This window comes from Elephas maximus, chromosome 10 (assembly GCF_024166365.1).
Source record: "Elephas maximus indicus isolate mEleMax1 chromosome 10, mEleMax1 primary haplotype, whole genome shotgun sequence".
Classification (NCBI taxonomy): Eukaryota; Metazoa; Chordata; class Mammalia; order Proboscidea; family Elephantidae; genus Elephas; species Elephas maximus.
The window spans coordinates 13,645,974-13,908,434 of record NC_064828.1 but is presented as its reverse complement, the minus strand read 5'-3'; the positions used below and the strand labels follow the sequence as shown (position 1 = coordinate 13,908,434).

At 43.6% G+C, this 262,461-nt stretch overlaps 5 protein-coding genes across 20 annotated transcripts; 1 reads left to right on the top strand and 4 right to left on the bottom strand.

Moving 5' to 3' along the window:
* Positions 1–28,692: 28,692 nt before the first annotated feature.
* Positions 28,693–53,460, bottom strand: PLA2G4D (phospholipase A2 group IVD). The gene is made up of 20 exons (XM_049898988.1): positions 53,419–53,460; positions 45,645–45,714; positions 45,317–45,453; positions 44,577–44,708; positions 43,792–43,826; positions 43,359–43,401; positions 41,737–41,800; positions 41,228–41,364; positions 40,319–40,429; positions 40,171–40,208; positions 39,856–39,991; positions 39,271–39,407; positions 37,246–37,468; positions 32,883–33,000; positions 32,395–32,532; positions 32,054–32,161; positions 31,725–31,916; positions 31,274–31,440; positions 30,436–30,622; positions 28,693–28,919 (listed from the first exon to the last, which is right to left on the bottom strand). The coding sequence occupies exons 1-20, from the start codon at positions 53,458–53,460 to the stop codon at positions 28,693–28,695; spliced, it is 2,442 nt and encodes an 813-aa protein (XP_049754945.1).
* Positions 53,461–73,742: 20,282 nt separating this feature from the next.
* Positions 73,743–92,295, bottom strand: PLA2G4F (phospholipase A2 group IVF). 3 transcript variants are annotated; one of them, XM_049898855.1, is made up of 20 exons: positions 92,108–92,295; positions 90,807–90,879; positions 90,119–90,255; positions 89,886–90,014; positions 89,392–89,432; positions 89,051–89,093; positions 88,473–88,539; positions 83,094–83,263; positions 82,214–82,327; positions 81,953–81,990; positions 81,545–81,680; positions 80,056–80,192; positions 79,547–79,769; positions 78,360–78,474; positions 77,978–78,115; positions 77,354–77,461; positions 76,713–76,907; positions 76,277–76,443; positions 75,163–75,349; positions 73,743–74,836 (listed from the first exon to the last, which is right to left on the bottom strand). In XM_049898855.1, the coding sequence occupies exons 1-20, from the start codon at positions 92,216–92,218 to the stop codon at positions 74,613–74,615; spliced, it is 2,553 nt and encodes an 850-aa protein (XP_049754812.1). In that variant the 5' UTR covers positions 92,219–92,295; the 3' UTR covers positions 73,743–74,612. The 3 variants fall into 3 exon arrangements, with proteins under 3 accessions (XP_049754812.1, XP_049754813.1, XP_049754814.1); XM_049898856.1 differs by having other exon boundaries at positions 90,807–90,876; XM_049898857.1 differs by lacking the exons at positions 89,051–89,093; positions 89,392–89,432; positions 89,886–90,014; ... (1 more) ...; positions 90,807–90,879; positions 92,108–92,295 and adding an exon at positions 88,839–88,975 and having other exon boundaries at positions 88,473–88,622.
* A 2,426-nt stretch (positions 92,296–94,721) lies between these two features.
* VPS39 (VPS39 subunit of HOPS complex) lies at positions 94,722–136,619 on the bottom strand. Of its 2 annotated transcripts, XM_049897989.1 has the most exons (26): positions 136,397–136,619; positions 125,239–125,304; positions 122,823–122,855; positions 122,255–122,319; positions 121,922–121,964; positions 120,566–120,660; positions 119,498–119,596; positions 118,906–118,998; positions 117,049–117,232; positions 112,502–112,622; positions 112,286–112,406; positions 108,092–108,221; positions 106,417–106,559; positions 104,200–104,343; positions 103,589–103,730; positions 103,372–103,458; positions 102,976–103,049; positions 102,492–102,590; positions 101,775–101,892; positions 101,152–101,280; positions 100,458–100,560; positions 100,210–100,255; positions 99,136–99,285; positions 98,893–99,027; positions 97,855–97,946; positions 94,722–97,004 (listed from the first exon to the last, which is right to left on the bottom strand). In XM_049897989.1, exons 1-26 carry the CDS (start codon positions 136,467–136,469, stop codon positions 96,929–96,931), a joined length of 2,661 nt encoding a protein of 886 aa, XP_049753946.1. In that variant the 5' UTR covers positions 136,470–136,619; the 3' UTR covers positions 94,722–96,928. The 2 variants fall into 2 exon arrangements, with proteins under 2 accessions (XP_049753946.1, XP_049753947.1); XM_049897990.1 differs by lacking the exon at positions 122,823–122,855.
* Positions 136,620–139,117: 2,498 nt separating this feature from the next.
* Positions 139,118–186,028, bottom strand: TMEM87A (transmembrane protein 87A). Of its 7 annotated transcripts, none has more exons than XM_049897632.1 (21): positions 185,807–186,028; positions 184,292–184,352; positions 178,545–178,630; positions 176,089–176,202; positions 173,624–173,677; positions 173,490–173,534; positions 171,484–171,534; positions 170,413–170,530; positions 165,817–165,878; positions 163,234–163,417; positions 162,021–162,120; positions 159,319–159,412; positions 158,481–158,552; positions 155,715–155,823; positions 151,074–151,132; positions 150,025–150,128; positions 146,654–146,727; positions 145,862–145,923; positions 145,127–145,182; positions 142,950–142,980; positions 139,118–140,373 (listed from the first exon to the last, which is right to left on the bottom strand). In XM_049897632.1, exons 1-21 carry the CDS (start codon positions 185,948–185,950, stop codon positions 140,332–140,334), a joined length of 1,722 nt encoding a protein of 573 aa, XP_049753589.1. In that variant the 5' UTR covers positions 185,951–186,028; the 3' UTR covers positions 139,118–140,331. The 7 variants fall into 7 exon arrangements, with proteins under 7 accessions (XP_049753589.1, XP_049753590.1, XP_049753591.1 ...); XM_049897633.1 differs by having other exon boundaries at positions 145,127–145,179; XM_049897634.1 differs by lacking the exon at positions 171,484–171,534.
* Positions 186,029–186,079: 51 nt separating this feature from the next.
* Positions 186,080–252,098, top strand: GANC (glucosidase alpha, neutral C). Of its 7 annotated transcripts, none has more exons than XM_049897624.1 (24): positions 186,080–187,004; positions 188,344–188,406; positions 190,471–190,579; positions 198,199–198,326; positions 209,667–209,849; positions 220,006–220,075; positions 220,632–220,734; positions 221,498–221,594; positions 222,619–222,799; positions 223,011–223,164; positions 225,290–225,525; positions 227,997–228,123; positions 229,071–229,150; positions 231,142–231,285; positions 232,567–232,663; positions 236,943–237,044; positions 238,642–238,885; positions 240,222–240,286; positions 242,072–242,148; positions 245,607–245,681; positions 248,372–248,485; positions 249,660–249,772; positions 250,313–250,416; positions 251,058–252,098. In XM_049897624.1, the coding sequence occupies exons 1-24, from the start codon at positions 186,976–186,978 to the stop codon at positions 251,165–251,167; spliced, it is 2,805 nt and encodes a 934-aa protein (XP_049753581.1). In that variant the 5' UTR covers positions 186,080–186,975; the 3' UTR covers positions 251,168–252,098. The 7 variants fall into 7 exon arrangements, with proteins under 7 accessions (XP_049753581.1, XP_049753583.1, XP_049753582.1 ...); XM_049897626.1 differs by lacking the exon at positions 220,632–220,734 and adding an exon at positions 217,490–217,535 and having other exon boundaries at positions 220,009–220,075; XM_049897625.1 differs by lacking the exon at positions 220,632–220,734 and adding an exon at positions 217,490–217,535.
* Positions 252,099–262,461: the final 10,363 nt, after the last annotated feature.

Genomic DNA, 262,461 nt, shown 5'->3' with positions numbered 1-262,461 from the left:
ATGAGCCCTGGTGGCACGATGGTTAAGAGCTTGGCTGCTACACAAAAGATCGGCATTTGAACCCACCAGCTGCTTCTTGGAAACCCTATGGGGCACCTCTACTCTGCCCTATATAGGGTCGCTATGAGTTGGCATCAACTCCACGGCAACGGATTTGGTTGGTTTATATCTGGCAGCTTAAAGAGAATGCAACATAACTCCTTGTTAAATACAAGAATAAATACAAAAGCCAACCCTCCTTGTGTTCTGTTTACAGCCTTTTAGAAGTGTACATTAGCATGTCCATCTTTCTGTCTCCTCATGTGCTAGCTCTGAGTTCTTGGGCTTCGTGTCCAGTTGGAACACTCACCTCCAGCACCTATTATAGGATGCTTTTTTGCTAGGCTGTGTTTCCTGCAGTGACTGTCTCTGGTTCTAACCAGCCCTGTCAGGAGCCAAGCAGCAGCCAGACCCACAGTCAGACTGACCACAGGCCACAGAATCGTGTGTTTGGGGAGGGTGGGTTAGAAGTGTGTAAGTTGTCATATTTCTGTTTGCTACTATTTGGAAAACAATAACTTGAATGATGGTAGCAATAATGGTGACAAAAGGAGCTGATGTTCTTTAAAACCCACCCGTAGCCCCTCTATGAATCAAAAGCAGTTTGGAAGTTCAATGTCGCTATGTCCACAAATTCTTAGTGAAGGACCATTTGGAGCAGAGCCCAGACCAGACTTCTAATAGCATGATCACCAGGTGTTTATTACTCACAGAATGAACAGGACAGTGGTGAGTAGAACAGCACACATCGTCCTCAGCCTAGGTTCCCTGAAGTTAGGCTCCTGTCTACAGAGTTAGATCGCATCCAAGCATGTTCCAGTCCGCATCTTGGGAGGAGAACTTTAAATTTCTCTCTTAGGATTGAATACGAATCGGACAGCCATGTCTATACGCCAAATAACATGTACAGAGAGCAGGCAAAGAAAGGGGCAATAAAAGGGAGTAATAAGAGGTAAAGGGTGTTAATTAAAGTGGAAGGCAGGTGGAGCCAAGATGGTGGAATAGACAGACGCTTCCGGCGAGCTGTCTTTACAACAAAGACCGGAAAAAACAAGCGTAAGGAGTATATTTGTGACAGGCTGGGAGCCCTGAGCTTCAAAGGCAAGCTTAGAAAACGAACTGAGGGGCAGGGGGAGGAAGAGACCAATTCGGAAGCAGAGAGGAGTTACTGCACCTGAATTGCGGGGAGCCCTCAGGCACCATTCCTGGAGCGGTGGTGGCGGCGGCAGGCTGGTACTAGTGTTTGGCCGCAGTTTCCTCGGGGAGAAGCAGCCAGCCACACAGCCCACTCACACCTCTGGAACCTGAGGAGAACGGGGCGCTCTCGGTAAAAGCTAAGTACTTGCATATAGTTTAATGCGCCCCCCCCCCCCCCCCCCCCCGCAAACCGGCTTCAGCAGCTGAATTCCTTGGGCCTGAGATAGGCCTTGTTGAGCACCTAGAGCCATCCTCCCAGCCTTGGGGCAGGAAAAAATTTGCGTTTGGAGGAAAAGATAATTTGCTAGCTCCACTAACCGGGGGAGCTCAGGAGAGAAGCAGCTCCTGTCCAGGCATAAACCTTCCGTGGACTTTGAGCACCTTTCCCTTCTGCATGGACCTGTGTGGGCCTATTTTGGGAGAATAGGCCCTTGTTGGCAGACTCCAACCATTTCAGCTGTGCGGCAGAGAGGTGGGTGTTTAATGTTTGACATTGCTTTGCCTATTAAACAAGGTCCCCATCTATCCATATCAGGGACCTAAGGACTGGTAGCTCCATTCAGGTCACCCAGCAAACTGTGACAGGGGTCCAAGGATAACTGGTACCTCCCAGCCCTTACAACCAAAAACTTTTGGTGTCCATGGTCCATCTGCAGAACCCGCCCACCTGTACGCTCTAGGGAACAGGGACGCGCTTTCCTCAGAGACACTCGGGGATTGGTTCTCAGCCCCCTGCCTTGTTCAGAGCATGACCCCCTGCTGCAATCAGATACCAGTATATACGCCAATCACCCCTGCCCCTCTAAGACTGTAGGACAGAGTCTGTACCACACACTTGATGATCAGCTACCTGGAAACCTGAGCTGAATTCATACAAGAAAACTGAATGGACTCGTAGACTGATACACGTGATAACAGCTCTAGCCAACTGGGGATAGGATGTCAGAGCTCCAAAGGCAAAAATAATCAAGCTAGCTCACTCAACCAACCAATAGGGGTATATACCAAAACAAAACAAAGCAAGCAGCTACGACACAGTAAGCAAGCATAAACTAATACAATAACTTATAGATGGCTCGGAGACAATAGTCAACATCAAATCACATAAAGAAACAGGCCATGATCACCTCAACAGGCTCTCAAAACAAAGAATCCAGGGTTCTTCTAGATGAAAGTGCATTCCTGGAATTACCAGAGCCAGAATACAAAAGTTTAATATACAGAACCCTTCAAGACATCAAGAAGGAAATGAGGCAATACGCAGAACAAGCCAAGGAACACACAGATAAAGCAATTGAAGAAATTAGAAAGATTATTCAGGAACATAATGAAAAGTTTAATAAGCTGGAAAAATCCATAGACAGGCAGCAATCAGAAAATCAGAAGATTATCAATAGAATTACAGAAGTAGACCACACAATAGAAAGTCAGAGGACCAGAATTGAGCAAGTAGAAGCCAGGATTTCTGAACTCAAGGATAAATCACTTGGCACTAATATATTTGAAGAAAAATCAGATAAAAGAATTTTAAAGAATGAAGAAACCTTAAGAATCATGTGGGACTCTATCAAGAGAAATGACCTACGAGTGATTGGAGTACCAGAACAGGGAGGGATAACAGAAAATACAGAGAAAATTGTTGACGATTTGTTGGCAGAAAACTTCCCTGACGTTGTGAAAGATGAGAAGATATCTATCCAAGATGCTCATCGAACTCCACATAAGGTGGATGTTCAAAGAAAGTCACCAAGACATATTATAATCAAGCTTGCCAAAACCAAAGATAAAGAATTATAAGAGCAGTGAGGGATAAATGAAAAGTCACCTACAAAGGAGAACCAACAAGAATAAACTCGGACTACTCGGCAGAAACCATGCAGGCAAGAAGGCAATGGGATGACATATTTAAGAAATTGAAGGAAAAAAATTACCTGCCAAGAATCATATATCCATCAAAACTGTCTCTTAAATATGAAGGTGAAATTAAGACATTTCCAGATAAACACAAGTTTAGTGAATTCGTAAAAACCAAACCAAAACTACAAGAAATACTAAGGGGAGTTCTTTGGTTAGAAAATCAATAATATCAGGCATCAACGCAAGACTAGAACACTGGGCAGAGCAACCAGAAGTCAACCCAGACAGGGAAATCCAAAAAACAAAGCAAGATTATTTGAAAAAAAAAAAAAAAAAAAAGCTCAAAACAGGGTAACAGCGATGTTATTATATAAAAGAAGACAACATTAGAATAATAAAGAGGGACTAAGACATGTAATCATATACCTTCCATATGGAGAGGAAGATACGGTGATACAAAGAAATAAAAGTTAGTTTTAAATTTGGAAAAATAGGGATAAATAATAAAGTAACCACAAAGGAGACAAACTATCCTACTCATCAAAATAAAATACAAGAAAAAATAGAGACTCAGCAGAAACAAAATCAACAATGACAAATACGAGGAAAGGACAACATATAAAGATAATCTACTCAGCACATAAAATTAAATGGGAAAAAGAAACTGTCAACAACACACACACAAAAAAAAATCACAATGATAGCACTAAATTCATACCTATCCATAATTACCCTGAATGTAAATGGACTAAATGCACCAATAAAGAGACAGAGAGTGGCAGAATGGATTAAAAAATGAGATCTGTCTATATGCTGCCTATAAGAGACACACACTAGACTTAGAGACACAAACAAACTAAAACTCAAAGGATGGAAAAAAATATATCAAGCAAACAACAATCAAAAAAGAGCAGAAGTGGCAATATTAATTTCTGACAAAATAGACTTTAAAGTTAAATCCATCATAAAGGATAAGGAAGGACACTATATAATGATTAACAGGACAATAAACCAAGAAGATATAACCATATTAAATATTTATGCACCCAATGACAGGGCTGCAAGATACGTAAAACAAACTCTATCAGCACTGAAAAGTGAGATAGACAGCTCCACAATAATAGTAGGAGACTTCAACACACCACTTTCGGTGAAGGACAGGACATCCATAAAGAAGCTCGATAAAGACACGGAAGATCTAAATGCCACAATCAAGCAACTTGACCTTATATACATATACAGAACACTCCACCCAACAGCAACCAAGTATACTTTCTTTTCTAGTGCGCATGGAACATTCTCTAGAATAGACCACATATTAGGTCATAAAGGAAGCCTTAGCAGAATACAAAACATTGAATATTACAAAGCATCTTCTCTGACCATAAGGCCATAAAAATGGAAATCAATAACAGCAAAAGCAGGGCAAAGAAATCAAACACTTGGAAACTAAACAATACCCTGCTCAGAAAAGACCGGATTATAGAAGACATTAAGGATGGAATAAAGAAATTCATAGAATCCAATGAGAATGAAAACACTTCCTATCGGAACCTTTGGGACACAGCAAAAGCGGTGCTCAGAGGCCAATTTGTATCAATAAATGCACACATCCAAAAAGAAGAAAGGGCCAAAATCAAAGAATTATCCCTACAACTTGAACAAACAGAAAGAGAGCAACAAAAGAAACCCAAGGAACCAGAAGAAAACAAATAATAAGAATTAGAGCTGAACTAAATGAAATAGAAAACAGAAAAACAATTGAAAGAATTAACAAGACCAAAAGCTGTTTTTTTGAAAAAATCAACAGAATTGATAAACCACTGGCCAAACTGACAAAAGAAAAACAGAAAAGAAGGCAAATAACCTGAATAAGAAATGAGATGGGCGATATTACAACAGACCCAACTGAAATTGAAAGAATCATATCAGATTACTATGAAAAACTGTAACAAATTTGAAAACCTAGAAAAACGAATGAATTCTTAGAAACACACTACCTACCTAAACTAACACAAACAGAGATAGAACAACTAAACAGACCCATAACAAAAGAAGAGATTGAAAAGGTAATCAAAAAACTCCCCCCACAAAAATAGCCCTGGTCTGGATGGCTTCACTGCAGAGTTCTACCAAGCTTTCACAGAAGAGTTAACACCACTACCACTAAAGGTATTGCAGAACATAGAAAAGGACAGAATACTACCAAACTCATTCTATGAAGCCACCATATCCCTGATACCTAAACGAGGTAAAGACACCACAAGAAAAGAAAATTATAGACCTATGTCCCTCATGAATGTAGATGCAAAATTTCTCAACAAAATTCTCGTCAATAGAATTCAACAACATATCAAAAAAATAATTCACCACGACCAAGTGGGATTCATACCAGGTATGCAGGGATGGTTCAACATTAGAAAAACAATTAATGTAATCCGCCACATAAATAAAACAAAAGATAAGAATCACATGATTTTATCAGTTGATGCAGAAAAGGCATTTGACAAAGTTCCATGCCCATTCATGATAAAAACTCTCAGCAAAATAGGAATAGAAGGGAAATCCCTCAACATAATAAAGGGCATCTATACAAAGTGAACAGCCAACATCACCCTAAATGGAGAAAGCCTGAAAGCATTCTCATTGAGATCGGGAACCAGACAAGGATGTCCTTTATCACCGCCCTTATTCAACATTGTGCTGGAGATCCTAGCCAGAGCAATTAGCCTAGATAAAGAAATAAAGAGCATCCAGATTGGCAAGGAAGAAGTCAAAGTATCTCTATTTGCAGATGACATGATCTTATATACAGGAAACCCTAAGGAATCCTCCAGAAAACTACTGAAACTAATAGAAGAGTTCCTCAGAGTATCAGGATACAAGATAAACATACAAAAATGAGTTGGATTTCTCTCCACCAACAAAAAAAACATCGAAGAGGAAATCACCAAATCAATGCCATTTACAATAGCCCTCAAGAAGATAAAATACTTAGGAATAAATCTTACCAGAGATGTAAAAGACTTATACAAAGAAAACTACAGTACGCTTCTGCAAGAAACCAAAAGAGACTTACATCAGTGGAAAAATATACCTTGCTCATGGATAGGAAGACTTAACATTATAAAAATGTCTATTCTACCAAAAGCAACCTATACCTTTAATGCAATTCCGATCCAAATCCCAATGACATTCTTTAATGAGATGGAGAAACAAATCACCAACTTCATACGGAAGGGAAAGAGGCCCTGGATAAATAAGACATTACTGAGAAAGAAGAACAAAGTGGGAGGCCTTACTTTACCTTTATAATTTATAATATTTATAATAATTTTAGAACTATTATACCACCGCAGTAGTCAGAACGGTCTGGTACTGGTACAATAACAGATACATAGGCCAATGGAACAGAATTGAGAATCCAGACATAAATCCATCCACATATGAGCAGTTGATATTTGACAAAGACCCCAAAACAGTTAAATGGGGAAAAGACAGTCTTTTTAATAAACGGTGTTGGCATAACTGGATATCCATCTGCAAAAAAAATGAAACAAGACCCATACCTCACTCCATGCACAAAAATGAGCTCAAAATGGATCAAAGACCTAAATATAAAATCTAAAATGATAAAGATCATGGAAGAAAAAATAGGGACGTTAAGAGCCCTAATACATGGCATAAACAGTATACAAAACATTATTAAGAATGCAGAAGAAAAACTAGATAACTGGGAGCTCCTAAAAATCAAACACCTATGCTCATCCAAAGACTTCACCAATAGAGTAAAAAGATTACCTACAGACGGGAAAAAGTTTTTAGCTATGACATTTCAGATCAGCGTCTGATCTCTAGAATCTACATGATACTGCGAAAACTCAAGTACAAAAAGACAAATAACCCAATTAAAAAATGGGCAAAAGATATGAATAGACACTTCACTAAAGAAGACATTCAGGTAGCTAACAGATATATGAGGAAATGCTCACGATCATTAGCCATTAGAGAAATGCAAATTAAAACTACAGTGAGATTCCATCTCACTCCAACAAGGCTGGCATTAATCCAAAAAACACAAAACAATAAATGTTGGAGAGGCTGTGGAGAGATTGGAACACTTCTACACTGCTGGTGGAAATGTAAAATGGTACAATCACTTTGGAAATCATTTTGGTGCTTCCTTAAAAAGCTAGAAATAGAACTACCATAGGATCCAGCAATCCCACTCCTTGGAATATATCCTAGAGAAATAAGAGCCTTTACATGAACAGATATATGCACACCCATGTTTTTTGTAGCACTTTTGTTTAGAATAGCAAAAAGATGGAAGCAACCAATGTGCCCATCAACGGATGAATGGATAAATAAATTATGGTCTATTCACACAATGGAATACTACGCATCGATAAAGAATGGTGAGGAATCTGTGAAACATTTCGTAGCATGGAGGAACCTGGAAGGCATTATGCTGAGTGAAATTAGTTGCAAAGGGACAAATATTGTATAAGACCACTATTATAAGAACTTGAGAAATAGTTTAAACTGAGAAGAAAACATTCTTTTGTGGTTATGAGAGGGGTAGGGTGGGAGGGTGGGAGGGGTCAGTCACTAATTAGTTCGTAGATAAGAACTACTTTAGGTGAAGGGAAAGACAGCACACAATACAGGGTAGGTCAGCACAACTGGACTAAACCAAAAGCAATGAAGTTTCTGGAGTAAACTGAATGCTTCGAAGCCAGTATAGCAGGGGCAGGGGTTTGGGATTTGAGGGGATTTCTAAGTCAATTGACATAATAAAATCTATTAAGAAAACATTCTGCACCCCACCTTGAAGAGTGGCATCTGGGCCCATCTGAGATGCATCAATTGGTCTCAACCCACCTGGATCAAAGGAGAATGAAGAACACCAAGGACACAAGGTAGTTATGAACCCAAGAGACAGAAAGTGCCATGTGAACCAGAGACTACATCATCCTGAGACGAGAAGAACTAGATGGTGCCCGGCCATAACCGATGACTGCCCTGATGGAACACAACAGAGAACCCCTGAGGGAGCAGGAGAGCAAAGGGATGCTGACCCCAAATACTCATAAAAAGACCAGGCTTAATGGTCTGACTGAGACTAGAAGGACCCCAGTGGTCACGGCCCCCAGACCTTCTATTGGCCCAGGACAGGAACCATTCCCGATGCCAACTCTTCAGACATGGATTGGACTGGACAATGGATTGGAGAGAGATGCTGGTGAGGAGTGAGCTTCTTGGATCAGGTGGACACTTGAGACTATGTTGGTATCTCCTGCCTGGAGGGGAGATGAGAGGGTAGAGGGGGTTAAAAGCTGGCGAAATGGACACGAAAAGAAGGAGTGGAGGGAGAAAGCGGGCTGTCTCATTAGGGGGAGAGTAATTGGGAGTATGTAGCAAGGTGTATATAAGTTTTTATGTGAGAGACTGACTTGATTTGTAAACTTTCACTTAAAGCACAATAAAAATGACTAAAAAAAAAAAAGTGGAAGGCCCCCTTCAGACAGTGGACATCATTTATTGCCCCTGTTCAGAGTGGGCTGTTTACTGGCCCTTCCTCTTTTTCTGTGCTGAGATCGCTTAGCAGAGTTCTGGATTTTTTCATGGGGCGATCATCTCCCTCTGAAGCAGATGTTTTATGTTTATTAACTCAAATGCATTGTCATCGAGTAAATTCCAACTCATAGTGTCCCTGGAGGACAGAGCAGAACTGCCCTACAGGGTTTCCAAGGCTGTAAATCTTTACGGAAGCAGACTGCCACATCTTTCTCCTGCAGAGCAGCTGGTGAGTTCAAACCACCGACCTTTTGGTTAGCAGCTGAGTGCTTTAACCACTGCCCCATCAGGGCTCCTTTTATGTCTGTTAATAGCTATTACATCCATTAGCAGCTAGGGAGATGATGAGAGAACAATTATAGTACAGCACACCTGTGCACCCAGCGGGAAGTGACCTGAACAATTGCCACATCTCTTATCAGTGTTGCTTTTAACCATTTACAACGCACGTCCATTTTATGTTTTTTCATTTCTTAGGGGTTTCATTTCTGGAGATCTTTGGAGACCACAGCAAGTGACACTGGTGATGGGGAAAAAAGCAACTATAGCTATTCATGGAGTGAGTGTACAGGTGTCAGATATGGCTATAACGTTTTGCTTTTTATTTTGTCACAAGGGAAAAAGAAAGCTTGAAATTTGGAAAGGAAAGAAGTTCTGTGGATGGCGATAGATCGTCTACAAGGGCATTTAAAGCCAAGCTTCCTCGAAGTCAGGCTTTTGTATGACTCTAGAACTTCCAATTTCAGGTCATCTTTCAGAATGCGAGGTCAATTTTGTATCCCTAAGATGTGATATTTTTTAAAGTTTATCATGTGAAATTTTAACTTTTGCTAGTTTTATTTTGTATTGACTATTCCTAAAAGTAATAAAAAAAATAAATTGGGTAAAGAGTTGATCATTTGTTTTTATTTTTTATTGCTAAAAGCATTGGTAAAGAAAAGATACTTTGTGTGGTAAGGTAAAAATGGCAGAATGCTTTGTTAGAGTAAAATAATGGTTTAAAATGGTAAATCCTACACAATAAAAAAAAAAGCATCGTTAGTATCCAGGGTTCAGTTATTTAAGGAAGTAAAGTCTCCAACAAGCGTTCCCTTGCTGAGAAGCAGAGGGAGAAAACCATGAGGAAAGAGGGGGTGTCCGACAGACCAAAAATATCAAACCACTCCGTCATAATCTCCCCATTGGTGTTTAAAATTTCTGGAATCGACTCACGGCACCTTTAACTAATTAATTGTCTAAGGGAGCATTGTGTCTCTAGATTTTGGAAGCTGGGGACTTACTGACCATTCCATTCACTTGTAGACCTTCAGTTTTGGGGAAGTGAAAGAGAAAATACTTCACAAATATAAAAATAATGTATATAATAATAATGTATGTTGTTTAACAAATGATCTCATATTTTTAGGAGTATGCTTTCTTTCTCTTAAATAATTATACCTAGCGGGAAAGAAGAATTTGGCAGAGTATAGTTGGGACACTTATTGAGAAAAAAATTATTTCATGTTTCTCCCGGGGTGAGCTGGGATTCTTCAATAAACTGGTTATGTGTATAAAGGACTTAACGGGGAGTCTGGCACCAGGCAAGCCCCCCACGGGCAGTGGCTGCTGCTCTTGTTGTGTATGGTAGACCCCCCCCCCCAGGCTGCTCCTGTTTCAGGACACATGCATTTAGTTCAAAAAGGCAGGGCGGGGCGGGGGGGAGGTGCTTTATCAGAAGAAGCTGATTTATCTTCAGCCATGGATACAGCATGGTGAATTAGAATTAGAATATCTCCTTACTGGTCCATGGAAAAAGCATTGGGTGACATCAGCAGAACACGAAAGGCCTAATGCTTCTCCAGTCGCCCCTGATTCAAAATCAGATGGGGTACGCCCATTGAGGAGACAGGTGTAGAGCTTGTTGTTAACAAGTTACCCAACCTTTTTGAGTCTTGTTTCTTCATCTGTGAAACAGGGATAACAATGGTCATTTAATGACCTTATGGAGGTGTGGGAATTAACACCTGGCAAATAAGTAGGTTGCAATCAATGTTAGTCCCTTTCTGCCCAGTTGCCACTACAGAGAAAAAACAGAGCTTCAATAAGCCAGCTGAACGTGAACTGCTTCATGAGTATTATAGATCTGCTGCAGCTTCTGAAATTATCTCAATCTAATAATTATTCTTTGTCAAAAATAAAATAAATTGTCCCATGAAGGCAAGGATGGGCATATTCCTAACTTTCATTGAAGAACCAGCTTTAAGGGTGGCACTTAGCACCTCCACAACCCCCTACTCCCACACACACAAACATACCGGAGTTCTTTAATGCAGAGCAGGAAATGGGGACAAGGCTTGGCCTGAGATAGCGTTTTCCTCATTCTAGGGGGCAGAATGCAGAAATAAGGAAACAAAGGTGGCTCAGGGCACAGTGTGTGACTGAAGCTGCAGAGCAGAAATGTTTTGGACCCAGCCACCATGGGTCTGAGGGAAAGTGACTGCGAGGCTGGGTATAAAATATATATATGTATATGTAAAATGAACTAAGTGACAGAGGTGGGTCTGAGTTAGGAAAATGGCGGATAAGCGAAAGCCACCTGCCCCAGGGGAGGTGGATCCTGAGGGTGTGTGCTCTCAGTTTCATTTCCAGACTGGGCTATTAGCCCTGAGAGAATTAATTGCCCAGAGAGGGATGAAGGGAGGCTTCCCAGTCATGGAGACTGGTTGAGGTCTGTCATGGATTGAACTGTGTCCCCCCAAAATATGTGTCGATGTGGCTAGGCCATGATCCCCAGTATAGTGCGATTGTCCAGTTTTGTCATTTGATTTGATTTTCCTGTGTTGACATTAATGTGTATTTGATTTATGACGTTAATGAGGCAAGATTAGAGGCAGTTATGTTAATGAGGCAGGACTCAATCTACAAGATTAGGTTGTGTTTTAAGTCATTCTCTTTTGAGATATAAGAGAGAAGCAAGCAGAGAAACAAGGGACCCACATACCACCAAGAAACGAGGGCCAGGAGAAAGCGTATCCTTTGGACCCAGGGTTCCTGTGCTGAGAAACTCCTCAACCAGAGAAGATTGATGGCAAAGATCTTCCCCTAGAGCCAACAGAGAAAAAAAGCCTTCCTCTGGAGCTGGCCCTGATTCGGACTTCTAGCCTACTAGACTGTGAGAGGATAAGTTTCTCTTTGTTAAAGCCACCCACTGTGGTATTTCTGTTACAGCAGCACTAGAGGACTAAGATGAGATCCCCGGTCTGCGTACCCAGATCTTCCAGCAGTGAGCTGGTATTTCATCACCAGCATCATCATCATCATCATCATCGTCATCGCCAGCCGTGGCGCATGACAAGAGCACCAGGGTGATAGAACTATCTGTGCTTCAACAGTAGACACCTCAGCTGATGGAAGGTCTCTTTTCAGGACTTCGGTAACCAGGACCCACACCTCTTGGACTAAGAAAGCATCCCTGGAAGTTTTGCAGTTATCACTAAATGGCAAATCCAGGAGGAAAGAAATATTTCCAAGCCAGGCTGGTTGGAGGCTCAGAGTCAATTAGATTAATAATTTAAAGGAATATGATCTCAGTTTGAACTCCAGGCTAGGGAAGTGATTACACATTGATGCTTTGGGGGCTAATCAGGGGCTAATCACCACCCCTGACATAGGCTAAGATTATGTAAAACAGCAAGGTCAATTTAGGAAAACTTCCTGACATCCAGAAGACACTCAACCACTCCATAATGACATTGTGAAGTTCATACTCTCTCCAGAAGCAAAGTGTCTCCTCTTCCCATGTTGCCCTTTTAAGGAAATGGCCTTGCCAGTCACCTAGTTGGTCAATGGATTAGTCAGGACTCTTTATCTTGTAGGAATCAGGAGCCAAACTAAACAAGTTTAAGCATAAAAAGCAATTTATTGGGAAAGATACCAGATTAACTCACAGAACTGAAAGAAATGGAGATTCTGGGAAGTTAGGGAAGGAGAGAACCTGAGATTCAAAGTAGCTAGGATGATTTCTCTTCCAGCCCTCATCCCCTCTGCTTCTGCTTCTCTTTAACCATTGGCCTCATTCTCTCCTACTGCAGACAACCCCCCTCCACATGTGGGGAATATAGCCATTGGCACCTGTTACAGATTAAATCGTGTCCCCCAAAAGTTAGGTTGAAATCCTAACCCCTGTACCTGTAAATATGACCCTGTTAGGAAATACGAGTTTTCTTTTGTTATGTTAATGACATAAATTTAGTTATGTTAATGACAAACCAGAGCTGAGTGGGTCCTAAACCTAATACTTTCTGAGTTCTATCTTATAAAAAGAACAAAAGAGACACAGACACACAGGGGAAAGAGACCATGCGAGGAGCTATCTACAAGCCAAGGAATGAAAAGGCCTATTGATGAGGGAGGATCCTCCCCTAGAGCCCCCAGGCCCTAATTTGGGCTTCTAGTCTCTAAGACTGTGAGACAAATTTCTATTCTTTAAGGCCCCCCACACGTGGTATTTTGTTATGGCAGCTCTAGGAAACTAAGACAGCATCCAAGCTTAGCAATTCCACTATTGAGAGGTATTCTTTCACTGGGCATCTTTATCCTAGGAAAGGGCTCTGATTGGCTTGTTTGAGTTATGTGCTCTACCCCACCCCGCCCCCCCACCACCACAAACACACAGTGCCAAGGAGATGATGGTATATTGTGATATCCTGGGGCCACGCCCATTTGTTAACAAGGAAAAGTGCTGGGAACACTAACATAGCAGGCACAAATCTATGGCTTCTGTGGTCCCCGATGCAGATGCTGGCTTCACAGATATTTTTTTAGGAAACTCATAATTGAAGCAAAACATATATACAGAAAAGTGCAACGTAAATGAACAGCTTGCTGAATTTTCACAGTTGAACACACCCGTGTAAGCGGCACTCTGATCAAGAAGCAGACATTACCAACAGCCTGGAAACCCTCCTCATGCTTCCTACTGGCACTCATCCCCCAATCACACAAAACTAAACACCATTCTGACTTCTAAGATCATAATTAGTTTTTATCTGTTTTTGGACTTTATACAAGTAAAATCATTAGGTATTATTCTTCCTTACTTCTTCTTATGCTCTTTCTACACTCAACATCATTTTGTGAAACTCATCCACACTGTTGTATGTAGGTGTAGGGTGTTCATTTTCATAGCTGCAAATCCCATTGTATGAACACACCACAATTTATTCTTTTTACTGTTGTTGGACATCCGAGCCATGACATGTCACAGTTTAGTGACAGGTTTTACTTCGGCATTGGTGTCTTTGATCTTTTCTCCAAATTATGTCCTTCTTTGATTATACATGTAAATTGTTGTTAGCTACTGTCGAGTCCCCCAGCTCATGGTGACCCCATGCACAATGGGATCAGACCGTTGTTACCCATAGGGTTTTCAATGGCTGATTTTTTCAGAAGTAATTTGCCAGGCTTTTCTTCCTAGACCGTGTTAGTCTGGAAGCTCTGCTGAAACCTGTTCGCCATCATAGCAACACCCAAGCCTCCACTAACAGACAGGTGGTGGCTGCACTTGAAGTGCACTGGCTGGGAATTAAGCCCAGGTATCTCACATGGAAGGCAAGAATTCTACCACTGAGCCACCAATGACCTCATATACGTAAATAAAAACCAAACCAAACCCACTGCCATTGAGGCAATTCCAACTCATAGTGACCCTATAGGACAGAGTAGAAGTGCCCCCATAGGATTTCCAAGGCTGTAATCTTTACAGGAGCTTACTGTCACATCTTTCTCCCACAGAATGGCTGGTTCATTCGAACCACCAATATTTCAGTTAGTGGCCAAGTGCTTCAACCACTGTGCCACAGGGCTCCTTATACATATAAATAAAACAAAACAAAATACATTGCTGTCCAATGAGTGCTGACTCATACGTGTAAATACCAGTAACTAGTTAATATTTGCCACTATCTATCTGTCATTTTGTCATATTATGGTGGCTTGCATGTTTCTATGATGCTGGAAGCTATGCCATCAGTATTTCAAATACCAGTGGGGTCACCCACGGTAGACAGGTTTCAGTGGAGCTTCAAGACTTAAGATAAATTACGAAGAAAGGCCTCATCTACTTCTGAAAATTAGCCAATGAAAACCTTATGGATCACAACAGAATATTGTCTGATACAGTGCTAGAAGATGAGCCCCCCAGGATGGAAGGCCCTCAGAATACACAGTGGCCACAACAATGGACTCAAACATACCAATGATCGGGAAGATGGTTGTCTTAGTTTTCTAGTGCAGCTATAATACAAATGGATGGCTTTAACAACCAGAAATTTATTTTCTCACAGTTTAGGAGGCTAGAAGCCTGAATTCAGAGTGCTGTCTCTAGGGAAAGACTTTCTCTCTCCGGTGGCTCTGGAAAAAGGTTCTTGTCTCTTCGGCTTCTGCTTCTTGGTTCCCTGGAGGTCTCCATGTGTCTGAGCATCTATTTTACCCCAACTCTCTTCTTTCACTTGCATGTTTGATCTCCTTTATGTCTGAAAAGAAATTAACACAAGACACTCTTACACTAATTTTACCTCATTAACATAACAAAGACAACGCATCTCAAATGGGATTATAGCCAAGGGTATAGAGGTTAGCATTTACAACACATATTTTAGGGGGAAACAACTCAATCCATAACATTCCACATTGTGGCCTCAAAAAATTCACGTCCTTCCTACATGCAAAACACATTCACCCCATTACGTCATCCCAAAAGTCTTAAATCAGCTTCAAGTCCCAGATATCATCTTCTGAAGCATCTAAATCAAATATAGGTTATACTTTAAGGGTATTCCCTTCTAGGGCAAAATTCCTCTTCATCTATGAACCTGTGAAATCCAGATGGCAAGTTATCTGTTTCCAAAGTACAATGGTGGAACAGGCACAAGGTAGATATTTCCATTACAAATGGCAGAAATTGCACAGAAAGAAAGGATAAGAGGCACCAAGCAAGTCTAAAACCCAGGAGAACAAATTACATCAGCTCTCAAGGCTTGAAAATAATCCTTTCTTCTTTGAGACCAGCTGGGCAATGGCCTGCCCTCCAGATTCTGGGTATTGGCCATGCCCTCTGAATTCTGGGTGGAGGCCCGTTGGCCCTGGGCTTCAGCTCTGCCTTCTAGGCCCTCTGGGATGGCAACTCTGCTTCCTCACCTGTAGACAGCCCCATTCTCCTAGACCATCTGAGTGGTGATCCCTCCCCCTTGGCTCTGGCAAGTCCCTTTCTTCTGCCCTTTGGGCATGGCAGCCCTACCCCCTCAACTTTGGTACACCATCCCCCTGGTACACCTTAATGGCAACCCCACACTCCAGAACCAACAGAACCGAGCTGGCAAAGACCTGACTCTTTGAAGCGTAAGAGGCTGTGGCCCCACCCTTTGAGATCCAGGAAACCAAGGCCTCACCCTATGAAACTGAGAAGGCTCTGCTTCCCATGCTCCTTCCAATAGTTCTGTTGATCTTCAAGCTACTCCAGGGATGGTCCTTTTCATTTCCTGGAGGACAGCAGATATGGCTCCTTTGGCCTGTTTTATGCCTACAGACTTCCAAGAGGCAGGCATCCTTCTTTCCTTCAGTTCTTCTCTCTTCCCTTCAGTCCAAGTCGATGGGTTTTCTGCTTAGTTGGTTAGATTAGATCCATCAGTCACAGGCTTATTCTCTTTAACAAAAGATTGTGTGGTCACATCCTTGGTGAACATTCTAGGACACGTGTCCTTAGTTTGTACGACAGAATTTTCCAGATCTTAAAGTTTTGTTTTCATTTTGCATAGTTCATTTTTAAGTCCATCTCTTTCCTCTCACATATTACTATAAGCAGCAGGGGAGAAATCATGTGGCTCCTTTAAGGCCTTGCTTAGAAATCTCATTAGCCAGATGTCCAGGTTCACCACTTACAAGTTCTACCTTCCACCAAACATTTGAACATAATTCAGACAAGTTCTTCGCCACTGCGTGAAAAGCACTGCCCTTCCTCCATTGTCCAAGCGCACATTTATCATATTCTTTTAAAGTCTCACCAGAAGCACATCTAATGTCCACAGTTCTAGCAACATTCTGTGGCTGGTGGCATATGTATTTTCTGAGACGAGAGAGACTTTCTCTATAGCTCTCTTCGCTTCCTTCTGAGCCCTCACCTGAATTGCCTTTGAAGTTCACAATTCTACCAACAAACTCTTTCTTCAAGGCAATCTAGGTTTTTACTATTAGGCACCTTAAAACTCTTCTATGCCTGGCTACCACCACTGATCGCTCTGACAGGGGTCACAATAGAGGGTCCTGGACAGAGTGAGAGAAAAATGTAGAACAAAATTCAAATTCACAAAAAGAAATGACCAGACTTACTGGTCTGACAGAAACTGGAGGAATTCCTAAGACTATGGCCCTGGGCACCTGCTGACTCAGAACTGAAGCCACTGCCCAAATCCACCTTTCAGCCAAAGATTAGACATGCCTATAAAGCAAACAATAACACATGTATACAAGACCAAGTGGGCAACACCTTCCCAAAGGCAAAGACAAGAAGGCAGGAAGGGACAAGAAAACTGGATGAAGGAACACAGGGAACCCAGGGTGGAAAGTGAAAGGGGGAGAGTGTTGACACAATGAAAGATTGCAACCAATGTCAGAAAACAGTTTATGTATAAATTTTTGAATGAGAAACTAATTTGTACTGTAAACTTTCACCTAACGCGCGTGCGTGCACACACACACAAAACCCTCTTCTAGCCTTTACAAATTGTTGTTGTTGTTAGGTGCCGTCGAGTTGGTTCCAACTCATAGCGACCCTATGCACAACAGAATGAAACACTGCCCGGTCCTGAGCCATCCTTACAATCGTTGTTATGCTTGTTGCAGCCACTGGGTCAATCCACCTCTTTGAGGGTCTTCCTGTTTTTCACTGACCCTGTACTCCGCCAAGCATGATGTCCTTCTCCAGGGACTGATCCCTCCTGACAACATGTCCAAAGTATGTAAGACACAGTCTCACCATCCTTGCCTCTAAGGAGCATTCTGGCCGCACTTCTTCCAAGACAGATTTGTTCGTTCTTTTGGCAGTCCATGGTAAATTCAATATTCTTCGCCAACGCCACAATTCAAAGGCATCAACTCTTCTTTGGTCTTCCTTATTCATTGTCCAGCTTTCACATGCATATGATGTGACCGAAAATACCATGGCTTAGGTCAGGCACAACTTAGTCTTCAGGGTGACATCTTTGCTCTTCAACACTTTGAAGAGGTCCTTTGCAGCAGATTTGCCCAATGCAATGCGTCTTTTGATTTCTTGACTGTTGCTTCCAAGGCTGTTGATTGTGGATCCAAGTAAAATGAAATCCTTGACAACTTCAATCTTTTCTGTGTTTATCATGATGTTGCTCATTGGTCCAATTGTGAGGATTTTTGTTTTCTTTATGTTGAGGTTTTTTTTTTTTTTAATCCATACTGAAGACCGTGGTCTTTGATCTTCATTAGCAAGTGCTTCAAGTCCTCTTCACTTTCAGCAAGCAAGGTTGTGTCATCTGCATAATGCAGGCTGTTAATGAGTCTTCCTCCAATCCTGATGCCCCGTTCTTCTTCATATAGTCCAGCTTCTCGGATTATTTGCTCAGCATACAGATTAAATAGGTATGGTGAAAGAATACAACCCTTATGCACACCTTTCCTGACTTTAAACCCATCAGTATCCCCTTGTTCTGTCTGAACAACTGCCTCTTGATCTGTGTAAAGGTTCCTCATGAGCACAGTTAAGTGTTCTGGAATTCCCATTCTTCGCAGTGTTATCCATAATTTGTTATGAATGCCTTTTCAGAGTCAATAAAACACAGGTAAACATCCTTCTGGTATTCTCTGCGCCTCGAGACATTACCCAGTTCCAAAAACCACTTCCATATTGAAGGCATTTGTTAGCGTAGCACCCCATTCTTCCAGTACCAAATTCACTCTTAGTTATCTAAAACCTAAGGCCATCGAGTTGATTCTGACTTATAGTGACCTGTTAAGGACAGAGTAGGGCAGCCCCATAGGAATTCTGTCTTAGTTATCTAGCTGTGGTAACAGAAATACCACAAGTGGATGGCTTTAACAAACAGAAATTTATTCTCTCACAGTTTAGGAGGCTAGACGTCCAAATTCAGAGTGCCAGCTCTGGGGAAAGGTTTTCCATTTCTGTCGGCTCTGGGGGAAGGTCCTTGTCATCAATCTTCCCTTAGGTCTAGAAGTTTCTCAGTGCAGGGACCCCAGGTCCAAAGGATGCATCTTCTCCTGGCTCTTCTTTCTTGGTGGTATAAGGTCCCTATGTCTCTGCTCTCTTCTCTCTCTCCTTTTATCTCTTCTAAGATAAAAAGTGATGCAGGCCACACCCCGGGGAAAGTCCCCTTACACTGGATAAAGGATGTGACATCCCACCCTGATCCTCTTTAACATAACCTGATCTTGGCTCATTAACCACAGGCAGAGATTTGAATGTACAACACGTAGGAAAATTACATCAGATCAAAAAAATGGAGGACAGCCACACAACACTGGGAATCATGGCCTAGCCAAGTTGACACATATTTTGAGGGGGCAATATTCAATCCATGACAGTTATAATGCTGTAAATTCTTATGGAAGCAGACTGCCACGTCTTTCTCCCATGGAGCTGCTGGTGTGTTCAAACTGCTGACCTTTTGATTAGCAGCTGAGCATTTTAACCACGGAGTCACCAGTGCTCCTTAGTTATTTAGTGCTGTTGTAACAGAAATACCACAAGTGAATGACTTTAACAAATAGAAATTTATTTTCTCACAGTTTAGGAGGCTAGAAGCCTGAATTGAGAGTGCTGAATTCTAGGGGAAGGCTTTCTGTTTCTGTCGGCTCTGGCGGAAGGTCCTTGTCTCTTCAGCTTCTGCTTAATTTGTTCCTTGGAGATCTCCATGTGTCTTGGCATCTATCTTATCCTATCTCTTTTCTTTCACTTGTTTGTTTAATCTCCTTTATTTCTCAAAAGAGGTTAACTCAAAACACATCTTATACTAATCCTGCCTCATTAACATAACAAAATCAACTGTTATGATTGAATTGTGCCCCCAAAATTGTGTGTTAACTTGGCTAGGCCATGATTCCCAGTATTGCCTGGTTGTCCAACATTTTGTGATCTGATGTGATTATCCTAGGTGTTGTAAATCCTAACCTCTGTGATGTTAATGAGGCAGGATTAGAGGCAGTTATGTTAATGAGGGAGGACTCAATCTACAGGAGGAGGTTGTATTTTGATTCAATCGCTTTTGAGCTATAAAAGAGAGAGTGAGCGGAGAGGAGAAGTACCTCATACGACCAAGAAAGAAGAATCAGGAGCTGAGCTCGTCCTCTGGACCTGGGATCCCTGCACTAGGGAAGCTTAACAAGGACCTTCCCCTAGAGCTGACACAGAAGCTTAACAAGGACCTTCCCCTAGAGCTGACACAGAAGATTAACAAGGACCTTCCCCTAGAGCTGACACTGCCTTCTCCTGGTGCTGGCACCCTGAGTTCTGACTTCTAGCCTCCTAGACTGTGGGACTATAAATTTCTCTTTGTTAAAGCCATCCACTTGTGGTATTTCTGTTATAGCAGCACTAGATAACTAAGACAACAACCCATTCCCAAATAGAATTATAACCACAAGCACAGAGATTATGATTTACAGCACATATTTGGGGGTGTAGTGGTTAAGTGCTACGGCTGCTAACTGAAGGGTCAGGAGTTCAAATTCACCAGGTGCTCCTTGGAAACTCTATGGAGCAGTACTACTCTGTCCTATAGGGTCGCTATAAGTCAGAATCGACTCGATGGCACTGGGTTTGGGTTTTGGTTTGGTTATTTGGGAGGGACACAATTCAACTCATAACAATAGTGCAGGACTGAGCAATGTTTGTTCTGTTATACGTAAGGTCACCATGAGTCGAAGCTGACTCGACAGTAACAAACAACAATTAATACTTACTCTTGCTACATGAGTTTAAAGGTGTATTCTGTGGAAAGGTTTACACAGTAATGAGTATGCTTTGTGATCTTGGGGCCTATTACGCCATACCCGGGGTGAGCCAGCCAGATTGTCCTGGAGACAGTCACTTGGCAACACAGCCCCCTGGTGGCGGCTACCTGAACTGCAACCATAGCTCATTGAAAAAGTTAGGTGTTGGCTTTTCAAACCAGACCCCATGCGTTACAGCAAATGTTACAACCTAGGAGATAGATTATACTAGAGCTAGTGATCATTTATGTGAAGATACGTGCTCCACCTCCATCCCACAATCATCTAAAAAATAGTGATAAAAATCACAACTAGCATTATTGAGCACCTGTTAGATATTGTGTCAAATTCTTTACGCATGGTATTCTGTGCCATCTTTACAGCAGTGCTGTGAAGGGCTTGTGATCGTATCCGTTTAGAGATGAGAAAACAGGCTTAAAGAAGTTAAATAATCATCTCAAGGCACACAGACCCGGGATTTGAACTCCAATCCTCTCCTGCAATCACTATCTCCTCTGCCTTCTCCTGTTGGATGTGCCTAGCTGCTCAATGCACGCTCTAGGCTCATTCTCCCAGACCAGACCCCTTTCCCAGGAGGAACTTCTAGCCCCTCTTCTCTTACCTTCCTCTTTGCAGATGAGGAATGGACATGCTTTCAGGTATCTATTCCCATAAGGGGGACAGGTTGTTTTTCGGATTAGTAGACGCCCAAGGCATTGGTTGGGTCACAGGTACTAGTGGGTGGGGTTTATAGATCTTAAAGACCAAGGGCCATGGAAGTGTTTTCTCCATACTACTGCACCTGGCAGGGTCAGGCCAGCCTGTTCCCTGTTCCTGCTTCACTGCTCAAGACCAGGTGTCAGGTAGGATGTCCAATGTGTCCTCGTTTCCTTGGGACTTTCCCCCCACTTTTAGCACTGAAAGTCCTGTGTCCCAGGAACCCCTTCAATGCCAAGCAGATTGACACCCCCCCTCAATCTTGGGCAAGTCAAACCCAAATTGCCCTACAGATTCGGTTGTTCTAGATCTTGTGAGAGAACGAGAAATATTGTATGCCTCCTGGATTATGCCATGTTGGCCAAGCCAGAATTTTCCAGAGCTCTGCATTGGCATTCAGAATTACCAGGCATTTGTCTTGTCTCTAGGATCCCTGGTAGCATAGTGGTTAAGAGCTTGGCTGCTAACCAAAAGGTTGGCAGTTCGAATCCACCAACAGCTCCTTGAAAACCCTATGGGGCAGTTCAGTCGGAATCACTCAAAGGCAACAGGTTTTTTGGTTTTGTCTTGCTTTAAAGACAGTTTTGGCCCAGCACGTGGGTTCTGCAGGCAGGTGGCCTGGGTTCAGATTCTGACTTCACCCATCACTAGCTTCTGTGGTTTTAGGCAAGTTATTTCACCCACTTCAACCTTAGAAACTACCTCTTAGCACAGTATCTACATTATTGGACTGCTGTGAGAATTAATAACCCTTTCAAGACCCTTGGGATACATGGTATCCCACCCACTTTTTATGCCTCTGGAATTCTTTGGAAAGAGGGTACCCCATTTTAACGCATTTGGTCTCAAGGTAGGAGCTTTTGAAACGCACAAAATTAAAAAATCCTGAGTGGGAGACTCACTTCTGTGTAGACTGAGCATTGTCTTATGTGATGCCATCCGGATGTGTGAATTTTCTAAACTTTTGACAGGTTTGCCTTTATTTTTGTGAGATAAACCTCCTCACTATGTTTCCCAGTTACTGTGTTCTTGTGAAAATGTACTTAGCATGAGTATAAGCTACTGCCAGCCCTCATTCAGTCATAGTGGCCATTTTCTCCTTTATACCATTCATTGTTTCCAGGTGTTATTGGCTCCCTTCTTTTCTAGCTTCTGAACAGTAAATAATGCTTTTCCAACCAGGAATAATGCATTGCAGTGGTACTTTTCAGGAGATTGGAACTCCTATAGGTTATTCTTACCCTGCATTCAGCCTTAGGGCCCAGCCATTGCTTCCACGTGTAGTAGGAGGAAGACACTACTGTGAGCAGTTCAGCAGTATTCCAGGGCAGCTGTTTCTGCTTCTTAGCTGTTAGTACTGCTTTTGCTATAATGAAGAAGGCATAAAATAGTGGTGGTAATTCTCCTGAGATTCAAATTCCTTTAGTTTTATTTATTTGGCCTGTAAGTACTGCTTTTGCAGTAATGAAGAATACATGGTAGTGGTAATTTTCCTGAGATAAAAAAAAAAAAAAATCCCTTGGCTTTATTTATTTGGGCTGTGAGTACTGCTTTTGCAGTAATGAAGAATACATAAGAATACATGGTAGTGGTAATTTTCCTGAGATAAAAAAAAAATCCCTTGGCTTTATTTATTTGGGCTGTGAGTACTGCTTTTGCAGTATGGAAGAATGCACTGTACCATGTTTTGAAAAGTTTCATGAGAAATAATAAAAAGGCTAAGAAGAAGGAGAGTAGAATAAAATGTATGTGCAGTCATTGCCAGGTGCCTTCAAGTTTTACCTCATGTTTTGTAATTTTTCAAGAAATTAAGAAAAAAATGATTTTATCATTTACATTGTCCACAGTCTGCTGGGACATACATGATCCCAGATAATGGGTAGTAAAATCCATAACCCCTAACATAGCAAAAATTCTGAATTGTTCCTTCAATCAGCATGCCTTCATTAGTGAAAACACATAGTATCAGCCAAAAATTCAAGGGAGGAAATAATTGCATCTTGAAAGACCAAAAAAAGCATTGCCGTTGAGTCAATTTCACCTCATGGCAACCCTATAGGACAGAGTAGAAGTGCTCCATAGGGTTTCCAAGGAGTGCCTGGTGGATTCGAACTGCCCACCTTTGTTAGCAGCCCAGCTCTTAACCACTGCTCCACCAGGATTTTTTCTTAGAAGAGTGTGCAGCCCACAGGTCAGGCTCAATAAATGGTAGCTGTTATGGGTTGAACTGTGTTCCCCAAAATATGTGCTGTGAATCCTAACCTCTATGGGTTATAATCCCATTTGGGAATGGGTTGTCTTTGTTATGTTAATGAGACAGGAACAGTGCAGGGTGTACCTTGAGTCAGTCTCTTACAAAATGTAAAAGGAAAAGATTAGGCAAGCAGAGATGGCAGAAGACAGATGCCAAGCCACGTGGAGATCTCCAAGGAATGAAGAGACAAGGACTTTCCCCCAGAACTGACAGAAAGAGAAAGCCTTCCCCTAGAGTCAGCACCCTGCTTTCAGACTTCTAGCTTCCTAAACTGTGAGAGAATAAACTTGTTTGTTAAAGCCATCGACTTGTGGTATTTCTATTAAACAGCCCTAGATGACTAAGACAGAAGACATTACTGTTCCCCTTTGTTCCTTGTACGTAATGCTGCCAAATCAGGTATGGAAACACCATCCCACGAACTCCATGCTGTTGACAGCCTCCAGGGTTTTGATCCTAGACTTTTAGGAAATATAAATACAAAAAGATATACATCACACAAGAGCCCTGGTGGCACAATATTTAAGTGCTGAGCTGTTAACTGAAAGGTTAGTGGTTCGAACCCACACAGCAGCTCCAATGGAGAAAGACCTGGCGATCTGCTCTCATAAAGATTATAGCCATGAAAACTCTACGGGACAGTTCTCCTCTATCACATGGAGTCACTATGAATCAGGATCGACTGGAAGGAACCTAAAAACAACACACTTCATGCCCACTCACATACATAATGTGCAGAGTGGTAAAGCATGCTTCCATGGGCTCACCCCCCATCTTAAGAAATAAAACATTACCAATGCTTGTGAAGCCCGTGTGCCCACCTAACCATGACACTCCCTGCAAAGGTAACCACTAATCCGAAATTTGTGTTTATCAGGTTCTCATTTTTTGTTATACGTTTATTACAAATGTAAGTAACACTAGACATGTACAGCATATTATCAAGTTTTGGATGTTTGGGTACTAACCCAAAGGCACAACAGCCCTGGTGATGCAGTGGTTTAAAGAGCTGAGGCTGCTAACCAAATGGTCAGCAGTTGGAATCCACCAGCTGCTCCTTGGAAACCCTATGGGGCAGTTCTACTCTGTCCTGTAGGGTCACTATGAGTCAGAATGGACTCAACAGCAATAGGTTTAGTTTTTAATACAAACGTAGCCATACTTGCTTTTTTTTCACTCAGTATTACATTTTTGAGATTCTTCTATGTCAGGGTGTGAAGACACACAGTTCATAATTTTTCCTTGTCGTAGAGTATTTCCCTGTGTGAATATACCACAGTCTATTTATCCATTCCCCTATCCATGGACATTTGGGCTGTTTCTATCTTTTTGCTAACACAGTCTTGCCACAGAACCACATGTGTCTCCTGGTGCACAAGTTGCTCTCTGGTTTGGTTTTCCTCCATCTCAGAGTTCTAAGCCCAATAAAAAAAAATACTCTCCATTAAATTTGTTTTGTGTATCAGTTAGGATTCATGATTGGGAGTGGCAAAAAGTTCAACTCAGCAAACATTAGGCTACGAAAAAATAAGCCAGGAGAGGAGGACTGTGTTGACTCGAATGACTAAGCCGTTTGGGGAAAGACCAATTTGATCTTGGACTCAATACTGCTGACTGGGCTCAGTATATCTCTCCACCTTGGGACTGGCTACCTCTTTCTTGCCTCTATGGTCAGACAGGCGCTGTCCTCCTGAGGGCCAGATGGCCGCAGTCACTTTGGCCTCACATGTGCCCATGTTCAAGGATACTGGGAGCCAGCGGCCACCTCTACCTCCACAGTCCTGAGAACACATCAGCTCCGCCTGTGAGTAGCCCATCTCTAAGCCAATTGCAGTGGCCTGGGGAAAACAGGCCTGAGCCACAAGCCCTACTCCTGGAGCTGAAGTGGAGTCAGTAGGGGCATAAAGTTTGTAGCCTGAAGTGGAGGAGACAGGGGGTTCCCCAGAGGGAAATGGGGACACTATTCCTAAAAGAAGAGTGACCACAAGATAGCCCAAAATTCAACATACGCTGGGCCTGCTGTGTGATCTGGAGCAAGGCACTTCAAGTCCTTGGGTGTCCGTTTTTTAATCTGTGGGTGTAACTGAGTCCTGCCGGTGGCCACGTGAGCGAGCCTGGAGGCAGAGCCTTCTGCAGTTGAGCCTTGAGATGACTGCAGCCCAGGCCAAGAGCTGGATTACAGAGGGCCAGCTAAGTCATGCCCGGATTCCTGATCCACAGAAACTGAGAGAGCTCCAGGAAACCACTTTCAAGAAATGGAGAGAGTGGGCAACCTGCTCTTGTTCCTGAAATATCAGGAAATAAATCTAAGATTTCACCATTCGGGATGACAGGGTTGTTTTGTTTTCTTATGGATATCCTACATTCGGTTAAGTAAATTCTCTTTTGTTTCTAAATCATTAAGAATTTTTCATAAATCCTAGGTTATCAAGAGTGTTTCATAAATCCTGAGTTTGTGTTCAATTTTATCAAGCAATTACTTTTATATTGTTATTCTCGTCTGGTCTATAAATTGTTAAATAAAATATATAAATTTCCTCACATAAAACCTTTCTTGAATTGTTGAGGTAAATCCAACTTGATCAGGAAAAGGAACTGTGTCTCAGATTCATCCTTTGCTTGCCAATCCCACTGCCGTCACGTGTGTTGAGCAAAGGGCAGAGTGTCAGCCCAGCCCTGGGACTGGTGACGAGATTGCCTGTGGGGCCTTCCTGCCCCTGCTCCTGGGTGTGGGCCTGGCCTAGGAGGGGGCTACGGGCTGCAGGAAGAGTCTCGTGCAATCCACACAGGAGCCCTCTGGTGGGGACCTGACGTGTTTAGTCACAGTCCTTACCCAGATCAGGGTGAGGCTGCTGGGGCCTCCTGGTCCTTGGGGGACTCGGGGTGTGTAACAGCAGCTAATCAGCTGGGGGTAAGGTGAGACAAACACACTCACACACACATGCACACTCGCACGCCAGGCATTGCCCTGAGCCTCAGCCCAGCCAGCACTGGGGGCTGTATGGGACTCATTTCAACTCTCCCTCTCTCTGGCTTTATTGAAAGTTCTCCAGTAGAAAGAATCCCCCTCACCCTCTAGAGCACAGGGCCCGCTACAGAGGCAGGGCAGTGTGGTGGTTAAAGCTTGGGCCTTGGTTTTAAAAGCTTCAGGGTCTACTTTTGCCACTTTTGAGCTCAGTGATCTTGAGCAAGTTTCTCAACCCCTGCTAATGCCCACCAGCCAAAGACCACCAGAAACACCCCTGTAGTAAAACAAATTTGGGGCCATTGATACTTGTAGCAACAAAGGAGACCACTCATCATGGGGAGCTGGGAGTGTCTCAGTAAGTGGGTGTTGTTGTCGTTATTGTCAGCGACTGTCAAGTAGGCCCCTGATTCATGGAGACCTCATGCAGGATAGAAAAAAACCTTGTTTAGTCCTGCACCAGAATCCCCGTGATAGGCTGCGGATTGGACCATTGTGATCCGTAGGGTTTTTCCTGGCTGATTTATAAACGTAGATTGCCAGACCTTTCTTCCAAATGGTGTTATACCAGTGCCGGTACCAGCTGCCGTCGTGTTGACTCTGCTCATGGTGACCCTGTGGGTGTCCAGAGTAGAACTGTGCTCTACTGGGTTTTTAGTGGCTAATTTTTTGAAAGAAACTTTGACCTTTTTTTCCAAGGCACCTCTGAGTGGTCTCGAACCTCCAACTTTTCAATTAGCAGCCTAGCCATTAACCATTTGCCCCAGAAAACAAGGGCACAGTGGAACCACAAAATGACCAAACATTGCCCTCTTCCAGCTAACCCCGGTGATTACTGCTCCTTTACCAATTACAGCTTTAGCCCTGCTCCTTTCCCCTGCCTCCTAGGTAAAAATTATTAAGAACTCAATTGTAGAATTTCCCCCACTTCCTGGCAGTACTCAGTTCAGAGAAAAAATCCACTGTCAGAAATCAGGGGAAATTCTATGGTTGAGTTCTTAATAATCCTTACCTACGAGGCAGGGACCAGGGCTAAAGCAGCCGGGAAAGCAGCAGCGATCACTCGGGTCAGCTGGAAGAGGGCAACATTTGGTCATTTCTGTGGTTCCGCCATGCCCTTGTTTTTGCCCGTACTCAGACAGGATTTCTGAGTGACACTGCCTGTGGCTGGTGTTCTGTGACATTGCTTATGTTCATCAGGAGGATGCCAGGGCCCAGCAGTCGTGCCAGGTCAGCTCCCAGCTGCTTTTTTCTTTCTCACCCCTGGGTTTCATCATTGATAAAGTGGTGATAAAAATACTAACAAAACACATTAGGCAGTTGTGAGGGTTAAGAGAAATAATGTAAAATGCTTGGAACAAAATAAAATGCAATAGCCAGGAGATACCATCGTCACCATTGTTAAAAACAATAAGAGTTCGTGATAAAATAGGGAAAGCGGAGAATCAAAATCAAGCCAAATACGCAAAGGCAGAGGGAAGAGGGATCCATTGAAGGGTTCATCTATCCTGAAGCTCTCACTGCAGCACCCATCTAGGCCAGGACATCTGTAGTTGTGAGCGTGTCTGTACGTGTTTGTGTGCGTGTGTGTGTGCATGCATATGCGTGTCCACGGGTGTGCATGTGTGCGTACGTGTGTGTGTGCCTTTGAGTGTGAGAGGTAAGAGGTGAGTGTGTTCAGGACATACTGTGATTGCTGATGCCCGGAGCCACCTCTCAGGTCAGGCAGTTCCCGGCCTTCCTGTCTGGTACCTATAGCTTGACCCCAAATTCATTCTGCTCAGGTGTAGAAATAATTAAGTGTGAATATTTGTTCAGTCTGACCAACTGTGCCACACACTGGCCAGGGGAAAAGTTTAGGGCTGGCTCCTATCAAACCAGCCATGGATATAAAAGTGAGCTTTAGGTGGGACGTGGCACCCTGGGCAGTCAGACCATCAGCAGAGGTGGCCTGGGCTTGGGAGAGCTGGGAAACTCCAGCCCCGGGAGGACTCAGCTGCGGACTGGGTAAGTCCTCAGGCCCTGGAGAGCCAGAGTGAGGCCCTCAGAGTCCTGGAGCCCCTGAGCAGCCTCATGTCTGCACCTCTGGAGGCCTGTTCGCCGAGGCATGGTGCTTCAGTGCCATTCTCAAGGCCTGCAGGATGGTGTCCTGGCTGTTCCGCACATTGTAGTCACTGAGGTGCAGCAGGCGGTCAAAGTCTTCCTCCTTGTACGTCATGTTGAACGTGGAATAGGGTGAGGTGGCCCTGGTGAGATCCACTTGGCCAGTCTGGAGCTCTGCAGAGCTGCGCTGGACACCTGCATGGGGCACAAGAGCTGTTAGGAGCCAGGCACAGAGACCTCCACAACTGGGCAGGGCTAAGCCTGCAGGCTGGCCCAGGTGAGGGCAGCTCCCCACTGAAGGTCATTCCTTGCCTTTCTCTCGGCTCTCTGTCTTTTGCCCAGAAATATAAATGTTTGTTGTTGTTTGCCATTGAGTTAATTCCAACTCATAGTGACCTTTTAGATAGAGTGAATTGCCCCATAGGGTTTCCTAGGCAAAAAAAAAATTTTTTTTTTTTTTTTTTTTTTTACAGGAGCAGATCTCCAAGTCTTTTCTCCCCAGGAGCAGCTGATGGGTTCAAGCCGGTAACTTTTCAGTTAGCAGCTGAGATTTAAGAGTTTGCTGCTCCCAGTGTTTCCTTGAGATATTCCACTTCTTTCACCATTTGGGCAGTCGCAGAATATCTCACCACATTGCTTCAGAGGGAAGGTGGGAACAGATAGAACAAGGAAGTCAACTGCATGTTAGCAAATGGATTCTTAAAACTCATGACGTAAACGAGATTCTGGAAAGCAAAGGGCTTTTGCTTTGCAAGAACCAGTCTTTGTTGAAAGAGAGACAGCTCTTTAGGATTCCGGGATGCAGGCTGAGCATGCTAAGTGCAAAGTTGGAACCCTTGAAATTCTGGTGGAAACTAGGAAGCTGGGAATAACACACAAGGCAGACTTTTGGTTTTCCCACCAAAAGGAGAGAGAAGTCTGACTAATTGGTGAGAAGAGAGGATCAGAAGGAATTGATGAAGGTTTAGATTTTGGGGTCCCCTGGGTCTCTGCAAAGAAGCCCCCGCCTGGGCTGGGGTAGGGTGACAGAGAGACCAATGGAAACCCCAGGTAGGTTTAGGGGGATCTGAGAGAGGGGACTAAGGCCTCTCTTTCCTGCCTGTTTAGCCTGGAGAACCTGGTGAAGTCAGTCTCCAGCTTGGTGTCTGAGAAGTGGTGGAGATGGCTGCGGTCTGGGCCCCTGACTCAGAGATTCTGGAACACCACTCCACAGCACAGAGGAGCCCAGGAGTAGCTACAGGGACTTGGGGGGTGGGGGGAGCCAAAGGAGGACACAAGCACAGTGACCTTGCCCATTCAGAGGCTTAGGGAGGGTAACGAGTGCCCAGTGGCAATCTCTAAGTTGCATTCCCCCAATTTCAAAGAAGAATAGATGTCGATAGCGGCTACACCTCAGCAGAAACGCCTTCCTCCCTCTTGCTTGGCTGCTTCAATTAGGCGACTTTCAGATTTCTGGTGCCTCAGAATGTCATTTCGCACCTCACCTGGAGCCCCCTTGGACTTGTGCCAGGGGACAAGTCCCCCCTCTGCCCCTCCTCACTACATTCAGTGCCCATTAGCAACAGAGGCCGGGCACTATGTCCAAGACTGGGTGGACTAGCCTTACGCCTTGTGCTGGTCAGGCTCTCCACCCTCGGCTCAGCAGCAGGGGCAGCTGGAAGGGGCCCAGGACAGGGCTACCTAGCTGAGAGGGAGCAAAGGGGCTCCTTACCAGGGGCCGAGTGGTCCTTGAAGGAGGCGTTAACCAGCGGGAAGTAGAGCAGGACAGGGGTCTCAGGGCGGTCAGGGTCGGAGAAGAGGTAGCACTCCCTGGTCTGGCGAAGTTCCTGAGGGTTCAGCTCCACGCGGGGGAAGGGCAGCCCATGGGCCCGGCAGTACAGCTCAGTCTGCTGCAGCACCTAGGGCGAGGTGGCCCAGAGAGAACCAACTGCTCCCGAGTCATCCCAAACCAGGACTCTAGAAAATGCTGGGCAGCTCCAGCCCATACTGGCTCCCTCGGTGTCAAGACCATGTCCCGATTTGGTTCTGCTAGTGACCTAGTTAAGTGACATAGTCCCTCGGAGGGAGTCTAAGGATCTTGGTGACTTGCAATATTTTCTTAATAAAATCTTTAGGTGAGTACAGACACAGCACCACCTCCTGTTTCTGATTGCTGTTGCTGGATTATTCAAGCCCCAGAGCCAAAAGGACCTCAGTAGGGGACCCAATTCTACATCACAGCCCTACCCCCCACAGAGCCCCAGGATGGCCTTGGGGTTGGGTATAGAGATGCCCAGGGTCTCCTCCCAGCTCAGTCCAGGCTACTCCTCTTGGGGGAGGGAGGTAGGGTTGAGGTTCCCTTGTTCACCTGTCCTGGGAGCCCACGGCCACAGCACCATACACCTTCCCAACTGAGGACCCTGGCAGGAGCCTGTTACCCTTCCATCCCCTTGGGGACCCAGGAGGTCTGGGCCAGTGGCTCAGTGGCCCTGCCACCTGCCCCTAGAGCCTGGCCTGACTGGGCAGAGGGCCTGGGATTCCCTTGGCAACTTTGGGGTGGCCAGAGGTACCTCAAAGGATGAGGACAAGGAGTAGTCAAAGAAGAGGATGAGGTCCAGCTTGCGGCCTGGTCGGAACATGGAGGGGCAGCTGGTGTTGATGAAGTAGCCGCTGTCCACCAGGCAGAGCTGTGTCTCCTGGAGGGTCAGCTGGCTGGGGGTGCCATCCAGCTGGCAGTCTGGTGCGGGAGGCACCCACAGTCAGGGGCAGCCACCCTGCCACGGATTGTCCACCCTGTCCTCTTCACACCACGACTGCCTCCATGTCCCCTTCTTGCCTCTGACTGCCCTGCCTGACGTAGCTGCTAGCCAGCCCTCCCCAAGACTTTCCAATGGACTGGTCTCAAGTCACACCCCAGAAGTGGATCCTGTGACCCCCAAGACCTCTGTGAGTCCACAGTCTTGGGCCATTCCCACTCAGGCCCAACCTTATTACCTGGGGACATACCACCATGGCCCTTACCTGCCCAGGTAGAGAAGTCTTTCTGGTGGTAGTAGTCCTGGTGCAGCTGGAGGCCATGGAGGAAGTTGGGGCTGCACTGGTAGAGCGGCCTGTTTATCAGGAAGTCCTTGAAGGCCTGGGCCAGTGCCGTTCCAGGCTGCAGCCACGAGGCCTCTAGGTATGAGGAGGTCTCTGAGGAGGCAGGGGGCTCCTCTGTGGCAAGAGAAAGAGACACTGGTCCTTTAGAGGCCTGGAAGGGCCTGGCTCTTGGCCCTTCTTTCCGTCTCACAGCCCACCCCTCAGCCAGCGTCTGAAGGGGAAGAGGCCTCATCCCAGGCTCCCCTTCCTACCCATGCTCCTCATCTTGTCCCGGATGTGCTGTTTCCAGGCTTCCCCGGAGCTGGTGAGGCCATGCCAGAGATCCAGCAAGTTCAGGGAGACAATGTTGCTCCAGATACCTGAAAGGCCAACCCCCGAGAGAGGTCAGGCCCTGCCCCCACCTGGAAGCCAGTGGTCCCAACCTTGAGTGTGGGTAGAAAATGGGAGGGGGGAGGAGCACAGCTTCTGTGATGGCTTTTCTCAGCCCCCCTCCCCTCACCCCAGGCCTCTGCCCAGACCTGAGCTTTGGGAGACATGTCCAGGCACAGGCCTGCCCTAGAACCGGCTGGAGCCTTCACAGTGACCCCCTCACCTTCAAGAAAGCAGATCCGGGACTCAGGGAGCTTCCTCATCAGCCGCCCCATGAAGAAGTCAGAGCCCAAGAGCTCAGAGGGGATGAAGGCCCCATACTTCAAGAACCCAATCTCATAGGGGGAGAACTCGACCCACTCTAACGGGGTAGAAGGGAGAGGCAGGAATGTGAGGAGAGTGGGTGGGGACCCAAGACACTGCCCCCATCAGGCCTCAGTCCCCCTCCTGCCTGGCTGGTGTGGATTTCAACTCAGCAGATGCCACAAATGCAGACTCCTGTCTCCCCAACTCCGACCGAGCCCTTGTCCACATCCTCACCCCCACCCCAGGACAGAAACCCCTCTGGCTCCTCCTGAGCCCATTGGAACCACCACCCTTCCAGAAGTTTGGGCAGTCTGGAAAGGAGTTTCATGATTAAATTCTCTGGGAACCCTCAGCGTCCAGAGGGTTTGGGTGAGTGTATTGGGGATGGAGTGGCCAGGACTGTACCCTTGAAGTCGAGGGTCTCCAGATGGTTCTCTTTGACATTGAGGCTCAGGTAGAGTGGCAGAGGGTTCTGGCCCTGCTGCAGAGCAGCTTTCTGTCCTGACAGCGTCTGATGCATCTTCTGGTGGGGGACATGGGGGGCCGAGTGAGGTCAGGAGCATCCCTGAGGTGGCAACCCCACCAGGACAGGGACAGAGTGGGGACCCAGGCTGGGGGGCAGGAGACGGCCCCTCCATTGAGCCTCCTCTCTGTTTAGAGGGATTTGGGGGCCATGGGTGGAGTGTGTGCATTCGGCTCCCACTCCCGCCCCATGTTCGGAGCAGCCCCATAAGCAGGGTTCCCATATATGGATAAGCTGGTTGTGCACTGCTTGTCTCCAGGGGGCGCCACTCACAAGGATTACCATGCCAACAGTGGCCCTGACCCCTGTGTCCTGGGTCTGAGGGGCCCTGTCTTTACAGGTCAAGCAGTGGAAGGGACATGGACACTGACACAGACACTAAGGCACAGGTACACGCTTGCACACATGAACAGGTGTCACTTTCCAGAAAGGACACAGAAATCCCCGTTTAGCATTCACTGTAAGTTATGCCAGGGGGTGGACTGCCCCTTCGGGGTTCACCTTGATGCAGTTCAAGTCCTAGCCCCTCCCACATGCTTTCCTGACAGCCTTGCCCCACCCCCTTCTTCCTGCATCACACAGAGTAAGCTTGTTTATTTATTCTGGCCTTTTCTGTTTCTAATTTTCTCTTCAATAAAACTCCAGCTCTCTGATGGCAAGGACTGTGACTGGCCTTTTGAGGGGAGCTTCTACAAAGCCTCACCTAGCTCTAGGGGCACAGAACCAAAACCAGTTGCCATCAACTCATCTCTGACTCATGGTGACCCCACGTGTGTCAGAGTGGAACTTTGCTCCAGAGGGTTTCCAATGGCTGATGGTTGGGAAAGTAGGTCACCAGGTCTTTCTTTCCAGGTGCCTCTGGATGGACTGAACACCAACCTTTCGGTTAGCAGGACTGTTTGCACCACCCAGGGATTCCCACCAAGTTATAGGGGCACAGAAAAGTCTCAGTAGATCCCAGACCAGAGATGCAAATAGGGCTCATCTCAAGCTTCCACAAAGTTGAGGCAGTGGTTGCCTGGGGCACCACCATGGGGACAGATTCTGCTGCCACAGCTGAGGTTGAGGCACTCAGTCCTGGGCTGAGCTTCTGAAGGAGTCGTCCATGTACCACAAATGTGTCATCCCTTCCTTAGACCTGCCAAACTGGAAGTGACCTTGCTCAGTGTCTCACCCGAGGGAGTTCCCAACTTGCCTATCAACTCTTACGAGCAGATTTACTCAGAGAACATGTTAAATATACAGATGGCTCAGTCTCTTCTGAGAATCAGGAATTTTCCCTTATTTTATTCTCCCAGGACACTAGCCCAGTGTATTTCCCCTTCCCCCGGCAGCCCACTGTCCTGTCACTTGATGAGAGTGCTCATGCGCCAACCACAGCCACCCGTCTCCCAGATCCTTCACTGGAATCCAACATAACAAGCTTCAGGGAATAGTCAGGAGAATCGCCAGACAGAGCACTGATGCCGTTGTATCTAAAACTCTGCCCTGTAGATGTGAATGTGTGTACGTGCTGGGACGGCAGGAGGTTTGATTAACATCTGTGCCTTCCTGTCTCAAAGCCTTTTTATAGAGAAATCCTGTTTGCTTACTCTTTTGATATGTATGATGAGGGAAATGACAAGAGAAAGGCTTGGAAAGGGTCAGAACACCCTTCCATCTGTTGAAACCGTTCTTAGTATTCCCTATAATGGCTCACCAATAAGCTGTAGGTGGAGTCCCTGGGTGGTGCAAATGGCTAAAGGACTCGGCTGCTAACGGATATCTTGGTGGTTCGAGTCCACCCAGAGACATCTCAGAAGAAAGGCTTGGCAATCTACTTCCAAAAAATTGGCTGTTAAAAACCCTATGGAGCACTGTTCTACTCTGACACACATGGGGTTACCATAAGTTGAAATTGGCCCGAAAGCAATTGGTTTTTAAGGTACAGGCAGGACTCTAGGTCTCTAGTCCTCTAATTTCCAAATGAGTCTCCCCAACCCTGTAGAACACTGTTTTGATGACTCAAGGTTTTCACTCGAAATATCAGAGTGGGTGACGTGTTGACATGGTTTGGGCATTATACCTGATAGGACTAAAGGGTTTATACAATCCTGCACCTGAAGTTGGAGAAAACATGTGAGACCTTCTTAACTCAGGAAGAGATACAATAAAAACTATGAGTTCCTCCTTGAGGAATGGTAAGCAGCTCAGTGCTTGCCAGCAACAGATTAAAGAAACTGCGTGTTAGTGAATGGAGGCGTGTTAGTCTGAGAGGCACTGACTGTAACTGGTGTATTTTACAAGTAGGTTTTTCTAAAAGCTGAAGCAATGTTATAGAATATTTCTCTAATCCTTAGTATTATTTAAATTGTAATTTGTCACTACTGGAGTTATATTTCTGATATTTTAAAATGACTTTTAGATTAGTATATTATATAAAAAAGAAAAAAACAAACCCATTTTCATCAAGTTGACTCTGACGCATAGCGACCCTATAGGACAGAGTAGAATACCCCACAAAGTTTCCAAAGAGCACCTGGTGGATTTGAACTGCCAAACTTTGGGTTAGCAGCCATAGCTCTTAACCACTAGGCCACCAGGGTTTCAGTAATAAACATCTGTTTTTATCTAAAAACTTGTAAAAAATGTTATTGGTAAGAGGTAAGTCAAGATAACTAAGGAAAAAAGAACAGCGAATTGAAACACTTTTGTATTGGGACAATTTTTTAAAACCTCTTGGCTGCTCATTTTTTGGAATACATAGATGTCCGATAATACCAATTTTTATTACTGTGAACAGTGAAAAACTAATTAGGTTTGCCTTTTTAAAAACAACTATAAACCTTGTACATAAAACCATGCATTAAGTCATGACTGGTTGATGAAATGATAATTAAATAAAAGTCTTCTTTCTAGCCTAGGATCAGACTGCACCTCATAAAATGGACTGTTAAACTCCCACTCAGCAGTAACTCACTGTTGCCACCTGGTAGAAAAGTTCGTTATTAAAACACCACACCTTCAATACTGAACACAAACTTAAACTATAGACCCAAAGGATACAGACAACATGTTATTAAAATAAAAATATTTCAAGTAGTTATGTTGGTTTTAGTCAAGAGTTCAGTTAAAAAAAGAGATGTAGACTTCATTTCTGGTAATAATAATAAAAAAAAATTATTTAGACTACCTGTTGCACTGAAAATACTAAGAATGTTAGATTAAAAAAAAAAATTTTTTTTTTTAAAACATTGAACAGCAGCCAAGAAAGTAAAGAACCATCGGGTCAAAATATAAAGGCAAATTGGAACGCGGGGATATAAATGAGTACCTGAGCACCAAAGCCACTTTGCCCTGATGGCATTTATCAATTTTGGCAAGCTTCGGCCTCATGTTTTCCATGCTGTGATGGTTAATTTTATGTGTCAACTTGGTTAGGCTATGATTTCCAGTGGTTTGGCCAAGCTCTAGTCGCTGTTCCACAAGGCAATCTAATGTAATGTAATCCTCTTCCACCATGTGGCGTAACGTAATGTAATCAATCAGTTGAAAAGGGAGTTTCCTTAGGGTGTGTTCTGCCTCGAGACTATAAATAGATATTTTGGCAGAACTCTCTCTCCATCTTCACTTTGCACTCTTCCTATCACCCGACCTATGGATCCTAGGACACAAGCCTACAGAAGGCTCCAGCTTGCCACCTGACCTATGGAATGGGGACTTGCCAGTCCCAAAATCACATGAGCCAATCCCTTGAAGAAAATCAAACAATCTCTCTCTCAGTATGTATGTATCTCACTGGTTCTGTTTCTCCAAAGAACCCTAAGGCACATGTCTATAGAGCAAAAGGGGACAGAACTCAGGGCACAGGCCGGAGCACAGGTTAAGCTGGGGGTCCAAAGGTAAGAGAGATCCAGAAATAAACTCAGCCACCACCACCCCAACCCTGGAAAACTGCATATTGCAGTCTATGTAAAATACAAGTGCCTCCAGCAACCTTGCTGGCTCTTAAACACAGTGCAAACACTGTGTTTCCATAACTGACTTTGAGACTGACTAGTCCCCTGGCTCTTGGGAAACCCAGACATTTTTGTTTCATAGCAATTGATCCAGAATGTCCTGGGAAGACCCTAACACACAATGGTTCCAATGTCCTTTAACAACCAGCCCTGGCCTCTCTCACCCTGCAGGGCACATGCACGCCCTGACAGCTACGTGGTGCTCCAGCCTTCTCCCACACTCTACCCCTGGGGCGCAGGTGCCTACCTGGCCATGCAGCATGTTCTCCAACACTAGGGCCCACAGGTCCACAAAGGTGGTGGGGTAGCCCTGCTCAGACCGCAGCTTCAGCTCCTCCAGGTAGCTGCTCAGGCATTCTGGGGAGAAGGTCTCCAGCTTGCTCTTGGCCATGTGCTCTCGGGCATATAGGATGGGTCCCTCAAGGTCCTGCTGTGACCACTCAGGGTTCCCGTACAGGTGGGCCATTGTCCTGGGGGAGCAGGGAGACAGGGGCAGTAGGAGGCTGAGGCCTAGCACAGGTCACTGTAACTCCTCCTTCCCACCCTTGAGCCTCTCCCAACACATGGCTCCTGCCACAAGCCCCCCCATCTTGAAAATGTGTCTCCTTCTAGACAAGCACTGTCCAATATAAATATAATGTGAGCCACACGTATATGTAATTTTAAATTTTCTAGTAGCCACATTAAAAAGGTTTTTTAAAAAACCGAAATTAATTCCAATAACATATTTTATTTAATTCAATATGTCCATCTATCATTACTATTTCAGGATATAATCAGTGTAGAAAATTAATGACATAATTTACATTCTTTTTTCAGACCAAGTCTTCAAAATTCACTGTAAAGAGAATCCCTGATGGAGCAGAACAGCGGGATGTAGACCTCAAGTTCTCATAAAAAGACCAGACTTAACGGTCTGACTGAGACTTGAGGGACCCCAGAGGTCACGGTCCCCAGACCCTGTGTTAGCCCAAGACTGGAACCATTCCTGAAGCCAACTCTTCAGACAGGGATTGCACTGGACTATAAGACAGAAAATGATACTGGTAAGGAGTGAGCTTCTTGGTTCAAGTGGGCACATGAGACTATGTGGGCTGCTTCTGGCTGGAGGGGAGATGAGAAGGCAGAGGGGGTCAGAAGATGGCCATAAGGACGCGGGGAATACAGGGTGGAGAGGTGGAGTGTGCTGTCTCATTAGCGGGAGAGCATCTAGGGGTACATAGCAAGGTGTGTATAAGTTTTTTTAAGAGAGACTGGCTTGATTTGAAAAAATTCACTGTAAAGTTTATATTGACAGCACATCTCAATTTAGACTGGCCACATTACAAGTGCTTGGCAGCCATGTGTGGCTAGTGGCTGCCAAATCTACCGCACAGCTCCAGACCTTACGTCTCCTATCGTCACAGGTTATCCTGTTGTTATTAGCAACCCTGTGTACCACAGAACGAAACACTGCCGGGTCCTGCACCATCCTTACAATTGTTGTTATGCTTGAGCCCATCGTTGCAGCCACTGTGTCAATCCATCTCGTTGAGGGTCTCCCTCTTTTCCAGTGACCCTCTACTTTACCAAGCATGATGTGCTATCCTGAAGCCCTTTAATGCTATCCCAGTTAACGACTGTCATCTAAACCCCTCTGAGGTTTTGGCTGGTAACAGCTTCTCTTCTTATTCCTGAAAATCACATTTCAGTAAGAATTCTCTAGCAGTGAAATATTCCAAAAGGAGGCAATGTTGTCCTGAGATAAAGTAGCATCTCTCAGCCTCGATTCAGTTGTCTATACTGTGTGGGTAATAATAGAAACCACCTGGGAGAGTGTTTGTGAGGATGAAAGGAAAAAGAGCTACCAAGTTGGAGCTCCTCCTATGGGTCAGGCACTAAGTCAAGTGTTTTACACGGGTTACCTCACTCCAGTTCTGAGGAGCACGCAGTATTATTCTCCCTGTTTTGGAGATGAGTCAACTGAGAATCAATGGCGATAAGTTGCTGAAAGTCACACAGCCAGTATGTGGTGGAGCTGAGACTCAAACCCAGTTCTTTCTGAATCGTCTATCTCATGCCCCTTCAGTAATATCTGAGAATGGACCTCTTGCTTCCCCTAGCTCATAGCAGACTTCTGTAAATGTTTCCTGCTTTTCGAGAGAGCCTTCTTGATGCCCCTCAGACCATACTCCTCACACCCACTTGGCTTCCCCATATAGAAGGCTCCTGCAGCATCTACTCCTCCCCTCCCTGGGCCATGGTCATCTCTGCTAGTCCCCAGAGTCCTCACCATGTAGAGCCTGAGATGCCACTGAGGTAGGTCACGCAGTCCAGGAGACCCAGCTTCTGCAGGGCCAACAGGTGGCCGTAGAGTGAGGTCATGGCCCGGGCACCCCCTCCGGTGGCCATGATGCCCACGATGGGGACCTGGAGCACACACAGACACATCACACAACAAGGAGGAGCTGCCTCCTGCCTTACCCAGGGCCCCATCTGCTCTCTGTCTCCAGGGAACAGGGCCTTATGATCAGGGCCTCTTAGAGTCAGGGCTGGAGTTAGAGCCCAGCCCCTACCCAGAACAGACCCCAGGACAGAGCCCCAAAGGGAATGAGATCCCCAAAGCTTGCCCACAGCCCTGTAGCTCCTCACAAATGCCCACTACCCAGTCTGGAGTGTCTGGAGAGGGTATAGATATCAGGCACTCCCTTAAGGCACCCCCAGACCTCATCCTGCAGGTCACCCTTCAGCTGCAGGGCCTGGGACCCACCCTCTAGCTGCAGGGCCTAGGACCCCAACTCTCTAGCTGCAGGGCCTGGGATCCCCACCCTCCAGCTGCAGAGCCTGGGACCCCCACCCTCCAGTCCAGCCCACAGACCTCATCCTCCTGCAGGTTGCCCTCCAGCTGCAGGGCCTGCTGCAGGGCCCTGGCCACCACCTGCTTCCTCTTGCTCAGGAAGGCTTGCTCCTCTGCACACAGGTCGAAGCCCAGCTGCACAGCCGGCTCCTCGGGGCTGGGGCAGTGGAGAATCCAGGGGTCAGGGGGGAGCTGCATAGTGCGTCCACGAGCTGACCAAGCTCATAGTGAGCTGCCAGAGGACCTCCCTGCTTCCAACCCAGGACCACCCTTTTCCACAGCACTCCGCTTCCCCATGGCACCCCACTGTCCCCCACAGATATGGATGTTCCTTACCAGCCCTCTGCCTTGAGCTGAAGCCTCACTTCTGAAGCCTAAAATCAAGGCAAGAGACCCTGCTCAGAATGTCCTGGGCCGTGAGGAGGACATGGACTCCCCCATCCTCCTTCTCCCTGGCACTGCCCATCCAGGTGGGGCCACTTACATTTGGGACAGGAAGATCAATGGTCACCTTCTTCCCCACGGTCAAGGACTGCAGGGGCACAGTGAGGGGCTCAGCTGAGATGTCTGTGTTCCAGCCACTGCTTGTAGAGCCCTGGAAGAAAATATTCATTCATTCATTCACTCACTCACTCACTTATTCAATAAATCCTTACAGAGTATCTCGACAGACCCAGTCATCCAGGCAGACACAGTCCTCCCTGGTATTCACTAACAGCTACAAAAATAATAACAGCTAACATTGATGTCGTGCAAAGGCATTGTTCTAACAAGTGCATGTATAAAGAAACAGATGAGTAGCCCGTGTCGCTTTCTGTGTTTCCCTTGTAAGTGTTATACAGGGACCTTCATACGTGTTACACTATGTGACGGAGCAGACACAGGTGGAGTGTATGGTGAGGGCATCAAGGAAGGCCTCTCTGAAGAGGCACCGTTTGAGCTGAGGTGTGAAGAAGGAGGAGGCACCCTTGGAAGAGCCAGAGGAGGTCAGGGAAAGGACTTGGCACACTGGAAAAGCAAGAAGAGAGAATTGTGGCTGGAGCATTATAAATGAGGCAGAACATAAAATGAGGGGCAGAGGTAAGCAGGGGCCAGACTGTGCAGGGCCTGGAGGACCACAGGCATCAGATCTTATTCCAAGAGCATTCTGAGGGAACCATCGAAGGGTTTAAACAAAGACTGACATGGGCGTAGGGGATCCCCACCAAGCCCCTCAGCCTCTGAAGACCTTCGATGTCTGCTGTCAAGGGGGTGAGGCCTAACTGGGGGGCTGACAAGACCACAGACGGCCGGGTCTGGGCAGGGGAAAGCCATGGAGGGGCCTGCAGCAGCTGGAGGAGCTGGAGCTGGCCAAAAGCGGGGTCAGTGGGAGAGCTCTAGAGCCGAGACTCACCCGCAGGCACCCACTCAGCTCTGTCTCCTGGGCTGCCATGTAGTGGAAGCAGAAGGCAGAGGCTTTGCCCAGGGTCACTGTCTGTGTATCCTCGTATGACCCCTTCAGCACCAGCTCCAGCTCCAGTTTGTCCTGATCTGGGGGAGAATGGGCAGGTCAGACAAGAGGGTTGCAGTGTTGGTCAGCGTGTGGGGAACAGGAGTCCGGAGCCCCAAGAAACCAGCAGTAATGCCTGGACGTGGTTGAAGCCTAGAAGTCTTGTCCATAGTAAATCAGGTTCTGAAAAGAGACCTTCCCCAGCCTGCTAGGCCCCAGAGTCCCCATGGGGCCCCCACCCCTGCAGCATGCTCTCCCCCAGGTCAGGGGACCCTCCTGCCCAGAGGAGACCTGTTGTTTTGTGGATGAGAAGGGAGAGGCAGGCGGAGCTTCCTTGCTCACCACTCTGTGCAGGTCTCCCAGCTTCTCTCACCTGCAGGGTCCAGGCAGAACCCAGAGCTGGCAGTTCTCACCTGGGGCCACGGCCATGCTCCCTGTGCTGTCCAGATGCACGTTCAGGCACGACAGCTCCCGGGCCTGGGACAGACCACACCGTGGGCAGAGGGCTTTGCTGGGCATACGGAGGTCCCCTCAACCCCAGCCCTCTGAGCCTTGTTGTCCCCAGCCCGCCACACCCTGAACAATGAGTGGGCCCCAGAGTGGTGCTACGAGCAGAAACCTCACACCCCATCTCTGATCCGCACAGCTGAAAGCTAACCCAGACACTCAGGAGCAGCCAGTGGAGCCCCAGCCCCACCAGCTCCCCAAGCCCCCCAGCTTTGCCAAAGCTCTGGAATCCCTGAAAGACTCTTGGCTCTCAGGCACACTTCTTTCCTCTCTACATTTCTCTTGTAGCCTAGATTTGGAGGACCACTCTCAGATGGTGCTATGCAAACTGCTGTCTTACAGGGTGATGGGATGGGCACCAGAGGAACGCTTAAAACTTCAGTGTGAGGGTGTCTCCCAAGCGTCCTCTGCGTCACTGCTTGCCCATTGCACTGTCTGCGTTCTCCTGTAAAGCATGCAGTCTTTCTGTGGAGCCACAGCCCACTGGGCTCTTGCCACTGACCGTCTCCTATACCAGTTACCAGTTACCACCGAGTGGACTCTGACTCCTGGTGACACATCGTGTCTGAGTAGAACTGTACACGCTCCGTGGGGCTTTCAATGGCTGGTTTTTCAGAAGTAGATTGATAGGCCTTTCTTCCGAGGCACCTCTGAGTGGATTCAAACTTCCAACCTTTCAGTTAGCAGCTAAGCATGTTAACCATTTGCCCCACCCAGGGACTCTGCTCTCCTATACAACTGCTCAAAGTACCAATTCGTCTCTCAGAGACGAGACAGCTGCCATAGGTGTGAATTTATTTTGACGTGTATTTGAAAAAGTAGCACCAGCCCGTCAAACAGGAACTTGCATGACCCGGAGAGTGAGTGCCTCCTTAAATTTTGCACCCTAGGCACCTCACTCGCCTGCCCCTGGACCAGCTTCTCCTCCCAGGACTGCAGGACGCTGTAGGACCACATTTAGGAAGCATCAAAGGCAGCACCCACCACCTAGTGGCGTTCCTGTTCACTGCACCTTCGTGAGCTTGCTGCTTTAGGAGCACAGACCAGGACCCTTTACTGTCCCAAAGAGGAGCTGATCAACTCCCTGGCCCTGTCCCAAATCTCTGAGAATGGAAGCTTCCCCTGGGTCTCAGTTATCTCAGTCTTAACCTCACATGGGGCTGACTTGCATGAGTTCTTCACCATTCTTCAAGTGTTAAGAACCCGGTTCATCACGTGGGACTAAACACCATCAGGAAGCACCTAAAATGCCTCCAGTAGTCCCTCAGCTAGAACGTCCTCCCGGCAAAGCCTCTGCCTCCCCTCTCCCCACAACCCCTTTAGACCCAGGCACCTCCAAGCCCCACAGCCTCTGTTCGCAGCCCCAGATGACCACCTGAGAGGCTAGGAGTGGTTTTAACACAAATCCCTGTGCCTGCCTCACCCCTTCGGGCTTACACCCCAGCAGCTGTCCCTGGGCTCACCGCACCCCAGTGCCTGCTCTGAGGCATCCCCCCGTCAGCACCCCCTCATGAGCCTGGGAAGTTACCACAAGGACGTTGTTGGTGGTGAGGTTTTCTGGGTGGTCCAACCTGGAAAAATCAAACCATCCAGAGTCTGGCTTTGCAAAGGCAAATGCTTCCTGCATTGACCTGTGCCCCTCAAGGTCAAAGTGCAGACAATCTGGGATCTCCCTTGGGTGATGCTGAGGGTCTCCAAGCCCTGGGTAAGGTTCAGGGTGCAGGTGAGATGCTTCTGAAGAAGGGTAGGTGGAGCAGAGAGAGTAGGACAGAGAAAACATTGACCTTCCTCTCCTCATTTCTCAGGTAGACCCTCACGCGACCCCTCCGGCAGTGGTGAGGACATTAGAGTGAATTCTGACTGGACTGACCAACAGGGAGATCTGGGTCAGGGCCCGAGCTCTCCCTCCCTAAGTAGAGCCTGGGTCCCCAGACACTCCCTGGCTATGTGAGAGTACTCACGTTTTCTCCACCAGGAACTCAACGTCCAGCTCCACCTGGAATCAAAGTGGATGGACAAGTCGTCAACATTTACAGCCATCTTTAGTGCTGACAGAGTTGTTTTACGTGCATCATCCCATCACCTCAAGCAGGCTTTAAAGCAGACACTGTATTACAATTATTCCCATTTCACAGATGAGGAAACTGAAGCTTAGAGAAACAAGGTGGGCCACCTGCCCAAGTTACCCACAGCTCATAAGTCTGCAGAGAATGGATCTCCCCTCCACTCTGGGTCTCAAAACTCTGGGCAAGCTGAAGGGAAATCAAGAGCACAGGCCGAGGGAGGCTCAGGGATGATCAGCAGCAGTTTCGTCTTCTTCTTGAGGGGTATCCAGACCCCAGAGCTCGGCCCACCCCACTCTACAGGATTGACCCTCTTGGAGAGAGAGCACAGAGATCTTCGTAAAGCAGGCCTTGGGCACCATGAGAGGATGAGAGGCAGTGATCAGAAGCAATGGAGCCCATAATGACCCCAAGGGTTGGTTACGCCAAGTTGTGTTTCGAGGGGCAATAGGAAGTTCTCACCACCAAAAACCTTCCTCCCACAGGTGACTAAGATTGCTCCATGGAGTGATTCACTCCATAACCTTCTCCCTTCCTATTAAAATACAAATATCTCTGGGAGCGGTTTCTATCTTTCTGTGGATGAGTTAGACCCAGCAGCATTTCAACAGATGGGAGAAACTGAGCAACTTTCTCTTCCAGGAGTTGTGAGAGGCAGGGTCCATTGGGCCTTCCCCACCTACCTGGGGATCCCAGGAGAAGGTCTTCTGGAGCAGCCTGCCAGGGAGAACTTCTGAGACATCATAGAGAAACTTGAAGAAGAGATCATCCTTTTTAATAGAGTCTTCATCGTAGATGCTCAGCTCCAGAACATTCTAGAGACCCAAGAAGAGTAACTTTGCACATTATCTACTCATAGCAACAATAGTGTACAAATGTTGAACCCAGAGTGATGTCCAGGGCTGGAAAGATACCTCCACCCTTTGTACTTCAAATTTAAAATAACCTTGAAACTTAAAAGAAGCATACAAGAGAATCTGGCAAAGTTCCTAAATTCCCCCTCTTAATTTTTTTTTTTTATCAAGATTAAAATTCTTTCAAAGAATTTCCTCTTTCTTTTTCCCTGGCTTTGCTGGTTCTCTAAGGCATTCTATGTGCCAGGCACTGTGCTAGGAGTCTTCTGCACATCTTCTCACTTAACCTCACAACAACCCAGTCAAGAGGAGACTCTTAACTGTCTCCACTGATAGATGGGCTTAGAGAGGAAGCAGCTGGCCAGAGGTGGGTCACAGAGCCAGGTGGTGGAAGGACCACGTATGTTCACACGTTTTCTCATAGCACATACAGACTGGGACACAAAGATGCCCTCTTCCCAAGTGCCTCTCAGACTGAGTCCTGGTGGAAGGTGTGCTCTACCAAGAAGCCTCCCTTTGGGGGGTTCGATCTGTCCTCAGGTAGGTGGTCGGAGTACCCTGGTCTTCACCTTGACCTGACTCTGGATTCGGAAGGTGAAGGTCTCATTCCATACAGGGTTGTTGGAGTTGGTGACCGTCTTGGTCTTAAACTTTGTTCCGGGTACAGTTGGCAGCTGAAGGATCACATACGGATCAGCCTCGCTCACTGCCAAACAAGAAAACAGTGATGAGAGAGGACTCTCCATACCCCTCTCCAGGGGCCTCTCCACCTTCCTACCAAGACCCCAGTGGCCCCATGGGCAGCCCAGGCCAGTCCTAAGACACTAGTCTGTCCCTTTACCATGGAGTCTGGTCATCCCCTATGCCCCTCCTGGAGCTCAGAAGACCGTTACTCACACAGGTCAGCCCAGGGCAGGTTCCGTGCCTCCAGGACCTTCACTGTGAGCCGCCAGCAGGGAGAGGTCTCCTGGAGAGAAATATCAGCTGACTGAGTCCCTCCTGCTCATTCCACTGCCCAGACCCCCTGCAGCACTGCATGAGCCCCTGGCCAAGGGCACCCCCTCCGGCCTGTGCGGGGGCTTCTCTCCAGATACTTGGTGGTGCTGATCTGCTTCCAGGCATCTGGGACAGTTCTTTGCGGACCAAACAACCTTTGCCCACCACTGTTCCTGGGGTCATGGGAAGGGAAGACCACACCCCAGGGGCAGAATTGGTGGGACACCCCCCTTCAGGGATGGGACTGCATGATGTAGGGGAGAAAGCCAGGCCCTGAAGGCCCAGGTACTGCTGCCCAACTGGATACATCAGTTTGGGGTCTGCCATCCAGAACTCCCAAGGAAGGCAGCCCTGTGGTGAAGCGTGTGAGCCTGCTGCCCAACACCCCCTCCTCCAGCCCTTCTGGGCAGGAAGTGGGCATGTGACTTATGGAGGCTGAGCCCTGGGGATACCAGGGGTCTGGGATGTCCATAGGCACTAAGCTGGAGTTCAGCCCATCTGTGTGCTCTTGGGGTTTGAGTTAGGAAACTCCAGGAGGATCAGGCTAGCTATGACAGTGATCCATGTGCACTGCAGTTGGAAGTTCACTGTGGTGAAGACACAGGTGAGGCCGAGCCAGGCCACGTACACGCCAGAGAGGGATGAAGAGAAGAAACCGAGTGGCAGAAGCTGTGAGGTGAGGAGAGAGGAGGTGGCAGGAAGAAAAGAGTTGGCAGACCAGGGCACAGCTGAGTCCTATTGGGGACCGAGCACTAGGGGGCAACACAGAGCTCCACTGTCGAGGGCCCTGGCACTGCTGAAATCCGAGGGCACCTGGGGTTTCTGCACTTCTGGGTACCTGCACAGTTTTCTTACAATGAGCCCCTGCTGTCTTGAGGTAACTCAAATAGTCTGGCAGGACAAAGGAAGACAGGTGGAGAGCGTTGTGTAGAAAGGGACTCTGCCCGAGAAGACCATCTGTGGGGTACATGGCCCCAGCAGGAACAGCCTTCGTGGGGTGGGCATTAGAAAGAGGCAGAGAGGACGTGGCCATCAGGAGAGAGCATCGCCTGCACCAGGGAATGGTGCCTTGGGAGACCCCCAGCAAAGAGGGGACTCTTCAGGGCCACAGAGCGGCACCACTCCCATTCAGGCATATGAAACAGCAAACTCTGAAGTTGAGCGATATGGTAGCCTTGAGGAAGAACCACAGAAGTACTGCCAAGAGACGCAACACCTGCGCTGGGCCCCCTGCCACTCAGAAGGCTCTGTGCCCAGGTTTGACTCACACTAACTACGTAAGAACTCACCTGCCCCTTACCCTTTTCACCTTCTCTGCACCCAGCCTGAGGGAGCACAGTGCCCGGGTGGTGGGTATTTTTTTTTTTAAGTGGAAGTTTACACATCAAGTCTGTCTCTCATACAAAACCTTATATACACTTTGCTATATACTCCTCCCCCACATATCTGCTAGTTTGTCCTACTGTGGAGGCTTGTGTGTTGCTGTGATGCTGGAAGATATGCCACCGGTATTCAGATACCAGCTGGGTCACCCACGGAGGACAGGTTTCAGCTGAGCTGCCAGACTAAGACAGACTAGGAAGAAGGACCCGGCAGTCTACTTCTGAAAAGCATTAGCCAGTGAAAACCTTATGAATAGCAGCGGAACACTGTCTGATACAGTGCTGGAAGATGAGCCCCCCAGGTTGGAAGGCACTCAAAAGATGACTGGGGAAGAGCTGCCTCCTCAAAGTAGAGTCGATCTTAATGATGTGGATGGAGTAAAGCTTTCGGGACTTCATTTGCTGATGTGGCATGACTCAAAATGAGAAGAAACAGCTGCAAACATCCATTAATAATCAGAACCTGGAATGTACGAAGTACGAATCTAGGAAAATTGGAAGTCGTGAAAAATGAAATGGAACGCATAAACATTAATATCCTAGGCATTACTGAGCTGAAATGGACTGGTATTGGCCATTTTGAATCAGACAATCATATAGTCTACTATGCTGGGAATGACAACTTGAAGAGGAATGATGTTGCATTCATGGTCAAAAAGAACGTTTCAAGATCTGTCCTGAAGTACAACGCTGTCAGTGATAGGATAATATCCATACGCCTACAAGGAAGACCAGTTAATACGACTGTTACTCAAATTTATGCACCAACCATTAGGGCCAAAGATGAAGACATAGAAGATTTTTATCAGCTGCTGCAGTCTGAAATTGATCGAACATGCAATCAAGATGCATTGATAATTACTGGCGATTGGAATGCGAAAGTTGAAAACAAAGAAGGAGGGTCAGTAGTTGGAATATATGACCTTGGTGATAGAAACAATGCCGGAGATCGAATGATAGAATTTTGCAAGACCAACGACTTCTTCATTGCAAACACCTTCTTTCACCAACATAAATGGTGACTATACCCATGGACCTCACCAGATGAAACACACAGAAATCAAATTGACTATATCTGTGGAAAGAGACTATGGAAAAGCTCAAAGCCAGAGGCCGACTGTGGAACAGACCATCAATTGTTCATATGCAAGTTCAAGCTGAAACTGAAGAAAATGAGAGCAAGTCCACGAGAGCCAAAATATGACCTTGAGTATATCCCACCTGAATGTAGAGAACTTCTCAAGAATAGATGTGACGCATTGAACACTAGTGACCGAAGACCAGACAAGTTGTGCAATGACATCAAGGACATCATCCATGAAGAAAGCAAGAGGTCACTGAAAAGACAGGAAAGAAAGAAAAGACAAAGATGGATGTGAGAGGAGACTCTGAAACTTGCTCGTGAGTGTCGAGCAGCTAAAGCAAAAGGAAGAATTGATGAAGTAAAAGAACTGAACAGAAGATTTCAAAGGGCCTCTTGAGAAGACAAAGTAAAGTATTATAATGACATGTGCAAAGAGCTGGAGATGGAAAACAAAAAGGGAAGAACACGCTTGGCGTTTCTCAAGCTGAAAGAACTGAAGAAAAAATTCAAACCTCGAGTTGCAATAGTGAAGGATTCCATGGGGGAACATATTAAATGACGCAGGAAGCATCAAAAGAAGATGGAAGGAATACACAGAGTCATTATACCAAAAAGAATTAGTCTATATTCAACCATTCAAGAGGTGGCATATGATCAGGAACCGATGTTACTGAAGGAAGAATTCCAAGCTGCTCTGAAGGCGTTGGCGAAAAACAAGGCTCCAGGAATTGATGGAATATCAATTGAGATGTTTCAACAAACAGATGCAGCGCTGGAGGTGCTCACTTGTCTATGCCAAGAAATATGGAAGACAGCTTCCTAGCCAACTGACTGGAAGAGATCCATATTTATGCCTATTCCCAAGAAAAGTGATCCAACCGAATGTGGAAATTGTAGAACAATATCACTGATATTACACACAAGCAAAATTTTGCTGAAGATCATTCAAAAACAGCTACAGCAGTATATCAACTATGCAAAGGCATTCGACTGTGTGGATCATAACAAACTATGGATAACACTGCAAAGAATGGGAATTCCAGAACACTTAATTGTGTTCATGAGGAACCTTTACATAGGTCAAGAGGCAGTTGTTCAGACAGAACAAGGGGATACTGATTGGTTTAAAGTCAGGAAAGGTGTGCGTCAGGGTTGTATTCTTTCACCATACCTATTTAATCTGTATGCTGAACAAATAATACGAGAATCTGGACTATATGAAGAAGAACGGGGCATCAGGATTGGAGGAAGACTCATTAACAACCTGTGTTATGCAGATGACACAACCTTGCTCGCTGAAAGTGAAGAGGACTTGAAGCACTTACTAATGAAGATCAAAGACCACAGCCTTTAGTATGGATTACACCTCAACATAAAGAAAACAAAAATCCTCACAATTGGACCAATAAGCAACATCATGATAAACACAGAAAAGATTGAAGTTGTCAAGGATTTCATTTTACTTGGATCCACAATCAACAGCCTTGGAAGCAGCAGTCAAGAAATCAAAAGAAATCAATCATTGCATTGGACAAATCTGCTGCAAAGGACCTCTTCAAAGTGTTGAAGAGCAAAGATGTCATCCTGAAGACTAAGGTGCGCCTAACCTAAACCATGGTATTTTCGGTCACATCATATGCATGTGAAAGCTGGACAATGAATAAGGAAGACCGAAGAAGAGTTGACGCCTTTGAATTGTGGCGTTGGTGAAGAATATTGAATATACCATGGACTGCCAAAAGAACGAACAAATCTGTCTTGGAAGAAGTGCGGCCAGAATGCTCCTTAGAGGCAAGGATGGCGAGACTGCGTCTTACATACTTTGGACCTGTTGTCAGGAGGGATCGGTCCCTGGAGAAGGACATCATGCTTGGCAGAGTACAGGGTCAGCGGAAAAGAGGAAGACACTCAACAAGGTGGATTGACACAGTGGCTGCAACAATGAGCTCAAGTATAACAACGATTGTAAGGATGGTGCAGGACCAGGCAGTGTTTCGTCCTGTTGCGCATAGGGTCCCTATGAGTTGGAACTGACTCGACAGCACCTAACAACAACAACAACAACATATACTCCTAGTTTCTCTCCCGCTAATGAGATAGCACGTTCCTTCTCGCCACTCTCCGTGTCCATTCAGCCAGCTTCTGTCCCCCTCGGCCTTTACATCTCTCCTCCAGACAGGAGCCATCGTAATCTCATATGTCTACTTGATCCAAGAAGCCCACTCCTCACCAGTATCATTTTCTGTCTTTTAGTCCAGTCCAATCCTTGTCTGAAGAGTTGGCTTCGAGAATGGTTCCTGTCTTGGGCTCACAGAAGGTCTGGGGACCATGGCCTCTGGGATCCCTCTGGTCTCAGTCAGACCATTAAGTCTGGTCTTTTTAGTAGAATTTGAGGTCTGGTGGTGTGTGTTTGACACTGTGTGGTTGGGAGACAGTGGCTGAGTTGTTTCCTGCTTTGCACCCTCCCAACCAGTCCTGCTTCCCTAAGCCTCTGTGCATGTGGTCAAGAGGTCTCAGCTCCCACCAGGATCTGGTCTGCTCTGCACAGAGCCCAAGGCCTGCCAGTGCTGCCTGCTAGGCGCTGGCTTGGCGCCCTTGGGGACCCAACTCTCCACTCCCCACAGAGGACCTGAAGGGACTGCTGAGCCACACAAAGCCACACATGACTGTAGCCCCTGCCTCTCACCCTTCTCCCCTGGTTGCCTGCATCTTCCCTCTCCTGTGTCTTGGCGCCGAGCTGGGAAGAGGTCTGTTGTCCCATCATTCCTGTCAGCTTCCCAGCAGAGCACCTGGGAGTGCCCCCAGCAAAGCAGACTTGTTTTCCCTTCTTGGGTAAGAACCTCAGTGACACCAGCAACATTCCAGCTCTGTAGGCCTCAAGCCAGAGGTAGTCACTGGCAGAGCTTTAATGGTTTTGTAGACACCTGGCCCCATTTCCGCCCTGAGCCCAGATTCCTCAGCTGCGTCTCACAGGAAAGCTGATGGCTGGGATCCTCAAGCCCTGGAGGGTGTTGCACTTCAACACGCACTCCAAGATGAGGGAAGGCCCAGCCTGGCTCCCCTTGCTCCTTCAGCCAGGTCAGCAAGTGGCCATGGGTCCACAACCTGGGGCGATGCTTTAAAGCTGCTTTGGGTTACTAAGAACTGTCCCCCTTGCCCAGTGCTAGCCAGTCACTGTCCTTGATTCAAGCATGGTTGCCCCTTTCTGCCAATGTCACTGAATACCTCTTTCCCCCAGAAGGCCCCAATTCTCTGGCAGGGTATTTTTCCCTAAGGTGAAACGCCAGCTCTCTTCACCTCTAAGACTACTGCTACCACACTGCACTCCAGGGTGGCCTGTGGCAATAATTATAATGGCTAGTCTCTACTAAGAGGCAGTAGGTGTAATGGTTAGAAGTAGAGTCTGGAGCTAGGTTGTCTAGATTTAAACCCTGATCTTGCTGCTTTCTTGCTGTGTGACCTTGGACAAGTTACTTAACCTCTCTGTGTTTTTGTTTCCTCATATGTAATGCATTCACCTTAAAGGGTGCTCTGAGGCTAAAAATGTTAATATCTGTAGAATGCTTAGAAGGGTGCTTAGCAGGAAAGTAGGCAGTTTCTAGGTAGCCACTCTTATTATTTAGTGAGTACTTGCTAGGTTTCTAGGTGCTGCACTAAGCCTGTGACATATTCGAACTTGATTTGCCCTCCCGACAACCTCACAAAATACTACTCTCCAAACCGGTTGCCATCAAGTCAATCTGACTCCTATCGACCCTATGGGACAGAGTAGAATTGCCCCATAAATTTTCTAATGAGCAGCTGGTGGATTCGAACTTTTGGTTAGCGGCCTGAGCTCTTAACCACCACGCCATCAGGGCTCCATAGTATTCTCATTTCTCCCCATTTTACAGATGAGGGAATTGAGACACAGAAAGGTTAAGTAGCTTGCCCAAGGTCATAGAGTTAGCTGGTGACAGAGTCAAACCCAGGTGTTCAAGGCCAGAACTCACAACCCTGTGACTCTGCTTCCTTGTAAAAGCATGCAGCTTCCCCTCACTGTCCTGAGGATAGCTACACAGTAGAATGTCATAGATTTGTTTTTAATTAATTTGATTATTGAACTAACATGTTAACCAATGTGATTCTCTTCTCCCAAGGGCATTGGGGCCCAGTAAACAATTGGTCTTGGATGGGATTTGATCTCACAAAGCTCCTGAGACACACAGGGTGCTCTCTCGGCTCCAGCCAGTAGCAGGAAGCCCACTGGCTGGCAGTGGTGGGCTGTGGGCCTGCTGGTCTCCTCCTGCGACACACAGCCACCTGTTAGCTGGCAGGGGTGTGTGAGCATGCATGTAGGAAAGAGGCTCTAAGACCATACTGCCCAATATTTGTGGGGAGAGAAGGGGACTGGCTGGCCAGGCTTGTGTTTTCCAGGCTCCTGCTCCTGGGATCCTGCTCATCTGGACCCACTCCACATCCCCAAGCACACATGCCTTCACCCTCTGCCTCCCACCCTCTTCCTCTCTGCCTAAGCAGAGACCCCAGCTGTGGGACCCAGACCCTCTCCAGAGACCAGAATCACTTGGATTTCAGCTGTGCCACGCTTCTCAGGCTGCAGCCTGGTCCCAGGCCCTCCCCTGACTGGTACCCACATTGGCAAACACTGTTACCTGGTGACGATGGCCAGGTGGTTCCCTAGCTGACAGGCTCTCCATACCAACCCTTCTGTTCCACTCCAGGCTCAGCCCCCGCCAAGGATGCCTGCTCCTAGCTGGGTGGCAGCCACTATCCCCATGAAATGGGACCGATTGTGACTCTGCCAGCTCAGAGGAGCTGCAATCCTATAAACAGGCTGGGGCTCCACCCCCTCAGCCCAGCATCTTCCCCTCTTCCTGGGTCAACCAGCATCTCCAGAAATACCTGGCTGGGCTCCAGGACCCGTAGGCGGGGCACTCCTTCCAGGGATGACCGAGGATGTCAGGGCAGAAGTTGCAGCCAAAGGGAGGAAGACAGTCCTCGGAGCAGCGTCAGGAAGCTGCCTCTGAGATTGAGGACAGAGGACTGGGGTGAGGGGGCGGGTGGCAGAGCTGAGGAAACCCTTGCAGCTCAGCCCCAGCCTGAGCCCAGCCAGCCTAGGAGGATGGAGGTCCAGACTCAGGAGACCAGACAAAGGCCCGGGTTCCTTGTCAGCTGTGTGCGGTTCCTTGTGCTAGTACTTTATCCTCACCTGACCCTGAACAGGCTCTGAGAGCTGCTGATGGGCCTGCATGGCGCTCAGACTCTCGGCCCCTCACCCCCTCACCCCCTCCTCCACCCTACACCCTCAGCTTCGGCCGGGCCTAGGAGTTTAAACCGTTGCCATTTTGTAGGTTTTGACTCCTGGCGACCCCGTGTGTGTCAGAGTAGAACTGTGCTCCACAGGGTTTTCAGTGGCTGCTTTTTCAGAAGTAGATTACCAGACTTTTTTTCTGAGGTGCCTCTGGGTGGGCTCGAACCTCCAGCCTTCCCACTAACGTTAAATGTTTTCACCACCCAGGGGCTCCTCTCGGAGGCTAGAGGGCTTCTACTAGAATCAAATGGTCAGCTTTGTGATAAAAGTAAAGGGGACCAATCAGGAAACTTTTAGAGCAATAATTCTGTAGAGCACAACTTTGTGGCTTCACCTAACTGTTTAACCTTCTCAGCATGCCCAACGGCCTTAAATGCTCTCCTGTAACGACATACATTCACTGTCGAGTTGGACAATGGCTTGATTTGCAAGGCAAATGCAACTGTATTAATGGTAGATGATGACAAACAGATCTAAAATGTCTTATCACAGAATTGGCCAAAAAAAAAAAAAAAGGAAATTAATAATGATATATTAACAAGTGAAAAATAAATAAGTAGGAAATATTTCTAATTTGCATGAAACAGACCATATAAAATGTGGAAAACTACAAAGACCAACTTATTACAAAGTGGGTCATAAACGCAGCAGTATACAAAGTCACCCAGTGGGTGGCTGCAGAGCTCGGTGTGTACTTGGACCTCTCTGGACTGGAAGCCTGCGTCCCTCCTCCCCAGACCGGGCTCAGTCTGGCCTGGAGCCCACCCTCCAGGCCTGCCCTCATTATTGGTGGCCTCCTTGGTCTGGGCCGGACCCAGAGCAATCCTGGATCTCAGGAGCCCTGAGAAAATACATCCTCTTGGGGTGTGAAGTGACACCTTCTCCCTGAACTGACGTGGGAACTCCCCTGGGAGACCTAGAGAGACAGAGCACCAGCATTATCACCATCTAGGGGATTCCCGGTCCCAGGCCCCCACACCAGCATAAGAGGATTAGTTACCCCCCAACCCTCGGAGACGGGACCCCTGGGCTCAACCCCTTTGCTAGGAGGAGGGCTTGCCTTCAGTTCCCCATCTGTCTATTGATGACGTGGTAGATGCTGGGCCTGGGAAAACATGAAATTCCTGACCCACAGATTCTTATTTTGGGGCTGGGCTCCGTGGACAGGATTTAGGGCAGTTCTAAGAGTCCCTGAAATCATACGCAAAATTATGCAGGTCTGTGTGCATGGGAATGTTTCTGGAAAAAGTATCTAGAACAGCACTGCCCAGTAGAAACACAATGAGAGCCATGTGTCATATTACATTTTCCAGTAACCACTTAAAAAAAAGGAAAAACATGCAAGCGAAATTGATTTTAACAATTATTTTGTTATTGGAAACCCTGGTGGCATAGTGGTTAAGAGCTACGGCTGCTAACCAAAAAGCTGGCAGTTCGAGTCCATCAGGCGCTTCTTGGAAACCCTATGGGGCAGTCCCACTCTGAGTAGAATCAACTCGATGGCAACAGGTTTTTGTTTTTTTATAACAAATATAAACAGCAAACCAAACTCGTTGCAGTCGAGTGGATCCTAAGGAGCGGCTTCTGAGGAGAGCTAAGCTCTTAACTACTATGTTAACAGAGCTCCATAACAAATATAACTACATAATTAAATGATGTATTTTATTTAATCCAATATATCCAAAATGTTATCAATTCAATATGTAATCAACATATAAAATTATTGAGACATTTCATGTTTTTTTAATACTAAGTCCTCAAGTTTACTGAATGTTTTATGATTACATCAGTTCTGATTAGCTATATTTCAAGTCCTCCGTAGCCACACGTGGCCTAAACCAAAACAAACCAAACCTGTTACTGTCAAGTCAATTCCGACTCATAGCAACTCTATAGGACAGAATGGAAGTGTCCCATAGCGTTTCCAAGGTGCGGCCGGTGGATTTGAACTGCCGACATTTTGGTTAGCAGCCGAGCTTGGGCTAGTGGCTACCGTATGGGAGAATGCAGGTCTTTCAACAGATTCTCCAAAGAATTTTATGACTGCACAAAGATTAAAAACCACTGCTCAATGTGTCAACTTGGTTTCTCCCATCCAGTACAGGAGAGCCACAAGGTTCTGCTTGGCTGAGAGGAAATATTTAAGACCCTCCAACAGCAGTTTTCCATGATTTATGTGCCGAAACTTAGGTGTTAGGTGCCATCGAGTCTATTCCAACTCATAGAGAGCCTATGTACAACAGAACAAAACACTGCCCGATCCTGCGCCATCCTCATAAGCCTTGTTATGCTTGAGCCCCTTATTGCAGCCACAGTGTCAATCCATCTTGTTGAGGGTCTTCCTCTTTTTTGATGACCCTCCACTTTACCAAACATGATGTCCTTCTATAGGGACTGATCCCTCCTGACAACATGTCTGAAGTATGTGAGACAAAGTCTCACCATCCTCGCTTTTAAGGAGCATTCTGGCTGTATTCCTTCCAAAACAGATTTGTTCATTCTTCTGGCAGTCCATGGTATATTCAATATTCTTCGCCAACCCCATAGTTCAAAGGTATCGATTCTTCTTCAGTCTTCCTTATTCATTGTCCAGCTTTCATGTGCATATGAGGTGATTGAAAACATGATGGCTTGGGTCAGGTGCACATTAGTCCTTAAAATGCCATCTTTGCTTTTAACATTTTAAAGAGGTCTTTTGCAGATTTGCCCGATGCAATGCATCATTTGATTTCTGGATTGCTCCTTACATGGGTGTTGACTGTGGATCCAAGTAAAATGAAGTCCTTGACAATTTCAATCTTTTCTCCTTTTATCATGATATTGCTTATTGGTCCAGTTGTGAGGATTTTTGTTTTCTTTATGTTGAGGTGTAATCCATACTGAAGACTGTGGTCTTTGATCTTCATCAGTTATATATATATATATATATATATATATATATATATATATATATATAGTGCTTTCAGCAGAACTGTGTGGTACCATGGGCAGATTCATGTTCAATGGGGCCTGATGTTTATACAGATAAAAAATTAGGTACTAGAGTAATTTTATATATATATATACACACACATATAAATATTCATTTTCTGCATTTTACAAATAAGAAAACTGAGGTAGGAATTGGTGGAGGAACTGCCTCCAGGTTGTGCTGCGAATCTACCTCAGAGGCAGTGCTCTCAACCACTGTATTTGATACTCTCTCCCCAGAGGAAATTTAGGCAAGAGGGAGCATGAGAGTCCCTGGATCAAGGCTTGCCTGAAACAAATAGGCTAGTCTCAGCTGCTCCCCATCTACTTTGACTCCAAGAAATAATGGTTCAGTCACTTCCCTCCCTTTACCTTCCCCTAGAACAGCAGCCACTGGAGTTACTCAGTGACAATGTCATAGGTGAGAGAAGGCAGCTGACAGGGGTGGAGGAGGACATGGGACTGATGCCCAGCAAAAGTCCTGAGGCAGGTGGTGGAACAGATGGCAAGACTTATGGCATGAGGCAAGTGATGACACACACTTCGGTATTTATCATTGATTACCACATCAAGACCAAGGCATAGGCAAGTCTGTACTCTTGCCTCACAGGAAGTGGCTATTCACTCTGTTGACAAGAGGGAAAGGGTCATTTCTTGTCCAGGGCTGCTTAGGACCAAGCAGGAAAGGGACATTCAACCCCTCCCTCATTCCAAGACTTGGAAAGTTGGAGCCTCTCTCTCAGCAAGGGGTAGGATACCACCCAGCCAATCCATTCATTCATTCAGCATATATTTATTGTGTGACTACCATGTACCAGACAGAGATGGGTGAGTAAAAACCAGGCCAGATCCCTGCCTCAGGAAGCTTCCATTCAACGTACAGTCGCCTTCTGCTCCATGCCTCCCCGCTAACAGAGCAAGCTGTGTTTTAGAACCTGCGACATCATACTGCAGGCTCCAGAGTGCTTGGGCATGTATCTGACCCAGAACAGAGCCTCTGCAATTTCAAGGTAAAGAGCCTTGGGAGAGCTGTAAGCAAACATTACTCAGCCAATTAACTTTGTCTGGTAGCAGTGGTGGCAGGTACGTGACCTTCAGGATAAGTTAGGAAATATGAGCCTGTCTCAAGATTTACTGATGTACCTGGACCAGCCACCCTTCAGAACTCCTCAGCCTTCTCCGTCTCTGGGCAGCTCTCCTTATCCCCTCGTTCTGCCCTATTAGCCTTTTCTTCTCTGATTCCTCTCTTCATGAACCTTCCATAAACTGGAAATTTGCATGCGTGTGTGTTTCTTTTATTGTATTTATAAATTTTAGATTCTAGCTCATAATTTTTAAAGTTAGATTGAGCCTTTTATACATTTTCAAAACACAAACCTAAATCTAAACTGTTTTGAACCTGATAGGGCCTTCTAAGGAATTTTATTTCTGTGAGTTAGTTGATCTCGACAGAAAAAATCTTTCTCTAAACCCCAGTGGTGACCTTCCCCCACCAGATTTGGCAGGAGAACCCCCAATCCAGACCCCACATCCAGAGTCCCAGGCTACTTTCTGTAGTGTCAGGAGTTCATTTGAAATATCACCCTCCTTTCTCCACCCTGGAGAGAGGAGCCCTGGTGGCATGGTGATTCAGAGATCAACTGCTAACCAAAATGTTGGCAGTTCAAATCTTCCAGGCGACCCTTGGAGACAGTATGGGGCAGTTCTACTCTGTCCTATAGGATTGCTCTGAGTAGAATCAACTCAATGGCAATGGGTTTGGTTTGGTTTGGTTTTTCTCTCCTCCCAGCATTGACTCATCTGAAATGTGGTAGCTTTCCTGTAAACACCCAACAAATGGACAACCCCCAACAGAGAGGACTGTGAGGCAAGGATCCACTTGCCCTGTGCTCTGGAGGCACACCTGTGCTACTTGCAGGGCCCTGAGCCCCAGCCAACCTGTTCTCTTCCTGAGCTCCCAGTGCTGAGAAGCACCAACCCCAACCCCAAGCAGGACAGCCAGGGAGTGATTTGGGATGCAGCTGGGTGCTGAGGGTCAAACCCAGCCCCTCCTTGTCACACTCCCTCAGCGACAGCTACAGTGGTTATCTTTTGTCATGTAATAGGATTTTAAATGTGTGTACCAGCCACTCCTTGGAAACCCTACGGGGCAGTTCTACTCTGTCCTATAGAGTGGCTGTGAGCTGGAATTGACTCATCGGCAACAGGTTTGGGTTTCAGTTTGGGTATCTGTATCATCTATATCCATATCCGTATCCATATCTATATCTGTAGCTATATCTATACCTATCTATATATGTAGGTATATATATGTGTATATATACACACACATATATATGTATATATTCACACACACATATATACTATATATATATATATATTCACACACACATATATATGCTTTTAATGTTTTTGACCCTTCCTGTTCGTCATTCCAAAAACCCCGGTGGCATAATGGTTAAGTCCTATGGGTGCTAACCAAAAGGCTGGCAGTTCAAATCTGCCAGGCGCTCCTTGGGAACTCTATGGGGCAGTTCTACCCTGTCCTATAGGGTGGCTATGAGTCGGAATTGCCTCAACGGCACTGGGTTTGGTTTTGGTTTGGTTCACCTTCCCCCTCTGGCCAGCGGCAGCCACTGCCTTAGCGGGGACTGGGATTGTTAAAGCTGGAGATGAGAGAGAGAAAACCAGTTGCTGTGGAGTTGATTCTGAGACCGTAGAACTGTGCTTCATAAGGTTTTGGTGGCTGACTTTTCAGAAGTAGATCACCAAGCCTTTCTTCCAAGGCACCCCTGGGTGGATTCCAACCTCCAAACTTGCAGTTAGCAGCAGAGCTCATTAACTTTTTGCACCACCCAGGGACTCCAGGAAAGAGAAAGGGGTCATCATTCTGCTTTAAGACTCAGAGCCATCTCTCCAATTCCATAGTGAGACAACACTTGAAGGCTGAGCTTTGTGAGGAAAATGAAGGGTTTTGTAAATTCCGAAAGTTTCCTTCTACATATAATAAGCAAAACTTTGAAGTCTGAGCCCATGAGAGAAAGCACTTAGGGGAAGCAGCATCCATCCAATGTAAGATGAAAGGAGAAAGCCCCTCTACTCCCGGGAGGTGGGGCAGGGGGACAGAGGCGAGGTCTTGTATGTCTTAGCTTCCTCCCCAGCTCCAAGCCCTGAAGAGGTATTATGTATAAATGAGTAATTTGGGTGAAATCCCACAACTGAGGGCTTAGTCCTCTCTTTCACAAGTGCAATCTGGAAAAAGCCATGCCCCCTTAGAAAACACCATGTTCAACATGGCAGTGTCCAAGGTAGTGGTTAGAAAGGATTGAGGAAGGGGTCCAGGCAGGGCGGGGATCAGCAATGGTGTCCCCAATCTTCCTAGGCTCCCTTGTGGTTTGGAAGGGGTCTAGAAGCTATCCTGTGCTCCCACTGAGGGTGTCAAAAGTAGCTAGCTAGGCTGAGAGTCAGAGGCCTGCCTGGGGCTACAGTGGAAAGGGGTAAGGCATGGTAAAAGCTGTGAGGTGGTCAGCCTGGGCCAAGGGTGGCAGGGTCTGGATGAGGGCTACAGACACTCAGCACTGGGGCTAGGGTGAGGGGAGTGCTGGGAGCAGGAGGGGTCAGAGGGCAGAGGCAGGCCAGGCAGCCACATGGAGGGGGCTTCATGAATTCGGCTGGCCCAGCCAAGTCAGGATGCATCTTCAATTCACCAACCTAAAATCTGATGACCCTACAGACATTCTCAATATATGGTGGATCCAAGTAGGCTGGGGAAACAAAAAACAGGAGGAGAGAGAGACAGACCTGCTCAGATGGAAAGACACATTTGTGAAAGACCCATGAATTCAGACTAGGCTTGCTCGTTCTCTGTCTCTCTGCTCTGTCTCTCTGTGTCTATCTCACACACATATACCATACACCCACCATTTAGCTTCCAATAACAGTGAGCCCATATTTGCAAGGGGATGGCAGTTGTACACCTGGCCCAAGTTCAAAAAGCTGCCTGTGGATAATTAGGGAGAAAAATTGTGCATGCCGCCAGCTGGAGCCCTGCCAGGGTGAGTCCATCACCTCCCAGCCTTTGGGAGGCTGACCAGAGAGGGTGCTGTGTTGTGACCACGGAGGCTGAAGAGCAGATAGAAGGAGCAGACAATACAGTCAATCGGAAACCCAGACCAGCAACTAAAAACAAAGCACCTGGACAGACAAAATGCTGAGTGAAAGGGGCCGGGCACAAAAGAATACACGCTGCAGGATTCTATTCATGCCAAGTTCTACAACAGGCAAAATTAATCTTGGTGTCAGAAGTTAGAATTGTGGCTACCCTTGATTAGGGGTGTTTTCTGGGAGGAGGCACAAGGGGATATTCAGGTGTGATGAAAATGTTCTGTACCTTGATTGGGGTAATGGTTACTCAGGTGTATATATTCCTTCAACTGTACATCTATGATCCTGTGCTTTACGGTATATAAGTTATACTCAATGAAAAAGTTTATGCCATCTCAACAATCTTCACATGTAGAAGAAAAAAGAGTTTAAAAAATAATTAGAAGTCTGCAATTGGGGGTTGGGGGAAGGGAACTAAAAAGTAAAGTGATTGATGGTTCAAACCCTTAGAAAAGCTTAAAACCGTTGCTGTTGAGTCAATTCCAAATCACAGTGTCCCTGTAGGACAGAGTAGAGCTGCCCCATAGGGTTTCCAAGGAGCGGCTGGTAGACTCAAACTACTGACGTTTTGTTTAGCAGCAGATCTCTTAACCACTGTGCCACCAGAGCTCCTAGAAGAGCTTAGGCACCCCTAAATATACAGATGCAGGTAACCCTAAAAATAGGAGAACTGATTGGAAATTGACACAAGAATAATAGTCCCAAAGATTACCTGCCCAAACCCAGCAGGAGATTAAAGATTTGCTCTCTGGAGAGCGTGAAGACACAAGGAGAAGGGCACAGCTGCAAACAGGAAAGTTTCAGTGGAAGTCCACAAGCTGAAATGGAAGTCATCACCCCAGACCTCTCTCCCCACTCAGCCCTGAGAATGCTGGCAGCCACCTTATACCTCCCCTGCCACCATCATTGCCACCACCATCAGGTGACAGAACAGAGGACTCCTTCCAGGGAAACTGACCAACACAAGAGGAAAACAGTAATGACCAACACCAACAGGTAAGAGCTGTGCTACACATTTGCAGGTCCCTGCCTGGCCAACCTGTAGTGAAGTCCCTACACAGCCAGGTCAGACTCTGTGCACAGAGCTTACAGTGAGCACTTTAGTGTCTAACTATTAAACCTGAGCAAACAGCCAGGGATCACCAAACACTTGAAGAAATCCTCTAACATGATAACTGAATATTCAAAGTACAAGCCAAATAAAAGACTCAGGAAACAGAAACAATGTAGGGAATCAGAGAAAACCTTTTTAAAAACTGTAGTTGATATTTTTTGGTAAGATAAAAAGATGATGCATCTACGCAAAAAAGAAAAGAAAAAAAGGATGCCAGGAAATAGAATATTCAGAGGACATAAAGGACCTCGTGCATTAAAAATATAATGGTAGAGACAAATAAAATTAATAAAAGGATTAGGAGACAAGGTAGAGAAAATCTCCCTAGAAGCAAAACAAAAATATAAAGAATGGAAATAGGAGATTTAAGATAAAGAAATTTAGAGGAGCACACCAGGAAGTCCGATACTTGCCTTATAGGAGTTTCAGGCCCAGATAACAGAGAAAACATAATTAAATTATTAAAGAGAAAATCATTAAAGAAGTAATACATGAAAATATCGAAGAACCAGAAAACAAGAGTCTCCACTGAGTCCACAGAAAAATCAGCAAACGAATGAAAAAGAGCCACACCAAAGCACATTATCATGAAATTTCAGAAAACTGGAAATGAAAAGAGGATCCTAAGAGTCTGGAAGAAACAAATGAGGTCACACACAAAGGACTGGAAATTAGAATAGGATTGAACTTATCAACAGCAACATTCAAGATTAGAAGACAATGGGAAAATGTCTTGAAAATTCTGATGGAAAGTCATTTCCAGCTTCGAATTTTATTCCTACTCAAAATTGAGAGCAGAATATAGGCATTTGAAGAAATGCAAGGCCTCGGAATTATTTACCTTTCTTATGAGCTACTACAGCAGTGGTTTTTAAACTTTAAAGCATACCTAGATCACTTGGGAAACTCTATAAAATTCAGATTCCGATTCAATAGGTCTGAGGTGGGGCCTGAGAGTCAGCATTTCTAATAAGCTCTCAGGTGACAGCAATGCTGCTACTCCGTAGACCTCACTTTGAAGAGTAAGGTACTAGAGAACGTGCTCCACCAAAATGAGAGAAGAAACCAAGGAAGAGGAAGGGATAGGATCCAGGAAATTGAGAATCCAACATAAAAGCAAGGCAAAGGGAATATCCAAAATAATGCTGAAGGGAAATACTAGGACGTTATTACCTAAAGGCCAATTAGTCCAAATTGGAACATAAAGTATTAAAACGGGAAGAGGAGGAGGTTGAAGAGGAGAAAATAAGGAAACTGACAGTTACCTGATGCACTGAGAGGAGATTCTCACTCTGGTGGAGAGTTTCAAAATAAGTAGTGACAGTTACGTAGAAAACGATGCAAATGAAAAAGTGGGGCAATTCTTAACTCCAAGGAAAACAAAAAGTTAAGAATAAAAGAAAAGTAATCATATTATACGACATAATCACGATAATGTCAACAATAAATACTGCCCGAAAAATTGTGACGTAGGAATATTGGGGAGTTGAAGGCAGGTGGAGTAAAAAAACTAAGCTCTCGTCTTCCATAGTAGAAAGTCAATAAAAATCAAGACACAACAGTATAAGCATGCTATTTAGAAACATGGAGGGAAATACCTAAAGAAACAACTAAAAGAGTTCAGAGCAACTGATGCTGGAAAACTTAAAATCAGGGTGGGTAGGAACAGATTGAGAACTATTTTTGTCATTATAAGCTTTACAAGGCTTTTGATTTTTTTTTAAAGTACATGGATAACCTTGATTAAAATAAAAGCTGAAAGAAAATTATTTGAAAACTTGGAGGACTTGTCATTAGTAATAAATCACTTGCAACACATATCCCAACTAATTATTATCAATCCCCAGTGCTTCAGGACCCACTGCTGCAAACTATAGCTTGGAGGCAGGTCATTCCCTCAGATGCTCAGTTCCCGGAGAGCCCACAGGGGCAGGAAATGTTTGAGAGTACAGCAATAGCAAGTTCCAGAGGTGGTTCTGAAACTTCCCGACATCCAGGTAGACATTCAAAAGGTTCCTGGGTGAAATAATACCATGCTGGCCCACTTTTTTTCCAAAAGAGAAACCTCTCCCTCTGGGCTTCCTATTTCTTTATTGTTGTTGTTGTTTTGTTTTGTTTTTATTGTGCTTTAGGTGAAAGTTCATAGAACAAATTAGTTTCTCGTTAAACAATTAATACACAAATTGTTTTGTGACATTGGTTTCCTATCTTGTGATGCATCAACACTCTCCATTTCTCGGCCTCAGTTTCCCCAGTTCCAGTCATCCAGTTTTTCTGTCCCTTCCTGCCTTCTTTGCTTTTGGGTTTTGGGCTGGTGTGCCCATTTAGTCTTGTACTCATGGTGGAACTATATGTGTTATTGTTTGTTTTATAGGCCTGTTTCATCTCTGGCTGGAGGGTGAGCTTCAGGAGAGACTTCAGTGCTGAGTTAAAAAGGGGGCTATTCTCTCAGGGTTTCTTCAGTCTCTGTCAGATGAGTAAGTCTGGTCTTTTTTTGTGAATTAGAATTTTGTTCTACATCTTTCTGCCACTCTGTTCAGGACCCTCTATTACGATCCCTGTCAGAGTAGTCAGTGGTGGTAGCCAGCTACCATCTAGTTGTGCTGGACTCAGTCTGATGGACTTTGTGGTAGTTGTGGTCCTTTGAACTAATCTTTCCCTTGTGTCTTTGATTTTCTTTGTTCTCCTTTGCTCCAGATGAGGTGGGATCAATAGATATATCTTAGATGGTGACTCACAAGCTTTCAAGACCCCAGACACTACTCACCAAAGTCAGATATAGAGCGTTTTCTTTATAAGCTATGTTATGCCAATTGAGCTAGATGTCCCTGAGAACATGGTCCCCAGCCCTCAGCCCAGTAACTCGGTCCCTCAGAGAGTTTGGATGTGTTTATGAAGCTTCTATGTCTTTGCTTTAATCAAGTTGTACTGACTTCCCTGGTATAGTGTACTGTCTTCCTCTTCCCCAAAGTTGCCACTTGTCTATTATTTAGTGCTTTTCCCTCTCCATCACCCACCTCATAACCACCAAAGACTCTTTACTTCTGTGTGTAAACCTTTTCATGAGTTTTTATAACAGTGGTCTCATAAGTATTTGTCCTTTTGTGATTGACTTATTTCACTCAGTATAATGTCCTCCAGATTCATCCATGTTGTGAAATATTTTGCAGATTAATCATTGTTCTTTATGTTTGTGTACTATTCCATTGTGTGTATGTACCATAGCTTGTTTATCCATTCATCTGTTGATGGGTATTTAGGTTGTTTCCATCTTTTTGCTGTTGTGAATAATGCTGCAATGAACATGGGTGTGCATATGTCTATTCTTATGATGGCTCTTATTTCTCTAGGATATGGTCCTAGCAGTGGGATTGCTAGATTGTATGGTATTTCTATTTCTAGCTTTTAAAGGAAGCACCATATCATTTTCCTAAATGATTATGCCACTGGGTTTCCTATTTCAGTAAGTGGCAGCAACATCCACCCAGTTGCCCAATGGATTAGTCAGGATTTTTTCAGCTGCAAGTTCCAGAAACCAAACTTGAACTGGCTTGCACAGAAAGGCAATTCATGTAGTCCCATGAAGCCCATGGGAAGACCCAGGAAAAGCCTGGGTTCAAATCCTACCTTCAATACCTAACATTGTCTGACTTGAATAAGATATTTAAATTGCTTATAAAATGGGGACAATAATAGTATTGTTGTGAGTACAAAGAGAGTTACCATTATAATGTCCTTAGAATAGTACCTGCTCAGTACCCTGGTGGCTGCTGACCAAAGGGTCGGCAGTTCGAATCTGCCAGGCACTCCTTGGAAACTCTATGAGGCAGTTCTACTCTGTCCTATAGGGTCGCTATGAGTTGGAATCGACTTGATGGCACTATGTTTGGTTTTTGGTTTTTGGTACTCAATAGACATTAGCTATTATTCTTACTATAGAAATCACAATGAATCTGAAGGACAAATTAAAAAAAAAATCATACATAGACATATTGTAGTGTAACTGCAGAACACCAAAGATAAAGGAAAAAATATATATTTTATATATACATATATATATATACACAAAGCCCACAGGAAGGATATATAAATTGCCTACAAAGGAATGACAATTAGGTTGGAGCAGGTTCTCAGCAGTTGTAATAGAAGCCAGAAGAAAGTAAAATAATATCTTCAAAATGCTGAGAGAAAAAAAAAGCTGCCAAATGAGAATTTTACACCCAAACTATTATTTAAGACCAAGCATTAAATGAAGAATTTATCAGATCAACTGAAGGTTCACCAGCAATGACTCTTAGCAAGCACTTCTAAAGGTTTATTCCAGGAAGAATGAAAGAAAACTCAGAAGGAAGGATGAAATGCAGCAAGTACGTATGGGAAAATAAGTTGATACACATATGGTCAGCCTAAATCTTGACTATATAAATAATAATCATGATGATGACTAATGTAAGGAAAAGAAAACAAAAACACCAAACAATGATAGTAACATAGGGGGAGCATGACTGAAGCAAAAGCATTCTAAGGACTTGATATTGTTCTGGAGGAGGGTAAAAAATTGGTTAACATTAAATGTAAGTAAATGGGTTAAATTTTAGGGGTATTTATTAAAAGACTAGAAATAGAATATATAAATTCCAAAATAACAGCAAGAGAGAGAGAAAAAGAATACAAAAGATTTCACAAAATTAAAAATACATGTATATTAGAAAAAGTAGGGTGACAAGAAGACACAAAATAAGATGGTTGTAATGAATCCAAATATATCAATAATCACAATAAATATTAAAGGGCTAAACTCATCAATTAAGAAACACAGATTTACTTTCCTATATGTTTGAAATTTTTCAAAATGAAAGGTTAAAAAAGGGAAATCATCAATTTATAGTTTTAAAAAACCCACCTACAGCTGTCTGCAAGAGTAAGCTGAAAACATAGGGACACAAAAAAGTTGAAAATGAGAGAGTGGAAAAGATACACCAGGCAAACACTGATCATAAAAAAACAGGTGCACATATAGATGAAAGAGACTTTAAGGCAAAAGCCAATAGGGATAAAGATAATTGTTATGTAATGCTAAAAAGAATAATCATCAAAAGATACAACAATTTGAAATTTGTATATACCTAAATAAGATAGTCTTAAAATGTTCTAAACCAAACTTTGATAAAACTAGAAGGAGAAATTGACAAATCCATAATCACATTTCTCTCACCGATAAATAAATCATATAAAATATTATTAAAAATATAGAAGATATAAAGACCACGGTTAGCAAGCTTAATCTACTGGACGTATATAGACTCCTATAGCCACAACATTTAGGGACTGTACCCTCTCAAGCACAATGGAATATTTACAAACACTGATCGTGAAAGAGGCTTTATGGTAAGTCTCAAAAATTTTAAATAAGTGATACCATACAAATAACATTCTTAGACTAAGATGCAAATAAATTATAAGTCAATAGCAAAAACATTTCCTTAAAAATCTATGATATAAAAATTATGAAACATATTTCCAAATGGAAATATAAAATAAACTTACTTTTTGGAAAAAATAAAATCTATTTTTTAGAATAGTTTTAGATATACAGAAAAAGTGTGAAGATAGTACTGACAGTTCCCATATACCCCACACCCAATCCAAAAAACCAAACCTGTTGCTATCGAGTCAGTTTTGATTCATGGTGACCCCATGTGTTACAGAGTAGAACTGCTCCATAGGGTTTTCTTGGCTGCAGTCTTTACAGAAGCAGATGGCCAGGCCTTTCAGTTAGCACATCTGACATTAATATGCTACATTTTTTACAATTAATTAATTAGTATGGATATATCATTTTTAACTAAAGCCTACATTTTATTCAGGTTTCCTTAGTTTTCCCCTAATATCCTTTCTCTGTTCCAAGAGTCCTTCTAGGATATAACATCACATTTAGTAGTCATAGTTCCTTAGGCTCCTCTTGGCAATACCAGTTTCTCAGTTTTTTGAGACCTCCACAGTGAAACACTCCTTCATACATATCAGATCTGCAAAAATTCAGAAGTTTTGCAAAATTTCTGATTTTAAAATGGTGGAACAAATTTAGAATTTTCCCTTGCCCTCTTGGAAGTTATCCAAAAGCAACAAGGAAAAAGTAATAACAGAAACACAAACTCCACCTTTGATGAAAGAAAAGAAATTTGAAGCCCAACCCACAAAATATTTGGAAGGACTGCCAAAAGAAATGCAGATCAAACAGGGGTGTGGAAGGTGAGGAGCAAGGACGCTGGCAACTGCAGAGCTCAGAGACAGATGCAGGTTGTACATACCAAGATGAGGAACATCCTGAATTGCAAAGGCACAACCTGAATGGGGTACATGGGCTTGTGGCAGGAACTGTCTTAGAATTGGTTTAATTCTGAGGAACATAGGAAACATAGAAGCATAGGAGGTGGGGCAAGTCCCTTTAACAAGAAGCAGACCACACTGAGCTGACCAACAGCTGCCTATCTGCTTTGGCTGTGTATAACCTATTGCCATTGAGTCAATTCCAACTCATAGCAACCCTATAGGACAGAGTAGAACTGCCCCATAGAGTTTCCCAGGAGCACCTGGTGGATTCGAACTGCCGAACTTTTGGTTAGCAGCCGTAGCACTTAACCACTACGCCACCAGGGTTTCCTGGCTGCGTATGGTAAAGGCTAAAAGAACTCATGCACACTACCTTGAGACATAAGGACGGTCCTGCTGGAGTGCTGGCTGTCCAGACCCCTCCCTGAGATTAATCTTCTCTAACTAGGTGATGTCTTAAATTTGGTTCCTTCCTTAGAAGCAGAGCCTGAGGCAGGAGTTGGGTTCACTTGTTTTATAAAGTGCTCTCAGGAGACAGCTAGTGAGGGGAAACAGGGCAGGAAAAGTAGCTGAACAGACAAATATATCAGAATGCAAAGCCCATAAAGAAATCTGCAGTTTGGAAACGTGTTGTATGATAAAGGTGGCACAGTAGATTAAAGCATGTGGCCTTAGCTGCAGTCTAGCTTCAGCTGGACTCCATGGAGGAATTCTGCAACACAGATTGCACTAGAATTAGTTCTACTTTGAAGCAAGGAGACTGGCATTTTCAACTCCTGTGTCAGGCAGGAATTGACTGAGGACTGCCCCAGAGTCAAGGGTATGAGTGAGGACATAGCTACCCAGGTAAGAAGCCTTCATTCAGCCAGGAGCAGATCTCTGGAAAAGGGGTCAACTCTAAGTCATTAGCAGCCAATGCTCTCAGCATCTAAAGGATGGATTTACTGGCTTGGGAAATGGAATTGTGTTGGGCACCAATAGCATCCACTACAGTCCACTCCCTCTACCACTCAGATCCGCTTGCTTCTCACATGAAGTTCACTCAGTCCAGACACAGCTTTTCCAGGATTTTGGTTGATCACAATTTCTAGAATATTTCCAAGAGAAGAGTTAGTAGGACCCAGCAATCCATTCCCCCCAAAAGATGGTCAGACAAATAACCCAATTAAAAATGGGCAAAGGATATGAACAGGCACTTCACTAAAGAAGACATTCAGGTAGCTAACAGATATATGAGGAAATGCTCACGATCATTAGCCATTAGAGAAATGCAGATCAAAACTACAATGAGATTCCATCTCACTCCAACAAGGCTGGCATTAATCCAAAAAACACAAAATAATAAATGTTGGAGAGGTTGTGCAGAGACTGGAACACTTACACACACCTGGTGGAATGTAAAAGGGTACAACCACTTTGGAAATTGATTTGGTACTTCCTTAAAAAGCTAAAAATAGAACTACCAGCAATCCCACTCCTTGGAATACGTCCTAGAGAAATAAGAGCGATCACTCGAACAGGTACATTCACACCCATGTTCATTGCAGCACTGTTTACAATAGCAAAAAGGTGGAAGCAACCAAGGTACCCATCAACAGATAAATAAATAAGTAAATTATGGTATATTCACACAATGGAATACTACACATCAATAAAGAACAATGATGAATCTGTAAAACATTTCATAACATGGAGGAATCTGGAAGGCATTATGCTGAGTGAAATTAGTCAGCTGCAAAAGGACAAATATTGTATGAGACCATATTATAAGAACTCAAGAAACAGTTTTAACAGAGAAGAAAATTTTTTTGATGGTTACGAGAGTGGGGATGGAGAGAGGGAGAGGAGTATCGACTATTTAGATAGTAGACAAGAACTATTTTAGGTAAAGGGAAAGACAACACACAAAACAGGAGAAGTCAGAACAACTGAACTAAACCAAAGCAAAGTAGTTTCCTGAATAAACCGAATGCTACAAAGGCCAGCATAGCAGGGACAGGGTTTGGGGACCATGGTTTCAGGGAACATCTAGGTTAATTGGCATAATAAAATCTATTAAGAAAACATTCTGCATCCCACTTTGGAGAGAGGCGTCTGGGGTCTTAAACGCTAGCAAGCGGCCATCTAAGATGCATCAATTTGTCACAACCACCTGAAGCAAAGGAGAATGAAGAACACCAAAGACACAAGGTAATTATGAGCCCAGGAGACAGAAAGGGCCACAGAGACTACATCAGTCTGAGACCAGAAGAACTAGATGGTGCCCAGCTACAACCGATGACTGCCCTGACAGGGAACACAACAGAGAACCCCTGAGGGAGCAGGAGAGCAGCGGGATGCAGATCCCAAATTCTCATAAAAAGACCAGACTTAATGGTGTGACTGAGACTGGAAGGACCCTGGAGGTCATGGTCCCCAGACCTTCTGTTAGCCCAAGACAGGAACCATTCCCAAAGCCAACTCTTCAGACAGCGATTGGACTGGACTATAAGATAGGAGATGATACTGGTGAGGAGTGAGTTTCTTGGATCAAGTAGACACCTGAGACTGTGTGGGCAGCTCCTGTGTGGCGGGGAGATGACAGGGCAGAGGGGAACAAAAGCTGGCTGAATGGACACTGGAATACAGGGTGGAGAGGAGTGTGCCGTCTCATTAGGGGGAGAATGACTAGGAGTATACAGCAAGGTGTATATAATTTTTTTTTATGAGAGACTGACTTGATTTATAAACTTTCATTTAAAGCACAATAAAAATTAAAAAAAAAAAAAGATGGTCAGAGCTGAAGGATGCACCATATATGCTTTGTAGCCACTGGCTCTCAGCCTTCTCCCGTGGTTCCCTGCATCTCTACTCCCACTGGTGCTGAGCTCACCAGGAATGAATCTCTCAGTGGCTTTATCCACCAGCTGTGCTAAGACCACTCTGTGGGATTGAGATATAGCAAAGTGGGGACAGGAGCCTCCAATATGTCCATAACCTTGGGGGCCTCTGCAGAAAGAACAACCTGAGCAGATCCCTGGCTGATAAACTAGGATCGATTGTTCGTGAGGTCGTTTGGGGGAGGGGGTGCCAGAGAAAGGGTATGGGAGATGCAGACAGCACCAAGAGACCTGAACCAAAGGGAAGTAGCTTCATCCTTGAGTCAGACCACCCAATAAGCAGTCCTCGATGCCCACTCTGCTCCTTAACTGCTCTCTTGCCCATCCACCCATTCCTGTAGCCTTGGGCTCCTCCAATCCATGGCAGAGCACTTCCACTTGCTGGTGGACTAGTTCTCTGGGGCAGCCACTGAAAACCCTGTGGACCACAGTTCTACTCTGACACACACGGGATCGCCATGAGTTTGAATCAACTCGACGGCAACTGATGGGTGGTGGGAATATTTTACTTACTCCCTCCAACATCAAGCTTATATTAATGATTGGAAAGGTATAAAAATAAATTCATAAATTCACAACCCATGCTTCAAAACAAGGAACTCTTTATGAGTCAGAAACCCTAAGGAAGTCCTAAACCAAGAAGGTAAACAGAAAGCCTCAGCAGGGTTGCCCCTGCTAGGAGGCCACCACCCCTGCCAAGGCTGCTACCATTACTTGAGACTGCACCATCATTTCTCGGCTGGGGCACTGAAGCAGCCCCAAAACTTCAGCCTTCCCCCACACGGCCACCTAAAGCCCACTGCAACTGGATCTCAGTGACATGACCAGGAGGTCACCACAGCCCAGGGTATGCACAGAACTACCTCAGAGATGAGATTACTACAGTTACCAAATACATAAAGAAAGCAAAGTCCATACCAGAGAGGCAACAGAGAGCCTCCCCCAAGGAAGTGGCCCATAAAACAATCAGAAAATGCCTTCAAATAAATGTATTAAAATCATCAAAGTTAAAAGAATGAAATATATCCATGAAATGAATCCAGTAGTTTTGAAAAAGATCCTATTACAGAACTTGAAAACGAAAAACATGATAGTCAAAAGATAAACTAAAAAAATTCAACAGATGGATAGAAGAGCAGACTGGACCCAGGTGAAGATCACGTCACTGTTGTTAGTTGCCATCCAGTTGATTCCAACTCACGGCAACCCCATGTGTGCAGAGTAAAACTGCTCCATAGGGTTTTTATAGAGCACAGCTGCTAACCAAAAGGTTGGCAGTTTGAATCCACCATCTGCTCCTTGGAAACCCTATGGAGCAGTTCCACTCTGTCTTATAGAGTCACTATGAGTTGAAATTGGCTAAACCACTTGTGGAGTTTCCAAGGCTGTAACCTTTTGGAAGCACATCACCAGGCCTATCTTCCAAGGTGCCACTGTGTAGGTTTGAACTGCCAACATTTCATCTAGTAGTCAGCACTTAATTGTTTAGCGAACTGAAAAAGAAAGCTAAGAAAGTCCCTCAGAATGCAGCGCAAATAAAAAGATAGAAGGCGTAAAAACAAAGCATAGGGATCTAAAGATAGGTTCAGACATTCCTATATCCAACTAATAAAAGTTCCAGGTGAGGCAAAGGAGGCAGTGTTTGGAAAAAAATGAGCAGAGAATTTCTTAGAACTTCAAAAAGACATGACTCCAAAAATTGAAAGAGCTCAACAATAAGTTTCTTTTTAAGCTCATACTTTAGAAAAATCATAGCGAAACTTCTGAAAATCAAAGAGAAAGATTAAGTCCTAAAAATCTGAGAAAGGTAAATTATCCACAACAGAATGAGAATCCAACTGACATGAGGCTACTCATCAGCAAGATAAAACGTAATCGAAAGTACAGAGCTTTCCTGCATTCTGTGAGTCCTTCTGGCAAATTCTTAAACGTGAGGGGTAGAAGGAACCCCTGAATTTGTAACCAGTTGGTTGTAAGTGGAGTGGGGACCCCCAAGCTTGCAGCTGGTGTCTGAAGTGAAGGCAGTTTTATGAAGGGCTGTGCCTTTAATCAGAGCCTCGGTGGTGCAGGGGTTAAGAGCTCGACTGCTAACCAAAACGTTGGCAGTTTGAATCCACCAGCAGCTTCTTGGAAACCCTATGGGGGCAGTTCTACTCTATCCTATAGGGTCGTTATGAGGCAGAATCAACTCGATGGCACCAGGTTTGTTTTTTTGGTGCTTTTAATCAAGGAGCCCTGGTGGCACAGTGGTTAAACACTCAGCTGCTAACCAAAAGGTAGGCAGTTCGAATCACCAGCTGCTTCGGGGGAGAAAGATATGGCAGTCTGCTTCCGTAACGATTACAGCCTTGGAAACCCTACAGTGTCACTATGAGTTGGAATTGACTCAATAGCAATGAGTTTCATTTTTGTTTTGGGGGGGATGCCTTGAATCTATGAACTCTGGTCTAACTCCTGTAGTCAGGGTCAGAAAGACTGCACTGTGGTGAACTGCATTGCAATTGGTGCCAGAAGGCATTTGAAAGGAGAGATGGGCGCAAACACAGGTCCCTCCTCACCTGGAGCAGGAGCCAAACTGGACAAGTCACCTTTGACTCTACCCCTTCCCCCTAATCTGCTTGGATTCCAGGTGCAATCCTGGTAATGTTTCCTTATCCCCTGGCTGATATCACCTCTGCGTCTTGGGAATAATTGGACCTAACCCCAAACCTAATCTCACCCTAAGTGGCATTGCTATACCTCCATGTGAATGACGGCCCCGCCAGCTCTGCCAAGCCACACCCTACTTTCTTCACAAACCTTGCTGGTCCTGGGGCCCTGAGGGTGGGGGTCACATAGCTGAAGTGGAGACTTGCTGTGTGCAACTTTTCATATCTACATGCATTTGTCTTGGGAGAGGGCCTGTGGCCTTAATCAGCTTTGTGAAAGGGTTCATGGCCCCAAATGGGGTACAAGACACTGGAGAAGAGTGTCACACCCCTTTTCACACTGGCGTGTAATGATCCATCCCATTAGAATGTAGACTCCTATTCATTTATTTGTCGTATATTTGCTGAGGATCTACTATGTGCCAGCCCGGCTTTAGGCACTGGGGATACAGCAGTGAGCAAACAGACAAAATGCCTGCCCGCTCAGGCCTTACTTGCCAGGGACCAGAGATACCCTGCGGCTATAGAGGCATTAAAGACGACGCATGGACTGGAGGCTCTCAGTAAACAAGGCACTGATGGTGGCCATGGTGATGACAATGATCAGAGCTCAGGTGCCAGCCCAGAGCTGCTCCAAAGTAAACCTCTTACTATTGAGCCCAGAGGCAGGAGCAGCACCTGTCATAGGCAGCAGCAATGAGGAGGGAGGAAAGGAGAGCCAAGGTGCCCCTCACCCCATGACAGCCCAAAGCATGGCCCTGGCCCTTGCTGCTCATGTCCAGCTGGAGGGCTGTGGGTCCAAGGCCAGGCCACCCTCCTCCCAGTTGGGAGCCAGAACCAGGCTCTTCTTCTCACAGTCAGGACGAGTGAGGTTTCCAGCAGACACGCCCCTGCTTGAAAGAGGAATTGTGGCACTTGGGGCGTGGAGAGCATGTGTGAGTGTGTCCCCTCTTCTCAGTCACAGTCCTCAGACTCCAGCCCAGGTCAGCCCCCAGCCCTCTCCCCAGCCTGCTGCCGCCGGTCCAGAGCCAGCTGGAGAGCATGCCTCACGGTCTCTGCATTGTTCAGAACATTGTATCGACTCAGGGCCACCAGCCGAGCAAACACCTGGGGCTCATAGGTAAAGTTCATCATGCCATAGGGGGTGTCTGGCCCGTTGACGACAAAGTCCCCGAAGGCCTTCTCCTCAGCTGTTTGCCGCTCCACACCTGTGGGGGTGGGTAGAGGCCAGACTGGGCCACTCTGTTGAGCTGGCTGGGATCTGACAGCCCAGAAGCTTCCCTTAGCCCAGAACGCCTTGCTGGTTCTGTGTGGGCCCAACGGACCAGCACTCCCACTCAGGCCCATGTCTCAGCTCTCAGGGCCATCAGGAGGAGATGGCAGCCCAGTGTGGACACTGAGGTCCAGGAAGCAGAGGGCAGCAGTGGTCCACCAGGCTCTCTGGGAGGCAGGCTTTTGGGTCCTCTCTGTGCACAGCACCCCATCACCGCCCCAAGGCTCCGTGAGTCAGACCATGCCCAGGGCTTCCCCTTACCTGGGGCCAGGTGTGTGCGAAAGCTGTGGTTGACGAGGGGGAAGTGCAACACAATGGGTGAGCGGGGGTCCTCAGCATTAGTAAACAAATAGCACTCGCGGGGTTCCTCCAAGTCCCCCGGACACACTGCGATCTTGGGGAAGGGGATTCCCCGGTCCAGGCAGTACTTCTCTGTCATCTGTAAGACCTGGGCCAGGAGGAAAGTTATGATCCTGGCTGCCCACCATCCCTACCCTGGCCCCCCACCCAGGACTTGCAGAGGAGGGACACACAGACCAAAGCTTCAATGCCAGCTCTGCCTCTTACTAGCTGAGTGACTTCGGGCAGATGGCGTGACCTTTCTGAGCTTCCTCATTCGTAAAATAAAAATGGGAGTAACTGTCTGGTGGCATTGCAGTGAAGATTAAAAGCAATCAAGGGCAGCACATAAATCCTCATTGATCTCCCTGTTGTTCCTCCCCACAGCACCCACGGCTTTCCCTTCTCCAAGCCCTCCCTGCACCCTGCTTTGGGGGCTGATTTCCACTTCACAGGGTTGACACTGAGTGGCTACAGGCTGTCCGCACTGAAAGCTGCTCTATTGATCATCCAGTCCCAGCCCTCATGTGGCCCAGGAGGAGGAGGCCAAAGAGAGAAGGGCTGGCCCAGTGGAGCAGCCAGGACCCACATCTACGTGGTGGAATCTGATTACCACCCTACAAAGGGTTCAGAGTTTGAGGAAGCCACCATTAGGGACTCCTTGAGGGAACCTGACAACTCTGTAACAAAGGAACAGCGAACCCGGACCCAGAAGGGGGCAGGGGACTCTGCAGTGTTGAGCAGGGTCTTCTGCTGACCAGGATAGAAGACTCCTGAGGACCTTCTTTAGTTTCTCCCTCCTCTAATCTCAGCAATTCTCCTCTTCTAACATGGGGAGACCACTACTGCTAACAGCGTTCAGAAGGTACTCACCCCACTCCCTGGTGGGGCCATCAGATGAGAACCCAGGTCTTCCAAGAAGGAAGGTTCCCAAACAGCAGCTAGGCCACTCAAAAGAGATTCGTTCTTCTCTTCCTCTCTCCCCGTCCACTCATTTCAGGAGCCCCCCACCCCACCCCAAATACACACACATCACCTCAAAAGGAGCATCCAAGGAGTAGTCAAAGGACAGGATGAGGTCCACAGCCCTCTGAGGCAGTAAAGCCAGTGGGAATGGAGAGTTGATGGCAAACCCCCCATCCACCAGGCACAGGCAGTCCCTCATGGGGGTGAGCTGGTTCGGGAAGGCATCTGGGTGTGAGTCTGCAAGGGACATGCGTGGATGGACAGGGACAACAGCCTCTGCTCTGCCCAGTCTGAGTGCCTTCTGTGCAAGTACCCCTTTCTCCATCCCCCACCCCCTTCTCTGACAGCCATTGGGGGTCTCCCACTCAGCCCCTCAGCCATGCCCTTCCAGCACAGTCATCAGAGTCCTTCCCTGGGTCAAAAGCAACACTGGCCCCCAGTGATCCAGAGGCATGGGCAGGAAGAGGGACCCTGCCCACCGCCCGCCCGCCCAGGACAGTACTCACCTTTCCAGGCCATGAACTCCCTGCAAGCCACATAGTCCTTGTGTAGGCAGAGGCCCCGGGTGAAGTTAAAGTTCTCCGCAGAGGTAAAGCGGGAGGTAAACAAGTCCAGGACAGCCCGGGAGAAGGGCCCCTGGGGGGTGAAGAGCCTTGTGTGCAACTGGGAGGAGTCGTGCAGCCAGAGCTTCTGCGAGTCATCTAGGGTGGGAGGGCGGCACCAGTCACACAGAGCCAGAAGTGGCGCCCTCCTGTGTCCAGGAACCTCACAGCTCAAGGACCCCTCTGGCTGCCTCCACACCACAGCCACCCCACCAGCCAGCCTCCCCAGTCTCTGAACAGTGCCTCACAAACTTAACACAGAACCCTTTTAAATTACTTTTCTTTAATGTGCCCCATGTTTTAAAACCTGGCTATGAAATTGCATTTATTAAATAATAGATTACCTCCCACTCTTTTGAAAAATTAGAGTTGTAATATGTAAATGCCAACCAGGATGTCATCCATTAGACACTTTCTGAGAGGTTACTACATGCCAGGTGCTAGACACGAGGGATGTAAAGGTGAATAAGGCGTGACCCTTCACACCTCTGCCAGGACCCCAGCTACTAGAAGGTGGTGTGGGAGGGTAGGGTCTCTACCCTTACCCATGATGTTTACGCTGCCCCTGTACGAGTCTAGGAAGCTGAGGCCGGAGCCGGTGGTCTTCAGGAAGATCTCATTCAGGCTGGCCGCAAAGGCGCTGCCCCACATACCTAAGGAGACAGGCAGGGCCCAGGCCCCCACAACTCCCACCCTCTCCCTCCACCCCGTATCAGGGCCCAGTTTGGCTCTGTCAGACCTCTGCCTTCCCCAGGTGTTATGGATTGAATTGTGTCCCCCAAAAATATGTGTTATAAATCCTAACCCCTATGCCTGTGGTTATAATCTCATTTGGGAATGGGTTGTCTTTGTTATGTTAATAAGACAGGATTAGTGTAGGGTATTCTTGAGTCAATCTCTTCTGAAATGTAAAAGAGATTAAACAAGCAAGCAGAGAGGGAAGAGGATAGACCCCTTGCCACATGAAGATCACCAAGGAGCTAAGGAATAAGGACATTCCCCCAGGGCCAACAGAGAAAAAGCCTTCCCCTAGAGCAGAGACCCTGAATTTGGACTTCCAAACTATGAGAGAATATATTTCTGTTTGTTAAGGCCATCCACTTGTGGTACTTCTGTTACAGCAGCACTAAACTAGATAACCAGACACTAGGCCTCCAGCCCAGACTCACCCTGCAGGTAGCAGATCCGGGGCTCTGGACGGGACCACATCAGCCGCCCCATGAAGAACTCAGAGCCGAAGAGTTCAGTGGGGACATAAGCCCCATACTTGGGGAAGCCGACCTCATAAGGGGTGAACTCACACCACTCTAGGGGCCCAAAGTGAAAGGAAAGTCAGCAGGGACTTCCCTCTAGGACCCCAGGGGCTCCCTGGCCCTTGCTCCTGAGCAGGAATCTTTGCCTTGCCAAGAGCAGGAGGCAGCAACCCCATTGCTCTCCAAGGCCCCTACATTTGGCCACCTCCCATCTGTACCCTGATAGCCCTGGCCCCTTACACCCTTCCTAGCGACTGTTTCCTGCACCTCCTCCCTTTGTCTCCAGAACCCCATGTACCCGCAAAGTCTTCCCCACTGATGTTGGTGCGGACGTTGACACTGGCATAAATGGGGTAAGGGTTCTGACCCTGGCTGACTGCCTCCTGCTGGTCAGACAGCTTGGCCGGGTTTTCCTGGGCAGGAGAGAAGGGAGGTAGCTTGGCCTTGGGAGTCCCTTTCTCCATCCCGATGGCCCGAGACCCAGCACTGTGCCCAGAGAGGGGCGTGGTGTGTCCACGAGAGAAACCCTGAGGGACAGGCTGTAGGCTGCAGCAGAGGGAAGGCAGTCCACGGTGGGCTTTGTGCAAACCCAGGGTGACTACAGGAACTCCTTTTTTGCCATTCAAGAAAGCATGTCTCTATATTTTTAAACAATTAAAAAAAGAAAGCACATCAAAACGCATGGCAGTTAGAGTGACGTTGTTAAAGGAATAACTGAACAACCTTCTCATTTATTTAAAAGGTAAATTAGGAAGCTTGAGTTTCTGTTTATGGTGATGGAAAATCTGGCAGCGGATATTGGTGATGGTTGTAGAGACGGATGGAACTGGTGTCACTGAAATGTACACGCGGAAAATGTTGAATTGGCTAATGTTGTGTTATGTATATTTTCACAAGAAAAAAAAAGTAAATCCTAGAAAACATGGATTATTTACCTGGGAATGAGAAACCGCTTCCGATACACATTCATAACTGACAGCCACGCACCAGGGGTCAGGGCCCCCAAGGCTGAGCGCCACGGCTCTGAATCTGCGCATTTCCCAGCAGACGCCGGGCCTGCAGTTCCAGGGACAGCCGCCAGGGGGCGTGAGCCATGGCGGCCTTGGCCAATGAGCATTACATGGTGCTGTCCTGCCTCAGCTGCCTCCGGAATCACTTGCGACACTACTTTGAAAGCATAGCCATGCTAGGGCCTTACCCTAGACCAGCTGAAATCAGGCATGGGTGCTTTTGAAAAGCTGCGTATGTGATTCCAATACGCAGTCAGCGCTGAGAACTGCAAGCCATGCCCTCCGCGCCCCCTCCCCCCCGAAAGGTGACGTGGTGTCAGCCCACCCTGGGATCTCGCCCCTTCCCCCCAGGGGAGCTCGGACCTCAGGGCCAGCTTTGTAAATCTCGGGTCTCAGCCTGGGGCCGGAGGCAGAACCTCGGGCTGGGGGAGCAGGGATAGAGAGGACCCACGTTCACTGCCTGCTCTCCTCTTACCTCCTGGTACAGGAAATACTCCACAAGGAGGCCCCACAGGTCGATGAGGGAAACGCTGTGGCCGCTGCTTTCACGGGCTCCCAGTTCCTGGGCGTAGTACTGCAGCCGCTCTGTGGACACTGCCCCCATCTTGCTGCTGCAGACTCGGGCCTGGGCACGCTCCATGGGGCCCTGCAAGGCCACGTGGGACCAGGCTGGGTCACTGTAGAGGGTGGACATGCACCTGGGGATGGAGGGCGTGCCTGTGAGCTAGCGGCCGGCGGGCGGGCGTGGGGAGGCAGGGGCGGTACAGCAATGGGAAGGAGGGGGGCAGGAGTCTATGAGAGACCCCTCCTCCCCCATCACCTACCCCCACTGCTGGGACCACCCACTCAGAAAGTCCCTTATTGTCCCTCCTGAAACCCTTGGTTGTAGGATCCCAGGCCCTCCTGGGGAACTCCATCAGATCACCAGCTCATGTCCCTCCCCCTTCAACACCCTACTCTGCACCCCACTCCCACCTTACTCACCAGGTGGACCCAGAGACACCACTGAGGTAGGTTACAGTGTCCAGGAAGCCCAGCTCCTGCAGCCCTGCCAGGCTGCCGTACAGGGAAGACATGGCTCGTGTTCCACCCCCGGAACCCAGCACAGCCACCACAGGCACCTGGGACACAGTAATAACAATGACAACCACCACCACCATCATCTCCATACATGTCGGACATTATTCAAAGTGCCTTACGTATGTTATCTCATCAGTCCTCACAGCAGCCCAACCAGATCTCATTTTACAGGTGAGGGAACAGCCACAGGACAGTTCGAAGCTGTGCCCAAGATGGTGCAGCCAGGAAGTGGTGAGCTGGATTCAAACCCAGGCAGTCTGGCTCTGTTTCACCAGGGAGCATACATATCACCCAAACCAGCTAGCACAGCATTTCTCAACCCAGGCACTACTGACATTTTGGACCAGACAATTCTTTGTTGTGGGGGCTTGTCCCACGTGTTAAAGGATGTTTCTTTAGCGGCTTCCCTGGCCTCTGTCCACTACATTCTAATAGTAGGACCCTTTCCCCTGTCATGACAATAAAAAATGTCTCCAGACATTGCCAAATGTCCCCTGGGGGGCCAAAATGACTCCCAGTTGAGAACCACTAAGCAGAAGTGACCAAGACCACCAAGCAACCTGGACACGTGAGGTGCCCGGACACGTGAGGCGCCTGGACACATGAGGTGCCCTGATGTTAAGGTCCTCTTCAGGACCAGAGGGGCCTGGTGGGATCAGACTGAAAGCTTCTGGTGGCTCAGCTTCTCCATGAGGCGTTGGCTGAGTTACCTCAGATGCTTGGTTCCTTTCCAAGTCTCTTTTCTTCTCCTGTCTTGAAAAAAATGCTCCCTGGCAGCTGCTCACAGAGGGCCCTGTTCCTTCAGAGCACAGGATGTGACAGGGCTCCTGTGGGCAGGGACTGTGCCCTCTTCACCCTCCACCTGTAGAGTGGGTGTCTGACACAGAGTAGACCAGTTGCTCTCAACTTAATTCTGACTCATGGTGACCCCGTGTGTCAGAGGAGAACTGTGCTCCATGGGGTTTTCAGTGACTGATTTTTGGGGAGTAGAGCACCAGGCCTTTTTTCTGAGGTGCATTGGGTGGACTCAAGCCTCCAACCTTTTGGTTAGCTGCTGAGCACCATTAACTATTTGTACCACCCGGAGCGATATTCAGACACAGAGACATAGGGGAAGATGGCCACGTGAAGACGTAGGCAGAGATTCGTGTTATGCTGCCACAAGCCACGGAATTCCTGGGGCCACCAGAGGTTGGAAGAGGCAAAGAATTCTCCCCTAGAGCCTTCTGAGGGAGGATGGGCCTGCTGATACCTGGATTTTGGGCTTCTGTTTCCAGAACTATGAGAGAACAAATTTCCCTCACACTGATTTTGTGGTATTTTGTTATTTTAAACCACCTGGTTTGTGTTACTTTGTTACAGCAGCCCACAGGGAGTTAACACAGTTCCATACCTGGTCACTGTCTGGAGCCCCACTGAGTCCCAGCACCTGCTGCAGGCCCTTGGACACCACCTGCTTCCTCTTGTCCAGAAACTCCTGCTCCCCGTCACAGAGGTCAAAGCCAAGGCGCAGGTCAAGGTCCCCAGAGCTGCCTCAGGAGGAGTGCGGGTGGGAGATGAGGGCTAGGTAACTTCCACGGAGGAGGGACTCAGACCAAGCCCATTTTTCACAGGAGCAGACCCACACTCTGTGGACCCTCTTCAGAAAGATCCCAAGGGCTTCCCGCCAGAGCCAGAAATGGAGAGGGAAAGAAATGGTTCCCGTGGGCTGAGCCAGGTGGCCAGGAGAGCAGAACACAATGGGGCATGTCCCTACACCTGTGGCCAAGCCCCAAGAGGCCTTCTTGAAGCCTCTCCTCACCTCATTTCTGCCTTCACACTCAGCGCCACCTCCTGGCCCTGAAAGACACAGCAGCCCCGTGCCTGAGCACCCTCCTTCGGGTGAAGCTGCTCTCCCACAGGACAGCCCCTGTTGCTCTGGTAAGTTGGGCCCAGATGTGGACACCACGGCTGAGCTCCGGCTGGTTTGATGCTGACCATTGAAGGGTCCCTTCCCCAGGTCTCTCCTGGTGGGCACAGAGCAGGGGGAGGGGGTCCCTCTAGCACCCAGGCAGAGCCTTACCTCCCCCAGGGCCACGAAGCACTGCTCCTCCTGGCCTAGGGGCAAAGAGGAGAGCAGGATACTCCCCTCGCCCAGGTTGCTGGCCTGGGACTCCAGCTCAGCACTCGGGCCGCTCTGCAAACAAAACATGCAAGGTAAACCAAAGACTCAAGGGAGCAATTAGTCCAAAGGACTAATGGACCACATGAACCACAGCCTACACAACCCCCAGACCAGAAGAACTAGATGGTGCCCAGCTGCCACTAAGACTGCTCTGACTGGGATCACAGGAGGGTCCTGGACAGAGTGGGAGAAAAACTGTAGAACAAAAAATCATACTCACAAAAAAGACCAGACTTACTGGTCTGACAGAGACTGGAGGAACCCCTGAGACTAGGCCTTAAGACACGCTTCCGGCATGGAACTAAAGCCATTACCGGAGATCACCTTTTAGCCAAACCACAGACGGTCCCCTAAAATAAATAGTAACACCTGAGAGGAATGTGTGCCCCTTAGAACAATCAGTTATATGAGATCGAAGGGGCAACATTTGCCCAAAAACAAAGATGAGAAAGCAGGAAGGGGTAGAAAATCAGGAGGAAAGGCAATGGGGAAGCCAGGGCAGAATTGAGGAGAGTGCTGACACGTTGTGGGGAATGAAATCAATGTCATGGAATACTTTATGTACAAACTATTGAATGGGAAACAGATTTGCTCTGTAAACTTTCACCTAATGCTCAATAAAAATGAAAAAACAAAAAACACCAAAGGAGCTCTCCAGAGTGGAGGCGAATGGACCTCCATGGCACTCTGACGCTCCTCTAGCCTGGATGGATCCTGTCATCCAGCCCTTACCCATGGGACAGGACTCCAGCCTTACTGGGGTCATGGCCTCACTCACCTGCAGGATGGTGAGCTTCTCTCCCAGCTCCACATCCAGCCTGGAGCTTAGCACTGGGTTCACGTGGAAGGTAAAAGTGGGCGGGAAGCCCAGCTCCACAGCAGGCTGCAGAGGCAAGAGCTGTGGCTTCTCGTAGGCGCCAGGCACTGCCAGCCGGATGTGCCGATGGCCTGAGAACAGAAGGCCCAGGTGAGGGGTGAGAGAGGGTGTGTCTGTGTGGATCAGCACTCCCTGGCATTGCAACTCCTGCTAAAGGCATCAGGAAGGACTCTTGGGGTCCCATTACCTGCCCTGATCAGAACGGGGAGACACACAAGTGCCTAGGGAAGGGGGCAGTTACAGAGCCAGACCATGGCCATGAGTGAGGAGGGAGCAGACCTCTATCCTACAGCAGGCTGGCTGATGACTTTCAGACTGAGATATTAATTATGTTTATTTACTTATATATATGATAATAATTTAATTATTATATAGTATTAGTTATTTTTTTTTATTAGTTATAGCTATACCATTTTTTTTTACATGTTGCTATAAACAAAAATTAGCATAGCACACTTACAAAAATACCTCGCTGGCAAACAAACACAGAAGGTGCACATTATTTGTGTAAAATATGGTATTTAAAAAGCACCAAACCCATTTCCACTGAGTGGATTCTGACTCACGTCGACATCCAGTGTTAGAGCTGAACTGCTCCACAGGGTTTCCTTGGCCGTAACTGTGGTGGCCCAGGTCACTAGGCCTTTCTCCCAGGGCGCTGCTGGGTGGCTTCAAACGGCCAACCTTTTAGTCAGTAGACGAGCACAAACCATCTGCACCACCCAGGGACATGCCATAATAAATAATTTCCTTATTTATATAATTAATGAATAATTTATATATAACTTATATTACATACGGAGCCCTGGTGGTGCAGTGGTTAAGAGCCTGGCTACTAACCAAAAGCTCAGCAGATGGAATCCACCAGGCGCTTCTCGGAAACCCTATGGGGCAGTTCTGCTCAGTCCTATAGGGTGACGATGAGTCGGAATCGACTCGACGGCAACAGTTTTGGTTTTTGGTTTTATGTGTATTATGTTGTTGTTGTTGTTAGGTACCGTCCAGTCAGTTCTGACTCCCAGTGACCCTATGCACAACAGAACAAAACGCTGCCCGGTCCTGTGCCATCCTTACAATCGTTGTTATGCTTGAGCTCATTGTTGCAGCCACTGTGTCAATTCACCTTGTTGAGGGTCTTCCTCTTTTCCGCTGACCCTGTACTCTGCCAAGCATGATGTCCTTCTCCAGGGACCGATCCCTTCTGACAACTTGTCCAAAGTATGGAAGACGCAGTCTCGCCATCCTTGCCTCTAAGGAGCATTCCGGCCGCACTTCTTCCAAGACAGATTTGTTCGTTCTTTTGGCAGTCCATGGTATATTCAATATTCTTTGCCAATGCCACAATTCAAAGGCGTCAACTCTTCTTCGGTCTTCCTTATTCATTGTCCAGCTTTTGCATGCATATAATGTGATTGAAAATACCATGGCTTGGGTCAGGCGCACCTTAGTCTTCAGGGTGACATCTTTGCTCTTCAATGCTTTGAAGAGGTCCTTTGCAGCAGATTTGCCCAGTGCAATGCGTCTTTTGATTTCTTGACTGCTGCTTCCACGGCTGTTGATTGTGGATCCAAGTAAAATGAAATCCTTGACAACTTCAATCTTTTCTGCGTTTATCATGATGTTGCTCATTGGTCCAGTTGTGAGGATTTTTGTTTTCTTTATGTTGAGGTGTAATCCATACTGAAGGCTGTGGTCTTTGATCTTCGTTAGTAAGTGCTTCAAGTCCTCTTCACTTTCAGCAAGCAAGATTGTGTCATCTGCATAAACGCAGGTTGTTAATGAGTCTTCCTCCAATCCTGATGCCCCGTTCTTCTTCATATAGTCCAGCTTCTCGGATTATTTGTTCAGCATACAGATTAAATAGGTATGGGGAAAGAATACAACCCTGACGCACACCTTTCCTGACTTTAAACCAATCAGTAACCCCTTATTCCGTCCGAAAAACTGCTTCTTGATCTATGTAAAGGTTCCTCGTGAGCACAATTAAGTGTTCTGGAATTCCCTTTCTTTGCAGTGTTATCCATAGTTTGTTATGATCCACACAGTCGAATGCCTTTGCGTAGTCAATAAAACACAGGTAAACACCCTTCTGGTATTCTCTGCTTTCAGCCAGGATCCGTCTGACATCAGCAATGATATCCCTGGTTCCACGTCCTCTTCTGAAACTGGCCTGAATTTCTGGCAGCTCCCTGTCAATATACTGCTGCAGCTGTTTTTGAATGATCTTCAGCAAAATTTTGCTTGCGTGTGATATCGATGTTTATGCATTCTATTTCATTTTTGACTATTTCCAGTTTTCCTAGATTCATACTTCGTACATTCCAGGTTCCGATTATTAATGGATGTTTGCAGCTGTTTCTTCTCATTTTGAGTCATGCCACATCAGCAAATGAAGGTCCCGAAAGCTTTACTCCATCCACGTCGTTAAGGTCGACTCTACCTTGAGGAGGCAGCTCTTCCCCAGTCATCTTTTGAGTGCCTTCCAACCTGGGGGGCTCATCTTCCAGCACTATATCAGACAATGTTCCGCTGCTATTCATAAGGCTTTCACTGGCTAATGCTTTTCAGAAGTAGACCGTCGGGTCCTTCTTCCTAGTCTGTCTTAGTCTGGAAGCTCAGCTGAAGCCTGTCCTACACAGGTGACCCAGCTGGTATCTGAATACCGGTGGCATAGCTTCCAGCATCACAGCAACACACAAGCCCCCACAGTACGACAAACTGACAGACATGTGGGGGTATTATATCATATATAATATTTATATTATAATTAATATAATTATATTTTATATAATACATATAAGTTAATATGTTGTTGTTAGGTGTCATCAAGTTGATTCTGACTCATAGTAAACCTATAGGACACAGTAGAACTGCCCCATAGGGCTTCCAAGGAGCTGCTGGTGGATTCGAACTGCCGACCTTTTGTTTAGCAGCCGAGCTCTTAACCACTGTGCTACCAGGGCTCCTTATAATATAATATAGTATTATAATATAATTATAATATAGCATGTAATTATAAATATAATATACTGTATAATATTTATATAATACATAAATATATTGATATAATATAATAAATATATAACATTACATGATTTTATTTAATTAATAAATATAATTTGTGTATTTATTAATTCTATAAATTATACATAAAATACATTAATATAATAAATATATAATTGATATATTTATTAATAACAAATGATCATTATATTACAGTTTTCAACTGAAACCTTGCCCCTCTCTCGCCCCCATTCAAGGTCTGTGCTCACTGCTGTGGGGAGGTGTGTGGTCGAGAAAAAATACAAATACACTGCAAGTCATTCTGGGCTTAGTTTCCAGAAGTGTCAGACCTTGGGATAACTTAGAGGGTTTGGAGAGGAAGTAGAAGAAAAAGGGGGGATTCGTGGGTACAGAGAGAATGTGTGTCTTGGAGGAACAGGGGAGCCAGCTCAGGCTGGAAGGTGAACCCCAGCTGGGAGGAGGCCAAGAGAGAGATCTGAGGGCCAGGGAGCAGCAGGGACCCTGCCCTGCTTCCTAGCGGCTTTCTGGGGAAGGAGGCAAGACCCCAGAGGCAAAATCTGTGCATGACATCCAGGCCAAGGGACCATAGACAATCTCACAAAAGATTCACAGACCCTAAGTGGGACATGGGAGCAACAGAGACCTAAGGCTGTCTTGGGGACCAGGGATGGCAGATGCTCAAAAACAGGGGTCCAGATGGGACCCCTCTCCCTATGCACCCAGAGACTTGGCATTGCCCTGGGGTGGAAGGGATTTATAGGAAATAAGGAAACCTTTCACACCAAGGTCGAGGGCCTGGGATTGATATGTGCCATTCATAAACGGAGCCCTGGTGTCACAATAGTTAAGTGCTCAGCTGCTAACTGAAGAATCGGCAGTTCAAACCCACCAGCCGCTCTGCGGGAGAAAAGACCGGCGATCTGTTCCTGTAAAGAATTCGGCTTGGGAAACCCTATGTGACAGCTCTGCTCTGTCTTATAGGGTGGTGATAAGATGGAATCAACTCGATGACACACAACAACAATATTCCTAGGAAGAAAAAACATAATCTCTAGTTTAAGAGAACGGCCCTGAGGCATCACAGACCTGGGTCTGTCCAGGCTCTACCACTATATAGGCTGTGCGGTCTTAAGTGAGTTGCTTCTTTGAGCCTCTGTCTCATGAATGAAAAACAGCTGCTGTCACATGGACTGATTCATGGCGACTCTAGCAATAGAACTGTGGAGAATAACTGTACCTACCTTGTGGGGTTGTTATGTGGATTAAAAGATAAAACACGTGTAAAAGGCTCAGCACGGTGCCTGACTCACAGTAAGTGCTCAGTGTTACCTGGGCAGGACTCATGCCGTGGGCTCAGGCTCTCAGCCCTGGAAGGTCCCTGGGCCATCCAAACGGCCTACGCTCCAATCCCCGCCGCCATCAGAATCCCTCCTCCTAAGTGGCTACCCTCTGAGGAAGATGGCCTTGATGGCCCCAGTTCTTCACTCCTCCCTGTTTTCTCACTCTTTGCCAAGTGACTTTTCCGTTCCTACCACTGAAGAAGCTGAGTATATTCCCTGACCACCAACTCTGGGCTCAGCCATGTGACTTGTTTTGTCTAACGAAATGTTAGTCACTGATCGTTATGAGACCAAAGCTATGAAATGCACTTGCTCAATTGGGCTTGCTCTCTTGCACCTCTGCCATTGCCTTAAGAACATGCCCAGGCTAGTCCACTGGGGGCAGGAGGTGAATGAAAGATACATGCGGCAGAGCCAGGTCCCCCAGCCAAGCCCAGCCTAGCTCAGCCAAATCTCAGCTGAGCACCAGATGTGGGGGTGAAATGAAAGTTTACTGTTGGGTGCCACTGAGATTTTGTGGTTGCTTGTTGTACAGTGGAAACTCTGGTGGCATAGTGGTTATAACAGCCATGGCAGCTAATCAAAAGGTCAGCAGTTTGAATCCACCAGCCACTCCTTGAAAACTCCATGGGGCAGTTCTATTCTGTCCTATAGGGTTGCTATGAGTCGGAATGGACTCTATGGCAATGGGGTTTTGTTGTTGTTGTTGTTGTACAGCAGTGGTTTGACTGACACAGCCTTTATGCTTGAACACTTCCAGGGACAGGAAATTCACTACTTCCAGGGGCAACTCATTCCATCCCTGGTCAGCTTTGAGCAGTAAAAACTTCAAGAAATTCCTCTCCCAGAACCCATCTCCCTGAAATCAGTACTGCCAGCCCCCAGGAAAGAAGGCAAGGCCACTGACCAGACTCACCATACTCTCGATGTAGGGCTGTTCCATGTTCCCCAAGGGTGCCCTGGATTCTCAGACAGGGCTGAGCCTGAGGGAATAGAGGCCTGTGGGAGTCAACAGTCCCAGGGTCTTCCACATGGCTCAAGCCACGATGCAGGGAGACAGGAGTATCTGGAGGAGGGTCCAGGTAACAACCTTCCCAGGGCCTGTCCCTTATAGGCAGGGGCTCTGCAGCTGGCCCCAAGGTTGTACTCAGCCCCTCCTCCCAGGACTCAGGGGAAGTGGCCCCTGGTGGGAAAGGGGGTGGGGTAGAGACCATGATGGTGGCGCCTTCACAGCCAGTGCCCCAAGTAAGAAGTGTGCTGTGGCATTTGAGGTCTACATCACCTTGAGGTGGGAAGGCTGGGCTCTGGGCTGTGCATCCAGGTGTGAGGAGCTTATTGCCCCTCATCCCTGTAGACCCTCCTAGCACGTCTCCCTCTGAGGAGAGGTTGAGTCTTTTTCAGAGGCTAGAGGCTAGGTACAGTTGGGCTAAGTCATGGACACCTCATTGCCCCCTCCCAGCCCTGGGAAGCCCCAAGCTGTCCTTCCCTACTCACCACCAGGACCCCATTGGTGATGACTTCAGACGCAGGCACCTGGCTGCAAAGGATGAGGGGCTCATGGAACATCTGACCCCCTCACTGGCCACCTCCTGGTGGCTGTTACTATAATGATGTGGCCACAGCAGCTGGAAGAGCCTGGGGAGCATGGTCAGGCTTGGGGATAGGGTGAGCCTATCGGCCAACACTCAAATGGGTGTCAAGCTCAGGCCATCTCCTCTCAGGCCAGGCCTGCAAGGCCAGCACGGGGCACGGCGACTGGCAGCTGGGTGCTGCCGTGACTCAGACTTTGCATGTCTCAGACCAAGCAGGAGGGTGTAGGCGCCCCCTGGACTCACCTCTCCTCCAGAACAAATTCCACTTGCAGCTCTTGTGAATCCTAGATGATGGGGGACAGGGCAGTACCAGTTTACAAAGGGATCAGGAAGTCTTGGGGACTGTCCCTCCCCAGGCTTGGTGTCACTGCCCCCCAGCTATGCTCCAGGAACCAGAAGAGGAGGCTGTTGTGGCTGCTCACGGGCACAGGAGTGGCAGAGCATCTCTACACAGAGTCTCACTCTTTCATTCATTCAAAAATGTGTGCCAGGCTATGTACTAGACACAGACGTTTCAGCAGTGACTGAGACAAAGGTCTGCCCTCATGGAGCTCACCTCCTGGTTTCACACAGGGAAGAAGTATCTGAGAAAACCTTTATGGGGTCAGTGCTGCAGATGGAGGAGTGTCTGTCTTGGAAGTCTGGACCGTGCTGACCAGAAGGCGCTCATCAGCACTCCAGCTCTAGCACTCCTCCCCTTAAGCTTGGCTCACCGTTGGCACAGTGGGGAGGCTCACCTTGTGGTTGAGTGAGAAGGTGTGCCTGTGCGGTTGGCCTGGCTTGAGGCTCCTCAGGTCAAACAGGAGCAGGGAGAGTCGGTCACTGCCCAGGACATCCTTGTCATAGAGGGTGAGCTCCAGGACGTTCTAGGAACAGAGCAGGTGGGAGGCCCGAGCCTGAGACAGGCTGGAGGACGACACCCCAGAAGAGCTGTCTCCCTCTGCAGCCCCCGCCCCTCCCTGACCCTCACCTTCACAGCACCATGGACCTGGTAGTGGAAGGTCTCATTCCACTCCGGGTCACTGCAGTTGGCCACCGTCTTTGTCTGGGCGGTGCTGGGGGACGCTGTGGGTAGCCAGAGTTGCACATAGCAGTCAGCTTTGGACACTGCAGGTGAGATAGGGGAGGGAACTGAACGGGTTTCCTGGAGGAGGCTGGGGCAGCAGGGGGAGGAGCAGGAGCACAGCGGGGAGAGGAGGCCGCCCCCATGGGGGGTGTGCTGGGGAGATGGGGAACAGCCGTTGGTGCCCCATCAGTCTATCTTGGCCAGTTATACCACCCATTCAACTGAATGAAGCCAGAAGCCCTGCAGTTACCCATTGAAAAGACCACGTGGCAGCCCAGACCATTGAGTAGTTCCTGGAAACTGCCTCATTCAAGCACTAAGATCGCTCCCTGGGTGCTGGAATGATGAGCTCCTGGAGAGCAGCTGCGGACTTGCAGGCGAGTGGGGCCCACACTCCCACCTGGGCTCACACTGCTCCACTCTTGGACTGCACAGGCCCCCTCCAGCCCCAGCCACCCATCCAGAGCTTCACTGGGCTCCCTCCACAGTCCCTCCACCCCCACCCCCAACATCCCCAATCAGGCCTGCCTCCACTGAGCTCAGGGGAGGCCCCAAGGACAGGAAGGGGAGGGTGGAGATGAGAGCCACTCACGCAGGTCTGTGTCCCGGATGTTCCTGGCCCTCAGCACCTTCACCTGGAGGTCATAGTATGGGTGGGTTTCCTGCTGAAACAACAGAGCTCTGGGGGCTCAGTGTGTGGAAGCCTGGCCTGGGCCCCATCTCCTCCCTCAAGTAGGGCCCAGCTGGGGATTCCCCAGCCCCACCCCACTGAAGAGCAGCGGCTGGCCAAGGGTCACGGATGTAGTTGTGCTGGGGACTGGGGGCACCTTGGCAGGGCCCAGGCATTGGAAGTCCACGCTGGTGACAAGCCTGGACCCTGGAATCAATAGAGCCTGGGTTCAAATCTAGACTCTGCCATAGACTAGTTGAGCGGCCTGGGGCAATATGTAATTTTTCTATGATTCATTTTTCCCATGGATCAAGTGGGGGATATAATGATAATCTCACAGAGTCATGCTGATTTTTAAGTGAGAATTTGTATGAAATGTCTGAAATAAATGCACAAAATAAGTAGCCGTTGGTACTCGTTGCTGTTATTATTCACCACAAATTCACAGCTCCTTCAGACTACAGTGTAGCTTGAGAGCAGAAGTAGGAGCTGGAGCTAAGTGCTTAAGGAGATTAAATATTAAAAGAGAAAGTTGTGATCCACCCCACCCCAGCTCCCCGACAAAGAAAGGCCGCCCGGGAGGCAACAGGCAGTTGAAGGGAAGCCAAGAGCTGCCCAACTTACACAGTTCTGACCAGTCACTAGCATCAACTACAGCCTCCTCGGGGTGAAAATTTTTGTTAGTTACTGTCAAGTTGATTCCGATTCACGATGACCCCATGTGTATCAGAGTAGACCTGTACTCTATAGGGTTTTAAAGGCTTGTGAACTTTTGGAAGCAGATCGCCAGGCCCGTCTTCCTAGGCACCTCTGGGTGGGTTTGAACTACCGCCCTTAAGGCTAGTAGCCAAGCATTTAAGCGTTTGTGCCACTCAGTGACTCCCAGAGTGAAACCATCCCCTTAAAATCCCAGCAAACTTCTCATAGCTTCTTCTCCCCATAGACTCTACAGCCAAGCTGAGGTATTCTGGCAAAAAATTACCAGTGTGAGTTCAGAGGACCTCACCATCCATTCCCTAATTGGGGTGGGGGGATTATTTTCAAGAGCTGAGGTCTTGGCCAACCTCTCTAATTTAAGCTCTGCAGGGTTGTCTGGAACAAGTAGGTCCCACCCCAGATCAAAATCCAGCACCATGGCATTAATACTTAATCTCTGTCCTCAAAGGCACCAGTCTCCCAGGACTTCTCCAGGCCATAGTTCCCAGTGAGATCTGGTACTTTACCTGCCAGTGTCTCCACTGAGGTCCTTTCTTCTCTCTCTTCCGCAGCAGCACTGCCCCCAAGAGGGGCAGCCCCCTGCCCGCCAGCCACCTTGGCCAGAGTGCCCAGAGCATGGCTGGGCAGCCCAGTGCCGGCAGGAACCCTGATTCCCAGAGCCACCCTGCTCTCGTCTGGCTGCGCACCCTGCCCGCTCAGGTCGGACAGGTAGCGCTGGCGTGAGGAGGGCGGGGCTGGGCTGTTGCGCTGTGGAGTCAGGGCTGCGTGACCCGCAGGAGCTGGAGGTGGGGTCTGAAGTGCTCCAGGAAGTGACTGGAGCCCAATTTCCTCTCAAGCAAGAGGCAGTTCCAAGACAATAGCCCTCTCCCCAAGGGGATGAGAAGCTAGCGTTGTGGTTCCCAAACCTGGCTGTTTGTGAAAAATAGATACCTGAGCCCTATCCCCAGTCTGATTTAGTGTGTTCCCAGGTGTTCCTATTTCCAACAAGGATCTATGGAGCAGCAATTGGCAAGTGCTGGGTCAGGGACAAGTCTACTGGTATTGAAAAAGCCTAAAACCATCTGCCTTTCAAGTGCTACCTTCCCCACAGCCTCACAGAAGCGTGGAATCTCTGGTTTACCGTTTCAACTGGCCTCAAAGGTGTTTCTAATCACTCATGGGCTCCCTCACGTCATTCCCATTTACTGAGAACCTGCTGTGTCAGATCTGTACTAGGCCCTGGAACACAAAGGTGAGGAAGGCCCACCTCCTAGATCATAGAAACACCTGCATGGTCTAGGCACAGAGGTAGGGGTAGGGGATGGTCAAGTAGTATCAGTAACGGCAAGTAAAAAGCAGGTCTACTTGTCCTTAACCTACTAGAGATAAAGGCTTTACAGCTTCCTCTGTTGACCATCCTAAGCCTCAAGCTGCAGATGACATACAATGCACCCTTTTCTTGTGGCCGGTGACCATCTAGGTGGCCAGGACAGGTAGTTTCCAGTAGAAAGGTTTCTGGGGCAAGACTGTTGGGAGATCATTTCTTTTCCTCAACCAAGACTCAGTTGTCTCTACTCTCCCACCACGGCATAGAGTTGGAGGCTAAAAGAACATCCAAAGAAGTGATTCAACTCCAGTCACCCACTGAGCAAGTTCAGACCAAAATTCCTGGAATAAAAGGGGATGTGACTTCTGGTGGCCAGGCCCCAAGGGGAGGGCCTGTTTCTACTTAATCTGGAATGTGAAGTCAAGCTCTGGAGTGGGGTCTCAGAAACTGAGTCCAACCCTCTTGGTGATTTCCATAAATAATATGTCCAGGATCCTTGGATTCAGAGAAAAGGACCCAGAGGCCCAGAGAGGGAGTGGACAGGCTTAGCTGGTGGCAGAGCCAGGCCCGGGATTAGAGGGCTCCTGACTATTTCATGTGCTTTTTTGGTTATACCATACTCTTCTGGAAATCATCTGTTCCATGCCTCAATAATAAAGTTATGCCTCAGCTCCAGACGTTTTTTGTTCCCAGGAACTCAGGATGGCCACAGAAGGTTCAACATGGAGACAGTACGTGAGAACCAAATTGTCTTTTTGGAGCTGGCCAAGGTAGACCAGTATTTCTCCACTTCTCAGAGACTCCTGGGTCCCTCGGCCCCACTGATTCCACTCCCTTACATGACCTTCCAGTCATTATGAGCTGTAGGAAGAGGCATCAGGCTCTACTGTGTGAAGGCAGAAAACCACTTGGATTATCTGGGGTTCCAGTGCAACCTAGTGCAACTTTGTGATGTTGGAAGTGCCCTGTATCTCTGCTGTCAACTCAGAAGTCACTAACCATGCATGGCCTGTGAGCACCTGAAATGTGGCTAGTGCAGTTAAGGAAATGAATTTTAAATTTTAAATAGCTACATGTGTCTAATGGCCACCATCCTGAACAGCACGGACCTAGACATAATACGTGATACTAAAGTGTTATACAGGCAGTCCCCAACTAAGGATGGGGTCATTTCAACGACTTGATCCTAAGTTGCTCTGATAAGTCAAATACCAATTTTTTTTTTTTTAATTGTGATTTAGGTGAAAGTTTACAAAGCAAGTTAGTTTCTCATTCAAAAACTTATGCATGAATTGTTTCATGGCACGGGCTACAATCCCGCGTTGTGTCAACACTCTCCTCCTTTCCACCCCCGGTTCCCCGTGTCCACTCGTCCAGTTTTCCTGGCCCCTCCCGACTTCATGTCTTTGCTCCCATTTGTTCTCATATAATTGATTGATCTAAGAAGCACGTTCCTCATGTTATTGTCTTACAGGCCTGCCTAGCCTTTGGCTGAAAGGTAAACTTTGGGAGCGCTATCAAGTCTGAGCTAGCAGGGTGTCGGCGTCAGTCTCAGGGGTTCCTCCAGTCTATCAGATCAGTGAGTCTGGTCTTTTTTGTGAATTTGATCATTTGTTCTACATTTTTCTCCCTACGCCTGGGTCTTTTTTTTTTAGTTTTCATTATTACTGCCTTTTATTATCAGTAACTTTATAAATCCAATCTTTATGAGATGGAATCGACTTGACAGCAATGTGTTTGGTTTCTGGTTTTAAGAGAATGATAACATCAGAAAATTACATGATGCAACATCATCTGTAGGATATACTACCAACAATAAGATGTACAAAAGAAAAAAGGATGGTTGTAAGCATGGTTCACTGTAATGTGAATACATCATAAATCGGGGACTACCTGCACTGAATTTTGTCTTAGTTGCTGTTAATCGGTTTATTATTCTCAATTCTTAGCTAAATTACTATCATTTTACTGTTATTTTTATCAAACTCCACAGAAGAGGTAAAAAGAGAGACCCAAATAGGCTTGGCTTCTTACTTTATTGTTTTATGACGAACGGTTAAGACATCTTACTTAATCAGGCCTGGCTACAGAGCTGTCACTTCCAGCCTGCTCCTCCCTCTGGGAGGGCAGAGTCTCGGGAACAAAGAATGGCGTTGGAGAAAACTGGTTGCTTATCCACACCAGAAGGAAGAACACACACATTCTTTGTTCCCTCTGCCACAATTAATAAGGATGGAGATGCAAACGCAGCAGGCCAGGAAGGCGGGGTCCCATCGTGGGACAGGTTTCTGCTGTAAAGCCAAGGGTGACCTGGCGATGTGACTGGCTGCACCTGAGGCAGCGCAGTCCAGCTGACGCAAACAGGGCCCAGAGCAGTGCTGAGTGGGCATGGCCAGCTGGGGCCATGGCTTTTGCTTCTCCACGCACAGCTCTACAGGGCTCTCATGAAGCACTGACCCATCTCTGTGAATGGGGCTGTCAGCATTTGTTCCCTCCTCGGCCCCTCCACAGAGAGGGTGCCCAGGTGGAGCCGAGTCCGCCACCAGCATCCCTAGAAAGGCTGCCTACAGAGCAGGGCACGGCACTGCACAATGCTGCGATTTAAAAAGGATCACAGCATGTCCAGGACAGGCCACTAAAACAGTGCCAACACTGGGGCACTGTTAGCAACCCTCACTCTTGTTAAAGATACAGGGGCAACAAGGCTGCGGATCTGCAGAACCCCCGGGGAGAGCAGGATGTGGGACTCCTTGCCCCATGTCTCCTCAGCCTCCAGGATTAGAAACTCCACACTGCACCTCTAGGTAACTTTGGCAGGCAGGATCCCCCACCCAGGCTGAGCAGACATGGCGGAGAATCATTCTATAAGCCCACATGCTGCTGGTCTCTGCCGTCCCCGCACACCTCAGACCACATTACCATAGGCTAATGTGATCCATCTACCCACAAAATCCCAGCCCACTCCTCCAACCCTTCAGGACAACGCTGCAGAGCTGATGGCCAGGCCAAGCTGTAAGGGAAGCAGGTGGAAACTGGCTGGAAACAGAGAAAGGCGCCCAAAGCACAAAGAACCCTGCTCGCAGTGACTAAACCAGCCTGGGCAGAGCTGCTGGTGAGCAAACTGGGGGCAGGTGCCTCTTCGTGGTGCTTGCCGATGAGGTCACGTGCCCAGCTCAGTGCTGGTCCAGCCCTTGGCAGCCACAGGCTCACTGGCCCCAGAGGAGAGGGGTGGAGAAAGAGGTGACTAAAGAACACCCCTAGGCAGACAGTAATGCGCTCTCAAGCTTCTCAGCACAGTGTGCCATTCAGGGATGATCTATTTACATCTTTACATCATACACGGTAATCCATTATCAATGTGTTCCTAGAAACTGGGCTGTTCCCTTGCTTCTCATTTGAGCCTTGTTTAAACATTCGTTATTCCTGGTGTCAAAAAAGCAGGAGAGAAAGCCTGGGCAGGGCAGTGAGGGGAGAGATAAAGGAAGAAAATAAATAGTGAGAAAGAGACTGAAAAATAAAGAGGTGAGGGGGGACTATTTGGGGGATGCAGTGTACGATACTGTGAAGAAACAACTGCCATTATACAGAAAACTAACCGTCTGGTGCACACAGCACTGTGCTCTCACGCTGACGGGCCCGTGTGAAGTCGTGTACTTGGTAGAAAACTGAATGAACATCCTGTGGTTACAAACACTTGTGATAAGTTTCCTTATCTGGGTGACTGGTATGCAAAGGCAAGACGGTGTACTTCCCCACCTCCTGCTGTCCAAGCAAGTAGTCATAAATTATCTGGAATTGCTCACAACATAATGGCGTAAGGTATGACTAATCCCGCTTCCTATTAAAAAGCTGGCAATGCCAGACCGCACATCTGGTTAGCTCAGCGATGTCCCAGGGCGCCAGGTGTCCAGCAGTGTGCAAATGAGATGCCTGGGGGGGTGGCTCCTGCTCCCTCAGGCCAGGCGCCCTTTCACCCTCTGGGATAGCGGGCTGTCCATCTGCAGTCCTTGACATGCTGGGCTCAGGTGTCAGCTGGGTTCACCTCTTTGGAACAGAAGTAGTGCACGACCACTCCATTCGGGTATCTCGCAAATGCGCTGCGGAAAAGAGAACAGCCGGGAGTGGGGACCGCCTCTGAGAGAAGACACCCCTGTACCTGGAAAGGCACCTTGCCTGAAGCCATCCCACCCTGACCACAAACAGCAGCCTGTCCCTAGGGTCTGTGGATTCAGGTAACCACTCTCTCTGCCAAACAGCCACAAGAGGACGAGTCCCGTACCGTTTGAGTGCACAGGGATATTTCTGACTGAGCAACCAAGGCAAAACACCCGGACAGATGGGGGGAGCCACTGGGTACTGAGAGCCAATGACGCTCATGAGAACGAGTGCCAGGCTGATTCTGACGGAGGACAGAGAGCCAGGTCTCTAAAGAAAAGGATTCTTCCAGCCTCGTAAGAAAAGGGACAAATCGATCCCCTCTGAATGAAAGGGGGTCAACTAGTCTACGTCTTAAAATAGCAGTATGCTGGCTCAGGATTTTGCTCAAGTCATGAGGTGCAGGCTGAAGGACTATTCTCTTCCTTTACAGGCTCATCCTTAAAGGACTTGGTACCCGCACACCACTCTCACTCACCACTGGCCACATCAAAATTTCTAGCTGCCAGACAAGAGGGGCTCTCTGCACAAGTAACAGCCCCGCGCCACACGCTTCAGGCCTCTAAATCCTCAAAGCCTACCTCCAACAGTTAGCACAGACTTGCTTTCTGGAAGCTCCAGCACTAAAAGGAGAATGGATGCTCAGCAGCCGGCACTTGCTGTCTCTGGCAAAGGGCAGAAGTCCAGCCTGAGCAGTACCCACCCCTTCGGAACCTGACTTTGCCTTGACCTCCAGCTGCCCTCACACAGGAAGGGCCCCGTCAGAGGTGGGACGCCCACGCCCAGGCTCACCTGTTCCCTATCTTCTTCCTGCACACCATGCACACCTTCTCCTCTGTGATGATGCACTTCACCTGCTGGTGTAAAATCCGCTCTTCCTGGACCTGGAAGGGACAGAGAGGCTGGCAGAGGGGTTCCACGGTCCAACACAGACGCAGAGACGGAGGCCGGCGCTGGCTCACATCTCAGTCTCAGGGCTTCCAACCGGCTCAAACCTGTTCAGTCATGGCCGACGAAATGAAATCAGAACAGACCCGAATTTTTAAAATTTGAGTGGTCTGGAATGGTAAGCAGAATGGGAAAAATTACAGGTTGATGCCCTGGAATAGGAGACTTGGAAGAGGTGTAGTGAGCCTTTCAGGACCCTGATGTAGGAGAGTGGATTATTGCCTGGCAGTGGAGAGCAACGCCCATTCAAAGCGGTGCTGTCGGCCACCATCTCTGAGCAGGGCACCACCGTTTCTGACTCTGCGCAAGACCCCTCAGCCAAGAGCTCTGATTGCTGTGCAATGCACACACTGCCCTTGTCTTCTCAGAGGGAGATTACGTTTCTCTCAGGCCTTCAACGAGTGATCTTCCCATTCCATTGTTCGTCCTGCTTCACCCAAATTTGAAAAATTCGGGTCCCTTTGGGTTTTGCTTCGTTGGCGATGACTGAAGTGGGCAGAACTGGTTCAAAGCTCTGCTAAGCCTTCACAGATTCCTCTAATTGAAGCATTTACAATTAAATCAGCTTGAGCTACAGAGTAAAGCAACACAAAGCTCTGCCTGTATCTGAATGGAACATGAGAAAAGTGGCAAGCCTGGGTGGCACAAATGATTAAGTGCTCAGCTACTAACGGTTCGAACCCACCTAGAGGTCCCTCAGAAGAAAGGCCTGGTCATCTTTCTAAAAGATTAGGCACCGAAAACTCTACGGTGCACAGTTCTACTCAGACACACATGGAGCTGCCATGCATCAGAATTGACTCAGAGGCACAACGAGTTCGGGTTTTTTTTTGTCTCTTATTAAAAACTAGAAGCCGCACCCTAGAGTTTGGGAGGCCATACCCTCAGGAACTCTGCATGGAGGAGGTTCTTGAGCACTTGATTGAACCGTTTCTTTTGTGCATTTTCTTCTAAGACCTTTTCCAGAAAGATGCGTATATCATTGATCTGAGTGTTTGCTGGCAGAAGGTTGAGGGCCTAGGGTAGGAACACAGCGGGGGCAGGGTGAGGACCCGTCCCTTTCTCCGTCCCTCCTCCCGCGATGCTCCCGCGATGCCCTCCGGCATCTCCCTGGGAACTGCTGACCTTGGTGGTGTCCAGCTTGCTGTGGTGCAACTGGAGGACCTGCAGGGCAGCCTGGAGGTTGGCCTGCGGCTCCAGCAGCTCCAGCTTGATCGGCCCCAGGCAGTGAACGCTGGGGGGTGACAGGTACATCCGGAGCAGGGACAGGTACACCTGCCTCACACAGATCAAGCCACATGTGTCAGGGCCCCAGCGGCCCGACTAGCGACCTTCCCAGAACCCCCGCTCTGACTATGCCTGAAGATTAAAGGGCTAGCCTAAAGTAACAGCTGTCATGGAGCATTTAAAACATACCACTTTTCGCTTTTTTAAAGACAGTGGTAAAGTCAAACTGCCAAGTGAAAATGTTAAAAAAATTAAGGATTTTTTCCTGAGAGAAAAAAATGCCTTAGTATTCGTTTACCTTTTTATTTTACAGTTTACAAATCACCACCACCACAAACTGACTCTGGAAGATTTCTCATCTCCTTTGGCTTTTGCAAACTGAGGCCCTCGCACGTCTCAGCAGGTGAGGATTAACCCAAGATGAGATGCCATGTTTCCTCTTGGTCCAGTACCATGGGGTTTCTCACCCTTGCGCTATCGACACCCTGGGCTGGGTAATTCTTTGTTGTGTGGGGTTGCCCTGTGCATCGTAGTGGAGCAGAACCCCTGGCCTCTAGCCACTAGATGCCAGTAGCAACAATCAGAAATGTATTCAGATGTTGACAAGGCCACATTTCTAGCCGCGGTGCACTCAGGAGCCTTATCAGAACCACCAGACATTCCTACTCACTGGGCTGACCACATACTTCATGATACAAATCTGGACTCTTTTGAGGGTAAAGGGGCAGCGGTGCTATCAGTAATTATGCAAAAACAACAGCTGTGAACCAGAACTATCCCAAGCAAACCAGAGGCATACGGGTGCCCTGCCCCTCAGTACACAAACACAGAATCAATCAGCCCAGGAGAACCATGCTATTTTACCTCAGCAACTCACACCAGTGTCACCTGTAGCTAAACCAATGGGGGTAGGTATGCTAAGAGGACCAGGCAAACACATGCGGGCTCCCTGGGGCAGGAGGTACTACTTACATCTTTGTTGCCATCTTTGTTTTGGTCATAATACTTGTGGCAGTACCTGGAGGGGAGAAAGCAGTGAGACAAGGCTGGAGGGGCCCCCCAAGAGGAGAGACCACCTAAGAATGAGCAGTAAAAGCCAGGGGCCAGTCTCCCCTGCTGCAGAGTAGTGGGGACATGGCTCTCCAGGTCCCTCACACCTCTCATCTCCCCCCAGGGCCTTCTCTCAGGCCTGCGGGAGCTGGGATAACAGGCCAACTTACTCCTCAGCCATCCTGGTATCCTTCAGGATGTGGACGTAGATGAAGAGGGCTTGCTCATGCTTGCCCATGCGCCCCAAAAGGAGAGCTCGCTCTTCCAAGAGGCCTGTGAGGAAAAAGGAATGTGAGGGACTGTCGCCACCACATGGCAGCACAAGGCCAGGGACTAAGTGACCAGGGGAGTGGGTACTGGGGCAATATAAGATAGGAGAAGGTATTATTTTTATTACTTAAGATTTTCCCCAAGAAAAAACTACTATAATTTTACAAAGCAGGAGGTAGCTATTTTAGGAGGTATTTCATCTTTTTCGTGCTCACTTATAAATAGGGTAAGAACACTCAGTCAACAGCCAAATGCAGAATTAGCACCAACGATGTGCCAGGCACTTCAATAAGGGAAGCAAACCCTTGGTCTCTGCTGTCATGGAGCTTACACATCACTGTCTCAGACATATTATGCCAGCTTGCTCAACAATGAGGTTGGCCAAGAACACGTAGTGCAGCCGTAAATAGGTTTCAGCCTGGCTATCAGTTAGCATGTGGTTCACACCCAGTTGCGGGTGTCTCAGTCAGGGTACTAAAGTGAGTCTTCAGAGGGGACAAAACAGGAACACTGGCGAGTTGGAGAACTGTAAAAAGATTGGTTTTTGCCCTTCCTTCAGCTGAAGTGGCTTCTGGTCACAAGCCAGACACTCACCATCGAAAGGAAAATCACAGATGAGCCGGCCTGGATCGTAGTAGCTGGAAATCTCCAAGAACATAAGGAGCTTCTGCCGGTATTCTCCCAGCTCTCCCTCCTCCTCTCCAGCAGGGACCGGAGTCTGGCCTTTAAAGGAACAAGCTCCACATGAAAGAAGGCCATCAGGCAGCAATGGGACCAAGAAGGGGGAAGGTTCAATGATGCCACCACAGTCAGCAGGAAGGGCCACCACGGTGCCCTGCAGCCGGACTCCTCTTAGTCTATGGTCTCTACATGATTGGAAAACATTGGCTTGAGGTAAGAACACATGCTGCGCAGAGAAACACTCTGGCAGGCAAGCCTGTTTCTTCTCAGCACAGCTGCCATCTTGCGGACAGATCTGATCCTTCCCACCTCCCCCAGGGTGGCTCCCAGTGATGCTCAGAGGTGCCCAGATCCAGACATGGGCTCCTCAACCTGATGTTGCACAGCTGGGCTGCTCAGCTCCCCAGCCCTCTCTACAGAACTCCCCACCTGGGCCCACACAGAAGGGCGAGATTTGCTTCCCAACACCACATGGCACGCTTGGGGCTGTGCTTGCCTCTGTGACCTGGGGACTGGCTTTCTATGAGAAGGGGTACCTGCGGGGAAGGACAGGAGATACTCCTTCATCAGACCTTGCACCTTCTCACAGTACAGCCGGATCAAGCAGTTGTGGAACCGAGAGCCTGTCTCCTCCCAAACGTGGATGACGTGTTCCTGAGGCGAGATGTAGGTCTGCCTGGTACCCTCCACGCTGGGCCTGGTTCAGTCACCCAGTCTTTCTCACACATTCTAAGGTCTAATAGGTCCCATTCAGATTATCCCCTAATTAAGCTGTGCAGATCACCAACGGAGAGCTCTTCTAAAACCACAGGGAAATTTCACTGTGCAATCCAGCAACATCAGAGATTATGTTCTTGATTTCCCGTCTAAACTCCTTTTATTTGATTTTGTACCATACTCCTCCAAACTCTTACACCAGCCCACGTAAGTAAAGTTAAGCATGTGTGTTCTGGTACTTACAACCTATTTGGTTGTCCTGTGCTCACGGCTGAGTTTGTTTAACAAATGTGGCTTTGAAATTTTTTTCTTGAGCATCATTCTCTTTACCTGGAGTTAGAGGGTATCATCAAAAGCAACATTTCTGTTTTGGTCCACTGGGATTTCCTTCCTGAGAGGAAGCTGTAATAACCCTCTCCTGCCAACCCTCAAGCGACAAGTGACAAACCAACGTGAACCGCCCAATGACAAACCCTGTAGTATAACCCAGATTCCTAGGTTTGAAGCTTTTTAGTTCAGACCAAAAAATATCTTACCAGGTACGGAATAGCCAGGCCTTTAAAATTCTCTGTTAAGAAACCAAGCACGCGATCTCGTGGCAGAGACTCAACTTCTGGAAGGTCTTCAGTAAATATCTGCCAGGTGAACCACAGTTCTGGCTGCAGAACCACCCGCCTGCTATACTGCCACAGGCGCGCACGCACGCACGCACGCACACGCCGGAATCAAGTGGACCAACTTTTAGAGGGAGAAGGGCGTATAAGAAGGCATTTGATGCAGCCCCTTACTTTAACAGAAGGAATAGGCTCACAGCTGGTCAGCGTGTGTCACACAGATCCTAGCTCCCTGCACCCGTGCAAGGCTCCGTCCACTAGACCACGTGGTAGTGTCGAGTTCCCCACCCTACTCCTTTAACCACTAGTAAAACTGCATGACTCCATCCTCCCCCTCCACCCACTGCCCCAAGTGGGTTCAGGACAAACAGTGGTAGCCAGACAATCAGAGGGGTCCATGACCCACCTTCAGGCCATCTTCTGGGAAGTCTCTCAGCACCCACACTGAGTAGGAAAAAATCAAATCCAGGTTTTCTGTGCCTAGAGAGAGGGGCAAGGATTGTCAGCGGTTGACGTCCACCCTGCCCATAGTAGCAGGCAGGCAGGTCACCCCAGTATCGACTGTCCAGAGAAAACAGCTCTGTCCAAGCACCAGCCACTCAGGGCTGCTTGGCTCTATCAGGCTGGCTGCACACCAAGGGGATGGCATGGTCGACCACTGGGGCACTTTTACTCCAACTGGAGAACAAGGCTGGGCGAACACAGGGAGGGAGGGGACCAACCAGCTAGCACGAGAAATCGGAGACCAGGTCCACCTGAACCTGAGCCTGCCCACCCCCTTTCAGAAGCCGTGTGCACTCACCCAGGTGCTGCAGGTACTGCACTGTCCTCTCATGGCCTTTCAAGGGGGAGTTGGCTTTCTTGGACTGGTCTACCAGCACCTGCAGAGCTGGCCACGAAGCCCGAGAACAAGCTCATGAGCCTCTTTCTGAAGGAGACTTATCACACCTGAGCGGGCGTCCCCTGTCAGCATGCCAGAGACCCTCCCAGACCTAAGAAGCCCTCCTCCCTCCCGTTACCTTTCTCGTGAAGCCCCTTCTTCTCATATAGGATTATCAGTTCACTGTATTTGTGTGCCTTCTTCAGCACATGCTCGCTCTCTTCTATGTGACAGTGGTTGTTCTCCAGACGCAGCAAGGGGGCCACCAGGGCCACGTTCGTCTGCACAGGAAGCAGGATCTCAGCATAAGCTGCTGCCTGGGCAGCCCACCCTTACCCAGCCCAGGCCTTCTCTGGGCTGAATGGCCAGGGGTATAGCACAAGCAAGAGAAAGCAAAAACCCCTTTTCCAGGACTATAGAAACAGTGGCTTTTACAGCACATTCATGCTCTTTCTCAGATCGTGTTCCACTTTTTTTGAGGGAGGAGGGTCTTTTCTTTGAGGGATGCTCTCCTTGCTCACCTTGTAGCACTAACTCCAACCCCACCAGGAACAGCAGCCCACTCTGAGGTCCTGGACCGACTGCCCTGCCTTATCCTCTTCCTTCCAGGAAACTCGCAGGCACCAACCAAAGACCAGGTGGTTTCCTCATCCAAGATCTCACCCTCACCAGAGAGTGGTGCTCCCTTCTGCTTCTCCAGATCTTTAGGATATGGGGCTCTGGGTACTTCTGGGTGTTCAGGTAACTCACGTGGAGGTAGCACTTCAGCAAGGTGGTGTCAATAATCTGCAACAGCTTCTTCCTGGACTTGATGGTGGGTGTGCCTTCCATGAGCGGGGAGGTGCTGGACTGGTGGTCGGAGTCGTTCAGCTTCTTCACCAACTGACTTCGTTTCTGCAAAGACCAAAAATGGGGGGTCAGGGCCAGGACTACATCTTACTCTGCCACCTCAGATTCTGGGTAACTCCAAATACATCCAAATCAGCTCACATCTATCCACCCTGATCTCATATTAACAATTTTTATCAGGGATCAAAATAGACGACTGCCAAGTAGCCACAGATACAATGACAATAATAACTATTTATCGAGTATTTACTGAATGTCGGGCACTGTGCCAAGCACTTTATACCATCACACTACTTTAAACCTAAAACAAGCACAGGATCATTATCCACTTTTTCAAAGGTAAAGAACCCAAGGCACAGACGTCACATACCTCATGTGTAGTAGAGGCAGGATTCAAACCAGCATCTGTCTGCTCCAAAGCCCGAGTTCTTTTATTTTTTTAAATCAATTTTATTAAGGTACAATTTACATACAATAAAATGTACCCCTTTTAAGTATATGTTACATGCATTTTGATGGAAGTATACATGCATGTAACCACCACCCCCATCAAGGAACAGAACATTTCTATCACTCTAATCACATATTTTGGACACGTTATCAGGAGGGACCAGTCCTGAGAGAAGGATATCATGCTTGGTAAAGTGGAGGGTCAGCGAAAAAGAGAGGAAGACCCTCAACGAGAGTGGGACTCGTTGGCTGCAACAATGGGCTCAAGCATAACGACAATCATGAGGATGGCACAGGACTGGGCAGCGTTTTGTTCGGCTATACACACGGTCCCTATGAGTAGGAACAGACTCGACGGCACCTAACAACAACATTACCCTGGTCAGTTTCCTATCACTACAGATTAGTTTTTGCCTTTTCTAGAACTTCCTAGAGATGGAATCATCCAGTTTGTTCCCTTTCATCTCTGGCGAAGACCAAGGTCGTAGATGCTGTTATCTCTTTCTGGAACAGTACCAATGTCGGCTGCCTCCATGTAGCCAAATGTCAGTGGAGATGTCTAGGGAAGAACACGTGCTCCTGAAGCTAAGACCAGCAATAGAGGGCCTTCTGTAATGCCACAGGCTTGGAGACACAGTGCCCCAGGGACCCTTCACTTGGCACATGGGCTGCACAGCGTCCAGAAAACGGCAAGTCTGCGTGCTCCTTGCAGGCTGCCAGCCACTGCTGGGTACCCCAGAGCCCAATGTCAAGAAGTACCCAGCCTACACATGCCTGAGTAGACCTGCAGCCCAGAAGCAGGGCCGGGAAGCCAGCATGACAATCTTCCCAGACACACTACTCAGTGTCTACCTGGGAACCTCGCAGAACATTCACAGGGAGAAAAATAAACTTTCCCACTCTGAATAGGTCCCTAGGAAACAAAAAACAGCTTTCTGTGACAGACAGAGAGGCTCAGACGGAGATCTGAATTTTACCTGACTTTAAACTTTCATTTATCTGTCCATAACAGTAAATACAAAAACATTTCAATCTAAACGTATCACCTCCCCCAAAACATTCTACAAAAGAGTATTTATTGACAGGGAATAAGTTTTACAATATACGGCTGAATTTAAAAAGTAAGCTATAAAATAGAAGAGTTTGATATTTGTTTGTAGTAAATCAACCAATAAATAAATACACAAAAGTGAATTCATAAATACATATAAAAGCCTGACAAGGCAGCACTCAAATGTCAACCACCTCTGGGCGGTAGAGTTAAAGGTGATCTTTATTTTTACTTTGTACTTTTCTGTGTTTTCCAAGACTTCTGGTCAGATCAGGCATTTTTTTAAAAAGTGTGTATTTTTACAAAAAAGTTTGCTTTAAAAAACTTACTCTTTTCTATCAACCGAAACTTACCCTTTTTAGTTCCTTTAACAATTCAATGTGAATTCACCAAAAATCAAGTGTGTTTCCTAGTATTAGGATTTAATAAAGCAAACAGGGCTCAGCAGTACTCTTAGGTTGGCAGAAGAAAGACAGGGAAACTGTGTCCCTCCCAGAGCTGTAAAGTGTTCATTTATGGAACGCCTGTGGCATTACAGAACGTTCAGTTTCCTGACATAGAGACACAGGTCCTGGAACTCCTAGGTGAACCCCGCTGTACCTCTGTGTGGTACCTACCTGTGTCAGGTAGTCAATCAGAGCTAAGTGAGCCTTCTCCAGCTCAGCCCCGGAGAGCACAGGCAGTGGGTTAGGATACTGCAGCTGCTTTCTGTAGTCGGTGGGCAGCAGGTCGGGGTACAGGCCCATCACATGGGTGGGGTCTGCATGGAAGGCAAACATGATTCCTCTGGAAATGAGCCCACCAATTTAAGAATAAACTAAATTAAAACAAGACTACTACTATAACAAAGTAAGTTCCAGACTGGTTTACCTAAAGGCAAGACTCCAAGTTTATGAAAACCCCATGTGCTGTACACTTGTGATTGAGTACATTTTTCTATGTATATTTCACTAAAACGTCAAAAACAAAAACATGGCATGACTGTATATTCCAAGACACAGACACATAAACAGAATTAGAACTATTTGTCAACTCTTGAAAGGTAGAGGAGAAAAAATTTCCGAAGAAAATCTGATATCAAAAACTTAATAGTAAAAATGTATATAAAAAAAGGGAGTACTGCCTGGGGACCATAGCCTTGGGGGACATCTAGGTCAACTGGCATAACAAAGTTTATAAAGAAAATGTTCTACATCCCGCTTTGGTGAGTAGCCTCTTGGGTCTTAAAAGCCTTCAAGCAGCAAGAAAGATACATCTGTTGATCCCATTCCACCCAGGGCAAAGAAGAATGAAGAAAACCAAAGACAGAAGGAAAATGCTAGCCCAAAGGACTAAAGGACCACATGAACCAGAGACTCCACCAGCCTGAGATCAGAAAAACTAGATGGTGCCCAGCTACCACCAATGACTGCCCTGACAGGGATCACAACAGAGTCCCAGACTGAGCAGGAGAAAAATGGAGAGCAGAATTCAAATTCACGTAAAAAGATCAGACTTATTGGTCTGACAGAGACTGGAGGAAGCCCTGAAACTACGGCCCCAGACACTCTGCTAGCCCTGAACTGAAACCATTCCTGAAGCCCACTTTTCAGACAAAGATGAGACAGGCCTATAAAAGAAAAAATAATACACATGAGGAATGTGCTTCTTAGTTCAATCAAATATATGAGACCAAAATGGGTAGCTCCTGTCCAAAAGCAGGATAAGAAGACAGGAAGGGACAGGCATTGGTTGAATAGACACAGGGAACCCAGGGTGGAAAGGGGGAGGGTGCTGTCACATTGTGGGGATTGCAACCAGTGTCACAAAACAATATGTGTATACATTTCTGAATGAGAAATTAACGTGAGCTGTGAACTTGCACCTAAAGCACACTAAAAAGAAAAAAAAAAAAGATTACAGCCAAGAAAAAAAAGGGAGTACCATATTTTTGGTCACATAATACACGCCCTCCCCCACAAGGTATTTCTATAAGTGTGCCATGCTGTTGCTGTTGTTTTTTTTTTACAGCAACATGTAAAAAAAATTGGCATAGTGGTAGTAGCAAAAATACCTCACAGCGGGAGGGCACTGTTGGCAAACAAAAGTGGAGGCATGAGTTATTTGCATAAAAATATGGTATTATTAAAACAACAACAAAAAATAGAACAGAGAAACTGCCATAATAACCTGGCCCTTTTCCCATGTACCAACTTTCTCCATTCTTAGAAGTCTGGTATCATTTCTCCCTGTCCCTTCCAGTTCTCCCTCCCTCCATTAGTCTCTCATCCCAAGGCCACACCCACTTATTACCTGTGCCAAGCTTAGCAAACACCTGCATGGACTCATCGAAGCGCTTCTGGCAGAAGAGGTTGAAGGCATACAAGTTCTTGATGTGATGGATCTGCTGCTGCTTTTCACTGTCAGAATCCTCTTTCATTTCCTAGTCAGAGGGCAGGATGGGGAAGGGCACACTCAGTCAACAAATAGTTATTCAGCACCTACGAGGTGTAAGACAACTTCTTAGTCATGTAGTGCTGCTATGACAGAAATACCACAAGTGGCTGGCTTTAGGAAACAGAAATTTATTCTCTGAAAGTACAGGAGATTACAAGTCCAAGTTCAGTGCATCAGCTCCAGGGGAAGGCTTTCTCTCTGTGTCAGCTCTGGGGAAAGGCCTTGTCATCAATCTTCCCCTGGTCTAGGAGCTTCTCGGTACAGGGACGCCAGTCCAAAGGACACACACCACTTTTGACTCTTCTTTCTTGGTATAAGGTCCCCCTCCTCTCTGCTCGATTCTCTCTTTTATATCTCAAAAGAGACTGACTCAAGATACAACCTAATCCTGTAGACTGAGTCCTGCCTCATTAATATAACTGCCTCTAATCCTGCCTCATTAACATCACAGAGGTTAGGATTTACAACATGTAAGATAATCATATCAGATCACAAAATGGTGGACAACCACACAATACTGGGAATCATGGCCTAGCCACGTTGACACACATTTTTAGGGGACTCAATTCAATCCATAACAGATAACATCCCAGGAGGTATAAATGCCAAAGTATACAAAACAGCTACATAGTACCTACACTCACAGGTTCCCAGTCTTAACTGTAAGACTGATAAGTAGCTGTGCAATTAAAATACAACAGGGTTTCTACAAAATACCTGACCAGTACTCCTCAAAATTCAGAGTTGCCAAGGTCAGGAAAAATAAAGAAACTACCACAGACCAGAGAACAGTAAGGAGACATGACAACTGAACGCAATGTGACATCCTAGATTTGATCCTGGAACAGAAGAAGGATATTAATGGAAACACAAGTGAAATTGGAATAAAGTCTGGAGTTTAGTTTAAAAACAATAAACACACAAAAAACCCCAAGTAAGCATGACGATAGAACCATGTGGGAGGGGAATCCAATCCAAGCTGAGTGGCGGGTCAGGGGGCAATTCCAGGAGGAATCTAAACTGAGACACAGAAGCTAAGCTGGAGTCCGGAGACGAAGCGGGGCAGGTGACAGACAGGCGGGAGAGTGTTCCAGGCGAAGAGGACAGCACACGTGCAAGGTCCTACGATGACAGAGTACGCATGCTGAAGGAGTGACAGACACTTGGCACAACCGGCACAGTGTGGGAAAGGCCCTGTTCACAGTAAAAACTAAATACATGGTAGCTATTATTGTATCTTTGTTTCTTCCTTATAACCTTTTTTCTTTATATCCCTTTTAACCAGTCTTCAGCAAATCTAATTTTCTCCTTTGAAATGTCTCACAATCTTTTCTCTCCTTTCCACTTCCTTTTCTACTGCGACCACCCTCGGCCAGGACATCCTCACTGTGCAGTGGCACCCACTCTAGCTGCCCTGCTTGGTGCTTTACAGGTTCTCATAATCCGGTGCCGGACCCTCTAGCTTACTTCCCAACATCCGAACCACACCTTTGGCCCCAGTCAGGATGGGTGCCAAACACCCTGCAATATGCCACACTTGTTTTCACTTCTTTAACTCCCTCAGCTCTTCAGCTAAGCCAGAAAACTCCCCTGTGCTCCTGATCCTAACCTTATTTATCTGTAAATGGTTGACTCAAGTGTTCAAATGCTGACGCCTTCTCCAGCCCACAGTGAACTGTTCCTTCTCTAACATTCCGCCTCATGCTTTGTCAACACCCCAGCTTAGTAACTGCCCTCTGAAAGTTTCACGGATTTTTTTAAAAATCTATTTAAATAAAAGATAACTTCCTCAACAGCTGTAAGCAGGTGCGGGCATATAATAAGTATAGAGCTAGAAAAGAGAAGGGAAAATGAGACCTCATTACTGTCTCCTCTACCAAAGATTAAATGGAAGACCACAGCTGGAAGATCAAGGAAAGACCCTGAGACCTTCCTGTTAAGAAAGAGACCATAAAGTAGCTATGTACTACCTGATACACTTTCAATAAAGCTCAAAAACTAAACATATTTAAGCATACATCTACATGGAAACCATGGCAGCATAGTAGTTAAGAGCTAGTCGGCAGCTGGAATCCACCAGGCGTTCCTTGGAAGCAGTTCTACTCTGTCCTATAGCGTCGCTACGAGTTGGAATCGACTCGATGGCAGTGGGTTTGGTTTTTTTGGTTTGGTATACATATACGTACATATCAAGGAGCCCTGGTGGTGCCGCGGTTAAGAGCCCAGCTGCTAACCAAAAGGCAGTCTGAGTCCACCAGCCACTCCCTGGAAGTCCTATGGGGCAGCTCTACTGTGTCCTACAGGGTCATACAAGTCACAATCAACTCAACAGCAATGGGTTTTATACATATAAAAGGTTAAACTTTTTTACGATGATAAAATTCAGGGCACCGGATGGGAGGCAGAGGGTTGGGATGGGGCGGAGCAGAGATACGCAAGTTATTCCTCTTGGATAGGATGGTTGGTTTGTCAGTATTCATTATATTATTTAAAAAGTAAAAATATAAATAAAAAATAAAGTAATGCATGAAAAAAAAAAAAACGCGTGAGGGGGGAGAAAATAGAAGTGCTGAAACTAAACGCCCCAAGAGGAAATCACCTTTACGGGATGTTAAACACATTCAACAAATAAGATTCGATTTTTGTTTTAAATCCAGGATTCACACGTCCAAAACAAATGCCATTTTTTAAAAATAGTCACCACCGGTGACTATATACATATTTATCCTAAAACAGTGTGGTCAATGCTTTCCTTTCAGAAGCAATTTAAAAGTTACCCCAGAAATTAAGTTTTACTATCATCTTCATGTGAACGTCTTTCCTTCTACCTCAATTAGCCACTGTCTGACCAGCCCAGGCCTAGTCAGCAAGGCTCAGGATGACTTCTGGTTATTTCCTAAAATCAGACCCGCCCTCTACAGATGGCAATGATCACCCTTGAGGATATCCAAAAGAGCGTGACACGATTCTAAGTCAACCTCCCTGTCTGGCAACAGAAGCGTGACCGGAACAAAAGCATGGCCGCTGCTCGGCTGTGAACAGCGCCCCACGCAGACGTTACAGGAGGGTAATGACCATAAATGTAAGAGTGCAGCCTTGGCGAACGCAACAACTGTAGGTGGTTTCAGTACGTCTACGGAAGGCATGGTGGCTAAGTGCTACAGCTGCCAACCAAAGGGTCAGCAGTTCGAACCCACCAGGCGCTCCTTGGAAGCTCTATGGGGCAGTTCTACTCTGTCCTGTAGGGTCACTATGAATTTTTATGGAAGGCCAAACCCAGCAGCCCACCACAGAAAGGGACTGTGAGAGGCCCGCTAGTTCCTGCATTCAACTAGAAATGTCCAACTTTTTCCCTTAGCATAGTTTTAGGGACAAAAATATAATCCTACACTTACGATTGTTACTATACTTTAATGTTTGCGTTGCCTTTAGTTTTTCAAGACTATATCATACCCATGAAATTACTTTAACCAAAAAAAAAAAAACCCAAACCTGTTGCCGTTGAGTTGATTCTGACTCATAGCAATCCTATAGGACAGAGTAGAACTGACCCATAGAGTTTCCAAGAAATGCCTGGTGGATTCCAACTGCTGACCTTCTGGGTAGCAGCCGTAGCACTTAACCACTACACCACCAAGGTTTGCGTTAATTTTATAAACCCCGGTGGTCTAGTGGTTAAGAGCTCGGCTGCTAACCAAAAGGTCAGCAGTTCAAATTCACCAGCCGCTACTTGGAAACCCTATGGGGCAGTTCTACTCTGTTCTATAGGGTTGCTATGAGTCGGAGCTGACGCGATGGCAAAGACTGGTATGGGTTTTTGGTTATTGTAACTGGCATTCATTCTGCACTGACAGACAAGCAAACTGAGGTGGTAAAAGGACAGAGAGTTACACAGATACTATGGCAGAGTCAGATCTCGGATACAAGCCCCCTGACTTTCTGCTCTGTACTTACTCTCCTAGTCCGAAACAAGCATGAACATCTAAACCAAAACCACCTACTTCCAAGAACACAGCAGACTCACACCCAAACCTCAGGAAGAAGACTTACTGCCAGCTGCAGAGCCAATTCAAACTGCTTGTCCTGGAGAAGCTGCTGGATTTGGGTTGCCATGGGAACAGGAATGAGTCTCCAAACAAAATGATTGCTGGCCACGTAGATAATGTTTGATCTGCAGGCAGGAGTAAGAATATTAGCAAAGGAGCCCGCTTGGGGATTTTTACGGTTTGGAATACAGCAGCCACAGTAAAGAAGGGAATTCCTTACCCTCCTGAGGTAACGAAACGAGGCCTCTGCAATTCAATGCTCTGGACCAGAAGCCTCGGCTCAAACGTCCGGATCTCTACATATCGAGGCAACACCGCAATGATGTAGGGAGGCTGGTGCTCTGTGCAAGAGAGAACACGTTGTGAGGTAGCTCTGGTCTAAGACCCTGGGCTGCTCATCGAGGGCTTCAGTTGCCTGTTCAAAGCTGCATTTAAATGGGATCCCCCAAAAGCCCACTAGTCAAACAGCAAGCCAGGATCCTACGCTGACACAGAAAGAAAAAAAGGTGCTTTGCTTGAATGATGCTAAGAGAAGTCTCCTGCACCACAAGGATGCATCCAGCTTTGCTGAGAGGAACCTGATCGACTCCTACGGCTTCTTCCAACGAACTGGGTGAAGCTTCGCCTGCTCCTTTATCCGTCAGTAACAAAGCTAGACCAAGGGCCAGCTGCGGCTGACCCTAACAAGGTTCCATAACTTCTTGCATTCTCTTGGAAAGGACAAGACAAAGGTAACTTCTTTTCCCTAAAACCATGCTAAGGTAAAGAGTTCCACATCTCTAGTCAATATTGCTCTGCCTGAGAATTTCACAGGGAAAAGATGCAAAAATCCACTTGATGCTTGCTGGTCCACAGAGAAGGTATCTGGACAGAATTTGCAGGGTTGCTATTTCTACTTGATACTTGCTGTATTACAACTGTTCTCCTCTATTACACACAACCATCCAAGACTCAAAATTTATCCTTGTTGAGAAAGACCCCATTTAAATTCTTGGGTTATACCCTTGTCCCCATTCATTCTTCCTCTATCATTCTGAAAATAATGTTAACCATATCCACGCTTTCTCACTATACTTTCTGACAGGCATGTGACAATGCAAAGCTTAGAAAGCTGGACGAAGCAGAATAATACCACAAAAATGCCAAAGATGTCAGTGTGTGAAAAGCAGAGCTCATTGAACCACAAAATCCTTGCAAGCAAAGTTTTTCTTTGTTAAGAGGTTGTATGGTAAAGGAATGGAGCCCTGGTGGTGCAGTGGTTAAGCACTCAGCTGCTAACCAAAAGGTCAGCTGTTCGAATCCATCAGCTGCTCTTTAGGGGAAAGATGTGGCAGTCTGCTCCCCTAAAGACTACAGCCTTGGAAACCCTATGGGGTACTCCTGCTCTGCTCTATAGGGTCGCTATGAGTCGGAATCAACTCAATAGCAAAGGGTTTGGTTTTTTTTTTTTTATGGCAAAGGAAATTCAACATAAACAGAGGGAATTTAGAAAATAAACAACACAAAACAAATCTTTTAAAACAAAAACTCAAAATAATCCCGAATGAAGCTCTGCTTTACTTTATGACCTTTGAAACAAATTTACTGTCTTTTTTTTTTTTTTTACAGTACATTAAATATCATTTCACCAACTTAAAATAATGGAAATACTTTCTAGGACTATATTCCATCTTGTACCAGGAAGTAGTAAGAAATGAACCACTAGGTGGCATAATTATCATACAGAAATGTAATCTCAAAGACTATGTTCATAAAAAGTTGCTTAGTGAGGTTAATTTGCTATGAATTTTTTTATTATCTATTTCTGACAAGAAGTTTTTCATATTTTTAATTTATATGCTAAAATATAGTACAATAAGGTCTCAAAGCTACAAGGGAACTCAGAAATGAGGAAACAGAGGCCTAAAAAGTATTTGCATTAATTTGAGTGTTTTTGCTATTATGTTGTCTTTCATATTATGAAAAACCTAAAATTTGCATTTGGATTTTTTCTTTTCTTTTCAGGCTGGCCTCATTTTGAAGTTAGTACAATTTTCTTGAGTGTTGACTTGTTTACATATGTAAAATTTCTGGTTTTTAATCTGGCCTACTTGAAAAAGGTCTAACTTAATTAAAAAGGTCACCTATAATAGAAACTCTTTCGGTTGTCACATTTTATCAAATGCTCAGAATCACCAACTCTTGGACAACAGAGATGTTCTCCGGGTCTCTTTACATCCTCAAAACTTAGCGCAGTTTGGGTGATGTACAGAACTCATACAAGAAAGGTCTGAAGGGGATAATAATTTATTTGGCAGCATCATTCCTATTCATCTACTAGGAGGTTACCAGGATGGTTCTGGCACTGCAGTATGTAGTAAGAATTCAAAGTGCACCAAGGCATGAGTCCAGGCCTCAAGGAGTTCTCTTAGGAACAGAGGAGGCACACAGCTAGTACAATGCGGTGTGAGGGTGTGGGTGCCAGGGAGACACCTGGGAGGCTCTGGAGGCAAAAGGGGGAAGTGACTAGTTCTGCCTGAGGGCCAGAGAGGACTTCACAGAGGAAGTGCCACTACTCAGGGCCTCATCCCATGAGTAGGCTGCTAACGGGCAGAGCAGAAAGGAAGGGCGGTGGCACGTACAACGGCAAAAGCTGGGGAAGCCACACTGACTGGAGCTGGGCCACACAGAAAGAGGAGAGCAGAAAAGTAAGCCAAGTTTAGAATGTACCCCATTCTAACGTTTGTCTTCTGCCTGTCAGAGGTGATTCTCCCCACCTCACCCATAAAGAATGTTCTCTCCCTGAGAATATTAAGGCACAGAAACTTTGAGAAACACTGCTAAAGGTACCGGGACACTAACAAAGGTTTTTAAACAGGAACTCTCATGCTGGATAATTGGAAACATACTTTAAGCATATTATGTGTGTATTCATCTACTACTGTACCAAGGCTCCTTTTCTGAAGGGAAAACAAAGTCCCCCAGAACGTCATGAAGACTCTCCTGAAGCTATGAGCCCCTTAAACCTGCTAATGTACAAAATCTTGGGCCTCACAAAACACTATGCTTTCAACTGACCTTCCTTCTGGTCTGTTCATCTCCCGCCACCATAACTGCCCTAGAGCACAACGCTTTTATTAAGACAGCCTACCAGTTGGGAATCTACAGGCTCTCAGGCCTTTGCACAGACCTCTAACAACTGGCCTGTTTTGGTCCTCCGTAATTCAGGCCGCGTTTCAGCCACATCAATCTCCTCACTGTCCTCTCAGGAAGCAGCATGCCTTCTGCATTTCCACTCATTTTTCAAGCTGTTCTCTCTGCCTAGAATGAAATGGCATTTTTCCTCAAGCCAGCTGTCAAGCTCCCTGCCTGGCCTCATCTGATCTTACTTCCACAGGGGAAACCTCTCCTGACTCACTTAACAACGACGAACTTCCCTTTCTGTGAATCACTGAAGCTTAGCTCATCCAATTTAACACCTGCTTTTTTTTTTTCTTTATGTAGTGCCTTAGTCTGTCTCTTCATCCAAGATATAATCCCTGTCTCCTCAGCTAGTGTCCTGAAAGACAGAAAGCATGTCTGTATTCCCTATGCCACAGCAGTAACTCTTTTAATAATGCTCAGTCTTCTGACTAAAAATGAATTACTGCCAAGGTGGTCATATGCTTCCAGGAAACACCATCGCACAGATCTGTGGGCCTGAGACAGGCTTAAGAACTGAAACTCCTAATATCTGGGAAGACAGACTGACATCTAAGTGCAGTCTGCATCTCTAAGCTACAAAAACAACAATGGCAGCAACAACTACCACATCAAAACCTTCATCACTGAGTTATGTGTATTTTAGCTATAAACATGGATGTTCCACTAATTTCCAAATGTTACCTACTTGGCCTAGGACACAATGAAATCATTAAAAAGGTAGAAGAAAAATGTTTTTAAGAAGTAAAAATATCAGTAAATAACCATGTCCTAGAAGCAGAGATCAGAAGTTTAGAAGGTGGAAAATCTAAGTTGATGGTGATGAAACAATACAGGTGGAGACAGTGAGGGTGGAGACACAATGTGAAGAACGTAACCAATGTCCTCAAACTGTGCCACCAATTGTTAGCTGGGTGAATGTTCTGTGTATGTTTTCACCAAGGAATAATAATTCCTAAAATGGGTGTTTTCTGCTTACATTTTTCCCCCTCTAAGGAAAAACTGGGTTTCCCATAAAAAACCATAATACCCAGCTTTTCCTTCTTACACTTTTTTTAAAAATATATGTTGCTTTTTATTGTACTTTAGATGAAGGTTTACAGAACTAGCTTCTCATTAATTAGTACACATTGGTTGCCAACCCCACAACATGTCCACACTGTTCCCTGCTCGACCTTGGGATCCCTATTACCAGCTTTCCTGTCCCCTCCTGCCTTCTCATCCTTGCCCCTGGGCTGGGGTGCCCCTTTAGCCTCGTTTTGTTTTATGGGCCTGTCTAATCTTTGGCTGAAGGGTGAACCTCAGGAGTGACTTCATTACTGAGTTAAAAGCGTGTCCAGGGGCCATTCTCTTGCGGTTTCTCCAGTCTCTGTCAGACCAGTAAGTCTGTTTCCCCGCCCCCACCCCGCCCCCAATATCCAGTTTTTAATGACCCTAAAGAGCTTGTCTACCTATATGAAGGGAAACTGAGAGTGAATGACACAACTCAATCGAAGTCTGCTAAAGCTAATGAATGGGACTCCATTCTCCAAGGATTCCATTCGACCCTGACTCAAAGTGGGGAATAGAGCTACTGCTGGCCCTCACCCATGGCAACTGGTATGTCCGTCCAGTTCAGGGCACACTTCTGTGTGCAGATGCCCTCCTCATTGAGCACCACGGTAAGATCATCCTGACCCACGGCCACTTTTCCATCAGCCAGAGGTGCAACTAAGGGCTCCAGCTGTTTTCCTGTTGGGAAGAGCTCTTTGATAGACCCTTTTCCATCCACCTACAGGGAGATACAAAGTGCGTTACTTAGCGTTCCCTGGCCAGAGGCGTAAACATGGCCTGAAAAAAATCCAGACAAAACCCAAAAGCTAGAGAAGCCAATAATATCCTTTGTTCAGCATGAGAAAAGATTACAGAGTTTGTTATGACAAACTTTGTCATCAAACGTAGAACCAGCTCCCTTTTTCTCTAACAGAGAAAAGCATCCAGCCTGGCGGCTGACAACACCAAGTGGCGCCAAGGATGCAGTACAGCTGGAACTCTCATACACTGCTGATGGAAATGCAAAGTGACTTGGCCACTTGGTTTGCCAGTCGTCAGTTTCTTACAAAATTCAATATACAGTTACCGTATGACCCAACAATACCATGCCTAGGCATCTCCAAGAGAAATGAACAGTTATGTTCACATAAAAACCTGTATGTGAATGGTTATAGTAGCTTTATTCATAATTGCTAAAAATTGGAAAAAATTTTGTCCTTCAACTAATGAATGGATAAACTGTGGTACATCCGTACCATGGAATTCTACTCAGCTGTAAAAAGGAATAAACTACGATACACACAACACTATGGGAGACTCTCAAACGCATTATGCTAATGAAGAAGCCAGACTCAAATGGGCACATACTAAACGATTCTTTATATAACATTCTGAAAAAGGCAAAACTATAAGAGATGAAAAACAGATTAGTGGTTACCAGAGTCTGGGGGGCAGGAAGAGGGACTGACTTCAAGGAGGCAGCACAAGAGAACTTTTTGGGGTGATGGAACTGTTCTAAATCTTGATTGTGATGGTGGTTACACAACTCTAGGCATTTGTCAGAACTCAGAACTGTATACCAAAAAGAATGAGTTTTACTGTAAATAAATAAGCAATTTTTGAATACTCTGGTCCTAGAGCAACACTTTGTACCCTCAGAAGACTCTAGCCCCAAGGTGATGACAGCATCCACGGTAGTCCAGGGAATGAGCCCTACTCATGAGTCTATGAAACGAACAATCTGTCAATCTTTTAATACATGCATATTGGGAAAAAAATGCATTCTAGTATGCAAATTGGGGGAAAAAAGGTTAATGTCATGGAAAAATATTTACTACTTATATTAAGAGAAAAAGCAGGTTATAAAATAATGTGTATAACATGATAATTTTGGGAAATAGGGTGGAAGCCCATTTACCAAAAGGTTAACATGATTATCTCTGAGTGGGGGCATTACAGATGATTTCCACTTCCTTTGTTTTTCTTATCTGTATGTTCTTATTTTCTACAGTAAACATATGTAGCTTCTGAAATTAAAAAAAAAAAAAAAGTAAAAGTAATTTTTAAAAACAAATATACTTTACTACTAAAATGAGTTTGTAATTCCTGAGCACTGAAGGCTCAGGACAGCAGCCCATGATAATTCTGTCAGACAGGGCCAAAAAGCCCAGAGCTAAATGCATCCCGATAATTAGATACACCATCTGGAGAATTCATTATGTAGAGAGCTGAGAGTTGACTCTGTCTGGCTTAAGTTACATAGACATCTTCTTTGTGGAAAAAGCTGAGAGTATGAAAAATAAAAATACAAACACGAAAGCCCTACTTTAGGCGGTCTGCTGACCTATGGTTCAGAAACGTATAATCGGCTCCCCAAGGTAAACTGACGACATCTGCACAATAAGACTTTACCCTTATTAGGTAGTAGTCTCTCTTGAAGCCCACACAGATAGAGTTTTCACACCACGCCATAGACTTGGGCACGTCTGGTACACTGAAGTCCCCCTGAAGAAAGACAGAAAGAGTTCAATGGAAAAGATACTAAAAGAAAAAAATCACGACCATCCTGCCATTCCATCCCATTCTGTAGAACAGCACCCTCGTCATAGCATGAGGCTAGAAAACCACCCATAATAAAGATAAAAGCTATCCATAAACATCACCCTCATCATAGCATAAGACTAGAAAACCACCCATAATGAAGACATGAACTACCCACAAACTGGACAAGGTATATTTGGAAAAGGCGGAAGCCCACTTTCAACTAAACCAATCCACATGGGAACTGCAGAATTGTATCCCCCCTGCCTCTGAAGACCAGAAGGCTCAGGTATGTGGACATGAACACGCTCTCGTGTACTTCCTGCCACAGTGTTCGTCTGAGGAGAACTATGAGGCTGGGGTTCTGAACTTCCCTAGAACTGACGGGAAGTCTTTCAAGCCGTGGGAGAACTATAGCAGCAGCTGCCACCCCAGCCCACGGACCAGGAACAGTGGACTTTACCTGCAATTCATGAAATTCTCTGTCCTTCCAGAAATAGAGCTGCAGCTTCTTTTTCACCGCCACACACATCCGCAACACCTCCTCACCAGTCTCTGTGTGCTGGGAAGAGACACCCAGGGCAATGAGGATGCACAGACCACGATTCCACAACTGAACTAAAACCAAATCAGAGGTGTTCTGCCTTTAAGTGGCTACTAATCTGAAAATCCTCTGTGACATAAGTGACACTGTCGGGAAGGGTAAGCAGAACGCCATCCTCTAAGATGTGCTCAGAACAACCGGCTGAGGAGTACCTTCTCCCCAAGGCTGCCAGCCAAGGACACCAGCGCCCAGGGATGACGTAACGTAAACGCTCAAAATTCAGGAGGAAACTCTCGGGGCAGGTCTTCGCCTACACAGCTGCTTCCTCCTTTTGTTTTCCTTACCTGTTTCTTGCTCATGGCTGTCAATACATGTTGGGCCAGAGATCAGCGTGGGTCAGTGACAGCAGGCCCGCTTCCCCTCCCTTAAGAGTGCAGGGCAAGAAAACGCTTGGGGATAAAGCCACACGGTATCAGTGGAGTGCATAAGTGCTAAAAAGTGATCAGAGCTGAGGAGAGGAGGGAGGCAGATTTTGAAGAAAGGAACGATGATGAATTGGCAAAAATAGGTAGTGACGTCTTTTTGGAATAATGATAACTTCCCAAAGACAAAAACTATAGTCACGTGTTTAGAACAAGAAGCCATTCAGTGCCCTATAACCATGTTCACAGTATTGTTACAGTCTGGATTCTGCACTAATGACTTGTCCATGGCAAGCACTCTGACCCCTGGCCAGTTGCCTCCTGTGGTACAGATGTGTGCTGCTCACACCAGAGGTCAGTACACACACAGGGGATGCAGTGGTTCAACTCCAGACAGCACACTAAGGAGGACATGTTCAGTAATACAACCCAAAATCCAATATTTTTTGAGTCTCTGCTGGGTTTGGATTAGCAATGTCATTATTCCCATCTTACGGCAGGAACGACATAGGACAGATTGTGTTGCTCAAAGCACAAAGCCAAATTTCATCTTGCCCACACTTACCTGGAGGTCACAGGTGAACAGTGATGCTCCCTTTGCCTTTGACACCGTAGTGATTTGTTGAAATGTCAATAGGTCATGGACGTAAATGTTATTTTCTGTTTGGAAGAATGTAAAACATCACTATAAGTTATCACAATTCTCTAGTATAGACACCTTCAAAAAAAAACAAAACAAAGAGCCATGTAACATCTAGAAGAACGAAATGGCAAATGCTGGCTGTAGATATACCTTCAGCTTCACTAACAGTGACGACTCATTCCAGTCTATCACCGGTACAAAACATTTAAGAAGCCACTCAGTCTTCCGAACTTGAATATTCTGTTCCTTAAAAATTTGGGACAGTGTGAGGAAAAGAGCTCTTTCACTTCCCCAGCACTCCTATATCCTGGCCTCGAGTCAGAAAAACCTGTGATGCAATATTTGTACAAGAAACGGCTTTCAGATTTTTTTAGTAAGAAAAGGAAAATCCTCCGTGCATTTTGTACAAATCCAGGGCAAGGACAAAATTATTGTGCTTTTCTAGTAAAGCACAATAATTTCACTTGGGCCTCCTGACTAGTTTTAGTCATGAAGACTTAGTTGCCCTAAATGTTCATCTCTGGACCTAGGAACTACGTTTAGAAATGCTCTACAATTTGGGCCCTGGGCTGAACAGTACAGGGTGTGAAGGCAAGTTCCTAGTCTTCCGCCTGTCAAGAAAAGGCCCAACTGGTGGCTTTCTTGGAAACCATGGCTTTTCAAACAATGCCCTTTATAGCCGGCCCCGACCTGCCTCTCTCGCCTGGCATCTTACCATCCTCCACAACATGTCCTAAGTCTGCCCATCACAGACTACTTGCCATGGGCTGCCACATCTCAGGACCTTGGCTCAAGCTGTTCCTTCTGCCTACAATGCTCTGCCTCCTCTCTCTTCCTGCAGAAATTCTAATCGTCCACGAAGCAGTACAGTCCCTCCCACTGCTAGGATCCACGACACTGTTTATAAATTTCCACTGTAACTTACCACATTGTATCATAATTACTTTTTGTCATTTCCATCTTCATAATCGGAATGTACACTTCAAAAATAAAAACCACATCTCATTCAACATGTATCCCTAATGCCCAGTCCGGGCTTTGCACAATGCTCAATAAATATTTGATAGATTATTGAATGAATGAATGAAGTGACACTCCTGGGACAGCAGAGTCCACGGGGGATACTGTTGCCTTTTTTACTGCGTCCTCTGCTGTACCTGGTTTGGAACCTATCAGTTCATTGTTAAGTAACTACTGTCAAATTAACCATGGAAGGGTTAATTAGGTCACAGCTCTTAATTTTGGATACACGAAAGACAAACGCACCCCTTTTCTTACCTAACAAGCTGACCAGAATCTTAAACTGGGAAACCACATGGATCTGGAAAACAGCAAATTATTCATGTTTAGCAAAAGTTCACGTAATGCAGTTCTAACAGCAGGCTAAGGAGCCTAAGCTGATCACAGAGGTCTGACTTCTTTTTACATGTAATCACGTTTCTACTCCTCAAAGAGGATCTCAGGCACGTGATGTATGGACAGAGATCCCTGATCATAAATGGCAGGGCAGAAAGCAGAGGATTCGAGTAATAAACAGCATTACAAAATTCTAGCTTTGAAAGGGTGTCACATGGGTCAAATATGCTCATAGCAACTACCATCACTGCCTACCTGCTGGATCTTTTTGGAGAAATTCTTATTGGATTTCTCTAGTGTCACTTCAAACCTGTTGCAACCTATGGAAAAGAAATAAACATTCACAGTTCCAAACATATACATATGAAAACTACCACCATAAAAATGCTACTTTACATTACACTCCTACATGAATCTTTAAGAAGTCCTAAAAGACTAGAAGTCAGAGATCCACAATAGCCAGCTATCTTTTTACTAAGCACTGTAAGTTGCTTTCAACCCAGTTTTAGACGAGGGTTTCATGCACCTTCACTTGGCATCAGCAAAAAGGATCACACCACAGAAGTTTACTGAAGCTGCAAGGTACTTGTGAATTTTAAGATCTTATCCCTTAAAAAAAAAAAAGAAGTACCTTGGCAAAGTGCCTCACAAAGAAGAGTGTAAAAAGTAGCAGTCAAATGTAAGAGCCCAAGCAGTGAAGCCCAGCCCAAAGCGTCCTTAGATGGAGACCCACTAAATCCCAGCAGCTACCCTCCGCAGCTGGGACGCAGCAGGCGCTCCACGCCCTCCCAGAGCTGAAGCAATTGAATGTATCTACACTTACTGCCACTTTCAGGGGATGTTACGTCTGCTGGCACTGTCGCAAAAAAGGGTAAAAAAGTTATATACCATCAAAAACACGTGAATCCAGCCTTGCTGGGGATGACAAAAACATTCAGCCTCAAAGGGCACCAGGAAGTAGAGAAGAGCATAATTATCGTAACAATAACGGCCACTATCATTAACTAAGCAATAACTAGGTGCCAGGTTCTGGGTTAAAAATTTTATATATATTTTCTGTAACTTCCACAACTACCCCAAGGAGTAAGTAGTAGTATTCCAATTTGACATTTTTTTGAAGTGACAGGTTCCCTTTGTTCATTTTTGACAAAACATCTGTGAAATACCCAAGTCCAAAAAACCTACAATTTGTCAGTCATTCTCTCAAGTAAAAACGGCGTTCCATAAAAAAAGTGCCAAGTTCAGCTCATAACACAATGGCATATGCGCTTTCCCCAACAACCCTCGTACTTCACGCCTTCGTCCACAGCAGCAGTTCTCCGTGTACTTCCCATCACAGGTGATGGCACAGATCAGAGCCCAAGTCCCCTAAACCCCAGCTTTCCCCAGGACACCTTCCTGCCACCTCCCTGCCCTCGGGGCAATCTCGTCACATCTTTGTCTAGGCTTGAAACAGCTCCTGTTTAGAAACTGAATTAGTTCTAGAGCTGAATCGTGGAGGCCCAGGTCTATTTCCGGTCCAGGGCTGGTCCAGAACTGAGCTGTTCTCTAAGCGAACAGGAAGAAGAGAAGTTTCTTGAAGTGAAATTTCAAATCCGAAACTAAGGTAGGTGAGTACCACTGTTGTCTAACGTTAAGTCAGTACTGCTATTCGAGTTAGCTGTGGGGAAGCTGAAGCCCAGAGAGATGAGCTAACTTGTCAAAAGTCACATGCTGAACTGATCACAGGGCACGCAGCAGTCCTCACCAGCCTTCCAGGCACAGTGACACTAACATTACCAGTTTGAGTCTATTGGTTGAAAGATTCCTTCTTATAGCCTAGATTTCAATTCTGTACTACTTGAATAACAAAACAAAAAAAGAGATAATATATTTAAAAGTTATTTTACTTGTGTGTTTAGTATGTGATGGCACGAAAAACTGATTCTCTATTAGGTGTAAAGAACTAGGTAAAGAATGTTACAGTGTCTTATCTCCCTGTCCTTCACAGCATCTGTGTCCACAGCAGACAATCAAGCAAGGGTTGAAAGCTGAATAAAATGCAGAGCTGAGCTTAATTTTTAAATTACAGACTGGGAAGGTATCACAGAATGCAAATATTCTGGCTCTGAGAACTAAAATTTAAAGCTGGCGAACTGCTGCCCAGAGGCCCAATCCCAGCCTCTGCCATTTGCTGTAAATGTAGAGATTATGGGCACACAGCACACCCACTCATTTACATATTGTCTATGGCTGCTTTCAGGCTACAAGGGCAGAGCTGAGCAGTTGCAACGGATTCCAGGGTCTGCAAAGCTTAACATATTTATTTGAGTCTTTTCAGAACAAGCTTGCTGACCCCTGGCTTAAAGGAAAATTTAAAAACTTAGCGATGAAATAAACCCTCTGTTTGTTCTCTGACTTCTGTTCCCCACCACTAGAACCTGACCAAGGTGCCTTCCTCTTTTCTTACTGTGCTGGTAAGATGCTCATTTTCCCCAATGTTACCCTACTATCCGTCTCCTCTGGCATGAACAGCAGGTTGCTACAGACTGTGGGGCTCCAGGGCCTAATATACAAACGTATCAGTTTTTCATAAAAAGAGCACAGAGAGAAAAAGAGAAAAGACAGTGAGAGTCTTTCAATCCTCAATAGAGGGCAATCTTTAATAGGATATATTTAGAATCCCTTTAGCTACTATTCTGCATTATCGACAGTTACATTTGATTGGAGCTTTAGTTTTCAGTCTTTTCAAGCATATTACTGCATATGACTCCAACGATTCTGTGAGACAGACAAGTTACAGAGGAGGAATCTGACCTTGAGAAGGAAGCACTCACAGTCACACGACCGAAATGCAGCTGGAGTGCAAACCCAGGTCCTCTCACCCCCAGTTCTCCCCCCGTAAGTTCGTGAGATCTTTTAAATCAACAGTTCCTTATTTTTCTTCCTGCCACCAGGCCATTTACCCAGTAGTCACAGTCCCATCAGTAATATTTCCTATTACTGTTAGTGAGTCTCTGAGAAGCCAGGAGGGGAGGAGCACAGTCACACCTCACTGATGGGGGCAGGGGAATGCAGTTTGAAAAAAAACTCCTGGAGATTCGCACGTATTTCTCCCCATCTTCCCACTGCTGCCCCTCTCCCACAATCGTTCTTTTAATGGTCCAGGAATCACTGATTTCAGTTGTGTATCAGCTGATTATCAAAACTTTTTATGCACGAGCAGTAAGCCATGTAGTTCTGGGAAGTGTGTCACTCACCAGCGTCCTTCCGAATCCTATAGAGAAGAAGATGTCCTTGCTTGGTTCCAACAAGAAGCCATTCCTCTGGAAAAGAAAATGGCAGTGAGAAGGGCCAGTCAGCCTCAGTAAAGCCTTATTCCTTCAGCTGGTGCTTGAACTCTGAAATCAAAGGGTACTGTGCAAAGCTAAAAAATGTATATGCTCAAGAAATAGTTGAGAATCAACCAATCAAGAAAACTTTATTAAACAATTACTAGGCTAGACATTTCAAAGGATAAGAAATGTCCCTGGCTTCATTTTTTTCAAAATTAACTGACCAAAAAGACCTACCAAACCAAAAACCAAATCCGTTGCCACTGAGTCGATTCCGACTCATACAGGCCCTATTAAGTACTTCTTTATTAAGAGACCTATGTTTTGTTGTTGTTGTTGTTCTGGAAGGGCAGCAGTTAAAAAGAGTAAGATGGAAGTTTATGAAATCATAAAAACGAATGTTGCTGTTGTTAGTTGCCGTCAAGTTGATTTCAACTCAAGGCGACCCCGTAGGTGCAGAGTACAGCTGCTCCATAAGGCTTTCAAGGCTGCAACCTTTCGGAAGCAGATCACCAGGCCTGTCTTCCAAGGTGCCTGTGGGTAGGTTCAAACCATCAACCCTTAGGCTAGTAGTTGAGTGCTCACCCGTCTGCACTACCCAGGGACTCCTCGCAGAATGTAACAGGCAACATAAACATGAAACTAGGTACCGAATCTCAGAAATAACAGCTAAGGGGTACGCTTTGATGGTTTAATGATTTAACTTTAAGGAAACTAAGAAGCTTATAGAATTTGTTATCTGTCTCAAAAGATGGTCTAACAGGTAATAACAAGTGTTGGTAAGAACGTGGAGAATTATAAAATGGTGCAGCCACTTTGGTAAACAGTCTGGCAGTTCCCCAGAAGGTTAAATACTGAGTTACCACGCTGTTGTTGCTGTTAGGTGCCCATCAAGTGGCCCTGACTCATACTGACTCTGCGTATAACAGAGCGCTGCCCAGTCCTGCGCCATCCCCACAACTGTTGCTGTGTTTGAGCCCCCATGCTATCCATCTCACTGAGGGTCTTCCTCTTTTTGCTGACCTTCTACCAAGGATGATGTCCTTTTCGAGCAATTGGTATCTCCTGATGACATGTCCAAAGTAAGCAAGAGAGTCTCACCATCCTCACTTCTAAGGAGCATTCTGGCTGTTACTTCCTCCAAGACTGACTTGTTTGTTCTTCTGGCAGTCCAGGGTATTTTCAATATTCTTCGTCAACACCAGAAATTCAAGTGTGTCAATTCCTCTTTGGTTTTCCTTTCCCATTGTCTAGCTTTTGTAGGCATATAAGGTACACCTCAGTCATCAAATGACATCTTTGCTTTTTAAGATTTTAAAGAGGTCTTTGCCACACATTTGCCCAATATATCGTGTGATTTCTTGATTGCTGCTTCCATGGACACTGTTGATCTAAGGAGAATGAAATCTTGACAACTTTAATTTCTTAACTGTTTATCTGCCCATTTGTGAGAATGTGAGTTACCACATGACCCAGCAATTCCACTCCTAGGTATATACCCGAGAAATAAAAATATATCTCCACACAATATCTGTACACAAATGTTCACAGCAGCATCATTAAAAGTAGCCAAAAAGGGTCCATCAAGTGATGAATAGATAACCAAAATGTGGTATATCCAAACGATGGAATATTATACATCCATCAAAAAGAATGAAGTACGAATACATGCTACAGCATGGATGAACCTGAAAACATTATGCTGAGTGAAAGAAACCAGACACAAAAGGCCATGTTACATAATTTCATTTATATGAGATCTTCAGAATAGGCAAATCCAACAGAAACAAAAATTGTATCAGTGGCTGTCTAGGGCTTGAGGACTTTGGAGGAAGTGGGGAGTGAATGCTAACGGGTATGAAGTTTCATTTACGAGAGATGAAATGTTCTAAAATTGAATGTGGTAACAGCGGCACAGCTCTGAATATACTAAAAAACAATGAATTGTATATTTTAAAGGGGTGGATTGTATGGGATGCAAATTATATCTCAATAACACTGTTATAAAAAAACATGACCTAGGTCAGAGCTTCTTAAACTTCAGTATGTGTCAGAATTATCAAGGATTTGTTAAAACAGCTTTCTAGGCCCCACCCCTAGAATTTCTGACTCAGTATGTCTGGAAGTGGATCCCAAAACTTTGCATTTCTAACAAGTTCCCAAGTGATGCTCATGCAGCTGGTTCACGGGTCATATTCGGACGCACTGGTCTAGCCTGAAAATAAAGAGGTTCGGAAAGGGTTTAAATGGTTACTCTGACAGATGCATGTTAAATCATTAAGGCAAGTTAAGCATGGACATAAAAGCCACTTATTCCTTTTATAAACCTTGGATAATGGTACAAATAGATAGCTTTTATTAAGCATGCACTGTGTTCCAGAAAATGCTAAAGCACATATTGTACATTATTCTACTTAATTCTCATAGCTATACATTGCCGTAGGTGCTTTTTTTTTTAAACCCCATTTTACAGATGACAAAACTGAGGCCAAGGGGATAATTTGTCCAAAGTTACATATGTAGTAAGTGGTAGAGTTGGGGTTTCAACCTCAGTTTGTCTGGCTCTTAACCACACGCTGTGATGTACTAAGGTACCCCAAGTCCGAAGAATGGGTGCCAGCCAGAGACTGTCTAAAAGACAAGTCTTATATTTACAAAAACAGGCCAGGATCCATACTAGAAACATTTCTCTAGGTTGATTCCTTAGTCTCCCAGAAAAAGACTGTGATTCTGTTTTATTTTGGGCTTTAAAGGAAAAACAGGACACAGAAAATAAGACGCTGTGTGCTCTTAATGACATAAGTAGAAGTCAGAAATAATCATAACTCTCATGGAATGCTGGAGATTTATGTCGGAAGAGACAAGGAAGAAAAAAAAAAGACTTCCATTCACAATGTTTGCTTTTAAAAGATACTATGCTTGGAGTTATACTTATGTTGTTGTTAGGTGCCGTTGAGTCAGTTCCAACTCATAGCTACCTATGAACCACAGAACCAACCACCACCCAGTCCTGTGCCATCCTTACAATCATTGTTATGCTTGAGCCCACTGTTGCAGCCACTGTGCCAATCCATCTTGTTAAGGGTCTTCCTCTTTTCCACTGACCCTCTACTTTACCAAACATGATGTCCTTCTCCAGGGACGGATCCCTCCTGACAAAGTATGTAAGATGGTCTTGCCCTCCTTGCTTCTAGGCAGCATTGCGGTTGTATTTCTTCCAAGACAGATTTGTTCGTTCTTTTGGCAGTCCATGGTATATTCAATATTCTTCGCCAACAACACAATTCAAAGGCATCAATTCTTCTTCGGTCTTCCTTATTCGTTCTCCAGCTTTCACGCGCATATGATGCGATTGAAAACACCATGGCTTGGGTCAGGCGCACCTTAGTCTTCAAGGTAACATCTTTGCCTTTCAACACTTTGAAGAGGCCCTTTGCAGCAGATTTGCCCAATGCAATGCATCTTTTGATTTCCTGACTGCTGCTTCCATGGCTGTTGATTGTGGATCCAAGTAAAAGGAAATCCTTGACAACTTCAATCGTTTCTCCATTTATCATGATGTGATTGGTCCATTGTGAGGATTTCTGTTTTCTTTATGTTGAGGTATAATCCATACTGAAGGCTATCTGTTCCCCCCGCCCCCTTTTTTAATTGAACTTTAGATGAAGGTTTACAAACTAGTTTCTCATCAAACAGTTTGTATACACATTGTTGTATGACATTGGTTAACAACCCCATGACATGTCAACACTCCCCCTTCTCAACCCTGGGTTCCCTATTACCAGCTTTCCTGTTCCCTCCTGTGAATGCTGTGATCTTCGATCTTCATTAGAAAGTGCTTCAAGTCCTCTTCACTTTCAGCAAGCAAGGTTGTATCATCTGCATAAGGCAGACTGTTAATGAGTCTTGCTCCAATCCTGATGCCCCGTTCTTCATACAGTCCAGCTTCTCGGGTTATGTGCTCAGCATACAGATTGAATAGGTATGAAGGGATACAACCCTGATGTACACCTTTCCTGACTTTAAACCACTCAGTATCCCCTTGTTCTGTCTGAACAACTGCCTCTTGATCTATGTAAAGGTTCCTCACGAGCACAAGTAAGTGTTCTGGAATTCCCATTCTTTGCAATGTTATCCATAATTTGTTATGATCCATACAGTCAAATGCTTTTGCATCGTCAATAAAACACAGGTAAACATCCTTCTGGTATTCTCTGCTTTCAGCCAGGATCCATCTGACATCAGCAATGATATCCCTGGTTCTGCATCCTCTTCTGAATCCAGCCTGAATTTCTGGCAGCTCCCTGTTGATATACTGCTGCAGCCACTTTTGAATGATCTTCAGCAAAATTTTGCTTGCGTGTGATATTAATGACATTGTTCAATAATTTCTGCATCCTGTTGGATCACCTTTCTTGGGAACAGACATAAATATGGATCCCCTCCAGTCAGTTGGCCAGGTAGCTGTATTTCAAATTTCTTGACATAGATAAGTGAGCATTTCCAGGGCTGAATCCGTTTGCTAAAACATCTCAATTGATATTCCGTCAGTTCCTGAAGCCTTGTTTTTCACCAATGCCTTCAGTGCAGCTTGGACTTCTTGTTTTAGTACCATCGGTTCCTGATCATATGCTACTTCTTTAAATGGCTGAACGTCGACTAATTCTTTTTGGTATAATGACTCTGTGATCTACTTTTATCTTCTTTTGATGCTTCCTGCAACGTTTAATATTTTCCCCATAGAATCCTTCATTATTCCAACTAGAGGCTTGAATTTTTTCTCCAGCTCTTTCAGCTTGAGAAACATCAAGCATGTTCTTCCCTTATGGTTTTCTATCTCCAGCTCTTTGCACATGTCATTATAATATTTTACTTTGTCTTCTCAAGCCGCTCTTTGAAATCTTCTCAAGCCGCTCTTTGAAATCTTCTGTTCAATTCTTTTACTTCATCATTTCTTCCTTTTGCTTTAGCTGCTTCATGTTCGAAAGCAAGTTTCAGAGTCTCCTCTCACATCCATCTTGGTCTTTTCTTTCTTTCCTGTCTTTTCAATGACCTCTTGCTTTCTTCATGGATGGCCTTGATGTCATTCCACAACATACCTGATCTTCGATCATCAGTGTTCAAGGCGTCAAATCTATTCTGGAGGTGGTCTCTAAATTCAGGTAGGATATACTCAAGGTTGTACTTTGGCTCTCGTGGACTTGCTCTGATTTTCTTCAATTTCAACTTGAACTTGCATATGAGCAATTGATAGTCTGTTCCACAGTCTGCCCCTGGCCTTGTTCTGACATGATATTGAGCTCTTCCATCATCTCTTTCCACAGATGTAGTTGATTTGATTTCTGTGTGTTCCATCTGGTGAGGTCCATGTGTATAGTCGCCATCTATGTTGGTGAAAGAAGGTATTTTTATAATTTGATCTCTGGCATTGTTTCTACCACCAAGGCCATATTTTCCATCTACCAATCCTTCTTCTTTGTTTCTAACTTTTGCATTCCAAACACCAGTAATTATCAGTGCATCCTGATTCCAAGTTTGATCAATTTCAGACTGCAGAAGCTGATAAAAATCTTCAATTTCTTCATCTTTGGCCTCAGTGGTTGGCACATAAACTTGAATAATAGTCGTATTAACTAGTCTTCCTTGTAGGTGTATGGATATTATCCTATCACTGACAGCACTGTACTTCAGGATAGATCTTGAAATGTTCTTTTTGACGACGAATTGAACACACCATTCCTCTTCAAGTTGTCATCCCCAGCATAGTAGATTATATGGTTGTCTGATTCAAAATGGCCAATACCAGTCCATCTCAGCTCCCTAATGCCTAGGATATCGATGTTTATGCGTTCCATTTCATGTTTGATGATTTCCAACTTCCCTAGATCCAGTAATAATCGGAACCTGGAACATAGGAAGTACAAATCTAGGAAAATTGGAGATTGTCAAACATGAAATGGAACAAAAGGAGTTATAAATATCACTGTATTGAGCAACTGGCAATATTCAAGTTGATTTTTCAGGATACCCAATGGTATTTCAGAAATAAATAAAAGTAGAAATCTTTAAAAAAACTCACTTATAATATACACAAAAATCTATACAAATTGTTTGCCAAACAAAAGGCAAACATGAAGTTCACCATCTTTCCCGTCCTCCCCGCTCCACTACCCTCAAAACTCCTGCCAGTTCCTGTTTTTCTCTGCCTCCTTTAACAGCCTCAGTTTCCTCCCAGGTCTGCCAAAGTCTATTAATTTTACCTCCACAAGGTACCTCACAACAGCGACCCCTTGGTCTTGCCACGGTCCCCCGTGTCAGCAACCTGACAGGTCTCTGCATTCTTCTGCTTCTGCTGCCAGTCACCCTGGAACACAGCTCTGATGCTGTCACAGTGGCCTCAGAAAATCCTCATGAGGCTGCAGCACCCCAAAATGAAGTCAGACTCCTAAGCATGACATTCCATTTTTAAAAAATGTTTATTTGCCATTGATTGTTTCTTATCAAATGTCTACTGTACTGGCCCTAAAAGGGAAGCAGATAGACTCAATCTACTGAAACTTAAAAAAAAAAAAAAAAAAATTTTAATTGAAAATTTATTTGACCCTTCTCAAGCTGTCATTTGGTGGTGCTGAGGAAAAATATATTTATCATAATGCAAATTATTTATAATTATTTCTTTTAAAGAGTAGAAACACAACATACATACTCATCTTCAAACTAATCCGCAAATGTCTAAGGAAAAACAGTGTGTCATCCAGAAGTTCCAATGACATGGAGCCCTGAAGAGGTATGCCTGGGTTACAGAAGTCAGTGGAGGCTCAGGCAGCCAGAGGTCCTGAGCCGGGTTGGGCCCTCCAGTCTCGATGACATGTCATCATGTAACACAGCTGCGCATACACAACAGAGAAGGACAAGCTTGCAGAGCAGGTACAGCACAGGGTGGACAGTCCCTTCTTGGAGCCAGTACTGCATACCAGAAGGTGGAACACCCTATGCAAATGGGTAACACACATAAAGAAACAGAGACAGCCCTAGAAAACTCCTGGAGACCTAATCCTGAGCCACAAGGTTGGACTTGGTCCCTCCTGGGAAGTAAGGCTGGGCCTTCTTGCTCATAGTTACCGTACTGAAGCTCCATCCAACAGTGCAAGGCCCTCCTATAACAACCAATTCATTCCTGGCCCCATGCAGGCCACTGCAGCAGTACATAGATGAATACGGTACTGGTCACTTTCCTTCTCGGGGTTGTACGGCAGACAGTGTTTCTCAAAGCATAAACCCCTGACTAGGGGCATCAGAATCACCTGGACTAATTAAAAACGCACCGTCCTGAGCCCTGCTCCCAGAGATTCTGATTCACAGACTCTGAGGCGGTGTCTTGAAATCTACATTTTTAATTTTTACTTTGTTTTTTTAATGTTTATATGAACCATTTATGCAGTTCCAAAGCTAAAACTATGAGAAGTCTTAGCTTCCCTCCTTGTTACTTCACCCTGTCACTTCCCTTCTGCTACAGGTAATCATTTTAGTCATGACTGGTTTATCCTTCCCTTTTTTTTTTAAAAAAAATACAAGTAAATGCGTGTGTATACTCACGTACTAAACACACTCACAAACCTGCATTTTTTACAGGCTCTGGTGTACACTAAAGTATATAAACCAGATTCTGAAATCAGACGTGATTTACTGGGTCTGTGACTTTACAAAGATTATCTAACTTCTCCAAGCTTCAGGTTCTTCCTCTATAAAATGGCATTGTTATTATTCCATTAAAGCACTTAGCACAAGGCCAAATACAGATTGGTACTCAATAAATCAAAGCTATTACTATTAGTATCATTTTTACTCTTAATTAAGAATCTATTTAACAATACCCAGCTGTGCGTCAAGAACTATCCTAAGCATTTCAGATACGGCAATGTACAAGACCAAGTTCCTTCTCTGAAAAAACTTATATTCTAATGTGGTGTGAAAAAAACAATACACAGAGAGATAACATAACACTGGGTGGTGATCATGATAAGAAAGGTAAGGCTTGGTAAGGGAATACAGCATTGGTGGATATGACACCCTCTTTTACCCAGGGTAGTTAGGGAAGGTCTCACTGACTTAGGTGACATCTCAGCAGAGACCTGAATGACATGAGGAAGGAACCATGTGGTATCTAGGGCACGAGAGTTCCAAGCAGAGGATGGATACAGCAAGTGCAAAGGTCCTGAGGTATATATGTGCTTTGTGTGTTCATGGAACAACAGGAAGACTGTGACCAGCACCAGAAGGAGCAAAGGGTACAAGTGTAGGAGATAAAGTGAGGGGTGTAACCACAGGCCTGAGCGTGCCAGGTATTGTCAGCCACAGTAAGGTCTCTGGAAGTAGAGTTGTGATGTGAAGCCACCAGAGGACTTTGAGCAGAGGAGAGATGTGATCAGATTGAGGTTTTCAAAGGATCATTCTATCTCTGTGTGGATAAAACACTGAAAACAGCACAAGGCAAACACAGTAGTAGGACTCCACTGTAATAACTCAGATGAGAGATGATGGGCCTTCATCAAGAGTAGTAATAGTGGAGACGGAGGGAAGAGACTGGATTCTAGGTTTATTCTGGAGGTGGAGCTGGCAGGATTTGCTGATGGATTAGATGTGGTGTATAAGAGAATGAGAGAAGTCAAGAATGATTCCAAGGTGTTTCGCCTGAGCCAAATAGAAAAGCCATTCACTGAGGCGTGGGATACTGCAGGAGAGACAGGTTTTGGGGGAGTGGAATCAAGAATTCTGTTTTGGCCATGCTATTAGACATTCAAATGAAGATGCTGAAAAAGCAGTTGGATAAACAAGTCTGGAGTTTAGGGAAAAGTTGTCATCGTCATCAGTGCCCACCTCACTGCCATTTCCCAGGTGAGTTCTGGTGTCTCTAAGACACCTTCCAGCCCAAATATTGTCTCGCCCTGCATGATCTGGCTCCTGGAGTTTCCTTGATGAACTTTCCATAAAAGGGGTGATGACTAGAAACAGAAATATTAAAAAAAAACCAAACCCATTGCTGTCAAGTTGATTCTGACTCATAGCAAACCAGAAATATTTAGACAAGAATAAAATAGAATATTTATGGCTGCTACAGACTGAAAATAAAGTAGCTCTAAGGTTGCTGTTGTTGGGTGCTGCTGAGTTGATTCTGACTCACAGTGACCCCATGTGACAGAGCAGAACTGCTCCAGAGGGATTTCCTGGCTGTAATCTTTATAGAAACAGATCACCAGGTCTTTCTCCTGCAGAGCCATGGGGTGGGTCTGAACCACCAGCCTTTTCAGTTAGCAGCCAAGCACCTTATCATTGTACCACCAGGGCTTTGAGGGAGGAGACAGTAAATGGTCTCTTGTAGCCCAATACCTCCTACAGCATCCTAGGAGGCAAAGGGCATTTCTCCTCTTCGGTGGGGGATCAAGTGAGGCCAGACGCTGGCATTTCAAAACTGTGTTCCTCAGAAGCAGAGGTACGGGGACTCTTTACTGTGATACAGTAGAGGTGGTGAAGGAGGCTCACAGATACCTGTACTAATGGTTCCATAGGGTATCAGAGTCAAGGCGCTCAATAATGAGTAATTTTCAAGAAGTATTTCCTATGTACGCTGGGACTCTGACAAGCTAAATCAGGTGTCATAAGCAGCTACATCAATCGTTTTCAGAAGCGTATGTCCTAGGCCTTGTGCTCCTGTAACAGGCTGCATCTAGTATCATTTATCTTGAATCAAAATCTGTTCACGTTTCTGAGTCCCCCACTGTGTTCCAGGAGCACAGGCACTGTTTCTTATTCATCCCTGTATCCCTGACCCTAGCAGAGAGATTGGTCTTGAAGGGACCCAACACATACTTGATGAAGAAATAGGGAAATGAATCCTTTGTGCAGTGGGTCGGCTCTTATTATTTTTTTTTTCTCCATTACTTATTTTAAAATTTTACTGAGAACATTTAATGACAGGAAACAGACCTTCTTGAGATGTCTGGATTAAGTAGGAGTCTCTGCTTAATCCAAAAGACTAGGACGTCTTTCTGTGAAGGTCTCATTTCAAAAAGGCAACATTAACATGTTGTGGTGAAAGAGCCCTACTGAAAAAGCCATGAAAAATTCCACAAGGATGACGGGGTGCCACAGGCAACAGATAATGCATACAATGCCGGCCACCACCACGGCCATTGGGGGTTCCTAGCTCAGTATAAGATCCCATGGGTTCTGAGCTTCCTTCTTATGGTCCTTGATTTCTAGGACTTGGACATTAACAGGAAAAACTGAATTTCTGCTTGGTCTCTGGTGGCTGTTATCAGACAGAACTACTCAAAGAGCACAGTGTTCATAGTTAAGAGTGAAGGTTGGGACTCCTGAAACATTCATTTGTATTCCAGGGCACACAAGAGATGCCTGACCCTGCTTTCTGCACTGGCCAATCCTAAAAGGATTATGTAAGCTTTTATTGGCTAGGTCTCATGACAGTCTGCAATAATGCTCTTTACCTACAGTTAGGTAACTTGGGCTCTGTGGATATGAGCAATCAACCACTTGGCTAGTTAAGAATTTAAAGTAACGATGTGAATTACCTGCAGGAGCCAAAAGTGAACAATGAGTGATCACTGAGGGAAAGAAAATAAGGCATTTGGTGTTAACTTGCTCAGTGAACAAAAAAGGCCAGTGTGTTTCACCTAGGAAAGAACACAATCACCTGGACAAGCCCAAGCCCCTGGCAGGCTGAGAACTCCCCAATGCACTGGCCCTCCAAACTGAAGCCTTCTTGGAATTGAAACGGATCAAAGCTGAGTACAACTAATAAGGAAAGCTCCATCTCCAACTCCGCACGGTGCGCGCGGGTGAAACGTCCCTAAAATGCCTGGAGCACTGGAAATCGCCCAAGCACCCCCACCGCCCTCCCTGTCCACAGCCGGTCACATCGCTGCCCTCCCTCGTCCCAGGCCCTCTCGGACAGCGACCGACCGGAGCCCACACAGCCAGACGCCTGTCCACTTTCCCAGCCTTCGCGAAAGGTCCGGGCCGCTCCCGCGCTGGCCCCGCCTCGGCCCGTGACCCCTCCGCTCACCCCAGGCGGCGAGACAGTCGATCTGCAGAGGCAGCTTTTCTAGGATCGGCACCGGCTCGAACGCGTCGTGCATCGCGGCGAGGAGAGTCGGCGCCGCCGCCGTCTCACCCCGAGGGGGCCGGGCCGGGACTGGGCAAGGGCAGACAGGGATCCGACCAGGGACCCCCCAACTACGGGCCCAGCTGCAACACAGCCATCATCAACCCCAGACTTCCGGCCGGCGTAGGCCCGCCCTTTCCGCCGTCGAGGGCCCGCCCCTTCCGCCCGGCTCCCGGCGTATCCTCAAGGACCGCAGGGGTGCTGGCTTGTTTCCGTCGTCGCCCTAGACCCAGAGTTTCTCTGGCGGGAGGCCGAGTAGCCATGGGCTTAACAAGGAAGGAAATAATCTTAGAACTTCCTTGGGCAGCATAGCGTGGTGGTCTAAGAATTCATGTTTTGGCGTCAGTCAGACTTGGAAGACCTGCCCTTTAGAAAGTTAGCCATGACTTCCAGGAAATTTAATCTCTCCAGCCTGTTTCCTACCCTGCAAAATGAGGGTAGTCTAAGTACCTACGATTTAGCGAGGCCTGACCCCTTTAAGCACTCAGTAAACGCTACGTTCCCATTGCGACGATTCTGACTCATAGTGACCCTGTAGGGCAGTAGAGCTGTCCCATAGGGTTTCCAAGGAGCGGCTGGTGGATTCAACTGCGACCTTCTGGTTAGCAAGTGAATGCCTAACCACTGTACCACCAGGGGTCCCCATAAATGGTGGTTGTTAGCATTGTCATTATTACTCTAACTAGAATGTCATTCTAGGGCAGTGGTTCTCATAGTGTGGTCCTTAGACCAGCAGCAGCAGCAGCAGCAGCAGCAGCATCACCTGGGAACTTTGTTAGAAATGTAGTCTCAGGCCTCACTCCAGCCCTACTGAATCAGAAACTTGGGAGTTGGGGGTCCAGCAATCTGTTTTAATAAGCCCCCAAGGTAAGTCCATGCACTCTAAAGCTTGAGAAGGACTGTTCTAGCCAGTTCTTCAGTTGCTGCACTATTGGTATTTAGGGCAGGATACTTGTTTTGTTGTGGGGGTCTGTTCTGTGCACTGTGGGATGTTTAGCAGCATCCCTGGCTTCTACCCACTAGATGCCAATAGCACCCTCCAGGGGGTTATAACATGTCTTCTGACATTGCCAGGTGTCCTCTGCTGGGGAGGGCAGGGTGGAGGCAAAATCATCCCTGGGTGAGAAACACTGTTCTAGGCCAATACTTCTCAAACCTTAAAGGGCATACAGATCACCTGGTGATCTTGTTTAAAACCAAACCAAACCCACTGCTGGAGTCAAATCTGACTCTTAACAACTCTACAGGACAGAGTAGTACTGCCCCATAGTGTTTCCAAGACTGTGAATCTTTACCAGAGCAGACTTTCACACTTTTCTCCCTGTAGAGTGGCTGATGGATTCCAACCACCACCCTCTGGTTAGCAGCCAAGCACTTTAACCACTGTGCCACCAGGGCTCCTTCTTGTTTAAAAAGCAGATTCTAATTCAGCAGGTCCCCAGTAGGGCCCTCAACTGAGCATTCCTAACGAGTGCCCAGGTGTTGCTGATGCCACTGGTCCCTGGACTACATTTTGAGTAGCAGGGGTCTAGGCAGCAAGAGTTGATTCAGCAATCTTGGGAGACAGTAAAATTAACCCTTTTAAAATTTCTGATCCCACTCCCACCAATTCAACTCTCTCAAGCTGTGTCTTACAACCTTCATATCCCCAGGCTTTTAGGACGATAAGAGACTGAGTTTACCGCAGTATTACTCTGGAGACTTAAAAATAACAAAAACAAAAACTAAATTTAATTTGAAAGCATAAGCTGTATCTGGTAGCCCTGCCTCCTTCAGGAAAACATCAGGTATGTCCTTTACAAATGCTGTATCTGAAAATCAAATGACATATTTTAAAGTAGTCAGAAACACAAAAACCGCTAAGCAAATCTTGTGTTATGGCTGACTTTCACCAGATAGGCTGATCACCTTCTTGAAAATTTTAAATTGCCAACTGCTGTGCTAGAAGGAGGCCTATTTTTAGTTCCAGTGCCGAAAGCCAAGAACAAAATAAACAGTGTAAACTCTAAGGTAATAGGTCAAGGTGAAATTATGCATTCCTTCTGAACCTGCCCTGCCCCAAGAAATGACACATATTCAATCCCATTAACACAGGAAGTCTTAAGAGAGCAGAAAGAATTATCAGGCCTCAGCCTATAGAATTTATACTATATGGTCTTGCTGAATACAGATTTTTTTTTTTTCCTAGTCTCAACTCAACATCTAACTATCCTTAAAAAACATCTGAACCAACTAAACTGCTGCATTATAACTATTACTCACCTGCCAAGTTTTAGTATTCAAGACAAAAGTACGCATGACAACAACATGGGTTACTGTCAACGTGGTTTGACAGTAACAACCCACGGCAATGGATTAGCATGGAAGTCAGTTCTTCATACTGTTAGTCCTTAGAAGTACTGTGTTTTGTTTTTTAATCACCATAGTGAGGAGCTACAGAGAAATGCTACATAAATATTCAGACTTTCACTGGGAGTTAGTGACGATTATGGTCACTGGATTGTACAGAATACAGGACTACCTAGAATAAAACCATGGAAGAAAAATTCCCTCAAGGCAGAGTTTTGGAGAGAACAAGTTTATCAGAATAAAGTCTGAAAAAAAATGAGAAAAAACAATAATTTTGTTAAAATTTTTTATATTAAAAAGTGGCACGAACTTTTTATGTAGAACAAAAATCTTGGGAAGGCAAAATTGGAGAAAACCATTAAAACAGAAATATAGTGCTTCAAATAAACCCCATCACCTTGCAATGCTTCTTAGTCTCTGAACCAACACCAGATATAAAAACAGCCAGTCCTAAAGAAAAAGCAGCATCCAGGGCCTCCACATGGCGGCATGCAGGAGTAACTGTGAATTAAGCCAGAAGGACCTGCTTCCTCTGGACCAAGCTCCCATTTCTGAAGCATTACAGTTCCTCTAGCTGGGAGCTCGCTCACAAGCACTTAGATGGAGTGCCTCTGTGCACGGAGTGCACCACCCAGTGAACGGCAGGAAGGCAAACAAAGCATCGCCTAGAATGCCAAAACGCCGCCCTGGGAGGCTTACAAAACAGTAGTTAAAAGTTCCCAAGTGTGCACCACATTGCCAGCAATGGGATATGTCACAATAGCAGATGTCAAAGGAGTTAAGCTAGTATTTCTAAGTTACATCTGAAATAGAAAAATCTTTAATATACACCATTTGTAAACAAAATTGCACTTGATTTTGCTTTTTTAAAGGATCTGAATCACACTGTAAGTGTCTCTCTTGCTTCGTTGTTGTTGTTGTTGTTGCTGTTCTTTTAATCACTGACAGAACAGTGGCTCCTTAACTCAGAAGGGCCCTTTGTTCTCAAAACTATCTCTGCAAGAAGTAACCTTGGCTTCCCAGGAAACTGAAAGATAATTAACAATTTCCCCCATCACCTATGTAACTTCCTAAATAAATAAAATCACAGGCAGTTGTTCCTGGAGATTACATATTATGACCTTGATGTCACAGTCCTTTAGAAGACGTTAAACTTTTTAGTTTGACAGGTTAAACAACTGAAACATTATAGAGGGCTCAGGAACAACACATATAAGTTGCATAAACATCCATGTCAGGGTGTGGGAGGGGAAGGGGTATCAATGTTGGAAATCAGAAACTTATAGATTTTTTCCATCCTATGAACTTGTTTTCGGTAAGATTCTCCTTGTTCTGACACCTCTCGCCAGCTCCAATGCAGCAAGATCAGGGAACAGATCAGGAAGTCGTTGCCTCCAGTAACCCCACACAGCAGTGGCGGAAGACTGACACGGAAGCTGATCTCTTCCCTGATACTAGCCATCTTCAATTGCAATTCTTCCTATTCTTTATTCCATTTTGGACCTTTCAAAGTGTGTGATCATTCGCTCCTAGGGGAAAAAGAAATGTTTAGTTAAAATTAGCCACATTTCAAGTATCTTCTACGTAGACTATGCACATGTATTATTTTCCACAAGTCCTTGCTCATGTTAATTCAATATTTAGAGCAATGGTTCCTAACTGTCTACTGACGTTTTAGAACATACAAATGTACAGGCCCCAGCGAAGAGCAACTAAATCAAAATCTCTAGGCTTCTGAACCTCAAACCACAAATTAAAAGAAATATATTTTAGGCAATTAAAATGATTAAATAAATAATTTAGTTAAGATTAAGCTTTAATAAAAATATGTACCTCCTCTGATTTAGGAATTTATCTTGAAGTAATACTCAAGGACGTAGGCAAAGATTTAGCCACAATCATGTCCACTGCAACACTCAGCGTTATAGCAAAATATTACAAAGAACTAAATGTCCAAAAACATAGGGACGTATAAACAAACTACAGTATATGCTTACAATGAAATAATATATACTAATTAAAATTTCATTTGACTATAAAACACTATGTACAATATCCAAATTCAGTTAAGAAAATTACATGTACTACCATTATAATTTCCTTTCTTGCAAAATTTTTTACCTTAGAGTATTTTTTTCACTTTTCCTTTGCTTCATTTGCCAAGTACCTATCACAAATGTATCCCAAACTCAAACTGAACTATAAATCCCTTTTCAGTATGATCAATCCCATCAGATAATCTGTGGTTTTCATTTTTCCCCCCTTGAATTATCCTTGGCGCTCTCTCATGTTGGATCCCTTACTTCCTGGATCCCATGCCATTCTCTTTCTTAGTTGATTTCCTCGTTTTTGTGGAGAACATTTTCCACTACTTTCCTGAGAAAGCACGCACAGGATATAAATTATTTTACCTCTTGCGTTTCTGAAAACATCTTTTTTTTTAACCCTTTTATTCACAGTTTGGCTGGGTGTAGAATTCTACACTGAAAATAACTTTTCTCAGAATTCAACAGCGCTGCTCTGGCATCTTCTCCTTTCCGAGGCTGCTGGATGAGAGTCTGATGCAGTTTTGATTCCTGCTCCTTTAGGCAATTTATTCCCTCACAAGTCATTTGTTCTTTTTCAGTTTTCAAAAAGAAAACCCTTGGTATTTACTAGGTATTATTACAAAGTCTTGCATAGTATTTGCACACAGGACTCGACAGCAGGGGGTTTGAGTTTTTGGTTTAGAGGCCTAAAGCCAAAGGGATGCCTTGAGGCAGACAATCAGCAGAGAAGACCCCAGATGGAGCGCTGTAGATGTATTACTGCAAGACGATATGGAAAATGTAGAACACATCGCAGTGTTATGTCGACAGGTTTAACTCTGAATGGTAGAGTTTTTAATTATTTCAATTCAACAGCTAAAGAATTTCACACTGTATGCTGCTTCACACAGCAGGTCAGCAGGAAATGAACAAACAACTTTTATAGCAGCCTATCTAATACAGGGAATTAAAATCAGGCAAGATGCTCCCAAAAGACTTTCTGAAATTAAGAAGTCCTGGAATAACCTAATATTCCAAACATGTCTAAAACTAGTTCCCATGATCTCAGATTGCAACTCTTACATAAAACTTCATTTGAAGCCTTGTAGATAAACCGTATGGAGGTATACTAAAAGATTAAGAACCATATTGGCTGGTAGAGACTAGATGAGTCCGCAAGATTATCACCCTGGGATACCCTTTGAACTTGGAACTCAAACCACTCCCAGAGGTCACCTTGCAGCCAAATGACAGATTGGCCCACAAAATAAATTATCACCCCTGACTACTGTGCTCCTCTAAATAATCATCTAAAAAAAAAAATCATCTAAATGAAACAAATGGAAAACATTCACCCTGGATCAATGACGAAAAGGTAAGCAGGGGACATGGGAGCTAGATTACGAAAACATAACAACAAAAATGGAAATGAGAATGCTGACATATTGTGAAGAATGTAATAACCAATGTCGCTGAACAATATGTATAGAAATTGTTAAATGAAAATCTGATTTGCTGTGTATACTTTCACCAAAAACACAGTATTTTTTAAAATAAGTATTCTTCAATTAAAAAAAAGATTAAATATCAGCAAAAACATTAGAGTACTAATTATAATCCTAGTTATTTGAAGAGGGTAATAATACAGATAACATTAAACAGTAGATAATTTTTAATAATTTATACTTTGTGCTAGTCTACTATATTCCTTTCAACACTTGTCCTTAACTATTTTTGCCGAGATTAGATTAAGGTTAAATTTGAATTTCTTAAAGATAAGGGAACTACACAGAGGCAGAGTATCGTATTGGTACCAAATTTAAACAGGCATCCTCAAGTAAGACCATATAACTCTGAAAAAGAAAAGCAAGACAGGTACAGGTAATACTGAGAGTTTTCTTGAATATCTGAGTTCTAATATTAGTATGTCCATTCTTATCCTTTTTCAACTATACCAACTATAGTCCTTTGGAGCCATTATTGAGTCAAATAAGTAGAATCTCCTTGACCAGAGGACTCATAATTTCCTACTAAGTCACCAGATTCACAGAGTTCACGCCCAAGATTTGATTACTGACCTCGTCTGAATCCAGAAGGGCCGGAAGTGCTCTGCAAAGAAAGAAAAAAACAAAAATACCAAATTGAACAATGTACAATGGTTCAAAAATGACAGTGGAATATTCATTTCCAGGAAAAAAAAAAAAAAAGGGCAAATACAAAAAAGAATCAGAATTACTGGAACTGTATAGAAAAGACAAACATGTTCTACATTCTAATAGGACTAATGTTTCATTGAAATTATAGCCCTGAAAAGAACTCAAAAATTTCAAAAGGTTTTTTGCTACAACATATCCAACAGGGGTCTAATCTCTAAAATCTATAGAATACTTCAGTACCTCAACAACAAAAAGACAAATAATCCAATTAAAAAATAGACAAAAGATATGAACAGACACTTCACCACAGAAGACACTCAGGCAGATAAGAGACACGTGAGGAAATGCTTGCTGCAATCATTAGCCATCAGAGAAATGCAAATCAAAACTACAATGAGATACAATCTCACCCTGACATCAATGGCACTAATCAAAAAAAACAGAAAATAAATGTTGGAGAGGTTGCGGGGAGATCAGAACTCTTGTGCGCTGCTGGCGGGAATGAAAAATTGTATAACCACTATGGAAAAATGATATGGTGCCCCTTTAAAAAGCTGGAACTAGAAACACCACATGATCTGGGGAATCCATTCCCAGGAATATATCCTAGAGAAATAAGAGCCATCACACAAATAGACATGTGCACACCCATGTTCACTGCAGCATTACAATAGCAAAAAGATGGGAATAACTTAAGTGCCCATGAACAGAGGAATGGATAAATTATGGTACATACACACAATGGAATACTATGCAATGATAAAGAACAATGATGAATCTGTGAAACATCTCACAACATGGATGCATCTGGAGGGCATTATGCTGAGTGACATATGAGTCGATCACGAAAGGACAAATATTGTATAAGCCACTATTATGAAAACCCAAGAAAAGGTTTACACACAGAAAAAAATAATCTTTGATGGTTACAAGGGAGGAGATGCGTGGGGAGGGGAAATCACTAACTAGACAGTAGACAAGTGTTAACTTTGATGAAGGGAAATACAACACACAATATAGGTGAAGTCGGCACCACCTGACCAAGGCAAAGCTTCCTATTCACATCCAAACACCTTGAAGGACTGAGTTACTGTGGCTGAAGGCTGGCAACCATGGTCTCAGGGGATATCTAGATCAATTGGCATAGCACAGTTCATAACAAAAATGTTCTATATCCTACGTTGGCAAGTAGTGTCTGGGGTCTTAAAAGCTTGCAAACAGCCATCTAAAATACATCTATTGGTCTCATCGTGTTTAGAGCAAGGAAGAATGAAGAAAACCAAAGGCACAAGGAAAATATTCGTCCCAAGGACGAACGTACCGCACGAACCACAGCCTGCACCAGCCTGAGCCCAGAAGAACTAGACGGTGCCTGGCTACCACCAAAGACTGCTCTAACAAGGATCACAATAGAAGGTCCCAGACAGAGCGGGAGAAAAATGCAGAAAATTCAAATTCACAAAACAAGACCAGACTTACTAGTCTCACAGAGACTGGAGGACCCCCTGAGATTATGGCCCCCAGGCACCCTGCTAACTCAGAACTGAAGCTACTCCTGAAGTCCACCTTCCAGCCAAAGATTAAAACAAACAACAGCACGCATGAGGAACATGCACCGTAGTTCAATCAAGTATACGGGTCCGAACGGGCAACACCTGCTCAAAAGCAAAGACGAGAAGGCAGGACGGGACAGGAAGCCTGGACGGATGGACAGAGGGAACCCAGGGTGTAAAGGGAAAGGGGAGAGCGCTGACACATTGCGAGGACTGCAACCAACATCACAAAACAAACTATGTATAAACGACTGAATGAGAAACTAATTTGTGCTATAAACTCTCACCTAAAATACAATAAAAAAAAAAAAAAAGATTATCCCATTGATTTTGGGAGACAGCTAAATATTTATAAGCAAAAATTTCACCTGAACCAATAATCCCAATCACTTTTGTGTATGTTCCATTCCTAGCCTTTTAATGATTGACTTGTAAAGTTAATCACAAGCATTCTCATTAGTATGCTCTTCAGTGAATTCATCTAGAACAGCAGTAGTAGTACTGACTATGAAGTAGGATTCTCATGGTCAGGACTCAGTAACTTACACATCTGTCATGGAGGAAGGAACATTCTCCTCTACCCACTTCAAATCATCTTCCTGCTGGAACATACGAATACCAGTTGTTACTAAAATGCACCAAATAACAACTCTCAAGAAAGGACCTAGAAGTTTTAAAATCTTTAAATTTAATCTTATCACTCTGAAGTAGTACATTCACATAGCAAATGAAGCTGCTGACAGAAAAGTCAAACAGTTTAAATTTAAAAACCCATATAACCGAAATACAGAATGATGTCCTACATCTTTAAACGTTCTCTTCTCAATAGTCTATACTTAAGAGTTTGTTTCACACAGGCTTTGCTCCTTAAAGCTGAGATAAATTCTAAAGCCCTTAATGGACAGTAGCTGCATACAGTTCTTAAAAAACTGCCTGAAAAACCCTTTGTCATTCTCCGAAGCTGACTTTCGGGATTAAGGTAGGTGGCTATGACTTCACTGATGAAAACGACCAAAGAGAACCATCAGAATGATCTGGTACTTTGCCAGCACATAGTAGCAAACCATCTACTTAGAGATTATAAGGCCTTAGACAGAGCCCCTTGCTGTCTCTGTTTAAAGAAATATAAATGTACTATATATTAAAAAGATTTCTAAAACAAGCCCCATTATAAGCATATACACAAAAATCATTAAGGGCTGTATATTTAACTGTTAAGCTCCACCTAGGCTGGGGAACAGGGCAGAGACAAAAGAAGAAAGGGAAAGAAGCCATACTTACTGCTTTATTCACTTTACTATTTCCATTTGGTTCTTGTTTGCTACTTCTCATTTTCATTCCTTCTGTAGAAGAAAAAAAAAAGTAGACTGGTTAACTCTCTCAATAGGCCAGAAAATATCACAGAAAATGGATTCAGAATTTTAAGCTTTTTGAGGCTGAACTATACAAGATGTTTCCCCATCTTTGAATTGCGCTCAACTCTAGCAAATAAAGCGGACCTCTGTTGGTTGTTGTTAGCTGCTTAGAGTGGGCCCCCAACTCATTGCAACCCTATGCACAAGAGGATCAAACCACTGTCACCCATACGGTTTTCACTGGCTGACTTTTGGAAGTAGACTGCCAGGCTCTTCTTCCTAGTCTGTCTTAATCTGGAAGCTCTGCTGAAATCCATTCAGCATCACAGCAACACGCAAGCCTCCACAGATAGACAGACAGACAGGTGGTGGCTGTGCGTGCGGCCTACTGGCTGGGGATTGAACACTGATCTTCTGAATGGAAGGAGAGAATTCTATCGCTGAAACCACCAGTGCCCCCTGAACAGGACCTTTAACGTTCATTTATTTACTGAATTTACCATGGCTTCATCTTAAAGATTCATACCCTCGTTTTTTCTTCACTCTAACTTCACCAAATACCGAAATGAGGAATAATACGGTTATAAAATAATAAACAACGTACTTGTAACAAAGTGTCTTGATTTTGATACTGGAAATGTTATACTTACTTAATTCTATGTCTAAAAATCAGAAAAGAATATTTAAAGTAAAAACAGAAGGTAAATTTCATCACTACCAAAGCTTTCTTTCAGCATAGGTTCCTTTTGTTCATCCTCCTCCTCTTCCTCAGACAACGGTGAAAAGGCAAACCTGACAGAACCAAAGAAAAAAATTAGTAGATTACAAAAACTGTTCCACCCTTTGGATTTTACAGGACTAAATACTGAAACGGCAATTACAGTCATGCATAAAATCAGTTTAATGAGTAATGAAATAATTCTTCCCCTTCAGAAAACTCTCAACTGCCTAATTAGCAGGGAAAAGCAGCACAGTACAATGGTTATGAGTTCAAGCTCTGCACCTATTACCTGTGACCTCAGACAAGTTACTTACTCTCTCTGTGCCCCAGTTTCCTCATCTGTAAATGGGGATAACAAAAGAACACTCCTCCTAATATGTTTTACGAAAATTAAATAAGTAATTACAAATAAAAGGCTTAGAATATCTGACACACAGTAAGCATTCAATAAACATCCATTTACAAGGATATGTATCACACAGATAAGTAAATTCTTGTGTAATTTAAAATCTCAGCCTTCAAATAGGGAGTTAAGAGACAGAGGTCTGACCTTGTGTTTCCCAGGTAATCTAAAATTTCAGTTTCCAGGTGAAGAGCTGGGAAGAGGAAAGCCTATCTGGTATATCTCAGATGCCTTTCTTTCCCAACTTCTGCGATTCAGCAACGCAGCTACCGGACAAGTGATTCCCAGTACACTTTAGCTTTGACCTCACTGTACTTTCCATTTTATAGCCACCTCCTATTTTCATTCTACCTTGTTTTTAAGTCTCTCTTTCATGATAAAAACTCTTAATAAGCTAGGCATAGTAGGGAACTTAGTAACTGGTTAAAGAGCAACTACACCTAAGCAATATATGATCAAGCCCTAATAATAAAACCCTGGACACCACAAGCTCAGAGAGCTTTCCTGGCCGGCAACTCTGCGTATTGTCACACATCTGTCCATGATTTCATGGGGAGACAGTGACCTGGAGCTCAGCATGTGGACCCCTCCTGGATTCTGCTCTGTGCGTATCTTCCCCTGGCTGATCTCAATTTGTATCCTTTCTCGTATTAAAACTGTGGCCATGAGTCTAACAGCTTTCAGTGAATTCTGAGTCCTTCTCCTAGAGAATTATAGAACCTGAGGGTACTTTAGGGAACCTGCCAAACTCACAACTGTTGTAAGAGGTGAGGGCCCTCTTGTGGGGACTGTTCCCTCAGATTTTGCAGTTTGGTTTATTCCAGGTAGCGAGGAACAGTCTTTGACCCCATGGAACTTACATTTGCTGGGGATGAGGGGAGAAGACAGTAAACAATAGACACAGAGGATTTAGAAGGTAATAGTGCTGTGGGGGAAAAAAAAAACACAGGGTAAGGGGGTACTGGAGTGTATAAGAATAAATGTAAAAGGATATTTAACACATTATTGTAGCTTATTCCTATTCAATCTCCCTGGAGCCCTGGTGGCTCAGTGGTCAAGCATTTGGCTGCCAACCAAAAGGTCGGTGGTTCAAACCTACCATCTACTGTAGGAGAAAGATGTGGCAATCTGTCTCTGTAAAGATTACAGCCTTGGAAACCCTGTGGGGCAGTTCTGCTCTCTCCTACAGGGCAGCTTTGAGTTGCAATCAACTCAATGGCAATGGGTACAAAAGAGTTAACACAGCACGTTTTCAGAAGGGCTGACTTGCAAAGTTGGCCCTGGCTGGCAACTGGGAAATTAGCATTTGACCCATTCCCTAACTGATAAGGGTAGATCACTATACCTAGACAGTTTATACAATGTAATTTATGATAAACATCTGCTTTCCTTCTGGAAGTCTGAAATTTTGGTACGTGCTAGGCAGAGGGTGCTTACTGATCAGCCTCCAATAAAAACTTTGGGTGCTAAGTCTCTAAAGGGCTTCCCTGGGCAGAAACATTGCACATGTGTTACTGCATTTTTACTGCTGGGGAAAGCAGCAGCCTTGATGTGTTCCTTTAGAGGAGACCAAGAACACAGGGGAAGAAAATATCAATTTCTCTAGATTCTGCCCGTGCATTTTTTCCTTATTGATCTTACCACTTTGCTGTGATAAACCTTAGCCATAAATACCACTATATGATGAGTCCCATGAGTTCTTCTAGTGAATCACTGAACATATGGGTGGTCTTAGGGGCCCAAAACACCCCAAACTGAAAGAATTAACTGTACCACACCCTATCACCATGGTGCCATAAAAATGGATGAGCTCAATTTAGACCTTGGAAGGATCTCCACAGTGTGCTGCTAAGTGGGTAAAGGAGGGTTCCAGTTCTGTTAGGTAATAAAATAAACCTACATATACAATGTATAAAAAGAGGAACCACATTAAGCTGTTAAGCACTGGCGTTACTGGAGAGAGGGCAGTGTTTTTAAAGAAAAGGAGAAAGGAAGAAGGGAGATAAAGTAAGAAGATAAAAAGACCAAAGAAAGGGAAAAATTTTTTATGTACATAGTAAGTAAAGCAGTAAATCAATACCTCAATATAAAAGGAGGGTCACCAGAATTTCCAGGTTCTTTCTGAACAGTGGATTTTAGATTTCCTTTATTTTCTTACACACCTATTCTCTATTGTTTGTTTTTTTCATGAGCACGTATTAAGCAAATAGTATGAAAAGACAGCAGAGCTATTTTCATGGGGTGGGAAAAGGATCTCAGATCTATCTTCTTTCCAAATCTTTGCTGGTATGTCTGAGTATAAAATTAACTATTCAGTTTACCATCCCACCCTTTTCCTTCTTTGGTGATGGGGCTGCTTACAATCAACAGTTAACTGTCTAAACACAAAAGAGGAAAAAAAAAAAAAGACAGGAAAAAAAGGCATGGATATTCACAAGATAGAGCTAACCAATCTCTAAATAACTGAGATTTGCCCATAGTTTGACAAAGCAAATTCACATGTGGATTTTTAACTCCAAAGTCAGGCACTTAAGTTTTCATTTTGCCCTATCATTACAGAGTGAGCTGGCTGCTGACTACAGAAGTGGTTCTATCCTTCCGGACACTAGACAGGGGAGGTTCTTACAAGTCTAATAACGTATGTCCCTCCTTTATGTAACCATATGAATAACTTAATATTTTCAGAAGATATAAGGCAGAAATGGACTTCATATTAACTGGTTCAATTCCCTTGCATTATCTGAAAAAGGAAACCAAGACCCAGAGAGGTGAAAAGAGGCAGCATGCTAAACATCACCAATCAAGTTAGTAGCAGAGCTGGGACAAGAACCTCTTCCCCTGACTCCAGACCTAGTGCTCCTTCCACCATATGCAACGGCCCTGACACTGTTCCCCAGTGTACCACCCTTTACTGATTCCAGGGCCATCCAGTAGTCAGCGGAGTAAATAAGAAGAGGCTAAGAACCTCTGGTTGTTTGCAGATGGTCGCCATAGAACCATGATGACAAAGAGGATCATGGAGAATAGCAACCGCCAGATGGCATCGTCGACCCACAGCTCCCGCCAGTCCTATTAAAAAAAAAAAAAATTACAAGGGGAAAAGTACATTTATATATATTATCGTAACTCTGTGTTCACAAAGCCCTTGTAGCACAAGAATACTTACTCGCTCAACTTATGTTTACTAAGAACCTGCTGTGTGCTGGGCATTGTGCTGAGTGCTGGGGACACAGAGGGAATGAATGAAGGTAGCTTCCTCCCCTGTAGTGCTTACTGAGCTGACCATTTGTCCAAGCTGCATTACAGCTCTGAGAATCCCACAAAACCAAACCAAACCCACAGCCATCGAGTCGATTCCGGCTCATAGCGACCCTGTAGGACAGAGCAGAACTGCCCTGTAGAGGTTCCAAGGAGCACCTGGCGGATTCGAACTGCCAACCTCTTGGTTAACAGCTATAGCACTTAACCACTACGCCACCAGGGTTTCCCTGAGAATCCCAGGGAAGGGTTTTCACACAGGGTACAAGAAAATAACATCAGATAGTTTGTGTGTTCATTTTTCATTTACTTTTTTATTTTTACCTGAGTCTTAAGCTGCCTCCGAAGAAATGCTATATTGTCTTAACCTGATTGGCCAGTCTTTGTGTTCAGAGATTAAGGACGTGGCTTGTACTCAGATTATCATTATTCACACATACTTAATGCTCAGGACTCTGGATTTCTTGTTTGAGAATCTTTAGTTAAGGCAAGACTTATGCCAGCCTGTGGTTATCATTTACAGAATTCTCTCTCACTACTGGGATGTGTCGTCAGATTAAAGTACAAGAACTGTAATGCCAAGCACCATGACAGTACAGAGCACTTAGGACAGCACACGAGGAGGGACCCAACCCGCAGATGGCATCTACTCCTAATTTCTTAGAAGGTGCATACTTCACAAGAACCTTACCATTGTTATCATCTTCTGTGTACAAGACAGTACCCTATTCATAAACGCGTGAGCGTGTCACTTACCGACTGGCAAGTCACTATCCTGAACTTCATGGTTGTCCAGATGATAAACACAATAGATGCTAACAGGAAATTAAAAAACCTGGTCAGAGCATGAATGTCGGTTTCCACCCACAGTTACATTCCTTATTTCTGGCTAGGTAGAAATCTACACAGCCTTAAAAGTGTTAGCCCCCAATAAATTACAACCATTTTCTATCAGTTATTTTAACAAATTTATTCAATACAAATTGACTGAGCAAAGCCCATGCTACATACTGAAATGTTAATAATAAAGAGAAAAAAGATGTAATTCCACTTTGTCTCTTCAACTCTTTCTGTGCTTAAGGAAGAGTTTCATTTACCATCTGGCCACAGTTACCCTCAGAAGTAGAAAACAAGGTACTGGAAGTAAGTCTTTTTCCAGAATTACTAATAATATAAAAGACAATGGTAATACAGAAATAAGGTAGTAAAGACAAACTTGAAAAGCTAAGGGACTCCTGTTAAACATCCTTAGCTTTTCCCCTCTCCTTTAACCTGAGTATAGAGTGTAACTAAAAAAAGAAAAAAACACCAAACCTACTGCCGTTGAGTCAATTCCAACTCATAGCAACCCCATAGGACAGACTATAACTGCTCCATAGGGTTTGCATGGAGCGGCTGGTGGATTCAAACTGCCAACCTTTTGGTTAGCATTCTAGCTCTTGACTACTGCGCCACCAGGGGTCCAGCCTTAGTATAGTTACTATAATTTCTCTTTCGCTGGTCCGATGAAAAAGGAAGGATAGGCAAGTTGATAAAATGTAACACAAACAGAAGAGCTGGTTCCAATCATGGGCCAGATCTCATTATTCCTGTACAAGGGCCAAGAGACAGCTGTGATAGTCAGAACAGCCCCGTACTGGTATGACACACACAGACCAATGAAGAGAACTGAGAACCCAGAAGTAAATCCATCCACCTATGGACAGCGACAAAAGGGCCAAAGTCCATTAAATAAGAAAGAGATAGTCTCTTTAACAAACGGTGCTGGCAAAACTGGGTAACTATCTCTAGAAAAATACAACAGGACCCATACCTTACACCATACACCAAAACTAACTCAGAATGAATCAAAACCTAAATATAAGACCTACAACTATAAAGATCATAGAAGAAAAAATAGGAGCAACCCTAGGGACCCTAATATATGGCATAAATAGTACACCAACCACAACTAAAAATGCACAAACAGGAGAAGATAAACTAGATGAACTGGACCTCCTAAAAATTAAACTCTTATGCCCAGAGAAAGAGAACCTACAAACTGGGAAAAAATTTTTAGCTACAACATATCTGACAAGGGTCTGATCTCTAAAATTTATACAAAACTTCAACACCTCGACAGCAAAAGGACAATCCAACCGAAAAAAGGGCAAAGGATATGAACAGACACTTCTCCAAAGAAGACATTCAGGCGGCTTACAAACACATGAAGAAATGCTTGCAATCATCAGGCATTAGAGAGATGCAAATTAAAACTCTAACGAGATACCATCTCACCCCAACATCAATGGTACTAATCAAAGTAACCCAGAAAACAACAAATGCTGACAAGGTTGTGGGGAGATTGAACTCTTATACACTGCTGTTGGGAATGTAAAATGGTACAACCACTATGGAAAACAATATGGTGCTTCCTTAAAAAGCTAGAAATAGAATTACCATACAATCCAGAAATCCTACTCCTAGGAATGTATCCTAGAGAAATAAGAACCATGAAACAAATAGACATATGCACACACATGTTCACTGCAGCATTATTCACAGCAGCAAGAAGATAGAAACAACGTAAGTGCCCATCAGGAGATGAACAGATAAACAAAAACTGTGGTACTTACATACAATGGAACACTATGCAAGAATAAATAACAACAAAACCGCAAAACATCTCACAACATGGATGAACGCAGAGGACATTATGCTGAGTGAAATAAGTCAATCACAAAAGGACAAATATTATACGAGACCACAATTATAAAAAAACAGGGAACAGTCTACACACAGAAAAAAACATTCTTTGATGGTTACCAGGGAAGAGATGGGGAGTCAGGGTAAATTACTAAATAGGCAGAAGGAACGTGGTAATACCGGTGAAGGGAAAGGTAATATACTATATGGGGTAAGTCACCACAACATGACAAAAGCAAAGGAAGGAACACAAGGACAAAGGGCAACTACGACAATTACTATAACACAGACAATCCTGCAACAACACTATTAACAAACAATAATTTAAGAAGGGACATGCAGGTAGACAGGAATGATAAAGAGGCATGGGAGGGTGTAACAGAGCACACCCACCTGCAAACACTGGTTAGGTTGTGGATGTCTCTACATACATAATCGTAGATGTGCACATATACTAATATAGACAACAGAACACACGAGGGGCACAGTCAGGGAAACTTCTTACACATAAGCAAACACCTCCTGGAACAAAGATATTAGGTTTGAAGATTAAGGACCACAGACTCGAGGGACATACACATCAACTGGCATAACCCAGTGCATAAAAACAACATTCTACATCCTACTATGGTGAGTAGCATCTGGGGTTCAAAAAAGCTTGCAAGTGGCCATCTAAAATACAACTAGCAGTCTCTTCCCCCCTGGAGTAAAAGAGAGTGAAGAAATCCAAAGACTCAAGGGTGCAATTAGTCCAAAGAACTAACAGACCACAGGAACCACAGCCTACACAACTCCAAGACGAGAAGAACTAGACAGTGTCTGGTTAACACTACCGGCTACTCTGACTGCGATCACAATTGAGGGTCCCAGATAGAGCAGGAGGAAAAAACAGGAAAAGAAAATCAAATTCATAAAAAAAAGACCAGACTTACTGGCCCGATACAGACTAAAGGAACCCCCGAGACTATGGCTCTATGACACCCCTCTGATTTGGAACTGTGGTCATTCCCAGAAACCATCTTCTGGTCAAGCAATATATAGGCCTATAAACAACATCTGAAATGAACGTGCTCACAGAACAATTACACGAGACCAAAAGGGCAATATTTGCCCAAAAGCTTAGATGAGAAGGCAGGAAGGGGTAGGAAAACCAGATGAAAGGAAACAGGGAACCCAGAGTGGAAATGGGGAGAGTGGTAACACGGTCTGGGGATTGCAACCAATGTCATGAACGCTTCGTGTACAATTTGTGGAATGGGAAGCTAATTTGCTCTGTAAACTTTCACCTAAAACACAACATTAAAAAACAAAAAAACTAACATTTCCCTTCCTTTGATTATAATTTTAAAAAATAGTTAAAGATTAAGCTGAAGCACCTTGTTAACTTCATCCTGATCCTATTTCCCCTTCCCCTCCCCAGAGATAATATTATGAATTTTAGTTTTATAATCCTCATGTATGTTTCATACTATTACTAATTTGCATGTACCCATACACAATAGATAGCGTAATATGCAGGTTTTCAAGCTCCTCGTCAATTACCCTGAATACATCATTATGCTATTTGCTTTGGTACTCTGCATCATGTTTTGAAATTTATCCATGTGAACACTACTTACCTGATGTACATACAGTGTCTACTGAATGAATACACCATGATTTATTTATTTTCTGCAAGTTTTTGCTTTCACGAGCAATGCCGCAGTGAACATTCTAAGCTCTCTGCATACGTGTACGTGAGAGTTTTTGAGTATGCACCTAAGAGTGGAACTGCTGGGTCACGGCGTGGCTCACTTTCAGCTTTACTGGACAAGACCAAACTGTTCTCCAAAATGGGTGTCCTATTTTACGCTTCCACAAACAGTGTGGGAGTTCTTGTAGCTATAACTAAGTGTACTAACACCCACACTTGGTGTTATCAAAATTAAAAAACTTTGACTATCTGATGATGTAAAAAGTTATATAATTTGCAATGCACTGATTCCTAGTGTCTCCATGTTTTTACTGATTTACAGTCCGTTCAACTCTGCTCTTCCGTGAACTGTCTGTTTAGATCCTTTGCCCGTTTTTTATTGAGTTGCTTGCCTTTTTCTTAACAAATCGTAGGAGTTTCATGTGAATTATGGACACTAATTTTGTATCAGTTATATGCATCACAAATATATCTCCTCTCAGCTCGCATCTTGTCTTTGATTTTGTTCATAATAACTTTTGTTAGACAGAATTAATTTTAATGCCAAAAAAAAAAAGAGGCAGGTAAGTTAGCCTAGTTTGGTACAGCCCACCTAATGTAATGTCTAGATTTCATTCATCCTCAGTGACACATATAAAAGCTATACAATAGCAATGTACTCTAACCTTAAATTCTGTAGCTACTTAATAAAAACAAATAAGCAACTATTAGTGTCTTCTACAAAAGACTCCAACTGCTATTTGACACTCAAGCTAACTTATTTCAAGAAAAAGGATGGAGACAGGAAAGGGACACACTAAGAGCTAAAATTACTTGAAGTTGATTTTTAGCTATTATACTTAAACTAAGTGGTTCTTAATCTTTTTTGAACCATAGGCCCCTTTGAGAATTTGACAAAAGGTAAGAACATTTCCCCACGTGAAATGCACAAAACCTTATGTGTAATTTTAGAGAGCCCACCCCTGGACTCTCGGGCTAAGAACCTCATTTAAACAGAAGGAAGAACGTTCTTGACTTACCTGCCACAGCCAAGATAAGTGTGTTGGTGAAATGTCGGTACAAAGAGAGTTTGACAACGTTCCTCCGAAGTTTTAACAGCTTCATTGTTTGAGTCAAGCTAATAAATATGTGTTTGCAGGTCAAGGAAATCAACATGGAAAAAAACAATAAACTAGATGATTAACTCTCAAATTTCTTTGAGGCTCTAAGGTCATAAATGGCAGAGCTAAGGGTCCCAGAGGCCTTACAGCTCTCTTGTTCTCACTTAACCTCACAAACACCCCCAAGTCTCTCCAAGATTAGTAAGAAAGTCATCATATTCAATGAGACACTGATGAGAAGGCAGAACCAGAATAAGAAGTGGAGAAAAAAAGGAAAAATATAAAAAAAGAGAGAAATAAAGACAAGAAAAGCTTTCTAAAGAAACAAACAAAAAGAATAGACAAGTACAAGATGAAATGAAAATGAGTAACAGGCAAGGATCAAGGAGTTAACATCATCATCTCTCTTTCTTTAAGGTGGGCGCTCACTCTGTTCTCACCTGTTCCATCTAACCAAGTCCAGGGCCATAATTAGACTCATATCTACAACCTCCTGTAATTCTATACTCAGTGCCCTTGTGCCACCTTAAGGAACCTGTTATTAGCTGCCTGACTACTCTGAACTAAGAGGACCCTACAATCAGCTGAGAATCCCAGGCAGTTAAGCGCCAAAGGCAATAACTCTGCATTTTCTGAGCATTATTCTCAAGTACGAGTTGAGAGAGGAAGAGAGAAGGGGAACTGATGACAGCTAAGAGGACCTCTGTTCTCATGTCCAACTTGCAGAATGATGAGCATATATGAAAATAATGGAGTTGGAGCTTGTTGTGCCCTCTGACAGAGCCTTGGCTGTTGCCTAGTCAGTGGGTTCTTATTGGATGGTTCAGTCCCACCTCCTTCTCTCCACTCCTACCAAAAGTTAGACATTCATAAAGCACACTTGGAAAGACACTGACCTAGAAAAGCTTTGGCCATTTGGACTCAGGACACTTCAATTTCAAACATGTTTTATATATGGCAACCCACTACAATCACAAAATTATACAATTTTGTTCATATTCAGCTTTCTGCAATAGTGAGTCTGATCAAGACAGTAATACTGCACAATTGCTGGGTACATAGAGCCAGACAAGTACACAAAATCAAAACAAAGTCAAAATAATCCCCAAAAATACAAAGTCCAAAAACTTGAATCTTTCACCCAACAGGCCAAATGCCTAATAAACAAATATTTACTTTTAAAAAGCAGGAGAAAAAGAATAAATATTTTGTTATCTGCTGGGTGACTTTGCCTGCAAATTAAACAATATTAATGTCTAAAGGTAGAAATCTTCACATAACCCCAAGTCAGCTTTTGAATGAAGGAATAAAACACTCACCCTATAAAAGGGTTAAAACTTGCTAAACCCACCTAGACTTTTTTAGAAGAGTCAAACAATCTACTGCATTTCCTGAAAACGTATCTTAAGAATCAAAATCTTTTCACAATTTTCAAAAGATTTAATAACTGCTAGTGGTTTTTCTTAGTGGTTTTTAGTGGCCCTGGTGGTGCAGTGGTTAAGCACTCAACTGCTAACTGAAAAGGTCGGCAGTTCGAACCCACCAGCCACTCTGCAGGAGCAAGAGGGGGCAGTCTCCTTCTGTAAAATCTACAGCCTTGGAAACCGTATGGGGCAGTTCTACTCTGTCCTATAGGGTCGCTATGAGTCAGAATTGACTTGATGACAATGGGTTTGCTTTCGGTTTTAGTGGCTGAAAGAAAGAGCAGGACCAGAGCAGCCAGTACAGAAGTCCAAAGTCAAGGTGAAATGCTCATTTAAAAAAGAAAAGTCAGTAGCTTTTATCTTGTGCTCAGTCCAGTCACCAACTTCCGATGTGATTTTAAAAATGGGGAGCGGGGGACAACCGCTTACCTGAGCCCTCAGGTTGTTAGACCTAAAATACCCTATCCCCCAGGGTGAAGAGTAATCCACAAAAGCGGTAAAAACCCTTTGTATAAAGACCAAGGGAAACCCATCTCCAAGGGGAGAAAATGAACATCCATCAAACAAGCCAACGAGAAGGATATCCACCAGCACAGGGCAGTGTCTAGGAAAGCCAAGGGGATAAAGGCCAAGGAAGCAAGATCAGTCTGGGCCTGCAGACAAAGAAAAAGAGGGGGTAAAAAAGATGGCTAGAGAGGCACAGAGAAGACACCAGCATACAATTCTGCATTTATATAACCATCTGGATTGGTGTGCATTTCAACTGGAAGAAAATGGTATCACTCGGCACCTACATCAGTCTTCCCTTCCGGCAAACCATCACTTAGAATACACAGCTATAAGCATTTCACACAAATTGTTGATTACAATCTCCATTCAAGGAAACATTCTGCTAACTAATAAAACGCAACCACCATACGCCTCCTAGGGAGCTAAGATCCATGTTAAGGAATGACCACATCAAAAAAGTTACAGTGTTTATAAACCCCCAGCCAAACAATACTTCCCCGTCAGTGTAATTGTGGCAACAAGTCTAAAAAGACCCTCCCCGTATTTTAAAAAAGAGATCACTGCATCGTTAATATACTGCGAATTACTGATTTTCAGAATTGTAATGGAGTTTTATAAACAACAGGTTACCCCAAAATAAAAGGCAATTATCTCTCCCCAAAACTACACTGTTTGTTTCCACAAGTGTATACATAAGATGGCATTTATATCACCATAATTACCCAATGACAAGGCCATTATGAAAGGATATCCATAAAATAATACAGGCATCAATTGCTGAGAGGGCCAGGTTTACTATCAGAGCCAAAGGATAAGAAAAATACTACAGCAGGAGAAGAGGAAAGAAAATAAAATTGACAGAAGGTTAAATGCTACAAATCTAAGGAAATGACATACAGAGGACCCTGGGACTTGAAAAACAAATTTGTATCCAATTAGATGTTTCACTTAAGGGGCAAGTTGTTGTAAAACTTGCTGAGCCTAGTTATCTTGAGAGCAAAGCCAAGTTTACGCATTTACAACCTTGGATCTAATAGGCTGTTCCAGAGACTAATTTTAAAGTAAATAAGAGAAAATATGGAATGGCCTAGGAAGGTCCACCTCCTAACTCTAACAATTTCTGTACCATTTATATCTCAGCACTTTAGTTTCCTTTCTTGGCAAAAGGGATGATTATGTAATTGGTGTCAAACTTTAATTAGCTGCATTTTAACAAAAGCTTTGAAAGTCAAGTGCTGGATAAGCAAAGATCACTGTTATTTTAAAACAAAAATTAGGTTAACAAGTAAGTACATGATTCCAAGGTTTGTCTCATCCAGGATGAGAGTCCACTGCCTGGAGAGGAACCAAATAATAATCAGTGTGGAGACAGGTGGGAAAGCATTCATGCCCAGTCACACATTAAACTCATAACACTCTAATGGACAGATTAATAAGGAAAAACGAATTATACCGACATTTTTAAAATTAGCCCAAAGACAACTTAGAGGAAACAGCAAAGAAGCTCACAGAGCCTTCCAATCCACCCTCTTAAAACAAAAACAATACATCTGACCTGACCACAAAAACTCCAGTGGCGCAGTACTGACCCCAGTGACTCTGAGGACCCCTTCCATGCCAGAAAACAAAAGATAGAGGGCTCCTGCTACCACAACCTTGTGAAGAGTAACTCCAAGGCGAGGCCTAAAGAGGAAGCAAAGCGATAGTTTGAGTACAAATGCAGCAGCGCAAGTTAAGAAAACTCATGTTAATTTACACAACCTAACAATTCAAAAAAAAAAAAATTTTTTTTTTTTTTTAAACAATTCAAAGAGATAAACCATACACACCTGACCTGGGAAGAAAAGTCATGTATAAAAACACGGTCTTAAACAAGATAGTGAATTCTGGAGCTTTATATCTGTTTATTGTTATTACATTAAAAAAAATTTTTATTATGGAGACTACATTTTTAAAAAATTGTTTATTATGGAGACTTTTGAAACAAAGTTATGATACTACTATAAATTACTACTAATAAAATTACAAAAGTAATACAATAGTCCACTTAGCCGCAACAAACACCCACCTATGGCCCATCCTGTCCCGTGCACATTCCATCCACTTCCCATCCTTCCATACTATCTTGAAGCAAATCCCAGATATCATATTGCTTTATTTGTACATATTTCAGTATGTATTTTTAAAAACCATCATATTACCATCATCAAACGTAAAACTTTTAACAATAATTCCTTAATACTAATCAAACATCCTACTACACCTTATTAAATAAATAGTACATATGAAAGCTCAAGCCCCTGGGTGGTGCCAACAGTTAAGCGCTCAACTACTACCTGAAAGGTTGGAGGTTCCAACCCACCCAGAGGCACCTTGGAAGACAGGATGGGCAATCTGCCTCCGAAAGTTCGCAGTCCTGAAAACCCTATGGAGTGCAGTTCTACTCCGCACACACAGGGTTGCCATGAGTCAGAACCAACTCAGTGTCACCTGGTTTTTCGTTTATGAAAGCTCAAAACCCCCAAAAATATGAAAAGTCTTTTGTGTAACCTTTATTTGAAGGAGGAAAAGCCTTAGATACTTGATAATCAAAATCCTACTGAGTCAGAATCTACATTTTAACAAGATCTCCAGGTGAGCCATCAATGCATTCCAGTTTGATATGCACTGTCTCAGAACATGTCTACCTAAACCTCAGCAATTATTTGTTTTTACGTTTTTTTGTTCTATACTAGAAAAGTTTCATGAGGCAGGGATCCCCCCCCACCCCCGACATCCTACCCACTATTCACACTGGCATATTCTGGATACCTAGAAGACTTCCTGGCATATATGAGGCACTCAAATATTTGCTGAATAAAGGAAGAAATTCAAAAATTTAATACACACAAACACACACCATTTCTATAATGCCATTTAAAGCAAAACTCCTTGAAATAACTATCTATATCCAGCTATCTCTTAATTCCTCTCTTCATTCTCTCTTGAACCCACTGCCATCAGGCTTTTGTCCCTACCACTTCATTGAGACTATTCTTGTTAAAGTCACTAACCTCCTCCATGTAGCTAAATCCCATGGTCAATTCTCAATCCTCATCTTACTTGTCCTACCAGGAGCATCTGACACAATCAATCACTCCCTCCTTGAAACACATTCTTCAGGTTTTCCTCCCATTCACTGGACACTCCTGAACTGCCTTTGTTCTAATTCTAGTTCGTATCACTGACTTCCAAATAACAGAAAATGTTCAACGGCTCAGACCTTGGATTTTTTTTCTCTATCTACATTCGCTTCCTTGGTGATCGTATGAGTCTTAAGGCTTTAATAACACCTACATCCTGATGACTCCCAAATCCTTAACTCCACCCCAACATCTTCCACTCATTTTCTGGCCCATATTCACTTGGATATCTAACTCAACTCCTAATCTTACCCTTGCTCCAAACTTATTCACCTGAAGTTTTCTTCAACCCAGTAAGTGTCGATTCCACCCTTCCACTGGCTCAGACCAAAGCGGCTGGCATCACTGATTCCTCTCCTCTTTCACATCACACATTTGATCCATCCACAAACGCTATTCTCTCTACCTTCAAAATATATACAGAATCTAATCACACCTCATCTCTTCCCCAGGGTGTACGTACGGCTCCTTTACTTCCTTCAGGTCTTTGCTAAAACGTCACCAGCTAAGGCCTTCACTGACCATCCTTCTTAAAACCGTGAGCCCCACCTCCCGCCTAGCACACCCGAGGCCTTCTCCTGCTTTATTTGCCCACAGCACTATCACTGACATAGCAGATGTTTTACGTACTTATTTGATTTTTGCCTGTGTCCTCTCCCTCCACAAATACAAGCACCAAGTCTTTTGTTTACTTGCTGCATGCCTACGGCCTAGAACTGTGCCTGGTATATAGAAGGCATTCAATAAAAAAAATTTTAATAAAAACTAAATTGTTTTCAGACTGTTTCAGCAGGAATGCTCTTCCCTTAAAAAAATCTGATGTACAAGAATATTTTGGAAGAGTCAAGTCACTATACATTTGCTCTAAGAGTCTGGTATTTCAATGTCATGCAGCACATTTCAAGACTTCCTGCAGATGTTCTAAGCCAAATGAAACACTAACATCTTCCCAACTTTTACAAACCTATGAAACTTCAGAGATCTTTTCCTATTTCAGAGCTATTTCTTAAATCTAACTCTTTTACAACTACTACATTAGGAATCTGCAAGACTGTTCCAACTTCATCAGAATTTTCACATGCTCTTGCCTACAGGAAGTTAATACTTACTTGACTATGCCATACCCCAGGCTGACTATGATGACCAGGGTTCGAGCCAGTGAGCGTTTCACTGCTGAAAGCAACTCTGCAAGGATCAGGGCACCTTGGACTATCAGAAAAAAGAAAGGGGGGAAGTAGGGTCACTGTAATCTAGGTTTAGCAGAAGGCACAACTGTGCTATCAGAATGTAGATCCCTAACACTCTTCGGTATAAGCATTGGGTTTAGTGCTATTAAAAAAGACTATTTCTGCAATTTTTAAAAATCCACAAGCTGCTACAATTTATGATCTTGCACGTGTGTACAGCAATCTTGGTGTGCTCAATTCACTTCCTCCCTTCCCACTAAAACCTTGGCAGAACACTTCAACCTACCTATATGGACAGTTTATAGCATCTTAGAGAATTTTTAGAAATACAGCTATACAAAGAAAAGTGTAACACATACACATACAATTTCCATATCTTATTATTTAAATATCCTTTCAAAGACAAGGAAAAGATCTAGTTAATACATTTTGCAACAATAATTATTATTGATCAAATGGTCTGAAGAGAAACAACTGAAGAGAACACAAAGAACTTCAATACAAAACAATGTCTGTCATTACCAAGTTACCCTACTGCCCTCCTATTTTGTTGGTATTCTGTATTTTTTCAACTCTCAGATGCACCTTTCCCCTACATTTAACACCTCTGAAATCAGGGTGTGTCTTACAATCAATCACATGCTACAATTAAATAAACCAAACCCGCTGCCCTTGAGTTGATTCTGACTCATAGCAACCCTACAGGACAGAGTAGAACTGCCCCATTCGGTTTCCAAGGCTGTAATCTTTATGGAAGCAGACTGCCACATCTTTCTCCCACAGAGCAGCTGGTGGATTTCAAACTGCTGACGTTTTGGTTTTCTTAAATGTAGATAGTAATAATGATGCTTTACAAATCAAAGGTGATTAAGACTCAAGGACGCTAATAATCTTTCCCCAAATGGCCACTACTATTTAAAATAACCTTAAGAGTATATTTTAGTACCATTACTCCTACATCACTGAACCCATAAGTTGAGATTAAAAACAGAAAGCACAATCATAGTGATTCTGCTTCAGTTATGTTAATAATTAACAGAAAGGCTAGACCTATTTAATGACTGCTGACCCCAGAAAAATGTTCACACATCTCACCCGTCACTCACACAACGGCCCACTCTCTTTCGTTACATACCAGACTCTCCTTTATATCGGATGTTCTGAAATTCTGCATAGAAGACAGCTTTCTCAAGCATTCCCAGCAAGATTACAGCTCCAATCCAAAACTGAATTCTCAGGAGATCTCGCCAATAGCAGGCAGACCATGCCAGCCAGAGACCACCAAACAGGACATATACAATGCACATCACCATAAAGAACTGTCACCCAAGTGGGTAAGAGAGAGAAAAGAAAATCAGGGACAAGAGCCAAGTACCTAGACATACTATCAATACACAGTCTTAACAAACCACTAAACAAACAAAATCTTCTATTTAAAAAATAATTATTTTGTTTCTTTGGAAATATATGCATCCACACCTGCCCACGTAACTGCACACATATTTTTTTGGTTGTCTTTACTATTGTCGCAAAATTGTATATATCATAGCATTCACCATAATTGTTCCTTTTTCTTCTATTCTTCTCAGTGTCTCTATTTACCTTGGTCAAGTGATACTGACTTCACCCATATTTGGTCTTGTCTTTCCCGTCACCAAAAGTAACAAGTGACTACTATCCAGAAAGTGATTGTCCCTCTCTTCCTCCCTTTCCTTTAACCATCAAAAAACTTCGCTTTCTGTGTGTATATCTACTCTTGATTTTTTATAATAATGGGACCATACATTATTTGTTTTTGTGATAGACTTACTTCACTCAGCATAATGCCCTCCAGATTCACCCATGTTAAAAATGTTTCGCAGATCCCTCACTATTCTTCACAGTTGCCTAGTATTCCACTGTATGTATGTACCATACCTTGTTTATCCACTTATCCGTTGATGGACACAGGCTGTTTCCATCCAATGATGGACACTTAGGTTATTTCCATCTTTTTGCTATTGTGAATAATGCAGCAATGAACACAGGCGTGCACATGTCTATTCATATCACTGCTCTTGCATCTCTAGGATATATACCTTGGAGTGGGATTGCTGGATGATAAGGTATTTCTATTTCTAGCTTTTTCAGGAAGTGCCATACTGTTTCCCACAGCAGTTATACCATTTTACAATCCCACCAACAGTGCATAAGAGTTCCAGTCCCCCTACAACCTCACCAGCATTTTTCTGGTTGTTTGATCACTGCCATTTTTACAGGGGTGAGATGGTATCTCACTGTAGTTTTGATGTGCATCTCTCTAACGGCTAATGATCTTTTCATGTATTTGTTGGCCACCTTAATGTCCTCTGTGGTGAAGTGTCTGTTTATGTCCTTTGTTCATTTCCTGATTGGATTGTCTTTTTGTTCCTCAGTTGTTGAAGTTTTCTATACACTTTAGAGATTAAACTCTTACCAGATATGTCGTTGCCAAAGATTTTTTCCCAGTCTATAGGTTCTCTCTTTTTATACTCTCTTGGTAAAGTTTTTTGATGAGCATAAATACTTCATTTTTAGGAGGTCCCAACTATCTATTTTATCTTCTGTCATTAGTGAATTTGTTTTGCTTGATTAACTATTCATGCCAAAAATTAGGTCCCCTAGTTTTGACCCTGTATTTTCTTCCAGGAACTTTACAGTTTTGGCTTTAACATTTTTAGGCCTTTGACCCGTTTTGAGTTAGCTTTTGTGCATGACCTACAGAATGGATCCTGTTTCATTTTTCTGCATGTGATTTTTCAGCTTTGCCAGCACCATTTGTTAAGAGGCTGTTTCTTCCCCATTACATGGACTTTGACCTTTTGTCAAAGATCAGCTGCCCACAGACGGGTGGATTTACTTCTGGGTTCTCAATTTGATTCCATTGGGCTGCATGTCTGTCATGGAACCAATACCTATTTTGATTACTGTGGCCGTACAGTACGTTTTGCGATTAGGAAGTGTGAGGCTGCCTACTTTGTTCTTCAATATTGCTTAAGCTATTCGGGGCCTCCTTCCTTTCCATATAAAGTTGGAGATTAGTTTTTTCACTTCCTTAAGAATGTTGTTGGGATTTGGATTGGGATTCACAAAACAACTGACTCATCTAGAGCACAGGGACACGACATATGGACTTATCCCCAAGTGACTGCCCTCCTGTATTAAAAGACCTTTTTAGTTCATAATCTAAAATTGTATAAAGGAAGAAAACACCAAGGAAGAAGAACAGGCACAGGAGGGTTAGGAAACATTTGGAGAGAATGAAACGCTATGAAATGGGAAAACCATAAAAGGATAAAGGGGAAAAAACAAAAACATTCATGAACAAAGGAAATCAGAAAATAGGTTAAGGATATTGTCGTACACACAACAATGAACTGAAGCTTTGCCATTAGTTAACTGAAAGTGGGATCAGGAACGACAGGATTGTAATAAGGAGTGCCCTTTGCATCCTAGAGAACGTAAGATGGCCTCTGAGGTGCTTTCCAATGCTAAAATTCCACAAGTCATCAACCCCTTCATTTTACAGATGAGAAAATGAGACACAGAGAAGTTCAATGAACCCTCCCAAGGTCACATTCTAGTAAGAAGTCCAGAACGAAAAGCACTATTTCCTGAACTGTTCAGGAACAATTCTTTAAACTTGGACAGTCTTTCAAGTTAAATTAATCTTGAGAATAAAGAATGTAAGTTCACTTACAATCATCAATGGATATTCTTCAAGCGTGAGGTATTCATAGGGGCCCTTCACTTCAATAGTCACTGCAAAACAAAATCCTCGGAATGAATTTAATGAAGGCAGAAATGAACAGCATTATCTTAAATTTGTTTAATAGAAGTCATAGACATTTTATTAGACCATTCCCTTTTAACCATTAAAATCCTGGTGAATATCACATTACACTCCTACAGCACCTCGGAGTTCATTAAGTGTTCTCACAGTACACGTTGTGTCCTGCACAGGCCTCCATACCGCTGCTCCAGGCGGCAGCTGAAGTGGAAAAGTCCTTCTGTTCCCATGTGCATAGCCTTTAAAGCCTAGACTAAATGCTGTTCCCTCCACGATGCCTTCTCTGAGCTTCCTAACTATTCTCCACCTCTTTTCAACTGCAAACACGCTTCATATACACTTTTCTTACAACATGTCACGAACAGCCTTTGAAAAGGCCTTCATCCTTTTTATCTATATTTTACTATTGCTTTGTTTGTTTTACCCACTTCAATCTGATGTGATCTTGCTACATAATGAATCTTTGCTAAGCCATCTTTTTCAGAACGAGGTAAGGTATCTCAAAAAAACCTAGGAATTCACACAAATAACATGCCCTCTCTGATACAATAATGTGGGAATACTATCCAGCTTCCCAATTACACACCCTGGTTCCCCAGCCCAAAATGAAAATAAACCAAAACTTCTGACTCACGCAAAGCACGATCCAGTACAGAACTGGCCTCCCCAAAACTTGCCAGTTAATATTTTTCAAAGTCTCTGTTACTAATAATAAAGTATTTAATTAATGAAGCAAAACAAGTGAGAGTAACAACATGAATGTGAAGGACAGATCTGACTTACTAAAGCAATCCTGTGATTATTTTAAGACTGTCTGAAACTAAAAGAATTAGTTGGTTTAATTCTAGGTATTACTAACACATAAAACCTGATGTCTCTGACAATCATTCCCAGAGACTAACTGTCCGTTCAACAAAAATTTCCTACCAGCTTTTAGAAGGCAAAAAGAACATCTTATTATTAAAAGTAAACCAAGTCTAAGTTAATTACATGAATAAAAAGGAGACTCCCATAATGGCAATCTTATAAAAATTTCATACCAGAACTGGTTGTTAAATTCTAATTCTGTATCTTCTTAATTCGATAAAAGAGCAAATAAAATAATTAATATTTTGGTCACATTCCTTGCTTATGCTATGCAAGGAGGCAGTAAAATACAGCACATGGGCCAAATCTGGCCCCCCATTTGTTTTTGTAAATAAAGTTATATTGGAACATAGCCACACCATTTATTTAAAACTCACTGTCTTGGCAATAAAATGGCAGAGCTGTTTAATCAAAACAGAGGAAATATTTACTATCTAGCCCTTTAAGAAAAAATTTGCCAACCCCTGCTCTAAATGTAACACACATCTACTGAGTACTTACTACGTGGCAGGCACTATGGAAAAAGCAGGCAATAGAAAAGTGAATACAATGTTGTCTGCACTCTAGAGGACTACTGCCTAGCACAGGAGAAATAACATTAAGCGAACCTCTGAGCCCCACCCAGGAGGATGAGAATGTATATACCAGGTAGAGTAAAAATCTTCAGGCAAAGGAAATAACATGAATAAGGACAGGTGTGAAAATGTGTGGTGTATTTAGACCTCTGCAGTCTGAGACTGCCCATGGCACCATATACAGTGAGGCAGCAAACGGTAAACTCGGTCAGAATGTAAAGGGCTTTAAAAGCTTTGCTGCTTAATGTGGAATTTTACAGACAATTGGGAGTCAACAGAAGTTTTATTAAAGGGAAATAAGATGATAAAACCATTTTAGAAAGCTAATTGTAGGACTTTCAGATTAAGATGCATAGTTAAGTCCATGCTGTAATGTACCTTTCAGCTCCAAACAAAAGAAATATAAAACACAAAAAAGAGAAAACCAAAAAGGCCTAAGTTCAAAAAGAAGATAAACATCACCAAGGATCAAAGCTAAGCAGAATCTCAGAACGGTATGCGTGGGACTGAAGCCGTGACCATTCCGGATACTGGGTCCTAGAGTGGCTGGCAGCTCAGTTCCTATGGGGTGCCTGTAACTAGTAGGATTCCAAGAAAAGGGGGGACCATAGCCAGGTCTGATGCACGGAGAGGCTGAAGTGGGAGAGACTGGAGTGGAACTGCGTTTCTCCTCCATCCTTTTCAATGAAAGAAGGCTGAAAAAAGGTGATGACAACTGCTATCTGGGACTATTACTCATTATATAAAGCCACGGGTCTACAGAGACAGGAGGACTGCATACGTGTTCACGTGACCAGAAGTCGCTCCAGGCCACCGACTAGTCTGCCTAGATGTGCTACGACCTGTGTCCCTCTGGGCTGCACTATGGAACTCATCACGACCCTGTGTCCCTCTGGGCTGCACTATGGAACTCATCACGAGGCTCATTTCTGGGTTGAGAGTGAAGCATCCAGTGAAAGACACCACAAAAACAGAAGTTCAAACGTAAGTCAAAGCAAGGAAACAACACACAGACAAAGAATAACGAAGAAACAGCAAAAACTAACAAAACCAAAAGCTGGTTCACTGGGGTACAAATGTACTAAGATAAAATGTAGAAAGATTCAACAGGTTAAAAAGACACAAAAGCTTTAAGAAGGTAAAAAGGTTGCAGATTTTTTTTTTAAACAAAGAAATACCATGAATAACTTTTTGCCACTAAAATTGAAATCTTAGATGAAATGGACAATTTCTTTAAAAAAAGGAAAAGATTCAAGGAAATAAAGAAAACCTATCAAAGAAAATAAATAAGCTGTTTAAAATCTATCTGGGGGAAAAAAGAGCAGCAGGCCCAAAGAGTTACCACAGACGCGCTCTGCGAACACTGAAGGACGAACAGCCTGGCCTCACACAAACCGCCACAAAGAATAGAAAGAGAGGGGCCTCTGCACAGTTCACTCCCCGAGACTAGCATAACCTGAACGCCAAAACCAGTGGAGAATGGTATGAGAAAAGAAAATCACGGGCTGATCTTAAACATTGACCAAAAAATGCAGCAACGTCTGTTTACGTGTGTGTGCGCGAATGTGCAAATGGGTGTGTGTGCATACCAAGATCAAGTGGCGGTGTCCCAAAATTTCGAAGATGGTTTAATATTAGAAAATCAGGTAATAAATACACCTTTACAGATTAAATGAGAAAATCTATGCGATCACTTTAATTAACACGTTCAAAGCATTTTGAACTGAACATTCATTCTTAACACTTAAAAAAAAATGGAAACAGAAAATATTTCTGGTAAACTAGAAATGACCACCACTAACCAAATAAAAAATTTTCTAAAAAACCTGCAGTACACATCATATTTAATGGAGAAATGTACCAATATTGCCAAGTCAGGAAGAAAATAAAGGAGGCTGCCATCATTGTTTCCATTTGACACTATGTGTTATGGACTGAATTGTGTCCCCCCAAAATATGTGTTATAAATCCTAACCTCTATGCCTGCGGTTTACTTACTTTGGGCATGTCATCAGGAGGGACCAGTCTCTGGAGAAGGGCACAATGATTGGTAAAGTAGAGGGTCAGAATAAAAGAGGAACACTCTCAAAGAGACAGACTGACACAGTGGCTGCAACAGTGGGCTCAAACGCAGCAACGACTGTGACGACGGCACAGGACCAGCGAGTGTTTCATTCTGTTGCACAGAAGGTCACTATGAGTAGGAACTACAACACAACCACATGCCTGTGGTTACAATCCCATTTGGGAATGGGCTGTCTGTGTCATATTAATGAGGCAGGCTTAATATAAGAAGTATGTTGAGTCAATCTCTTTATATAAAAGATTAAATGCAAGCTGGCAAGGAGAGGGATGGGGGAAACAGATGCCAATTACATGAACTTTGCCCAGGAGTAGAAGCTCAGAAGAGACAAGGACCTTCCTCCATACCCAACAGAGAGAAAAAGCCTTTCCCTAGAACTGGTGCCCTGAATTCTGTGAGAAAATTCATTTCTGTTTGTTAAAGCCATCTACCTGTGGTATTTGTTACAGCAACACCAGGTAACTAAGACACCATGCTTGAGAAAACAGAGGAGATAAGGAATAAACAAAGTAAAAGGAAGAAACAGAAAAAGAAACCACAAAAAATAAGACCAGTTAGGAAGTTACTATAAAAATCCAGGTAAGAGATGATGGCTTTGTGAACTGGAGAGCAATGCTGAAAAGGAGAACACTAAGAAAAATTCTTGAGTTATTAAGAAATGACAAAACTCAGTGACATTTTTACAAATCTAGCCAAATATTAGGAAGAATATACCAATTTTAAAAAAGCAGAAGGATCAAAAAGAAGGCAAATGTGTGCACAATACAAGAAAGCACATGTGAAGTGCCTAGGACTGTGCCTGGTACACACTTGAATGCACAAAAAATTCTTAATTCCTATCATCCAATTTCTCCACTTCACAACACACGTTCATAATAAATTACTCCCTTTCTTAAAGCAATTTTACATCACCCACTAGCCAAGACACAACAGAGAATTTAACACAAATGTTTAAAATAAAAAGAAACAAATGGAACTTACTGGTAAAAAGATTCCTTAGTGAATTTTCCTTCACAGATTCCTTTGAAGATGAAATACCAATATGTACAATAAAAATGTATGGTGCGTCCTGCCACGTTTTCAGTGGTTCATGCATTATCTAGGATGGAAAACAGATGTCAAACCATCAAGTCATAAGAATTTAGAGCACAGTTTAATAATAAAATATGAAAATTTTGCTCCAGAAATTTGCCCAGAAACATGGCGGAGTCTTTCACTTTCATTCATTAAAACAGTAAGTGCAACAAAACAAAAAGACCTCTGAATGTATAAAATAGTTTAATTATAAATTACTGAAATGCAACACATCCCATATCTTGTTACACACAAAAATCATACATTTATTTTTATTATAACAAAAACTTCAACTAAAATCATTAAACTGAATATGTATTTAACCAAATCATCCTAGAATGAAAAACCAAAAACCAAACCCATTGTTGTCGAGTCAGTTCACTCATAGTGACCCTATACTAGGTTATGTTTTACACAGATGTCTTGAACAAACTGAGGAGATTATTTAATTCATCTAAAAAAAAAATCCACAATAATGTCAGTAAACATGAATTATAAACACCAATTTTTGAATCTAATTCCCTTTTCTCAATGGCCAGAATTTCTGCAGATATGAGCTCACACTTGTATCAAAAATTTCATCTTGGGCTAGTGTATGTGGAAAGGAAGACTCACTGTTCCCCAAAGACAAGGAAGTTAAAAGCCCCCATGTTCACAGAGCTGGTTACGCGGGGAGAATCTGCTCCCAGGCCAGACAATTTGCACACACCCCTAGTCAAGTCTTCAGAAGATTCACTGCCATACATGCTAGGGATGGACTATGGGCCTTCCCAACCACAAAACTAAGATATAAAGATGAAAGAGGCATGCAGACCAAAACTGATTTATCCTCCTGTGCATCTCAAATAAGGCACTGCTGACTCAGACTTGTGATTTTGTTATGGTCTTCTCTTCAAAGGAGAAGCTTTTATCCAGGGATGTCTGGGGGAGCTCCAGCGGACCTAGGAAACCCTTCAAAGACGATACCAAATTTCACACCTTGATGCATTTTCCTGGAGACCACAGCTTGTACCAAATTCTCAAAAGGCTCTACAACCCAAGAAAAGATTATTCATTTATTATTTGTAGTAACTTAAGAACATAAATGCCATCCTGAATCATACTTGGATATATCTCTGCCCAATCTCTCTCTGACAAGACTTAGGAACAATTTATGAGAAAAATTTACCACCAAAAAGTTATGGGTACATCACACAACCGATCACCCACGACTAACTGAATCTTTCCTGAATCTACTCGTTAACCTGTTAAAACTTCGTTTGGGGTAATAAGCTGCTGTTATCTTAAAGCTACCTCTTCTAGATCTCATGTGGGAGTGAGTCATTTTCACATTCCAGGACCTGACAAAGTTTACATCTGACTCCAGGGATACAGAACGTCCGACCTTGTAAAAAGAAGACTTGGATGCCAGGCACTCCATTAAGGACGTGCCACCTTCTTTACCCTCACAACAGTCCTGTCAAGTAGGTATTATCATTAGCTCCATTTCACAGTTTAAGAAACAGAGGCACAAGAGAAGAATTTGTCCAAGGGAAGTAGGAAGTTAAGGAGCTGGATTTTGAATCTAGGACATCTGACTCCAATGCTTTTATTAACTACCAACTCAATTTCTGGATATCCCCTCCAAGCTTAACAGACTATTTTTAAAATGCAGAGTCTTCACGATATTGCCTCAAAATGTTTAATTTCCCTTCAGTAAACCTTTGCTAACCCCATTAGGCATGTAGTAAGGTAAGAGGATTAGACTTGCATGCAGTAACTCAGTTACCAATGGTCTTAGAAAAATACACTACGAGAGTGGCTTTGTTCCTAATACATTTAATTTTTATTTTTTATTAAGCACTCCTTTGTCAAAATTATAAAAGCAAATATAACCACATTACTACTTAAATCAAATCAGAAACCTGGGTTAATCAAATAAAATCTTTTCATGGGGGAAAGCTGAGGAGAGGACCCTCGCTCCACAGGCTTTTATGTTTTATCAGAGCTTTAAAAAGACAGGGGATGGGAAGTGAACTTGTGAGCATCCTTTTAAAAAGGATTATAAACTATTCTCTCTAGGCCCAATTTTCAAAAAGAAAGATCAAAGGGAAGAAAATTATTTGACTTCTTTTGATTATAATCTGATTAGGTATTTACAAATATTACTTGTGATAGTCACTCAACACGGTCATCTTTCAGCCAGCTTTGAGCATTAAGAACAACCACATAAACCAAAGATTCCATCAGCCTGAGACCAGAAGAACTAGATGGTGCCCACCTACCACCAATGACTGCCCTGATGAGAAATATAACTGAGAATCCCTGATGGAGCAGGAGAAAAGTGGGATGCAGATCTCAAATTCTAGTAAAAAGACCAGGCTTAGTGGTCTGACAGACTAGAAGGACCCCGGAGGTCATGGCTCCCAGGCCTACTATAAGCCCAAGACTGGAACCATCCCCAAAGTCAACTCTTCAGAAAGGAATTGGACCGGACTATAATACAGAGAATGATACTGGTGAGGAGTGAGCTTCTTGGCTCAAGTGGACACATGAGACTATGTGGGCAGCTCCTGTCTGGAGGGGAGATGAGAAGGCAGAGGGGGACAGAAGCTGGCTGAATGGACATGGGGAATACAGGGTGGAGAGGAGTGTGCTGTCTCATTAGGGGAAAAGCAACTAAGAGTACATAGCAAGGTGTATATAAAGTTTTGTATGACAGACTGACTTGATTTGTAAACTTTCACATAACGCACAATTAGGAAAAAAAAAGCAAGCTTTGGGGGGAGGAGAGGAAGCTAATTATAAAAACAATACATATTTATTGTAAAAATGTGGAAAATACAGAACCATAATGAAAAAAATAAAAAATTGTATCATTAATAGCAATTATTAACATTTTGGTGTACAGTTTCAATTTTAAAGTTTCCATTGAAATGTTTTCTTTTGTTTATATATTTTTTAATTATTCTCTCAGTATGTTCTAAATTCTCAAATACACTTACAGTTTTATCTCCAATAGAGGTAAGATTTGTTCCATTCTCCTTAGCCTTTCGGTATTTAAAACAAAAAAAGGAAAGAAAATTAATTCAGAACTTTTACTTTACTCTCAGAAATATGTAATAAGGAAAATAATTACCTCCTGTTTTTCTCCTAAAAGAGGCAGTCGATGTACAAAATCCCCAGAAAAGCTCTATAAAACAAACATAAAATTAAGGTTAATTAAAAAATGTATAATTTCAGAAACCCCAAAAAACCCATTGCCGTCAAGTCAATTCTGACTCATAGCATTCCTACAGGACAGGGTAGAACTGCCCCATAGGGTTTCCAAGGAGCACCTGGTGGATTCAAACTGATGACCTTTTGGTTAGCAGCCACAGCACTTAACCACTGTGCCACCAGGTTTCCATGGTCGGAAAAGAGGACTCCGTGTTTAGGGGACACTGATACGTCATTAAAGGCAATGGAGAAATGTGGGAAGAGATGAAGGTGATGGCTGGATAACATGAGGAATGTAAGTTAATGGCACTGAAGTGAACATGTGAAGACTGTTGAGATGGCAATTGTTTTGTCACATATATACTGACCACAATAAAAAATTAATATTCAAAAAAGTGTAACTTAAAATACAGAGAAATGGTTAAAACAAAACATAATACAGTAACAGTAAATATAACAATATGGCATTGACATACAAAAACATTCCCAATTAACTACAAACAAGTGAATAAACCCTTGCTGGGAACTAAAAAATAATACCAAACCCAACTGGGCACTCAATTTTTATATAAGTATTATAGGCATTTAGGAAAGACAAGCTCTTAGATAGAAGATAGATGCTGAGTACAGAGGGATCCTAGACAGTTCCCTCACATTTCACAGATGAGGAAAATGAGGCTTAAGGCTATAAAGCTTTGGTAGAAGAAACCGGATTTGAACCTAAGATGGCTTACTGCACATAACCGGTCCACTGCTCCTTCCACATCACACTCCATGCCTGTAAGCAAACTATACTAATTACCTTTCTTATCAGTTATCAGCAGAGCAAGCATTCTCCGTCCTGAGTAATTAGAGTGTGCAATTCAATTGTTGCACCAGACTGGAGGAGGAGAGGAACTTTATCAACAGGAGTATAGCCAGCACCCCGGAGCAGTTACAGCAGATCTAAAAGTAGTGAACCTTGGGCAACAGAAAACTTTCCATAATGAAATCTAAGAAAGGCCAACCAATGTAAGCCTGGAGGAGAAATCTAGAGAACCAACAGAAGACAGACAAACTAGTCAATCTCACATCATACCTAGCTTTTGCTTTCTACCATTCTTGCACCATTCTGAAGTTATTTTCTTTTCCCTCCAAGTCCATAAAATCTAAGCTCTGACAAGAACTTAGCCCTTACCAGACTGAGTCTAGCACAACTAGATGGTGCCCAGCTACCATCAATAGAGGATCCCAGACTAAGCTGGAGAAAAATGTAGAACAAAATTCTAACTCACAAACAAGGCTAGACTTATTGGTCTGGCAGAGACCACAGGAACCCCAAGAGTATGGTCCCCAGACACTCTTTTTGCTCAGTAATGAAGTCACTCCTGAGGTTCACCCTTCAGTCAAAGATTAGACAGGCCCATAAAACAAAATGAGACTATAGTGGCACACCAGCCCAGGGGTAAGGACTAGAAGGCAGCAGTGGACAGGAAAGGTGGTAACAGGGAACCTAAGGTTGAGAGGGGAAAAGTGTTGACATCGCATGGGGTTGGTAACCAATGGGACAAAACAGTATGTGTACTAATTGTTTAATGAAAAGCTAGTTTGTTCTGTAAAATTTCATCTAAGGTATGATCAAAAAAAAACCAAAGAACTTAACCCTTAAGAGTTCAATTATCAACTACTTCATCCACTTACTAATGATCAATTTTTAATTATAGCTTCCTTATTAAAAAAAAAAAAAAACTTTAATTCTAGTAACTAGACAGAAAACCTAGCTTTCAGTGAACTCTTTGCTTCTTACAAGCAATATGCTATATATTTATTCCTTTGCAATTTTTACATGCAGTAAGAACAAAACAATGGTTATAGTTACAACAAATATTTTCAATGCTATAAAATGTTTCTTTCAAAAAAATGGCATTATGGCTTCATATACTTTCACAAAAAATATTAATTGATATTAAATCCTTATTTCTAATAGAATTTCGTATCAGGAATCCCCCTTATATGACCACATATATCTGACCATTAAAATATACAATATAATTCATCTACTCCCTTTCCCTGAAAACAGGGTATAAAAGTTACCCTTGCATCAGTGATACTCTTTTGACTTCGGGTCTGTAGCAGCTAAACCTAAATATTCTGATTTTTTGTAGGACATACCAATTAGATGAGATGACAAAAGAATTAAAAATCCGTGTTTGCTTTTTACACACAAAGGAAACTACATCTTCCCTCCTATGAGGTAAATGAATACCTATGTGGCTGGTTATACACGTATTAGAAAATGCTTCTAACTTCTGCCAGTGGGAAATGAGGGGTGGGCAGATATGGCCAAAAATACAGACACTGCATTCTTCACCCCTCTGCTTCCCTCCAACCCCTTCCAGACACTACCTGTGTTTTAAAGAGTTCACTGCAGTTCTGGAACACTTTTGATGACGTTTGATATTTCCCCGATAAGCCTCTTTTTTCCTTAAGATTTTCCAAATATGTCTCTATTTCTTCTGTCTGAAAAACACAGAAAATACAAAGTATTTACCATTCACAAGCAAAAAAAATTCGCAAACAGGCTACTTAGACAATAACAAATAGACCACCTTTAGTATGAAATATAGGAGTCCCTGGGTGGCGCAAACGGTTTAGGCATTGGACTACTAGCCAAAAGGCTGGCAGTTCGGAGCCACTCGGAAGTAATTCTACTCTGCACACATGGGGTAGCCATGAGTTGAAATCAGCTTGACAGCAACTACCAACAACACTACAAACGTAATTTGTAATTTTAAAAATTAAAAGCATGAGATAAAGAATGCATCTAATAGTCTCCAAGATTCTAATAAAATTAGACTCTAAAGTGCAGAATTTTAGCCTCAGGCTCACAGAGGGTAGTTCTACTACCAATTCTGGGTAGGCGGAAAATTGTCAAAGTACAAAAGGTTTGTCACTTTAAAATACATTTACAAGAGCTAGCTGACCAAATGAACACTATCCACAAAAAGATATATTCTTGCTCATAATGTAAAACAGCACAACTGCTGATACTCTCAAAAAGCTCATCCATTTCTATGGTTCCAGTTCTGTAATTTTCCTCCCCTAAAAAGCTCATCCATTTCTATGGTTCCAGTCCTGTAATTTTCCTCCCCTAAAAAGCTCATCCATTTCTGTGGTTTTGTTCTGTAATTTTCCCCCCCTGCCTGCATCACTAATCCTGCCCTCTGTCTAAGCTCCAATCTCTGTCTCCTTGTTGTTTCCATACTTCCGCCCTGTGGCAATCTGACATCCTTTTTACATTCTTAGCTTGCACCGCTGAGACAGGATCTGCTAAGCTCGCGACCATTTTATCACAAATTCCGAATATACGAAGTTTGCATTGTAAATTCAATTAGCAATCAATGAACAGAAAAATATTTCAAACCATATTCTGGAGATGTCATCATTTCCCTCTAAATTCTTCAGTCCTTCCCTTCCTATCAATCCTATCTAATGTTACGTAACAAAAGCAAAAAACCAACCCGATACCACAGAAAAATAATATAAAATCTTAATACTAGGCAGAGGTTCAAAATGCTTAGGTTGTCAACTCTACAGATAGGGACTGGCCTAGACTGTAAGACAGACAATGATTTTGGTGAGGAGTGAAATTTGTGGCTCAAGTAGGCGACACATGAGACTACGCAGGGGACTCCTGTCTGGTGGCGAGACGAGAAGGCAGAGGGGGACAGGAGCTGGCTGAATGGACACGGGGAATACAGGGTGGAAAGGAGGAATGTGCTGTCTCATTAAGGGGAGAGTAGCTGGGAGTGCACAGTGGGGTGTGTATGGCTGTTTGTATGAGAGACTGACTTGATTTGTAAACTTTCACCTAAAGCACAATAAACAAATTAAAAAAAAAAATCACTTATGTTGTAAAAAACTGAGATGGTGGAGGGTGAGCATTTTTTAAAGACCAGTCAAATTATCTTTGGAAAGAAACCCCCAGAATAGAAGGGGAATCTTTAAAAAATAAAGAAATGATGCAAAAACAGGAGGCTGGGAACAGAATGGAAGAGGCCTGAAAAATCCATCTTTGAGCGATACTATTTTCAATGCTAAAGTGTAACGTAGTAGACATCAATTCTCAAAGCATGGTCCATGGACACTCGGAGGTCCCTGAGATCCTTTCTCGAGAGGTCAAAATTATCTCACAGTAAGATGTGATTTGCCTTGCACTGATGATGCAAAGGCAATGGTGGGTAAAAATGCTGCCCCTCATCAGGAACCAGGACTGTGACACCCATCTGTAGTCACTGTAGTCTTCATAGTCACAAATTCTCAATTTAAAAAAATGCCAATTTTACCTAAGAGCATCCTTGATGAAAATTCCATTAAAAAAAACTTGTTGCCATCAATTCTGACTCATAGCGACCCTACAGACAGAACAGAACTGCCTCAAAGGGTTTCCAAGGAGTAGCTGGTGAATTCAAACTGTTGACCTTTTGGTTAGTAGCCAAGCTCTTAACCATTGTGCTACCAGGGCTCCTCCTTGAAGAAGCAGTAAAAATTATTCATTACGATTAAATCTGGACACGCCTTTTTTAATATTCAGCATTTTTTCAGTTTTATTTTCTAACTCAGTAACCCACATAAACAATAGTTCTTTGGAGACCTCGATAATTTTTAAGAATGTTTAGGGGTTTTGATACCACAAAGCTTGAGAGCTGCTGATACAGGAGGTCCGGAAATTGGGAGGCATGGATTCTGATTTCAGCTCTGCCCCCCAGAGCTATATGACACTTTCTTCTCTATAAAATTAAGAGGTTAGGACCAGATGATTTCTAAGGTCTAAGAAAACTCTGTAATTCTATCATCATTACCTTAAAGTTGAAAATTTCATTGTAACAGTCAGCACTTTTCAGATACCAGGTTACATTCAAAGACAGATCACAAGGTTCTCCATCAACTATAAAAGAAGAAATGTTTGTAAATAAAAGATGATTCACAAACTAGGCACTTTTCCTGCCTCAAACTGAGAGACTCAAAAACCATTCCTTCTGCAAACGTAGGTAATAACATACTTAAAGAGAGCTGAATATTCTTCAGATAAAAGTTTTGTTGTTCATAGAAAGAAATAGCAGTTAAACAGTTTTTACGCTTAACTGATCTATTTTTATGCCTTAAAACCTCCATTTCTGATTCTGTACTGAAAAAAACCTGAAGTAACAAAGCACCCCTAAATTAAAGTGCATCCTCTATTACCATTTTGAGACATTTACTGAGCAGAGCACTTAAGTGTACAAAACTACACAACACTGTGTTACAACGAAGAGGGTACTGGGCGGACAAACCACGAGAGACCCTTAAAGAGCCACACTCCAGCTGGAGAAGCTGGGAGTAACAACATTAGGAATGTCACAAGGCAGTGCTCACATGGCTGATAAACAGGCGTGGAAATAATGTTTACCGAGGAAAAAAGTCATGTCGTGGACCTTGAAAGGTAGCAAGACTGGACAGGAAGAACAAGGAACAGAAAGCAAACCTGGCTGGCAAATATGCAGGAGCAAGAACAGCAAGGATAAAGAGTATTAGCTTTTTCAAAGCCTACCTTAAGAAAAGCCTCAAGGAACCTGCATGAAATCCTGGAACCCTCATATAATTCATGAAACATAGTTTAGAACACAATATTCTAGGTTGACAACCAACGTCACAAAACAGTAATATGTACTAACCGGTTAATGAGAAACTAGTTCCCCTATAAACCTTCATCTGAAGTACAAGAAAAAGAAAGAACACGATATTCTAGCACACAAAGGCCCTAGATTCTGTCTCTATGGCTACTTAGCTGTATCATCAGGGAAAGTCAGTATTCCCTTTTATCTCCACTTTCAACTACTGAAGGGAAAATACACTGGAGACTACCTACTTTATGCAAATGTGACAAAGTAAACATGACTGCACACAGGAACCTCCTTTCAGTTCCTAAGAAGAGGTATACCTGATGATAAACTTCCCCCTTCAGGGTTGCTGAGTCAGAATCAACTCGATGGCATTGGGTTATGGGTTTTCTTTAAATTGTTTCATAAAACTAGTAAATAACCAACACATTTTTACAAGACTCTTAAAATACATAAAAATCTCACATGTTGAACAGAATCAATAGAAATGGATAAATATGTATTGCAATCTTGCTATGAACTATTCCGAAAACCACCTACAGAGACCGAATAATCAAAAGCCAGTGAGAAAATGTTCCCTTAACGGGGGTCTGTAACGAAGCTTGGCTGCAAGCTTATTACTAATTCTGTTAAAGATAACATTTACAACTGTGAATCGATGGTTTTAAGTGACAATGAAAATGGCCCTGCCTATTCAAAGGAAAGGTCCCTGGCTAGTGCAAATGGTCTGCACTCAACTACTAACCTAAAGGTTGGCAGTTAGGACCCGTCCAGTGATGCCACTTGAGAAAAGCCTGGCAATCTGCTTCCAAAAAGATTACAACCAAGACAACTCTATGGTGCAGTTCTATTCTGTAACACATGGGGTTGCCATGAGTCAAAACTGACTTGATGGCAACTGGTCTTTTTGTTTACTCAATGAAAAGATACATACCATACCCAAAACACTATGAAATCAGAAACAACTAGCAAATACAAGAAAGTACAAAAATAACAAAGAGAAAGACCATGTAAACTTTAAGGAGCCTCAAATCCTCCAAAAAAATGAAAAGCTGACACTTCAAGATATGCAGCTTGTATAACTTAGAGAAACATTCATTGAATCAAAACACTGTACATAATAAGAGGATAGAATGAAAAACAGGTTTACCCGCCGAGCAGGCTAGTCCAAAAGACAAAATCCTGCTATCCCTGAAAGCTACCCATATCCAGTATACTGACATCATGAAAAAGACCAGTATGTCCGAGTAGATGTGATTTAAAACAAATCTGAGTCATTTCAGGAGATTACATTTTCACGGATGTAGTATGGTCTTTTTAGAAGTCCTACCTGCCCTCTTCACTCTCACTAGACTGTAAGCTTAATGAGAGGAGGGACCTTTTCAGTCACTTCCCTGGTGTCTAAACCAGTACCTGGCACACAGCAGATAATAATGACTACTATACGTGATTAAAAGAGTAAAATCATCCAGCTGTGACTCACAACTTTGTGCTTTTATGGAGAGAAGCACACAGGGACCGTTTGGATTTTTATCCCTGATGGTTAAGTAGACTGCCCATGACCATTCATTCTCTAAAACAAAAACAGTTTCTCAAATAAAAAAAAGCAGCTTTTCTTTAATATACAATGGGATAATTTAGACTCAAACACACTGGTTTCCCCTGGACAGAAGGGTTTTGTTCTACATAATCCCTCTTTCCTGATAATATCTTTGAGCTTCCTCTTCAACAGATCCAGGGGGTAAAGTACTTCTTTTGTAAATCAAAGACTTACTGAATATATTCATTCACAGCCAATGGCCTGACAAAGTTAGGTCATGTGTTCAGCAAACATCTGACAAGCAGACAAAAGTAAAACTGGGGACATCTCTATATTAAGAACAGCTTAAAAACCACGCAGGCAATCAACTCACATATTTAATTTAAAAAAAAATTTTTTTTCTTTTTTTTTTTAATTCAACTGAGATGTGACAGAGTGAATGACTATAAACATCAAAAAACAAGAAAAAACAAAGTTCACACAAGTATTCCGTAGACCATTCAGTGAAAGGATCTTAGTTATACCAAAAAAAAAAAAAAGTGATAAAATACACCCGGATTGTGCTGGACCATTAAATTCCAGAACTTAAAGTATGTTGACAGCAAAAAGGAATCTGACAAAACCCCACACTCTTTCATGATAAAAACACTCAACAAACTAAGAACAGAAGGGAAATTCCTCAATATGGTAAAGGGCATTTATTAAAAAAAAAAAAAAAACACGGTTAACATTATATTAAGGAGGCCTGGTGGGGCAACGGTTAAGGGATCGACTGATAACCAAAAGGTTGAGGGTCTGAATCCACCCAGCAGCTCCTGGCGATCTGTTCCTGAAAAGATTTCAGCCTAGGAAAACCCTACGGGGCCGTTCTCCTCTGGGACATGAGGTCAGTAAGAGTCAGAATCAACTCGGCAGCCGTTACCTTCATACTCAGTGGAGAAAGGCTGAGAGCTTTCCCCTTAGGGCCAGGAACAAGACAGAGATGCCACCCCCCCGGCCCCACCACTGCTGTTCAATATCACACTACAAGTCCTACACCCAGTGCTGTCAAGTCAATTCCGACTCATAGCGACCCTAGAAGTCCTAGGCAGAGCAATTTAGGCAGGAAAAAGATGTAAAAGGCATCCAAACCAGGAAGGAATAAACAAAACTATCTTTATTCGAAGAGGACATAATCCTACATAAAAAAATCCCAAAGAATCCCCAAGAAAGCTACTAGAGCTAATAAGTGAATTCAGCAAAGCTGCAGGGTTCAAAACCAACACACAAAAATCAGCTGGGTTTCTAAACACCAGCAATGAGCAGTCTAAAAAGGAAACTAAGAAAACAATTCCATTGTAACAGTATTTAAAAGAATAAAATACACAGGAATAAATTCAGCCAGGGAGGTGAAAAGCTTGTACACTGAAAACTATAAAACATTACTGAAAGAAATTAAAGAAGATCTAAATAAATGGAAAGACATTCTGAGTTCACGGATTATAAGATTTAAGTGTTAAGATGTCGATACTAATCAAAGTGAACTATAGATTTGATGTAATTACTATCAAAATTCCAAAAGTCTTCTTTGCAGAAATCAAAAAGCCAATCTCCAAATTTATATGGAATTGTAAGGGGTCCCAAACAGCCAAAGCAATCTTGAACAAGAAGGACAAAGTAGGAGAACTCACACTTCCAAATTTCAAAATATACTACATAAAGCTATAATCATCAAAACAGTCTAATCCTGGTATAGTAATAGACACGCTGGCCAACAGACTAGAACTGAAGAGTCCAGAAATAAATCTGTACACCTACGGCCAGCTGATTTTCCACAAGGATATTAAGTCCATCAACAGGGAAAGAATAGTCTCTTCAAAAAATGGTGTCAGGAAAACTGGATGTCCACGTGCAAACAAATGAAGTTAGACTCACATCTCATACCATATATGAAAATTAACTCAAAACAGATCAAAGACCCGTATGTCAGAATTAGAACTATAAAACTTAGGAAAAAAAAGGCGTAAGGGCAATGGTTCAAGACCCAGTGTCGACAATGGATTCGCGGATATGACACCAAAATCATAAGCAACAAAAGACAGAACAGAGAAATGGGATTTCCTCAAAATTAAAAACCTTTTTGTGCACCAAAGAACTTTATCAGCAAAGTGAAAAGACAACCTATAGACGGGAGAAATATTTGGGAACCATGTATCTGTTAAGATTTTAATATCTAGATTTAAGAAAAAAAACAACAAAAAGAAAAGCCAATCAAAAATGGGCAAAGGACTCGAACATTTAACCAAAGAAGATACACAAAAGGTCAGTCAAAAACCAAACCAAATCCACGGCCACCAAGTCGATTCCGACTCACAGCAACCCTGTAGGAAGAGCAGAATTGCCCCACGGGGTTTCCGAGGCTGTAAATCTTTGTGGAAGCGAATGCCACATCTTCCCCCCACAGACCAGCTGGGGAGTCCGAACCGCTGACAGTTTGGTTAGCAGCAGAGCACTTAACCACTGCACCACCAGGGCTCCTCCATTAGTCATTAGGGAAATGCAAATCAAAATCACAATAAGATACCACCTCACCCCCACTAGGATGGCTATTATCAGAAAAAAGGAAAATAACACGCGCTGGAGAGAATGTGAAGAAACTGGAACCCTCAACCACTGCTGCTGGGATTGTAAAATGGTGCAGCCACTATGGGAAAGTTTGGCAGTACCTCAAAAAGTTGAACATAAAGTTACTTTATGACCCAGAAATTCAATGTCTAGTTATATACCCAAAAGAACTGAAAGCAAGAATGTAAATACACAGTTGTACACCAATATTTATTACAGCACTATTCACAATAGCTAAAAGGTAGAAACAACCCAAGTGTCCATCAACACGTGAATGAATAAATAAAATGTGGTATATACACACAACAGAACATCATTCAACCAAAAAGAGAAAAGAAGTTCAGATACACACTGAAACATGCATGAACCTTGAAAACAGGATGCTGAGTGAAATGAGTCAGACACAAAAGGACGAATACTGCATGATCCTACTTATGTGAAATATCTACAATGGGCAAATGCATAGAGACCAAAGTTCATTCGTGGTTGCTTGATACACGTAGGAGGGGGTTGTGGGGAGGAGGTTATTGCTTAAGTGGTACAGAGTTTTTGTTAAGGGTGATGAAAAAATTTGGAAATGGATATTGGTGCTTGTTGAACAATATGGCAAATGTAGCCAATGTCACTGAATTATACACATAAAAATGGCTGAAATGTTTTGTTAATATGTTTCACAATTAAAATTTTAAAAATTAAAAAATATATATGCTGACAGTAGTCCATTAGATGCAGAAAACAAGTAATTTAGATGTTTAAAGATCCCTCAAGAACTTGAATAAAAACTTCATGAAATTCAAAAGCTCACATTTCAGGAAGATAGTGGTATTTCTGAAGAGGATTTTTCCAAAACTAAAATAATTCTTCCCCTGCAAAGACAGAAAAAGATAATTAGCATCAGCCATTTAACTCCCAAGACAGAATACAGCTGGTAGGAAAACCTAAATTTATAAAATATTCAAATTCGTTTTCTTAACAACAACAACAAAAAGACATCAATCAACAGCTCTCCTTTTGGTGAAATGCAACCATATCCAATAACCATATCCAATCTGCAGGACACTGCCCCTTGGTGCAGAGATATGATTTTTTCCCACAGGTAAGGACTTAAAATATAGGCTACCCAACTTAATTTAAATCTTTACAGGGGGGTACCTCTTAATCAGCTCATGCCCTTTACTCACTAATCACTGCCTAGAATAACCAATCATTTTTTCAAATGAAGTATTCTATGAGCAGATAGCCAGAGTTGCATGTTTAAGTCTCAAAAGACTTAACTATTAACCGTTTCAATAACAAAAAGTAAAAACCTAACACTGAAAACCTGATGAATGTCACCAGATGAGCAAAGCCTATAAAGCTTGTCAAATAAACGTACAATGAGATGTGGATATTTCAATCAGTGCACAGAGCAGAATGAAACAAAAAGGCCAACATGTTTTCGTAGGACTAATGTTTGTTGGAACCCTGGTGGCCCAGGGGTTAAGAGCTACAGCTGCTAACCAAAAGGTCAGCAGTTCAATTCCACCAGGCGCTCCTTGGAAACCGTATAGGGCAGTTCTACCCTGTCCTATAGGGTCACTAGGAGTCGGAATCGACTCGCAGGCAACGGGTTTTTAACGGGCAATGCTTTTCACAATTTCCTGCCTGCAATCTGGTTCTTGCCTATACCTCTATACCTACAACGGGACTACAGCTCTTATTCAAATGAAATTTAAAAAGGGAGAAGGGGACAAAGACAATCTAGCCAGTAAATTGTCTAAAATAAAGACAAGGCTTACCACATTAAATTTTAGAATGTTATTTCTTCCATTTTGACTCGTTCAAATACGTTCAAAAACATGTATAAGATGTCCATGCATCCGAATTACACAGGAGAGCTTAGAATAACCCTTTCAAAGCGTAAATGAGCTCAAACAATTTCGTACACAGGATTACCAGAAAAGAAAATGCCTACCTACGTATCCCTCTCCTCCAACCCGGAGTCAATGAAGTCTGCGAAACTTCAGCTGTCAGAAACCACTCTCCGACTACACTCTAAGTTTACATGTCCCAAGTCCGGCGGTGAGTTCTCTTTACTTTCCTGATAAGAAACCGCTCCACCACTCCCTCCCGCTCCTGAAGCGGCCCTGACATTGCGCCCATTCTACCCAAATAAGCGCCCTGCTTTCCGCTCCAGGGAAGTTGGTCCCTGTTGGCCAGCGACACAGATGGGAATCGCTTTGGAAAGCGGACTTTTGCAGAACCTTCCTGGACCCCTTAGGCCACCGTAGCCCCACCCCCTGTTCCTCTGTGTTCACTCACTACTGAAGTGAACACTCACCGACGGTATTGGAATGTGCCACTTGGATCGGTCGGCAGCAGCTACGGGTGTCGGTCCTACACCGAAAAATGACAATGGAGACAGCTGAGGCCCCAGAAGAAGAAGAATGACAGGCAACCCCTGAAGCCACGCAGCCGCCGCCATCTTCACAACCGTGGACTGTCTATCGAAAGCATTTCACCTTCTTCCGGTCCGTCCTCCCTCTTCCGGCTCTGCTCTGGGGGCGGGACCATCCGGGCTCTCGAAACCTCGCGGGGTTTGTTTGTTTTGCAATCCGGTGGCTCCTCCCCCGGAGAGTCGTCACTGCTCCGCGTGAGCGCGTGCTCTCCTGCCGTAACGTGGTCACCTCGGAGTGTTAGGTTGCTCTCTGAAAGCCACGCGCGCTGCTCTCCTCTGTCAGCCCCTAAAGGGCGTGGGGGCCAGGCAGGCACACTGTGCAGCGTTTGGCTCCGCCCTGGCGCTCGCCGCAGCCCCTGCTCCCCTCGAGACGCCCGGGGCAGGGGTCTGGGAGAGCCCTAAGTCTGGCTGCCTGAGTGGCGTCGGGAAGTGAGCTTCAGAAGTCTTTAAGCAAAGGCCGAAATTTGGCAGGGGTGGAGTATAAGCGATTCCTGCACTGATAGGTGTAATACATGATCTTTAAAAGCCCCTTCTAGACCTGAAAAGTACGGGAGAGCTTAGCCGGAGAGCATCAGACCCGGCCGGCACAACCTCGGTGGAAACGAAAACCCGGGAGGGAGCCTTTTTCCTCCCTCTGTGGCATTGCCGCTGTAGGGAAAGCTGCGGAAGCTTCTTCTACTCTCCGCCACTCCTAGTTCTCACGCTCGATTTCTATCCGCTGGGGCGCACTGCGCCCACGCCCCCTCGGCTGCAAAGACGGGTTGGGTTCTGAGACAACGTGATGATAGCACGCTTCCTCATCAGATGCACATAAAAAAAAAAAAAAATCGCCACATAAATCCCTGTAGAAAGGTTAGTTCGGGCCTCTAAGCCTCAAGAGTAGAGGCAAGATTCGTCTCCTTGAGGACCTGGAGGGCGATTCCATTTCCAGAAACTTGCCGGTGGTGAAGTATATATATCGGTTGCAATTTAAAAAGACGGCCAGTTGGCGCTTTAAGGAGATCGCGTTGACCTGAGAACAGGGAGCCAGGTATCGGAGCTACTGGGGAGCCATGGAAGCAACCGAGAAAGAGGAAATCAGGTAACAGCCCAGTGCTGCTGCAGGGAGCGGCTTCAGAGCCCACGGAGGCAGGGGACACAGTACCTGAAAGCAGCAGCCTGGGTTTGAAGGTTTTACTGGGTCCACTTCTTTGCATGTTTTGTGTTTGCGCCGTTAATCTTTGTCGTTTTTTTCTTTTCCAGTTCCCTACGGATTTAGTTGATTATTCATAGCTAGCCACTCATAAAACATTTTCAGGAGTGTTAAATAACATAGCGGTAGGAGAAATGTGATCCCATCTCTAACATGTGAATTCCAAGCTTCTTGTTTTCCGGGTTCAGCACTACCCACCTTTTCCTACATCCTGCCAGAGCGCATTCTTCAAACCCAGAAACACGAGACTGCAAGTTTCTTTAACTTTTGCACACTTGATTAAAAGGGACAGTGACATAGCTTAAGTCCAGTAAAGGTCTTGATTATTTCCATGATAAAGAATGTTTTAACGTGGCCAAAAGTGTCGGCTCGTTTTCATAATATTTAAGATTTGGGTTCAATTATAGCTTTTCTACATAGTCATGGACATGCTGGATTCAGGTGTATTCAGCCACATCTCTGTATGAAAGCCATTTTTTTTTTAAGTTGCATATAGTTGTTAAATCAGATGAAGGCTAGACACATAAACTCAAGTAGCAATATACATACATCTTACATTTTATTCCAGAAGCCGCTCTTCTAGAAGCTTGGCTTTAAAAAAACCTTGGTCCCTATTTTGACAGTATCATCTTAAAAAGCAAAAGGTTTTCCTTTCACATCTGTTCCTATTATTCCAGCACCGGGAACATACATACCACTGTAACAGCGTTTGTCAGGCTCTCTCTCACAGAGAGCATGGGCACAGCTCTTTATGTCTCCCGGAGAGCCCAGAACTCAGTAAGAATATTCTCAAAAAAACTTTTTTTTTTTAAGTAAATAATTAGGGGGATTTGTTGTTGTTGTTTTTTTTTTTTTACAACTTCAGATTTTAGTTTTACTTTTGAAGTCAAAAAGCCTTTAGTCTTTATTTTTAAAAGAAGCCTTCATTAAGTTGTAATTTTTTTAACCAAATTCACAAGATACAGTCTGTGGTCTTTTTCTGTTGCTTTCAGGGTTTTTTTTTTTTGTTTTTTTTTTCAGGGTAATCCCAGAACTTGGTGTTTGTTGTTTCCCTTGTGTGATTTATAAGAGGGTACTGTCAAGCAGCACACATGCTATCCTGTTAACGTTGTGGCTGCTACACAATTTTGCGTTGCAGAATAGACTCCAAAGGTTTATTTTCCATGTTTATACTTAAAGAAAGTGCAAAAATTGAAAAATAAGTTTCTTAAAGTATCTTTTTATTTAGTGTTGAAGATGAAGCTGTGGATAAAAACATTTTCAAAGAGTGCAGCAATATTGCTTTCTACAGGTAAGGAAAGAAAACATATTACCTAGATCAGAATGTTTCTGGCAGTATTTGAAAACTGAAACTTAGTAAACTTATGAGAACTAATAGGCTTTCTAAGGAGAAGGGAAATGAGGAAATTTAATGATGAAAGCATTCATCAGAAATGGGACTTTCACTTTTAATTTCATATACTTCTGTATCATTTCAATTTTTCGATGAACAGGTATTTTATTTTAAAAGCCAAAATATTTTTAAATTTTATGTTTTTGAATAGGCGATACTTTTACATGGTTCAAAAATGAAATAATATGAAACGTTGATTCCGACTCAGAGGGACCCTATAGGACAGAGTAGAATTGCCTCATAGAGTTTCCAAGGAGCACCCGGTGGATTTGAAGTGCCAGCCTTTTGGTTAGCAGCTGTAGTTCTTAACTACTACGCCACCAGGGTTTCTATAAAAAGATATAGTACATTGATAAATGTTATTCCCGCCCCGTCCCATTTCACCCCATTCCGTATTTTGTCACTCTAAGTAACCAGATTTATTAGCTTCTTATTTATCCTTACAGTTTCTTTTTTGTAAAAATATATTTTTGTATCTCCCACTTTTTTATATCAAGTAGCTTTCTATATATACAGTTGTGTACCTCTTTTTTTTTCTTCTACATAATTTACCTTGAAGACCCCTATATACAAGTACATGGAGAGCGTCCGTCCTCCTCCCTTTTCACAACTGTGTGGTATTCCATTGAGTAGATGTACTGTAATTTACTCAGTCCCTCCCCTGTTGCTAGACCCTTGGGTTGTTTTCATTCTTTTGCACCGCCATAACAAAGATCTATGAATACGTCGTTGCCGACACATGCAGGTGCATCTACAGGACAGATTTCCAGGAGTGGGAGTACTGGGCCAAAGAATAACTGCATTTGAATTATTTCTTCAATGTTACTGGACTTTTTTCCATAGGAATTGTACTATTTTGTACTCTGTCACCACTGTATGACTGCCTGTTTCCTGAGAGCCTCACAATATTTTTTTTTTAATATGTGTATATTTTAAAGTACTTTTATACCATCTGGAAAACTAAAATCATCGAAAATTGGGTTATGTATTATAACTTTCTAATTTATTCACTCTGCTGTGGAAGAAGAAAATCGTATTTTAATTCTGAACAGGTGCCTTAGAGGGAACTCTGTAGTGAATGCCTGGTCACCTTGTTAAGCCACTAGATTATATTGGATTTCTGCTAGAATATATTGAGTTTCTGTTAGTGCTCAAAAGAAGGAGGAATGTTAACAAGCCATAAATGTCATCTATGAAAATTGCCCCACCTTGTCGATAGACAAAATGTCATCCTAGAGCAGTGTTACGTGGAATAATTTCGTTAGTACTTCCTTATTAGTACTAACTTTATTTTTGGAAAACCCACAGCTGTGGAGTCAATTCTGACTCATAGTGACCCTATAGGACAGAGTTGAACTGTCCCATAGGGTTTCCGAAGGCTTTTTATATCTTTATGAAGCAGACCGCCACATCTTTCTCCTGCAGAGCCGCTCGTGGGTTCCAACCGTTGACCTTCTGGTTAACAGCTGAGAGCTTTAACCACTGAGCAACCAGGGCTTCTACTCTAAAAATACTCCTATTAATACTTTATTAGAGTACTAGTAATGTCTGGCGGTGGTGGTTCAGTGGTAGAATTCTCCCCTTCCATGTAGGAGACCAGGGTTCAATTCCCGACCAATGCACCTCAAGCCCAGCCACCTCTTGTCTGTCAGTGGAGATTTGTATGTTGCTGTGATGCTGCCCAGGTTTCAACAGACTGACAGACTAGGAAGAAAGGCCTGGCGGTATACTTCAAAAAAATCAGCCAGTGAAAATCCTATGGATCTCAACGGTCCAATCCCATTGTGCATGGGGTTACTCTGAGTCCGGAGTGACTCAGCGGCAGCTGACAACAACAATAATGTCCGTGCCCAACTCACTTATTATTATGTTCAATTTTAATGTGAGTTCCACATGATAATACAGTCTTTTTGGATGCTGACAGTGGCAAATCTCAAGAGTCTGTACACTCCATACCTCTAGGCGTCAGAAACAATGGCTCTCCAAGAAGTCCCCCTATCGGGCATCGCTAGACTCAGTCACAACAGGCAAAGACAGCACCAGCTTCCAAATCATCGATGAAGCAACTAAGGTGAGATGCGAGTGCTTTCTACAGATAATTATCTGTTCCTGTATTAATTTGGGTTGAAGTAAATTTGCACAAAAGTTAACAGAAGCTATGTATAGTTCAAAAATAAATCTTGTTAGAGAAGGAACATCTCTTCTATATCTACAGTGATACGACTTTAAGAATAATGTGAATATCAGCGTATAGATTGCCTGTGTATCAGACGCTTTCCTAGATGCTTCGCAAGTGTCATTTCCTTTAAATTAGTCTTCATAGTACACCGAAGGGGTGCATTGTATTAGCCCCAGTTTTCAAATGAGGAAAATGAAGTCTTTAAAGTCGCTTGGCCAGAGTCACACAGCTAGTAGCCAGGATTTTCTCCTCCGTCTGTCAGACTCTGTCAAACACTCATGCTCTTTCTGGCACTACTAATATACAGTTGAACATGCAGCCTGAGCAAAGGAGAGGTTGAGTTAATGTCTAAACCTCAAAATGTGACTGGGGCACGGAAGTAGGAGACAAGCCAAGGTACTGCGCAGCTGAAAATCTAAGTCACAAATGTTTCATCTCCTGAGCTGCTTGACCAGCAGGTCACCATAGTTGTTACCTGTTGAAAGGATTAAGTAATTTTTCTCACCTGTCAAGTCGTCACACTGCTTCACATGTGCCATACAGATGGGTCAGTCGTAGAAGTGCTGTGGGCTGGGCTAGGAGGTGTGACTGTGCATAGGTACCTTATGCTTTCAACTTGACCCATACCTCTGAACCCTCCCTCATCTTCTAAAGGCATCCTACGCTTCTAAGGCCTCTCAGACCAATCTGAATTAACCGGTAATTCAGGTTCCTGAAAGACATAGTTAAAGCCATGCTGCCTGGGTCTTCCGATGGTGGATAGCAGCTGCAGGAGCTGTCTAACAAATCTCAGTGCTGGGAAGCAGACTGCGAAGCGGTCCCCACTTCCACTGCAGAGCTTGGAGAGATCCCCTTGTGACTACCACTGCCATAACTCCCGCCCTGTATCTTTGTACAGAGGAGACTCATCAGAGAGGACAGGATGAAAACTCTCCCCCTCCCCAACTACAAAAACTAACTGCCCCACAACATCTTGGGGTTCTCTGTATTTGCACCGTCTTTAGTTTAGCAAGGTCCCACTTTTATTCCAAAACACAAGGAGCAACTGCAAAATGAGGAAGCACTCTTGTTTACAAAGTTTTAGAAATTTTAGCTGTTTAGTAGACATTGCATCCTCTACTATAGCTTTCTTTCCCAAGTTCAAAATAGTGGCCAAAATAGTTCATCAAAGTTCTGTGTTTTCTATCCCCATTCTCTGTCCCCATCTTCTGATAACTTAAGGGCAACAGTACACTTAGTTTATCTCTCTTAGCTACATAGATGGAATGGTTAGCCTTTCTGAAAAATCTGGTGCCACAGCTTTTCATACCACCCGTATTTCTGGAGGAGTTTTCCCCTTTGCTTGGCATCTTTGATTCCTGTGAGTTCTCAGGTCATGGCATACTCAGAGTCATAGGTCCTCCACTGCTGACCCAGCTCTTACTACACATCCTTTTGTAGCCTAGTGTGATAGCTCTTCATGGGAAAAAATGGGGCGGCACTAATTTCTTTACTGGAGATCCACCTGCTGTCTTTGATGCATAAGCATATTGATTAACAGCCTTATACCCAGCCAGACGTTTCTACTGAGAGTCAACCAAGGCAACTGCCTCCAGGAAAGGCAGCAAGTCCACCATAGGCCTTCCAGAAGTCATTCGGGCTGCCACCAGATGTCAGGGACCTCTTGTCTCGTCTCATTTTCCTAGTCCATTGTGCCTAACCCCAGAGAGCTGTAGTTGTCTCATGGTCAGGGCAAGAACATGAGCACCTCTTTCCATCCTTGTGGAGACGCAGTATGTTAAGGACTTGAACAATCTGCTGCCGTGAGGATATAGGCTGAGGAAGTAAATGCAGAAGCCCCTTGAATGCCAGGGGTGGGCCAAATTGAAGTTCTCGGTGCAGCTTGGTACCAGTGCAGTTAGTGGAGGACCCCCACAACCACGTGGCCTTTTGTAATACTCTAGACGAGGACAGTGAACGCCGTGCAGGTCAGATACCAGAGCCAGAGCCCAGCAGATCTGGATGCCGGCAAAGGAGCAGAAGCCACAGTCCAGGAGGACTCACAGGATCTCAACACAAGATCTTCAACTCAGAAGAGAGCTAAGGAGCCTGACAAACAAGGGCCGGTTACCCAGGATGTCAGCAACATAGCTCCCAAGGCTGCGAACCTTGAGGACTCCTCAGAACAGACTCCCGGGTTCAGGTAATAGAAATATCAGGGTCTGTAACTCTCATCTCAGGCAAATGCATGCAAATATGTATGTTTTGGGAGGTCACCTTGAAATACTGGGCTGAACCCCATCTTGATGTTCTCCTTGTCCCTTGGAGTTGCGATGACTGTTGGGACTTAACATTGCATGACCTCTGCCAGATCACCACTGCCAGCCTCATAGGGACAATGCAGCTCCAGACACTAACCTCCGAAGTTGTCTGGCCCTGGGGCCGCTCACTGCATGGTCAGGGAGCCTCTGTGATAGCCCGCTTCTGGGACGAGATGGGTGTTCCAAGAGAGTTTTCACATCAGGATATGGTACAAGTGTGGTCAGAGTTTTCAAACAAGCCACATACATCCACCTATTCAGAACGATGGCATTTTAACTCAGGTTCAGAGGGAGCCCAGAGCCTAAGAGGATCATATTCAGCTCATGGTTGTCGTTCTCAGATTTCACTGAGGAGGCAGATTCAGCCAAACTTAGCCCTCCTAAGTGCCTGCCTACCCGCCCCCACACCAGTAAAACCCTTAAAGCAGTAACTTTGGAATTGTCAAGATCCGTTGAAGTCCTTCCTCCCTATCTTCTCCCCTACACTTGCCCCTTAATATGCAACCAGGAAACAGAACCAAGCTTCATTTAACTTGATGTTCCTGAAGTGCTGACCTTGTGTTCTCATCAGTTCAGAACAACTGAGCTTTAAAGAAAAGCTGGGTGCAGATTCAGATGCCCGCGTTTTCTCACGTAAGAGTCACAATATAGTATTGTGCCTGTCCCTGATGACGGAATAATCAGGTAGAAATTTGATAAAGAAGCTTCCAGAAGAAAGTCCAAAAAGACAAAGAATGATCAAAACAGTATCGACTGCTGTTTCAGAACTGGCTTTTTCTACTATTGTCAGTTTTACCTTCAGTGAAAATTTGACCTGGCTTGAGGAGCAAAGAAGATCCAGCCTTGTGACAGCAGAGCAGGGAACTTTGTGGTACCTTCTGAGTCTGGCTAAAAAGCAGTGCTGGCAAGGCTACCTGGAATAGACCTTTGTCTTCAACCTACCTTATATTGCTGATTTTGGCAGTTTCTCATGACATGGCTGACCGTTTACCGTATTTCCTTTCCTTTTGCAAGTTTTCACCAGAGACAACAGTGCTAGCACTTTCTCCAGGGATGCAGGGATATCTCTGAGCACCTCTGTGAAGTTACGCCTTGCTGCTTCATCGAAGCAGCCACCTCATCAGCAGATGGGGCACAACTACCACGTGGTAGCCTGTTCTGTTTCTGCTGAAACGGCCAGGAACAGGCCGCTAACATGGGAAATGGCCAAGCAGTCGGAAGCACCTCTGGACAGGCTACTTGTCCTTGGGGAACAGGTGAATGCCCAGCTCTACGTTATCTCTAGAGACAGTGGTTACAATAAACCAACTAGCTGCAGCTGTGGAAGGAGCAGCCAGTGCCCTGCAGCAATTTAATGAACTTTTTGACCATTCTCTGAGCCCTGGGAGGTCTTGATAGACAGCTGAGAGAGCTGGTAGCTCACACCTCTAGGCCTTTTAGGTTATCTGTTCCTTATACTGTAGTGGTGAGACCAGGAGTGGTGCTAGAGGAAAAGCAAGTTCTACCCATCAAGGAGGAGATGATGGAGTCATGACTTCCTCTTCAACACCGACTGCCGTTTAAATACGTGTTCTAGGGCTGTCCATGAACCCTGTTACAGTCTCTGCTAGCTGTGGCTCCCAGCTTAGGGTGAATAAAAAGTTTTGTTTTAATACAATTGTCGTCAGTCGTCTTCTTAAAAACATGTAGACAAAGCTGTCTCTACTACCATGATTTTCACAACCTGTCTGGTATTTTTGCCCATGTAGCCATAAAAAAACTAGACTTACGGATGACAACCTACCAGGTTAATTGTTTTCCTTGAGTATGGAAGAGATGATGTAGGAAAAGGGAATCAGTACTGTTTTCCAGATTGCAGGAGGTAGACCTCTGATAAAGGTTTGTGAAAAACCAGTAGAAACTTGTAGTACTAAAAGGAACCTCCAAAATGTTTTCCTTTCTCTGAAGATTTATCTCATCTTCTCTGTGGGTGGACATCTACACATCTTCAGTATTTCTAAGGGGACAAAACCTATGCTGTCAGATACCAGTCCCTTTAAAATGTCTAGTTATGTTTGCTCACTTGCTTTAATGTCAGTCCATCTTGTGGCAGTTTGAGTATAAATGCTGCTGTTAGCTAAGCATTAATACCAAATTTCATTTTAAGCAATCCAACTTCTGTCACACATCTTAACGGATTTTTTTTTCATTGTCATTGCCATTCATAACTAATAGGAAGAGATTCAGTAATTGGTTAGTATTTTATTTTGGATCCCTAGAGAAGAAGGAGCCCAGGTGACACAGTGGTTAAGAGCTCAGACTGCTAACCAAAAGGTTGGTAGTTCGAATCCACCAACTGTTCTTTGGAAACCCTGGGGCAGTTCTACTCTGTCATGTAGGATTCCTGTGAGTCAGACTTGACTCACTGGGTTTGGCTTGGGTTAGAGAAGAAAAACAGGAATATCTAGAAATTCTTACATGTGTTAGAAGGAAGAATGTAACATTTGTATCCAGACTTCCTGAAAGAGCAAAGTTTTGGTGGATGGATTGGGTGAAGACTGGCAAATTAAGAAGCCCCAGCGAAGTGGTTTTTAAACCACTTGTCCACAGAGACCTGGGGTTTCCATGAAGGTGCCTCAGGACTCAATGCAGAGAAAGGGAGGATTCAGTGATAAGGTCTCTGAGCCACTCCTTACTGCCTTCAACCCAAGTAGCTGTAGTTACCGAATTTCTTGGGTTTTGTTTGCTTGTTTTTATTTCCATTTTCCTTGGGGAAAGAGTGTCTCCTGCTTAAAAAACAAAATTTTTAAGCTGATAGAAAAAAACAAGTTGAGCCAGATCAAAGGAGTAAATGCATACTAAGGTCTAAGAAAATCATGTACCTGGAACATGAAAGATAATGATGATAGTAAGAGAGAGGAATACATCTGGGTATTGACCTTGAAAAGGGTCACCTATTGGAAAAAAATGTGCTTGCTAAGTTAAACAGTTAAATCAAAATGGAGCTTTGATTACATAAGGTCATAATGGTAGAAGCGGGTTATTGCTGTCTTATGTAATTAGGATTTTTTCCTGGGCTGCAAGTTCAAGAAGAAAACATGTAAATTGACCTTTGCTGCAAAGGGGGAAAAAGCTATTTTAAAAACAAAGCTATTTATAAAGAATGTCTGCCTTGAGCACTGTGCTGTTTTAAGATCTGCCTATCTAGAATCAAATTGACACAGCAATTGGAAAGATTAGATAGGAACCTTAGGGGACTGGGTTTATGTTAACGGAGGAGGAACAACTCAGAAAAGGAGGGAGAGAATGGTTGCACAACATAAAGAATGTAATCAACGTCACTGAATTATACATGTAGAAGTTTTGAATTGGTGTATATTCTGCTCTGTATTCTCAACAACAACAAAACTAAGATTTGTTTGTTTTTTTTTAAAGCTATTTTACTAAAAATGGTAGAATCTCTGGGGCAATTTGTTAATAAATTGGCAGACAACCTGTGTGCCCTCTCCTTAGAATGCTCTTGCCCATTTTCCCTACCCAGAATCCTGCTAATTCCTTAAACAGCCCTGCTCAAGTCCCTCTTCCTCCAGACAGATATCCCAGAACTGCTCACCTTATAGTCACCCTTCACTCTCCCCTTCCTTGTTCTCTCACAGCACTGTCCTTGTCCTTTTGATCTCAGAATTACCATATCTGTTTCATCACCTCCAAACTGCTATTTCCCTAAGGGTTTTGTCATCTTCTTCATAGCATATTGCAGTATTGGATGCCCAGTGAATGCTAATTTCATTGGATTTGAGAGAGCAATGCAAATATATATCTACCTTAAGAGGGAATATATAATCTAACAAGATTTTGGCTTTATCTGGACATTTTCAAGTGTCGTACTAGAATTCTGATGACCCACTTGATGTAATGCAAATATACAAAAGAACATTGAGCATGAGAGCAGTAATTGCAGTATGACCACTACTGTAACGTAACCCTTCTTAGAGTGTCTATAAAAGCACCCACAGCCACAGCACTCCGTACCTGGTCGTTCTTCAGTATCGTCTCTCTGTTTAAGTGCCCTGGCTGGCTCTCCTATATTCCCATGAGCCAAAGTTCTAGCAACTTATTTTGGGGGTTGGCTTGATGTTCTCCATGCTTCCTACCTCTTCCTCATATCACACTGTACCTGTTCTACACTAGGTCACAAAGCCTGCCCAGCTTAACAGACATTACAGTAACAATACACGTATCCAATTGTAACCAAAATGTGTGGTTAGTTCTGGGTCACTTAATGAAGGATTTGCAGTTAACCAGTGTGGCACTGGCATGGCCTGCCAATTTGAAAACTATTGTCTTAAAATATTTCTCTAACCTAGATGCCTTGTTTTATAACCTGAATCTAGCCATTTTTAGTCATCTGGGCTTTTTTGTTGTTTTTCTATGTTTTATTTTTCCAGTTATATATATTTTTTTCATAGTTCTGTGCTAACCAAACAATCAGCAGTTCAAATCCACCAGCCACTCCTTGGAAACGCTATGGGACACTCTGTCCTACAGGATTGCTGTGACTCAGAATTGACTCAGCGGCAACGGGTTTGGTTTATTTATTTACCCATTGTAGTCAGAATTTTACTTAAATTCCCCAGCCTCTTGGGAAAGCAGTTCTTGACTAGTTCCTAGGCCTTATTCACTTGATTTTAGGGCAGCAACCCTGTTCCATTTACCACTAGAGAACCCCAATGGTCACCATTTTACTCTCTGTTCTGTTCTGCGGCTTGTTACGCTGCATCTTTCTTTCTACTGGGATCCAGTTACTCTGGTTTTAACATCCAAACTCTTATTCTAACTACATAATTATCATGGTTTTATATAGACTTTTTTCCATGAAAATATAATAAAAGGTTTATAGTTTGTCATAGATATGGTGGCCTTATATCCTCATTTTCCAGGGGCCGTTTCACTTTATGCCTGTTGTCTAGTGTAATTATTAACAGGGACCCCTTTCACTCCTTAAAGGTCCTGGTTTGGACAATAAATTCATGTTTACCCTAACCATAGAACACGTAGGTGTTTCTTGTCAGGTATAGCCAAACAGGTTGGGGAGCTTTTTCCTTGCCATTTTCTCCAATTTGCTTGGCCTATAATAATTTAAATACTTTTCTAATTACTGTAGTTTGGCTGTGTAGAGTTGACCATCGCTGAGGTAATGCATTGAAATGAATCTCATGTGTCTCTTCCCAGATTCCCCTCCTGGCTGAAGTTTATGGTCTGGAGGGAAACATTTTCAGACTTAAGATCAATGAAGAGTCTCCCCTGAAGCCCAGGTATGAAGTTCCCAGTGTCCTCACAAGCAAGCCAAGCTTTGTAAGGTAAGCTTCTGAACGAAGCATCTTAGATGCACCCTCAGTGTGTCCTTTTATAATGCCTTGAGTAGTAAATTTTGTCTGTGCTCATATGTGGTCTGTTCAAAGCTGTAATCATTTGGAGAATTAGTGTTCAGTTATGTAAGCATCAGTTAATTCATTTTCTATGTTGTGCATTCTGTTTTCTCTTCATCCACCATTTGACTCATCAGAATTTTGGCCTCTGCTCTCCTTCTCCCAAAGAATACAGCTTATCGGCCAGGCTGTAGGAGCAAGTAGAAGGAGAGCTACTTAATTTACTCACTCAAATTAGCACAGGGCTCCAGAGACCTAATAATATAGCCAGATTCCCGTGCTTGCAGTAATTTATACAGTTGGATTGACTCACTTTTAATTATGGGTGGTCTCAGAAGTCTAATACATGTGATTTTACTTAGAGTCAGAGACAATAATGAGTATCTTGGTGAAAGTAAAATTTTTGGGGCTAAAGCATTTTTCAAATACTGCAAAATCTTCAGCATTTCTCACCACCTTTTCAATGATATTTCAAACCAGTTTTGCCTGTTGATTTCTGTTATTTTTTCATATTATTTCACTAAGGGGATATGAGACTATGCCAGATGCTTTAATTTTCGCTACATAATTATCATGGTTTTATATAGATTTTTTCCATGAAAATATAATAAAAGGTTAATAGATTATGAGAAGTTAATTCAGTTTGTTAGAACAATCACAGATTTAAAATGTGTCTGTTCACTGAGCTGCTAGTGTATGCTAATAAACTTAGGAAACAGAGGAATCAAAAAGAAATTTTTCTCAACTCAAGAAAAAGACTAACAACACAGTTAAAATATGGGCCAGAAACTTGAATAGACATTTTACCAAAGAAGATATTCAGATATTCAGCTGCATTGTAAACATAAAAACGGTTGAAATGGCATACGTTTTGTTATATATATATTTTACCCCAATAAAAAAAAAGCAAGAACAACAGTATTCTCAAGGCTTTTGCAGATTGGCAAATGAGATCAAGGCATGTACATAACCACTTGGCCACTGTCATAGTTTGAATTGTGTCCCCCCAAAATATGTGTCAATTTGGCTAGGCCATGATTCCCAGTATTACGTGGTTGTCCTGCATATTGTGATCTAATGAAATTTTCCTATGTGTTGTAAATCCTAACCTCTGATGTTTATGAAACAGGATTAGAGGCAGTTATGTTAATGAGGCAGGACATAATAGCTACAGGATTAGGTCATATCTCAAGTCAATCTCTTTTGAGATCTAATAGAGAGAAGCAGGCAGAGAAAAGAGGGACCTCATTACCACCACGCAAGAAGAGCCAGGAGCAGAGTGGGTTTTTTGGACCCAGAGTCTTTGTGCTGAGAAGCTCCTAAAACAATGGAAGATTGGTGACAAGGACCTTCTCCCAGAGCTGACAGAGAAAGCCTTCCCCTGGCACTGGCACCCTAAATTTGGACTTCTAACCTCCTAAACTGTGAGGGAATAAATTTGTTTGTTAAAGCCGTCCACTTGTGGTGTTTCTGTTACAGCAGCACCAGATAACTGCGGCAGATTTTGGGACTAGAAGTGGAATGCTGCTCTAACAGGTACCTAAAATGTAGAAGCAGTTTTGAAACTGAATGGGTAGAGGCTGGAAGAGTTTTAAGATGCCTAATAGTAGGGATTCCTGGTGGCATAGTGGTTAAGTGCTACGGCCGCTAACCAAAGGATCAGCAGTTTGAATCCGATTTGGTTTGGTTGGTAATAGTAAAAGCCTAGATTGCCTTGAAGAGAGTGTTGGTGGAATTATGGACATCAAAGGCAATTCTGTTGAGGGCTCAGAAGGAAGTGAGGAGAGCTTTAACACCAGAGATGGTGCAAATGTTGAGAAGTAGCAGCAGAGAAACAACAGCAGCAGAACCGGGAGACCAGCACAAGACGGTGCAGGAGCCGACCCATGGAGCAAGAGAGAACTGAATGCCTTTGGCAGGAGGCTTCCTGGCAGAGTGGGGCCCCTCCAGGCACTTATCAGTGGAGCTAGGCTTCCCAACCCGTGGAGCAAGAGAGCTGAGTGCCTTAGGGCAGGAGGCTTCTTGGCAAAATGGGATGCCTCTGGGCACTTATAAAAACCAAAAAAACCCGAACCCATTGCTGTCAAGTTGATCCTGACTCATAGTGACCCAGTAGGACAGATTAGAGCTGTCCCATTGGGTTTCCAAAGAGCAGCTGGTGAATTTGAACTGCTGACATTTTTGGTTAGCAGCTGAACTCTTAACCACTGCACCACCAAGTCTCCTATGGGCACTTATAGACAGAGCTAAAGTGCTTAGTAACGCCTGCCTGAGCAGAGCAGACACCGGGCCAGACCAAGGGGCCTGAGGGGCCAAGAGGCCAAAGAACCAGGAAGCAGAAGCTGAAGAGACAAGGAGCACAGGAAGGAGAGCTGCTTCGGTCTCAAAGGGTAGACCCATGACCTCTGGAGTCTCAAAGGCTGGAACCATGGCCTGCTGAGCCTCAAAGGGTGGGGCCGTGACCTCCTGGGTTTCAAAGAGTCAGACCTACATCAACTCAGTTTCAGAATGTGAGGCTGCCCTTAAGGTATGCCAGGGGCTGAATTTGCTGCCCAAAGCTAAGGGGGCAGGCTGCCAAGCCCAAGAAGCAGAAGAATGGGACCTGCTGAGGCTGAGGCAATAGGCCACTTAAATAGACTAGGAGAATGGGGCTGCCTAAATCTGAAGGAGCAGAGTTGCCATCCCAGTGAGGCTGGAAGGTGGAGCCAAGGGATCTCCCCCCAGCATCCAGAGAACGTGTCTAACACTCAGTCTGGAGGGCAGGGTCATTGCCTAAATGGTATCAGAGAACAAATGATTATTTTCAAGCCTTGAATGCTAGTGTAATATGTACTGACTTGCTTGGTGCCTGCTATCCTTTCTTTCCCTCCAACTTCCCCCATTTGTAATGGAAATGTCTACCTTGTGCCTGTTCCACCATTGTACTTCGGAAGCAGATAACTTGTATTCTAAATTTCACAGATGAAGAGAAATTTTGCATGGAATTTGGACTTGGAGTTGATTTAAGACTTTGGGGATGATAGGATGGGATGAAAGTGTTCTACATGTGGCAAAGACATGAATTTTGGGGGGCCAAAGTGTGGAAGGAAACCCTGGTGATGTAGTAGTTGAGTGCTATGGCTGCTAACCAAAAGGTTGCCAGTTCAAATCTGCCAGGCACTCCTTGAAAGCTCTGTGGGGCAGATCTACTCTGTGGTTGCTATGAGTCGGAATCGACTCAACGGCAGGGGGTTTTTAAAGTGTGGAATGTTATTGATTGAATTGTGTCCCCCAAAAATGTGTGTCAAATTGACTAGGCCATGATTCCCAATATTGTGTGGCTGTGCTCCATTCTGCGATCCGATGTAATTTTCCTATGTGTTTTAAATCCTAACCTCTATGATGTTAATGGGAGCCCTGGAATGACACAGAATTAGAGGCAGTTATGTTAATGAGGCAGGACACAATCTACAGGATTAGGTTGCACCTTGAGTCAATCTCTTTTGATATATAAAGACAGAAGCGAGCAGAGAGGAGTGGGACCTCATTACCACCAAGCAAGGATAGCCAGGAGCGAATCATGTCCTTTGAACCCAGCATCCCTGTGCTAAGGAGCTCCTAGACCAGAGGAAGATTGATGACAAGGACCTTCCCCCAAAGCTGACAGAAAGAGAAAGCCTTCCTCTGGAGCTGGCACCCTGAATTCAGACCTCTAGCCTCTTAAACTGTGAGAGAATTAATTTCTGTTTGTTAAAGCCGTCCACTTGTGGTGTTCCTGTTATAGCAGCACTAGATCACTAAGACAGTCATGATATATTATTTTTTAATATCCTGGAGGATTCACTTTGCTAGTAGATCCCTTAGCATTTTTACATCTGTGTTCATAAGTAAAATTAGTCCACAGTTTTCTTTTTCCATGCTATCTTTGCCGTGTTTTGGAGTCAAAGTAATGTTGCTTTGTGTGGTAAATACGGTATATTAGTTCTGCTTTTGTTCCAGCCTCTATTTAGAGAGTCTTTGGCTACTGTGGTGACTAGAAAGCTAAAAACTACATTTCTCCATTTCCTAGACTCCCTTGTAGCTAGGATTTCTGATGTAACTCACGTTCCACCAATCAGATGCACTTAGAGCAATCTTTTTTTTTTTGCTAATAATTTTTATTGTGCTTTAAGTGAAAGTTTAAAAATCAAGTCAGTCTCTCACACAAAAACTTATATACACCTTGCTACACACTCCCAATTACTCTCCCCCTAATGAGACAGCTCGCTCTCTCCCTCCACTCTCTCTTTTTGTGTCCATTTCACCAGCTTCTAACCCCCTTTACCCTCTCTTCTCCCCTCCAGGCAGGAGATGCCAACATAGTCTCAAGTGTCCACCTGATCCAAGAAGCTCACTCCTCACCAGCATCCCTCTCCAACCCATTGTCCAGTCCAATCCATGTCTGAAGAGTTGGCTTCGGGAATGGTTCCTGTCCTGGGCCAACAGAAGGTCTGGGGGCCATGACCACTGGGGTCCTTCTAGTCTTAGTCATACCATTAAGTCTGGTCTTTTTGTGAGAATTTGGGGTCAGCATCCCACTGATCTCCTGCTCCCTCAGGGGTTCTCTGTTGTGTTCCCTGTCAGGGCAGTCATTGGTTATAGCCAGGCACCATCTAGTTCTTCTGGTCTCAGGCTGATGTACTCTCTGGTTCATGTGGCCCTTTCTGTCTCTTGGGCTCTTAGTTACTTTGTGTCCTTGGTGTTCTTCATTCTCCTCTGATCTAGGTGGGTTGAGACCAATTGATGCATCTTAGGTGGCTGCTTGCTAGCGTTTAAGACCCCAGACACCACTCTTCAAAGTGGGATGTAGAGCATTTTCTTAATAGATTTTATTATGCCATTTGACTTAGATGTCCCCTGAAACCATGGTCCCCAAACCCCTGTCCCTGATACGCTGGCCTTCGAAGCATTCAGTTTATTCAGGAAACTTCTTTGCTTTTGGTTTAGCCCAGTTGTGCTGACCTCCCCTGTATTATGTGTTGTCTTTCCCTTCACCTAAAGTAGTTCTTATTTACTATCTAGTTAGTAAATACCCCTCTCCCAGCCTCCCTCCCTCCCCCTTCTCATAACCACAAAAGAATGTTTTCTTCTCTGATTAAACTAATTCTCAAGTTCTTATAATAGTGGTCTTATACAATATTTGTCCTTTTGCAACTAACTAATTTCATTCAGCATAATGCCTTCAAGGTTCCTCCATGTTATGAAATGTTTCACAGATTCCTCACTGTTCTTTATCGATGTGTAGTATTCCATTGTGTGAATATACCGTAATTTATTTATCCATTCATCCGTTGATGGGCACCTTGGTTGCTTCCATCTTTTTGCTTTCGTAAACAGTGCTGCAGTGAACACGGGTGTGCATATATCTGTTCATGTAAAGGCTCTTATTTCTCTAGGATATATTTCGAGGAATGGGATTGCTGGATCGTATGGTAGTTCAATTTCTAGCTTTTTAAGGAAGTACCAAATTAATTTCCAAAGTGGTTGTACCATTTTACATTCCTACCAGCAGTGTATAAGTGTTCCAATCTCTCCACAGCCTCTCCAACATTTATTATTTTGCGTTTTTTGGATTAATGCCAGCCTTGTTGGAGTGAAATGAAATCTCATTGTAGTTTTGATCTGCATTTCTCTAATGGCTAATGATCGTGAACATTTCCTCATGTATCTGTTAGCTACCTGAATGTCTTCTTTAGTGAAGTGTTCATTCATATCTTTTGCCCATTTTTTAATTGGGTTGTCTTTTTGTAGTTGAGTTTTTGCAGTATCATGTAGATTTTAGAGATCAGGTGTTGATCAGAAATGTCATAGCTAAAAACTTTTTCCCAGTCTGTAGGTAGTCTTTTTACTCTTTTGGTGAAGTCTTTGGATGAACATAGGTGTTTGATTTTTAGGAGCTCCCAGTTGTGTAGTTTTTCTTCTGCATTCTTAATAATGTTTTATATACTGTTTATGCCATGTATTAGGGCTCCTAACATTGTCTCTATTTTTTTCTTCCATGATCTTTATCATTTTAGATTTAATATTTAGGTCTTTGATCCATTTTGAGCTTGTTTTTGTGCGTGGAGTGAAGCATGGGTCTTTTTTCATTTTTTTGTGGGTGGATATCCAGTTATCCCAGCACCATTTGTTACAAAGACTGTCTTTTCCTCACTTAACTGTTTTGGGGCCTTTGTCAAATATCAGCTGCTCGTATGTGGATGGATTTATGTCTGGTATTCTCAATTCTGTTCCATTGATCCACGTGTCTGTTGTTGTACCAAGTACCAGACTGTTTTGACTACTGTGGCGGTATAATAGGTTCTAAAATCAGGTAAAGTAAGGCCTCCTACTTTGTTCTTCTTTTTCAGTAATGCCTTATTTATCCAGGGCCTCTTTCCCTTCCATATGAAATTGGTGATTTGTTTCTCCATCTCATTAAAGAATGTCATTGGAAATTGGATTGCAGTTGCATTAAACGTTTAGATCACTTTTGGTAGAATAGACATTTTTATAATGTTAAGTCTTCCTATCCATGAGCAAGGTATGCTTTTCCACTTATGTAAGTCTCTTTTGGTTTCTTGCAGAAATGTACTGTAGTTTTCTTTGTATAAGTCTTTTACATCTCTGGTAAGATTTATTCCTAAGTATTTTCTCTTCTTGGGGGCTACTGTAAATGGCATTGATTTGGTGATTTCCTCTTCGATGTTCTTTTTGTTGGTGTTGAGGAATCCAAGTGATTTTTGTATGTTTAGCTTGAATCCCGATACTCTGCTGAACTCTTCTATTAGTTTCAGTAGTTTTCTGGAGGATTCCTTAGGGTTTTCTGTATATAAGATCATGTCATCTGCAAATAGAGATACTTTTACTTCTTCCTTGCCAGTCTGGATGCCCTTTATTTCTTTATCTAGCCTAATTTCTCTAGCTAGGACCTCCAACACGGTATTGAATAAGAGTGTTGATAAAGGGCATCCTTGTCTGGTTCCCAATCTCAATGAGAATGCTTTCAGGCTCTCTGCATTTAGGGTGATGTTGGCTGTTGGCTTTGTATACGAAAACCAAAAACCAAACCCAGTGCCGTTGAGTCAATTCCGACTCACAGCGACCCTATAGGACAGAATAGAACTGCCCCATAGAGTTTCCAAGGAGCACCTGGCGGATTCGAACTGCTGACCCTTTGCTTAGCAGCCATAGCACTTAACCACTACACCACCAGGCTTTGTATAAATGCCCTTTATTATGTTGAGGAATTTTCCTTCTATTCCTATTTTGCTGAGAGTTTTTGTCATGAATGGGTGTCGAACTTCGTCAAATGTCTTTTATGCATCAATTGATAAAATCATGTGATTCTTGTCTTTTGTTTTATTTATGTGGTGTATTACATTAATTGTTTTTCTAATGTTGAACCATCCCTGCATACCTGGTATGAATCCCATTTGGTCATGGTGAATTATTTTTTTGATACGTTGTTGAATTCTATTGGCTAGAATTTTGTTGAGGATTTTTGCATCTACGTTCACGTGGGATATAGGTCTGTAATTTTTTTTTTCTTGTGGTATCTTTACCTGGTTTTGATATCAGGGATATGGTGGCTTCAAAGAATGAGTTTGGTAGTATTCTGTCCTTTTCTATGCTCTAAAATACCTGTAGTAGTAGTGGTGTTAACTCTTCCCTGAAAGTTTGTTAGAACCCTGCAGTGAAGTTGCCTGGATCAGAGCTTTTTTTTGTTGGGAGTTTTTTGATTACCTTTTCAATCTGTTTTTTTGTTATGGGTCTGTTTAGTTGTTCTACCTCTGTTTGTGTTAGTTTAGGTAGGTAGTATGTTTCTAGGAATTCATCCATTTCTTCTAGGTTTTCAAATTTATTAGAGTACAGTTTTCCTAGAGCAATCTTGGTTTCGGAACTCAGTTACACATTTTTCTAGCACGGATCTAATAACAGCAGAGTAGCTCTGGAGCCAATAGTTGGGGCAGTAGTTTCCTGATCCCCAAATGACAGCTAAGGATGCGTGATCCTGAAGCCCAGCAGCTGCCACAGTGACTTCTGATTACCAACCTCCTGATTCGAGTGGAGATAGAAGTTCTGTTACGCAGAAGTTATGCAGTATTGCCAGGGATGGATTACCCAATAAGCAAGGTACACACGGGCTTACTTGTGCTTACTTACTAATCTGTAGTGCACTATTTCATGTGAGTTTCACCACATTGAAACCCACGTGAAATCGTGCACTACAGATTAGTAAGTAAGCACAAGTAAGCCCATGCATACCTTGCTTACTGGTTAGTCTGCCCTGAGTATTGCTGTAGGACTTCTTACTAGATGCCCAGCCAGGAATCGGCTATTCCAACCCTTCCCATGATTTCATAAGCTCCGAATTTTCCCTGTATTAAGTCATTCATTTTCTGCTTAGACTATCTAGGCTTTTTTCTGTTATCTACAATTGGGCCTTGATTGATATAGTAGTTGGTATTAGAGCGGGTATAAGAAACAGACCCTCAAGGATGGGAATGAAATTGGTTAGCTGACCCAGTTGGTTTTGAAGGCAGTGAGGACTTGGTTACCATCAGAGTTTGGGATACTGGTCACAGACCCTGGCATTCAGTGGCAAAAGTTATTTAAAGTATCCACTTCAACATCTCTATCTTTCTAAGTGTAAGGATTTTTTATTCTACGCTGTGCCAAGGGACTTCTATAATAAAGTGCCTAGAGAAATCACCCTGGCAGACCAAGTGGTGATGCCCTAGTACATTAGGATAAACATACAGAATTCCAAACTCTGGTGAACTGACTGTTACTAACTTCACTAAAGAGCTTAAAGGAAAAAAAAAAAAAAAGAACAGTCTCAGGGCATTGCATTCTTAGCTCAATGCATTGTCAGGGTACTAATAAGTTCTATGACGATCCTAAAAGTCTGTCATATCTCTCATAGTTGAAAGTTGATACCGAGTTTGATACTGCAGGTTGTTGAATTAGACTTTAAGTTGAATTCACAGCCCTATCAAGTCTGTGAGTTCAGGGCATTAAATGGAAAAAGATAGAACCTCTCAAAATTGAACGGCAGCATTTCAGAAGACTTGGGTAACTCCAAGTATCCAGGCCTCAAAACTCCATGGAGGAATATTTTAAAAATGATAGGGAGAATGGTTGCACAACTCAGAGAATATATTCAGTGTCACTGAATTGTATGTGGAAAAATTGTTGAATTGATGTTTGTTTTGTTGTTTATACTCTCATTATTGAAAAAAAAAAAAAAAAAAAATTCCTCTGAGCCTCCTAATCCAGCAGAATTAGCTTTTTTTTTTTCTGTCTGCTAAGGCTGATCTTGTTTTGCATGGAAACCCTATATTGACCTTTTCCAAAGGTATACCTTGCAAGGAATTCCAGTGCTCCTTGTGCCTTACCCCAACCATCTTACTATCAGAGTCAGATCCCAGCCTGCCCAGGGATCAAATTACAATCAAAACCAGGAGGAGAAATCTCAAAGAATTATAAGATTTTATATTGGCAGAAACCTGGAAACTATGCATGGAAGTGGTTTCTGAGGGATTACTAGACCAGAACTGGAAAAAAAAATTTTTTTCCAGACCAGAAAAAGACCAGGAGGAGGGACTAATTTTCTATTGGGCTAAATTTATTGACATGGGTGCATGTACCCAAGAATATAGATTTTTTTTTTTTTTTTTATGCTAGCTTGAACAGCTAGGAGTGGTTCTTATTGTTTGTCTAGTTGGTTAACTGTAATCTGGACTCAGCTATGGACTGTGCTGAATGAAACTGAGACACTAGACATTCCTTCGCACAGTGTAGAATAAGGAATCCATAGACTTAGAAAGGTAGAGATGTTGAAGTGGATTTATCATATGCAATCAGTTCATCTGTCGCCTAATTCTCTCCCCCAAAGGGACCCAGAAGATACTCCCTTCATTGAAAAATACATTGGTGAAGACTACTCTTCAAAAGTATTGTAGTGGTTGCCCTCTGTAGGCTGGGGTAATGGTGTGAAATTATGCCATTAAAATAGTCTCCCTGATGGCAGTGGGTATACAGCCAATTTCAGTGGAGCAGATGAGATTCCAGATGGCAGAAGCCAAGTAGCAGCATTTAATTGTCAGAGGTAATGTGAACATGGTTTCATAATACGCAGGATGGCCTGCGTGGTACTCAAAATGCTTTAATCCTCAACAAAGTAGACAATTTATCATGGGGTCCATTGGACTGAAATAGATGGACTAAGATCTCATTTGATGGAATAACCAAAGGAACTCTTTCTAGGTTTGGTGAACAGTGAGACACAGCCTCTCAACCAACTCCAGACAGAGTTAGTTTCCAGATTCCAACTTCTTGCCTGAAGGGGAGCTCTGGGATCTACGGAAAAGGACTCTGCAAGGACATAATAAGAGAATAAATTATTCCTTCTTTCTCTAAAGTGGCCTATGACCACTTACCAGGGTAGCTATGCCCTGCAGAAAGGGAAATAGCTGGACCTTTCAGGGATTTTCAGTGGCAGCTCTGAGCTAACATAATCCATGGGGATCCAAAACATCATAACTGTCCTCCTGCCAAATCGGCCTGATGGGAGTAAGGCGATAAATAGATAAATTCAAGCTTGGCCTGATTCCATCTCACTGTGGATCCAGTAAGTCAATAACCCAATCTGTCTTATTTCCTCAATTTCTGAGTATGTGGTTAGAATGAGAAGGAAAAACAAAAATGTTTAGATCCTATGCATCAAAGTATCACTAGACTATCCAGACGGAGTTATTGATGATGGTAATAGCTAACGTTTCTTAAGTGCTCATCTTGCGCCAGGCACTGTGCAAGTGCTTTACATATGTGATCTCATTTAATTCTTTCAACAAACTCTATTTGTTGTTCCTTCTATTATCTCCACTTTACAGATAAGGAAACTGAAACCCAGAGAGGTTGGTTAACATGTCTAAAGTTACACACCTCGTCCGTGGTAGAGCTGTGTTCAATCCAGACTCCCTGACAACAAAGCCCATGTTCTTGGTGACAGCTCCCTCCTGCTTGATAATATGCTATGTCACACGAATATCGATTTACTAATAATTACTTGAGTTGAGAATCTCATCAAGCTGTGTAAACCTATAACCAAAAAACCAAACCCATTGCCATTGAGTTGATTCTGACTCATGGCCCCATGTCTGTCAGAGTAAAACTGAACTCCATAGGGTTTCCAGTGGCTGTAATCTTATAGAAGTAGATCATCTTTAGCCATTTATTTTTCTTTTGTCTTTCTGCTTTGTTTTCTAGGTTGATTTCATGCTCAGGGGATAAAGGCAGTCTGGTGTTGGCAGATGGGAAAGGAGACCTGAAGTTTCATGTCACTGCAGACCCATTCAGGGTAGACTTGGTGTCTGAAGAAGACATTGTGATGAGCATAAACTCCCTGGGTCAATTATACTTTGAGCATTTACAGATTCCTCCCAAACAAAGGTATTTGTGCATATTGCTCGATACATAAAGAACTTAAGAAAACCTGATTGGTTTTATCATACTCATGATAGAAAGTTGGTTTGTTTATTTGCCAGAGTATTGTTCAGAGAAATTTCATCTTTTAGCCTGTGCAGGTGAATGCAGGCTTGATGACAACTAATGGTTCCTGAGCTTTTGTGAAGGTGACACTCCTAACACTTCTTGTGTGTTTGATGAATGGAATCCTCTAACCTCCACACCCCTCCAAAAAATGCTGTTGACAAATGTTAATGTGAACTGAAATGTCCTCAGAGTTTCACTTTACTCCTTTATAGTAACATGAATACATAGTTGTCCAGCAATTTCCAGCGATCAACCACTTGATCAAATCTGTGTGTGTGTGTGACGAGGGTGAAGTCACATGAATTGGGAGGTGGTGGTGAGGGGAGGCTCTTCTTCCATTTTTGTTAATATTGTTTTTAAATCTTCCAGTCTATGGCTCTTTAAATTTTTATCATAGTAGTGAAAACATTATATCATTTGCAGAAAGCAGTCAACATTCCCTATATTCCCGTATAAACCCATTGCCTTAGAGTCGTTTCCCACTAATAGGGACCCAATAGGACAGAGTAGAACTGCCCCCATAGGGCTTCCAAGGAGTGGCTGGTGGATTTGAACTGCTGACCTTTTGGTCTGCAGCCATAGCTCTTAACCACTGTGCCACCGGGGCTCCAGTATATTCCCATATGGTGACTTTTTTTTCTGAGTTTCAACTTACTTCAATTTTTAAATATTTGTATTTTTAATTACAAATATTTGATTTTCCTATCTCAAAAGTAATATATGTTCATTGTAGGCAAATTAGAACATATTGATAAGAAAAAAGAAGAACACCTGAAATACCCATAATCCCACCACCTACTCTGTTAGTACCTAATGAATATTCTTTGAGTACTTTTTTCAATGAAAAATACTAGTAACAGTTTAACATATATGTCTGTACCCAATACCCATGTTCTTTAAAGCATTTTTTTTGTTTTGATAAACCCGTATTATTTTTGCTTTGTTTTGTTTTAGAAGTGATATCCAAGTTGGATCCTTTTATTTTTACCTTTTTTTTTTTTCTTTCTTTTTGGATAGGCAGTACTTACACATGATACAAAGAGGTATACAGTGAAAAGCCTCCCTCAGCTTTTCCCTCAGCCACCCAGCTCCCATCCCTGAAAGTAATCAGCGTTGCCAGGTTCTTATGTATCCTTCAGGAGATTATTTATGCCTATACAGTGAATGAGACATATGTACTGTCTTTTCCTTTCCAGACACAAACAGCACCACTTTTGCCGTTATTCTGCATTTTGCTTTTTTCCTTTAACAATATGATGGTTCCCAGTTTTTTAAACCAGCCACATAATTTCTCTTGTGTGATTGCAGCATGATTCACTTACTAAGTTCCCTACTGATGGACTTTAAAGTTGTTTCTAATCCTGTTTTACAGCTAATTATGCCAGTGAATAACCGTGTATATGTGTCACTTTGCATGCAAGTGTACCCGTAGGCTAGAGTCATAGATGTACACTTGCTGATCACATGGTTTGTGCATTTGTAATTCTGATAAACGTTGTCAAATTGCTTCTCAGAGAGGTTGTACTAGTTTATCTTCCCACCACCAATATAAAGTAAGTCGCGTTGTTTTGTTCTAGAGATGATCTCTAAGTTGGGTCCTTTTAATTTTTAGTTTTACTCTTCTTTTTTAATGGAGTAGGCACTACTTGCATGGTGTTAGCACTCTGTGAGCTGCCCAGTTCCCATGCCTGAAAGCAATCAGTGATACCAGTCTTTCTCTATCCGTACGGTATATTACCAGACTTCTTGATGTTTGCCGGTCTGTTAGGTGAAAAATGATATTTCAATGAGGGTTTCAAATGCATTTCTCTTATTACGAATAAGGTTGAGGATGTTTTCAGATGTTTAAAACCTATTTTTCTGTGAACTTTTTCTTTTTTTTAATTTAATTTTTGTTGTTAAAGAATATACACAGGAGAACATACACCAATTCAAAATTTTCTGTATGTACAATTCAGTGACATAGATTGCAGTCTTTGAGTTGTAATCATTGTCCTTTTTTTTCTGAGTTTTTCCTCCCCCATTAACACAAACTTACTGCCCCCTAAGGTTCCTATCTAATCTTTCAAGTTGCTGTTGTCAGTTTGATCCCATATAGATAGATCTTAAAAGAACACAATGCTCAAGGCAGACATTCTTCACTAATTATGCTGAACTATTGTTTGATTTTAAGTAGACTTCAGGGGATATTTTTGGTTTAAGTTTTAAAGAGCATCCCAAGGCAGTAGTTGCAGAGGTTCATTCAGCCTCCAAGGCTCCAGAAATTCTGGAGTCCATGAGAATTTGAAGTTCTGTTCTGCATTTCTCCCTTGTGATCTGGATTCTTCCATAGAATCTTTGATCAAAATGTTCAGCAATGGTAGCCAGGCACCATCCAGTTCTTCTCATGTCATGGCAAAGGAGGCACTTATTCATGGAGGCAATTAGACACACATTTCATATCCTCCTCCTATTCTTCCTCTGTTGCTCCAGGCAAATGGAGACCAAACATACCTTGAACGTCCACTTGTAAGCTTTTCAGACCCGGGCACTATGCAACAAACAAGGAGATAGAACAGAGGCACTAAATGCATTAATAGGCCAATTAACTGGGATGTCCTATGAATCCATGACCCTAACCTCCAAACCAAATCCCAGGAGGTGTTTGGTTGCACAGAAGCAGCCTCAGCAGCTACTCTTTATTTTGTTGTTGTCAACTTTCTGTAAACTATCTTTTCATATCCTTTGCCTACTTTTCTACTGAGTTGTTGGTCTTTACTTAATTGATTTGTCAGAGCTCTTGGGGAAGCCAGCCTTTGGTCAGTGATGAGTTGCAAATCTGTCCTTTGCTTTTTGAGTTTTTTTAATTTTGTTTATGGTAGATTTTGCCATGTAGAACTTTATTATTTTTGTGTGGCTGATTTTATCATCTTTTTTTCCTGTCTTTTCAAGGTTGAGTCATACTTAAAAAGTCTTCCTTTCTTTGATATATATATATATTTATACTATCATGTGATTTCTTCTAGAGATTTTTTTTTAACATTTAAATACTTAATCTCCATAAGACTATGTTTATTCATTACAAAGATTAATCAAGAAGACCCATATTTTGTTGGTAAGTACTGAAATTGATTCAAATGTCTTTCAGAATCACTTGGAAATCTTTATACGTAGCCATTTACCTTTTGTTGATAAGTATTTTATCTATGACTTTAAAAGTTTTGTTATCATGCAATATTTTAGTATTCCTTTTCAACAAAATTCTAGCCAACAGACTTCAGCACCGTATCAAAAAAAAAATCATACATCATGATCAAGTAGGATTCATCCTAGGATTACAAGGGCAGTTCAACATTAGAAAATCAATCACTGTAATCCACCACATAAATAAAGCAAAGGAAGAGAACCATATGATCATATCAATTGATGCAAAAAAGACATTTGATAAAATTTAGCACCGCTTTGGAGCAGTTCTGTTCTGTCCTGTAAGGTGCTATGAGTCAGAATCAACTTGATGGCAGTGAGTTTGGCTGTTTTTGGTTCCTGATAAAAACTCTCAGCAAAATGGGAATAGAAGGGAAATTTCTCAAATATAATTAAGGGCATATATGCAAAACCAACAGCTAACGTTATACTCAGCAGAGAAAGGCTCAGAGAATGAATGAAACAAGGATGCCCATTAAACCAAAAAAAAAAACCCAAACCTATCACTGTTCAGTTGATTCCAACTCATAGTGACCCTATAGTACACATTAGAACTGCCCTGTAGGGTTTCCAAGGATGCCCATTATCACTGCTCTTACTCAGCATTGTACTGGAAGTCCTCGCCAGAGCAGTAAGGCAAGAAGGAGAGATAAAAAGTATCCAAATCAGAAACGCAGAAGAAAAACTATCTGTTTGCAGATGACATGATCCTATATATAGAAGACCCTAAAAGTTCCACAAGGAAGCTGCTGGAACTAATAGAAGAATTTAGCAACGTTGCAGGGTACAAGATCAACACACAAAAAATCATTTGGGTTCTTCTATACTAACAAAAACTACTCTGAAAAAGAAATGAAGAAAACAATACCGTTTACAATAGCCCCCACATCGATAAAATACCAAGGAATTAACCTGACCAGGGACATAAAAGATGTATGCAATGAAAATTATTAAAAACACTACTACAGAAAACTAAAAGGGACCTACAAAAATGGAAACACATCCCATCCATGGATTGGAAAACTTAATATAATGAAATTGTCAATCCTACCTAAAGCAATCCACAAATTCAGTACAATCCCAATACAAATCCCAACAGCAGTCTTTACTGAAATGGAAAAGCTGTTGACCAGCTTCATATGGAAAGGAAAGAAACCTTGATTAGTCGAAAGAATATTGAAGAAAAAGAACAAAGCAGGAGATCTCACACTGCCTGGTGTGAAAACATACTATACAGCCACCATAATCAAAGTGGCCTAGTACTGGTTCAGTGATGGACACATAGACCAGTGGAATAGAATTGAGAACCCAGAATTAAACCCAGCCATCTATGGATTTTCGACAAGGGGTCAAAGTCCATTCAGTGGGGCAGAAATGGTGTTGGCAAAACTGGATATCCACCTGCGGAAAAATGAAACAGGACCCATACCTCACACCATACACAAAAACTACCTGAAAATGGATCAAAAACCGCAATGTTAAATTTAAAACCATAAAATTCCTGGAAGACAACATAGGAAGAAAATTAAGAGACCTAGTCTTTTGTAAAAATAAGATAACAAACATTTCAACACATGCACATATAGAAGACAAAACAGATAATGAGGCCTCTTAAAAATTAAAAACCTGTGCTCATCAAATGAAACACCGGTGTCATAGTGGTTAAGTGCTACAGCTGCTGACCAAAAGGTCAGCAATTCGAATCTACCAGGCGCTCCTTGGAATCCCTGTGGGGCAGCTCTACCCTGTTCTGTGGAGTTGCTATGAACCCGAATTGACTTGACGGCAGTGGGTTCATTTTTTCTTATGCTCATCAAAAGACTTTATTAAAAGATTAAATAGACAGCCTACAGACTGGGAAAAAATCTTTGAAAACAATTTATCCAATAAAGATCTAATCTCTAAAATCCATAGAAAACTACAACAACTCAACAACAGAAAAACAAACAACCCAATCACAAAATGGGCAAAAGACATAAACAGGACCTTTGAGGACAAAGAGGACATCCAAACAGCCAACAAACATATGAAAATATGTTCATGATCATTAACCATTAGAGAGATGCAAATCAAAACTACAATGAGATACTATCTTAACCTAGATAAAATGGCCCTGTTTAAAAAAACAAATTTACAACAAATGTTGGCGAAGATGTGGGGAGATTAGAACCCTTATTCATTGCTGGTGGGGCTATAAAATGTTACAATCACTATAAAAAAGCAGTATGACGCTTTCTCAAAAGACTAGAAATAGAACTACCCTATAATCCAGCAATCCCACCGCTAGGTATATACCCTAGAGTCCAAAAAATAATGACACAAACAAATATGTGCACACCTATGTTCATTGCTGCTTTATTCATAATAACAAATGGAAACAACTGAAGTGTCCATCAGCAGATGAATGCATAAACAAAATGTAGTACCTACATACAATGGAATACTGTGCAACCATAAAGAACAATGATGAGTCCACGAAACATAACATGAATGGACCTGGAGGGCTTAGTGAAATAAGTCAAGCACATAAGGACAAGCATTGTATGATTCCTCTTTCATGGGAAGACAAGAATAGATAAATATAGAGAAACCAATGTTTGTTGGTGGTTACCTGGAAGTGGGGGGCGGGGGGCGGGAAGCTTTATATAGTAGAAACTGGTATTTTTTGGTGATGGGTAGGGATGTAGTGAGCACAGCATAACCAAAGTAATAACGAGCATTTGAGCACACATGGATGGGTGTAGGCAAACTGAAATACAGGTAGTACAGACGTGCATGTGAGAACAGATAGAAGTATCTATAGGTATATGAAGATGCAAATATGTGGGTGCAGGCACATATATTCATTGAGGACACAAATACAAATACTCCTCAGACATAACCATATACCTTCCAACTTTGGTTTTCTGGGTTCGAAGCCTTAGGATCATAGTCTCATGGGACAACTCAGTCAATTGGCATAACACTGCACAAAAATCATAATCTGCATCCTAGTGAAATGAGTAGTGTTTGGGGTCTTGAAACCAAAAGCACAGAGAAGAAACAAGTCTATAAGAACCACAACCTCATTTATCCTGAGACCAGAAGAACTAGATGGTGCCCAGCTACCACCACTGACTGTTCTGACTGAGGCCACAATAGTTAGTCCTGGATAGAATGGAAGAAGAACATGGAGCAGAGCTCAAATTCTTATTAAAAAAAAAAAGAAGCCAGAAAAACCTCAACAGTAGAGAACAGAAGACCCCCTGAGACTATCGCCCTGAGACACCCTAAACCTAGAACCAAGCCTATTCCCTGAGATCACCTTTTAGTGAAATAGCAGAGTGGCACACAAAATAAAGGATATCACCCATAAGATCGGTTCCCTACTTAAGAAACCACCAGTATGAGACCAAAAAGTCAACAGGTTCTCAAAAGCAAAGATGAGAAGATAAGGGGGCAGGGAAACTAGAGCACTGGAAAGAGAACATACAGAAAGAGAATGCTGATAACACTGTGATAAATGTAACTAATGTCACTGAACAATTTGTGTGGAAATTGCCAAATGGGAACCTAACTTATTGTGTAAACTTTCACCCGAAAGTCAGGAAAAAAAAAAAAGATTGATAAAGTCCAGAGGGGAAATGGGCACTCAAATACGACTGTGGTGGTAGTATACATTGTCACAGCCACGTTAGAGGACAGCACAGTGTGTCAGTGTGTACTGGTGTAACGCTGAGGAGGGGGCTGTGTTCTACCTTGTTTACTTATGTTTTGTTGAAATATTACGAGCACATACTACGTTTATAATAAAAAACCAATAAAGGTATTTTTTAAACACGTAACAAAATTTTGAAATAAGTTTTCATTTTTATAAGAAATCAAGCTTTTTATAATATTGGATAAGTTTTAGCTATCGATGTTCAAATTTATAGACTTTAATTTTTATTTTTACAACAATGTTGTTTTGTGTGTGTGTGTCCATAAACACATTCTTTTTTTATGCGTGTATGATAAAGATATTTGTAACAGAACATTGGCTGTTTCCACGTTCTTCACGTGTACAGTTCATGACATCAGTTGTGTTCGTCGTGGTGTCCAGCCACCAGCCACCCTCATCCACATTTTCCTCTCACCCTTAATGGAAGCTCAGCGTTTTCTCAGCATTGAGTTCTCCTTTCCCCCCTACTTCTGCCTTCCGCTGGTAACCACTGATAAACTCTGGTCTCTATATACTTGCCTATACAATGTTATTTTTAATAAGTTAAAAGATATAAATTTATGGGATCTCAAAATTGGAGATGAAAATCTTTGTCAGTGAACAAAACTCTGTCAGTCTTGCCAGGAGTGAAATGACTTTCTTTATTTCAAAACAGAGCTACCAAAGAAAATGAGGATAGTGCATCAGTTGACACCTCTCAGGTAATCTAGATTGAATAGTTTATCTTTTTTATCTTCTTCACCGTCATCATCATGACGTGGTGTATAATGAGTTCTATTCCTCCCTTCTTCTACTACAGGTGGGGTACTCATTAAATGTTCTAGTGCATATAAATGGGTCCACCTATTTCTTTTGCTCTCCTTCTCATCCTGTTGATATTTTCATTCATTTATGCATTCATGTATGTATCCATTCATAAAACAGGTACTTTCTGAGTGTCTGCTTTGTGCCAGGCATTGTGCTAAATAAGCAAAGGAGAATCAGTGAATAAAACAAATCCCAAACCTATTCTCATGAGACAGAGAGGCTATTGGGAAAGACAGACATTGGCCAAGTAATTACAAGCATGAGGGTGTTACAAAAGGGTGCTGTAGGAGAATACAACAAGGAACTTGACCAAGGTGAGGATCAGGAAATACCTTCCAAAGAAAATAATGTTAAGTTGAAACCTGAAGCATGAGGACACATTAAAACAAAAAAACAAACTCATTGCCATCGAGTCGATTCCAACTCGTAGTGACCCTATAAGTAGAACTGCCCCATAGGGTTTCCAAGGAGCACCTGGTAGATTTGAACAGCCAACCTTTTGGTTAGCAGCCATAGCTCTTAACCACTACACCACCAGGGTTTCCTGAGGAGACATTCTTTTCTCAGCTTTTTGAGTAGCTAATGAGGACCGATGGCACTGGGTTTTTTTTTGGTAATGAGGACCCATTAAAACCAAAACCAAACCCAGTGCCACTATTCAATTCCGACTCATAGCGACCCTATTGGACAGAGTAGAAGTGCCCCATAGAGTTTCCAGGGAGTGCCTGGCAGATTTCGAACTGCCGACCCTTTGGTTAGCAGCTGTAACACTTAACCACTACACCACTAGGGTTCCCTGAGGACCCATTAGCTAGTCAAAAAGCTGGGAAAAGACTGTTCCAAGTAGAGGGAACTGCATTTCAAAGACCTTGAGATAGAAAGGAGCACACCTGAAGAAGTGAAAATATATATGTTTCTTTAAGCTGGAGAAAGGAAAGCAAAGGGAAGAGTGGTGTGTAATAAGGCTAGAGAGACAGGCAGGGGCAGTTCTGTGGAGGGTTCACGTTTTGTTTCTTGAGCACCTCATATACCAGGCACTGCTCGAGGAATGGAGCCCTGCTGGTGCAGTGGTTAAGAGCTTGGCTGCCAACCATAAAGGTCAGCAGTTTGAATCCATCAGCCGCTCCTTGGAAACCCTGTGGGGCAATTCTACTCTGTCCTATAGGGTCGCTACGAATCGGAATCGACTCGATGCCGGCAATGGTGTTTGTGTGTTTTTTTTTTAATGGAGAATGAACACTCCAGAAGTCTTCTTCATGCAGAGCCACACAATCTTTAAAGGAGCCCTGATAGCAGCTGTAACCACCAGTTACGGTGAAAATATTTTCAGTGCAATAAGGACAAACGCGTCTTCCTCTTGGCGATTGACCCACTCTGAAGAGCACGAGAGAGAATAATTTCTCCATTTCCTAATAGACCATATAAGGGCAACGAAGGCATAGCCTTACAGTTCTGTGACAATGTGTCAGATGAGCTTTTGGGAGATAGGTACTAAAAGCCCTCAGGTTTTGGTTTTGAGCCATAGATCCCTTTCCAAGAGTTCAGTGAAAGCTATGAACCATCTCTAGGGGGAAAAAAAGTCATACTATTTGAGGGAGATCAAAGACTTGAAAGCTCATCCCTTGGTCCCTGGTTAATACCCCTAAAGTAAGGATTCAGATGCAATTATAAAAAATTTTTTTTAAAGAATTTTTTTTTAAACATAGTCTCACTTTACACAGAAGTTTTAATTATAAAGAAACAACCTAGAAATGGGAAAAGAGCTCATTTTAAAGAAGCATTTCATATACATGCTTTTTTCTTTTTTTTTTTTACCTTCTCGTTCTACTAGGGAAAAGGAGACGTTTGTAAAGCTAAGAAAGTATAGAGCTCCAGATTAGAAGCTTATGGACATGAGCATTCGTTACCCCAGTTGAATTCTCAAGCCAGCACAGAAATACAGCCAATAGTTTGGCTAACTGGAGGCAGGAAAAGAAATGTACGAAACAAATTTTTGCCTGGGGTCTCCCAAAACAGACCTAAGTTAGTTGATTCGAAATGTTTTGCCTCACGTTTATAAACAAACAAAAAAAGACAAGAAAGTAGTAAAAAATAATTTCCTACAAATATAAAGATTGAGTTTTTTAAACTGCTTTCATGTCATTTTGGTAAAGATACTTCTATCAGCTGTGGCTAATAAAAATCATTATTAAAATTTATATAGAACACAGATTTGATTTGTTAAGTGTACTGAAATCACGGACTGATCTTCTATAAGATGAACTAACTTTCCAGTCTAATTTTTTGAAAATCCAAATAAAACATGCTGTTGTGGTAACCACGTTTGTTGCAATTTATAAACTGAAGTTCCCTTTTTTGTACCAGCAGGAAAATCAAGATGATATGGGCCTGTGGGAGGAGAAATTTGGAAACTTCATCGATATCAAAGCTAATGGTAAGTCAAAACTGGTATAGTATTAAATAGATCTTTCCAAAGTGGCTGATGTTTCTATCTAGAAGTCCTTTAGCTTTGGCACCTAAGCAAGTGACTTCTGTAAGGTGAACAGAAGTCTCAGGTTTGGGTCCTCTGTCCTTCACTAATGTATTGCAACAAAGACATGGTGCTTCTGTGTCTTCTATGGGAGACCTGAGAGGAGTGTAGTCCTCCTGGAGCACATGGCCTCAGGGAGAAAGGTAGGTCAGCACACTGGTCGCATTGTCCAGCAGGTCAGGCAGTTACAAATTCTACATTTCATTTTTGTGAGAGCCAAGCGACAAAAAAATCAAGTTTTAGAGCTCATCAGCTACAATATTCCAGACCAAGGCATCTCAGCCTTTTCCCAGCCTCCCCATCATTCCGTGCAGTGGCGATCCCCATCTGTGACGTTACTCACTAGTTTAGTGATAGGCGGGAGGAGAGGAGGAGTTTATCTCTGTAAGAGGCACCTTTCAGATTCTTGGGGCTTATATAGTTGGAAAAAATACTCACTTTCCTCCTTTCTCCTCTCTAGCCTGAAGAATACTACACTCTGTCTAGCTCCTTGAAAATCCCTTGTAGAGATCTTTGTCTCCAGCACAGTATAATGATCAGGGCTGACAACAGGCCCAAGATTTGTAAGTGGAGGGTCCTCGGGCTCCCCTTTCTGTAAGATAATCTTTTTTGCCTTCTTTGTAGCATCCCCTTTCCGCAAACCCCTACAGCTAAGGATCATATAAGTTAAAATACTTTTACCTAAGAGTGAATTTGAGTCGTTGTTATCTCTCAGTTATTGGCATTTCCCCATGTCTCTAGATAATTGTTAAATAAAAGTCTGTCTTTGATTAAAGAGTTTTATGTATCTATACTTGCATGGGAGGAAGTACTTTGAGGAGCCAGGGAAGGTCCTCCTGGTGCCCTTGAAATTACTGTCCCTGTAGGTCATCACCACCTCTGTGTCCAGAGAAAACTGACAGGAGGAAGACGTGATCGGGCTGAAGACACCCAACCATGCATCTAGGAAAGATGAAAATTGCTCAGTACCCTTTGCTTTCTAAAGCAAACAAGTAATGCAATATATTTTCGGGAATTTTCGATGAGAAAAAAATTTGTAACCACATTTTACAGAGAGAAAGGATATGAATTATAAACGAGGACACAAAGATCTTCAGCTCACAGCTAAGGAAACATAACTAATAAGGGACAGAGCTTTGGCTGATGCGTTTTTGTATCCCCCACGACACCTTAAGTGTCAGTGCTCAACTTTTGGTGACTGATCAGGGCAAGCTCAGGTCTCAACCCCTAGTCTAGTCATCTTGCTACACTCACAGTTTGCAGAATCTCTTCTTAATTGATCGTCCCAACCAGAAGCAAAACTCAGTCAGGATGCTGTCTCTGCAGGTCCTGCCTCCATTGGTTTGGATTTCTCCTTGCACGGATTCGAGCATCTTTACGGGATTCCCCAACACGCAGAATCACACCAACTGAAGAATACTGGGTAAAGTGAAAACAAGAATTCCAACAGGCCGCTCGGGCTTCTAGATTGAAAACGTTTGGAAGAAACACGCAAGGTGTCTGAACCAGTGCTAACCTGTGCACAGCCTTTGCCTCCCGATGCTGCTGGTAGATCTTTAAGAACCTCCCCCTGAATGATCACTCAGCAGTAGTTTTCAATTTTTGCAAAAATTAGGCAATTAAAACTGTAATACTGAACCTAAAAATAACAGCGGAAGCAAAAATAAGGAGCTGCTCTGGTTAAAGTAGCGGTAGGACCTTCACCATCGCTCCCTCCCCACGTTTCACTTTCACTCTCAGAGGCCTTTCTGTGGAGCCCTGGGAGAATTCAGTATGAAAATCACTGACCTAGAACAGGCTTGTAGCAAAAGGGGTAACGAGTCAGAGAATAGGAAAGCGTGGCATCTCATATCACCATCGGGAGATCATTTCAGGCAAATTGTTGAAAGACAGACGCCAGAGGTATCAGAGACTCACAGGAAGGGAGCCTTGATCAGGAAACAGTAGAGCACTAGTCTGATTAAAGCTGCCGGGTTCAGGTGCTTGACAGGTAGGCATTGTGACGAGCGCATCAGAGGGTGGGGGGGAGACGTTGCCCCAAGCCATGCTGCTGTCACACCAGCCTGACCTTCGTGCCCTGTTCAGCAGTGTGCAAGCCCGCTAGGACAGCGTCGTTCTGCGGGAGCTGCTGAGATGACCCATAAAGTTGGTCAGCAGATACTTACTGGGTGCTGGCTGTTGGGGAGTGGTCACAGGGATCAGTCCTCCCCTCATGAGAGATGTTTTAACAGACAAGTAAGATGTGTGATCGTGCATGTTAATTGTCACGCGAGTCAGGGGACAGTCACATTCACCATGGGTGGGTCAGGAACCTTCACGGAAGTGGTGAGAGTTGAGCCTTGCCGGATGCCTAGGACTAGGTGTTTACAGGGAGAGTAGAGCTGTTGCATTTATTAATCATACCTTGGCGATGGTAATTAATGATAATCCTTACTTGTGTGTTTCAGTGATGGCGATGCTTACCGTCTTTATAACCTGGATGTCTATGGATATAAGATACACGACAAAATGGGTATTTATGGCTCAGTGCCTTATCTCCTGGCCCACAAACTGGGCAGAACTGTAGGCATTTTCTGGCTGAATGCCTCAGAAACACTTGTGGAGGTCAATACAGAGCCTAGAGTAGAGGTGAGCTATGGATCAGGGCTGCAGGCCACATTTCCGCAGGACCAACCATGCAGTGTTGTCACGGCTCATGTCTCGTTGCCACCAAAGGCTTTGCGGTACAATCAGTGTGTGCCGATGGCATCTACTGAGGGAACAGACTGGGCCTCACGTGCGGGTGGGTGTTCTGAGTGAGAGGGGAGGTTTTCAGATTTTCATTCCATTCCTTTCCCAGTACACACTGACCCAGATGGGCTCAGTTGCAGCTAAACAAAAGGTCAGATCTCGAACTGATGTGCACTGGATGTCGGAGAGTGGAATCATTGATGTCTTTCTGTTGATGGGACCTACACCTTTTGACGTCTTCAAACAGTACTCACACCTTACAGGTACTTGCATGTATGGAAGTCCCAGTTTCTAGGTTCATCTGATTTCCTCTATCCTATGTATCGCCACTATATTTTCATGTTTGTTACATACCGTACAGAATGTACAAACAGCTTAGTTGAGCTTTTTAAGAAGCTAGCCTTCCTGCTGTCACCCCCTCCCATTCAGCTTCGTTAAACATGGCCCTGAGTCCAGAACTCTGATACTTAATACTTACCATTTGCCTTCCTTGGAGCTGCTAGATAGATAGATAACTACTGTCTAGTCGACTCCTACCCATGACAACCTCAAGTACAACAGAACGAGGTGCAGCCCAGTCCTGTGTCATCCTCGTGATTGCCAGCATGTTCCCGTCCATCATTGCAGCTATTGTGGGAGTCTGTCACACTGAGGCTCTCCCTTGCCCTTGCTGGCCCTCTGCTTCACCAAACATGATGTCCTACCAGCAGTTAATCCCTCCTGATGATGTGTCCAAGTTGGACAATGTTATGCTGCGATCCATAGATTTTCGTTGGCTAATTTTCAGAGGTAAATTGCTGGGCCTCTCTTCCTAGTCTTTGTCTGGAAGCTCTGCTGAAACCTGCCTGCCATGGTGACCCTTGAAATATTGGTGGCATAGCTGCCAGCATTATAGTAACATGCCAGCCACCACAGTACAATGTACTGACAGATGGGCGGTAGCCCCTGGATTTTCTCCACCTTTATCTCAGATAACCGGTATCTCAACCCAAACTTTTCAATATTCTCTTCATTTAAAATATACCACTGGTTTTAGCAATAAAGCATTTTCTCTCTAAACGATACGAAAGAAAAAAATACCAGTGAGTTCAGTGAATTCATTAGAGCAAGTTATTTTAAAATACAGTTTAATCATTAAAGTTCTCATATTCTCACATACCTCTTTGGAAGAAATAAAGCCTTATGTAGTTTATGTGATTCAGAAGGTGACCATAAAGACCATAAAAAGTATCTTTAATTCAAACTTAGTATCAGCGGCAGTGGGCGGGGGGAGGGCAGGGAGACGACCACACTACTCCTTACGCAGGGATCTCACAGAGTGGGAGTACGTACGAGTACGGATCACTTTTCTAATCTGGCCTCAGAAGTTGTGCACCATCACTTCTGAGGCATTCTACACCATATTCAAAGGGAGAGGAATTAGATTCCATCTTTGGATGGGAGGAATACAAAGAATTTGTGGATGTGGGAAGACACTCATACAAGACTAGGTACTATCAAGGACAGTGCCAGGCACAGGCCCTTCCAGCATTGCTATTGAAGAGAATGAACCTGGTTTATGGGAAAGTGCTTCAAAAACACTAGAGCTGCCACCGTGTTCAGTGAAACCCGATGTATAAGTTTAGAGACTATTGGTTGACTCTCGATGAGGATTTAACTTGATCATATCCCCCCCTCCTTTCTCCCAGCATAGTTGTATCACAATTTTTGGTTGTCGGTATTCGTTGTTTACATTTTTCAAGTGCTCAAAGGCATCAGGTACTTAGTGCTTTCCTCTGTTCCTCCTGGAGACTTCCTTCTGGGTCCCTCTGTCCTCCTGCTCCCACTGGACTGTTGCTGCCTGGGCACCCTGCACAGCTGTCCTCCCAGATCTTCCCCTTGCTGTCTTCCAGTGTGGGATCTCGCCTTTCTTGGAACCTGTGGTTTTCTCTTTTGTGGTTTATTCTCTTGTTTATTTTTGTTTTAAAACATCTTCTGGTAGTTTCCTAAGAAAGCATACCTGGGAGGTACACTTTTTGAGTCCTGGCAGGGATGAAAACATCTCCTTTCTCCCTTCACTCTTGATTGACAGTTTGGCTGGCTAGAATGAAAATTATATCCCCTCAGAATTTGAAGGCATTTCTCTATTGTCTTTTGTCTTCTTTCTCCAAAAATCATTCTGTCTTCTTTTCCTTTGCGTATGACCTCTGTTTTATCTGTAAAAGCTTTTAATGCCTCACAATACCCAACTGTCATTTCTGAGGGCAAGGACTATTCCTTCTCCTCAGTATTCCGAGTACCAGGCTCAGTGCTTAGAGCGCCTACCTTGCTGGCATTCAGAAAATGTTTATTGAATGGGAAATGATCATTGTGGTGGCGGTTGGCTCAGTTGTCATCTTCTCCTGTTAGGCACACAAGCCATGCCCCCCCTCTTCTCCTTGGGGTACCATCAGTGCCGCTGGAACTATGAGGATGAGCAGGACGTAAAAGCAGTGGATGCAGGATTTGATGAACATGACATTCCTTACGACGTCATGTGGCTGGACATAGAGCACACTGACGGCAAGAGGTACTTCACCTGGGACAAGAAAAGATTCCCAAACCCCAAAAGGATGCAAGAGCTGCTCAGGAGCAAAAAACGCAAGGTAAAGTGAGCCAGCAAGTCTGAACATGTAAATCACAAAGCTTTTTAATTTTTTAAACTTGCCTTGGCACATGAGTGGAGGAGAACCATTTATAAAAAATGGCCTTGAAGGCACTGCCTTCAAATGGAATTGTATTTATGATACCAGAGAAAAAAAGAATAGGGACCCTGCCTTAGTTGTCTGGGTCCCCATAAGGGTAAGGGCCCAGCATTTCCAGTCCCATTTGTTGAGGACACCCTGTAGTGATGCAATGGCCCTCCCACCCAAAATTTGGTTTGGATGTCGAAATGATGAACCGAGGGCATGAAAAGGTTTATTACTCAGTTAACGAGGCTTTCTGGGGAAAGGGCTTTTTAGGGGGTGGGCTAGGGCTTGCATAGTTTGAGCAAGGCTATGGAGAAGCAAGCTGCTCCAAAAACAGCTTGAGAGAGCTAGGAACGGAGACTGGCTGGGCTCTTATGGTGGTGAAAGAGTGGGCCAGGAGCCTTAGTGGTACAGTGGTGAAGCGCTTAACTGCTAACCAAAAGGTTGGTGGTATGAGCCCACCAGCCGCTATGTGGGAGAAAGATGTGGCAATCTGCTTCCATAAAAATTATAGCCTTGAAGACCCTGTGGGGCAATTCTGCTCTGTCCTGTAGGGTCACTATGAGTTGAAGTCAACTTGACGGCAACGGGTTTTTTTAGGGGGGTGGGCCAGGGCTTGCATGGTTTGACCTTCCCGCTGACGCCAAAGGAGGGAACACCAGGGCTTTCTGGTCAGCTTGCCCAGATGAGGGCAGAGAGTGCAGGGGAGTGGTAGGGCTGAAAGCTCTCAGCAGTCAGACATCAGAAAGGGAGTCCCATTCTCCATGACACCGTTTTTCCGTCACACTTCCCTAATGGACTCCGCCAGTCTATCTGGAAGGAAAAAAAAAAAAGGAAGTGAAATAGGAAACAGGGAAGGGGAACTAGAAAATGGAAAGTGTGTATACTGCTGTCCTGTTCTGGGGGTGGTAGTGCTAATAGCAGTGAGGAAAAGGGGGAGGGAGAGAGGGAAATGGAGAGAGGAGATGGGGGTCTCCATATGCACCATGTAAATCGACCCCCACAGTCCCTCTCCCTGAGATTAAAATTTTTTTTCAATCCATTACTTCAATCCCCAGGCTTTTCAAGGGTGAAATGCCAACGCTGTTAATCCCTAATTTCCCAGTTAAATAGCTACCACTTACCCAGTATTTTTATGGGCCAGACATTATGATAAAGCACATTATTCCATCTAACCATTATAAAACAGTGAGGTACAGGTCTTGTCATCGCCATTTTTCAGATGAAGAAGCTGAGGCTTAGAGTGATTTGATAATTTTCACAAAGACACACAGTGAGTAGGTGGCAGAGCCAGAATCTGAACCCTGGTCCGCGTGACTCCAGACTCTGTGTCCTTATGGGCAGTTATTTATTGAGGCATCATATGTTCAAGATGCTGTGGTGGTGTGGAAGGGAATGCAGAGATGAGCTCCTGGGGTCTTACAGTGAATGGGGGAGAGGCAAGCATACAACCATCACAATACAGGACAGTAAGACAAGGGCCAAAGAAAGGCCAGGGTGGGACGGCAGGACAAAAGAAAGAAGGCCGTATCCTGCTGGAGGCCCAAGCAGGGCTTTGTGCCAGGGGTGCATTTTAGAAAAGTCCTGGTGAGTCTCTGGCGGGTGGAGAGGCAGCAATGCACAGAGGCCAGAGCACCCGGGGCATTTGGAAAGCAGCCCATCGCCTGGCTCCAAGGGAGAATCAGCACGTGCAGTTGAGTAGTTGGAATCTGGCTGGGAAGGACAGGAGCTTATCATAGGCTGCTTTGACTGCAGTTGGAGACATTACACATTTTGCACAATGGACAGCTAAACTGTAGTATGTAGGATAGATTAGAATAGAGATGAAGAAGGTGATTAGAAGTCTGTTCTAGTCAAATGAAGTAGCACTGAGGCCTGGGTCTAAGTGGAAGCCATGGTATTAGAAGGGCCATGAAAGATGCTTGAGACACATGGCTGTGGAGCTTAGCCTTCTCCAGACTCCTTCTCAAATATGCCTGTCCTCTTGGGGTTTTTTGTTGTTTTGTTTCACACATGTTGGTTCTTTAAACGTTTGCTTTTGTCGGTATTATTTTAGCCTCTAAGATCTAGAGGGCAGGGACCCTGACTACTTGGTCTTTTATGTATATCAGTGAGCACCACAGACAGGTAGAAGCTTAATAAATGCCATCTTAAGAACATGTATTATCTTGGCAGCAATAATTATAAAAGAGCATTGGGCTAGTTTTAATATCAATTTAAATTTTCATTAGCATGTGGAAGTTCAAGGGGTTTTTTTTTTATCTGAAATATTTCGATACTAGTGATTTCTGAGTAAAATTTGAAGCCCGAAACTATCGTGAAAACATATAAACGAACATATGGTCCAGGAAAACTGAAAAGATATTCAAACCTTTATATCCTGACAGCTTGTGGTCATCAGTGACCCCCACATCAAGGTTGACCCTGACTACTCAGTGTACGCTAAGGCCAAAGAACAGGGCTTCTTTGTGAAGGATCATGAAGGTGGAGACTTTGAAGGGATATGCTGGCCTGGTAAGATCTCACTTTGTACATTTATTGTTTCTGCTTGTTCAGTCCCAATTAACGAAGGCCACATGGCTATCATTCTCATTCCTTTAGGTGTCTCTTGTTCCTCTAGCTACATTGTAAGCTCTTCTAGCAGATGGTACTCGCTTCTCTTGTGCCTTTCATAACACCTGGTACAGTATGCTTTGTATACATTTATCAATCAATGAACAAATGAATGGATGATAAACGAGGAAACCTTTGCGGCATGCTATTTCTCTAAGCAAATAGTATAAAAAAGCAGGGAATGGGAAAAGGGGAGGAGGAGAGGGGGAAAAAGTCTACAGGAGAAGTGTTCTGTAGTCTCTCTTCCTGTGATCTCTCTTTGCCCTCTTAGCCCATAGATTTGACTTCTAAGCTTTTCATGAGTAACCACAGCTGCCTCTGGCAACTTTGGATTCTTTGTTTCAAAAATTATTAGTTTAAAGCCTTAATAGGACCTCGCCAAGGACAAAAGGAAATAGTCATAAGACATTCTTTGATTTTAATGTCTAGGGAGGCACCCTATTATAAACCCAGGCACTGTAGAGAAACCCCATTCATCTGTTTTCCCATCACCACATCACTTATAAAACATGCCTCTGTTCTCCTGAAGAACGGAGGGGTCACTCCAGGATATTTGCTGACCATATTGGGATGTCTCAGCCCATTATTGAGGGGCGGGCTCCATCTTAAGGCTCATTCATTGACATTCCCCTGCGCCACTAGTGTTGAAAGGTCTAAAGATCGTCACTAGAGTTCACCACACATCCATTCGCTTCTCCCCAGACCATGCCTCTGTGTCAGCGACCGTTTATGTTTGATGATGTCAGGTGCCCAGTGATTACCTAGCTCTCACACCTGATGTTCCTTGTGACACACGTCCCATGAGGACCACTGTTCCTAACAGGCTGTCTACTGTTCTGCCTCCACAGGTCTCTCCTCTTACCTGGATTTCACCAATCCCAAAGTCAGAGAGTGGTACTCTGGTCTTTTTGCTTTCCCTATTTACCAGGTTTGTTTTTATCCTTTGGCTCTTTCCTAGTCACTTGAAAGGATGAAAGGGGGGAAAGGGACTGAATGGAACTACTCTGATTCACCGAGTGCTCCTGATAAATAACGCTTGTATGAAACGGCGAGGGTGGCATCCACATTACAGACTTTGGTGGTGCCAGGAGAGGTGCTGTATGCATTACCAAATGCATGAAAGCTCTGATTTGACCTCAATTATATGATATAGCAAAGTACTTTATAACAGATTTATTATCTTTTCAAATTACTATAAACATTTTTATATAAAATAGTATCCTACAATTGTCATTTAAAGGTAACGAGATGGTATGTGAGAATATCTTACGAGGCACTATAAAAACCCATTGCCATCAAGTGGATTCCAACTCCTAGCAAACCTATAGGACAGTATAGAACACCCCCATAGAGTTGCCAAGAAACAGCTGGTGGATTCAAACTGCCGACCTTTTAGTTAGCAGCTGAGCTCTTAACCACTGTGCCACCAGGGCTCCGCCAAGTAGTATAACATGTCATAAAAAGTAAGGTATAATAATAAGTCAATTCTTAAAATCTTGTAAGAATCACAGAGAAAGCTGGAGAAGCCACATCAGGAGAACTGTTTTCAACCATAAAATCATGATGATATTGCTGCTGCCGCTGCCTAATATTAACTGAGCACTTACTACGAGCCAAGCACTGTGCTAAATACTTTATATGCATTTATATACCATTTCATCTTCATAATAACCCTCTGAAGGTAGAACTATAATTAACTGTAATTCCACAGATGAGGAAATAGAAGCGTGGAGAAGTTTAAAAGCCTACCAAGGTCATCCACCTATTAAGTGGTGGACCCGAGATTTGAATTCAGGTCTATTTGTCTCTCAAGAAGCTCAGCTCTTAAATACTGATGTTGAATCTCTGGTCATCATATATTAGGGCACCAATAAACAACTTAGAGCCAGGCTAGACAGCCCTCAGACCAAACCCAGCCATGCCCATTCACTTACCTATCGTTTATGGCTGCTTTCACACTACAATGGCAGAGTTGAGTAGTTGAAAAAGAGTCTATCTGGCCTGCAAATAGAAAATATTTACTATCTGGCCCCTTACAGAAAAAGTTTGCTGGCCCCTTCTCTAGAGGGCACTAGGAAAGGATGGTGAAGGTAGTTTAATATCTGGAAATCAATTAGCCATGTTCATAGAAGTACGCGTGCTAAGAAATAGTTCAAGGTAAAGAGTCAAAAGATATGTAAGCCACCTCTAGTCATGTGAAATACTGTCATATGGGTGGGGCAGCAGGTGTGTTCTGTGGGGTCCCAGAAGGAAAGCAAGGGTCTGCAAGGGGATATTACAAAGAGTAGAACTCTCAGAAAGTAATGGAATGTGCTGTCTGAAGGACTCCTTGTCGTTGTAGCTGTTCAGCCAAATGCAGAGAGACCAGGGATTCTATGAAAGGAATTGCTATGCCTTGTAAACCAGATGACTTGAGTGTCCCTTGCCCCTAAATCAAACAGTTCTGTATAGAACACAGACTATAGATGATGCTGGAAAACCAGTTATCTTAGCTGTCATGTCTTCCAGAGTGTGAGAGGGAAGATACACTCCTGCCAGGTCCAGCTGTAACTGCTCTTAGTTAATTTAAGGGTTGTTTAGCAGACGGAGGGCGATGTGGAGCCTGTAAACGTTTGTAACCTTTCCTATGGGCTTGCTGGGCAATATGTATTTTGCAGACAATACAGTTCATTATTTCTTTTATCAACAAATATTTATTGAGAACTTTCTGGGGGCCAGGTACTATTGTAGGTGTTTGGAATTTATCAGTGAACAAAACAGACAAAATTCTCTGCTCTGTGGAACTTACATTCTAGCAGTGGAGCAGGACAGAGCCCAGATAATAATATAAGCAAATTGAGTAGGAAAGAGAAATGGAGAGGCTGTCATATTAACATTATCACTGTGAGAGTAATATCATGACCCAGGGTTACCTCCTAGGGGTCTACTGACATCCTCTTCATATGGAACGACATGAATGAGCCCTCTGTGTTCAGAGGGCCAGAGCTAACCATGCAGAAGAATGCCATCCATCATGGCAATTGGGAGCACAGAGAACTTCACAACATCTATGGTTTTTACCAGGTAAGACATTCAAGAAGAAGTCAGCAGGTCCCATGTGCCTTGCCTTTGGGGCTGAGTCATTTGCTTTGTGGTAGCCATAGTATACTGTTCTTTTCTCTTTGCATGTCTTTTCCAGTAACTGCATTGAGTCTTACCAACTGTGGCCAAGACAAGACTTATTATTTTTACCTTTGCTTCATTCCCTTCCATAATGAACTTTGTAAATTGACAAAGGCTGTGAGACTAATTACGACATAGAAACTTTAGTCTTGATAGGAGCCATTAGAAACATCACTGGATACTCTCTCAAACCTTTTATTGAAGAGAAAAAAAAAAAAAAACCAAACCGGTTGCCATCAAATCACTTCCGACTGATAGTGACCCTATAAGACAGAGTAGAACTGCCCCATAGGGTTTCCAGGGAGCACCTGGTGGATTCAAACTGCAACCTTTTGCTTAGCAGCGGTAGCACTTAACCACTACACCACCAGGGTTTCCTTATTGAAGAAAGCAGTGTATAAATATGTAAACAAAGGAAATGAAAACAAATGTTTTACATTTCTCAAATATCTGAATACAGCAAGACCAGGGAAGCAGGATTTAGAACACAGATATGCAATTTCAATAAATATACTTTTTAAATGTAGAAAGCTTTTCTTGAGTACTTAGCCTTCTCAATAGAAAGTGGTAGAATTGCCTTCCATTTACCAATCGCATCCAGAAGACTTGCCAGTCACTGATCCTAACTTACGCCCATGGTTGTTATCACTGAACTGTGACTGTGTTCCCATGGTCCTCCCCACAGTTGGGGTTTTCTGGTGGGAGCTGCTGGCTGGATACAGGGCCGTTTTCAGACGGTATATGTTTACTTCTCCAGTGGCCTACTGCCATAGCTGCAGATTGCTTTAGCTAGGGAGTGTTCCTGTGTAGTCCAGGGCCACTTAATTGCTCTGAATCCCAGGGTTTTCATCTGTGAACATCATCTATACAGAGGTTGCCATATGGATTATATGAGGAAATCTTGTAAAATGCCTAGTAATAGTAAGCACTGAAGAATGCTAGCTTGTTCTTTACTATTATTTTCCTTCTACTCTTAATAAAAGACATTCTTCTGTTTTTTCAATAGCGATACCTGAGTTGTTTCATTACCTCATGAAAATTATTGGATGGATTGTTTTCAGATTTCCCTTTCACATTCCTGCCTGCCGTTGACCCTCTGCATGTGAAGTAGCTTATTCAGGGTGCCTGCACAGCGCCACAATCCGGCCATCTCTTTGAAATGCTTCTTCTTTGACTTTACAGCAAATGGCTACTGCAGAGGGACTGATACAGCGGTCAAAAGGGAAGGAGAGACCCTTTGTTCTTACACGTTCTTTCTTCGCTGGGTCACAAAAGTATGGTAAGGAATGGCTCGTATTATCAGGCTTAAAACACAAGTCAGCAACCTGTCTTCTAGGACCAGCTACAGTACATGCTGCTACTGTATAGCTGCCTCACCTTCCGGTGGCCAGTGGGCGGGCTTTAGATTTAGAGAATGCTGTGCTCTCAAGTATGCATTTTGTCCTATGAGAGATGAAACCAACTGTACTAATGTTTGGTTACTTGTTTACCATTGAAGAACTGGCTGCTTAGCTGCTGGGAAAGTGAATTTAAGGTATCTCTGTTTGCTTCGATATCTCAGGATCAGCCATCTCTGATCTCATCCCTTTGGTTTATCAGAACCAGAGAAAATAGACTAAAGTTCCTTCACCCATCTGTTCCATTTAGCAATGTGGCTTAAAATAGACCTGGCTGGTGGTCAGGTTCATCTATAACTGGATCCAGGGTACTAGCTAATGCAGATCAAGTTCACTTAACCACCCTGTGGCAGGAAGGCTATTTTAAGTCTGCTGATCTTGCACAAATAGCTGGGAGCTTAGTCCTGGAGAATGTGGCCTTTACCATACCAGAGACGTTACTAGGCCTCCTACTCCACCCCTGAAAACCAGCTCTGCAGTCCTCTGCAGAAGGCCCAGATGTTGTCATCTCAAAGCAAAGATTCATGTACAGAGACGCTCACCGCAACATTAGTCCTTGAAACAAACAAACAAAAAAAAACAAAAGAAGGTCTAAATATCCAACAACAATGGAGTATAGTTATAAAAGTATGAGGCACCCTTAGGATAGACTGCCATGAAGCTGTTCGAAATGGTAGCTTTAATTGCGTGAGAAAATGTGACATCATGATAAATTTTTTTGGATTCCTAAGTGTCTATGTACTATTCAGATTTTGTAAAAAAATTTATGTAGGTAGTAATCTAAATCAATAACTAGATAGACAAATAAAATACAAGAAGATACAGTACCTTGGGGATTATGAATGATTTTCATTTTCTTCTTTTTACCCATCTCAGTTTTTCAGATTCTCTACAAATATCATTTTTAATCATTAAAAAGTGTAATGGGTTTTTAATTAAAATACTTATAAGCAGCAATTAAGAAAAGATCACAGAAGATACGAATACTAAGTAAATCTTGACCTCTTAAATATTAGACCGCCGCCTAGTCTTTAGTATTCTATGTGAAGCTATCACTTTGCCCCATTACATAGCAAGGCATTACAGAGAACTCTGTTTTGTTAAATCATGCACTGTGGACTGCCAAAAGAGTGAACAAATCTGTCTTAGAAGAAGTACAGCCAGAATGCTCCTTAGAAGTGAGGATGGCGAGACTCCATCTCACATACTTTGGACATGTTATCAGAAGGGACCGGTCCCTGGAGAAGGACATCATGCTTGGCAGACTACAGGGTCAGCAGAAAAGAGGAAGACCCTTGACGAGGTGGATTGACACAGTAGCTGCAACAATGGGCTCAAGCATAACAACAATTGTGAGGATGGCGCAGGATCTGGCAGTGTTTTGTTCTGTTGTACGTAGGGTCGCTATGAGTCGGGACCAACCAGACAGCATCTAACAACAACAACAACACTGAGGTCAATAGTCAGAGAGGGCTTCTGACTAAACAACCATGTGAGACATGAAAACCGTTGCATATTTACATGAGCATTATTTCTTGATATGAATGTTGCTATGTGGATTTCAAAATCATTATGTAGATAAATCCATACCTCGCTAGAAGTCGAGGAGAAATTATTGGAGTACTGTTTTAAAAGAACAGCCCCTTGAAAATGTCTCCTTTGCTGGCCATAGGCCAGCCTGAAGATTAAAACAAAAGCAGCTACCAAAACTATTTTGGTAGAAGATAGACAGAAATGCTGCAGGAGTAATCCAGGTCTACTAAAATTAAAAAATTTCCTTTTATGGATGTCTTTAATGGTACATAATCTATCTTCCCAAATTCCTATCAACTATCCAGTGAACAAGAACACTAGCTTTGGAGTCATATTGCCTGCGTTCAGATCCTGGCTCTATCGTTCAATAACTGTGTGACTCTGGGTGGGTTATATATCCACTGTTTGCTACTTCTCCCGCATCTGTAGAATGGAGTCAATAATAGTATTTACCTGATAGGGTCATTGTGATGGTTAAGTGGGATAACCCAAGAAAAGTATTTCGCATAACACCTGGCTCAGTAAAGCCTCAGTAAATATTAGCTTTTGTTATTGCTGCTGTTATTATGTCTCTACCATATGGACTGTACCACTCCTCTCAAATAAGAGAGGGTTTTTTGGGGGGGAGCAGGGAGGAAGGAGTAGATGGACATAGAGATCAATGGGACAGAACAGAGAATGCAGAGATAGTCCCAACATGAATGTCAGGGCAATGCAATGAAGAAAGGAATGTGTTTTCAGTATATGGTGCTGGAACAACTGGATACCCACGTGGAAAAAGAATCAGCCTCCACCCTTCACACTGTGCCCAAAAATTAACTCAAAATGGAGCATAGACCTAGAGTTTCAGAGCTAAAATTAGAAAAAATAGGAGATCTTTGTGACTTTGAGATAGGCAAAGATCTCTTGGATAAGACACAAAAAGCATGAACTATAAAATCAAAACATGATAAATTGGACTTGACCAAAATTAAGAACTTTTACTCTTTTGAAGACATTGCTAAGAAAATGAAAAGGCAAGCCACGAACAGAGAAAATATTTGCAATAAACATATATATCTGGACTTGTATCCAGAATATATAAAGAAATTTTACAACTCAAGAAGACAAACCACCTAATTAAAAATGAGCAATAGATTTGAATAGACACTGTAGAAAGATTTTCAATAAACTCATGAAAAGATCCTCAACATCATTAGACACTAAACAACCAAAAACCAAACCCATTGCCATCGAGTCGATTCTGACTCATAGTGACCTTGAGGACACAGTAAAACTGCCCTGTAGGGTTTCCAAGGCTGTAATCTTCACGGAAGCAGACTTCCACATCTTTCTGCCTCGGAGCTACTCTGGTGGATTCGAACCACCAACCTTTCAGTTAGCAGCCGAGCTCTTAACCCCTGCGCCACCAGGGCTCCTTTCATTAGTCATTAGGGAAATGCAAATTAAAACCACAGAGAGCTACCACCGCACACCCAATAGACTGGCCAGAATTAAAAAGACTGACACTACCAAGCATTGGCAAGGATGTAGGACAACTGGAACTCTCAAACAGTGCTGTTAGGAATGTAAAACAGTACACCCACTTGGCTAAACAATTTGGAACTTTCTTGAAATGTTCAACATACTCTTAGCGTACAGCCCAGAAATGTCACTCTTGGATATTTACCTAAGAGAAATGAAAACATATGTCACACAAAGATGTGTACACAAATGTTCCTAGAAGTTGTATTTATAACAGCCAAAACCTGTAAATCCAAATGTCTGTCAGTAGGTAAATGGATAAAAATTTGTGAAAAATCCATTTGAATACTACTAAGCAAATCAAAAAAAAAAATTTTTTTTTTTTTTATTTGCTTAGTCGACTCGATGGCACTGGGTTTTTAAGCAAATCAAAACGATGAACTACAACATGAATGAATCTCAAAACCATTATGCTGAGTGATAAAAGTCTGAACATTGTAAGTTTCCATTTATACGAAATTTTAGAAAAGACTAACCTTTAGAGATAAAAGTCAAATCACTGGTTGGCGAAAATGGGGATTATCGATGGTGAAGAAGTACAAGGAACTCTTGCAGTTACAGAAATGAAATGTGCCCTGGTTGTGGTAGTGCTTATATGGGTGTATACATTTTTCCAAAATCAAACTCTTCACCTAATATACATTTTGTTGCATATAAATTATGCCTCAATCAAGTTGATTTTAAAAATCATATTTGATTTATACTTCAAAAAATAATTGCAGATATTGACATGTCAAGGGATTGTTAACCAGTGTCAGAAAACAATATGTGTACTGTTTGATGAGAAACTAGTTTGTTCTGTAAACCTTCATCTAAGGTACAATCAAAAAAAAGAAAATAATAAAAAAACATGCAGTCCCTGAGTTTTAAAAAAAAGTAAGTGCAATTTCAGGATATTTCCATAAAATTTTTTTTGTGGATTTTAATAGCTCTTTCACAATAGCAAATGAATAAATTTTTATTGTAGAAAGTCAGAATTTGTATATTTTAAGGTAAGAAATAAATGTTTTCCCTTATATTAACTTGTCTATTAAAAATAATCAAAATATGAAATTGAGTGCATGGGCTGATATGTGATTTATTTTAAATACCTTGGTGACAAAGGTGCTGTGTGGACAGGGGACAACAAGTCAGACTGGAGTTACCTGAAAATTTCCATCCCCATGTTACTCACTCTCAGCGTTACTGGGATATCTTTCTGTGGAGGTAAGATGAGTTCTCTCCTGAGAAAATAAAAAACTAGAGTGCTGTCATCAAAGCTGATCGCAATTCCCTTTTCATTAGCAGGTTTAAAAACCCAAACCAAATCCGTTGCTGTCGAGTCGATTCTGACCCATAGCAACTCTAAAGGACAGAGTAGAACTGCCGCATAGGGTTTCCAAGAAGCACCTGATAGATTCGAACTGCCAACCTTTTGGTTTGCAGCTGTAGCTCTCAACCACTGTGCCACCAGGTTTAGCAGGTTTGGGTGGGATAAATGAGGGAAAATGAAGCGGAGCGGGTTAGAGGGAGGACAGTGAAAGCAGGGAAGCGTCAGAGCTGTTCGTGTCTTGACTGAACTGAGGATGTGAAATAAAGTTGTCAGAGAGGGAGCCAGAGTGCTTCTTTGCTTCGTCTCACGGTTTCCTCCTTAGGCGCTCTTGATAACTGAGTTTCTCTTCCTGAAATATGCTTTCTTGGAAGTGAGAAAATACAATTGCAAATACATTAGCAAATCAGAAGTCAGCCTTACAGAAATCACTTCTTATGGGCAGGTTTAAAATTCTGTGACAAGTTTAACTGTATAAAAAAACCCAAAATTATCTTTCATGGGCAAGGTAAATTTTGTTGAAATAACGTTCTTTGATGGGCTGTCTTCCCTGCACGCCAGTGATTCTCTGCAGATAAAAACCAAACCCACTGCCGTTGAGTTGATTCTGACTCATAGCGACCCTACAGGACAGAGTAGAACTGCCCCATACAGTTTCCAAGGAGCACCTGGCGGATTTGAACTGCCAACCTCTATGGTTAGCAGCTATAGCTCTTAACCACTGCACCACAAGAGTTTCCCCTAGGAGCCCTTAATATGGAAGGCACTTAAGGTGGCTGCAGGTCCAGCTGCTCATGGTTTTCTGTAGGAACAGAAGCAATTTAATACTGCTTTTGGTACATGTGTTTTATGGCCTCAGTCTATATACAATATAAGGAATGTATGCTTGGCCAAGGGTCAGCATGAAATTCTACCTAAACCTGCAATTCTGATGATCTGTTTCTCTTTAGTTCTTTCTGTAATTTTTATCTTGATTCTGCTGTTGCTTTAAAAAAAAATCAAAATCCCCACCCAACCCCATCGAGTCAATTCCGACTCATAGCGACCCTACGGGACAGAGTAGAACGGCTCCATAGAGTTTCCAAGGAGTGCCTGGCAGATTTGAACTGCTGACTTCTTGGTTAACAGCTGTAGCACTTAACCACTATGCTACCAGTGTTTCCACCACCACACACACACACACACAATTTAACCTGACGGACAGATTGCAGTTTCTCTTATTGGTTCAGGAACATACAAGAATGTTGATCTTGCAGTAGCACCTCTGACCTTTTGACAAGAAAAGGATACTATATCCAAAAAACATGTTGCCAGAGTCCTAAACATGCTGAGTTTATTAGCATGTTCTCCCCTCTTTGAGGCCACAGTTCTATCAAATCGTTCTGAGGGCGCATACGGTGCGGTTCTTCTGTCAGCCTTCAAAGGCTGTGTCTTACCTGTGCGCACCTTTAGAAGCCTGGTAGCCCCACCTGGCATTTTTCTTTGACTAACTAGCTGATGTAGGCGGGTTCGTTGGGAATCCAGAGGCAGAGCTGCTGGTTCGTTGGTACCAGGCCGGAGCCTACCAGCCCTTCTTCCGTGGCCACGCCACCATGAGTACCAAGCGGCGGGAACCCTGGCTCTTCGGGGAGGAACACACCCGGCTGATCCGAGAAGCCATCAGAGAGCGCTACGCCCTCCTGCCCTATTGGTATTCTCTGGTCTACCGTGCACACACGACTGCCGAGCCCATCATGAGGTAAAATAGCTTCATCCAACCAGGGGCCCAGCGACCAACCTACAAGGGAAGGTCACCTCAGCTGCTGGAGAGCAGAGAGATCACACGGTGTTTTCAAGAGAGAAGGCTGGTTTAGTCAAGTTTCTGTCAGTTCACTGAGCACCAATTATGTGCTGGTTGTGGAGGACACGAGATAAGAACTAGATCCCTGCTGCTTTGTGTTTAAAGTGTTGATATTTGATAGCAAACAGAAATAGAGGTATTTCAAAGAAAAGGAAGTGATTCTAACGGAATTCATTCAGAATTGAGTGCTCAGTTACTTACTATGCTGTTCTTAGGCTTTATCTTACCCTTCCAGCTAAACTGCTCCAAGTTTCAGGTGAATATTTTTCCTGGTGTGTAAATTACATTCTGATTCTGTTTTGAAAGCAGGATACGAAAAACCAACTTTAGAGAACAACATACACAGATACACGTGATACACCGAGGCTTCTGGGTCAGTGCTCCTAAACCGCTCAGATCAGAATCACCTGGGGAGCTTTTAAAAATACAGATTCCAAAGCCAAGCCTCCAAATCTACTAAGACTCTCTTTAGGGGGGCCCCAGGAATCTGTATTTGTTAGACGTTTCCATGGTGATTCTAGACATTGGCCACATTTAGAGATACCACTGCTTTGTGACACTCGGTAGGAAAGGAATATATCGCTGCGAGACTAGTGAATAAACAGCATAAGGTTCCCTTATTGAAAAACATAGTTGAAAAAAATTATTAGAACCATTAACTTGATATCCAGATACATTGATAGCGAACATTTTGTTAGGTTTATAAGCCCAAATCCCTCCTAGATAGCTGTATACAATAGCAGCAATCACAAAAAAGAACACACAGGAGTTTTCTCAGCCCTCCAAAATGTTGCCAACTTGAAAAAGCTAGTTCTTTTCCTTTAAATAAGTAATGTCTCAGAGGCCAGGAGAGCGTGAAAAAATGACAGAGAATTACCATCATTGTACGATACAGTTTTATAGACGTTTGTTTTACACGAAGGGGTTAGCCTTGGACTTGTACAAAGCTCTGATTCTGCCTGTCACGGTAGTAGTTAGCGCTCCACAATCAGAAGAGAAAATTGCAGAGGCAAGAATTCTTAATCCTTCACTGGGGCACTTGCACTAATAGCTCTTTCACCAAAGAATAATATATACCAATCATAGCAACTGCTCATAAAATCTTCACTCACATAAAAAAGTCTTAGCTCTTTCCGATTTTCTTTAAAGACTTATAAAACTAAAAATAGAAGTGATTGAGTTGTAAAAAAACATCTAATGATCCTAAGCAAGAATTTTTTTTTCTTTCCCCCAGGCCTCTGTGGGTAGAATTCTCTAATGAATTAGAGACTTTTGGTACAGAAGATGAATACATGCTGGGTGAGCATTTCTTGGTTAATTACAGTGATGATAAGTATTGCAGCTGTGTTTTTGTCATTATTTTCTGGTGTAAAAGCACTAAAAAAAATTTCAAATCCCAGGAAAGCCAAAAAATAAATTTCTTCTCCAGGATTTTTTTTGTATGCATCAAAGGGATCGTAGCACTGTTCTGCTATCCTGTGGCTTCTCGTAATATCCTTTTTGTTAACTTCAAATAAATCTATTCTCTTTGTGGATACAATTTGGGGTTCTTGTTCTGAGTCTGCTCCTGAGCTCTGTGAGAGGGACCCCTACAGGGAAGGGGAGCAGAAAATAAGTGAATCCAGTGGATATAGTAAAGACCCAGAAGAGCTCATTTCTTGTGCAGTGATAGGACTTTTCTTTGGTTGACCTCTTCCTTAACAAGGGTGTCTTAGTCATCTAGTGCTGCTATAATGAAATACCACAAGGGGGTGGCTTTAACAAACAGAAATTTATTTTCTCACAGGTGGCTGGAAGTCAAAATTCAGGGTGCCAGCTGTAGGAAAAGGCTTTCTCTCTGTCAGCTCTGGGGGAAGGTCCCTGTCTATGTTCAGCTCCCATTCCTCAGCGATCTTCGTGTGGCTTGGCATCTCTCTTCTCCCAAGTTTGCTTTTAGCTGCTTGCTTTATCTCTCTTTAATATCTCAAAAGAGATTGATTTAAGACACACCCTATACTAATACTGTCTCATTGACATAACAAAGAAGACCCATTCTCAAATGGGTTATAACCACAGGTATAGGGGCTAGGATTTACAACACATATTTTGGGGAGACACAATTCAGGCCACCTTGGGAACAGGGCTCAAGCAACCAGGCTCAATAGAGAGTTGCCCAGAAGATAAATCCCATTTCTAAACAGTGGAAACCCCAAAATGTAAAAAAAAAAAAAAAAAAAAAACTGACTTTTTAAATCTCTACCCATCCTTTTGATCTTTTGGTCTCAGTTTAATAGACACTTCCTTGGAGAAACCTCCTCTGGCCACTCCTTGCTTCCCTATCCTAATTCCACTCACTCTAGTTCAAGTCAGTTCCTCTTACTACTGACCCTCATTCCATCTTGTACTTTTGCCTTCTTGGTATTTGTCACAATTAATTCATTATTATTTGTTCAGTATCTGTCTTCACTGACTGTAAACTCCAAGAGGGCAGGGACCATGTCTGTGTAATTTGCCAGTCTATCTCCAGAGCCTAGCCCAGTTTCCGACACTCAGTAGGCACTCAATAAATATTTATTGAATAAAAGAATGAATTCATAAGTAGGTGAATTTTGCATCCATGTGGTGCCAAGGTCAAAACAAAATTAATAATCCAGATTGCCTTTAAGAGACCTGCAGCCTTCCCGATAACAGCCAAGCGAGAGGATCTGAGCATCCACACTGGCCCACTTCTGGATAACAGCTCTGGGCTCACCTTCATCATATCAAGTCACTCGCAGCAAACAGTGAAGCACTTGGAAAGGTGCAATAGCACACACATACTAGCAGTTATCACAAAATGGGAGTGTGGTAGACAGTGTCAGGATCCCTCTTACAATCCTACCATACCTAAGTGGATTAGTGCTAGGTGATAGTGATATACCTCTTCTCTTTCTAACAGTGCCTCTTTCTAATGAGTCGTTGGCTTAACTAGCCACAGTCTCAACCTTCAAGAAGTTCACGACTGAGCAGTCTTTAGACCACAAGAGCTCTCAATTAAAGGGAAGTGGTGTCTTCAGGCCTCTTATTGTGATACTCAACCCTACTTCTCTTTCCTCCATTTTTTAGGAAGTGCTTTATTGGTTCATCCGGTCACAGAACCAAAAGTCACTGTGGTTGATGTGTTTCTGCCGGGATCAGATGAGGTAAGAGCAAGTGACAGCCACATACCTTATGTCTGTCTTTTATCCCTTCATTCTAGTCCCTTTTAGGAAAAACATTTCTTCATCATGCAGTTGTGAACCCAGCCCAAATGACTGTAACAACTGAAGATTTCTTGAAGGTCATGATCACCGTCCTCAGAGGTCAAGAAACCAAATGGGCAGAGAAGGGTGAAGAGATAGATGAATAGATGATGAATTCCAGGAGGATCAGGGTGGTTATCTTCAAACTTTTACTCGTACAAGTGACTCCTTGTAAACATATTGAGGCTTTGAGTAGGAAGAAATTTTCAATCTACCATGAGGTATGGAATTCTGGGAGGAGATGAAAGCATGAAGAGACTTTGCTCTTTTGTTCTGGCTGTGTCTGAGTCCGGAGTGTTGTTGGTACCAAAAGGTGGTCTCTAGATACTCATCCAAGTAGACAAAAAATTACAACAGTGACTTCCCTCTGTCCCCCTCTAACCAGCCTCTGCTCTTTTATTAGTTATTGTCATTGATCATTGTCACCACATAAAATATCCTGGACCTGCCAGTGCCAGGGCACTGAACCCAGGCAGGTCACAGAGGAGAGTGGGTACTCCCCCATGGGCTGCAGGGGAAAGAGCCATGGGTAATAAGAGCAACAGCCTCGAGAGACAGACCAACCGTGTATCCAAAGAGGTCAGGAGAAGAGACAGGGCAGAAACTTGGGGCACCAGACCAGGGCAGGGATGGAACGGAGGGCAGGAAGGAGAGAGTCCCTGAGTACTGGAGCTTCGCCACAGGCTTCACAGGAAGAGAAGGAGCCATGAAAGATACTGAGCTGATGTGGGACCGCCATGTCCAGATATCCTGGACTGTCACGGAAGCGGTGAGGTAGCTACGCCAGGCCGCACTCACTGCTCAGAAACCGCGTACGCTGAGTGGCAGCACCCTGGAACTGCATCCAGTCCTCCCGCGACTCGGCTTCATGTGTTTGGGGTTGAACCCGGAAGCTTTAAACAACAAAAATGTCTTCCTTCACAGTTCTGGAGCTCCAAGTCTGTAACCAAGGTGTTAGCAGGGTTGGTGCCTTCTGGAGGCCCTGAGGGAGAATCTGTTCCAGGCCTCTCTTCTAACTTCCGGTGGTTGCTGGCAATCCTTGACATTCCTTGGCTGGTTGCTATGTCACCCCAGCCTCTGCCTCCATCTTCACTTCGCCTTCTTCCCTGTGTGTGTCTCTCTGTCTCATAACGACACCTGTCATGGCATTTAGGGCCCAACCAGATAATCCTGGATAATCTGTTTATCTCAGAAACTTTGATTTATTCAAATCTGTTACCATGTAAGGTAATACTCGTTTATTCAAGGGGATTAGGAAGTAAATCTTTCTTTTTCAGGGACCACCACATTGATATGACAATAACCAGGCTTTTCTCCAGACTTACTAAATTTTGTTCTTTCTTCTTGGCTTCTCTAGTAATTTGTAGTTCTGAAGTGGAAGGCTCTTTATAAAGGTTTCCCTCCCTAGTAGAAATGTGAGAAAAATGTTAAATACAGTAGCAGCTAATTGTCCTGCTTAGCATTTGTGCTGACAAGTTTCTCACATTGATTCCAACACAGGTTGTGTCAAAACAGCAGACTCCCATTAAGAGCTAAGCAGGCTCCTTTCCTACTTAACCACTAATTTTCACTAACAATGACCTGTCATCGTTGCAAGTGCATTGTTGTGACTGTGTACTATAGTCCTTCAATGCTGTTTCCAGAGTGCTCTGTGAAGGTTTCTCTTGCTACAACTTCACAACCCTGGTTGAAGGAGCCAAGCTATTGCTTACCAGGCCGCTCTTTATCTCGGTTGGCTATGTGGTTCCATGTCAGAAGTGGCTAATTCAGTCCCCTGCCATCACTCACTCTTGTATTCCTGTATGGCCCATTGCCATACAGTCTTTGTTTGACTCTCTCCTTAGTGAAGCCTTCTCTGACCACCTATTTAAAATTACAAACGACTCCTACTGTCCCCTAGCGCTATCTAGCCCTCATGCAGCCTGTTTTTCTCCTCAAGACTTGCCACTTTGTAGCATTCTATGTATTGTTTTGTGGATTATCTGTCTTTCCTGGTAGAATGTGAGCTCCTTGAGGGCAGTGATTTTTATCTGCTGTATTCCCTCTGTATGCTCAGTACCTGGATGGGTACCTGGCACTCTGTAAGTACTTGTTGCTAAGGAGCTTGGTGGTCATCTCTAAGCCTGACCTCTGTGGTATTTTGCACCAGTTATACCCTTCCTGGGCTGGAGATCTTTGGGTCTGGCACCAGAGCAATAGACTACACCTCTTGTTTAATTAGTTCCGGAAATGGTGGACAAGTAATCTCCAACCTTATTTGAACCAATTTTTTACCTTTCACTCCTACCAGCTCTCTAACTAAAACTACTAGAATTGGCTGGGTTGGTGGTGGGTGGGGGGCGGGAAGGACAAGAAAGAGACAGAAAGACACCAGAGAAAGACTTTAGGGAGGGGGGGCAACCTAAGACAATATCCTTCATAAGCATAGACACATAAATCCTTGACAAAATACAAAATATTAGCAAATTGAATCCAGCCAAAGATAATACATCATGACCAAGGCAGAGTTGACCTCGTTAAGAGTTTGCTGAGCTAGTGACAGTCAAGTCACAACCTTATCACATTCACAGCAGGACAGTGTGACAGACCCACCAGCCCTGCTCAACAAAGGATGTGGGAATCCCAGGAGCTGAATTTTCTAAACAGGAACTGTGGTTGCCAGAAATTACACTGGACTAGAAGAGAGAAAGAGGTTTTGTTTTCGTGCTGCTTCCTGCTGGATCTTAAGGATTTATCCATCAGATTACTTGGTGGGATGTTTTTGGTACTTCAGCAACTAAATCTTCCTGACAGGGATCCCAGACAAGACTTTGAGCCTTATTCCTGAGTTGTACTCTGAAACAAAATTGGTGCTATGGGAGTTTCCGGTTGCCTTTCTCCCAGGAGATCTGTTTCCTTTTCTCCTGTCTCATTTGTAAATTTATTTGCTTGCAATATGCTTTTCTTCTTTCTTGTTTTTTTTTTTTTTGCCTCAAATTTTCCATCATCTCTTCTTCTGCTAGAAGCATTACGTTTTTATAAGCCATCTGTTATGAGGGCAGGAACTGTGTCTTTTACTCATGTATAACCAGCACCCAGTACAGTGCCTGGCACATAAGAGGTTCTTCAGTAGGTAATTTTTGGATGGATGAATGGATGGACAAATGAATGGTCTTCTAGTCAAATTAATAAGTCACAGTACTTAGTTGGTCCTTTGGGATCTTGGCGTATATTCTTCCTGACCTCCATCCAAGATATATAATACTAATTTCAGCTTTTTGGTTATTAGGAATCCAGGTAAGTGGATGTTTTACTGCATAGTGAAATTGGAAGCAGAGCTGCTCATACATTCTTTTTCGTTGGGGTTTGCTCCATATTAGGTCTGGTATGACTCTAAGACATTTGCCCATTGGGAAGGAGCACGCACTGTGAAGATCCCAGTAGCCTTGGACACTGTAAGTTATTTTTACCTATTGCATCCCTGTAGAAAGAGCCAAGAATGTTAGTGTTCTGCATAGTAACACATACATGTAGAGACAGAAAATAGATTAGTGGTTGCCTAGGGCTAGGGCAGAGGCAGGGCTTGCGGGGAAATGAGGAATGGCTCCTGATGGGTACAGGGTTTCTTTTTGGGATGATAAAAATATTTTAATATTGATGTGATAATGGCTGCATAACTGTAAATATACTAAAAGCCATTTAATCAGACACTTAAAATCGGTGAATTGTATGGCATGAGGATGATAGGCACTGTTTAAAAATATGAAAAAAAGATAACATATTCTCAGATTTCACAATATGAAACATTAGGGGAACACACACACCTCTTTCCCATATGTTACGTTTGTATGTCTAAGAAAAATAATAACACTGAAAACAAAGAGAAAACATGGTGGTCACCACACCTGCCATACAGACGGTCCTTCTGGAGGACCATGCCCGAGACTGGGAGCGTTCAGTTGTAACCCTGACCTCTGGGCCCAGGAACACGTTCTCAGTTCTGATGTTGGAATCAAAGTGGCCCATCCAGACTGACAGAGTTTCTACAGGAAACTTCCTCCTGCGGCACCGTCACAAGCGCAGCCTTAAGTAGTGAGAAGATAAATAAATAGGTACTGGTGTTTTTTTAAATCAGCAGCAGCAATTTTGAAACCCGTTATAAAGAAAACTATTTCAGATGTCAACTTTCAAATCTAGAAGAGACTTTAACAGTCGTCTACTCCAATCCTCCACACCTTCAGGTGAAGAAACTGAGGTTCGGGAAAGTTACACTACTTGTCACTGTTAGACTGTGACAGAACTAGGACAACACCCAGGTGACTGGACTCGCACTCCAGAGCCCATTCCACTCTAACTGACGGCCTCCTTCTTTGAAAAGGAAGAAGAAGAAAAAGAGAGAAAGATTAGCCAGGGTGAGAGGGAGGTGGGGAAAGGATGTGCTTTATGCCAGCTGCGAGTCAAGTAGAGGGTGGACACCTTAACTACTCAGCCCTCACTCCCAACTTCATTGATGCTTGTACTCAACTCGCTGCCTGTACTGCCAAAGTCCAAGCTCTGATATGATGCAGGCAGCTTCTTTATAGGTTATTGTCTGGGATTTGAAAAACCTACATGGCTTTCCCTGCCAGGAATGCCATTCCAGAAGACCCACAGGTATGGGCCATGCCTGAAAAAGCAATTGAGGTCAAGTCGGTTCTGACTCATGGCGATCCCATGTGTTACAGAGTAGAACAGCTCCACAGAGTTTTCTTGGCTGTAATCTTTGCAGGATCAGATTGCCAGGCCTTTCTTCCATAGCACCACTGGGTGGGTTTGAACTGCCATCCTTTAGGTGAGTAGTCAAGTGCAAGCTGTTCACATCATACAGCAACCTTCTGGGTTGTGCCTACAGCCTGGCCCTTGGTGGCTTCTATAACAGAAGCAGTTTCACATATTTACCCTTAGAATTGAGTAATCATTCTGGTGATCCAGAGACGCAAGGAATAAAAAGGGCCATGGGCTGCAGTGAGTAAGAACAAGAGTCATCTCCCCAAACCGAGAAGCCACCATCTTTTATAAACTCACACCCACAGATCTGGGCCCATTTACATAGAAAAATTCACTCTTTAGCAAAGCCCTAGAAATAATCACGTTTATTAAATTGAGTAGGAAAATGACAAAATCCAAAATGAGAAAGGCCACTTACAGGATGGGCAGGATAGTTTGTCACCTAAAAGAAAAAACCATAGAGACAGATTGTATTAATTTCCTGTGGCTCCCATAACAAATTACCACCAACTGGGTAAAAAAAAAAAAAATTTATTCTTTTGGGTGGTTTAAGGCAATAGAAGTTTGTTCTCAGTTCTGGAGCCTGGAAGTACAAACCCTGCAGGCTGCGCTGTGCTCCCTCTGGGGACTCAAGAGACTCATTGTCTGTCTCTCCCAACATCTGGTGGCCCTAGGCATTCCTTGGCCTGTGGCTGCAGGACTCCAGTTTCTGCCTTTGTCTTCACATGGACTTCACTTCCCTGCATCAGTCTTCTGTTTGTGATAAGGATACTTGTCATTGGATGTAGGGCCCCCTGAGTAATTGGGGCCCTGGTAGTGCAGTGGTTAAGGGCTTGGCTTAAGAGCTCAGCTGCTGACCAAAAGATTGGCAGTTTGAATCAATCAGCCACTCCTTGGAACCCTATGGGGCAGTTCTACTCTATCCTATAGGGTCGTTATGAGTAAGAATCGACTTGATGGCAGTGGGTTTGGTTTTTTGGTTTGGAGTAATGCAAGATGATCTTATTTCGAGATCCTTAATCACATCTGCAAAACCCCTTTTTCCAAATAAGGTCACTTCCACAGGTTTCAAGGGTTAGGATATAGAGGGCTACCATTCAACCTACTATCTAAGTGTAGATAATAAATAGATGAAAAGTAGAACGTTTCCCTAATAATTAAAGAGTCCAGCCATTTTTAGTGTTTGAAGTCTTTATCTTTTAATGTCAAGGTTGTCATATTGGGAAATGCCATCTCTGTGCCCACAGATTTATTTTGACCTTGAGTCTGTACTTGTAAAGATATGAGTGTGAGTCTTGTGCTAGTAAACATTTTTAAATTCTACTTTGAAGCCTCCTTATGTGGCTCCTCCTTCCCTGAGAGTGCTGTTCTGTTACAGGTCCCAGTGTTTCAGCGAGGTGGAAGTGTGGTACCGGTAAAGGCAACAATAGGAAAATCCACAGGCTGGATGACTGAGTCCCCCTATGGACTCCGGGTAGCTCTAAACTCTAAGGTATTTGGAAAATCCGTTACCTTTATACAGCTCATTTATTATTCCTCTGTCTCTTGATAGTGGAGCCTTTTGCATGTGTGATACCAGGTAAAGGTGATGACCCCCACGTACAAGATAGGTACTTCAGACACTTAGCTAGTTCTGAATCATTGTCTAGTTTGCCTGACAATGGCTTGTTCTTAAGGGAACTCAGATCTGGGAATGCTAAAAGTGCCCTTCTGGGGTGCTGCGACCCTTGGTGCTCTGCAGCCTAGCTTTGATTACTGCAGGACTGAAAGCTCGTTGGGCCAGAGGCAGCCTGGCCACCCTGAAACCCAGTCTCCTGTAAATGGGTGCCTGTACCTCCGCCACATTTCAGGGACACCATAGCCACGCAGTGACTTCTATCCTCATTAGGTGACTCCAACAACTAAAATTTCTCTGGGTGAGGCCTGGGAGGATCCATAACTGATCTGTTCTTTCGAGAAAATCTTTTGAGCCAAGTGAAGCCTATAGCTGGCTCCTCTCCTAGTCCTTAACTATTTGCCCAAATATAGTAGAGGGCCAACACACACACAGATTCTTACCCTTATGCAAATATTATAAAACACTCACGTAAGCTGCAGCTTTCTTTTCCATCTGTTTTACACTAGGCCTGTCTTCTTGGGCCAAACTATGGGCCTTAGACTCATGAGAGGCAACAGAATCAATGCAAGAGACTAGAGCGCCACGGCACATCAAGCATTGTCATACGGAGCGCTGTGACTTTTTTGACATGTAAGAGGAGTTTTCCTACTAAAGAAAGGAGGAGCCAGACACTGTTCTCTAAATGGAAGGTTTTCTGGAGATAGTTGATTTCATTCATTATATACTGATTTTTTTTCTTTAAACTTCAGTTTCTTGACCTTGTAGTCACATTCCGGGACACCACCTCTGCCACTAACCGTACTTCACAGTTTAAATCTCTTTCAACAAGGCCTACCTCTTTGTATTCCTCTTGTGTAAACTCTCTATTCATGTTGTATCACTGTTAGTCAGGAGAGATTGAGTATTCGGTGTATATATTGGTATGACTACTTTGTACAGCTTGAATATTAAGCTTTTGTTGAACATAATTTTTCACCAATGTTCTTATTCTGTTGTTTCCTAGAAAGCTAATATATAAGCACATTGTCTACCTGTGATCACTCTCCAGGGTTCCGCAGTTGGGGAGTTGTATCTTGACGATGGACATTCCTTCCAGTACTTCCACCAGAACCGGTACCTGCACAGGAGGTTTTCATTCTGTTCAGGTGTTTTGATCAACAGGTAATGACAACGAAAGAAGCCGTGAGTTTTCTTCAATAAATTCTGCTATCCTCTTTGCATCTTCAAATGCACAGCTGATGTTTTAGGGTACTGTTCAAAGAAAGGAACGGTGAAGGCTACTTATGGGGCATTTTTCAATCATTCCACCATGAATGTCCCTTCTTTATTGTCTCCATCTTCCATTCTCCTTCTCTTTGTAAAAAATAAAGAAGGACTCAGTTTAAGCTTCCATTAATTCCATCCATTCAACAATTCATTAAGTATCCAGTTTCTTACCATTTGATTGCGATGCCCCGGTCACAATGGTCTTTCAGTGAGTTCTCTCCAAATAGCTTGTTAAAGGAAGATTGGTTTGGCCAGTGGTAGCTGGTCCTTGGCACATAAAGTCATCTCTTCATCCCAGCAAACATGATGCCTATATAGTCCACACCCACAGAGGGACAGGTGAGAGGGGAACTCACAAGGCTGGGCTTGTGACCCAGTGACCAATCCAAACCCCTATTCCGCTCCTCCGCCTAATACCATGTGTGTCTATTCCAGCTGTGCCGATGAGAGGGGTCGTTATCCCAGCGAGTGTGTGGTGGAGCAGATCTTGATCCTAGGCCTCAGGAAGCAGCCATCTTCTGTGACCACCCACTCATCTGGTAAGGAATCAGGCCATTCTTCACCTCATCTTTTGTTCTTGTAAACATAGAAGAATCTCCAGTGAAGAGATGATTCGTCCCAAAGCTGTTGCCGTGTGCTCTGCTCAGGCCCAGCTGACGCTGACACGTGCTTTCTGGTTGGAGTCAGGAGTACCAGTCTCTAGTGGGCGAGGTCATCCTGCCTCTCTTCAGGGATTGGTCATTCTGTTCATTGGGAGCCATAAATAATGTTCTAAGTGCCATTATTTGGGGCTTGAAATAGTATTTTAGCATTTCTGATTTTTTTTTTTTCCTGGACTGTAGATATCTGAAGCCCTGGAAAATCTTATCCACGTTTATGGAATTTGTAAAAGGATATAGGATGGGATTTATATCCTTTCTTACCTTCTGAATTTCTGGGACAGATCACTTTGTTCTTTACAGTTTTTTTTTTAAACCGTTCTTGGCACTCAAAACAATGAAGTGTTCCATGTTTTAAAAAGTATTGGAAATCCATGGGTAAAAGTGCTATTAATTTAGATTCTCCTAAGTAAGATATTGGGCTCTATGGTGGGATCAGAAAACGTTTCAGATTCAAAGAAAATTATTTTCCCTCCTAGATATTCATCAAAATTTCCCTCTTTCATTGTCTTGATATTTAGATGGGAAAGATCAACCTGTGGCTTTTACATACAGTGCCAAAACGTCCTCGCTGAGCCTGGAGAAGCTCTTGCTGAAGGTCGGCGCTGACTGGGAGGTCCACATCAGATGACAAGGCAATGCCTGGTGATGAGCGCAGAGAGCGGCCTGCCCCTTTCAACCCTCTCCTTGGCCTTTCTTGAGATTCGTACTGCACTCTAATCAACTTCCCTGGCTCAGAACAATCCTTCCTCAGTCACTGTGCAGTGCACTAATGAGCAACAGATTTCATATTCTTCCAATTTTACATTTTTAGGTGCACTAATAAAAACTTTTTGTGTCAAACACCACCTCTTCTGGACAGACATAGCCCTGAGATATTTACGGAGCTCACGAATCTTCCATTGCTTCCTGGGGTGTGGCTTGTTTTATGTGGGATGTGGGCCAAGGCTACCTAGTGTGACCCATATGGCGGACTTGCCCCAGGCCGTGCAGCAGAGTCCATCTGGCTACAGCAGCTGCATGGCTCCAAACCTGTCACCAAGTGGCCAGCAGCCCTCTAGGACCCCCCTCCCCACCACACCCAGTTATGTTTCACTCACTTAGACGGGCAAGGTGCTCTTTCCAGCGTGTACCACGTACGCAGCAGCACGGGCTGTCATTCTCCCCTGGAGCTTAACTCAGGAGCACAGAGCGCTCTTCCCTGCCCGCTGTCCAGGCTCAAAAGTACAGATTAACCACAAAAAAAAAAAAAAAAAATTTTTTTTTGGTCTTCATTGTTTTTGTTAAATACTGTGTACTAGCCAAAGGGTGTTTATAACATGAGAACAGGAGCAAGCTGTAACAAACAATGGTAACACAGATACCCTGTCCTTACCGCCAGACTTCAGAACTGGAATACAAGGCAGGCACAAGGGGATGGAAGGAGATATTTGCCTTGTGAACAGAATTTAAGGGGCGCCCAAAAATGCAGTAATCAAAATAAATAATATCATTGCGATAGTTTTAAAAATCAAAACTAGTACAAAAAAATCCATGATGAACGAAATATCAAAATTTTAAATAAAGACAATCAATATTACCGATTTTCCCTTTTGCCTCAGGCTCCAGTGTGGCTGGGCATGGGGTAGACATTACCACATGCCAGGTTCAGTGTGTGGCTCCCTGCTGCCCACCCCAGCGTCTGTAAGGGCGGCCTCATATCCTCAGTACTGCTCCACGTGCACACGTTCTTGTCAGCCTTCCTCTTCCTTGCACCTCACCAGACCTCCTTCCACCTGTGCAGATCTCCCCAGCCTTCCGGGCCCAACTCAAAGCCATAAAGCCTTCCTAATTATCCTAACACCCCCACACCCCACTGCCAGTGATGTTGCCCTCCTCTGAAATCCTGCCCCACTTACAGTGCGTGCTCTGATGCTTAGCATTGTCGGGGATATTCCTTTAATGTTTCACGTATGTTGTCTTGTTTCCAGGCTAGATCGTGTGCTCCTTAAGAGCACGTTAGATTTGTCTTGCATCCACCAGAGCACCACTATTTGGCTCTCAGTAATTATTGACTGTGAGTAATTAACTGATGGATCTGATTGTTTAAAAAGTGAGAATTGAGTGGATTGTTTCTGATTTGCTTTTTTGACATAGGACTCTTCCTTCCAATCACGGTAAACATGCATTTCCCCATGGACGTATTTCATTCTATCAGTTGAGATGTTTGAGCTTTGCACCAAATATAAGCTCACATGGACACATGGATTTTTTGCTCCTATTTCTGTAAGTTTTGCAATTAAGGAGAAAGGAAGCTCCCAAAAAGCGGAAGTCTTGTTTCCCAGATTCAAATTTCCCTTGCCAATCTAAAATATGACTTAGCCTGAAAACTGACTGCCCTTACCTAATATAAATGATGGTTTTTAATAGCATAAAAACCTATCATTCAGATCAACATTTATTGCGTGCCTATCCTTCTGTTTAAAACATTTTTGAAGCAAAACAAGAATGAATAGAGTAAGCGTGTGAGGAACTGCTCTGTATTGACCATGTCTACCAGGAACGTTTGACTGGAGACACTGAATGAAGAGAAATAGAGTCTGAGTGTTTTCAACCATTCTCTGCTCTTGCTGCTTCTGACACCTCACCCTGTCCTCCTTCTGAAGCAGTACCAGGGTGTCATGTGCAGCCGGCGTGCCTACAGCTGCTCAGTTATCTTGTTGCAGCTAATTCTTGGTATGTTTCCTCAGGGAACTGGATTTTCCATGAGAATACAGAAAGAATCAGTTTAACAGGGATTCAGATAAAGCTGTAACGAGAATGCATAATGACCCAGCAATTCTACTTGGAGATTAAGATGCCAAAGAGCTGACAAACCACTTTAAAAACAAGAAAATGGGCCAAGGCAATCCACAAAAGAAATTCAAACAGGCAAAGTAAGCATAAGAAAAAATGTTTCAGCCTCATTGCCAATCAAAGAAATGATTTTTTTTTTTTTTTTTGCCTGATTGGCCAAGATTGAATATAGTGCAAATGCCCAGTCCCGATGCTGGTATGGGCACGTACGCACTCTGTGCGTTATTGGTGGAATTCTAATAAGTACCATCTTTTGGGAAATTAGTTTGGCAATAGTATCAAAAATTTTGATTTGTATACTCTGACCCAGCAATTCTACTTCAGATAAACCAGATAAATGCTCAGAGCTACTAATTGCTATGTGGTTTATACTGTGGAAATTTGGAAATCAGCTAGATGTCCTTTAACAAGGGATTGGTTAAATAAATATAGCACTTTCAAGTCATGGAATACTATGCAACAATTAAGACAATTATATATATTAACAGAAATATGCTTTTGATAAAATGTTTATTGAGTGATCTTAGGTAAGAATTACAGTAAAACAAGTCCAACCTGCAGGGCACCCTATACTCTTCAAAACGTGAAGGTCCTGAAAACCCAGGCTGAGGAACTGCTTCAGACTGGAGGAGAATAAGGAGATAAGATAACAACTGTGGGATCCTGGGTTGGATTCTGGACCCCTAAAGGCCATTAATGGGACAGTTAGCAAAATTTGGATGTGATCTTCCAGTTTCATGGTTATTTTCCTAATTTTGAGAGTTGTACTATGTTTACATAGAAGAATTTCCTTGTTTTTTTTTTTACTCTAAGTATTAAGGGGTAATGGGCCATCATATCTGCAACTTGCTCACACATGGTTCAGGAAAAAAACTGTGTGTGTGTGTGTGTAGAGAAAGAGAGAAGAGGCAAAATGTGGTTATTACTAGGTGCCATTGAGTCAGCTCCAACTCATAGCCACCCTATGTACAACAGAATGAAAAGCTGCCCAGCCCTGTGCCATTCTCTCAGTTGTTGCCATGTGTGAGCCCATCGTTGCAGCCACTGTGTCAGGCCATCTCATTGAGGGGCTTCCTCTTTTTTGCTGACCTTCCACTTTACCAAGCACGATGGCCTTTGCCAGGGACTGGTCCCCCCGATAACATGTCTAAAGTACGAGAAACAGATCTCACCATCCTTGCTTCTAAGGAGCATTCTGGCAGTACTTCTTCCAAGACTTGTTCATTCTTCTGGCAGTCCATGGTATATTCGGTTTTCTTTGCCAGTTCCATAATTCAAAGGCATCAATCTTTGGTCTTCCTTATTCATTGTCCAGCTTTCTCATGCATATGACCCGATTGAAAATACCATGGCTTAAGTCGGGCTCACTTTAGTCCTCAAAGTGACAGCTTTGCTTTTTAACACTTTAAAGAGGTCTTTTGCAGCCGATTTGCTGAGAAGAGAGAGACAGAGACAGAGAGAGAATAGGCAAAATGTGGTGGAGTGTTACAATTGAGAAATCTGGGTGAAGGATATTCAGGAGCTCTTTATATTGTATTTTTGACTTTTCTGTAAGTTGAAACTATTTCAAAACAAAGTTTAAAAACAAAGGCGCTGGGCTATATCTTTCTAGTATCTAGTAAAATGCCTGTTTTCTATTGTAAAGGCTTATAAACTGTGGCATGTAAAACAGGAGTTAGATGAAATAAACGGAATTAATAGTTAACTCCAAGAAAATATTTTTATCAGCTCTTCTTCCCTGCCCCAAGGAACACAAATACCACACTCTGAGCAGCAGGCCAACAGCTCTGGCGCAACAGTACACATACTATGGTACCACTCACTGTGTTGCTTCATAGAGGTCTTGTCTGACCGCAGGAGCTGAGCAGAGAACCTGCAGGAGACTGTTGACACTAAGAAACATAATAGATTTTGTGTTTATAGCTAGCGTCTATTTAGGGCAGATGGCCAGTAGAGTAGCCAGGGAAAGTCCTTCATGTACATACAAGGCCATTTTGGTCACCTTCCTTCTCTCAGGCCTAAGTCATTTGTGGACATGCAGACCCAAGCTATAGTAGATCTGGAAAGGTCAGTCCCTGATGGAAGTGAACCCAGAATGTAGGTTACAGTTTGACTAGGTACCAAGACATTCCTGCCCCAAGGTGGGTGGTTTCATTTAAGATCAACCAACAGGACTAATTATGTTCCAGGGGTATGGTGCGTTTCAGGACCTTGACTAAGTGAACTTCAAGGTCTTGGTCCCGTGTGTCAACATGGTGAGGGCTAATCCCAGATAAGCAATTCTCCTGAAGGCTCCCCGGAGCAGAAAGCACAGCTTGTCATCATGAGTTTTCTGTAGCCCAGTTGCCTGGTAAACTAAAGCCGTGGAGAAGATTACGGTTTTGGAGTTTGGTCTGTGTGTAGAATCCCTTCACTTTTTCTTATCCTTTTCAATATCATTTAGCTCATAACTGACTACCTGTTATAGATTGAATTGTGTCCCCCCCAAATATGTGTTATAAATCCTAATCTCCATGCCTGAGGTTATAATCTCATTTGGGGATGGTTTGTCATTGTTGTGTTAGTGAGGCAGGATTAGTATAGGGTGTGTCTTGATTCAGTTTCTTTTGAGATATAAAAGAGATTAAACAAGCAAGAGAGCAAGCAGAGATAGGGGAAAGGAGATGCCAAGCCATATGAACATTGCCCAGGAGAAGAAGCTCAAAAGACCTTCTTCTAGAGCCGACAGAGAGAGAAAGCCTTCCCTTGAGCCAGCCCCCGAATGTGGACTTCCTAGCTTTCTAAACTGTGAGGAGATGAACTTCTGTTTGTTAAAGCCACCACTTTTGGTGTTTCTGTTATAGCACCACTAGATAACTAAGATGCCATCCTACCTAAAAACCTTCTGGGTAGTGGAATTTCTGTGGTAATCCCGAGCATTCCACTCTGTTCCTAAGGTTTCCATCTACCAAAACCTCTGAACGCACAGCAGAATTCTAGGGGACACTCTACACTAAAGTAACTTCTCATCCCAGCGGGTAAAAAGCCATCAGCAGCTCCTCTGGAGAGATTACCGTATTACCCACAGACGATGGAGGCCGCAGAGCTACTGACTGAGTCTGGATCACTGTACTATGGTTATATAAGCTGCCATTCCGGGAGAAATAAAGGAGAGGAGACATTGGCACCTGATACCAGATCTGCCTGTCTTATGACCAGCGAGGGCAGCCAGAATTAGACAGCTGCTGCTTGGCAGTTGTTTCCAGCAGGGCTGATGGTGTTAGATTCCTCTTTGATCAGAAGTAAAGGAAGGGGAGCCCTGACTATTTATATGTGAGAATCCAGAGATCCCTAAGCAGAATTCTCACTAAGGGAGTCTTGGTATGCATTTACTTCCACACCGGAAATCAGGAGACCTGGGGTGTGGCTCGGCTCTGCAGTGAACTGAATGATCTTGGCCATGTCCTTTAGCCTCTCTGGGCCTTAGTTTCCTCATCTGTTAAATAAAAGAGATAATCTTTAAAATCGTGTGAGTCTTCTGTGACTTAGCTGTAAAAATACAGCAGATATCTCAAGTTTCCTCAGCTGTAAAATGGAATTAATCAAACCTGCAGGATCGTGCAGGTTAAAAATGCTGAATGTGTATGAAAGGAGAAAAATCGTAACTTCATATGAGGAAACCTAGTAGACACCATCTTAACCGAGTGATCAATGTTAACAATGTCTGTAATAAAACATACATATCATATATGCTTTGATGAGAGGGGACATCATGTCTGTGGTGGTCTTCCCAAAATTCCACAACCTCAGTCCAATCATGATAAAACATCAAACCAACTCAAATTGGTGGACATTCTACAAAACACCCAATAAGTATTCTTCAAAAGTGCCAAGGTCAAGAGAGACAAGGAAAGACTGTGGAACCCTCTCCTTCTTAGGAGACTAAGGGAACATGACAATTAAATGCGACATGGGATCCTGGGTTGGACCCTATAGATGAAAAAGGACGCTGGTGTATACATACAATGGAATACTACTCAGCCACTAGGAGAAATGAAGTCCTTTTGTTTTTTTAAATAATATTTTATTGTGTTTTTGGTAGGAGTTTACACAGCAAATTAGGTTCCCATTTAACAATTTCTACACAAATTATTCAGTGACATTGATTACATTTTTCACAAGGTATCAACATTTTTATTAATTCCATTCTGGTTGTCATATGAGTTTTTTTTTCCTTCTAAATTTTATTTATTTTGTTGTTGAGAATATTCACAGCAAAACATACACCAATTCAATAGCTCCACATGTACCATTTAGTGACATTGATTACATTCTTCGAGTTGTACAACCATTCTCACCCTCCTTTTCTGAATTATTTTTCCTTCATTAACATAGATTCACTGCCCCCTAAGGTTCCTGTCTAATCTTTTAAGTTGCTGTTGTCAGTTGGATCCCATACAGATAATTCTTAAAAGAGCATGATGTTCAAGGCAGACCTTTTTTACTAGTTAAGTTAAACTGTCGCTTGTTTTAAAGCAGACTTCAGGAAATACTTCTCCTACTGGCTGAGTAGTATTCTATTGTATGTAAGTGCCACATTTTGTATATCCATTCATCTGTTGATGGGCACTTAGGTTGTTTCCACATTTTGGCTCTTGTGAATAGTGCTGCAATGAACATTGTGTACACATCTCTTTTTGAGTCTCTGCTTTCAAGTCTTTTGGGTATATACCTAGGAGTAGAATTGCTGGGTGAGAAATGAAGTCTTGATACATGCTACGATATGAGTGGAGCCGGAAGACATTACGCTGAGTGAAATAACACCATCACAGAAGGATAAATATTGTATGGTATCACTTATATAAAAAGACAAGAAAAGGCAAACGTATAGAGAACAAAATTTATTAGTGGTTACCAGGGATGGGAGGGAAGGAGAAAGGAAGGATTAATGGTGATGGAAATATCACATCAACTAAGGGTGGGGTTTCACAGTCAATTATTTTAATCGCTGTAAATAAGTTGTACACCTGTCAAAAGCGGAATTGGCAAAAGTTGTGTGATGGATATATTTACAACAGCAACAAAAATGAGAGTAGCTGCTGAGGCTGCTTACGTACTTCCTGCAATTTGTTTTCTTGGTTTGGAGGTTTAGGGTCATGGTTTCACGGGACATGCCACTTAATTGGCTTAATAACATATTTAGTGCTTCTGTTTTACCTCCTAGTTCGTTGCACAGTGCCTAGGACCTTAAAAGCCTGCAAGAGGCCATCCAACATACAACAATTGGTCTCCGTTCACCCCGAGCAACAGAGGAAGAAGGCAAGTCAGGAAGAGGAGGAAGATATGCAATATGTCTGTTATTGCCTCCATAAACAATTGCCTCCTTTGCCTTGAGACCAGAAGAGCTGGATGGTGCCTTGCTGTCATTACTAAACATTTTGATCAAAGATTCCATAGGAGAATCCTCATCAAAAGGGGAAAAAATGTAGAACAGAATTTCACATTTTAATGGACTTTAGACTTTCTAGAACCATGGAGAGTCCATGAACTCCTGAAACTATTGTCCTGAGATAATCTTTAAACCTTAAACCAAAAATGTTCCCTGAAGTCTTTTTTAAAACAAACAACAGCTCAGCTTAACTAGTAAAAAAGGTCTGCCTTGAACATTATGCTCTTTTAAGAACCATCTGTATGGGATCCAATTGACAACAGCAACTTGAAAGATGAGATAGGAACCTTAGGGGGCAGTGAATTTATGTTAATGGGGAAGGAACAACTCAGAAAATGAGGGTGAGAATGGCTGCACAACTCAAAGAATGTAATCAATGTCACTAAATGGTACATGTAAAAACTGTTGAATTGGTGTATAAATTTGCTCTGTATATTCTCAACAACAACAAAATAAAGAAAATTGAAGAAAAAAGAAAGAGGACATAATGGGAAAACAGGAGAATTCAGAATAAAGTCTTGTAATTTAGTTAATAGTATTGTACCAATATTAATTTCTTAGCTTTGATCATTGTACCATGATTCTATAAGCCAGGTGAATGATATAAAGGAACTCAGTACTATCTTTGCAACTCTTCTGTAAGCCTAAAATTATTTAAAAATATAAAGTTTTAAAAAGTACTCTGTGTGAAATGGCTAGCTCACAGTAGGCACTTAATAAATGGTAACCCGTTAACCCGTTGCCATCAAGTCGAGTCCAACTCGTAGCAACCCTATAGGACAGAGTAGAACTGCCCCACGGGGTTTCCAAGGTGGTGGATTCAAACGGCCGACCTTTTGGTTGGCAGCCTGAGCTCTTAGCCACTGTGCCACCAGGGCTCCTAATAAATGGCAAATGTTGTAATTATGAACAGCATAGTGTTGAATCAAAGAAATACTTACTGATGGCAAAGTCACTGACATGGAGCCATTAGTTGGCCTTGTTGGTGCAACAGAAACCATTCCAGCCACAGCTGTTGCATGACCTTGGCTGAAATATTTTATAAAACTAGGTCTTTACACTTGAGGAGGCTTCTGGGAATTGAAATGTGCAGCTGTTTATATGCTCATTATCTGTTCAGATGCTCATTAGCCAGTCTTCCTTCATGGGCTCAGACTGGATTTCTCCCTGATATCACGAGTTTCCCCAGCTCTGCAGCTGAATAAACCTTGGACTTGGACCTGCTAATCTGAGGGGGTTTTTAGCCACAACAATTGATAGACCAAAATGAACAGCGTCTTGTACTCTATATATTTGATGTTCCTACCCTGCAGTGACAAGAGGCTCATCCCTACCTCACACTCAGTTACTGACAGGTGGAGTTGGCTTCAGCAGCCAAGGAAAGAGAGATCAGCATGCATGTAGCCCAGAGACAGTTCCTCCCCTAGGGGTCAAATCAGCCGAGAAACTTTGATTGCATTGGCAAAACAATAAGAAGTGTAAGAAATTTCTCCTCACTTAGGAAAATTTCATTCAACAGAAATACAACACATACTGATTAAGGACCTTCTATACGCTTTTTTTTTTTTTTATACGCTTAACCCTGGGGATGAAATAGGGGTCTAGCCCCCACCTTCACAGAGCTTACAGTCTTGTGGGTGTTAAATAAGCAGAAACAATAAAACGTGGGTAAGTGTTGTGAATTTCAGGGCGGTACAGAGACCCAGACCTATGAGTTGGAGTCGACTTGACAGCACCTAGCAACAACAACAGAGCACTGGGGGCAGCTGCTGGGCCTTCAGTGGTAGAGTTCTCACCTTCCACACGGGACGCTGGGGTTCCGTTCCCGGCCAATGCGCCTCATGCAGAGGCATCACCTGTCTGTCAGTGGAGGTTTGCATGTTGCTATGATGCTGAACAGGTTTCAGCAGAGCTTCCAGACTAGGAAGAAAGACCTGGCAATCTACTTCTGAAAATCAGCCAGTGAAAACCCTTTGGATTACAACAGTCTGATCTGCAACCAGTCATGGGGATGGCAGGTGACTGGGCGATGTTCCATTTCTTTGTCTATGGAGTCACCCGGAGTCGGAGGCCAACTCAACAGCAGCCAACAACAACAACAAGAGAGCACTGGGCTGCTGGGAGAAGGAACCCCAGCTTTGCCGTTCATGCCACTGGTGAGTTGGGGGTGGAAGTCAGTCAGTGAGACGCTGTCTTAGTTCAGGCAGGTAGGCAAGCCTCTGATAAAGGTGCTGTCTACACATGGGCCTGGACACATTGAGCCCGTCCCTACCCTGGACTCCTGGGAGACGTGCAGTAAGCGCTTAGAGTGGGTGCTGATTTGCATCGGGGTGTGAATGTATCGTTCTGTCTGATCTAATCCGATGTAATGTTAAATTCAAGTTTTCTCCAACAACTTTTATGGAGTGCTTAAGACAATCTGGAGCCCTGGTGGCGCAGTGGTTAAGAGCTTGGCTGCTAATCAAAAGATTGGCAGTTCAAATCCACCAGCCTCTCCTTGGAAACCCTATGGGGCAGTTCCACTCTGTCCTATCGGGCCGCTATGAGTCGGAATCAACTCGATGTCAACAGGGTTTTTGGTAAGACAATCCAGGCACTATGATTTACATAAATTAAGTTGTTTAATCCTTACAACAACCCAATAACGGAATGACTATCACTATACGCATTTTATAGGGGAGAAAACTAAGATATACCTAGAAAGGAAGAAGTAACTCGCCCAAAGTTACACAGGCACAGCCAGTAAGCGGCAGACCCAGACTTTGAACCTAAGAAGTCAGCCTTCTATTCTGCCTCTCCAAGAGAGGTAAAAGCCCTTGGGCATTTTCACAGAGGGCTAGGAGGGTACACTGGCAGTTCCTACAAGCCCTAGGCACGGGCTTCCTCAAGGCTGCAACCCCAAGGATCACGAACCTGGCGCTACTGCCTACTTCTGCTGTTACTTCCTGCCTTCTCCCACAGCCTCTAACCTTGGCCTGTGAGATGTCACCAGGGAGCAGGCATGGCTGTGGTCTGGAAACAAGCCTCTGGTCAGCCAGACTTGGAATGGGGCCAACTCCTTACATCCCACAGAGCAGCTGCCCATAGTAGAACCCAAGGCAGAGGTCAGGTGGGCGATTCTCTTCCTCAGAGCCACTTATGCTGCCATCTGAGAGCCCTGAAACCAACTCCTCACGGTATGACCTGCTGGTCTTGATGGCCAGTGTAGTTACAGTTTCTGGGTCAAATGCCTATGTGGGATGCCTGAATACTCAATGTATATCCTGTGTATTTGGTGTATTTGGCCCCAGTGTTTATTTTGGGGGTGGGGAGAGATAAGATGTGGCTAGGTCAAGTGGATGAGAGGAGATGCAGGGATGTTTCCTATCCAAGGACTCGGCCGAGTGGTATTTCTACCCAGATAAATTCCGCTGAATGCTGGCACAAGAACATTCTAGAAGAGATGCCAAATTCAATATTGAACAATGTTCTGAGATCCTAGAGTTTTGGAAAGTAAAACCCATGCTCTCAAAAATGCCTAGCAAGGGACATCTGTAGAGACAGGAGATAGGTTAGTGGTTGTTTGGTGGGGGCGGGGGTGAGTAGCATGATAGGCGGGTGATAGCTAAAGGATATGGGGTTTCTTAAGGCGATGAAAATGTTCTAAAATTGACTGTGGTGAT

Bases quoted from the DNA above. Each gene is read 5' to 3' on its own strand.
- PLA2G4D (XM_049898988.1), bottom strand. From the start codon at position 53,460: ATGCAGGCCCATCAGCAGCTCTCAGAGCCTGTTCAGGGTCAG. The intron at 32,162-32,394 runs GTGAGGGGGTCA...TTGGCCTTTCAG, and splicing joins CCGGATCTGCTTTCTTGAAG to GTATCTGGAGCAACATTGTC. The intron at 31,917-32,053 runs GTAGGAAGGGGA...CTCTTGCCACAG, and splicing joins GGACAAGATGAGGAGCATGG to AGGAGCCCCCTGCCTCCTCA.
- PLA2G4F (XM_049898855.1), bottom strand. From the start codon at position 92,218: ATGCTCTGGGCACTCTGGCCAAGGTGGCTGGCGGGCAGGGGGCTGCCC. The intron at 90,880-92,107 runs GTAAAGTACCAG...CTGTTGTTTCAG, and splicing joins CTCAGTGGAGACACTGGCAG to CAGGAAACCCACCCATACTA. The intron at 74,837-75,162 runs GTAAGGGGAAGC...CCACCCCCACAG, and splicing joins TCGCACACACCTGGCCCCAG to GTGTGGAGCGGCAAACAGCT.
- VPS39 (XM_049897989.1), bottom strand. From the start codon at position 136,469: ATGCACGACGCGTTCGAGCCGGTGCCGATCCTAGAAAAGCTGCCTCTG. The intron at 103,459-103,588 runs GTAACGGGAGGG...CTTCGTGGCCAG, and splicing joins GAAGGGGCTTCACGAGAAAG to CTCTGCAGGTGCTGGTAGAC. The intron at 100,256-100,457 runs GTAAGTTGGCCT...TCTCCCCTCCAG, and splicing joins GATACCAGGATGGCTGAGGA to GTACTGCCACAAGTATTATG.
- TMEM87A (XM_049897632.1), bottom strand. From the start codon at position 185,950: ATGGCGGCGGCTGCGTGGCTTCAGGGGTTGCCTGTCATTCTTCTTCTT. The intron at 170,531-171,483 runs GTGTGAAATTTG...TTTCCATCCTAG, and splicing joins CTCCAGGAAAATGCATCAAG to ATAATGCATGAACCACTGAA. The intron at 155,824-158,480 runs ATATCCTTTCAT...ACCTGCAAACAC, and splicing joins ATGCCTGTATTATTTTATGG to ATATTTATTAGCTTGACTCA.
- GANC (XM_049897624.1), top strand. From the start codon at position 186,976: ATGGAAGCAACCGAGAAAGAGGAAATCAG. The intron at 240,287-242,071 runs GTGAGCATTTCT...TCCATTTTTTAG, and splicing joins AGAAGATGAATACATGCTGG to GAAGTGCTTTATTGGTTCAT. The intron at 245,682-248,371 runs GTAAGTTATTTT...GTTCTGTTACAG, and splicing joins TCCCAGTAGCCTTGGACACT to GTCCCAGTGTTTCAGCGAGG.